General features: G+C 39.4%; 2 protein-coding genes, 1 long non-coding RNA gene and 1 pseudogene across 13 annotated transcripts; 3 read left to right on the top strand and 1 right to left on the bottom strand.

Moving 5' to 3' along the window:
• The first annotated feature begins 51,280 nt into the window (after positions 1 to 51,280).
• Positions 51,281 to 100,782, top strand: XIAP (X-linked inhibitor of apoptosis). Of its 4 annotated transcripts, XM_081792658.1 has the most exons (8): positions 51,281 to 51,393; positions 51,656 to 51,782; positions 78,819 to 79,727; positions 80,787 to 80,886; positions 82,000 to 82,078; positions 82,755 to 82,797; positions 88,254 to 88,454; positions 96,019 to 100,782. In XM_081792658.1, the coding sequence occupies exons 3-8, from the start codon at positions 78,851 to 78,853 to the stop codon at positions 96,210 to 96,212; spliced, it is 1,494 nt and encodes a 497-aa protein (XP_081648784.1). In that variant the 5' UTR covers positions 51,281 to 51,393; positions 51,656 to 51,782; positions 78,819 to 78,850; the 3' UTR covers positions 96,213 to 100,782. The 4 variants fall into 4 exon arrangements, with proteins under 4 accessions (XP_081648784.1, XP_081648786.1, XP_081648785.1 ...); XM_081792660.1 differs by lacking the exons at positions 51,281 to 51,393; positions 51,656 to 51,782 and adding an exon at positions 51,830 to 52,006; XM_081792659.1 differs by lacking the exons at positions 51,281 to 51,393; positions 51,656 to 51,782 and adding an exon at positions 52,062 to 52,240.
• Positions 100,783 to 140,113: 39,331 nt separating this feature from the next.
• Positions 140,114 to 279,395, top strand: STAG2 (STAG2 cohesin complex component). Of its 8 annotated transcripts, XM_081793147.1 has the most exons (35): positions 140,924 to 141,375; positions 141,670 to 141,800; positions 191,305 to 191,448; positions 195,505 to 195,583; positions 200,117 to 200,281; positions 210,090 to 210,186; positions 214,841 to 214,917; positions 217,722 to 217,926; positions 220,082 to 220,233; positions 222,580 to 222,653; positions 224,020 to 224,143; positions 224,946 to 225,044; positions 225,176 to 225,255; positions 230,768 to 230,875; positions 232,473 to 232,584; positions 234,456 to 234,573; positions 234,974 to 235,077; positions 236,559 to 236,651; positions 236,784 to 236,873; positions 237,481 to 237,684; positions 239,624 to 239,694; positions 240,017 to 240,104; positions 240,194 to 240,274; positions 242,085 to 242,177; positions 248,524 to 248,698; positions 252,849 to 252,988; positions 254,982 to 255,083; positions 257,949 to 258,097; positions 259,595 to 259,723; positions 264,548 to 264,771; positions 267,771 to 267,960; positions 268,051 to 268,161; positions 271,174 to 271,300; positions 272,674 to 272,751; positions 277,467 to 279,395. In XM_081793147.1, the coding sequence occupies exons 3-35, from the start codon at positions 191,405 to 191,407 to the stop codon at positions 277,488 to 277,490; spliced, it is 3,807 nt and encodes a 1,268-aa protein (XP_081649273.1). In that variant the 5' UTR covers positions 140,924 to 141,375; positions 141,670 to 141,800; positions 191,305 to 191,404; the 3' UTR covers positions 277,491 to 279,395. The 8 variants fall into 8 exon arrangements, with proteins under 8 accessions (XP_081649275.1, XP_081649272.1, XP_081649279.1 ...); XM_081793149.1 differs by lacking the exons at positions 140,924 to 141,375; positions 141,670 to 141,800 and adding an exon at positions 140,114 to 140,231; XM_081793146.1 differs by lacking the exons at positions 140,924 to 141,375; positions 141,670 to 141,800 and adding an exon at positions 140,524 to 140,802.
• On the bottom strand, positions 190,372 to 190,866 carry LOC145713710 (large ribosomal subunit protein eL37-like; annotated as a pseudogene).
• On the top strand, positions 210,197 to 212,318 carry LOC145714074 (uncharacterized). The gene is made up of 2 exons (XR_014136783.1): positions 210,197 to 211,942; positions 212,049 to 212,318. It is a non-coding gene; the product is annotated as an uncharacterized LOC145714074 (long non-coding RNA).
• Positions 279,396 to 288,358: the final 8,963 nt, after the last annotated feature.

The raw sequence follows: 288,358 nt of genomic DNA, 5'->3' as shown, positions 1-288,358 counted from the left end.
GCTCCAATTCAGCCCCCCTCCCCAATCGGTTTCCAGGACAACTTTATTTACACAGATTCACACAACACATCTGTCTGCAGGGGCAGCATCCTGACTTCTGTCAGAGCCAGATATTGAAAGGTTATTCTCAATTCCAGAAGATGGTTGAAACTTAAAGCTGTTTTTTGTGTTTTTTTTTTAATTCTAAACTGTAATCCTTTGCTGTAGGGCATACCCCGTTGAGTGCTGATCAAGCCATAAAAATGCAGGCAGGAGGTAGGTAGTTCAGAAAAAAAAAAAATATGAGAGATGATGCTTGCTTTGTTGTTGTTGTTTGAGGTCAGTTGTTCTTATCCTATTAAGGCAATATCTATCTATTCCTGTTTAAGTAAGGTTTTATAAAATATTATGGTAAGGAATCATTTAATTCTCTCAGATGTCTTTTTGGGCATATATCTACAGGATCATATCTTTCTACCTTTCACCTATTAATATAATAAATATTATAATATTAATATATTTCATCATACTGCAGCATCTTCGCATTGTAAGATAAATTCCACATGGTCATGGTTAGTACCTGATGGTATTCTTTTTGTTGGTGTCTTATTAGACTTTTTGCAGCAGTGTTTTAAGTGATATTTCATCATATTTTGAACAATCCCTTTTCCTTGACTGATTTTGTTTCCTTCTAAATCATCTTCTATCAAGAGCAGCACTCATATGCATACCACAGCCCAGCAATTATACATGGTCCCTGCTCAGTCCAGGATTCCTTCACATATCATGTCTTAGCCCAACATGAAGGAACCCTTATATAGCCCACAGTCCTTAACCATAGTAGCCGGTAAGGTGAGGGATGGCCCTCTGCCTAGTTCAGAACCTTTATGCAGACCCCCACTCCCCAAATAGCTGAGCATGCAATCTTCTAACACATACCAGATCAGTAGGATTTCTCCTGTCTATATCCATATGACTGTTTAGCAAAGGATGGTCCCTACCCATAACAGGGCCCAAACCACATAAGCCTAACACATGAGCCAACCCTAGAACAGGAAGTCTAAATCTGTGCCATGATTCCCGCCATTCCAGAGCCATTCCAAAACCGTAATTAAGCACACTGGAGTTCAAGTCTAAATTAAACCAAGACCATACCACCACTTGTCAAACCAAGAGACAGCATCTGCCAAGAACAGCGTTCATATAAGTACAGTCAACCCTTGGGTGCCAGGGTGGTGGGGCCAGCATTTACAGATGAGCTTAACTGGATCCAGGGCATGGAGACCGCAATTCTTAACAAATAAACGGTATTGAGTCGACAGGTGAAAATAAACCAGAGAGAAAAGGAAAAAAAAGTACAGTTGACCCTTGAAAAACACAGGTTTGAAGTTCATAGGTCCACTTATACATGGATTTTTTTTTTTTTTGGATATAGTACAGTACTGTAAATGTATTTTCTCTTCCTTTAATTTTCTTAACAACATTTTCTTCTCTGTAGCTTACGTTACTGTAAGAATACAGTACATAATGCGTATAACATCCAAAATGTGTGTTAGTCAGCTAACTGTTTGCCAAGGCTTCTGGTCAACAGTAAGCTGTTAGTTAAGTTTTTGGGAAGTCAAAAATGTTACATGGATTTCCGACCACACAGGGGTGTGTACTGGAACCCCAACCCCCGTGTTGTTCAAGAGTCAACTGTATACCCTATTTCACTCAACCATTCATTCTTTCATTTATTAAATCAGCATTTAGTGAGCACGTACAAGTCATGGTGCTACAGTAACCGCCACAGCACTCTGAGAGATAGTCCCTTAGCCATACTGGCAACGACATCTAGCAGACCAAAGTCAGCCCCAGCTTAGACCAGGCCCATAGCCATGCAGCTTCTCAACATACTTGAAGGGCCTACAAGGACATTCTCAGCCAAGAGCCTATATTCATACTGTGACTGTAGAAGAGAAGACAGCTTTCCCCAAGGATGGGGGCAGGGCCCATACTCATCTGCATTCCAGCATTTAGCAAACTGGGCACCATCCCTAGGCCAAAACAGAGCCTAAATCTATTCCACTCTTCAGCAATTATGGGATGCCCTTTCCTAAGCACTTGGCTTATACATATATGTCTATACAAAACACGGCTTAGCCATATATTACTGTGAAGCACAGTTGGAAAGGCCATTCAGAAAGGCACCTTAACTTTATTGCTGCCCCTGGAAGCCATGATACAAATCTCACTCATATAAGTGACCAAACGGGAACTAACAACTCAACCCTCTACACCATAAGTTTTTTTTTTTTTTTACACACCATAAGTTTCTGTTTGTATCTATAATTTGTTTTCATTGGCATATAATAGTCCATTGGATGAACATGGCATGTTTTATTTATTCTACTTTTGAAGGACAGCTTCTATTAAGCATACCTGTATATATTATATTATATCATATTATATTATATTATATTATATTATATTATATTATATTATATTATATTGTATTATATTATATATCTGGGGTACATAGTAAGGTATTTCTGCCAGGTATAAACCTGTGTGAAACTATTCACTCATGAAATATGTATATGTTCAAATTTAGTAAATAATACCCGACAATTTTCAAAGATGGTTGCAAAAATTTACAGTCTCATTATTGCTCCATTTTCTTGTCAGCCATTGTTAGCGTCAGGCTTTTCATTTTCACCAATCAAGTGGGTATCCAATAGCATCACATTGTGGTTTCAATTTGCATTTCTCTGACTACTAATGAGATTAAGCAGCTTTTTGTATGTTTATCATCTAGTTGGATTTACAGTTTTGTGGAGTCATGTCTCTAGCCTATGTTTCCATTATGTTGCCTTTTGTCTTATTGATTTGTAGGAATTCTTGATTCATTTTGGAAAACAGCCTTTTTTTTCTACTGGATTTATTGCAAATATCTGTCTACTCTACTCTGTGACTTGTCTTTTCACCTTATGGTATTTTCTGATAAAGAGAATTTCTTAATTTTAATGCATTTAAAATCAGCAGCCTGTTCCTGGGCCCTCTGTTCTGCTCCACTGGCTCACTTATCTTTATTTGCATTAATATCACACTGTATCAATCAATATAGTTTTGCAATGAGTCTTGATATCCGCTATAGTAATTCTTCCCTCCCTGTTCTTCAAGAGTGCCTTGCTATCCTTGGTCCTATGGATTGCCCTGTATGTTTTTGAATCAGCTTGTCAAATTCCACCAAGAAAACCTGCTGGGATTTTAGTTGTAACCTACAGATTACATTGCATCTATAGATCACTGCATTGAATTTATAGATCCTTTGATGTTTTTATAATTGCTGGTTCATTCCCTAGGTGAAATTTGAAACTGCCTCCTCTCCACACACAAATACAGTGGGCAGGAAGAGACCAAAAAAAAAAAGACAGAGCACTCCAGATTGGTGGGTGGTAGTTTTCATAAGCAAGGGAGCTTCCATATAAGGCTTGTCTTGGGTGGTCATATCCTCTGAATGACTTCCTGTGACACCAATATTTAGTCTTCTGATCCATGAACACAGTGTATCTTTTCATTTGTTTAGGTCTTCAATGTTTTCCTTAAAAAGTTTATTTTATTTATTTTTGAGAGAGAGAGCAAAAGTGAGCTTGAGTCAGGGAGGGAGAGAGGGAGAGCGAGAAAGAGAGAGAGAGAGAGAGAGAGAGAGAGAGAGAGAGAGAGAATCTCAAGCAGGCTCCAAGCTGTCAGTGTGGACCCCTACATGGGGCTCAATCTCACAAACCATGAGATCATGACCTGAGCCAAAAATCATGAGTCAGATGTTCCAACTCAGCCACCCAGGCGCCCCTTCTTTAATGTTTTTTAAATTTTTTAAATTTGTTTTCTTTGATGTTTTTTAATATTTTATATTTTTATCCATAGAGTGTATAAACATCTCCTGTTATATTTATTTCAAGGCATTTCCAACATTTTGTTATGAAAATTTTCAAAAATACAGAAAAGGTGTGAGAATATTACCGTGGACACCCATATACCCACCACCTTGATTTCTACCATTAACATTTCACTGTACTTCCTTGGTCATGTACCTATTCATCTCCCCAACCCTCTATCCTCCATTAATCCATGTCGTTCTTGGTGTATTGCAAAGTAAATTGCAGACATCGATTAGAGGCCACTTTTAGGCAATACACTTGAGCAATGGCAACTTGATGAAGGCAAGAGGGCCCACAGCAACCACCAAGCTGCATGCAAACAGGCTCATTAAGCGACCCATCTCGAAATAACCATAAAAATAACCATAGGCCCTAACTGACCAATTATAACTAGGCACAGTTCCTGAGGTTACCAAAAAAGGGAAAATTCCGTACGTCCCCATACTCCCCCACTCCGCCCAATAACTGTGGCCCCTAGCCACCATCTTGTTGCTGATAGTCTCTTCTTTGCTGTCCCGCCCGCCACTCACTTGCAGCATATTCAACAAACTTCTATCTCTTTTTTTCTGCCTTGGGTGAATTCTTTCACTGTCTGTGCCACTGGTCTCCCCCTGATGGCCCCCCATCTTATCAGGAGACCCCACATCGGTGGCCCACAGAGGGAGCCTTTGTGGACCCCCCACAATGAGTACACTTACTTCAAAATTCCTCAACATAATATTCCATATATTTTTAATGATGCCATTGGCATATTGTATCTTTTTTTTAATTTCCATTTTTTTATTTGTTGTCCTTATGCGGAAAAAAAAATTAAATTTTATATATAGATCTTCTATCCAGCATCCTTGTTGAACAGTCCCATTAATTCCGATCATTGATCTGTGTGTACTTTTAGAATGTTTACACACACAGTCATGTCATATACAAATAATAAAAATTCTGGTTTATCCTCTCAAAACCTTATACCATTTTTCCCCTTGCTGCGCTGCACAGGACCTCCACTGCAATGTTAAAGACAAATGGTGATGATAGTGGGCATCTCTGTCATGTTTATGATCCCAGAGGAAAAGCTTTCAATTGTTCACCATTAAATATGATGATGGCTTTAAAATTTTTCAAGATCGTGGAGCGCCTCGGTGGCTCAATCGATTAGGCATTTGACTCTTGATTTTGGCTCAGGTCATGATCTCAAAGTTTGTGGGATTGAGCCCCAAGTCAGGCTTCACCCTAACAGCGCTGAGCCTGCTTGGGATTCTCTCACCCTGCTCTCTGCCCCTCCCCGTTCGCACATGTGTGTTCCATCTCCCTTTCTCTGTCTCTCAAAATAAATAAACATAAAAAAAATTTTTTTTTTTAATAAATTTTTTCAGGGCACCTGGGTAGCTCAGTTGGTTGAGTGTTCTAACTTTGTTGGGCTCGGGTCATGATCTCACAATTTGTGAGATAAAGACCCACATCGGGCTCACTGCCCTCAGCGCAGAGCCCGCCTCACGCCTCAGATCCTCTGTTCCCCCCCTCTTTCTGCATCTCCCCCACTCATTCTCTTTCTCCCTCTCTCTCAAAAATAAATAAAACATTTAAAAAAATAATTTTTTAAGATCCTTATCAAATTAAGAACATTATTGTCTATCCCTACTTTGCTATTAGTTTTTATTATGAATGGATATTGATGTTTTTTTAAGATTTTAGGGGCGCCTGGGTGGCTCAGTCAGTTGGGCGGCCGACTTCCGGCTCGGGTCATGATCTCGGGGTCCGTGAGTTCAAGCCCCGCGTCAGGCTCTGTGCTGACAGCTCAGAGCCTGGAGCCTGTTTCAGATTCTGTGTCTCCCTCTCTCTGACCCTCCACTGTTCATGCTCTGTCTCTCCCTGTCTCAAAAATAAATAAAACGTTAAAAAAAAATTTTAAGATTTTATTTTTAAGTAGTCTCTAAACTCAATGTGGGGCTTGAACTTACAGCCCCAAGATCAAGAGTGGCATGCTCTAACAACTGAGCCAGCCAGGTGCCCCTGAATGGATATTGAATGTGTTTAAATTTTTTTTTTAAGTTTATTTATTTTGAGAGAGGGAGAGTGCATGCATGAGCAGTGGAGGGGTAGAGAGAGAGGGAGAGAGGGAATCCCAAGCAGGCTCTGTGCTATGAGCATGGAGTCCAACCCCACGAACAGAGAGATAATGGCCTGAGCCAAAACCAAGAGTTGGCCACTTAACCCAACTGAGCCACCCAGGAACCCTTTGATATTGAATTTTTTATGTTTTTTCTTCATCTTCTGAGATTACCACATGATTTTCCCTTTTCATATGTTAATATGGCTAACTAAAACAACTGCTTCTCTAATGTCAAAATATCCTTGCATTTTTGGTCATAAACCCAACTTCTTTAAGATATATTGTCCTTTCTTCCATATTTCACCGGACTTGGTTTGCTAAAATTTGGTTTAGAATTTTTTTTAATTTTTTAAAAATTTATTTATTTATTTATAGAGGGAGCATGCAGGGGAGGGTCAGAGAGAGAGAGAGGGAGAGAGAGAATCCCAAGCAGACTCCATGCTATCAGCTCAGAGCCCAACGCAGGACTCAAACTCACGAACCATGAGATCATGACCCGAGTCAAAGTCAGAGGCTTAACCAACTGAGCCACCCAAGCACCCCTAGGATTTTTGCATCCATGTTCATTATGATTAAAATTGACCTATCATTTTGCCTTTCTAAAACTGATGCTTAACCGACCGAGCCACCCAGGCGCCTCTCTTCTTATAGTTTTAAACACTTTTTCATGTGCTTTGTCCACTTTTTTTTACTTGTCTTTACAAAGAGGGTTGGTTTGAATTACCTGGTCTGCATGTAGAAGACCTTGAACAGTTCCTGACTTAAGGTTTCAGGCATGTATTTCAAAGCTGTGCGTCCAGTAAGGTCGGTGGGAAGATCAGGAGTGGAACCCTGGGTACTCTTTTTTTCCTAATTTGGCACTTTGTCATGGTGCAGTTAAAAGCAAAATTTAACTAACGAAATTTGAAGAGCTAATTGGCTTTATTCAACAATTCATAAATCAGGCAGCATCCCGTGTACAGAAGAGTGAACAAAATGGAAGCCTTTATAGTCAGAAACAAGGAAGTTATTAACAAAAGAAAAGACTGTTTCAGTCAAGGTCACCTTCCCTTAGGGAGAAGGGCAGGGGGTCTTATCATGCAAATTACTTCACCAGCGGTGATCAGGAAATTCCAGATTGACTGGTTAAAGGTCACATTAAGTCTTGCAATTAAGTCTTGGTTTGCAAGTGACTCCATTTGGGAGGTGTTTTTTTTTTTTTTTTTTAAGACTTATTTATTTATTTTGAGAGAGACACAGAGATTGGGGCACATGAGCAGGGAAGGGCAGAGAGAGAGGGAAAGAGAACCCCAAACAGGCTCTGCACTGCCAGAGCAGAACCTGACATGGGGCTCAAACTCAAGAACCATGAGATCATGACCTGAGCCTAAGTCCGATGCTTAACTGACTGACCCACCAGGCTCCCCGGAACTGAGTTTTCAGGGTACACTGTGATAAATGGATAGGTAGCTCCTGGACTGAGATGATCAGCCTAGGGGCCTCAGCCACACTAGTCCTTGCTTTGCTGTCCTGAGGACTGAGGACAGTACATCAGGATCCCTAGAACCCAGAAGGGCCACACCTGCGTGAAATTGCAAATAATCTAGAAAACTCTTCCCTAATTCTCTTCTTTTCCTCCCCAGCTCACAATTCTCCCCTTTTAAGCTGTTTCCCATTCAGGAGTCCGTCCCTCACACCTACCCTCAAACCCTGTCTTTGCGATGTATGCCCTCTCCCCACAGGATGAAGTCTCTGTTCCCCCAATCCCTTCTTGAGCCCTGCAAAATCAGGCCCCTGACTTCCACTGGTTAGTAATGGATATAATGAATAAAATGTTATTGGAACACAGCTATACCCACCAGTTTAGGTATTGCGCATGACTGCTTTCTCTCTACAACACCAGATTGACTAGTTGGGACAGAAATCATATGGCCCACAAAGCCTCAAATGTTTACTATGTGGCCCTTTGTAGAAAAAGTTTGCCAACCCCTGTGCTAGATGTTAGAAATAAGCCCACTGTTCCAATCAAAGGAGGAGGCGGAGACTCGGAGCACAGTGAAGTGAAGCTTTAATCAACATTCCCGCAAGGGTGGGTGTCTGATGGGGGCGCCTGGGTGGCTCGGTCTGTTGAGCGTCCGACTTCGGCTCAGGTCAGGATCTCACAGCTTGTGAGCCCGAGCCCCGCGTCGGGCTCTGTGCTGACAGCTCGGAGCCTGGAGCCTGCTTCGGATTCCGTGCCTCCCTCTCTCTCTGCCCCTAACCCACTTGCATTCTGTCTCTGTCTCTCTCAAAAATAAATAAACATTAAAAAAAATGTTTTTAAAGAGCGAGTGTCTGATGGACAGGCACTCGGGGCAGTTACAGCAGGCAATTTATCTCCTAGCGTGCACATCCCTCCCCTGATTCCTCATTGCAATGGCTGGGTACTACAGAGGTTACAGCCTTACCCAGATGTCGCCGATGCCCATGTCGGGCAAAAAGTAGTCTGCTTGGAACAGACATACATTCTCTGAGGTGAGGCAGAGACTCTCAGTCCCTCCTCCCTTTGTTCTTTGGCACATGCTCATTGCACAGCCCGCGAAAATAAGCCCACAAAATGGAAAGGGGAAGAAAGAACCAGGAAGTGAAGTGTCTAAGGGTTTGGGATTCCACCGTGGTGGGGGCAGGGGGGTTCGTACATATTTCCAACAGGTTGTAAACCTATTGTTAATTAGACAGCATGGTTTTCATTTAGTATTTCTGAAAATGAATCCTCTCCCTTACTTCTCACACTAGAGGATTGTTCCCATTAGTTCGGCTTGTCTGGGAGAATAGTAGCATAAAAATATCATAAAATTTAGTCTGTGGCCGTAATCCTCTCAACAACCCTTTGACACAGGTTGACATTCTTATCACATTTTACAGATGATGAAACTAAGATGCAGACAGGTGGAGTGACGCAGCCGGTAAGTGAGTGCCCAAACCAAGATCTGACCTGATCAGGCGGGCTCTACACACTGGCTCCTGAGACAGAGGACCACCTCCTTTGTAGACCAGAGCTAGGAATGCAAACGTTGTCAGGTCTCCAAACTATGCATATCATGATCACAGAGCCCTGTGGGGCAGGTAGCCTGTGTGTGGCTAGACTGAAGAAACATGCTGCCAGAACCCCATTGGGACCCTGGTAGACAGATGATTGCACTATTCGTTACATCCTGTCTGCTCTCCTTGGTCACCTGTGCCCCCCCCCACCCCTGAACCGTAACCCCCCCCCAAGAGAAAAGTACAAAGAATTGCATAAGCAGCACCCTACCATTCACTATCAGATTGTAGCATTTTCTTACATATGCTTCAGAGCTTCAGCCATTAAGAAATAAAATATAGAGGCACCTGGGTGGCTCAGTCAGTTGAGCGCCTAATTCTTGATTATGGCTCAGGTCATGATACCAGGGTCATGGGATTGAGACCCGCATCAGGCTCCATGCTAAGCATGGAGCCTGCTTAAGATTCTCTTGCTCTCTCCCTCTGCCCCTCTCCCCTGCTCCTGCTCTCTCTTTCTCTAAAAAGAAAGAAAGAAAGAAAGAAAGAAAGAAAGAAAGAAAGAAAGAAAGAAAGGAAAAGAAAAGAAAAGAAAAGAAAAGAAAAGAAAAGAAAAGAAAGAAAAAGAAAGAAAAGCCCCAGTTGGAGCTCCCTCTGTCCTTTGCCTGGATCTCTTTACCTCCTCTCCAAAGGTAGCCACCAAACTGAAATTGGAGTTTATCTCTCCCGTGCATGCCAGAACTCTTTATTAGCCTACCTTTTTAAAAATTTCATCACCCCTCTCCCCTAATTTTTTTTGTTTTCATCATCCAGCCTGGGCAAGAAATACTAGTTCTTCAGGTTCATAGTCCTCCAACCATTTTCATCCCTCCTCTGATGAGGTATCTTTGAACCTGGTCGTTTGGAGTCCGGTGTCTTTGTTCTCAATGATTCTAATCGTGGGTGAGGTTGTCAGGCAAGGGGAGGCGGTGGGTGGAGGTAAACAGAACTGGAGTGATGACTGACTTATTAGTCTGACACAAATAAGTGCTTCCCATCTCATTCCGTCACATGTGCTCACCACTCACAGGGCTAAAGCAAAACTTGCCACGAGGACCTTTGCTAAAACAATGTTCTAGAACGTGTGCTGAACTGGGCAGTGTTACCCAGAGCAGATGAAAATATCTTGGTCAAAGGGATGAGGGAGGGAGGAAGAAAGCCAAAAGTCACAACTGTGGTGTCTCTCTCAACCGTTGGGGGCACCCAAATGTGGGGCAACCCAATGAGGTGGGAGCCGGTGGCACGGGTGGTAAAAGAATTCACCCAAGGCAGAAGTAAGGAGACAGAAGTTTAATGAATATGTCACAAGGGAGTGTTGGGCAGGACAGCAAGGCAGAGACTGTCTGCACTGAGGTAGTGGGTGGGGGCTGTATTTACAGGGGGAAGACGAGGAGGTACAGAGACTAATGGAATTGTGTCTTTTTTGGTAACCGAGCTTGGTTGTAAGTAACTCATTGGTTACTTAGGGCCTGTGGATATATTTCTAAAATTTTTTTCATGTTTATTTATTTTTGAGAGAGCGAGAGAGAGCATGCACGAGAGGGGCAGAGAGAGGGAGACACAGAATCCGAAGCAGGATCCACATTCTCAGCAATGAGCATGGATCCTGACATGGGGCTCAAACTCATGAACCATGAGTGAGATCATGACCTGAGCCGAAGACGGATGCTCAACTGAGCCACCCAGGCACCCCAGTAGTCTACACATTTAAAGCCATCCCTATCAAAATACCAACAGCATTTTTGACAGAACTAGAACAACCTTAGCCCCAGGGCCTATGGATATTTTGGGGTGGGTCACCTAATGGGCCTGTTTGTCCTCAGCCAGGGGGTTGGAGTCCTATGGGGCCTTTTGCCCCCATAAAGTTTCCATTGCTCAAGCCTGTTGTCTAAAAGCAGCCTTGGTACACCTGGGTGGCTCAGTTGGTTAAGCCTCGACTCTTGGTTTGGGCTCAGGTCATGATCTCACAGTTTGTGAGTTCGAGCCCCACATCAGGCTCTGTGCTGACAGCAAGAAGACTGCTTGGGATTCGCTCTCTCCCTCTTTCTCTGCCCTTCCCCTGCCCACTTGCTCACTCAAGTGCTCTCTGGCTCTCAAAATAAATAAATAAATAAATAAATAAACTTAAAAAAATAAAAGCAGCCTCTATAACAACGAAGAAAAAGTGACAAGCATTAGCTCCCAAAGATGAACTTTTTTTCTTTTTTAATGTTTATTTATTTTTGAGAGAGAGCGAGAGAGAGAGAGATTGCATGCATGTGAGCAGGGGCGGGGCAGAGAGAGAGGGACAGAGGATCCAAAGCAGACTCTGCGCTGACCTGACGGATGCAAGGCTTGAATTCGCAAACCTCGAGATCATGAAGTGAGCTAAATGAGCCGCGTAACCGACTGAACCACCCAGGCACCCCCAGTTTTACATTTAAAAGGGGGATTATGAGATGGTGATGTTAGAAAAGAAAACGTAGGATAGGTTCGGTCAAACAGTTCAAGACACAGGTTGTGATGAGAAAAGAGTAATAAGGATGTGCGCTGCTTAGCCTTTATTGATTTGCTCCCTCTAGGTCCACTCCCCACTCTGTTCTGTCCCGACCCATATACATACATCCATGAGCTCCATTGCCCCTGGCTTTCAGCTGGGTTTGGCCAATGGGGAGGACAGGCAAGAAATCACAGGCATGGAGGAGAATGAAGTTGGGGTACTTACCTCTATGACTTTTTCCCTGAGAGGCCGGCTGTTTCCCTCACCTGAAGGTCATAGTTCAGCCCGTCAGGTAGCCTTTGCCACATGGCACTTGCTCTCCCCCGCCCTGGTTCAAGAAATCACTCTTTCCCTCTGCTGCTTTAGGTATAAGGATGTAAATAACCTTGCCAGCCCCAGGTTCTGGAATATCACTCGCAGATTCTCGACATACTACCTAAATTTTGCAAGTAGTTGCTTTTTATATGCTTCCTTCAAAAAATTTGCGTGTGCCCTCTGTTCCCACTGGCCACTGATATAGGACTTATTTCTTACGTTACTGAGAAAATTCCTGTCGAGCTAATTCTATTACTTCTATTAATGACAAGCCAACAGCATTAACTTTCAACCGAAGGAGGAGATACATAGAAAGACTAAGAATTTTGCGAAACCACGAGATGTATATACCCAGACTTCCTAAAGAAATCATTTCTAGGAACAGTGAGTCTTTTTTTTTTATTTTTTTTTATTTTTTAATATATGAAATTTACTGTCAAATTGGTTTCCATACAACACCCAGTGCTCATCCCAAAAGGTGCCCTCCTCCATACCCATCCCCCACCCTGCCCTCCCTCCCACCCCCCATCAACCCTCAGTTTGGAACAGTGAGTCTTAAGCCTGGGAATCTGTTTTATCTTTTTTGAAATGTTGAGTTTTACAAAGGTAATCTCTGATACCCTTGCTTGTCTAATATCTGCCTCCCCTATACTGTAAACTCCATGACATCAGAGGCATACCTGTTTTGTGGTTCTCGGTGACCAGAATAATATCCCTCAAATACTAGACATTCAACAATTTTTTAAATTTAATGAATGAGTGAATTATGGTGTTTTTCTTTAAATAGTCAAAAGCAGCAGTAAAAACAATTAAACGTCATAGACTACTGATGAGTCATTCTCTTAATTAGAGGCATAATAATGAGGCAGGCACTTGTTTGGATAGTTTCTTCAGTGAATCATGTGACTTCTTCGTGGCTTACAACCATATCTTTTTGTGAAGGTGGTGTGGGAGTGTTCACAAATTTTTCAGGGTGTCTGCTCAATTACAGAGATAACAGGATATGGTAACTTTCAACATAGCTGCACAAAATTGTTTGGAAAGCCTTAACATACTCACAACTGAGGAATCCATAACACATGCTTCACAGAGGCATTCCAGTGATGTCTGATGAATCCCTGAAGGGAAGAGGCAATCACGTCAAGAAATCTACACCACTATGGAAAACAGTATGGAGGTTCCTCAAGAAATTAAAAACAGAACTACCATATGATGCAGCAACCTCACTTCTCACTTCTGGATTTGATCCAGCAATCCAAAAAAAAAAATGAAAACACTAATTCAAAAAGATATATGCATTCCCTATGTTACTGCAGCGTTGTTTACAATAGCTAAGATATGGAAATAGCCTAAGTGTCCACTGGTGGATAAATGGATACAGAAGATGTGGTACATATATAGCCATAAAAAAAGAATAAAATTTTGCCATTTGCAACAACACGGATGGAACTGGAGGGGTATTTTGCTAAGTGAAATAACTCAGAGAAAGACAAACACTGTATGAATTCACTTATATGTGGAATCTAAAAAACAAAACAAATGAACAAGACAAAACTCATAGATACAGAGAACAGATTGGTGACTGCCAGAAGGGAGGGGAGAGGGGAGTGGGTAAAATGGTGAAGTGGATCGAGAGGTACAAACTTCCAGTTATGAAATAAATGTCATGGGGACATAGTATACAACATGATGATTATAGTCAATAATACTGTCTTGCATATTTGGAAGTTGCTGAGAGTAAATCTCGAAAGCTTTCATCATAAAAAAAGAGTTCTTAACTCATCTGCATGGTGATGGACGGTAACCAGACTTATTTTGGTGATCATTTTGCAAAGCATACAAATATCAAATCGTTATGTTGTACACCTGAAACTAACATGTTGTATGTCAATTATACTCTAATTTAAAAAAAGAAAAGAAATACTAACCACACAAAAAATAAACCTATAAGTGCTTTTGATAGGAGAACGAGCAGAGGTGTTTTTGTTTGTTTGTTTGTTTTTGTTTTTGTTTTTTCCAGAGAAAGAGCATGCTGCGGTTGGAGGGAGAGAGGGGTAGAGGGAAAGGGAGTGAATCTTTCTTTTTTTAAGTTTATTTATTTATTTTGAGAGAGAGAGAGACAGAGTGTGTGAGCAGGGGAGGGGCAGAGAGAGAGGGAGAGAGAGAGAATCCCAAGCAGGCTCTGCACTGCCAGCATAGAGCTCAATGGGGGGCTCAAACCCATGAACTGTGAGATCACGACCTGAGCCAAAATGAAGAGGCTGATGCTTAATCGACTGGGCCACCCAGGGGTCCTGGGGAGAGAATCTTAAGCAGGCTCCATACCTAGTCCAGAGCCTGATACAGGGCTTGATCTCAAGACCCTGAGATCATGCATGACCTGAGCCAAAATCATGAGTCAGATGCTTGACCGACTGAGCCACCCAGGTGCCCCCAGCATAGATTTGTTAACTTGCCTGAACCCTTACCTAACATCACCCAGGAAATAACCCTCATCAGCACAACCTTTACGGGGCATTCATTTGCAAATGTTTATGGTCAATCATCAAACATGCATTGCATACCTACCATTTGCCCTGTCCTGTGAAGGCACCCACCCACTCCCAGGCCCTGACAATGGTGATTAAGACATAGTCTGGGGAGTCTGGCTGGCTTAGTCAGCGAAGTACATGGCTCTCGATCTCGGGGTCATGAATTGGAGCCTCATGTTGGGTGTAGAGATTACTTTAAAAAAAGACATAATTGGTGTCTGTGATTACTCACAGACTAGTGGAGCCACGATCACAATATGACACATACTCTTATAAAGTTACTATTGTTTTGTTTTTAGATTTTTTATTTGGAGATAATTTCAAATTTGCAGCAAGCATGCTAGAATAAAAATAGTATCAAAGATACCTTTTGTTGGTTTGAGACCTTAGGAGCTTCCTGGGTAAATTCTAAAGCTGGCGCCAGTACATAGAGGGCAGTGAGAGACCAAAAAAAGAGGCAAACCACTCTAGATTGGTAGATGGCAGGTTTAATAAGCAAGAGAACTTACATGCAAGCCTCATCTTGGGTGGCTACAAGATGAGTAGATCTCTGTACCCACCCACCAAATCTTAAAAGTGTATTTTTTTAAGTTTATTTATTTATTTTGAGAGAAAGAGAGAGAGAGCTCACCTAACCAGGGGAAGGGCAGAGAGAGAGAGAGAGAGAAGGAGAGAGAGAATCCCAAGCAGGTTCTGCACTGTCAGTGCAGAGCCCAACATGGGCCTTGATCCCATAAACCATGAGATCACGACCTGAGCCAAGACCAAGAGTTGGATGCTTAACCAACTGAGCCATGCAGGTGCCCCCAAATCTTAAAAACTTATATAGAAGCTTTAATGGGGTTCCGCCACATATAGTCCAAATGGTCTCAACAACACCTTATTCTCTCAAGGCTATGTTCTTGGAACAGCTCCCACTGTGGGAACAGTGGGCAGAACATACATTCCAAGGACAAGAAAGGAGGTGAGGGGCCTCCGGTTGCCTGGGTCTAGCTCATGGGTCGGTCGGGGGTCATGCGCTTTCGATGACGTCCTCCAACACCTTTACCCAGATTCGTATGTTAACTTTTTACCCCATGTGCTTTATCATTTGCATGCTTTATCTATCTGTATTTTCCCCTGAACTATTTAAGAGTATTATATATCATTGCCCTTACCCCTAAATACTTCAGTTTGTAAACCAACATCATGTCTCTTTAGCTTCCTTTACTGGAACATTCCCACAGGCTTTCTTTGTCTTTTTTTTTTAAGAGATTTTATTTTTAAGTAATCTCTACCCCAACATGGGACTCAAACTCACAATCCCACGATCAAGAGTGGCCACACGACCTACCAACTGAGCAAGCCAGGTGCCTTCCTTTTTTTTTTTTTTTTTGCTTTCTTTGTCTTTTATGACATAGACATTTTTGAAGAATACATCCCCTCCTTTCCAATAAATAAAACATTTCTCATTTTGTGTTCATCTAATATTTCCTCATGATTACACTGAAATTATGTATTCTTTAAAGTAATCTCTATACCCAATGTGGGGCTAGAACTCACAACCCTGAGATCAAGAGTCCCATACTCTACAGACTGAGCCAGCCAGGTGCCCCACAGCTGAACTATTTTTAAGTGTCCAGTTCAGTGGCATTAAGTACATTCACATTGTGCAGCCAACACCATCATCCATCTCCAGAACTTTTTCATCTTCCCAAACTGCAACTCTGTACCTCTTAAACAATAACTCCCCATTCTCCCCTCCTTCTCCGTAGCCCCTGATAACTACCATTCTACTTTGTTTCTCTGTGAATTAGAATACTCTATAAGTGGAATCATACGATATTTGTTCTTTTGTTCTTTTGTGCCTGGCTTATTTCCCTTACCATATGTCTTCAAGGTTCACCCATGTGGTAGTATGTCATTCCTCTTTATGGCTGAATAATATTCCAGTGTATGTATTCTTGACTGAACTCTTCCATAGGCAATGTTGTGTCCTTCTCAGGGTTTTAGTACTGGAGGTATGATGTCCATTTGTCCTCCATCTGTGATGTTAATTTGATTTTTTTTATTTTTTACTTAAAAAAGTGTTTTTAATGTTTCTTTTTGAGAAAGAGAGAGCACAAACGAGGGAGGGACAGAGAGAGAGACACACACACACAGAATCTGAAGCAGGCTCCAGGCTCTGAGCTGTCAGCACAGAGCTCGACATGGGGCTTGAACCCATGAACCGCAAGATCATGACTTGAGCCCAAGTCTGATGCTCAACCGACTGAGCCATCTAGACACCCCAGCGATGTTGATTTTAATCACCTAGTTTAAGGGATTGTCAGATTTCTCTGCTGCATAATTATTTTTTTCTTCCTTGAAACTAGTAAACAATCCTGTAGAGGAGACATCTTAAAACAATGCGAATATCCTGCTCCTCATAAAAAATTACCCCTGGGATTATTAATTAATTAATTAATTGTTTAAGTAAGCTGTATGCCCAGGCTGGAGGTTGAACTCATGACCCTGAGAACAAGGGTTGCATGCTCTACTGACTGAGCTAGCCGGACACCCCAAAAAATTCCCCCTGGATTTAGTACCCTTTGGTGATCCTTGCCTGATCCAATCTTTACTACGATAGTTACAAAGCGTTAATTTTCCTATTCCAGAATTCTTTTTTTTTCTTCAGAATTCTTTCCACATTAATCAGTGGGCACTTGATACTCTACTTTAAACAAGAGCCTACCCCTCTTCCTCATGGATGGATGGATGGATGGATGGATGGATGGACGGATTGTCAGTATGGACTCACAGATTTCTATCTTTTTCAATGATTTATAGTTTGTCACTATACTTAACGTTTTTGGTGCTCAAATATTCCCAGACTTGGCCAATGGGAGCTCCTTCGAGCTGGCTCCTGTATACTTATGACATGCCCTCATTGTTTCTAAAGCACTTCCTTACTTTATGGTTCTAGGTTTATCTTGATATGCCCCGATTCGAGAGACCCCCCCCCCCCCGAAAACAAACCACCAGAGTCCAGAGCCAAAGCCAAGCGGCAAGGGTCGTTTATTGCAGGTTCAAACCTGGTCCTCCGCGCACTCGGTGATGCAAGAGGCCCCGAGCAAGGATCTTACAGCTTCTTTTATAGACAGGCACAAACAAGTCAACCTATAACATTTAAATTTGAACGCTCAGCAGAACTTGATTGGTTCCCGCCTTTATTTCAAACCATTCAGCAGAACTTAATTGGTTCCCGCCTTTATGTCAGACTACCACCGGGCGCGCCCTGGCTGGTTTCGGGAACGGCGGGGGAGGGGAAAGATCTTTTCTTTGCAGTTGTGAGTACACCTGGTAATTTTTCTCTTAGCCTCTCAATCTCATCCCTACTCTGTCCCAGCCCTGGAATCTGCCACTACTCTGAGGAGCCTGGTTCCTTTTGGGGAGGAAACAGTATTAGAGATAAAGATCTGAGCATTAGGTGTGCTCATTACTATTGGGGTGTCTTTGCCTCTTGGCCCTTCCATCAGACAGAACTAGGAAATATATGCATACATATACATACACATACATATGTATGTAACCGAGCACAATAACATGCATATATACATATATGTACATATTTCAGAAATAATGAGTTCACACCAATCCTCCCAATTCCAATCCATTCTCACAGGGTTCTTTCTTGCCTTCCCTCATTTCACATTTGTATGTCCCTTCTTTCACAGAGAGAAACTCCCAACTACATCAACCCATTTACTCGTTTGCTCAATCCTGTATCTTGAGTCGTTGCAGATTTGTTTTGCCCGTTACTGCTAGGAAAACCCAGCCTGCTGAAGAGAGTTCAGGGTCTGTTTGGAGTTCTGCTTGCCTCATAGCCCCACCTCGCCTCAGACTGCAAGTTCGTAAATGACTTGGATTAATCCTTTCTCCTGCCCCCACCTCCACCTTAAGGGTGGTTATTTGAAATACGATGCGGTTCGGGGCGCCTGGGTGGCTCAGTCGGTTAAGCGGCTGACTTCGGCTCAGGTCATGATCTCACGGTCCGTGAGTTCGAGCCCCGCGTCGGGCTCTGTGCTGACAGCTCAGAGCCCGGAGCCTGTTTCGGATTCTGTGTCTCCCTCTCTCTCTGACCCTCCCCCATTCATGCTCTGTCTCTCTCTGTCTCCAAAATAAATAAACATTAAAAAAAAAAATTTTGAAATACGATGCGGTTCATTTGCTTTCAGTTGAATTATGTTCCCCCCTTCTCGTCCTTGCTTATTTACTTTTTGTTTTGTAATATATAGAATATTAATGTGCTTTAGAAGTGAAAACTATACAGTAATGCATCCCCAGGAGTGTCATTCCTTCCCACATCTTCTCTGCACCAACTCTGCTCGCTGACCCAACCTCTTGTCGGTAATCAACCTCGTCGTTTTATGGTTTATTTGTCTTGTGCTTCTTTTAAAAAAGATAAACAGATACATGAATGTTTTTAGAATTTTTCCTTCTTTCTTTTTAAAACGTTGTATTATTTGGGGCACCTGGGTGGCTCAGTCGGTTAAGTGCCTGACTTCGGCTCAGGTCATGATCTCCCGGTTTGTGGGTTCGAGCCCCGCGTGGGGCTCCTTGCTGACAGCTCGGAGCCTGGAGCCTGCTTCGGATTGTGTGTGTCTCTCTCTCTCTCTGCCCCTCCCCCTCTCACTCTTTCTCTCTTTCTCTCTTTCTCTATCATTAAAAAAAATTCTTTTAAATATCCATAGGCCCTAAGTTTATTTATTTTGAGAGAGAGAGAGAGAGAGAGAGAGAGAACATGGGAGGAGCAGAGAAAGAGTGAGAGAGAGAATCACAAGCAGGTTTCTCGCCGTCAGTGCAGAGACTCACATGGGGCTCAAACCCATGAACCATGAGATCATGGCCTGAACTGAAATCAAGAGTCAGAAGCTTCACTGACTAAGCCACCCAGGTACCCCTCCTTCTTTCTAGAATGAACGGGAGACTACTATATGTACTGTATTTCACTTTGCTTCTTTCACTTAATATTACATAATAGGGGTATTTTCAAGAGCTCCCAGCGTCAGAACCAGGGTGGGGTAAGTAAGGCGTGCAGGGTGCCAAATTTAAGGAGACACCCATGACTTTGACCTGGAGGAGTTTGGCAGGTGAAGAGGAATATACCTAGCAGAAAAGACAAATGAAATCATTTGGGACAAAGGGAACAGAAAGCACAAACACAAGGAAGCTGGAAAGAGCACGGTAGGAAGTGCAATGTAACTGTTGTACAGGATGTTTGCTAGGGAAGGTCTGGAGATGAGGCTGATAGAGCAGGTTGAGTCGGGTTATAAAATGCCTTAGTGCTAAGAGCCTGGACTGGACTTTACCCTGTAAGCAGCAAGAAACCCTTGAAGATTTTTTTTTTCCCACACCCTTGATTGCTTGGTTCATTCCGTCGTCAAATCCCACGAACTCCACTTCTACGCTGGCTTCCCTTGAAGGGTTTTAATCAGAGGAGTAACAGGATTACAATTTTCTTTTAGTGACATGAAACCGGCAACGTTATATAAACCACACTGGCAGGATGGGTGATCAGAAAGGTGAACCTGAAGCAGGTGAGGAGGCTAATCAAGTGAGAGGTGATAAGGCACTGAATTGAAAAAGCGGTAACAGGAAGACTGAACAAGAAGGGATACATGTTTATGAGACAGAATTAGGAAGACTCGAGTGTAGAAAAAAAATTTCAGTGTAAAATGGAACTGGACGGGCACTTGCCTGGCTCAGTTGGTAGAGCATGTGACTCTTGATCTTGGGGTTATGAGTTTGAGCTCATGTTGGGTGCAGATTACTTAAAAATAAAATAATTTTAAAAATCTTTAAAGAGGGGCACCTGGGTGGCTCAGTCGGTTAAGCGTCGGACTTCAGCTCATCATGGTTCATGACTTTGAGCCCCACATCGGGCTCTGTTCTGTCAGCGCCCGGCCCGCTTCGGATCCTCTGTCTCCCTCTCTCTCTGTCCCTCCCCCACTCATGCTGTCCCCTTCTCTCTCAAAAATAAACACTAAAAAATTGTTTAATCTTTAAATAAAAATATAATAAAATGAATCTGGAGGGGGTGCCTGGCTGGCTTAGTTAGTAGAGCATGTGGCTCTTGATCTCCAGGTCGTGAGTTCAAGTTCCTCATCGGGTGTAGAGATTACTAAACAAACGAACGAATAAAATGAAACTGGAGGATATAAAATGGAGAATCTTACAGACGCACACTTGGAAGAATGGAACTTAAGAACCGAGAGACCAGTTCTCTGTGAATCGGAGACCTCCTGATTTACAGGAGACTGATGCTTATCTCCTGACCAACGAACACCCACCAGGAATCTCTCCCCATCCTCAAGCCAGCGAACTTACTGCTTTGACAGGGGCTGGACTTCCCCCACTCTTTGCACTCCGCCCACGAAGCCAGCCCACCCCAAGCCTTCACCAGACTGGCCTGCGTTTCCCAAATTGCAGTTCCTCTGCTGTTCCTGAACAAATTCAATCTCCAGTAATTCCAGCTTGCTTCAGTTTACCTCTTTATTTAGTCTGGCTTTACTGATTATAGGTAGAAGATGGAGAAGCAGGAAAAGTCGAAGAGAACTTTCCAGTTTCTAGCTTGAAGGACTGGGTGAGCAGAGGTGCCGTTCCATAGAGTAGGGAAAACGGTAGGAGAACATTTGAGGGAAAAGATCAGCTCAGTGTTAGATACACGGAATCAGAGTTGGCAGAAAGATATCCAACTGGAAGTTTTCTTGAAAAGGTTCTGAAATAATATCTCAGTGAAACTTGGGCAGGCTCCCTCTCCTGATTTCCTTTCGTCCTCACAGTCAAGATAAAACCAGGAACTTTGGGTACAATATTTGTTTCACCAAGTGATGTCTGGGAGTCCTCGGGAGGTGTTCCTAATGTCCTTACAAACATATCCGTCATCTACAGTTAACATATAGCACCCACCATTCTCCTTCTCACATGATACCCGTTGCTCAATAAAACACCTTCAGAATCCCTCACCCTTGCCACCGCCACCGGTGTCCAAAGTCTAATCTCTAGAAAGTTAAGAATATGACTCTTAAAGTGGCGCCTGTGTGGCTCAGTAGGTTGAGCATCTGACTTCGGCCTGGTCATGATCTCACAGTTCGTGAGTTCGAGCCCCGCATCAGGCTGTGTGCTGACAGCTTGGGGCCTGGAGCCTGCTTTGGATTCTGTCTCCCTCTCTCTCTGCCCTTCTCCTGCTCACACTCTGTCTCTGTCTCTGTCTCTCTCTCAAAAATAAATAAACATTTTTAAAAAAGAATACGACTCTTACAAAATATAAAATTAGCACCTAGAGGTGCCTGGGTGGCTCAGACGGTTGAGCATCCAATATTTGGTTCCAGGTCACGTCAGGCTCTGCACTGAGTGTGGAGCCTGCTTGGGATTCTTTCTCTCTCTCTCTCTCTCTCTCTCTCCCCCTCTCCCCCACTCACGTGCTCTCTCTCTAAAAAGAATAAAAAATAAAAATAATAAAATAATAAAGTTAGCACCTATACCAATTTTATTTAACTCCGTAATGAAGAAATAACAGTATAGTAAGTTGGTTCAAAGGAGAATTTGAAAATAAGTGCATACTTACAGGCCCTAAAAGAAATAATTCTAGAATAAGATTACTAAATTGGATACAATACTCATTAATGTCCTGTAGGGAAATACGACTGTTACCTTTGGTGCTGTCTTTTCTCCTGGACAGAATCACTTGCATCTCTACAAACAAAAATCTGCAAGTGAATAGAGACTTCCCAAAGAGTTGGCCTTAATCAATAGTCAATGGAAAGTCAAACAAAATGCATTTTCCTAGAGAATTAAATCATCTTTGGGCAGACCTGTTGCATAAGCCTCCATCCAATAGGACATGGAAAGGACACTCTTTTGCCTTATTTGCAAGTTTTGCATAATTTTTCTTACCACCACATCTGTGCGAAGAGTCTAGCCTCCTTATACCACTGAAATTGCAAATGATCAAGGCATCAGGGGACTGCTCCCTCCCGCACCATCACTCTTCAGCTGGAAACCAGATCCAACAGCTTTTACAGTTAGCCTCTCTCTACATAGGGCTCCAATATGTGTCTCTGTGGCTGGGCACGGAAATCAACACCCAAGAAATATAAGGTACCATCTTCTTTATTTTCATATCTCCCCAGGTGCCCATGAAAACCTCCTTTACACAGGTGCCCTGTGCAATTTGACACTGATGCAAATAAAGATCTTTGTGTTGCCTCCCCTCCAAGTTATGAGAAATGCACAGACATGGTTGAATTCCAGCCACGGGAACAATTAGCACAAACCAGGAGACCCACGGTAGTCACCTTAGATGATTACTGTCATTCCAGGAGGTCATAGAGGATGTCATATAGCTGGCTTGGGAACAATGTAGACAAAGGAAATACCCAGTACTCACACTGCCCTACTAAGGACTAAAGTGACATCCTGATCTATCACTCACTCTGATTCAGATAACATCGTTCATTCCTATGGAGTCTGTATTCGAGAGCACCTGAGCCACCCTGACCCAAACCAGTGAGTCAGGAGTGAATCGTGATTCTGTACCATCCTCTTTGTTTAGGGTCTGGTAGTCCTAGCAAAGCCTGGCCGTTGTACCTCACTTCTTCACAAAAAGCCCAAGAGCCTTGTATGGAAGAGTGTCTCTTGCACCCCTACTTCAGATTTGTATTCGCATATTTTTCTAGTACCTACGCCCATGACAACGAGTACTCCCATTTGGTGGGGAGGAGAGCCCCGGGCTTGATGGAAATGGCACCATCCTGGCCCCAGTTCTAGGGCAGCTCTTTGCCTTGCTTGTTTGAGGCGGGGTCCCGGCAAGAAACAGATGGCACACTCAAAGGATTTACCTGAGATGAGTTGAATGAAGATGTTGGCAGGAATAAGTGAAGCAACAAGGGATGGCGGGGTGTTCAGGGACTGGCAACAGAGGGAAATCACTGCTACCCCTTGGCCAGAAGAGGAAGAGAAGGAAGTAATACTAGAGCCTGGTGAGAGGAGAAGGTGGGGAAGAGGTTTGCCCAACAGCAGTCGTGGCCGTTAGGGAATGCTGCCCTTTCCAGAACCACGGCCTGGCAGGAAGGGAACAGAAAGAATAAAGACTCCGATTTCTCTCTCTTCCCACCCCACCCCACCCCCCCAATCTCATGTCAGTGCCTGCCACTGGCCAAACCCAACCAGAAGCCAGAAGGCATGAAAGCCCATGTGACACAGAGCAGGGAAAGGCTAGCCTCTTGGGGCATAGGGGAAGGCAGAAAAGGTGGAGAATGGATTTGGGAAGGTAAAGAGACCCACGGAAAATACCCAGCACCTTCCATTTGTAGGCAGTGCTCTTAGCATGCTATCTCACCCTGGCTGTCACATACTTGTAAGGTGGGATAGGGCATGTTCTCCATGATCTGCCAGCAATGCTGCTGCAGGAAGCTAAGATGAATCTTCTACAAGATACTGTGAAGCAGTGGGTTAAGTGAGGTATTTACTCAGGGCTGCAAGATCACGGCATAGTCAATGGGAGAATCCCAATGGTAAATGATGAAGGAGGGAAGGAAGGAAGCAGGCAGGAAGGAAAGAAAAGGAATTTTATTTTTTAAAGTTTATTTATTTATTTTGAGAGAGAGAGAGAGAGAGCATGAGTGGGGTTGAGAAGTGGAGGGAGAGAGAGAATCCCCAGCAGGCTCCATGCTGAGGATGGACGTGGGGCTCGATCTCACAACAGTGAGGTTGCGATCCTGACCTGAAATCAGGAGTCAGATGCTTAACAGGCTGAGCCACCCAGGCGCTCCAAGAAAAGGAGTTTTAAGAGAAGGGAAAGAAAGAAGCACAACAGGGAAGGAAGGAAGAAGGGAAGGGAGAAGGACTAAGGGAGATAGGGAATCAAGAGAGGAAGGCAAGTAGAGAGGAAAGAAGGAAGGAAAAATATGCCAAGTCTCAGTTCCGAAAAGAGAGACAAGGCGATAAAATGGGAAGACTTCCTTTGTGACAGGGATCCCTAAAGAAAAGATAAAAGGCAGTACAGAGGAGTAATCAAAAGGGTGGGCTTCGGAATCAGACAGACCTCGGGCCACTCTGCTAGGTCTAGACGTCTAGACGCCGCGTGTCTAGATGGCACATGACAGTTCTTTGGTGGCACGCTGGTGTGGCTCCGTTCCACAATCCTCCTGCTTCCCCAGATCTTCAGACAAGAAGCAAGCACAACTCCCCCTCCTTCAAGCTCCCGGGAGTGAAAACGGGGTTGGCCTGCTACAGAAGACCCAGAGACCCAGCGTGACAATGCTTACAAACGTACGGTTCATTTCCGGCAAAGGCGACCATACGGGAGGGTCCAGAACAGGCTAAGCATCGCAGGCAAAGCCTGTCTCACAGCAAGCAGTGCGGAGAGGCCAGGTGCAAGCTCCAATTGTTCTCTCTGAGGCCGTGGCAGGATGCACTTTCCTCTCAGATCCGGAACCACAGAATTGCCACCCCGGAGCCCCGGGCGGGCGTGGAGCATGTGGCATCAAGACCACGTGCAGATCATGAACCTCACTATTGTAAAAAATAAATGCTCCAGTACCCAGAATATGCAACTCAGCAACACAACAATTATAGCCCAACAATAAAAAGAAAAAGAATAAAAGAACCCAATTAAAAAATGCCCAAAGCACCTGAACGAGACATTTATCCGAACAGGATATGCGATACGTGGCCGATAGACCATGAAAAGAGGCTCTACCCCGTTATTCATTAGGGAAATGCCAGCGAGATGCCACTTCACATCCACTAGGATGGCTATAATTTATTTTTATATAATTTATGTTTGATGGAAAATAACAAGTATTGGCGAGGACATAAAGAGATGGGAACCTTCAGGGGCGCCCGGGTGGCTCAGTGAGTCGAGCGCCCGACTCTTGATTTCGGCTGGGGTCAAGATCTCGCGGTTTGTGAGTTTGAGCCCCACATCGGGCTCGCTGCTGTCAGCACAGAGCCTGCTTGGGATCCTCTGTCTCCCTCTCTCTCTGCCCTTCCTCCGCTCGCTCGCTTGCGCAGGCTCTCTCTCTCTCTCTCTCTCAAAAATGAATAAACATTAAAAAAAAAGAAGGAATGGGAATCTTCAGGTACAGGATGGGAATGTAAAATAGCACAAAATGTGGAAAACAGTTTGGCAATTCCTTAAAATTTTCGAATGGAGAGTTGCCATGTGACCCAGCAATTACATTCCAAGTACGTACCCAAGAAAACTGAAAACATTCTGTTCACGCGAAAGCTTGTACCTGAATGTTCAGAGCAGCAATGTTAGTCAAAGTCAGAAGGGGAACAACTCAAATGCCCACCAACCGATCCGATGAATGGATAGACACAATGTGATATCTCCATAAATGGAATGTTGTTCAGCCGCAAAAAGGAATGAAATACTGATAGAAGTACAACGTGGATGAGCCTTGAAAGCGTTTTTCAGAAGAGACCAGTCACAAAGGCCACATATTGTTTGACTGCATTTATATGAAATTTCCCAAATAGGAAAATCCACAGAGACAGAGTAGATCAGTGGTTACCAGGGGACAGAAGGGGGAGGAAATTGGGAGCCTGGACTTTCTTTTTGGGGTGAAGAAAATATTCTGGAATTACATAGTGGTGATGGTTGCACAACATTGTGGATACACTAAAAACCATTGAATGGCACACTTTATTTTTTAAAACTTTTTTTAATGTTTATTTATATTTGAGAGAGAGAGAGAGAGTGCGTGAGCAGAGGTGGGGCAGAGAGACGAAGACAGAATCTGAAGTAGCCTCCAGGCTCTGAGCTGTCAGCACAGAGCCCGACGTGGGGCTCAAACTCATGACCTGTGAGATCATGACCTGAGCTGAAGTCGGACGCTCAACCGACTGAGCCACCCGGGCGCCCTGAATGGTACACTTTAAAATGTCAAATTTTATGTGATGTGATTTTATTCTCAGTTACAAATCAATAAACAAAACAATGCTGACACTGTAGTACAAACTGCCCTAAAATTTCGGGGACCTGTGGTCTTGAAGCCATACCAGTGATCGGTATGTTTTATACTGTGGCAAAACAGCACAGGGTAATTTCAGGCTTATCGCATATCTCGTATGCAGCCTGCACATAGGGTTTGGCCCTTACAGAAGGTTAATACACGCATCAACCCTCACAGCATCCCTGCCCAAACCAGGGCTGAGACCCAACTCCTTCAGGATAAGCCCTCCAGAAGCGGGCCAACCCATGCCACCTCCAGGCAGCAACCCTCCCCACCCCCCCGCCACCCCACCCCCTGCAAACTGGATACAGGCTCACAGTTCCACTGGTATACCCTCATGGGGTTGCACCTCAAACCAATGCACCCTTGATTTCCTGTGCTCTAAATAGCAGAAGAGAAGGGAGCCTGATACTCCTTCCACTGCCACCAAGGGTGATTGACTGTCCCAGTGTGCCTGGGGCTCTGTCCCGGCTTGCAAACCGAAAGTGTCGCTTCTCTGGAAATCACCCAGTCCCAGGAAAGTTGAGCCGGCTGGTCACCCTGGAAGCCCCCCCTCGCCTGTACGATGCGATCACCGTCAGAGTGTGGATGTGTACCAGCCATCACTACGGAGAGCGCTCTGGCTCTGTGTACGGGAAGGGGCCCGGCTCCCCTCACTTCCCAGAAACCCTCAGAGCCCTGCACTTGACCTGAAACTGTAGGGCCACTACTTCATGTTCTGTTGCAGCTGGGCGCTTCTCTCTACGAGCCGCTCATGCAACCTCCCTCTCTTCTGCCTGCCAAATTATCTTTACTAACAGCAGGAATTCAAGGGCTCTTCACACCTCTCATGATGGCTAAGTCTGTGCAGACGCCTCTCAGCTGATTCAACACGCATTTACTGAGCCCTTAATGGGGGTTATTAGAGGTGGCCCTTGCTGCCACTTGCTGGGAGCGGGCCTGATTGGACGGCCCCTCCCACCTTCTGCAGCAGCTCCCCCCCACACCCCAGCAACATGCAGGATCCTGCACACGGGTCCTAGCTGCCCCCTTGCTTCCAAACACACAGCCCTCCAGCTCCAGAGGCACACACTTTTATCAAGCGCTGGTTCGGAACCAGGTTCTGCACCCTGAACAGGGGATTCAGAGGTGAGTGACGGGAGGTTCCTGCCTGTGAGGATCTAAGCTCTAAAAGGGGAGAGATGTACCCCCCCCCCCAGAATGCAAGGTCACATTGTGCTAGAGAGGCAAGTCCAGGTACCGTGGGTGGGATCAGCCAGAGCTTCCTGGGGAGGGGTCACCGAAGAGGAGACTCACAGTTCACCTGGAAGTTGTGCAAAGGGGACACTGGGGGAGTACAGCATTCACCAGGGACATGGGACGGCATGAGGGGCATGTGGAAAGATAGGGGGATGCGAGAATAGAATCCAAAGACATGAGGGAGGGGAGGGTTTCATGCAGGAAGTTGGAACCCAGCGTCTGATCCCCCAACCAGGTCCAGGAGGTGAGGCTGGACAAGCGAACTTTGGGTGTAGTAACTGGTGACTTCAGGAGAGGGTTGCACAGCCGAGGCATGATGGCAGAGGCCAGCTTACGGGGGTGGAAGAATGAATGGGAAGTGGGGAGGTGGAGGCAGGGCTACGGAATGCTCTTCTAAAAGCTTGGCTCTGACGTGAATAGAAAGAGAAGGAGACAGAGCTGGCTTTGGTGTTTCCGATGGAAGAGAGAGACTCAGTAGGTTACAAGGGGGGCTGTGGGGAAGGACCCAGTAGAAGAGGAGTGAAGAAGAACGAAGAGATACAAGAGAGGGTTCTGGATGGAGGCTGGGTCCAGACATGCTGCAAGGGGGTAAGACTCAGGTCCCAAGTTGAACCAAGTCTCTCTTGCACTCTCGTGAGCAGCTAAGAACACCGAGTTCCTTTTCCGAGGGGATGGCAAGCGGACAGATCCTCCGCGAGGACTGTCCTGTGCCATGCTGGGTACGGGAACAGGGAAGATACTGTCCTGCAGGCAGTTGTTTCAGCTGGTGCTGGAGCCAGCATCACACTCTGTTCTGCTGAGCAAGTGGTGGGATGGGGTATGGCTTGGGGCTGTGTCCGGTTTGCTGAGCACCGGGCAGGGATCTGTGTCCAGGTCTGACTGGGGAGGCCCTTCTCCTAGTATCCTGAGCAATGGCTCAGGTCTGACTCATGTTCTGATGGTTCCCGGTGTGTCAAATGGGGGTGTGTGGACTTAGTCCTATGCCCTCTGAGGTTGCATCATCTGTACCAAGCGGTCGCCTATCCAAGCCCCGACCTGGACAGACTATGTTCCATACAGAGATCAGTGGTCTGATGACCCCAACTGTCCAGTGACTTGCTGAGCAGCGATGTGTTCACGAGCTCTGTGTTTGGCTGAGGCTGTCTGTTGGTTCATCACGTGGTGGTATAGGCCCCAGTTCGGTCTGGACTATGTCTTCATGTGTGAAGCACTGATATAGGGAGAAAGAAATGACCTTTCCCGTGGCGCCTGGGCGGCTCAGTGGGTTGAGCATCCGACTTCGGCTCGGGTCATGATCTCACGGTTCTTGAGTTCGAGCCCCGCGTCGGGCTCTGTGCTGACAGCTCAGAGCCTGGAGCCTACTTCGGATTCTGTGTCCCAACCCACCCCCCACCCCCTGCCTCTGCTCCACCCCTGCTCGTGCTCTGTCTCTCTCTGTCTTTCAAAAATGAATAAATAATAAAAAAAAAAAAAGAAATGACCTTTCCCTGGGCAAATGCTGCCTCTTAGGGTGCACAGTGGTGGAGTGGATGGGAAGGACTAGGCACCAATGGTGCCAAGAGGAGATGAAGGTATGTGCCCTAGACCTGGTGGTAGCTGAGGAGTGGGGCTCTCCATATGGGCTGAGCGATGATCTAGGTTTAAGCGCTTGTCTTTGTGGAGGCCTTGTCCCGGTGTGCCCAGGTCTGGCGTAACCACAAAGTGTGGTCTGGGAAGAGAACGCCTTCTGGTCTTCTGGTGTGTGGAGGGGTGGCACGGGTGAGGGTTGTGTTCTAGGTTGACGCTGTCTCATAGCGGGCCACGTGGTTTGGTAAGACAATGCACGCTCCTCTGAGATGGGCTCTGTGGTGGTGTGGTGGGGTATGGCCGTGTAACGGCGTCGTTCTTCACAGGGGCTCATTCCTTCTTTGATGAATAGATGTCTAGGTCCGCCTGTATGAATGCTCCCACTTTGCTAAGTGGTGGTATGGGAGCTTGATGGTCTAGTTTCGATTGTGCTTTTGATATTTATGATGATAGGTATAGGATCTTATCCAAGTGAGGGCTGTTGCCTGATGAGCTAAGTGTGAACATAGTTATCGATCTTGGTCAACAAGGACTTTCGGGTATGGTGTTCAACGGTGGTATATATTATCCCTTTTCTGTACAAGGCTTTTTCTCTTGGTTTGCTAAGAAGTGATCTGCGATATAGACCCTTGTCCTGTTAGGGAAAGTCTCCTAGGGTGATGAGTGATGGAATGACTCTGGATTATTGTTCTGGGTGTGGAGCTCCTGATGGCTTAATGAATAACGGGATAAGTGTGTTCTCTGGTCTTGGCTTTGTACATTCTGTAGAATACAGAGATCTCGAGGAAGTACAGGTAAGTCTTGGTCTTTGTGCTAACCTTCCCGTGACGTGCTAAAGCAAGTATGTGTATAGACTTGCTAGTGAGCTATGGTTCTTGTTCTTCTCTGGGTTCAAATCTGTCCACTGGTGTGCTACACACTGATGAGTATGGGTTCTGGTCTGGTGCAGGACTATTTCGTGGAAAATTTAATTTTTTTCAATTTTTTTTTTTAATTCTAGTGAGTTAACATACAGTGCAATATTGGTTTCAGAAGTAGAATTCAGTGATTCCTCCCTTACATACAATACCCAGTGCTCATCATAAAAAGTGCCCTCCTGAAACCCATCACCCATCTAGCTCATCCCCCCACACACCTTGTTCCATCAGCCCTCAGTTTGTTCTCTATCTTTAAGAGTCTCTTGTGGTCTTTTTCCCTCTTTTCTCTCCCCCCCATAGGTTCATCTGTTTTGTTTCTAAAATTCCACATGTGAGTGAAATCATATGGTATTTGTCTTTCTCTGACTGACTTATTTTGCTTAGCTCCATCCATGTCATTGTAAATGGCAAGGTTTCATTCTTTTTGATGGCTGAGTAATATTCCATTGCCATATATATATATATATATATATATATATATATATATATATATATACCACGTCTTCTTTATCTATTCATCAGTCAATGGACATTTGGGTTCTTTCCATAGCTTGGTTATTGTTGATAATGCTGCTCTAAACATTAGAATGCATGTTTCCCTTCAAATCTGTATTTTTGTATCCTTTGGGTAAATACCTAGTAGTACAATTGCTAGATTATTGGGTAGTTCTATTTTAAACATTATGAGGAACCTCAATACTGTTTTCAAAAGTGGCTGCACCAGTTTGCATTCCCACCAAGAGCGCAAGAGTAACACCCCCCCTTCTCTGCATCCTCACTGACACCTGTTGTTAATTTTAGCCATTCTGACAGGTGTGAGGTGGTATCTCATTGTGATTTTGATTTGTATTTCCCTGATGATGAGTGATGTTGAACATCTTTTCATGTGTCTGTTAGCCATCTGGATGTCTTCTTTGGAAAAATGTCTATTCATGTCTTCTGCCCATTTCTTAACTGGATTCTTTGTTTTTTAGGTGTTGTGTTTGGTAAGTTCTTTGTAGACTTTGGATACTACCCTTTATCAGATATATCATTTGCAATTATCTTCTCCCATTCTGTAGGCTACCTTTTAATTTTGTTGATTGGTCTATGGTCATACCACCCTGAATGCGCCTGATCTCGTCTAATTTTGTTGATTGTTTTCTTCCCCGTGCAGAAGCATTTTATCTCGACGAGGTCCCAATAGTTCATTTTTGCTTTTGTTTCCCTTGACGCCGGCGATGTGTCCAGAAAGAAGTTGCTCCAGCTGAGGCCCAAAAAGTTGCTGTCTGTGTTCTCCTCTAGGATTTTGATGGTTTCTTGTCTCACATTTAGGTTTTTCATCCATTTTGAATTTATTTTTGCATATGGTGTAAGAAAGTGGTCCAGACTCATTCTGCACGTTCTGCATGTTCCTGTCCAGTTTTCCCAACACGATTTGTTGAAGAGACTGTCTTTTTTTCCATTGGAAATACTTTCCTGCTTTGCCGAAGATCAGTTGACCATACAGTTGTGGGTCCATTTCTGGGTTTTCTCTTCTTATTCCACTGATCTCTGTCTGTTTTTGTTCTTGTGCCATACTGTCTTGATGACTCCACCTTTGTAATATATCTTAACACCTTAAACCGTGATATCTCCGGCTTTGCTTTTCGTTTTTAGGATTGCTTTGGCTATTCGGGGTCTTTTGTGGTTTCATACAAATTTTAGGATTGTTTGTTCTAGCTCTGTGAAAAACGCTGATGATATTTTGGTAGGGATTGCCTTAAATGTGTAGACTGCTGGGGCGCCTGAGTGGCTCAGTCGGTTAATTGTCTTGACTTCAACTCAGGTCACGATCTCACGGTGCGTGAGTTCAAGCCCTGCATCAGGCTCTGCACTCTCATTCCAGAGCCTGCTTTGGAGCTTCTGTCTTCCTCTCTCTCTGCCTCTCCCTCGCTCTCTCTCAAAAATGAATAAATAAACATTTAAATGTGCAGACTGGTTTGGGTACAGACATTTTAACAATGTTCGTTCTTGCAATCTCATGGAAAACTTTGAAGATGTGTGAGTAGCATCCCAGTTCTCAGATAAGAGCTATCTCCTGACTTGCTGAGGACTGTGTGGGAATGAGCAATGAGCACTGATCTGAGCAGGACTCTGTCAAGCTATGTTGGAGACTGGAATGGCTGTAGGCTCTCGGGAGATATGGCTGTCCCCACGTGTTTAGAGGTGAGATGTGTACATATAGTGGCCAGTGTATGAGCTTTCACTTCGGCTTGATGAGTAGTGCTAGGGACACTACATGGGCTGTCTGGCAATGGATTGACTAGTGGTGAGACATAGGGCGAGGCTGGTTCTAAAGAGTTTAAATGGTATTATATATGTGAACCTTGGTTTGAGTTTAGGTGAAGGTGGACCTTGCTTTTTAGCATTGGTGTAGCTATGGACCCAGCTCCAGGAAGGGGCCAAATTCTAATATGCCGAATGGTGGTGGGATATGGGCCCCTGTCTGGGTGGGTGCTACACATCCCATCAGCAGTATGACTGAGCTGCCCATTTCCATACCCTGAATTTCTGTTGGAACAGCCTAACTCACTCCTCCATACAGAAGGCTCATTTTTTTTTTTTAGTTTTTTTAATGTTTCTTTCTTTTGTTTTTGAGACAGAGAGAGAGAAGGTCAGAGACAGAGACAGAGCATGAGAAAGGGAGGGGCAGAGAGAGAGGGAGACACAGATTCTGAAGCAGGCTCCAGCTTCCAAGTGTCAGCACAGAGCCCGACGCGGGGCTTGAACTCACGAGCTGTGAGATCATGACCTGAGCCAAAGTCGGACGCTTCAACCGACTGAGCCACCCAGGCGCCCCAGAAGGCTCATTCCGAAGTAACACTAGTTTCTATACACAATACTTTACTCTGACCACATAGGTCACATTAATAGCTTCAGTCTGCAGGCCAGGGAGCCCCCCAGACATCCATTCTACCCAGATAGTGAGAAATCTGGATAACGAACAAGTAGTGAAGAACTTTGCTTTCACCATCATCATTAATTCTGCCTTTCTTCTTTAGTTTCTCTACCAGTCACCCCTCTGCCATCCCCAGTGGTAGTTTCAGAAACTCGGAGTACACTTTCTGTCCTGGTAATACCAGCTCTTGAGGGACTACATTTCCCCCTTTGTGCTAGGTTGAATAGTGCCTCCCAAATTCACGCCCCTTCACAACCTGTGCATGTGGCCTTATTTGGAAATAGGGTCTTTGCAGATGTCATCAAGTTTAGATAAAGCCATACTGGGTTAGGGCCAGCACTAAATCCAATATGACTGGTGTCTTTATAAGAAAAGGAAATTTGGGACACAGACACACAGAGATGCACAGAAAGGAGAATGCCATGTGAAGACAGATAGAAATTGGACTGATGTGTCTACAAGGCAAGGAACGCCAAGGATTGTGGGCAACCAATGAAAGCTAAGGAGAGGCAAGGAAGGAATCTTCCTTAGAGCCTTTGAAGGGAGCAAGGTCCTGCTGACACCTCGATTTCAGACTTCCAGCTTCCAGAACTGTGACAGTGTAAATGTCTGTTGTTTTAAGTGACCCAGTTTGGGGTAATTTGTTACAGCAGTCGCAGGAAACTAATACACCTTGTTCCTATTCCCTTCCTTTTTGTATAGATGCTGCTTACATGCTGAGGATTTCTTTTTATTTCCCTAGAATGGTCCTCTTTGGACAAGTGAGTATAATTTAGCCGATTGGATTTCATCAAACATCCATATTTGTCAAGCAACAGCGACTGTTAAAATACTACCAGTGTATGTTAGCAGTACCTATTGAAAATAGGACGAAGATATTTTTTTACAGTATAACAAGTGACTTTTAAAATTTCCTCCTGATTTAAAGCACAGCAACAGGGGCGCCTGGCTGGCTCAGTTGGTAGAGCATGCAACTCATGATCTCAGGGCCGTGAGGTCAAGCCCCACGTGGGGTGTAGAGATTACTTGAAAATAAAATCTTTAAAAAATAAAATAAAGCCCAGCAACATCTTTTATTCCGAGAGACAAAGAACTTAAAACGTTACTGGGGAAATGCTTTGCATCAATCCTGCTTACTCAGTTTTTTCATTTTAGTAATTTTGTTAGTCCAGTTTTCATCCGTTTTTATAAATAAGTTCACTTCATATTTTAGAGATTTATTGTGTTATTATTTAGAATTCAGTCTCTGTCCCTTACATATTGGGATCCTAGGTACTATATTTGGTGGAGGGAAACCATAGCATTATTATTCCATTGCTTCCCCTTCTTTTTTAGTTATTTGCTATCCTGTACAACACTCTCCCTCTCTTTGCTTCATGCCATTACCAAACACTCCAGCAATGTGCCTTTTACTAAGTGTCCCCATTCATTTCTCCTCTTGCTAGTCCTTTTCCCATCCCAACGTCTCTATTCCCTCTTTCTACCTACTAAGGAAACCCTCTCAATCATACTGGCTAGTGGTTGCAGAGATAAAAATACAAAGTCGGGCTCTCTAGCCTCCATAATGGGTCATAATAAATGGCCCTTAAAGTTCATCTCAGGAAAGGTATAATCTTTGGGTCTACGCCAACACCCTGGCTAGCAAATGGCTTCCCAGGATCTATGCTTCACTTAAAACCTACTGCTTCAGGTTATACCATGTGATGGAACCTCAGTTTATTCTTTGACCTTTAGTTGCTTGCTGGTCTGTCTCTGCTTAGATCCCAGCTCCTGTCTGTTCACTCCTCCATTGCCAAGTGCTGCCTAGCTGCACACCACCTACCCAGGTCCATACCATTTCCCCACTTATTGAACTTTGCCCAACCCTTGTCAGTTTCCTTGACTAGTTCTTTTTTCTTTCTTTTTTAGATGTTTATTTCTTTTTGAGAGAGAGCGGGAGAGAGGCAGAGACAGAGGGGGACAAGGGATCTGAAGCAGGCTCCGTGTTGACAGCAGAGATCCTGACAGGGGGCTCGAACTCACGAACCGTGGGATCATGACCTGAGCTGAAGTCAGATGCTTAACCAACTGAGCCACCCAGGTGCCCCTCCTTGACTCTTTCTATGCCCAGCCGGGACTTTGACCTCTCCAAGGAGAGCTCTTTAAAACTCCAATGTAGCGGCATGTGTCTGGCTCAGTTGGAAGAGCATGGGACTCTTGATCTTGGGGTTGTGAGTTCGAGCCCCACGTTGGGTGTAGAGGTTACTAAAAAAAAAAAAAAAATACACTTTAAAAAAATAATAAAACTCCAATTCATCAAACTACACATTGTGCTAAATGCTTCACATCTGCTATCTTGCTTCATGCTTACAACCATATGAGATAAGAATTACCCCCCTCACCTTCAGCCCATGACCATGCATTCCATTGTACAGGAAACAGTGAGAACATCAACATGCATTTCCTCAATTTCCCTCTCCGCCACCTCAAAATCTCTCTGGATCCTCAAGCGCTTTACTTCTTTCACTCCCATCATGAAAACAGTCAAATAGGCAGAGACAGAAATAGAGGGGCATCTGAGAGATAAACATGTTAATCCATGTTCTCAAGGAGCACAGACCTTAATCAATTCCATGAAGATCAACAAGAACTTTGAAAAGGAAGTATGAAGAGCCTGCCAAGAAGTTTCAGAAAGCTGTCTTCCAAAAGATGTTGAAATCAGAAGCCCAGGAGCTCAATAAAGTTTGTGGGGCTAAGAGCATAGCATTTCTTGTGGGGCAGCGTACTGACCTCTAAAAACACTCTTCTTTCTCACATGGGGTCTGCCAACGTGTAGTCTTGGACTCTTCAGCCTTTTCAAGGCGCCACTCACCTTCTGCTCCCTGTCTTTTCTACCTGCCAAGGTTATTCACTCATATGGCTTTGATTTTATCTCTGCAACCCCCATTTCTACTTGAATCCTCCCTGATGAGTTTTAAAATAATGACTCCAAGTGTCCCAGTCTCCCACCATAACCGAGGGCTCAGCCTGCCTTAGCTTTGAGGAAAGCTAATACCACCCTTCTTTACATTCTATCATTTTGGCCACTATCCGAGATGAAGCCTCCTCTGACCATCTATCCTCTCTCTTCCTTTCGTCTCCACGCCGCTCTGTGCTTTCTCACCCACCCAAACTCCCACTGCACCTCTCCCTCCCAAACCTTTCTATTTGGCCCTAGACAATTCTCAAAGATAGGCAAACTCTTCTACGGAAACTCTCCCATTTTGTGACCTTAAATGAAACATGGTCCCCCCCTCAACGCACCACTTCCCCTGCATTTCCATATATCACAGGACCTAGAGAGAGGGTTGGCATTCTCCTACTATTTCATCACTACTTCCAGGCCATAACTCTTCCAACATTGCTTTCTTGAGGTTCATCCCATCTATTCGTTTTCTCTTCTTCATTGTGGTCATCTAACAACCTACTGGTTAGTCAGTCTCTCTCCCTCTCTTTCTCTCTGTCATTCGCCGAATGTTGCCACTTGATTCTCTAACAAATCGGCCATCGTCCCAGACATCTTCAGTGTTCCTATCAACAAGAATCCATCTTGGGCACCTAATGTCCGGGTAGAGGAGTCTAAGAAAGCAGCATTTGAACAGCCTCAGCTGAATGAAACTTGTAGTTTTCTGGTGGTTTCTCAATATGAAATGGCTGCATTTGAACAGAAACTCAGCCTTGTGAGGTCCACGATAGAGTGTACGATGATTGCAGATGAGTAGAGTTTCAATAGATTTGAAATATTCCCAGCAGCAGACTTGGTCTCCAAGTATCTGAGATGGGGAGACTTCTAGGAAAGAGCATTTAAGCCAGAGTTGCAACAGACTGAGTCTAGGCTTATCTGGCTTGGTGGCACTGTATTCACATCAATTCTATTACAAAGATACTGTCCTCTTAAAGTTTCATGATGTTGATAAGTAAAAAATATTATTTCAACAAATATTTCCTGAGAACCTACCATGTGGTAGGTACCGTCGCAGGAGCCGAGTAAAGAAAAAAATAATAATAATCCCTTACCCCATTGCTTAAATCAGTTCATAAAGATTTAACACAAATAATTCATATGTCAAGTTAAAATAATGATACTTCAGAGGGTTGTTGTGTGTTTTAAATGAGATGATTCATATCATGCTAATAGCTCAATAAATGGTGAGTAAATGGAAAGGGGTGGGGCTACTAAGAACTCCTCTGCACCTCCCAAGTGTAACCACCAGGTGTCAGCCTCCCCTAGCTAAACCCTACTAGGCCAAGGGTGACCCGGTTGTCTAACCTCTCCAAACACCAGAGGAAGAAGCAAAGGACCTTGGTGAGACTATTCGCCCCTCCCTGAGTCCTGATCAGAGCTACTTAGGTGCAGACAACTCTTACTACCAATATTAGGTGAGAACATGTGTGCCTACAGAGTGAACCCACGCTCTAGCATCCTGCCCGCTCCTTAGGCACCACAATTTGGAAATGACCAAGATCCAGTCAGGGAGAAGCAGATAAGGGACATTCAGGAGCAAAGCAAAGCAGATTCAGGAAGAGGGCAGGGAGAGAAGGAAGTAGGAGGTAGAAAGAAGACACTGAGAGAGAGAGAAAGATAAAACTTTCTTAGTCACCTCTCCACCAGGGCCTCAACCAAAGCTTTGCAAAAGCCCTCCCATTTAAGCCACCAGCAACCTGAAACCCCCACCTCCCAGGCTCCTGCCACACGTCAAATCCCTTTTTAATCCTTGTAATCCCACTGATTCTCTAGCTGGCTTTCTCCTGGATATATTTCAGAGAGGGGTTTTAGAGTCCCTGGCAAAGAACTCCTCATTCTTTTTTAGCCCATGTAATTTCTACTTTGTATCTGAGCTGCCATATTTTCCAGACTCCTCATTAGAAGCTATATTTCCATTTTTTGAAAGATGTCTTTTTCCCCCCTTACAATAGCCCCTTTGACTTTGCCAACTAACCAAGCAGCATATTTTATTTCCCAAGTGCCTAGTATTTTTGATCATTGGCATACATTTTTTTTTTTCAGGTTTCCAATACGGTATGTTTAAAATAGTCCACAGGCTTCCTGTGGGTTATTGACTTTTTGAACGTTAGTCTTAATTTTTCCTAATGTCTTGTAACATGCAGCATACCCAAACAGGAACGGGCCTTGTTCAGACACCATCCTGAAGTAGAACTATTGACTTGGTGTGCTCTCTCTGGACAGAAATCTAGCTGCAACTGTTATTTAGGCCCAACCACCAGTTAAGAGCTCTTTCCTTAACATAGAAAGAGAGCTTCACTCAGGAATGTCTAAAGAAAACCCAAAGAATTAATTGAGAAAATGGAGCCTACACTCTAGAAAGGACAAAATAATTAAAAGTAGAGCATACTGCAATTAACATAGAAGCCAAACTTGTGAACTACCACTAATCCCTTCTCTCCCTTAGCAGAGTGTGGCGAAGGGAAGTGAATCAATTTCTAGGACAACATAAGGGTTCTAGGAACTAATCTAATATAGCCAGTTACCTAAAAGATCTGAACTTAGATTTCCTCCAAATCATGATCGATCCAGGTCAATGCCACATCACGCGAGAGAGGCCTGAGTCTTTGCATTCACCCAAGGCCACGGCTGCTACTGTTTCTATCCACTGTCAACAGAGAAATAGCCTTATCGTGGCAATGGCTCTTCCATGGTGACATTACGCATTTCCACACAGGCAAAGGCTTGAACTATCTCTGAGTTTTGGCAGAATGCCTTGTGATCCTCCTGAAACACAAGAGCACTGGAGTTCCGTAAGGAACTACTATGAGGTCATCTCCCACTCATCTCCCTATCTTCCCTGGGAGGCTGTCATGAGACCGTTTCTCATCACCTCCCCGGTTCTGACAGCATAGGAAGCTTTCTGTCCTGTGTCTTCAGAATAGAGCTGCAGACTATAAAACCCCTCAGTGGCAGCCCAGAATGGGCTCCTTAGCAATGTTGAAACACTGTTGTTTCGGGGTTGTCCTTTTTAGTGTGTGCAACAAGGATCTTGGGGAGCAGGCACCTTAGGCTTTTTCTTCTTTTTGCTGTGTGCTTAATAAAATGTCTAAGTCTAGAAGTCGCTCACTGTATCTTTCCCAGCCAAATCACTCAGGCCTTGGCCTTGCCTTGTCTCACGTGTAAGCTTGACAAGACTTGAGCCACTCCACACAACCAAGCTGTGATTGCATCCGAAGCACGATGGGTTGAGGCTACAGCTGTTTCCATTGACAAGGTCTCCATCCTTCTACCTAGTGGAAGCTGTTGCCGTTTCTGACACTAAGTGAGGGGCCTAGAAACCGATCGGTTCCTCTTCTTTTTAAATGTTGCAAATGCAAACGTAAGGACATCCCACAAAGCAATTTGCCTGGGCTCTTCAAAAAAGTCCATGTCTGGAAAGGCACAAAAAAAGGCTGCGGAGCTTTACTGAATGAAGTGACAACTATATACAATCTGTGACACTTCAGTGGACTCTAGATGCAGTTCTAAACACTTCTAAAGCCCATTTTTACAATAATTAGAGATATTTGAATCTGGATTATAAATCAGACAATAACATTGTAACAAATGTTAAAACGTCCTGAGCGGGATCGTTGTATTGTGGTTGGGTAGAAGAATCCTTTTCCTTTAGGAAATGGACGCTGAAGTATTCGGGGATTACATGCGATTTACTCTCAAATGATTCAGGGAAAAAGTGTATATTTACACATGGAGAGATAAAGCAAATGTGGCAACCTGCTAACAATTGATAAAGGGTGGGGCGCCTGGGTGGCTCGCTCGGTTGAACATTCCACTTGGGCTCCGGTCATGACCTCACCCCGCGTCAGGCTTGCTGCTGTCAGGGCAGACCCCACTTCGGATCTTCTGTTCCCCTCCCTCTGCCCCTCCCCTGCTCACGCTGTGTCTCTATCTCTCAAAAATGAATAAACGTTTAAAAAATTTTTTTAATTAAAAAAACATACAGTGAAGTTTAAAAAATTGTGCAGTGAAGTTTAAAAAATTGTGCAGTGAATTCAGTCGGTGGCTTTATGAGCATTTTGTCATATTTGTTTGATCGCGTATCTGTCCATCCCTCCATCCATAATTGAATTCATCATATTCTGTTATGTATTTCCAAGTAAATTAAAAACATCTTTAAACTTCACCTCTAGGGGCGCCTGGGTGGCTCAGTCGGTTAAGTGTCCGACTTCGGCTTAGGTCATGATCTCATGGTTCGTGAGTTCGAGCCCCACGTAGGGCTCTGTGCTGACAGCTCAGAGCCTGGAGCCTGCTTCCGATTCTGTGTCTCCCTCTCTCTCTGACCCTCCCCCCCGTTCATGCTCTGTCTCTCTCTGTCTCAAAAATAAATAAATGTTAAAAAAAATAAAATAAAATAAAAATAAACTTCACCTCTAAACACTTCGGCATACATATCGGCTGCAAGAGTTAAACATTCGCTTACAAATTTTTAAGGTAAAATGTATACACAGGACTATCTATTCAGAGTTCTAACAAATGCATACACACTTGTGTAATGTAAACCTCTGTAAAAATATAGAACATTACCACCCCCCCTTTAAAAGTTCCCTATTTCCCCTCCAGTTCAACCCCTGCTCCCACTTCCACCTGGTAACCACTGTTTTGATTTTTTTCCATGATAGATTAGTTTTGTCTCTTCTAGATACAGTATGTACTCTTTTGGGGGACAATTGCTTTGACTCAGCATAACGTTTCCGAGATTAATACAGGTTGTTGCCTCTATCATTAGTTTGTTCCTTTTTTTTTTTTTTTAACGTTTATTTATTTTTGAGACAGGGAGAGACAGAGCATGAACGGGGGACGGTCAGAGAGAGAGGGAGACACAGAATCTGAAGCAGGCTCCAGGCTCTGACCTGTCAGCACAGAGCCCGATGCGGGGCTCGAACTCACGGACCGCGAGATCATGACCTGAGCCGAAGTCGGACGCTCAACCAACTGAGCCACCCAGGCGCCCCTAGTTTGTTCCTTTTTATTGCTGAGTAAAATTCCATTGTATGAATATGCCACGGTTTGTTTATCCATTTTTCTGGTGTCTTTTCAGTTTGGGGCTATTATGAATAAGGCTGCTATGAACATTCTTGTCGAGTTTTTTTTTTGTGGACATGTATTTTCATCTCTCTTGGGTTCTTATTGTTTTAATCTGCATGTCTCTGATTACTAGTGAAATTGAACATAATTTCATATGAGACATGTTTTATTGTATATATTATCTACTTCTATCTTTAGTTAATTTTTCTGTTAAGCTGTTTGTCTTTAATCTGCTTTTCTTTAAGAAGCAGCTCTTTTTATTCTGCATGCTCATCGCATATCTCTTACATGATGTAAATATCTTGTCTCTTCTCTTTGTTTATGGTGTTTATTCTTCTGCAGAGGTTTTCATTTTTAACACAGTCAAATTTACTCATTGTTTTGTTTTACAGTCATACTTTATGCACCCTATCCAGGACAGTGATCTTCGGTCTAGGGTACATATTCCCTGAAGGTATGTGAAGACTTTTAAGGTGTTTACAAGTATGGACAGCTTTGAAGATCCTCCATTTTCATATCTATTCTTTCCTAAAAGTGAAATATTTCTTTTTTAAATTTTTTTTTAACATTTATTTATTATTGAGAGACACAGAGAGACAGAGTGCGAGCAAAGGAGGGGCAGAGAGAGAGGGAGACACAGAATCTGAAGGAGGCTCCAGGCTCAGAGCTGTCAGCACAGAGCCTGACGCGGGGCTCGAACTCACAAACTACGAATTCATGACCTGAGCCGAAGTCGGACGCTTAACCGACTGAGCCACCCAGGCGCCCCAAAAGTGAAATATTTCAGAATGCCTGTGTGGTGGCTTCCTTCTGGGTCTCCTTTTCCACCTTTCCTTTCACAAATGACTGTATCCCTTTTCCCCAGTCTGAATCTTAGTATTGTTCATTCCGCTAAGTATGAAACCTCTGGTGAGCCAAACAAGGGAGCAAATCAATACACTGGTGTTAAAAGTGTACATACTGGTACAACTAGAGTGCGTTATCCAAATGAAATAAGTCAGAGAAAGACAAATATCACATGATTTCACTCCTATGTGGAATTTAAGAAACACAACAGAGGAACACGGGGGAAAGGAAGGAAAAATAAGATAAAAATAGGGAGACAAACCATAAGAGAGTCTTAAATACAGAGAACAAGCTGAGGGTTGCTGGAGGGAGGTGGGTGAGGGATGGGATGGGCCACATGGGTGATAGGCATTGAGGAGGGCACTTGTTGGGATGAGCACTGGGGGTTATAGGTAAGTGATGAATCTCTAAATTCTATTCCTGAAATCATGATTACACTATATGTTAACTAACTTGGATTTAAATAAGAAAAAAGTTTGAAGTGTACATACTGTACATTAAATTATAGAACAGGGAAAATGAATTCCCAGAGAAAACAATCAGAATAGTGGTCGCTTCTGGGGTGAGAATGAAGATTGTTTCAAATGAAAGAACACGAGAGTAAATAACATGCATGTTAAAGTTTTCGGGAGTGAAGTGTACTAATGTCTGAAACTTACTTTAAGATGCATAAACACATACGATGCGTTGATGTGTGGTATAGGGGCCCAGAGCAGGCTGCCCCAAGATGGGCCACTTTGGCATAAAGATTATTTCAAGTTAAAAGTAACCAAAATCCAGGAGAAGCAGGAAAAGCTTCTGCCTCCGCCAAAACTGCCTAATTTTACATGGGAAAGGGGAGCCTCTACCAGGAAAAGAGCTATCAACAGAGACTCCCCTTTACCTAAGCAACTTACCTGCATAATAGAATGACCTTGTTTTTCCAAACATCTCCTTTCACCTTCCTGCTAATGGCCTTCTCCCCTTTGTATCTTCAGCCCCTACCCTCTCCTTAGTTCATGTAAGCTTCATGTCACCCCACTGACTTTGGAATCTCTGTCGAGTGTAGATTTACCATATGTACGTCTATTCAGTTTGGTTTTCTCCTGTCAATCTGTCTCATGACAATTTGATTCTAAGTTCACTTAGAAAGACTAGAGGGCAGAGTAAGGTCTTCCTCCCTGACAATGGATAGAGGGACAGGTAGATGGAAAAGGGTATTAAAGGGAACATAGTAAAATACTAATTGTAGAATCCAGGTGTCAAGGATATGGACATGTGTGTACAATTCAATCATTTTCTCTACTTGTTTAAAACCTACTGATGCTGAGGAAGCCTCTGCTAGTCAAACTCTCCTGTCTTTTTGTGCTTCTGAGAGACAGGTCCATGAGAAGAAAGCAATGAGAGCTTTGGTAAGAAATCCTGAAGCTGGCAGTGCCTTATTTCATCCAGGCAGCAAATTCATGGCAAGACCCAGCTTCATCTATCTTAGAATTCGAATTCAGAAATGAGATAGTTGTTACAAGGAATGCATTAACACGTTTATATTTGAATTGAAAAGCAAAAGTCTGACTTTTTAAAACAAAATAAGTATTTGACTTTTGTTGTTGATGAATAGGACTGACTGCCAGTTAGATTATACAGTGGGGCATTTTCCATAAACTGAATAAACTCACATCAGCAGCTCCAAAAACTTTTGATGAAAATATATTCAAGGGACAAGATAAAATAGAAGCATTTATTTTAAAATATTATATTGGCCCAACAAAACTAAAAGGCAACCAACGGAATGGGAAAAGATATTTGCAAATGACATATCGGACAAAGGGCTAGTATCCAAAATCTATAAAGAGCTCACCAAACTCCACACCTGAAAAACAAAGAACCCAGTGAAGAAATGGGCAGAAAACATGAATAGACACTTCTCTAAAGAAGACATCCATATGGCCAACAGGCACATGAAAAGATGCTCAACGTCGCTCCTCATCAGGGAAATACAAATCAAAACCACACTCAGATATCACCTCACGCCAGTCAGAGTGGCCAAAATGAACAAATCAGGAGACTATAGATGCTGGAGAGGATGTGGAGAAACGGGAACCCTCTTGCACTGTTGGTGGGAATGCAAATTGGTGCGGCCACTCTGGAAAGCAGTGTGGAGGTTCCTCAGAAAATTAAAAATAGACCTACCCTATGACCCAGCAATAGCACTGCTAGGAATTTACCCAAGGGATACAGGAGTACTGATGCATAGGGGCACTTGTACCCCAATGTTTATAGCAGCACTCTCAACAATAGCCAAATTATGGAAAGAGCCTAAATGTCCATCAACTGATGAATGGATAAAGAAATTGTGGTTTATATACACAATGGAGTACTACATGGCAATGAGAAAGAACGAAATATGGCCCTTTGTAGCAACGTGGATGGAACTGGAGAGTGTGATGCTAAGTGAAATAAGCTATACAGAGAAAGACAGATACCATATGTTTTCACTCTTATGTGGATCCTGAGAAACTTAACAGAAACCCATGGAGGAGGGGAAGGAAAAAAAAAAAAAAAGAGGTTAGAGTGGGAGAGAGCCAAAGCATAAGAGACTCTTAAAAACTGAGAACAAACTGAGGGTTGATGGGGGGTGGGAGGGAGGGGAGGGTGGGTGATGGGTATTGAGGAGGGCACCTGTTGGGATGAGCACTGGGTGTTGTATGGAAACCAATTTGACAATAAATTTCATATATTGAAAAAAATATATTATATTGGCAAATATTCAAATTAACAGTATTTTTTATTTTCCCAACCCTTTCTGAGTATATCAGATTAAATAAGTTACCCCTTAATGAAAAAGTAAAGAAGTATAATTACTAGTCATCTAAAAAGGCTTTTGGGTATCATTCCTAGAAGCTGAGAAAGTGAATGACTCTAGTGGATGAGTAACAAATCCTTTTGCCAGTCAGGTGGTTTCCAATCTTTTGCTTTCAACAAATTTGAAGGAAAATCTAATCCGGTAGCCAGACAATAGATCATAAAATGACATTTCTGATGGATTGCCATGTGAGTTTTGGCAAAGAACTCAGAAAGAGTTCAGATAATTAAATTACAATGTTATTACAATACCATTTATATTTTCATATTCTTATATGTGTGAGCAAATTTCTCAGTGCACATATCCAATCAGATAAAAACAGAAATAGAATTGAACCTAAACTCTCATTGCAGCAACAGGTTGTATCCATCCCTCCATACACGGGAGGGGGAAAATATCCAGCTCATTCAAGGATGCATTTCTAATAACATATGACTTTTTAAGTTTTCCATTCACTTATCAATGTATAAAATATTTATGTTTTGAGCAATTTTATACCAATTTATGAATAACTCAATCTAGAGAAATGTTTTAATAGCTAAAAATATGTCGATAGGACATTTCCTTAAAAAAATGTTTTATATTCACAGTTCTGCTGCAAAGAAATATGATAGGGTGATCAATAAAAGACTTTGAAGTATAAAATATATCACATTAAGATAAAATTCTATGGTGGAAGTGGAATGGATAAATGAATTAAAGACAAAAATAGATATAAATTTTCTGGCTCCTACAGAAGAGCTTTTTCCTTTAATTTTCAAGTGGATGACAGTGGGTACCAAACCACTATGGTATTTAAAATTCAGTTAAACTAATGATAGATTTGGTTTTTATGCCAACATTTATAATACATTGGAGGGGCACCTGGCTGGCTCAGTCGGTGGAGTGTGAGGCTCTTGATCTCAGGGATGTGTGAGTTCAAGCCCCACGTTGGGTATAGAAATTCCTTTAAAAAATGCAATCTTTATAATACACTGGAAATTACATCCTTTGTAATTACTTTAACTTATAATGAAAACCTTTTTATGTCACATGAAACATATGAAAGTGGATCCATAATTTTTCAAAATTCTTCTAGAGACATAAGAGCAAAAAGCATGAACACCACTAGTCTAAGAAATCATTTTCTACCCTATGATGAAATTGTACTCTCTTGTATTTTCTTTAAAAATGTTGAAGTTTTGCCTTTCACATTTCTATCTGTAATCAACCTGGAATTGATTTCCCCAAAACACAGCCCAGATAGACACAGCACCAGAATCAGCTGGAGACTGTGGGGAAGCTTTACATTTCCCCAAAACATAACCTATTTTTACTGACTCTGAATCACACAGCCGCCGGGGGGGTGGGGGGGGGGTGGGTGGGGGGGGGTGGGGAGTGTCCAAGAATGAGTAGCATCACAAAGGTGGTTCTGGTGATTCTGGGTCACCATCAGGTTTGGGAACCACTGCCTTATATGATAGAGGCCAAATGATCGAATGTGCCACGCAAGGTTTTATGGACTAGATCGTACCCTCCTCCAAATTCACGTTGAAGTCCCAATCCACAGTACCTCAGAATGTGACTGTAGTTGCAGATAAGGCCTTTGAAGAGGTAATTAAGTTAAAATGAGGTGATGAGGGTGTGCCCTAATCCAATATGACAGCTGTCTTCATCAAGGAGAGGAGATTAGGATAGGGACACAACAAGAGGAAAGACCATGTAAATTTAGACACACAGAGAAGACAGCCATCTGCAAGCCAAGAGGACAGACCTCGAAAGAACGGTGACCCTGCCAACACCTTGATCTCAGACTTGCAGCCTCCAGAACCATGAGAAAATAAATTTCTGCTGTGTGAGTCACCCAGTCTGTGGTATTTTGTTATGGCAGCTAAAGTAGACTAATACACAAGGATTTCATCTGGGCCCTGACTACCTCTCTAGAGCCTCAGCTCTCTGTCAGGCTCCATCCATCCCCATATCACCACCTACCCTCACCTCTGCCTTACTAGTTTTGAGACCTTGGACCGCCTAACCTTTCTGTCCCCAGGTTTCTTACCTGTCAAATGGGGATAATAACATTACCTTCCTAGAGTTGCATGATGATTAAATGTGGTCATCTGTGTAATGCATTTAACACAGTGTGAACATAAAAAACACTCAATAAATACTAGCAGGTACGGTCCGGCCATAAGGCGTTAACTGCCATTCTCCAACTACACGCTGTTTTGCTCCACTTCCATGAGTTAGCACATGCTACCATGTCTGATTAGAATGACTTTCTCCCACTGTGTCACCTAGCTAACTCTCGGTTGTCCTTCAAGACTGAAGTCCCGTGTAGAGCCGGCTCTCATCCACTCTCCGCCATCTGAAGCTCTTCTCTAGACTCCCACATCTCCCAGTGCTTGCCTCTACCAAGTGAGAAGCCATCGCAGGGTTTAAGGTGGAGGAGTGACCTGATCTGGCTCGAGTACCTATCATATACCGGCACCATCTCAGGTTCTGAGTCAAGACAAGAATAAAAATAACAAAGAACACTTAGCATATAGGGTTACTGAGAGGATTATGAGAGACAAACCATGCCAAGCACTTAAGACAGTGCCTGGCATATGGTAAACACTCAGTAAATGCTAACAATTATTATCTATGTATATTCAGGACACTTCCTTGCATCCTTTGACATCTGTGGCCTTTTGTTCATAGTTTTCCTCCCTAAACACAAATCCCACAACCATCCTGGGCGACGATCCCTCCAACATGCTAGCCTCTCTCCTGGACCTCAACTCCAGTAACATTTATCTCCACCCTACTCCAGACACACCATGACAACATCCTGACCTTGATATTGTTGTTGGGTTTTTGCAGAGCGAATACACTGTGTATAACCATAGGAATAGATTCGTATACAGAAAGCCCAGGTGGAATTTTCCATTAGCTTAAGTTGAGAGCGCACTCTTCTATCTCTACCACAAACAGGCAAGTCACTTCTGAATGACTGAGTCCTGGAAGATAAAGGCAAAGGAAAAAAGGGAGGGCTGGCTGGAGATGCAAGTTTTGCTGGCGCGAGATAAGGCCAGGCGTCTCTATGACTGCTCAAAGACAGGAAATTACAGCCGCAGTCTTTCTGGCAGCAAGGAGGCAGTGAGAGGCTAGCGATCCGGTCACTCGAGCAAAAGTCAGAAGACTGCAGGGCAGGTGCTGCTGATAGACACTGTTCAGCACGACTGACCTTCACAGAGGCTGTTCTGTGATGAGTCAAGGGCAATCCTATGCAGGTGTGTACCCCTGCCTGCCAGAAGAAGGTACATGAAACTGATGGCTCCGAGGGTAACGCCCACACGTCAGGGCTCAGCCTACCTTCCTTCACTCAGAACAACTCTGTTCTTTATTTAGTTGGGCTTTCACTTAAACTGCCTTTGCAAAAAAGTGTTATAGTGCTAAACCTTGGCTGTTCTTCTCCGCAGATAACTACACATTTTACTTTCCCCAGAATCCAGCTGCCATTGAGGTGTGTGCTGGCTACCCCCAAAATTTGTCTCTGCTTACCGCATCTCATTGCTTTCAGCCTCTAAGGACGCATGCTTTTTCCTACTCAGGGCTAATGCCACTACTCACGCTTGATTCCATCTCCTTTTCATTTCTGCTGAGTATTTATGCCAACAATTTTCCTTTCTCCTTATTAAATTGCTGTTTGGGATACTTGGCAATTGTTGAACATTGGCAGTTTCACGTGGCTCATGCTAATATACCTTTGTTCTTTCCCTCTCTAAATGTTCCTTCTTCTCAACCAAAAATAATTACAACAAAACATCAACCTCTCTATAGATTGTGTTTTTCGTTTTTTTTTTAATGTTTTTTAAGGTTTTAATGCTTATTTTATTTTTGAGAGACAGAGACAGAGTGCGAGAGAGAGAGGGACACACAGAATTGGAAACAGTCTCCAGGCTCTGAGCTGTCAGCACAGAGCCTGACACAGGGGGTGGAATTCACACGCCCGAGCCATGAGATCATTACTTGAGCCAAAGTCAGCCCTCAACCAACTGAGCCACCCAGGCACCCCAATGTTTATTTATTTTTGACAGAGAGGGAGAATGAGGGCAAGTGGGGAGGGGCAGAGAGAGAGGGAGACAGGCTCCGAAGTGGGCTCTGTGCTGACAGCAGAGAGCCCAATGTGGGGCTTGAACTCATGAACTGTGAGATCATGATCTGAGCAGAAGTCGGACACTTAACCAACTGAGCCACCCAGGCACCCCTAGATTGTGTTTCTCTAACTTCACACCTCTATGTGTCCCTTTGTATAAAACCTAAATACCATACTCCAGATGTATCTGCCTTTGCTATTCATATCTCCCAACTGACAATTCACCTAAGGGTCTGGCATGTTTATGAAATTTTTATTCACTCATTCAACAAATATCTTCTGAGTACCTAACTGTGCCAGACACTGTTCTAAGTACTTGGGATAGATCAGTGAACAAAATAAAAATTCCTGTCCTCTTGGAGCTTATAGCATAGTAGGGGATGGAAGGAGGAGACATACAATAAATAAACACCATAAAGAAAATAACCATATAGTATGTTAGAAAGTGATAGATGCCATGCAGAAGGGGGGAAGTAGAACAGAGAAAGGACATTGAGAGTGCTATGAGAGAAGTTGTAATTTCAAATATGGTGGTCATGGTAGGCTTTATTGAGAAGGTGACAATTAAGCAAAGGCTTGAAGGAGGTGAAGGACAAGCCATGAAGATATCTGGGGGAAGTGTTCCAGGCAGAGTGAACAAGTGCAAAGGCCCTGAGGCAGGACAACCTAAGGATTAAGGGAAAAGAATAGGAAATGAAGACATAAAGGTAAGAAGGACCGTGATTGTGTAGAGCCTTTGTATTAATTATTTACTGTCGGGTAACAAATTGCTCTAAAATTGAGCTATTGGGGGCACCTGGGTGGCTCGGTTGGTTAAGCGTCCAACTCTTGGTTTCAGCTCAGGTCATGATCTCATAGTTTATGAGTTCGAGCCCCACATCGGGCTCTGTGCTGACAGTTTGTTTCACAAACTTGGGCAAGCCACCTAATCTCTCTAAACCTCAGTGTTTTCATCTGTGAAATGGAAATAATGCTAGATACATATTTCATAAGATTGCTGTGAGAATTAAATGAGATAACTATGGTGCCTGGGTGGCTCAGTCGGTTAAGCAGTGGACTCTTGATTTCCACTCAGGACGCAATCTCACGGTTTGTGAATTCCAGTCCCGCACTGGGCTCTGTGATGACTGCAGAGTCTGCTAGGGATTCTGTCTTCCTCTCTCTCTCAAGAATAAATAAACATTAAAAAAAAATAAATGAGATAACTATTTTCTTGCAATTGCTATTACACAATATGTCAGATGTGAGATTCCCAGAGCTATGACAGTAAGAGAGGATCAGAGGGGCTAATATTTAGCAAAAGCCTAACAACCAAAAAGAAGTCTCTCCTCTCTTCTCCCTCCAAGTTCCCTTCTCAAGAAGGGCAGCATGATTTCAGGTGGCAGGTGATAATTACAACCTTCCTCTTACAATGAAATATTCTCATTCAGAACCTCTCATCTCACTATGCTAACATATAAGGGAGCCCAAGTTTGTGAAACAAAAAATCATTTGTCTGTTTGACAATCTTACAGCATATCTGAAATAAATCCAAGATAGATCAGCATTTTATGTACCAGATTTCCTGTTTCCCTGCCTTCTGCTTCTTCCCTATTCATTTACTCTTCCTTAATCTCCCATTCCCCTTCCTGTCCCTACTGAGTGTCTTCAATTCTTTTTTCCTTTTACCCTTGCCATCTAGGACGCAAACCATATATTTAAAAGAAAAATCTTTTAACATTTATTTACCCTTGAGAGACAGTGAGAGAGGGCGAGAAGCAGAGAAAGGGAGACCAGAATCTGAAGCAGCCTCCAGGCTCTTCATTTTCATATTTTTGAGAGACAGCGCGCGTGAGACAGAGTGCAAGCAGGAGAGAGAGAGAGAGAGAGAGAGAGAGAGAGAGAGAGAGGCAAAATCCGAGGCAGGCTCCAGGCTCTGAGCTGTCAGTACAGAGCCCGACGTGAGGCTCAAACTCACAAAACCATGAGATCATGACCTGAGCCGAGGTCGGATGCTTAACCGACTGAACCATGCGCCCTGAACACAGACCGTATTCCAACCTCAGTTCCCTCACTTACTAGCTGCGTGCTAGTGGAGGTAGTTAATTCTCTCTGGATGTCAATTTCGTCTGTAAAATGGATTTAATAAGAGAGTGCCTATCTTACAGGGTTGCCAAAATCACAACAAAGAACACGTCACAAGCCTATCACAGTGCCTGGTCTATAGTAAGAAAACTCGTTCGCTCTCTTTTCATCCTTTTACCCCAATGCCCCTGCTGCTCAACCCTAGAGTCCAGCAGGTAAAAGCCGTGGGAAAAAACACCCCGAGGCTAAAGAGGAAACGCTTGAGCTGGGGGCGGGGACTGCGACGTGCCCACTGCGCAGGCGCGCCGGCCAGGTCAGGTTCGGGCTTCCAGCTGGGGGGGTTGGGTGGGGGTTGGGGGGGGGGGGGAAGAGGGCCACGATTGTCCTGGCAGCCCGGCTCCGGCCCAGGGAAGTGGCGGGACTTTGGCTGCGCCCCGGGAGGGCTCAGCGCTCTTCGAGGGACTTCGGGGCCCGAAGGGTAAGTTCGAAAATGGCGGAGGGCGAAGAAGGAGGGGCCTTGCAGGGCGGGGGGCTGGCCTCCCAGCGGGGGCAGCAAAAAGAAGCCTGCGAGGGGGCCCAGTGGCGCGGCCGGGGCTGTGAGACCGTCGGACCGTGGCCGGTGTCTCTTTGAGGCCCTGTCGCGGACGCGCCTCGGGTTCCCCGACTCGGGGCTCCTCTGGGAGATGGGCGGGCTGGTGGGTGCGCCTGAGGGAGACGAAGGGACTTCCGTTTCCTTCTAGGCTGGGGCCCGGCCGCCGAGCGGAGTTGGCATTTCCAGATTGGGGCTCGGGCCGCCCCTTCTCCAGGACCCTCCCCTCAGGACCGCGCCGGGCGCCGCGGGCGATCCGGGTTGACTCTCCTGGCGCGGTGGGTACTGCCCGTACGGGTTCCTACTTCTCCTCCTCCTCCCCCTCCCCCTCCCCTCCCCGCGGGCCCCGCGCTGCGGGGGAGGGCGGGAAGGCCGCCCCTGCGCGGCGCGGGTGGCCCAGCCGCGGCTCCTTGCCCAGGTTCCCGGGAGCGCCGAAGGAAGGCGTGGGTGGGTGTGTGGCTTCGGGCGGGCCGGTGCCCTCCCAACCGCTGTGACCCCTAAGGTAAATCGAGTCAAAGAACTTTTTTTTTTTTTTTTTTTTTTTTAAATTATCAAAGGGACCGCCCTCTCCCCACCCCCGAATCTGATGCGTGTGGCAGGTACGGAGCTGGGTGGAGTGTGCCTGCCGGGGGCTTGTGAAGCAGAAAGAATAGGAACCGGAGAGCTTCCGGGAGAGGAAATTAGCTAGTAATTCTTTCCGATCTTTGCTGCCCTAGTCACCTCCCCAGCATATTCTGTGAGTAAAGCAAAATTCAGTCTAACTTTCAGTTTCATTTTATTAACTCCTTAATACACTTAATTGTTTTCGGGAAGAGGGGGAGTGGTTATTGCTGAAACTAAAACAGCCCCCTCCACCTCCAAAAAAAAAGAAAAATGTCAATCAAAGCTCTGTAAAAACCTGCCTATCCGATTTTAATAATCTACTACTTTGCTTTCAAATCGAATTCTGTCCCTAGGTCTGTCCCACTATGCCTCGGATGGCTAATGACGCATAGAAATGTACTCTTGTAAGACTGGAGGTTGCTGTAGTGTTTCTTTCTTCTCTTTTTTTTACTTCACATTTCTTAAAACCAGTTCAATAGAACTGTTACAGACGGCCATCTTAGAACTATAACATTTCAGAGTTGGAAGGGATCTTAGTCCAACACTGATATTTTACAAAAGTAGAAAGTAAGGCACAGGAAGATTTCAAGGCTTGTCTAAGGCTACTCAACTACTTAGATTGGAACCCAGGTTGTCTGGCTCCTTGCTCACCGCTCTTTCTGCGCAACTGCTGCCCAGAGCCTCCAAGGAAGAAAATTAAATATTCAGTTCATTGCACACTTCTGAAGCGTATACACTTGGTACCATACAACTGTGCTACCACTTTCGATGTACGTATTTAACGTTTTATGAAGCCGGTGCTTGAGATATTTTTTCCCCACCATTCAAGAAGTGGCAGCAGTTTGGTTTAAAAAGATTTATACACACACGCATCTACATATTTGGCCTCGGATAACTTCTTGAAGGGTACACAAGAAAAATGTTAACAGTGGCTACTTAAGGGAGGATGGAGAGGGGTGGGACGCTTTTGAATTTGCACGTGGCCTAATGTCCTGTTTGGATTTCTTACCATAAACAAGTATTTTATAATCACATACAATTTTTTAAATTTGCACACATATATGTATATCAATAAAAATAAGTATTCACCCATTGTATGTATATATAGATATGTACGTGTGTGTATTTATGTATCAGTGGTTTGTATTGTAAAATCCACCGTGGTTCCTGTCATCCCAACTGGCAAAGCAGGCCCGACTATCAGATGCTCACATTTCTTGTTTTCTTCTGTTGCTCCTAATATAAGATGGTAAAAAGAATATATGGTACTAATATTTCTATATTTGTAGGGAATGTGCTAAGTTTTGATTATCGAATAATATGGCAAACTAACATTCAAGATAATTGTATTTGATGCAGTGAAAAAATATCTGAATATAGAATCTTTACGGATAAGAAATCATTTTAAAAAATTAAGATCGGAAGGATCCCTGGTGATTTGTAGTTCAGCTCTTTATTTTTTATGAGTACGTTAACTAGGACTCAAAAGAAGAAAAAGTGAATTGCCCAAGATTATGTATCTGATTATTGGCAGAGCTTGGACTAGGGTCTAGGTTCTAGTCCAGTGCCCCTTGTGCTATATTTGGAACTTTATTGCTTTCTAGTGTATTCAGTGACTCCAACTACACAGAAAAAAAATGCTGAGTAAAGTTTAGGCCCATTTCAATAGATAAGAATTATTGTAATGTGCAAATTAACTTGTTCAGTGCTTGAAATATTCTACTGACGTGTTCCCCTTACATTTGGTTGTAAACATTAATCTGTTTAATAAATCCTTTATATTGTAAATGCTTACAGACAACAAATATGAAATTATGATATTTTACTGGTTTTGTTCTAATATTTAAAAGTCTGGTAGCTAGTGATAATGTGAGGGGTGGGAAGTTACGCTTTATAAAATAAACATTTATTGAGCACCTACTCTATGCCAGGGATTGCACTATGTGGTGCAGGGTTCCAAAGACAAATATGGCAAAATAGGTGTCCTTGTTCTTTTGAGGCTGGGAGATTATCATGAGCTGTCAACTCTCCAGCTTTATCTGTGTGGTCTAATCTGGTAATAGTATTATAAAATGTAATCTGTAGCACAGTTTAAGGTCATTGGCAGTAGATTTGAAGAGACAGAAACAGTATTGGTAAAATAAGTTGATAATTGAATTGAACAAGTGCTCTTTTACTTTTTATTTAAGGGGGAAAAAAGAGCATGTATTGCTCACAAAATTTAAAAGTCCCAGGCTTCCAGCTTTTTACCAGTTCTTCCATTGCAATTACTGGGGAGCAAATATTGTTTTCGTGTCTTAGAGGTCACGTGGTACAATGAGAAGGGCCCTGGATTTGATGCCTGGGTTCTTGTCTTGGCTTTGTTTCCATTTAGCTGTGGGATTGTGAGCAAGTCACTACATATTTCTACATATTTCAGTGCCTACACATTTCTATTTTCTTCATAACTTTTTATGAATTAAATACCCCATTTAATTGGAAACAGAATATTGTGAATATTTTAAATTTTAAAGTAAATATGTTTCTTATAGAAAATTTATGAAATTCAGAATTGTATAAAGAATAAATATAATCCACATTCTTTTATGTTTATTTTTTTCATTTAGGCTCATATTGTGTGTAGATTGTCATAATCCTTTTTTCTCATTCAATATTCTGTATTGAACACTCCTATGTCATGAAAAGTCTTTTAAAATGTAGTGTTTATTTATCCTCCATATTATTCTATGTCCCAGTTTCTTCAGTTTTATAAAGTAACAGATTTGGGCTAGTTGATTTAAAAGATTCAAAACCTGTGATAGTAGTTTTTTTTAAACTGATTATCTCAGATCTTATCAAGGAAAAAAATCCCATGTAACAATTCCAAATCTGTTTGGAATAAATACTTAAAGTGAGAATGAATTAAGATCAAGGTGGAGGGGCGTCAGGGTGGCTCAGTCGGTCGATGGTGGTAGATCGTCGACTCTCGACTCCGGCTCAGGGATCTTGATTCGTGATCCCAGGGTTGTAGGGTCAAGCCCTGTGTCGGACTCTGTGCTGAGCTTGGAGCCTGCTTAGGATTCTCTCTTTACCTCTGCCCCTCTCCCCCACTCCAGTGCTCATACTCTCTCTCTTAAAAGAACAAGGTGGACAGATAAACCTTAATAATTTGTGAATTCTACTTTCATTTATCTTTTTCTGCCTTTCTGATTTGAATATTTTCATTTATTTTAAAATTTCAAGTGCTAAGACTTGAATTTCAATTTGTTGGAGATGTGAATGATATATGGGTCATTACTGTGTTGAAAGATGGCCTATTTTACCAACTTGGATGGGTATAGAATAGGTTGAAGAATAAGTTGGGCTTCTGGGCTTGAGATTCTGGGATTACCATAGTACAGAGGAGGGGAAATTTGCGGAAGCTCAGAAGTGCTCAGTAACTTGCCCAAGGTCCAAATAGCTATTAAGGTGCAGGGGTAGGATTTGGGTTCACATTTCTCTGATTCTAGTAGTGACGCTTTTCTTCCATTGCATGCTATGTTTCAAAAGATGAAGATCTCTTAGACATTTTTTTTTGAGAGAGTGTGCACATGTGCAAGAGAGTTGGGGGGAGGAGAGGGAGAGGGAGAGAGGATCTCAAGCAGGCTCCAGGCCCCAGCAAGGAGCCTGATGCAGGACTTGATTTGACAACCTGATCCAAGGTCAAGAGTTGGACGCTTAAGTGACTGAGCCACCCAGGTGCCCCTTGGCTACACGTTTTTTGATGGTATCGCTTTGATCAAAATTGACTAATTTGGTATCTTTGGATAAATTGAGCTAAGGTGGGAAATGTTGAACTAGCACTTAGGAAATGGTTTTCAGCTTGAGGCAACCCAAACAGCACACCTTGAGCACCTTCTGCTTTGAGCTGAGCTCCAACATCAGTATGTTAACAGTGGCTGGCATGTAGCAAACGCGGGCCTGGTAAAAAAATTGTTGACTGAATTCCTCTGCGTTGATAAAGAAATGGATTAGATGAAAAGGGAGAAAACTTCTAAGGCCTTCCAGATAATTTGAAATGAAGGACTTTTCGTGCTCTGAGAAATTAACCAAAGCAGTCTTGATAATTGTATTCGCCATAAGAATTTGAGGCCAAACTTCTGAGTTGTGCTTTATGTTGCTGTGATTATACCTAATGGTAGGTTGTCCTTTGTGTGATAAAAGCATACTTTATTTTTCAAAGTTTATTTATTTATTTTGAGAGAGAGTATGAGCGGGAGAGGGGCCGAGGTGGGGGGGAGAGTGTGAATCCCAAGCAGGCTTGACACTGTAGCATGGAGCCCAACGTGGGGCCCAAATTCATGAACCGTGAGATCGTGACCTGAGCCGAAATCAAGAGCCAGATGCTTAACCAACTGAGCCACCCAGGTGCCCCTAAAAGCATATTTTAGGTGATTTTGTAGGACTTGGCCTGGGCTTTTATTATTTTTCATTATGGTATAGTTTTAATGCTGCTATATAATGCATTTTGGAGTTTGATTTTTGTATGATTGGTACCCAGTCTTTGTTAAGGATGTGTGTGATTCACTTATCATGATCTGCCTTTATAATGTGTTTTCAAGGATATGGGTCGTGGTGAAAACTGAGGTTTTACCTGTATAGACTGGGAATAGCTTGACCTCAAATGGTCATACGGAGGTTGAACCGAGTGAGTTAAGGCTGATGTTCTAAACTGGGTAAAGCTGCTACCACTGTGCTTTCCTTGGAATCTATAAATACTAACGTGTGGTTTAACTTTTATACTTATTCTTATAATAGTTTTGTTGGCCTCAAAACACAGGCCTCTGCTGTGTATACAATCCTGTATTGCTATACGATTTACCTTTCAATATGATTTACCTGCTAATTTATCAAGCCTTGAAAGGGCAAGGAACTAACATTTTCTGCTACCTCATCAGACTAACCCTTCTGCCAGTAATTCATACAGTAATTTCCTTAGACCTATAATGGTTATAATCACTGGGTTTGGTTTTGACGGTCATTTACTGCATGAACTTTGATGAGTAACAATCAGAAGACCACAGTTTCCCCATATTTCAAATGGGGCTAGGATATGTTGGATAGGTTAAATTAGATACCACAAATGAAAACATTCTCAATGTAAATCACATACATATTTTAGTTATTATCAGAAGTAACATGGTGAAAAAAAGAGGATGGGCTGTGGAATCACACAAGCTCATACTTAGGTTTTGACCTTCTGTTAAATGGAATTAGACGTTTTTTAGTTTCAGCATGTTGTAGGTTAGAAAAAATATTTACACGTAGCTAAAATGATGGCATGGAGGGAAATGAATATAGATAGTTTGGAACACGTGGGCACTCACTAAATATATAGGCGGCTGAGTGGCTTTCAGATAGAACTAAGTATTTTTACTGGAGGAAAAGAAAAGATGTTGGCTTTTATAAAGAATTTGTTTTAGAACTTGCTTCAGATCTTAACATGATCAGGAAAGAGAGTACTTAATTCTGAGAAATATCTAGGGTAGGTGTTAGGCTCTCACCAAGTCATCTATTAAAAGAACCTCGCTTGGTATGGCACTTGTATAACCATCAGATTTTTAAGTACTGCGTCCTAATCACTCTGTCAGGATAAGTTAATCTTGATCTTAATAAATATCAAATAGAATAAGTTCCAGTTCTGTGCCACTAATCAGCTCTATGGCCTTAGCCAAATCATTTAACTTCCTTATGCTTTCGTTTCCATATCTTTAAAATGAAAGAGTGATTTCTATTATGTCAGCACAAATGCATTCAGTGATAGTGAACAAGTTTTGCTTGTGGGTAAGATGATTTTAATTTACAGTGTACTTGATTCAGAGCTGCCCTTTAGTAAAAATTAGGGAAATTTTGGGGCAAAGATTACAGGAAACTCTTCACTTCTTACCAGGCCCCAAATTAATTGATTATGTTTACAAGGAAGTGAGTAAACAGTTCAGAACTCCACCGGTAGGCATCATTTTCAACAAAGTCCTGTTGTTTTCAACTCAAGTTAACAATAAGTAGCAATCAGGCATTATACCTGTGTTTCTCAGCCCTCTCTGCTGGCCGCTTACTGCCACCCAGGCAGAGGACCAGAAGACATTTGTTCATGGCCAACCACTGTGGACATGACCTGATGACTGCTTTCACCACTGGGAGATGACCTGTATCCCTCTTTTTTTTAACCTGGTGATTAACAGTGTCGACATCAATTTACAATTTGTTCTTTCTCATTGGGGTGGCTCAGAGTTAGTAAATCTAACGGTAACATTACAAAGTAGAAGGCTGGCACAAATTCTCAGGATAGGCAAAAAGAGAAGGGCCAAGAATATATCCTTCCCTCTCCTTGTTATAAGTTATAAAAATTATCTTTTGAGAATGAAAAGGCAAAACCTTGCAATACCAGGCCCTGCTATTGATAGTTTGCTGGGCTGTGTTCACAGATGAAGGAAGTGTTGTCACCTGGCACATAGCCAGCATGGACTCTTGATTTCTGAGTCATGAGTACAAGCCCCACACTGGGTCTAGAAATTATGATCAATTGATAATAATAAATTTTTAAGAAGTAACCCTTATGCCAAAGTGGTACATTTGGGAAGGCTTGTTCTGAAACCCTTCAGACCTGCCTCTGAAACTTGCTCAAGAAGTTTCACAGCCCAGAAGTTGAGTTGGTACATTTCTCCATCTCAGTGAACTGATTGGTCTCTTAGTCCTGAGAATACATCAGTTCAGTTAAAGAGTGGTGTCTCATTTCAGGAGATGGTGATGCAGGTGGGCTTCCAAAGTTAGGGCTATTGTACAAACAATCTGGGATTTTATAAGAGCAATTTCTGTGGAAATGAAAGAAAAACAAAGGTTAATAATTAGAGCAGATTATAGTCCCAGTTTCTGAGTTCTGAAGGCAGCCAGTTGAGAGGATTTGTAGATGTCCAGCTCAAAGCATCTTCAGATGGAGTGAGGGCAGGCACTGGCATTCTAAAAGATTTTCCTGGTCTGTAATTTGAATGTCTCTGGTGATCTGAGTGGTCCACATAGCGACAGGCATGAAAATTGTTTATATGTGAGCTGTTGTGATTTCTCCGAAAGTTTATATCAAGTTGTCCAGCTTTAAATCGCATGGCTTTGGAAAAGGGACAATATTAGTTCTCGATGATTCCAAATCAGAAAGGTTGGGGGGGGGGGGGGATGGTTCTTGGGTGGCTCAGTTGATTAAGTGTTTGACTCTTGATTTTGGCTCAGGTCATGGTCTCAGGGTTCATGGGTTTGAACCCTACGTTGGGTTCAGAGCTGACAGTGTGGAGCCTTCTTGGGATTCTCTCTCTCCCTGCCCCTCCCCAACTCACTCTCTCAAAATAAACAAACATATTAAGAAATTAAAAAAGAAGGGTGGGAAAAATTTGGAAATGTTAGTTTGGTGGGGTGCCTGGGTGGCTTGATGGGGCATCCAACTCTTGATTTCAGCTCAGGTCATGGTCTTACAGTTCGCAGGATTGAGCCTTGAATTGGCCTCTGTGCTGACAGCACGGAAATTGCTTAGGATTTTCTCTCCCTCTCTCTCTTTGCCCCTCCCCCACTCCCTCTCTCTTGCACGTGCATTCATTAATATTAATGAATAAACATTAAAAAAAATGTTCGTTTGGAGAGTTGCAGCCAAATATTGGAGAAGACTTCTGAATTCAAGATCCAGTCCAGTTTATAGGTAGAACCTAAAAGATAATTAATAGGGGCTCCTGGGTGGCTCAGTTGGTTAGACATCTGACATTGGCTCAGGTCATGATCTCATGGCTTCTGAGTTTGAGCCCCACGTCGGGCGGGCTCTGTGCTGACAGCTCAGAGCCTGAAGCCTGCTTAGGATTCTGTGTCTCCCTCTGTCTCTGCCCCTGCTTGCACACTCTCTTTCTCAAAAATAAATAAACATTAAAAAAATTTTTTAAAGAGACAATGGCACTAGAATTTGATATTCATAATGGTGTATTACTGTCTCTCTGCAATCATCCCCATTTTTATCAAAGATAATCACAGTAAGATAAGTTTATTTGCAAATTCAGTCTAGTCTCAATAAACCTGGCCTGATTATTTACATAAGTGCAGCAAGAATAGTGATTTATCATATAGGCTCCTTTTTTAATTTAAATCCAAGTTAGTTAACGTATAATGTAATAATTTTAGGAATAGAATTTCGTAATGTATCATGAGTAACATCCAGTGCTCATCTCAACAAGTATCCTCCTTAATGCCCCTCTCTCCTTTAGCCCTTCCCCCCACCCAACACCCCACCAGCAACCCTGTTTGTTTTCTGTATTTAAGAGTCTCTTATGGTTTGTCTCCCTCTCTGTTTTTATATTATTTTTGCTTCCCTTATGTTCATCTGTTTTGTATCTTATATTCCACATATGAGTGAAATCATACATTTGTCTTTTTCTTATTTCCCTTAGCATAATACACTCTAGTTCCATCCATGTTGTTGCAAATGGCAAGATTTCATTCTTTTTGATTGTCAAGTAATATTCCATTGTATGTATGTGTGTACATACACATCTTCTTTATCTGTTCATCAGTTGATGAACATCTGGGCTCTATCCGTACTTTGGCTATTGTTGATAGTGCTGCTATAAACATTGGGGGGCATGTGCCCCTTCAAATCAGCACTCCTGTATCCTTTGGATAAATACCTAGTAGTGCAATTGCTGGCTTGTAGGGTAGTTTTATTTTTAATTTTTTGAGGAACCTACATACTGTTTTCCAGAGTGGCTGCACCAGTTTGCATCCCCATCAGCAGTGCAAAAGAGATCTCTTTCTCCACATCCTTGCCAACATCTTTTGTTGCCTGAGTTGTTAATGTTAGCCATTCTGACGGGTGAGGTGGTATCTCATTGTGGTTTTGATTGTATTTCCCTGGTGATGAGTGATGTTGAGCATTTTTTCATGTGTCAGCTGGCCATCTGGATGCCTTCTCTGGAAAAGTGTCTGTGTCTTCTGCCCATTTCTTCACTGGATTATTTGTTTTTGGGGTGTTGAGTTTGATAAGTTTTTTGTTTTTGTTTTTGTTTTTACAGATTTTGGATACTAACCCTTTATCTGATATGTCATTTGTAAATATCTTCTCCCATTCCATCAGTTGCCTTTTAGTTTTGCTGATTGTTTCCTTTGCTGTGCAGAAGCTTTTTATCTTTTTTACTTTTTCGATGTTTATTTAGTTTTGAGACAGAGAGCATGAGCAGGGTAGGGGGCAGAGAGAGAGGGAGACACAGAATCTGAAGCAGGCTTCAGTCTCTGAGCTGTCAGCACAGAGCCTGACGTGGGGCTCGAACCACAAACGGTGAGATCATGACCTGAGCTGAAGTCAGATGTTTAACCAACTGAGCCACCCAGGCCCCCAGAAGCTTTTTATCTTAATGGTGTCCCAATAGTTCAGTTTTGCTTTTGCTTCCCTTGTCTCCAGAGACATGTCAAGTAAGAAGTTGCTGTGGCTGAAGTCAGAGAGGTTTTTGCTTGTTTTATCCTCTAGGATTTTGATGGGTTCATGCCTTATGTTTAGGTCTTTCATCCATTTTGAGTTTATTTTTGTGTATGGTGTAAGAAAGTGGTCCAGGTTCATTCTTCTGCATGTCGCTGTCCAGTTTTCCCAGCACCATTTGCTGAAGAGACTTTTTTTCCAATGGATACTCTTTCCTGCTTTGTCAAAGATTAGTTGGCCATACATTTATGGGTCCATTTCTGGGTTCTCTATTCTGTTCCATTTATCTGTGTGTGTTGTTGTGCCAATACCGTACTGTCTTGATAATTATAGCTTTGTAATATAGCTTGAAGTCCGGAATTGTGATGCCTCCAGCTTTGGTTTTCTTTTTCAGGATTGCTTTCGCTACTCAGGGTTTTTATCATATAGGTTCTTTTAATCTGCTTTGCTAAAACTTTTCATAAGGAATCTCAGATTGGACGTTTTAAAAGCTTCTTGAGGCTAGAAAGCCAAGCCAAACACCTGCCATCTGATTTAACCTGTAATACTTACAGTTTTGGGTTAATTCCTCTCGTCGTGGTTCCTAGGATGTCCTTAGGTTCCTGTACCTGCCAGAAAGTGACCTTCCTTCCTTACCTCGTAAGGCTACCAGGAACCCTGTAAATAAAGTACCAGGCTGATTTTTCCAAGGGGCTTTATTAGCTCCTTAAAGTCAACCTTAGCTCCTTAAAGCTGTCTGGTCCTATGTCTATGCATGTCTCTCTCAAACGTAGCATTCCAGTCAAAGCCTTGGTATTATAAACAGTGTTTCCAATTGTGTCCTGTTATCAGCAGAACAGATTCTTCTTGAACCTATGCAAGTAACTATATTGCCGTGGAAATAAGAATACTCCCTAAGTTTACAAATTCTGGATGGATCAGGTAGAGAGAAAAAGATGTATTTATCTTTAGTTTATCTGTAATAGGAGCCAAAAGTAGATAAAAACCTGTTTTCAGTAATTAATGTTTCATTATTTTATCTTATTTGGAAATGATCTAGATATTCAATAAATTTCTATCATTTGACTTAGCCAAACTCTAAACTTGAAAGTTATTGAAAAGATTTTAGAAGCTAGTTTTAAGTACATATACCATAAAATAATTATTACTCAGAAGTTCACCTGAAAACTCTTATCCCACTTAAATCTCACAGATATCTAAATCACTTTCTCCCAAAAGTTATCTTTAGACTACTCAGAAAAATTTCATGAGATATTAGACAATCAGCCATTATCCCAAGCTATTTTTCTTGCTGACAGATTTTGTAAGAGCTATAACATGAACTTATTTGAGTAGTAAACCTAAGCAGAATAAAATTTGAATGTCTGCATTATATTCAGTGTTGATAACTCTAAAGACATGCCTGTGTTTTTTTTTTTTGTTTAGTTTTTATTTATTTTTGAGGGAGACAGCGTGAGTGGGGGAAGGACAGAGGGAGAGAGGGAGACACAGAATCCGAAGCAGGCTCCAGACTAAGTTGTCAGCACAGAGCCTGATGCAGGGCTCAAACTCACAAAGCGCGAGATCATGACCTGAGCCAAAGTTGGACACTTAACCAACTGAGCCACCGAGGCGCCCCGAGACTAATGAACTTCAGCTGGCTTCAGTACTGAGTATTTTTCCAGATCACATGAACCTGAGAGGCATTTGGGTTACCTTCTGTTATATTTCTGAGAACCTAAGTAGTATTTTGTTTATAAGCACTGAATTTTAAGCAATGAAATAGAACTCTTGTACACATTAACTTTAGTAACATCATCCGGACGTAGAAGATGCCTCCCATCTACCAGACAGACGCAAGTATAGACCTTAGAGTTTTTGTTTTAAAATTTTTAGCAGTTGTGCCTTTTTAGCAGTTGTATTTTGAAAAGTTCTCTTTCTCCTTTTTTTTTTTTTCATGTGAAATTGGGGATAGTCTAGATAAGAATTTACCCTTAAATCTCAAAGGCACTGGGAAAGAGTACAAGTTCCTCCGAGAAAGAGTTCAGTTTCCTAAGGCCAATATTTACAAGCCTTGTGAGATAAATAGGGGAGGATTTGGGATGGGTTAAAAGGAATAGGCAGAACTTTGAATTGCCTCTAGAGTTGCATTTCTAGTTCTGCGAAGATTTGTAAGATAAGGACAATTGCTCTCAATCCCTCAAAGAATTGGGTTGCAATTTAAATGGCCTTGTAGGTTGAACCACCCATAAATCCTTTTATAAGGGCTTTAGAAGATTTTTCTTTCCCTCTGGGTACATAGTTTTACTTTTACTTAGGGGAGGAGACCAAAAAAAAAAAAAAAAAAAGTTCTTGTCAGGCTCTGAATATTAGCTTCCAGTCTGGCTAGTCTCCAACTGCAGAGCTGTGTGTTGTCTCTCTCTGTCTCAATGTCTCTCCCTGTCTCCATGTCTCTCCCTCCCTCCATGTCTCTCCCTCCCTCCATGTCTCTCCCTCCCTCCATGTCTCTCCCTCCCTCCCTGTTCCTCCCCCATATATGTAACTTTTGTAAAAGTGAGCTCTGTGCCCAACATGTGGCTTGAACTCACAACCCTGAGATCAAGAGTCACATGCTCTAGTGACTGAGCCAGCCAGGTGCCCCTGAAAAAATCTTTTAAATATCTTGTCAGTTTTTAGGCAGATAAACAGCAAGCATTTTCAGGGTTTAATGCAATATGCCTTTGTAAAGTCTACATAAAGGCCTTCTTTCTGAGTGTACAGTTGAACCTCAGACTCACCTTAAGGGGAAAAGCCTCCCTTTCTGCCCCTGAACTTCGCCTTTAGTTGATATTTGTAGGAGGGCCTAGTAGAAATCCAAAGTGGGGAGGTTTTCAGGGGGATGGTCTGGCTTGTCTGCATAATCATTGGTGGGAAGAACACCCCTTAGCGGCCAAACAGGGTCCCCACGTGTGGGATTGTAAATGGCCATTAGTCTTTTTAATTCCTCTGTAAATGAGGTAGGCTCCTCTGAAAGTAGAGGTAAAAGGACTTTATAATTGAAAAGATCTGCTCCTGTCTGGGGGACATGACTTCTTTGGGACTGCACAGGAAGGCAGGAAGCTGGAGGAGCCTGATTATAGAACCCAGCCAAATAAGCCTTATGTCTGATCCATATTGTCCATCCTGGGTGTTTCTGTGAAATTTATTTTCTGACTTTTAGTATTTACATGAGTAACCTGTCTACCCTGGGCTTAGAGATCATGCTGGAGTGCTCCCTGCAAATCTTGTGGGGAAAGGGAAGCTGAAGCAAGCAGCTAGGTGTTTTAAGGGATTTTCTGGGGAAAGTGAAGGAGCTTTGGGGGCTAAAGGAATTTGCTGAGGAGATGGGCCAGATTTTATGAAATGGAGTTTATGTTAGGGACTTTAATTTTTGTACGAAGTCTAATTTCCATTCTTTTCATTTTGTTAAGGGAGTCTCTTAAGGCTAGCTCTTCTGTTTCTTTGTATCTACTTTTTAAATTTTTTTTTTAATGTTTATTTATTTTTGAGAGAGAGAGAGAGACAGAATGCAAGTGGGTTGGGGCAGAGAGAGAGGGAGGCACAGAATCTGAAGCAGGCTCCAGGCTCCGAGCTGTCAGCACAGAGCCTGACGCGGGGCTTGAACTCACGAGCTGTGAGATCCTGACCTGAGCCGAAGTCGGACACTCAACCGACTGAGCCACCCAGGTGCCCCATCTTTGTATCTACTTTTTAATTTGGTCTTCCCATAGGTACCATTAAGACAATTGTTTAGGATGAGAGCTCTCTAAGAATTCTTTTTTCTTTTTTTTTTTTTTTTTTAATTTTTTTTTTCAACGTTTTTTTTTTTTTTTTTTTAATTTATTTTTGGGACAGAGAGAGACAGAGCATGAACGGGGGAGGGGCAGAGAGAGAGGGAGACACAGAATCGGAAACAGGCTCCAGGCTCCGAGCCATCAGCCCAGAGCCCGACGCGGGGCTCGAACTCACGGACCGCGAGATCGTGACCTGGCTGAAGTCGGACGCTTAACCGACTGCGCCACCCAGGCGCCCCAGAATTCTTTTTTCAACTATAGAACCTTTTCACTTCAGAAGATCCATCATCTAGCCATTGACAAGTAGCATCTATTAATGTCCATAGCCATTCAAATCAGGAAGCCTTTTTATGGCTTAACCAAGGATGCAAGAGGCATCCCACGAGAGAGTAAAAGATTCAGGCCATACAAAATCCAGAAAGTTCACTCCCAAAGATTGTTTGAGAAAGTAAAGCCCTTTGTTGTTACAGACTGTAAGAATGGTGTGGTGAAAACAGCATCTCTGTTTTCCCACAAGAACACGACACACCTCCAGTCCCAGACCCACTAATCTGACACCCGGCAGGCACTACTAGAACGGGGCTTTTCCAGCACTAACAAAACAGCAAAGGTTGAGATGACAAAAGCCCCTTATGGACTGGGACCCCTCATAACAGACTCCCCTGAGAGCTGGCACAGTCAGATGAAAAGAGTGCTGCTTGTGACTCAGAACCCTGTCTATTTGACTGGTCACCAAGATGCACACTGGAACATGCATCTTCTGGCTGGCAGAGACAAGAGAGCATGTTCTCAACCTCTCAAGACATAGAACAAGACAAAAGGAAAACCTCATCTAGCTTTTTGTATATGTATTTAACAGCTTTAGCTAAGCCTTGGGTCTCTTGGAGCCAAACTAATACTTAAGAGGGGTGTGCCACTGGGTTGGGGATCGTGTGATTTACAGAGTACCTGGCATGGAATTTTTTTTGAGGTTGGCGAGTGACCTAGTGTAAATCTAACCTGTTCTGTGACCAACTTATCCTAACACAGGAGACTTTGGATTAGGTGGCCAGTGCTGTAACAGTTCTTAAATACTTGACCCATGCCCTCCAATTTTGTGGCTTTGGCTTCCAAGATGTTTCTTAGCAACAGCGTTTACCTCATGTGTTCATTAACCCACAGCAAAGTTTGTCTAAACAGACACGGGTCTGGTGAGAACCATGAACTCACCAATCAGTGAGGCCGGCTCAAACAGCAGGCTTCTAGGGCCTATGCCTGCGTTCTACCCCATGGCCTTCCTTCTTATGACAAACAACACAACAGAGACAAAAACAGTGACCGTCTCTGGGAGGAAAAAGACCAATAAAAATCAGGAGTGCTCAGACCTTTACCAGAGTTGCTGCACCCAAGGAACTAGTTCCACAAATATTTTTTCCTACTGATCTAAATTTAGAAAAGGAAAGAAAGGACTCTCACTACTCTCATTTCCACTGGGCCCTGCAGGCAGAGATTAAGAAGACTGACATGGTAAGAATTCCTACCTTCTGCCACATTTATCAGAGGTGCCAGAATTTCTCAGCTGCCGCAGCCGCGGAGCAAGCAGTAATCAGCCAGTACAGTTGCTCCTGCCTGACTCACCCAACTGTTTGGGAGGAAATTTGTTTCTTCTACTTTTCTAGGTGCTTTGGCTAGGAAATTGATATAAGACAGACTAACAGGAGACGAGCAAATCTGAGTCCGTACAGAAGCCACATAAGAATATGAGATCCACAGGCAGTCAGGTGGTTGACGCTTACTTGCCATCTTGAGATAAGGGAAAGGGGTAGGGGTCTGGGACTTCAAAGGGGAGGAAGACAGTTTACAAGAAGATGAGAAGAACAAATGTTTGATAAACAAATATTTGCCTGGCCTCCAGAGACAGGGAGACCCAGAGGAATTTGATCTACAGGCCCTGCAGAACCTCCCCCAGCGTAACCACACCTAGCCCATATTCTTTGTAGTGATCTCTCATGGTAGTTCTCTTCCTGGACCAAGCCCTCTATCTAAATTCCTTCAGGCAGTTAAGGGGGAGGTAAAAGCTTTTCCTGGGTCTTTGGGCCTTGATTGACTTCAGCTTAAAGTAATCCACATGCCAAAGTGGCACATTTTGGGAAGGCTTGTTCTGAAACCCTTCAAGGGGAACCAGAGGTTTAAGGTAAGCGGTGGCATGAATGAGATGACTTCTTGCATTGTTTGATCATGTTGGGTATTGTCTCTCTTTTAAAATATGCATGTAAACATAATGTTCAGAAATATGGATTTGTACTGGTCATCCATTTAAAATAGTGTTCTAATCAAGATAAAGATTGATGTAGGAAGATGCTTAGGATATATTATTAAATGGAAAAAGAAGCAAGTTGTAAAATACCATGTATAATAAATTTCCTCTGGAAATATTTATAATGTGCATATGCCAATGCATACAGAAAAGGTTCTGAAAGGATAGATATACTAAAAGCCACAGCCTGGGTAGTAAGATTCTTTTTTATTTTTATTTTACTTATTTCTTTTTTTAAATGTTTATTTTTGAGAGAGAGTGAGCAGGGGAGGGGCAGAGAGAGGGTGACAGAGGATCCAAAGTGGACTCCGCGCTGACAGCAGCGAGTCAGTCCAGTGTGGGGCTTGAACTCACAAATCACGAGATTGTGACCTGAGCCAAAGTCAGATGCTCAACTGACTGAGCCACCCGGGTACCCCAGTAAGATTCTTTCTTAATTCCTCTCTTTGAAAAAGGAAAACCTGTGTTTGTATTAAAGACTGAATGAATATCCATCTTGACATTTTTTTTCTGCCTGTTCTGATTTTAACAAAGGGTTTGATCTGGGCTCTGAATAAGCATAAATAGTATTCATCTGTGTCATGGATCTATAGTTTGGACTGTAGATGGTTTGTTTTTTAATCAAAGGCTACTGTTTAGCAAGCACTGTAAATCGTCTTATGGTCTGAACAGTTTTCAGTGAAATGGAAGAGGCAGTAATAGTAATAATAGTGATCTTGAGCCTTTTTATGATCTTAAGTGAATTTTTGAGCCCCAAACCTGTGTATTCTTCATGCAGAACATTTTGGGGAGCACAGTTGCATAATTTGTTTAAAAAAATGAGGGAATACCTTACTGTGTGTCCATTTTGAGCAAACTGTACCTGTGGAGTAAATTATTATCAATAATCAGGCAAAGATTGGAGGTCTTTGCTCAAATTTGAGTATTACTATGACTTTGTAAATTAAGTATGGAACATGTAATTGATATTCTCTATATTGGTTCTCAGCATGCCCTTGTGGATGTTTACAGAAGTAGGTTTCATGATCAAGAATTGTATATAGCGGTATTCATAAGTTTATCTTATTAACTGAGCTTATGAGCCAAGTGCTCATTAATGCCATTTAGTTATTTGAATGGCTCTAGTACTTAATTTTAGGGGATGAACTTTTGATTTGCTTGAATGTAATCTCCAAAATATTTTATGGCCCATTTAAAGTTAAAAGAAAATATGCTTATGGTTAGAAGAACTTCACTACTATAATCTCTTTAATGTTTATTATTTTTGAGAGAGAGAGGACAGAGTGTGAGCGGGCGAGGGGCAGAGAGAGAGGGAGACACAGAACGTGAAGCAAGCTCCAGCCTCTGAGGTGTCAACACAGAGCCTGATGTGGCCCTTGAACTCATGAACTGTGAGATAATGACTTGAGCCAAAGTCAGACACTTAACCAACTGAGCCACTCAGGTGCCCCTGAACCTCACTACTGTAAATGAACAATTTGACTGAAATTTGAATTTGTATGTAAATATAGGATAAAAGCTGAATTTAAAAAAATGATACACCCTTTTTGTTCAGGGTGTATCATTTTTTAAAATTCAGCTTCTTGGGGCACCTGGGTGGCTCAGTCCAGTTGAGCGTCTGACTCTTGATTTCTGCTCAGATCATAATTCCAGGGTCATTGGATCAAGCTCTGCCTTGGGCTCTGTGCTGAGCCTGGAGCCTGCTTGAGATTCTTTCTCCACTGCCCCTTTCCCCTGCTCATGGTCGGTCTCTCTCTCTCTCTCAAATTAAAAAAAAAAAAAATATATATATATATATATACATACATACATATATACACACATACATACATACGGGGTTTTTTTAATTAAATGTTTTCATGTATTTATTTTGAGAGAGTGCAAGCAGGGGAGGGGCAGAGAGAGAAGGAGAGAGAATCTCAAGTAGGCTCATGTAGAGCCTGACATGGGACTTGATCCCACGAATTGTGAGATTGTGACCTGACCCCAAATCAAGAGTCCAACACTTAACCAACTGAGCCACCCAGGTGCCCCTCAGCTTCTTAATATTATGCTACATTTACATAAATACTACAACTTTGTAAGTCAAAATGCTAATTCTAAGCATGGAAATAACTGGCTAATACTTAAGGTGATTAAAAGATGGATTGACCTCAGTTGGGTCAGGGAGAATGTTGCTTATTTGACAAGATCCCTATGGGGAGAGGCAACTGATGAGAAAAGTTTGTAATATTTCTGCATGTAATGGGAAAGAATCTTAAGATAAAATTATAATGATGTCTGATCTCATGGTTTGTGAGTTTGAGCCCCACAAAGGGCTCTGTGCTGACAGCTTGGAGTCTGGAGCCTGCTTCGGATTCTGTGTCTCCTCTCTCTCTGCACCTCCACCACTTGTGTGCTCGCTCTCTCTCTCTCTCTCTCTCTCTCTCTCTCAAAAATAAATAAATGTAAAACAAATTTAAAAAAATAAAATTATGATGTCTTATGATTAGCACATACAAAATTTTGATTGTGTTACTATGAAAATGCTTGTGAATCCTATAATATTTTTGAAATGTGGGTTTTTTTAAGTTTTTATTTAAGTAATCTCTACACCCAAGGTGGGGCTCAAACTCATGCCCGGAGATCAGGATTCACATGCTCCTTTTACTGAGCCAGCCTGGTGCCCCTAAAATGTGATTTTAGGATAGGTTTTTATTACTGAAGAATGATACCGTTTGCATGGTATACACGTATTGACTATTTTGGTCACATTTCCTAGACATATATTAACAATTTCCGAGGCAAATGCTAACAGTTTTTAGTGCTCACGGTGATCTCAAGTGTCCAGGGCAGTGCAGCACAATGACAGCAGTAGCGTGATAGAAGTGGTGCAGCATTCATTCTTTTGCCCAACATTTATCAAGTACTACTGCATGTTGTGCGTTGTTTTAGGCATTGAGAATACAGACGTGATAAGACACGGTCCTTGCCCAAGAGGACCTTCATGCTGACAACATACAAACACACACATCCAAACACGCGTGCATGGGTGCCTGGGTGGCTCAGTTGGTTAAGTGACTCTTGGTTTTGGATTAGTTCATGATCTCATAGTTCATGAGTTCAAGGTCCCTGCCGTGCCGTGTCAGGCTCTGCTCTGGCGGCTCAGCGCCTGCTTGGGATCCTCTCTCTCCACCCCTTTCCTGCTTGCACACACACACACACACACACACTCACTCTCTCTCAAAATAAATCGATAAACTTTTAAAAGAAGGTTGGACAAACATGCAGAAATTACTAAATCTTGTTCTAGTACAACTTGGATCATCAGCAAATTACGTAGAGGGATTTGGAGTGGAAGAATCAGTAAAGATGTCATAGATGAGATTCTAGAAACATGCGTGTTCTGAGTTTTAAACAGATGCCTTTATTTAATTACATAATGTGTTTCAGCCAGCATGATAGTACTGCAGTGGGAACTAATAGGATTATGTTGCTTACATAATTCTGGTTCGTATTTTTAACATCATCCTATTAGCTTTTCTTAGGGCTGCCATAACAAGGTACCACAAACCGAGTGGCTTAAAACAAGAGACATTTATTTTCTCACGGTTCTGGACGCTACAAGTTGGAAATGAGGGTGTTGCCAGGGCCATGTTCTCTCTGAAGGCTCCAGGGAGAATCTGTTCCATGCCTTTGTTGTAGCTCTTGGAGTTGCCACTCCTCCTTGGTGCTCCTTGCCTTACAGGTGCATTAGCACTCCGGCCTCAGCCTCCATCTTTGCGTGGCCGGCTTCCCCACGTGCCTCTGTGGCCGTGTTTCTTCCCTTCTTGAAAAGACTTCAGTCATATTGGATGAGGGCCCACCCTAATGAGCCTATCTTCACTCAATTACATCTGCAAAGATCCTATTTCCAAATACATTCACATTCTTAACCAGTGGGTAGGACTTAAAAGTATCTTTCCTGGGGGCGGGATTCAACTTGTAACAGTCACTCAGCTCCCTTTGTACTGTGCCACAGTATAGTTACTTAGATGCTTCTTCACGATGAGAAGTTAACAAAGCCCTTGGTTGCAGGAATAATGTTAAGAAGTTAAATAGTTTATAGGGGCACCTGGGTGGCTCAGTCGGTTGAGCGTCCGACTTGGGCTCAGGTCATGATCTCACAGTTTGTGAGTTCGAGCCCCACTTCAGGCTCTGTGCTGACAGCTCGGAGCCTGGAACCTGCTTCAGATTCTGTGTCTCCCCCTCTCTCTGTCCCTCCCCTGCTCATGCTCTGCCTCTGTCTCTCAGTAATAAATAAACATTAAAAAATTTTTTTTATTTAAAAAAAAAAAGATGTAGTTCATTAAGTGAGCCAGTAGTGACTGGATAAATTTCTTACAGACACCGGAAGAGTGAAACATAGATCGTAGAGATCTATGAGCTTGGTAAAAACAAAAATAAAACCATGAAGGGTTTTGCCACTTATTTGTTAAGAATGGTGATTTGTCATTCAGGTACCATTTTGACTTAAAAAGTTTTAATGGGGGCCGGGGGTGGGGGCGGCTGGGTGGCCCAGTCAGTTAAGTGTCTGACTCTTGGTTTCAGCTCAGGCCATGATCCAGAGGTTGTGGGATTGAGCTCCATGTTGGGCTTCATGCTGAGTGTGGAGCCTGCTTGGGATTCATTCATATTCTCTCTCTCTCTCTCTCTCTCTCTCTCTCTCTCCCCCCCCCCCTCCCTCCCTCCCCCCCTCCCCCTCCCCCCTCTCCCTCCCTCTCTCACTCCCTCCTTACCTCTCTCTCCCTCCCTCTCTCCCTCCCTCTCTCTCCCTCCCTCCCTCTCTCTCCCTCCCTCCCTCTCTCTCCCTCCCTCCCTCTCTCTCCCTCCCTCCCTCTCTCCCTCTCTCTCCCTCCCTCCCTCTCTCTCCCTCCCTCCCTCTCTCCCTCTCTCTCCCTCCCTCCCTCCCTCTCTCTCCCTCCCTCCCTCCCTCTCTCTCCCTCCCTCCCTCCCCTCCCTCCCTCCCTCTCTTTCCCCCCCTCCCCCCTTCCCCTTCTGCCTCTCTCCCCTGCTGTTTTCTCTTCTCTCTAAAATAAAATTAAAACTAACAAAAAATTGTAATGGATATTTATAGTAGTTAATTTTCAGTCATCAGAGACCATTTCCTAGTTAGCCATCTTAAATAAATTTGTGCAGAGTCAAAATTACTTTCATCAGTGTCTGGTACACATATGAAACTGCTTACTTACGTTTTCTAAGATGCTGTGATAACTGAAACTCATGATATTATGGAGTACATTTTTAAAACATTGCCTAAGCAGGGGGCGCCTGCGTGGCTCAGTCTGTTGAGTGTCCCACTTCAGCTCAGGTCATGAGCTCACAGTTCGGGAATTTGAGCCCCGCATCAGTCTCTGTGCTGGCAGCTCAGAGCCCGGAGCCTGCTTCGGGTTCTGTGTCTCCCTCTCTCTCTGCTCGCACCCCACTCGTGCTCTGTCTCTCGCAAAAATAAATAAACATTAAAATGGGCCAACAAAAAAACCTATTATTTATTAAAAAATTGCCTAAGCAGTAATAATTGACTACCAAACAACTTTTTTTTAACTTCATTTTGACAGAGTGAGAGAGCATGAGTGGGGGAGGGGCAGAGAGAAAGGGAGAGCGAGAATCCCAAGCAGGCTCTGCACTGTCAGCACACAAAGCCCAATGCAGGATTCCCTCCCATGAACTGCAAGATCATGACCTAGGCAGAAATCAAGAGATGGCTGCGTAATGGACTGTGCCACCCAGGTATCCCCCAAACAGCTTTTTAAAAAAATTACTGTTAATTTTTGTTTCAAGTAAGGCAATAGAAAGCTCAATACTTAGGAGCTCTGGGTGGCTCAGTTGGTTAAGTGTCTGACTCTTGATTACGGCTCAGGTCTTGGTCTCATGATTCGTGAGATTGAGCCCCATATTGGGCTCTGCACTGACAGTGTGGAGCCTGCTTGGGATTCTCTCTATGTCTATGTCTATGTCTATCTCTCTGACCTTCCCCCATTCATTGAGTTCTCTGTCTCTGTCGAAATAAGTAAATAAACTTTAAAAATAAAAGCATTTTTTAGTAAAAAAATAAAAAGAAAGTTTAATACTTAAATACATTTCTGAGTAGTGTTCTGATATTAAATCTCACAAAAAATACTTCTGCGTAGGATTTTTTTTCTATTGCTTGAACATTAGAGGTTTTTTTCCCCCCAATTAATCAGGACTTTATTTCATCTTTTTTTTTTTTTTAACCATCTAGAGAATCTGTCCCTCAGAATGGAGTCATTTGATTCTTCCATTGTTTTAATAGCACACAAACGTTCTAAAGGCATCCATAGTAGCCCTACCATAGAATTAATAGGGGTTCCTGGATGGCTCAGCCAGTAGAGCACGTGACTCTCGTGATCTCGGGGTCATGAGTTCAAGCCCCACATTGGGCACAGAGATGACTTAATTTAAAAAATAAAAAAATAATAAATAGCTTTTGGGGGAATTATCTGTAAAGTATAGGGGAGTTATGTACTTCATAATATTCTTAGTTTCTATATACATGCATACTGTAGTGCTTGTGCACATTGTACAATGATAAATACCAAAGAATTCAGGCAGAGAATGAAAGTTGGCAGCCTTACTCTTAACTGGTCTAAGTGGACGTGTGAGAAATAAATAGCCTAATGAAAATAATATGGATAAACTCTACCTGTCCATGATAAATACAACTTTCTCCCAAAGTGTAGCCAGTGTTCCTGGAACAATCCCACTTAAGAAGATCCAAAATCTTTGTATAAAAAGTGCACAAGTCTGTCCTGTGTATAAAAATCTTTTAACCTATGTGTGTGTATCTTATATTCAAAAGAATTCACACTACTTGAATACATTAAAAGAGTTCAAAAGCACACACCGTGTGTGTGTGTGTGTGTGTGTGTGTGTACAACAAAAGGAATGTTTTGCAATGTGAAGAAATGAAGAATTAGAGTCTTCTGTATTACCAGAGTCAATGCAGTTATACCTATTTGGAATTAGTTTATAAATAAATAAACTGTAAGATGAATAAACCCAGTGTTAAAAAAACACAGAATTTCATAATTCAGGAACATAGCTTCAGTGCTTCACAATGTGGAAAGAAGCTAATTGGCTCCTAAAAACAGCCAATTGGTTTGATTTCCTAGAAGTTAGAAAAAAATGCACTTCAGAAGATGATTTACAACAATTCGCAACAGAAGAACGACATTAAGAAAATATTGTGAACATAAGAATTCAGAGTATCAAAAGAGGTAAGAATCAGACTTCAGGTTAGAATTTAAAGAATGTAATTGAAAGAAAAATTAACTGGGGTCTTTGTAACAGGTTAAATATGTAACCACTTCAAATAGAAGTGATTTAGGCCTCTGCCTAGTTCCGAAAATGTATTGTAACATCTAGGTTTCCATATAAAAAAGTAATTTCGTTAGCAAGGGTCCCTTTGTTTTAGCCTGAAAATCACCTCTGATGCTCCAAAGTGTATACTATTACCAAACTAGCATTTAAACAGCATTATCAGGATACATCTCACCTACCATAAACTTAATTTTAAAGTGTACAGTTCAGTGGGTTTTAGTGTATTCACAGAGTTGTGCAACCGTCACTACAGTCTAATTCAGACTATTTCATTACTCCAAAAAGAAACCCAGTAACCACGTGTATTTACTCCTCATTCCCCTCCTCCCCCAGCTCTAGCAACCACTAATCTACTTCCTGTTGCTATTTATTTCAGTAACTTTTTTGTTTGAGAAAGTATGTGAGCAGGGGAGGGGCAGAGCCAGAGGCAGAGAGAGAATCTTTAGCAGGCTCCATGCTCAGCGTGGAGCTCAACAGGGGGCTGGATCTCTTGACCATGAGATCATGACCTGAGCTGAAATCCAGAGTTGGGCGTTTAATAACATTATAACATTGTAAACTTGCAACACTGTTCTCATGCCTATTCCAGGTCATTGACTCAGAGGTTTAGAAGTTCTTAAACTAGACAAATTTGCAAGTCCTGTGACAGCTATCTTTCACATCTTTCCCTCTGTGCCTTGTTACCTTTCTGCTTCCCTAATACAAAGCCTAAGCACGCTTTCACAAAGAAGCCTTAAATTATCTCCGCATACTTTATTGTATTAAGACCTGTTTACATCCAAAGCCTTTTGGTCACCCTTCTCCAGTATTCATACCCCATTTTCTTCTCTATTCACAATTCCTGTGCTATATATACTCATTTTCTAAATATCATCTCTCCCACCTTCATTCCATTTAAATCCTTCTTAAAAAAAAAAAAATCCTCTCTCATCCTTTTCGTTTGGTGCCTTCCTCCAAACCCAAGGTTTCTGTCTTTTGTCAGTCATTTTTCTCCCTTTCACTCTTAACCTCTCTAGTAATTCTGCTTTCTCACCCTGCAACAAAAGCTCACACTCTGATAATGTATATGTAGTGCTCAGTTGGGTGTTTCTGAATAAATATCTGCTTTTCAAAACAGTGAAATCTAAACTATTAGCATGGAAATGACCCCTGGTAAGATGAGGTCTCCACTTGAAAGCTTCAAACAGAGATTCTCCTGCTAGTATTGAACGATGGAGTTTTATCTAATATTATCTGAAATGGGATGACTACTTGAACCATGCAAGATGTCCACTATCTCGAAATGAGAATAGATCCTTGATTTTACATTTTCTGTCTATTTTGATTGACCTGAGAAATAAAACTTACCACCTCAGAGAAGGTAATTTTCCTATGTTTTGGATTATATTGAGCATTAATTCTTCAGGGTCATTATAGACTTAGAAATGTTTTGTCCTGCCTCTTAGTCTATGCCGTTGTGCCTTCCAGTAATGGGAGGAATCTACAAGGCAACCCAGTCCATTCTGTACTGCTGTTGATTGTTATAACCCTTCATCCTTGTGTTGATGTTGCACTTCTGGACATTAATGCAGCCTGGAGTTACTTTAAGTTTTGTTTTGTTTTTGGGGTTTTTTTTGTGTTTGTTTTTTTTTTTTTTTTTTTTTAGCAACCATGTAATGTTGGCTCATATAATGAATTTTTATATTCTGACATAAGCTCTGTGCCCAACATGGGGCTTGAATTCACGACCCTGAGATCAAGAGTCACATGCTGTACTGACTGAGCCAAACAGGCACCCCTCAAGATGAATTTTTAATTAACTAAAATCCCAAGATTTTACTCTAGAGAGTTGCTTTCACGTGACTTCTTTCCAAACCAAGTTTCCATTTTCCTTTAGCTGTGCAACAGATTTTTAAAGTCAGAATGTAATGTTTAATATCCCTGTTAAATTTCATCTCAGCGTATCAGCCAGCTTTGGTTTCTTTGAATCTTGATTTTTGTCATCCAGCTTATTCTGATTCAACGAGGGGTCTTAAAGCTAGTGTCAAAGTGTGTTCAGACATCTGGGAAACAATGATGAAAAATCATGGAGACTATCTTCCAAAAATTGTTCCCTGCAGATATATCTGAGCTCTTGCATATGTAGGAGTTAATACCATTGTAAATTGACAAGGCCAAGAGAGACTGAAGTTTATTGCCAGCCTGCAAGACAGAAGCCTTGTGTTCAATATGACTCTGAGATGATGTTCCGAGACATGTAGTGCCAACATAATGCCAGGGCTGTTAATTCTTCCCAAGAAATCCATTAATGCACATACGTGGTAGAGACAGAATTACCGTGTCCCAGGGCGCCTGGGTGGCTCGGGCAGTTAAATGTCCGACCCTGGATTTCGGCTCAGGTCATGATCTCATGGTTCCGTGAGTTTGAGCCCCGTGTCAGGCTCTGTGCTGACAGCATGGAGCCTGCTTGGGTTTCTCCTTCTCTTTCCTCTCTCTGCCCGCTGCCTTGCACGCGTATGCTCTCTTGCTGTCTGTCAAAATAAATAAACTTAAAAAAAATTACTGTGTCCTTTTTTAAATTTTTTTTGCCAAGCATATACTGAGCACAGTATTAGGAAGGGTGCAAGATTCCGGAGAACCAGGTTTGCTTGGGGCAACCCTGATTTATGCCTGTTGTCCCAGTGTAATTATTAGTAACATCATTTTTCAGTTTCAGAGTGTCCAGGTTTGGAGGCTAAATTATCTGGCCACCCTTCTCATAACCCAGCTAGTTCTTTTTAGAATTTTTTTCTGGGTTAAATGTTAACACAGCTATAATTTGGCAACTTTAATGAGGCTACACTAGTACTTCTCTTCCATTTGAACAGATTGTTTCTTGACCATGGGAAGTTGATAGCAAAAGTAACTGCAGTTAAGGTCTACGCATACTCAGAATCTCTCTGGAGCTGCCCTCTAGAGGGCAGTAATACATACATCTGAAATGATCCAATTCCAACAAAAAATGGACTACGAGAGTCCATTTTCATATGCATGAAAATCAGAAACATTTGATATTCCTTTCTTTAAACTTTTTTTAATGTTTTATTTTTGAGACAGAGCATGAGCGGGGGAGGGGCAGAGAGAGAGGGAGACACAGAATCCGAAGCAGGCTCCAGGCTCCGAGCTGTCAGCACAGAGCCTGACGGAGGGCTCGAACTCATGATCTGTGAGATTATGTCCTGAGCTGGAGTCGGACGCTTAAGTGACTAAGTCACCCAGGCGCCCCTAGAAACATTTGATGCTCCTGAAGGACATATTGGAACCAATACCGTGCATAAAACTCAGGTATCTTTTGCTCTGCAGGGAAGTAAAGAAATATTAAAAATTAGTTCATTAACATTCTGAACATACACAGTTTTTTTTAATTGTTAAAGCTGAACTTTGATGCCTTGACTATACAATGATCCATTATAACAATTATGCAGGGAGTTTAAGAATCTGCATATTTTATGCTTTTCTGTTTTTCCTAATTAATGGTTTTACATGGTTAATAATGTTAATATATTCTGCATCACATAGTTTCCATATTTATGCAAAATAAGCAATTAAAAATGAATAGTTCTACCTACTTAAATATTACTTTCCTCTAAAAAACAAAAAATGCAGGTTTTTACTTTGTAACTTGAATCACGTGGTAACGTAGAACTCTAATATTTAGAATTAGAATATTTCTTAGAGATTGTATGATTACTTTTATGTCATCAGTAGTTAGTTTATTAGCTTCTGATATCAAAATTATATTGGCTGCGTCTCACACTTTGGATTTCTTCATGTAATGTTCTCTTTTTAGGAAGGGTGGACAAGTCCTATTTTCAGGAGAAGATGACTTTTAACAGTTTTGAAGCATCTAAACCTTGTGTACCTGCAGATCTCAGTAAGGATGAAGACTTTGTAGAAGAGTTTAATAGATTAAAGACTTTCACTAATTTTCCAAGTAATAGTCCTGTCTCGGCATCAACGCTGGCACGAGCGGGTTTTCTGTATACCGGCGAAGGAGACACTGTGCGCTGCTTCAGCTGCCACGCAGCAGTAGATAGATGGCAATATGGAGACTCAGCGGTTGGACGACACAGGAAAGTATCCCCAAATTGCAGATTTATCAATGGCTTTTATTTTGAAAGTCATGCTGCGCAACCTACAAACCCTGGTATCCAAAATGGTCAGTATAAAGCTGAAAACTATCTGGGAAACAGAAATCATTTTGTTGTAGACAGGCCATCTGAGACTCACGCAGACTATCTTTTGAGAACTGGACAGGTTGTAGATATATCAGACACCATATACCCGAGGAACCCCGCCATGTATAGTGAAGAAGCTAGATTAAAGTCGTTTCAGAACTGGCCAGACTATGCCCACCTGACCCCACGAGAGTTAGCTAGCGCTGGACTCTACTACACAGGTATTGAGGATCAAGTGCAGTGCTTTTGTTGTGGCGGAAAACTGAAAAATTGGGAACCTTGCGATCGTGCATGGTCAGAACACAGGCGGCACTTTCCTAATTGCTTCTTTGTTTTGGGCCGGAATGTGAATGTTCGAAGTGAATCTGATGTTGTGAGTTCTGATAGGAGTTTCCCAAACTCGACAAATGCTCCAAGAAATCCAGCCATGGCAGATTATGAAGCACGGATCGTTACTTTTGGGACGTGGATGTACTCCGTTAACAAGGAGCAGCTTGCCAGAGCTGGATTTTATGCTTTAGGTAAACGTTATTATAAAATCAGGCTGTTAAATAACTTTCCAACTGTCTCAGGGCTCCTAAAAAAGTAAATCGATTGCTGTAGCCCCCTGAACTGGTAAATATTTAGGTGCAGGCTGGCCTGATGGTTTGTATCACTATTAAAGCTGTGAACCCTTACGTTGAATCTGCAATGTAAGCACTCCATTTCTGTGAAAGCGACCGCCATATTGTGAGTTCTCTTCCCCTTCGTGTGGTTGTTGTTTGGAGAAGGGTGACCTGCAAAAGATGGTACAAGAATGGGTCTGACAGCAAGGCTGACTATAACGGAGCGAGCACCTACTCTGTGTGCTCAGTGCATAGCCTACGTGCATGCTTTCTACACCCCACAAAAGAGTTAACGTCGAGAGTTTAGTGTGGCCGATATTAAAATTGATATCTGCCTTTTATGTATAGACGATATGTTTGAAAGCTGCCCGGTATGATGCCTTATTGCTTCAAATAAGCACTTCTCAAATGGACTAGTGTAAACTTGTCAGGAAGGGCCATTAGTGTGATGCCTTCCAGGAATATTCAGTTATACCACGATATATCTGACCCATTTACTTTAGGATTGAACAGTGCCAAAATACAAACTCGCAATTATTTCGATATTTTATTTACATAGTATCCTACAGAAACCATGAAGGTTTATTTAGTGTCACGTAGCTATAACCCGTAGAGAAACTTACTAGTAATTTCATTATGCTGAGCTTTACTGTTAAAGTTTCAGTCTGAAGGAGTGTAGTATGGATGGCCCCAAATGACATGTTAGAAGGTAACAATTGTAATTTTTCACATAAAAATTGGACAGTTTTATTTTTGTCTTCTGTAACATACCTCAGATGAATTCAGTGAATTTAGTGTCTGTTTCCTCCTCAAACAATCATGTCTGTTACTTAGATGTGAATTTGAATGTCTTCTTTGAAGCCGTGAGGCTTTCGTGTATTTAGAAATGGTTAATTTCAGTGTTAAAAGGAGTATTTTTGCGTAAGCTTTTAATTGCACAAACACATGTATTTTTTTACTTGTGTCTTTTCTTAGGGGAAGGTGATAAAGTAAAATGCTTTCACTGTGGAGGAGGGCTAACTGATTGGAAGCCCAGTGAAGACCCTTGGGAACAACATGCTAAGTGGTATCCAGGGTAAGGTATTTAAATGCTTATTCAGGAACAGGCAAGTTAGACACTTTGCAGTAGGAAAATCTTGAATAACTTTTCACCTCAACTATTTTTGCCCTCACTATGGCTTGAAATTCACACCAGGTTTCTAAAAATGGGGTCACCTACTTTATAGGGGAAAAAAAAGTCCTAAGCCTTCTCTGGTGACCAGAGAAAGCACTCATTGCTTGTATATTGTATCTCTGGCATTCAGATAATTCTGTTTCTAAATGCCAGATTAAGAATATATGGTTTTGTTGTTGTTGGAGGTAGGCTCTTTCATGATGGGCAGTAGAGCCCTTGCTGTCGAGGAGTTTCCTTAAGAACCCATGACATCCCCTAGCCGATTTTACTCTATCTCAGTGATTCTAACACACACAGTAGTTCACATTTGCAGATTTCTGAAATGAGGACACATCTGGAGGTGGGTCATAATTGAATTGGCAGTGGTGGTACTTAAAATAATCGTGCTTCGTATAATCAATGGCATCTTAGAATGATAGCGACATACGCTAAACGTCTCTTTTCCATCTTCTTTAAAAATCAAGTACACACGTATGTAAATGATGTGAATTTGTGGCCTGCAAAGTAGTACAACGTAAAACTTCAGAGCAGTTGTTTGAAAATAAATCTTAACTTGAAAAAGCCTTAGAAGGAAAGGTTAGAAGCCTAAAGAATTCCTTCAAAATGTACAGTTGGTTAATCCTCTAAATAAAATTTAAGATTAACTGTTTGAAGAAAATTTTTTAAATGTTAAGGTGATAATTTAATAGGTGATATTTTTTGCCTCACTAAGATTAACAAAGTAGCATAACAAAGGGAACACATTTTTTGACCTTAAAATGACAGTTGATAGGGAATTGAATAACATTTTATTTTGCCACTTCTTAGAAATACCAAAAAGCAAGTTAATGGAATTAAGATAATGGAGATTATATCTTTACTTCTACCTTACTAATTTATCTAACATTTTATTTTGCCACTTCTTAGAAATACCAAAAAGCAAGTTAATGGAATTAAGATAATGGAGATTATATCTTTACTTCTACCTTACTAATTTATCAGCTACCAAAGTTTAACCTTCTTTTAATTGTTTAGGTGTAAATATCTGTTAGAAGAGAAGGGACAAGACTATGTAACCAATATTCATTTAACCCATTCACTTGAGGACTCTATGGTAAGTCACATATTGTAGAATATATATTTTTAAATACGTAATTTCTTTTGCAATGATTTCTCGGTGTACAATTCACAGTATAGTATTTTAAATTAATAGTGTATGGTGAGCTTTAGAGGGGAGATCTTGAAGAATGGCTTGTTATTCTTACTCTGAAGCCGATTTGTGAAAAGAGACTCCCTGTGAGCTGATTGAACTATCACTGTAAGCAGAACTGGGCTTTAAGAACTAAAATACTTAATCCCTCAGCTTTCTGAAATTAGACTTTTGTGTAATGTGTTTTATACTCATAAATAGTTTTAAACTTTTCATAGATGATATTTTAAGTCTCAAAAATGTGTCTAAGTGGATGGTGCGGCCTGGGGTGGCCAAGGTATTGGCACCATGAGGGAACGGCCGTGGACTAGAACAGGGGGCTAGAGTTGCCCTTATGGCTCCACCATGAACTCTGTTGCCTCCATCAAGTTGTTTAATCTCCTTGAGTCTCAGCTTCTTGTCTGTAAAGTGAATGGATTGGGTTAAATGATCTTTTAACTTCTAGCTTCATCAGTTTATGCCTCTTGTGAACATTGGAATAAAGCCAATTTATAAATTCATGATTAATGTAACTTTTCAAATTGAGGTAATTGCCTCTACCAAAAAGAATTCTAACTTAAAATCCGTATTTCTGTTTTAGGTAAGAGCTGCTGAAAAAATGCCATCATTAACCAAAAGAATTGGTAAATATGCCTATTAAATATACTTTTAATTTCATTACTGATTTATTTTTTTAACGTTGATTTTTGAGAGACAGGGAGAGAGCGAGCGAGAGTGAGTGGGGGAAGGGGGAAGAGAGGGAGACACAGAATTCGAAGCAGGCTCCAGGCTCTAAGCATCTATGCAGAGCTCGATCGACGCAGGGCTTGAACTCATGAACCTCGAGATCATGACATGAGCTAAACTCGGACACTTAACCGACTGAGCCACGCAGGAGCCCCATCATTGCCAATTTATTATAGTTGTTATTTATAGGTTGGAAATACAAGCCTATTCTTTCAAGGTAATCAGGGTGTGTTTATTTGAGATGACATTGCTATGAATTAAGAATTAGTGAAGTGCCTGTAAATTTAAGTCTGATGTTTAACTGTTAAGAACATTCGTGTGATTGATATAACACTATATTAATTCTACTGGAAAATTAAAAATTATACTAAACCATAAGTTATATAATTATATATTTTGTTACATTAATTATACTAAAAAATTAAAAATAAAATAAGACTTTAAAAAAGAATATTCATATGGAAGTTGGACAGTTAGCTTTTCCTATTTCAGGAGAAGCAGCTATAGGCTGTCCATTGCCATTTCTGTTAAAATTGCGAAAGGAAGAGTTAAGTGTATTTTTGTCCCTGGTGCTTCTTCAGTTAGCCAGGATCATGAATCCAGTGCTCTGCTAATGTGCCATCACCACGCTCGGCCCTACCTGCTTCCTTATCCCATGCCATCTTTCTGCCTTCCCCAGTTTCTTCACAGAGGGGCACGGTTCAGTTTATCTCCTGTTACCTTATAGAGAGGTAGAGGTTTTTATCTCAGAGATTAGTTACTCATCATAAGCATCTTTGAAAACCAGAAAAATGCTATGTTAAGAAAATACGATATTGTTATCCCCACTTTTCAGATGAAGAAACAGAGTCAAGGAGGTTAAGTGTCTTGCCCACAGTTACCTTACAAATCGTCAGTGGAACTAGGGCTGTAAATGAGGTCTTCTGAAACCTACATCACACTGTAGATCTCATTCTCAACTTAGGCATCATGTTTCGAAAATAGTAGAAAGTTTATTGAGAATGCCTGCTGATTCCCCACTCCTTATAGCATCATCTGTTTAGTATCCTAAGGGTTACAAGGCAAGAGAAAACTATATATACTCATGAATATGCTTAAGAAAGAGAGCCATTTTGATAATGTTTGATACAGGTTTTGTAATGAGCATAAAAAATACAGTTTAAGAAATCATTTATTCCAGCCTGTATTTTTCAGATTATCCAGAAACAAAGATTCTATAGTATTTCTTGATAATAATCACCTTTACAATGCACACTGTGTTTTTTATGACTAAATGAGACTCTTGCTCTGGTTTAGGGTTAATGTTTTTAAATAGAAATGTAATTCATATAGCAAAAATTTCACCCTTATAAACTGTACACTTTAGTGGTTTTTAGTGTATTCACAAGGTTGTGGAACCATCACAACCTATTTAATTGCTGCAGGGAATTATCGTAACCCCCAAAAGAAACCTTATACCCATTAGCAGTCACTCTCCATTGCTGCCCCTTCACCCTCAAACCCAAACAACTACTAATTTATTTCCATCTCTCTGGATTTACCTATTCTGGACATTTCATATGAATGGAATCATAATATATGGCTTTGAGGTTCATCCACATTTTGGTACTCCTATATGAGTACTTCATTCTTTTTTTATGGTGGAAAAATATTCCTTTGTATGGATAATACCATGAATGTTTACCCATTCATCAGTTGGTAGACATTTGGGTTTCCACTCCTTGGCTTTTAAGAATGATGCTAGGGGCGCCTGGGTGGCTCAGTCGGTTAAGCGTCCGACTTCAGCTCAGGTCACGATCTTGCGGTCCGCGAGTTCGAGCCCCGCGTCGGGCTCTGGGCTGATGGCTCAGAGCCTGGAGCTTGCTTCCGATTCTGTGTCTCCCTCTCTCTCTGCCCCTCCCCCGATCATGCTGTGTCTCTCTCTGTCTCAAAAATAAATAAACGTTAAAAAAAAAAAAAAAAAGAAAGAATGATGCTGATGCTGCTATGAACATCTGTGTGCAAATTTCTGTGTAGAAATAGGTTTTGAATTCTCTTGAGTATATATTTAGGGATGGAATTGCTGGGTCATGTAGTAACTCTACATTTAACCTTTTGAGAAATGGCCAGTTTTCCAAGGTGGCTGCATCATTTTACATTCCCGCTGGCAGTGCATAAGGGTTCTGGTTTATTTCTCCACATCCTTGTTAATGCTTGTTATTGTATGTTCTTTTATTACAGCCATCCTAGTGGGTTTGTGAAGTGGTATCTTATTGTGCTTTTGATTTGCATCTCCCTGATGGCTAATGATGTTGGGAATCCTTTCATGTGCTTATGGGCCATTTGTAGGTCTTCTTTGAAGAAATGTCTGTTCATTGCCTTTGTCCATTTTTTAAGTTGTTGTATTTATCTTTCTGTTACTGAGTTGTAAGAGTTCTTTACATATTCTAGTTTGTTATATGTAAGCCCCCTGTCAGATATATGATTTGCAAGTATTTTCTCTCATTCTGTGGGTTATCTTTTCACTTTCTAGCTGGTGTCCTTTGAAGCATATACGTTTTTAATTGTGATGAAATCCAGTTGATCTGTTTTTGTTGCTTATGCTTTTATAGTGTTATATCTAAGAAACCATTGCCTAATCCAAGGTCATCTATGTTTTCCTTTAAGAATTTTATGGTTTTAGGGGCATCTGGGGGGTTCAGTGGGTTAAAAAAAGTCTGACTTCAGCTCATGTCATGATTTCATGGTCTGTGGGTTTGAGCCCCGCATCGGGCTCTGTGCTGACAGCTCAGAGCCTGGAGCCTGCTTCAGATTCTGTGTTTCCCTTTCTCTCTGCCCCTTCCTGCTCGTGTTGTCTGTCTGTCTGTCTGTCTGTCTCTCTCTCAAAAATAAACATTAAAAAACTTTTTATTAAAAAATAAAAAGAATTTTATGGTTTTAGCTCTTACATTCAGGTCTTTGATCCATTTTGAGTTAATTTTTATATATGTGTAAGGTAAGGGTCCTTTTAATTGTTTCTCATATCCTGTTGTCTCTGCCTTTAGTTTTTAGCAAGGTGACCTTGAGATACCTACAGGATATCCAAGTACATGGATATTAAAACCTGGAACTCACCTAAATAAGAGTAAAATTGTGGTAGGGGGGAAGCATCCAGAGAGATCATTAAAAAAGGTGCATCGATGAGGGAAGCGGAAGGTGAGCAGAAGGAGCCAACAAAACAAGCTGAAAAAAAAAAAAAACAAAACGCGGACAGTAGAACCAGGAAAGAGCGATGTCCAGCTGATCTCTGGACATCTCCACTTAAAAATCTCAAAAGCAGCTCAAATTCCGCATTTCTAAAAACCACCCTGACTGAATCCAGTCCTGCTCTCCACCCCCCCAAGTTGGTTAATAGTTCCACAGTTCACAGAGTTGCCCAGTAATTTGAGTCATTTTAAGCTCTTTGCTTTCCTTAATCCCTCTACATTTAATTAACCACCAGGTCTGATGAATTCAACCTTTTTAATATTGTCTAAAATCCACTGATTCTGCCCTAGTTTCTGCCCTTATTTCTCATCCAGATGCGTTAGTATTCTCATAAATGGTCTTTTGTCTGCATTATAACCTCCCAACAGAATTTTTCTTTATCAAACAGAAATCTTAAGTTACTTTCTTACTTCTTTTGTTACTTACCATATAATAGTTCTTTTTTTTTTTTTTTAAATTTTTTTTTTTTCAACGTTTTTTATTTATTTTTGGGACAGAGAGAGACAGAGCATGAACGGGGGAGGGGCAGAGAGAGAGGGAGACACAGAATCGGAAACAGGCTCCAGGCTCCGAGCCATCAGCCCAGAGCCTGACGCGGGGCTCGAACTCACGGACCGCGAGATCGTGACCTGGCTGAAGTCGGACGCTTAACCGACTGCGCCACCCAGGCGCCCCTCATATAATAGTTCTTATGGTCAAATCCTTTTCCAGTTTCTCTTTCTAAAAAACATTTATTGAGGGGTACCTGGGTGGCTCAGTTGGTGAAGCAGCCGAGTCTTGATTTCGGCTGGGATCATAATCTCACAGTTCATGGGTTCGAGCCCCACCTTGGGCTCTGTGCTGACAATGCAGAGCCTGCTTGGGATTCTCTATCTCCCTCTCTCTCTGCCCCTCCCCTGCTCGCTTGCACACATGCTCACTCTCAATATAAATAAACTTAAAAAATTTAAAAATTAAAAACATTTATTGAAGTATAATCTGCATACAATAAAATGCATAAAATAGACCAATCTTAAGTATTCAACTCAGTGAATTTTAATATGCATTTATGTGTAGTCATCAGCCAAATCAAGATAATAAAACATTTCCACCATGCCCGAAACTCATTCAGGCCCCTTCCCAATCAGTATCTACCCCCAAGTTCCGTTCTGACTTCTATTACCATAGGTTAGATTTGAACATCTTACAAATGTAATCATACAGTGTATTCCTTTGTTACTAGTTCATCATTATGATGACGTTTTGTTCATCTTATCTGTGAGATTCGTCCATATTGTCTGTGGCAGTGGTTTGTTTTTCCTTCTTGCTGTGTAGTATTGGAATATACCACAATTTACTTATCCATTCACCTGATGATAGACATTTGAGTTGTTTCCAGTTTGAGGCTGTTATAAATGACACTGCTGTGAATATTCTTGTGGATGTCTTTGGTGGACCTTTGTACTTGTTTTTAATACTCGAGTAGAATTGATGAATCAGAGGGTGTAAGTCTCTTTTTTTTTTTTTTTTTTTTTTAGCAGTTCCCTATATAACCTGTATTTTACTTTGAGTACCATTAAAGCGAATTTCTGTTCATTTTGTTGCCTTATCTAGTTCACCCCCCTTGGCTACAGAAACTAAGTCTCAGAGATAGGAAACTCACACACGTTCAAAGTCACAGACTGGGACTTCCCCGTATTCCCCACAATTTTTCCAAAATAATTGCTAGTGACAAGGGAAAGACATCCACTCTTTAAGTACTTAGGTTAGTTGTTAATGAGTTCAGCTGATTTGATAAAGTTCTGATTTTCAAAGCACTCAACTTTTTCTTCTCAGTTTTACCTAATTGTTCACTGTTTCTTTAGTCTTTAAAGCACCTAATCTCAATTCATAGTGCTACAAAATACATACTGCATTTTCAATTATAACATTCTGAAAGATTCTTCAGTGCTTAAATATTTTAAAATCTTCTTCCCAAAGTAGCTTTGATTTGCTGGTTAGCATTTTGGGTTTTTTTGGTTTTTTTGAGGAGCGGGGCTTTGCTTGCTGCTTATATGTTCCTTTATAACTATACTTTGCTGTTGAGTTGTGCTAATGAAAATAATTATTTAAATTCCACGTTCCTTTTTCTCACCAATTTTTATTTCAGATGATGCCATCTTCCAAGATCCTATGGTACAGCAAGCTATACGAATGGGATTCAATTTCAGAGACATTAAGAAAGTAATGGAAGAAAAAATTCAGACATCTGGGAGCAACTATAAATCACTTGAGATTCTGGTTACAGACCTAGTGAGTGCTCAGAAAGACAATACGCAGGATGAACCAAGCCAGACCTCATTGCAGAAAGGTATGCGTGACTGTTTTTAAAAGGCAAGAAACACCTAACAGCACTTCCTTATGGCCAGCATCTTACATGACTTTGTGGCCCATTCATTTTCTTCCTTCTCACATCCCCCTTAGGATAAACATTTTAAAAGACTTTTTGACAATAAAAAATTCAAAAATACCCAAAAGTGGAGAAAGCCATATAATGAACCCTGACATACCCATCGATCAGATTCAATAATTGCCAACAGTTTTCCAATCTTGTTTGATTTCTTCCCCAACTTTTTTTGTTATGTATTTCAAAGAAAATTCCAGGCATCCCATACACCATTTACCTGTAAATAATATATATCTAACAGATAAGGATTTTTTTTAACATAATCTTAATACCATGTGTTAAGCAGTAACTTAAACTGTGCTCAGGTTAGGCTTGTAGATGGCTGCCTTCTCTGCGTGTCCTCACATGGCCGAGAAAGAGCACTCTGGTCTCTCTTCCTCTTATAGATACACTGAGTCCATGGGATGTCTGGCTGGCTCAGTCAGTAGAGCATGTGACTCTTGATCTCCAAGTTGTGACTTTGAGCCCCAGGTTGGGCATAGAGTTCACTTTAAGAATAAATACATACAGGGGCGCCTGGGCAGATCAGTCAGTTAAGCATCTAACTCTTGATTTCAGCTCAGGTCATGATCTCATGGTTTGTGAGACCGAGCTGTGTCTTGGGATTCTCTCTCCCACCCTTTTCTGCCCCTACACTGTTTGTGCGCTCTCACTCTCTCTCTCTTAAAATATATGAATAAAACTTAAAAAAAAACATAGAAAGAAAGGAAGGAAAGAAGGAGAGAGAAAGCAAACCGATTCCATGAGGGGGTCCCACCCTTATGACCTCATCTAAATGTAATTACCTCCCGAAGGCCCAATCTGTGAGTACCATCACGTTGGGAGTTTGGGGCTTCAAAATACGAATTTTGGGGAGATACATTATTCCATAACATACTGTTACCCCATGTAAAAAATTACCAGTACTTCTATAATACCATCTGAAAATCAGTTGGTTTTAATTTTCCCCCTTGTCTTAAAACATTTTTAACAGTTGATTTCTTCTAATCGGGATCCAAGTAAGAGCCACTGATTTATTCATTTTAAGTGTGGGGGCACCTGGGTGACTCAGTTGATTAAATGCCCCACTCTTGATTTTGGTTCAGATAATGATCTCACGGTTCATGAGATCGAGCCCTGCTGACAGCATGGAGCCTACTTGGGATTCCCTCTCGTGTGCTGTCTCTTGCGCACTCTTTCAAAATAAATACTTAAAAAAAATTTTAGAGTGTGGGTTTGTGTTTTAGTTCAGATAAAGAACAAGAAAGAAAGGCTTTTATTGGGGCGCCTGGGTGGCTCAGTCGGTTAAGCGTCCGGCTTCGGCTCAGGTCATGATCTCGCAGTTCATGAGTTTGCGCCCCGCGTCAGGCTCTGTGCTGACAGCTTGGAGCCTGGAACCTGCTTCGGGTTCCGTGTCTCCCCGTCTGTGCCCCTCCCATGCTCATGCTCTGTCTCTCTGTATCTCTCAATAACGAGTAAATGTTGAAAATAAATTTTTTAAAAAAGGCTTTTATCACTGTGTATAGAATCTGTAAGTTTTGTAGTTGAAACGGATTTTGAATGTCCTGCAACTTTTCATGTGGTGTGAACATATAAAAAGTGCTATATTACTAAATAGAGCTTGAATGAGTGGCGCTCTAACACTGTAAATCATATATTGGGGCGCCTGGGTGGCTCAGTCAGTTAAGCATCTGACTTTGGCTCAGGTCATGATCTCACTGTTTGTGGGTTCAAGCCCCACATCGGGCTCTGAGCTATCAGCTGGAGCCTACTTTAGATTCTGTCTCCCTCTCTCTGTCCCTCCCCAACTCACACTCTGTTTCTCACAAGTAAATAAAAACATGAATTAAAGTAGGCTCCACACCCATCATGGGGCTTAGACTCAAGAACCCTGACGTCAAGAGTCACATTGTCTACCAACTGAGCCAGCCAGGCATCCCTAGAAAGTGTATTAAATAATGTGCAAGAGAATCCTATAAACTCCCTTTAGGAAAAAAAATTAAAAATACAGGTTCCTTCTTTAAGGATGATAGCTACTCTAATGTTTGACAGCAACATTGAAGGTTAAAAGGTTTCAAATTGTGAATACATTTTGGGTACTGAGTTACGTTGTGATAATCACTGGTCTCTGAGGGGTGCCTGGGTGGCTCAGTTGGTTGAGCGTCCGACTCTTGATCCCAGGGTCGTGGGATCAAGCCCCGCATTGGGCTCTTCACTGAGTGTGGAGCCTACTTGGGACTATCTCTCTCCCTCTAAAAAATAAAAAGATAATAATAATCTTTGTTCTCTGAGCTCTTAACCACCTCTTCCAAAGGTTGAAAATTCTCCCTAGTGCTAATAAACCTTAAAGTTTACTAATTTTTTTTTTTTACATTAATGACCCTTTTAGGGTGCCTGGCTGACTTAGTTGGAAGAAGATGTAACTCTTGATCTCAGAGTTCTGAGTTCAAGCCCCATTTTGGGTGTGGAGCTTACTTAAAAAAAATAGACCCTTTTGACCTTTAAGTTATTTCAAATGCTTCTAAAACATTATTCAGATAATTACCTCAGTCAAAAACCAGTATGATTTTAATGGCTTTTAAAATTAGATCAGTTGAGGGGCGCCTGGGTGGCTCAGTCGGTTAAGCGGCCGACTTTGGCTCCGGTCATGATCTCACGGTCTGTGAGTTCGAGCCCCGCGTCAGGCTCTGTGCTGACAGCTCCGAGCCTGGAGCCTGTTTCAGATTCTGTGTCTCCCTGTCTCTCTGCCCCTCCCCTGTTCACACTCTGTCTCTCTCTCTCTCAAAAATAAATAAACGTTAAAAAAAATTTTTTTTTAAAACATAAAATTAGATCAGTTGATATAAAACATGCAGCAGAAAGCTTCCCACCCTTTTCCTAACGATGCGTTTATTTAAAACCTGTAATAGCTCCACTTGTCTTGGAGATGGTAAAATGGACCACTGACTCAGTCCTCTTTCTACTGCAATAGAAATTCAAGTGATTGTATCCTTTTTCCTTGCGTCTTAACCATAACTCAAGTTTGACAGTTGAAGTGTTAGCTTTTACACCTGAAGGCGTCGAATGCAACAGAATGAGTTAGTGGGGGGCAGGGACAGAGCGCACTGGGGAGCGTCTGTTTTCTGGCCAGCAGGAGGCCTTGGCGGCTCCTATAATCACTGAGACCACAGCAAGCTAGGATGGTGTGGGAAGCAGGGTCTGAGCAAGGGGCAGCTCTCAGAGGCGGGAATTGACCTCTCCTTAGTCTCACTGAATCGCGAGGCAGGGTCACTGATACAGGCTGTCTTCTCACACTAGGGCTGCTGCATATCCCTCTTCTCAAAGGCTGAGGAGGAAAGACTGGCGCTAAGAATCTTTATACAGAATAGAAGGCAGGTCTAATTGAAGTCGAGCAGGTGGAAGTTATTAGAAAAACTACACTGTTATTGCTTTACCGAGAAATCCTGCATCCAGTGCTAGCTTTTATCCCGATGGCTGTGTGACAGAGAATGTCCTAGTAAATGGTCTTCTAAAAATAGTACCAAATACTATCTTTCATTCTTTCTTTTTCAAGATTACATAGTGTGCTGTAAAGCCCTTTACTTCTAAAGTGCTTATTTTAACCTTTAGGTATGTATTACTGTATATAAAAATCAAATACCATACATATTTCTTATCAGCCTGTCCACATGGATCTGCTCTGATAGTAACATGAGTAACATCAGTTTGTTCTAGAAATGGGTTTTTTTAAGTTTTTATTTTTTTTTTCTAAGTAATCTCTCTACCCAGCATGGGGCTCAAACTGCCAACCCCGAAATCAAGAGTTGCTCCACCGACTCAGTCAGCCAGGTGCCCCATATTCTAGAAAGTTTTAAATAATGTAGTAAAAATATTAGCAAATACCATCTAAAGTTATCTAGGTCTTGCCTTCATAGTTCACGTGCCAGGAACCTCCTGACCTGGAAGAAAGCCTTGGAGAAAGTTGAAGGGGAAAGGCACCAAGTGAAGGATGTAGAATCCGATAGTTGCCTTAAGGCTTGAATGAACTATAATTTTCAGAGGTAAACTATTGGTCTGAGGGGGTAAAACCGTCCGAGTTAAGTGGCTGTACATAAGGCCAAACTGAGGTAGAGAAGGTTGATGATAACAGTGGTTGGTAGGCCTCACATTTCGTTCTCCTGTGGTCTGTAAAATGGAATCACAAACCATCAGAACCAAAATGAACCTGAAAGATCATATAATAACTTCCATCGCTTCAGTGAGAAAACTGAAGCCAGTTACGCTGTTGCCCAGCATCATTCAGATAGCTGGGAATAAAACTCAGGTTTCCTTATTTGTTTAAGAGAGAGAGAGCGAGGGGGACTGAGGATCTGAAGTGGGCTCTGTGCTGACAGCAGAGAGCCCTATGCGGGCTCTGACTCGTGAACCCAGAGGTCAGGTTATGACCTGAGCCAGAGTCTGCCGCTTAGCTGACTGAGCCACCCAGGCGCCCCCAGCGTTCCTTAAAAAAATTTTTTATGGAGCACTTGGGTGGCTTAGTTAAGCCTCCAACTTTTGCTTTGGGCTAAAGTCATGATCTCACAGTCAATAGATCGAGCCCCACGTCACACTTGGTGAGGAGTACAGAACCTGCTTGAGATCCTCTCTCTCTCTCTTTCTGCCCATCTCCCACTTGTGCTCATGTACTCCCCTCTAAATAAATAAACTTTAAAAAGTTTAAGGTTTTAAGTATACAGGTCAGTAGTGTTGAGCACATTGACATTGTGCACCCACTCTCCATAGCTCTTCTTATCTACACAACCGAAACTGTCCCCGTTAAACAACACCTCCCCATGCCTTCTCACCCTTAAATCCATCTCGTGAACTCCTCCTTCCCAGCTCCACTGAGAGGTCATTCTTTCAAGCTTACCCCCATACCCAGAGTAGCGTTCTGGAGCTCCCTCTTCGCGATTTTACCTGCTAGTAGAGCGTTTGTAACATTGTTTTCTGTCCTGCCCATTAGACTAAACTTTTTGAGGACAGGCACTTGATCTTATCTCTGATGCATTCTATGTTTGAGCATAGGTTTGATTATGCCCTCTAGGTTGCTTTTTAAGAAGAAAGAGATTTAAAAAAAGAAGAAGAAGAAAGAGATTAAATAATACTTTCCCTCCACCCCTAGTCAGGCATACCTCTCCAAAGCGCAAATCTCCTCCTGTCTCTCCTCCTGGCTCCCAGCGTCCTCAGGAACAAGTCCAAACTCCTTTACGTGGGTAGCCAAATCTTTCTTTTTAATGTTTATTTATTTTGAGAGAGAGAGCATGAGCAGGGGATGGGCAGAGAGAGAGAAAGAGAAAGAGAGAAAATCCCAGGCAGGGTCTGCACGGTCAGCACAGAGTCTGACACGGGGCTCGAGCTCCAGAACTGTGAGGTCATGACCTGAGTCGAGGTCAAGAGTTGGACGCCTAACCAACTGAGCGGCCCAGGCGCTCCGTGGGTTTCCAAATCTCCCTGACTGGGCCCCTGTTAACCTTCTATAGCCTCTTGTCATGCTGTTTCCCTGTGACTCTCTTCCCAAGCCTTCCCCGTGTACTTGCACGTCTGGTTCCGTCCCTCCTCCTGGAGCCAGCTTGTGCCATTTCCCCTGCCTAGACACTCTTCTCCCACCGCCTCCATCCCCCAGGGACTTCTCTCTCTCTCTCTTTCCTAGTTAACTCCTCATCCTTTAGGACCCAGTGTAAGTATCATTTCCTCCAGGAGGCCTTCCATTTGTGTGTGTGCACACACTGCAGCACACACTCGCACCTTTCCTGTGTTCTTGATAACACATTGTAATTGCCTTTATCCTTACGCTCTCTTATAATTTCCCGTCTACTTGTGTCTCTTGTCTATGAACGATTAGGGGCCTGGGGCCTAGATATGTTAATTATTGTATCTCTAGTCCCTAGAACCTAGTTAAGTGTTGAGTAAATATTTATTGAATGAAACAACCGCTGTTTCCCAGACTTGTTTTCAAAATAGTATTCCCCAGCATGTTAAAAGGAATGTGGTGACGAAGGAGCTCTGTAGTTAAATAGGGACATGCATTGTGATTCTCTAAGAGGGGACATACGCTGTGTTGTACTGTCCTGTACTTCATAGCAGTGGTTCCCAATCTCCAGTGTGTGCAAGCCCGGAAATTGTCGTTGTATAAAACCGTATCTGTTTCTTTTTGCATGCTTTAATTTCAGAACAAAATAAAAAATAAAACCAACCCTAGAAATTTTAGATTTAGTGGATGGAGCCTAGCAATCTAGTGTTTTAAAATGCCCTGGGGCGCCTGGGTGGCTCAGTCAGTTAGTGTCAGACTCTTGATTTCTGCTCAGGTCATAATTTCACGGTTCAGTGGGATCGAGCCCCACGTCTGGCTCTGCGCTGATGGCACGGGGCCCGCTTGGGATTCTCTCTCCCTCCCTTCCTCTCTGCTCTTCCCCTGCTCAAGCTTTCTCTCTCTTTCAAAATAGAAGAAACATTTTTTAAAAATGCCCCAAGTGATTCTCATGTGAGGCCAGATTTGGAAACCACACGTACACAAAGATTACAAAGATTGTTAAAATACGTAATGCCTTTGGAATAGTGTCTAGCACATAGTAATAAGTACTGTATTATTGTTAACTGCTGCCATCATTGAGGTTGTGGTCATTACAGTTACTATGGCCACAAAACACATTTTTGTAACATATTTAACATTTCACAAAACCTAGTTTGGGAAAAGCTGAATTAAGCAAGTACCTTAGTGCCACCTGTGTGCTGATGTCACCCAGATCTCTGTCTCTAGCCCTGACTTGAGACCTCAAAACATGGCTGTCCAGTGACATTTTATGTACGGATGCCCTGCAGACATCTCAAAAATAACTTGAAAAATGCCAAGCCAGTACCTCCTTCTAGATTTCCTTTTGGCATTCCCATCCCCTTGCCAGCCACACTAGAAGTCTTACAATCAACCCGTTTCATATTTTTTCTCCCCCCCCACCCCCCGGCCATCTAGTCAATCACCACATCCTCCTAGTCTCACTTCAGAAGTGTCCCTCAGACCCATCCATCCGCTTCCGCTTCCGGGGTGAGCCGTAGCCTTTCCATGTGTCCCTTCTTTTACTTCACCCTCGCTTCTCTGCCGGACAAGTCGCCGGCCGTGTGTAAATGTCACTCTTCCACATCACCCAGGTCCCCACCGCGCAGCCACCAGCCCAGGAAGCCCTCCCCGGTGCATCTGAACAGAAGAACTTGGCCTCTCATCTTGTCCCAGAGTCCTTTATACATAGTTTATTATAGCACTTATCACTCTGTACTTTGTGCTTCCCTGCACAGCCTCCGCTCCCGTCCTTCTCTCCGCCTGGCACACCAGCTACTCAGGAACAGGTGTCCCACGTGAGTCCTCCTGTCTCCCAGCACCTGATTGGTGCCTGGCACGTAGTAGGGGTTCATGTTGTTTCAGTCAATGTCGGCAGCTAAGGAAGTCTAAACTTAACCCATTTCTTTTCTCTTTGTGCAGAGATTAGTGCCGAAGAGCAGCTAAGGCTCCTGCAAGAGGAGAAGCTTTGCAAAATCTGTATGGATAGAAATATTGCTGTGGTTTTTATTCCTTGTGGACATCTGGTCACTTGTAAACAATGTGCTGAAGCAGTTGACAAATGTCCCATGTGCTACACAATCATTACTTTCAAGCAAAAAATTTTTATGTCTTAATCTAACTCTACAGTTAGGCGCATTATGTTCTTCTCATTACCCTGATTGAGTGTGTGATGTGAACCGACTTTAAGTAATCAGCATTGAATGCCATTAACATTTGCTACCAAGTAGACAAAATGTAAAGTACGCTGCTCTAGTTTGTAATCTAAAATATGAATTTCTGGATTGGATTTGGGGGAGATATTAGCTATGTTATATATCTTATTTTTTTTACTGTTATTGAAAACTAGACTAAGCATCATATTGTAACTGACTGCAGTGTGTATTTGTAGTACACTAACTTGGTTTCTAAGTGTAAGTGAATTAATCAACTGAATTTCTCATTCTTTTCATATAGGCTTAACAAATGGAGCATTCTGTGTAAACGTGGAGATTAGAGTTAATCTCCCCAATCACATAATTTGTTTTGTGTGAAAAAGGAATGAACTGTTCCACACTGGTGGAAAGATAGAGATTATTTTTAGACGTTTGTCTTTGTGTTTTAGGATTCTGTCCATTCTCTTTTAAAATTACACACACGTGCTTGGGTGGGTGATTTTAAAAAATGATTTTGCCATTGTCAAAAGGGTATTTAAGGATAGAATAGCATGTAGCCAACACGTACTGACATGGAAAGATGTCAGAGCTACATTAAGTGTAAAATGAAGTGGCAAAACACTATGTATAGAATGCGCCAGATGAAAGTGTGTGTGTTTTGTATTTGTATAGAACAAAAGATTTGAAAAGATGATGCATCAAATTGTTAATTGTGGTTTCTCTTGATGGGAAGGGGTGGGTCCCCGGGGGGGGGGGGGGGGGGTTTGCAGGGGCCTTTCACTTTCTTTTTTTTTTTTTTTTTTTCATTTTGTTCTGTTTGAATTTTTTATAAGTATGTATTACTTTTGTAATCAGAATTTTTAGAAAGTATTTTACTGATTTAAAGGCTTAGGCATGTTCAAACGCCTGCAAAACTACTTATTGCTCAGCTTTAGTTTTTCTAATCCAGGAAGGCAGAGCAGTTAACCTTTTTGGTGCCAATGTGAAATTTAAATGTTTTTATGTTTTTTCCTGCTTTGTGGATGAAAAATATTTCTGAGTGGTAGTTTTCTGACAGGTAGACCATGTCTTCTCTTGTTTCAAAATAAATATTCCTGATTTTGTAAAATGAAATATAAAATATGTCTCAGATCTTCCAATTAATTAGTAAGGATTCAGCCTTAATCCTTGCTAGTTTAAGCCTGCCTAAGTCACTTTACTAAAAGATCTTTGTTAACCCAGTATTTTAAACATCTGTCAGCTTATGTAGGAAAAAGTAGACGCATGTTTGTACACTGCTTGTAGTTAGAGTGACAGCTTTCTGTGTTGAGGTTCCCATATCGTCTTGTATCTTAAAGTTTCATGTGCGTTTTTACTGTTAGGATAATTAAGATGTATATAGGACAAAATGTCAAGTCTTGACCTAGTTGTTTTCTTTTCTCGATTAGTAATAGTAGTGGATACTTCTGAAATGTTCTCTCAAGATCCTTAAAATCTCTTGGAAATTGTAAAATATTGACAGGAAAGCGAGAATACTTGCTTAAATCTTAAAATAAAACTTGAATAGGAGTCAATATAGATAAAAAATGGAAGTTTAACAGTGCTTCCTAGAACACCCAGGGTTTTCTTAATAGGATTCTTAAACTGACCTGTCACAGAGGTGAGCGAGGCATTTTACTGCAGAGAAACATTTGAGAGTGAAATTTCAAAGTTCTGTTTTCATTGTATATTCTAAGAGAAAGAGTACCGTCGTGTTCTCCTAACCTCTGTCGATGACAGTTTTCAGTGATACTCATTTAAGGCATTGCGAATTTCAGTGAGAACTTTTTAAATTAAATACTGACTGCCCTGTTCTTGTTCTGTTGTGTAAGTTCCCACTTCTTTACCTTCTGCACATCCTCTCAGGTGTAGCTATATACTCATTAAGTTAAATTTTACATATGTAGTCTAAGCTTGGGATTTAAATTATAAGGGGAGAAGAGTGTTAATGTGTTTTAAATGCATTTTCCAGAACGTGTCCGCTCCGAGGCAGGTAGTTAGTTCAATCTAGTTGTTGGCCAAGGACTGAATTGTTTTAACAAAAGGCTTTTCCTGTTCTGGGAGCCTCAGTTCATTTAAAACTCTTCTTTTTAAAACTTGTATGTTTAGAGTTAAGAAAGACCTTTTTTTTCTCCCCGTGAGCTGTGAAATGTAATGCATGAAGCTGATGTGGCTAACAAGTTTATTTTAAGAATTGTTTAGAAATGCTGTTGCTTCAGACCCTGAAATCACTCCACACTCCAACTTCGAATCAAATTTTTTTTAAAGACTTACCGATGTTTGTGTTCTCACTATAAAAAGCACTGGATCCTTTCCATCCGGTTGTGCAAAAAAAATGATTACTTGCAAGGTCACAAATACAACCAGATCCAAATCTGTGCCTCCCCTTTCCCAAAATAGGTCTCCATATCTGCATGTAGACATTCCTGTTCTGTTCTAGAGTCCACGCTAAAGATTTCGAAGTCACCACCTATTTTACTACATTTCAGTCACGTGAAGAGTCAAGTTGTTCCGTAATAAGTAGTTATCTTTATTCGTAATAATTTGGCGTGCTGATCAAAAGCCTTGTGTCAATTTTTGAAAAATGGGTTTAACGTTTATAAAGTAAACTCCCAGTTTATTAATTAACGGTTTTGTATTGCCTTCACTGCTAGATTTGGATTTTTTGGGTTTGTTTTCCCTTTTGGCTAGGGGCTGAGGTGGGGTAGGGTGGGTGTGATGGGTGCGTATAATATGATTTGGCCCTGCATGTTATGATCTTGTTTTTGTTGTTACGTTATTTAAATCTTGGTGGTTCTGTTCCCGTTTTCATTCTAGTGGATAAAATTGGAATTTTGAACTCTCTGAATGGAGACTGCCATCACGCCATTAGTTGCATGTATGGGACTCCTTAGGCCCAAATCATCGATTTGTGTCCTGATTACCCAGGTGCTGAATAGGAGGGGGAAGGGGTGGAGGAACGGGAGAGCTAGGGTAGGCTTTTCATTTCCCCTAGAGAAATAAGAAAACGAGAGGGGATATTTGACAGAGGTAGTTATTTTTAAGCCAACTCTGCTGTAAAAAAGAGCTGGGCTCTGGGGTGGCTCAGGCAGTTAAGTGTCTGGCTTTCAGTTTCGGCTCGGGTCATGATCTCACGGTTTGTGGGTTCGAGCCCCGCATCGGGCTCTCCGCTGACAGTGTGGAACCCTGCTCGGGATTCTCTGTCTCCCCCTCTCCCTGCCCCTTCCCTGCTTGCATTCTCTTCTGTCTCTCAAAAATAAATGAACATTTTTTTTAAAGATTAAAAAGAGAGAGCTATTTCTTCACCCAGCTTACAAAATTACGAGAGTTCAGGGGAGACTGTGTATGTAAAATACCTGCTACAGATGTTAATTCCCTTCCTAGCACACCCTCACCCATCATGGGTTTGCCTTGACTCTGGAAATTTGGGCTACCACTTAGATGGTAACTCTTTCAGTGACTCTCAACTCCTCTTTTTTGGTGTTTCTCATAGTTAAGATGTAAATTATAATAAATAGGTCAAGTCCTTAAAAATATTTAAGTTCCTTTTTTAAAAAATTTGAAAAAACTATTCTTATCAAATTCAGGTGAGCTTTCCTAATAGAAACAACTGGCTTATTCCCACTTTCATAATCAGTTTCAGTTTGACTCTTGTACACTTAGCACAATGTGAATTTCATTAGCGGCCTAATAGAATCATAGAGGGTCAGAGCTAGAAGTGACCTTAGAGAGTATCTGATTCATCCCCCTCATTTCACAGGTGAGGCAGCTGAGGCTCAAAAGTGAAGTGATTTACTCAAAGCTGCATAGCTAATTAGTGGCAGCCCAGACTGGGACATAGTTTGAAGGTGAAAAACTTCAAGTTACCTCTCCTGGGAGGTCTCAGATGTTTATTTTTTCAACTCTTCTTTCTTCTATACCGTAGCTTTCACTACATATTAAATGACACTTTATGACTAATACCATAGGACAATCTTAAATACATATATCTTCAAATTGTACAATACTACATTAATGTTTTGGGTGGTAAGATTCTATTTTGATGACTAATGTTTGCAGATATGCATATAGTTTTTTTTGGCATTTACTACATTCTTATTGTGTATCATTAATGTAACATTTAAGATTACTATATAAGTATATTTTGTCATTTTCTCTATGCTTAGTAACAAATTTGCATTTTCAATTTGCTGTAATAAAGGCTTTAATGTAATTTTTATTAGAAGATTTTGCATTTTTTTCATTACTGTTATATTTTATCTAATCTGACAGAATGACAGGTTCTTATGTCATTGTATTAGTGTTGTGAATAATCATGTGAAATGTTTTGAGATAGAGTGCTATATTTGTGAATATAATTTTATGGCTTTTTTCATTTAGTAGAAACCTTTCCATCAGTATGGAAAACTAAGAAAATTGCTTTCCACTGTATAATCTGGCAGTCACCATAGATTAAAGCTTATTTTTCTGTGAATAAAACTTATTCAATAAAGCACTATTCTTTAAAATGGTACCATATTACTTTGTATTTATTTTACTTTCTCAGAAAAGCTGAAATAGCCTTCTTAAAAATAGGCAAATGAAACCCAACTATAATATATATTTTCTGCCATTGGACCAGGCATTAAGGTACACATCAAGTCATGGCATGTTAAAACAGACATCTGTTTTCGTATTAATTTGTAGAATTCTGTCTGTGCATGAAAAGCACAGTTTTGAAGATGTATAAAAACATGAACTATAGTAACACCCCCTCCCCACAAAGAGTGGCCTGTTTGTCCCAAGGGATAATATAGTCACCATAACAAATCTCGAACAAACCATTTAAATGCAGTCTACCTTTCTTCATACGTGTCAACTATACTCTCAGTGAATATTGATAAAGATGTGAATTTTCAAAGCTTTCTCTTACAGTTCAAGCCCCAAAGAAGACACCAAAAACAAAATTTTTAAAAAAGCTTTCTCTTACAGAAATTTTCAAACTTACATAAAAATAGAAAGGAAAGCAGAGCTAATCCCATGGCACTCCTCATTCAGCCTCAATAAATATCAACACTTTGCCCATCTCGTTTCATCTGGGATTCCCCCATCCCCCATCCTTGGTTCACTTGCATATTCTAGAACAAATCCTAGCCATTGTGTCATTTCTCCTGTAATTAGAACATTTTTTACAAACACTGAATTTTTAACTGCCCGCTATTGCTAAATTTTAATGGACATCTACACAAGAATTAAAGGCAACTTTATTCCCCCTTTCCCCTCTTTGAAAATTAGTGTAAATAAACCCCTCAGAACTAATACTTAAAAATACTTAAAGGGGTGCCTGGATGGCTCTGATTGAGCATCCGATTCTTGATTTTGGCCCAGGTCGTGGTCCCAGGGTTGTGGAATCGAGCCCCGTTTCGTGCTCCATCCTGAGCGGGGAGCCCGCTTAGGATTCTCTCTCTCCCTCTGCCCTTCTCCCCCTATGCTTGTGCACGCTCCCTCTCCCTCTAAACATAAAATAAAAATACTTTAAAACTATGTTCTTGGGGCACCTGGCTGGCTCGGTCGGTAGAACCTGTGACTCTTGATCTCGGGGTTGTAAGTTCAAGCCCCACACTGGGTGTAGAGATTACTTCAAAATCTTAAAAAAAACAAACCCAAAACTATGTTCTCACCATATCATTTGTAGTTTGCTTATAGATGATAGAATAAATGTGGTACTTACTGAAAGTTAGTAGGCTAGGGGCACCTGGCTGGCTCAGTCGGTAGAGCATGCGGCTGTTGATTTGAGGTCATGAGTTTAAGCCTCACATTGGGCACAGAGTTTATTTAATACAAAGAAATTGTATATATAGATGTATGTGTACATCTATATATATATAATGCGGTTAGTAGGCTAACTGCATGGCATATGGATGGCTTGTTCTGAAAGTGTGGTCCAGGGATCAGCATCTGTGTCAGCTAGGAGCTTGTTAGAAATGCAAATGTGTGGGCCCCATCTCAAACCTGAATCAGAAATTCTGGGGCTTGACCTAGCTTTCGGTGTTTTAACAGGCCCTCTAGGTGGTTCTGATGCAGGCTAAAGTTTGGAAATCACTGGGATATCGTAAGGGGTCCGAATCCAGAAAGAATTAAATGGCTGAAACCTGGAAATCAAATTGGTCCAGCCCTCTACAAATGACTGTCCTCCTCACCTTTCTTTTCCTTCTTAGTGCTGATCCAGTCCTGTATTTTCTCCTGGTAGCAAAACGCGACACAAAATACATCCTGAAAGTCCCTTCTGATTCTACTTTTCAACAAAACTTTCTTGCATACAGTACTCTTTGAATTTTGAGTATAAATCTTCAGCCCTTTCACTGCTAAATTCAGAATAGCCCCACGCTGCCCGTGCCGTTAAACTATCCTCCAATCAAGCCGTGGAAGAGTTAAAGATTCGAAGACCCACTCGTAAGCACTTAGTGTGACAGCAATCACTTGAAATGGTACAGAACAGACCTGCACTTCTAGAAAGAGCCAAAGTTTCAATGAAATGTGAACAGTTACCCTGCGATGAAGTCGGAAGCCTCTCTAATGTTAATAACTAGCAGTTCTGAATTCTTTTTTCCTCTAGTGGCGTCAAGCCTTTAGAGTTGAAGAAATCCACACTCATAGGTCACTATTGGTCTCTTTTTTTTTTTTTTTTTTTTTTTAATTTTTTTTTTTTTTCAACGTTTTTTATTTATTTTTGGGACAGAGAGAGACAGAGCATGAACGGGGGAGGGGCAGAGAGAGAGGGAGACACAGAATCGGAAACAGGCTCCAGGCTCCGAGCCATCAGCCCAGAGCCTGACGCGGGGCTCGAACTCACGGACCGCGAGATCGTGACCTGGCTGAAGTCGGACGCTTAACCGACTGCGCCACCCAGGCGCCCCACTATTGGTCTCTTTAACTGTAACCAAAATTAAAGTCTTCAGGCTAGATGAAAGTCGGTGGTTTTCTGTTCTATTCCTGTGAACCGCTAATTTGCTTATAACAAATACATAAACTGGACATCTGGCTTCTATAGGTTTGGTCTGCTCAGAGGTGTTTTTTTCCCCCAATCTTATCCTGGTTAATTTGCGATTTCCAAGACGTTGTATGCAGCATAATTAATGATGACAGCATAAAAACTCTTTTGCATGGGCCTATACTTAACTTTGGCTTATGAATAAATATTGGAAGGATACTGGTTCAAAACAAATAAGGAATAAAAATCTAAGAGAAACCAGACTCTGATCATTGTTTTCCCCATTCAAAGTTTCCCAAAGGAGTTTAAATTTGAAAAAACAAAACAAAACACAGCTAGAGTATACTTAATTGAGGTTAATAGTATTTAAACAATGATCTCGCTCCAAAATCTAAGTTTCGTTTCAATAAACTTTATTGAATATTGAATATTGAATAATAAACTTTATTCAATATTCGAAAGATATATTTTCCAGTAGTCTCCCCTTACTCAGTTTCCCTTTCCACGGTTTCAGTCACCTGTGGTCAACTGTGGTCTGGAAACAGATGACTCTCTTTCCGACGAATCATCAGAAGGTCAGTAACGCTACGTCACAATGCCTACGTCATTCCCCTCGCTTCGTCTCACCACATAGGCATTTTATCACCTTCCATCACAAGAAGCAGGGTGAGCACAGTACAACGAGATGTTTTGAGTGGGGAAGAAAAGATGTTTTGACTCCATTCACATAACTTTCATTACAGTCTATCGTTATCATTGTTCTTTATTATTAATCTCTTACTGTGCCTAAATTATAAGTTACACTTGATCATAGGTATGTAGGTGTAGGAAAAAACATAGTATATTTAGGGTTGGGTACTATCCGCAGTTTCAAGCATCAAGGACCTTGGAACGTATCCCACATGGATAAGGGGGGACTGCTGCACATACAAAATTACGGACGTCCATTCGTTACATAAAGTTTTGCCAGTTACTTTTCTTTAAGTCTGTGCACTGCATTTCTTTAACTTTATTCCATTGCCAGGTACGAGGGATTTCTTTTTAATTCCATTAGCTTATATAAGGGGCTTTGCGTTTTTGGCTAAAGCATCAAAAATGTATTTTCTCATTAAATATTGGAATTTTGTTTGGCAGCGATTAGGCTCTGCTTCTGCCAGATTTCTGACAGTTGTATTGAGGAGCGAAGAACATATAAGTATGTTCATGAACACTTACTGATGTTTCAGAGGAACTTAAATTACTTTTTTTCCAGAGGAACTTCTTTTCAAAACAAAAGAGCCTAATTCTTCCCCATAAAATTAATCTGAATTGGAGAAGAACTTACGAAAAATCATCTCGTTTTTTGTTACGTAGACATTGTGCCTAGATTTCCTAGTAGAAATTTAACAAAGGCCTGTGTGAATCATTAAGAGAATGACCTAACTCATCTGGAAAAACCTGTTTTTCTTTCATCTAGGTTTTTTGTTTGTTTGTTTGTCATTTGATTATGTTATGTGACCTATAAGAATTAAGTTATGCTAAGCCTGGGTTATACAGCAAGATTTGGTTAGGTATATAATAATAGGTAAATATTATTTATATGTATGTAATACATATATGTAAATAATATGTAAAATAAAATGTAACAAAAAGATTAATACGTGAGGGATAATAATCCCTCTCCACCTACCTCAGAAGATTGTTGCAAGGATTGTATGAGTAAACGTACATGAAAGAGCTTCAAAAAGTATAAACCCTCTCTGTAGGCCCAAGGAATCATTCCTCTAATTAGAGTTTACTGGACTAATTGTGGGTTCGTTTTACACAAAATGAAACAGTTCTGGACCAGTATCTGATTAATCAGGGATATCCAGTGATGAAATTCACTTGTAAAGTTTCGTGGTCATTTCCATGACTCTCAAAAACATTTGTATACATTATCTCAATGTCTTCCACTCTCTACACGGTTACTCCTTGTGTTTAAATCAGAAGTATATGGGTAATGGCACCGAGATAATTGGAGAAATTGGTGCTGTGTTACCATTGTGGAAATTGTATTCATAAACCCTGCCAATCAAGTGGCTCTCTAACACATCTACTCAGGCAGTCAGGTCAACTCTATTTTCTAACATGTGAAAATAAGAATGTATAAAACAGATTAAATTTAGGGACAATAAAATAATTGGTATGGTATTCTTGCACTATGGCACTGTGTCTGTCATTCATTATAGTCCTAGCATCTCTGTAATTTACAGCTAAGGAACCCCAGACATAAAGGTTATGTGACTCACCTAAATCATATGGTGATTCACCAGTCAAGCTGTTCTTCTAGGCACTGAGAATGTTTTTAGCTAATTTTTGGCATGAATTAGCTAAATTGGCTGCCTCACTGTCTGAACTTAGAGGATATATGTCCAAATCCAGGCTCCGTTTTCGATGGCAAGACCTGGCTGGCCATATGATACCAAACCAGAAAACCACATAGAAGTAATACATAGGTCTATGTAGTCCTTAGCGGCTACTCGACTAGAATTGCAAAATTTAAAGTAACTTTAAAAAAACCAAAATTTGTTTCTTTAAAATTTTTTTTTTATTTTGTTAATGTTAATTTATTTTTGAGAGAGAGAGACAGAGTGTGAGCAGGCAGGGTCAGAGAGAGAGGGAGACGCAGAATCCGAAGCAGGCTCCGGGCCCTGAGGTGTCAGCACAGAGCCTGACGTGGGGCTCAAACTCACCAACCGTGAGCTCATGACCTGAGCCAAAGTCGGACGCTTAACCCACTGAGCCACCCAGCCGCCCCCCAAAAGATTTTTGAAACTAAGCTCTACCCCTAATGTGGGGCTTTAACTCACGAGCCTGAGATCAAGAGTAGCATGCTCTACTGACTGAACCAGCCGGGTGCCCCCAAATGTATGTTTCTGATCTCAAAACTTTGGAAGTGAGAAAGAGAACTTTTCACTACATTGCCAAGGCAAACCTTGGAGGTCAGGAACCATGTCTTCCTAATCACTGTGTTCGAAATGACTAGCATGCTGTCTAGTCCATTAATAAGCACTGAGTTCATTTTTTTGAGTGAAGGAATGGATGAAGAAATTAATAAAGGAACCGATTGGGAAAACCTCATTTAAAAGTTGTGCATTGACAAATATAATACAATCCAGAATTCATACTGATTTTCTACAAATGTCATTCCTTCTTTTTAAAGTTTATTTATGTATTTTGACAGAGAAAGAAGGCGTGAGTGGGGGAGGGGCAGAGGGAGGGAGACAGAGAAACCCAAGCAGGCTCTGCCCCGCCCGTCAGCCAGCCGGAGGCGGGGCCCAAACTCTCAAGCCTCGAGATCGTGACTTGAGCCAAAGTCAGACGCTTAACCAACTGAGCCACCCAGGCGCCCCAAATTTCATTCCTTTTTGTGAACAAATATTAAACACCTACCGGGTGCCAGGCGCTAGGGGATCCGTTCTGTCATAGAGCACCGAAGGGCAAAGGAACTGTATCTAATGCGAACTGTTTGGGGGAGGGTCTCAGGGAAAGTGTTCTGAAGGCGGGACCCTTGAAATAGGCAAGGAGGCGGAGAAAGGGAGTTCCGCCTAGGAGAGAAGCGTGTGCAGAGCCCCGAATCAAGAAAGTCTGACCTGTCTGAAGAACTACAAATGGGGGTTTTGAATGAGAGGTTTGAGGCCACTGACTGCAAATTCTCAAGGGCGCTTCATGTGCACTAGGGGTCCTGGGGGACACGCTTAGGATATATTTCGTGTCTCCTCCTACAGATGAGACCGATTCAAGCTGGTATGATGGGCTTTGAATTTCTGAGCAGGAAACATGTTTGTTATTTTCTTTTTAATGTTTATTTTTGAGAGAGAGAGAGAGAGAGTGCGAGTGGGGCGGGGCAGAGGGAGAGAGGGAGACACAGAATCTGAAGCAGGCCCCGGGCTCCCACCTGTCCGCACAGAGCCCGACGCGGGGCCCGAACCCACGGACCACGAGATCATGAGCTGAGCCAAAGTGGGATGCTTAACCGACTGAGCCACCCAGGTGCCCTGCCCCATTCCATATTTTCTGAAGCAGGTTTTGTGAGGTGTGTTGGGGGATAAGGGAAAAGATATTCATTCACCAGGCAGCCATCACCTGTACGAGGCTTTTGCTGGGGCTGAATGGAATATATGAGTCTCACACAGGCACCTTTTTATTTGAAATATATATTCAAATTAAGCCACCTTGTTTCATGAGTTAGCTGAAACCTTGTGTCACTTCATTGCTGGCCTCTACCAGTGTCTCTTAATCCTGTGAAATCATGCCAACGGTGTGCATTGTTTGCAGTGTACCCAGAAATTCTGGGAGGTAGTGATAGAAAATAAGACCGAGGAGGCATGGCCCTCCTGGAGTTTACAGTCTTGTTAGCAAAAAGAGATTTACATTCATCATTCACAAGATATTCCCCCATTCCAAACATAATAAATACATGGGCCACTGGCAAACGCGGTGTTGTTTAACTCGAAATACCCAAAGAGCAAAAAAGTGTCAATACAGGGGCACCTGGGTGGCTGAGTCAGTTGAGCACCTGACTTCGGCTCAGCTCATGATCTCACAGTTCTTGGGTTCCAGCCCCGCATAGGCTCTGTGCTGTCGTTGCAGAGCCTGCTTGGGATTCTCGCTCTCTCCTCTTTCTGATCCAACCCTACTCGAGCTTTCTCTCTCTCAAAATAAATAAATAAACAAACAAACAAACACAAAGAGCATGGGGCGCCTGGGTGGCTCAGTCGGTTAAGCATCCGACTTTGGCCCAGGTCATGATCTCGCGGTTCATGAGTTCAAGACCCACGTCGGGCTCTGTGCTGACAGCTCAGAGCCTGGAGCCTGCTCTGGACTCAGTGTCTCCCTCTCTGTCCCTCCCCCGCTTGCACTCTCTCTCTCAAAATAAACAAATACTGAAAAGAAAAACTTTTGTTAACGTTTATTTATTTTTGAGACAGAGAGAGACAGAGCATGAACGGGGGAGGGTCAGAGAGAGGGAGACACAGAATCCGAAACAGGCTCCAGGCTCTGAGCTGTCAGCACAGAGCCCGACGCGGGGCTCGAACTCACGGACTGCGAGATCATGACCTGAGCCGAAGTCAGACGCTCAACCGACTGAGCCACCCAGGCACTCCTGAAAAAAATTTTTAAAAAAGAGTGTAAATACAGTGTGACAACATTGCTAGATCATGTGGTATAGCCTATCACTACAACAGGAACACGGAAGGCTAAATGAGGGTGTGAACCAATAATTAGAGTGGGTTTCATGAAAGTGGTGTGACCAGAGCTAACAGATCTATTATTGAAGGCTGTTCCAGATACTAAAACTTTATGACTGTATGTGACATATTTGTTGCTTTGTTTTGTTCTGTATGCAAGGTTAATGACGGAGGACAAAAGGACCCACTTGGGCTGTTAAGCTCTGTAGGCTTATCTGTGTGTTCTGGCAGGTATCTTAGAGGGTATTTTAATGTATCTCCATACATTCCATTGAATAATAACTCTTCGAACAGCATTCTGTCTTAAAAGGAATTCAGCCGCCCTTGCTTCCAAACAAAAAAACAGAAGCCCACATTCGCTCAAAGCACCGCCCTAGCGTCCCCTTTTCGTTTGGAAATGGTCAATTAATTCAAATGACAAATTGGAAATAGGAGCCACTCAGCAGGTGATTCTTGGTATGACTGAAGGGGCCTGGTGACCTTTCTGACTCAGTTTCTTCCTTTGTCTGTAGGAAGCGATGGTCTCACAGAAGTGTTATGAAAACTAATTGAAGTCGGTAGCTAGCGTGCTTTGAGATTCCTGTATGAGCCCCGCTTTTTCAAGGCGCGTGATTGCACCCTGCGGTGAGTCTCTGACTGGTTCCCTCTCCTCGGTCTTTAACAGGTATTCAAAATGACCCAGCTCAGGTAGATTTTCCTTGTTCTCAAGTTACCACTACTATATTTAGCCCTGATGCCAATTGCCTTTATTTATTTGCTCATGTTTATTTATTTATGTTGAGAGACAGAGTGTGTGCATGTATGTGTGTGTGAGTGTGCAGGGGAGGGACAGAGAGAGTGAGAGAGAATCCCAAGCAGGCTTCACTTTGTCAGGGCAGAACCCCAAGCAGAGCCTGATCTCATAAACCTTGAGATCATGACCTGAGCCGAAATCACGAGTCGGTGCTTAAGCAACTGAGCCATCCAGGTGCCCCAGCAGTTGCCTTTACAATCAAATGCAGCCCACGGTAGTAGTAAGGACCCAGACTAATCCTCTGGCTTTAGGATTTTTTTTTTAATGTTTATTTGAGCACGAGTGGGGGAGGGGCAGAAAGAGAAGGGAACAGAGGATCCGAAGAAGGCTGTGGCACAGAGCTCGAACTCACACACCGAACTGTGAGATCACGACCTGAGCCAAAGTCGGATGCTCAACTGACTGAGCCATCCAGGTGCCCCTGGCTTTAGGATTCTTAATGTCTTTCCTTCTGCGGAGTTCAGTTTTCCAGACCACTCTCTACCTACATTTGTCAATTTTCCAATCGACTCACTCATCTCCTCCCTGATAATAATCCCAAAAGGTTGTAAAAGATCATCTCAGTGGCTTCTCCAAAACCTAAAAGGACACCCTTCTTGGCTTTGCTTAATACTTGCTAATTTCTTCTATGCCTTTCTCATTCCTTCCCTCCTCCCCTCTCCCCCATTTTAATTGGCCTGTGGGAAACACACAGCAGGTGAAATTCTTTAGATGACTCCACAGCAGGAGAAGAAAAGAGATGCTAAAACCCAAATGTTGAGTTGTTGAAGGGGGGGGAGAGGGGGGCAGGGAGGGGTGCTGGGATCGGCCAAGCAGAAAACTAGAGGGGAGATGCGAGCAAGACCGTGTGACCACATCAGAATCCTTCTGGATAGTAAGGGAAAAGCTAGAAAAAGAAAGCCAACTGAGAACACTGGAAGAAAGAACCATTGACCCCTACCCTGAGCCACCTTCCACAAACTCGCTTTGCCATTTTGCCATTTGAGAGAGGGAAGCAAGTGAATGTGATATCCTTCCCCATCACAGGAAAAACGTCAAGCTTATATATCCTAATGACCCTGGATCCATAGTGACATCTTTTTGTTCAAAGGAAAGCACGCTTTTTCTGAGCGTTTGCTTCTAAGGATGGAATATAAAATGGAATATGAGACTGTGAGTGTAAATCAGGCTTTTTCTTGAGCTCAGTTTGAATTCTGTCAATATGTATGACAATTCCTTTAACTTTCTATTTTGAAATCATTTTAGAATTACAGAAAAGTTGCAAGAATAATACGGGATTTTCGCATTTATCCCTCACTCAACTTTTCTCTAATAGTAACAACTCACAGAATTATTGATAGGGAAACATCTGTTATAAGATGGCAGGCAGGACTGATAGGGAAATTCCAGTCCCTGACCGAAGACTCCCCTTCCAGGCTCTTCTTCCGACCCTGCTTGCCCAGGCACCAAATTACTACTAATGCGGAATGTGGAAGTGACAGACTATAAATTGTTCCCTCTGCTTACGCTTGGAGTGCGGACCTCTGGAGAGTGATCTCCTCTGAGCCCACCGGTGTGAAATAAACCTCCTGCCTTCCGAGATCTCCGGATGCCACTTGGTTCTTGTGCCGGGTGATCCAGACCAAGTTCCGTAACATTCAAACAATAATGTAAGCCAGGATATCAGCATTGGCGCAATACACAAAAATAATACTTCACGGTAAACGGCTGACCTTACTTAAATTTCACCAGTTTCACTCCTAGCGTTTTGTTCCTGGGTCCAGTCCAGGATCCCACATTATATATAGTTGTGTGTCTCATTAATTTCCTTCTGTCTGTGGCATTTCTCCATTTTAATATATTTTTAAATGTTTATTTTGAGAGAGAGAGAGAGAGAGAGAGAATGGGGGAGGGGCAGACAGAGAGAGGGAGAGTGAATCCCAAGCAGGCTCCACACTGTCAGCGGAGAGCCTGACTCCAAGGCTCGATCCCGTGAACTGAGATCATGACCTGAGCAGAAATCAAGAGGCAGATGCTCAACTGACTGAGTCACCCAGGCATCCCAGCATGTCCCCATTTTAAAGAAGAAAATAAAGTCTGTTGGCAGTGATGATGTTAAAATGCAAGATAGATGTAAGAACATACAGATGAACTGCCTCCCTCCCTTCTTGTTTTTCCTTGCCAGCAAAAGTTAAATATTAGCTTTATTTTTATTTGCTATATAACTGAAGTAAAAAATAAGTTATGATTTTTATTTTAAAGTAAGTAAAAAATGCAACTGATAGTTTTAAAGGGTTTAAAAGCTTCAAATAATCTTGTAATAATCTTACAATTGATTTTACTATGCAGGAAAGAATTTAACCTTGCCCGAAAAGAGGTCTGACTTTTGTTCTTGGCTTCTGAGAGGTTATCTCTAAGCCCTTGGAGTGTCATGCTTGATAAGAGTGTCTTCACCTGCCTGGGCAATATGTGTGACAATTTTGACAGGAATCCCAGGCACTTTCTTTCATTCTCTTGAACCCCAAAGTTATGTCTGCACTACCTGGGGGAGAGTTTCCTTTCATAGAAACCACTACTCAAAGAAGTGCCCATTGCTGAGTGGCGTCAGTTACCATTGCAAAACTAGAACTTTACCAGACTAAGATATCCAGAGAGTGGGTCAAGTTTCCTTTTACTTTGCAGGTAAGAAATATTTCCCTCTGGAGTAAAAAACACCAAGGGGGCTCGGCTTTTACAAAATGCTATAACACTGCATATGCTTCTCACTTGAAGTGCAGAAAACTTCTGTTGTTTAAAATTTTAAATGTTTATTTATTTTGAGAGAGAGAGAGAGAGAGAGAGAGACAGGGGTGGAGGGTGGGGGAGAGAGAGAGAGCCGGAGCCAGGGAGAGGGAGAGAGAGAGGAAGAAGAGAAAGAATCCCAAACAGGATCTGCACTGTCAGCTCAGAGCCCGACATCTCACAAACGGTGAGACCATGACTTGAGACGAAATCAAGAGTCAGGTGCTTAGGGGCACCTGGGTGGCTCAGTCGAGCGTCCAGCTTCAGCTCAGGCCATGATCTCACGGGTTTGTGGGTTCCAGCCCCATGTAGGGCTCTGTGCTGACAGCTCAGAGGATAGAGCCTGCTTCGTATTCTGTGTCTCCCTCTCTCTCTGCCCCTCCCTTCTCACGCTTTCTCTCTCTCTCTCTCTCTCTCTCTCTCAAAAATAAATAAACATTAAAAAAAAATTAAGAGTCAGATGCTTAACTAAGTGAGCCACCAGGTGCCCCCAAAACTTTTGAATAGTATCTATTTATATAACATTTTTGAAATGACAAAATTTAAGAAATGGAGGACAGCCCGGACTTCAAGCTGTATTACAAAGCTGTAATCATCGAGACAGTATGGTACTGGCACAAGAACACTCAGATCAGTGGAACAGAATGGAGAACCCAGAAATGGACCCACAAACATATGGCCAACTAATCTTTGACAAAGCAGGGAAGAATATCCAATGGAATAAAGACAGTCTCTTCAGCAAGTGGTGCTGGGAAAACTGGACAGCGACATGCAGAAGAACGAACCTGGACCAATTTCTTTCACCATACACAAAAATAAACTCAAAATGGATGAAAGACCTAAATGTAAGACAGGAAGCCATCAAAATCCTCCAGGAGAAAGCAGGCAAAAACCTCTTTGACCTTGGCCGCAGCAACTTCTTACTCAACACATCTCCGGAGGCAAGGGAAACAAAGGCAAAAATGAACTTTTGGGACCTCATCAAAATAGAAATCTGCACAGCGAAGGAAACGATCAGCAAAACTAAAAGGCAACCGACATAATGGGAGAAGATATTTGCAAATGACATATCAGATAAAGGGTTAGTATCCAAAATCTATAAAGAACTTATACAACTCAACACCCCAAAAAAACAAATAATCCAGTGAAGAAATGGGCAAAAGACATGAATAGACACTTCTCCAAAGAAGACATCCAGATGACCAGCTGACACATGAAAAATGCTCCACATCACTCATCATCAGGGAAATACAAATCAAAACCACAATGAGATACCACCTTACACCTGTCAGAATGGCAAACATTAACAACTCAGGCAACGACAGATGTTGGTGAGGATGTGGAGAAAGAGGATCTCTTTTGCATTGTTGGTGGGAATGCAAACTGGTGCAGCCACTCTGGAAAACAGTATGGAGGGTCCTCAAAACATTAAAAATAAAACTACCTTACGACCCAGCAATTGCACTACTAGGAATTTACCCAAGGGATACAGGTGTGCTGTTTCGAAGGGGCACATGCACCCTAATGTTTATAGCAACACTATCAACAATAGCCAACGTGCGGAAAGAGCCCAAATGTCCATTGATGGGTGAATGGATAAAGAAGACGTGGTATATACATCCAATGGAGTATTACTCGGCAATCCAAAAGAATGAAATCTTGCCATCTGAAACTATGTGGATGGAACTAGAGGGTATTATGCTAAGTGAAATTAGAGAAAGACAAATATCATATGACTTCACTCAAAGGAGGACGTTAAGAGAAAAAACAGATGAACATAAGGGAAAGGAAACAAAAAGAATATAAAAACAGGAAGGGGGACAAAACAGAAGAGACTCCTAAATATGGAGAACAAACTGAGGGTCATGGGAGGGGTTGTGGGAGGAGGGATGGGCTAAATGGGTAAGGGGCACTAAGGAATCTACTTCTGAAATTATTGTTGCACTATATGCTAACTAACTTGGATGTAAATTAAAAAAATAAAATAAAAATTTTTAAAAAGAAAAGAAATGAAGGACAGCTTAGTGGTTGTCAAGGATTGGGGAGGGGAAGGCAGAGGGAGATGGGTATGGTTACAAAAGAGCAATGGAGGAATCCTTGTGGTGTTAGAACTATTCCGTGCCTTTTTTTTTTTAAGTTTTATTTATTTAAGTAATCTCTACACCTAACGTGGTACTCAGACTCATGATCCTGAGATCAAGAGTTGCACACTCCTCTGACTGAGCCAACAAGGCACCCTGGAACTGTTCTGTATCTTGACTGTGCTGGTAGATGCATGAATCTACATGGGTGATAACATTGTGTATAAATTTTTTTTAATACTTAAAAAAATTGTTTTAAGTTAATTCTGCTCCCAACGTTGGGGCTTGAACTCACAACCCTGAGATTGAGTTGCATGATCCACTGACTGAGCCAGCCAGGCACCTCCAAATTGTATATAAATTAATATACACATGCACATGTGTATGCATGCGTGCACACACAGACACACACACACACACACACACACATTAGTACAATTAAAACTGGGGAAGTCTGAATAAGACCAGTGAATTGTATCAATGTCAATGTTCTGGTTGTGATATAATGCCGTAGAGGCCAAGGGCAGGCTGCCCCAAGATAGGCCCCTTTGGTATGAAGGTTATTTTGAATTAAAAGCAATATAAAAACCCAACAGATTCGGGAAAAGCTCTTTACCTCCCCCCAACTGCCTACTAGCTGTACCAGGAAGAGAGCTATTACAAGAGATTCTTCTTTACCTAAGAAGCTTACCTGTATAACAGGGCAACTTTGTTTTCCAGACATCTCTTCTCACCTTCCTGTTAATGGTCTTCCTCCCATTTGTATACCCAGATCCTACCCCTCTCCTTAGCTCAGAATGTCATTTAAGCCTCATGTTGCCTGTATCTGAAATTTCATGCCTGCGTGGACTCCCCATATATACAAAGCTAAATTTAATTTTCTCCTGTTAAATTGTCCCATGTCAATGTGATTTTTGGTCCAGCTAGGACCTTGAAGGGAAGCGCAAATTTCTTCCTTCCCAGCAATACTACAGTTTTGCAAGATGTTACTGATGAGGGATGGAAGCAGAAAAATGTTCACCTTTACCCCAGAAGGCTGACCTATAGCCTGCATAGTTTTAATAAGGATCAAATACATGCTAGTTGCTGCATTCTATAAGGGTTTCATTACTGCCTGTATATCTCACTGATGGTTGATTTCAAAATGAATGATAAGCACCAGAGAAATCTTATGAAAGTAGTTTTACAAGTAGAAATTTGATGAAGACTTTTATGACCTGCCTACACGTGCCCTCCTTCTTGAGCACTAAGCATATAACCACCAACTTCATACATCAAGGTGGAGCACTTTCTGCCCAAGGGTTCCGTCCCTGTGCTACTCAAATAAAATTACTAAGTTGCACCACACAATGTCTCAAGAATTCTTTCCTGACCATTGCACTCAACAACCGCCCAACATTACCACTGGGGGAACCCAGGCAAAGTGTACAAGGGATCTCTCTGTATTATTTGTTTACAATTACAGGAAAACCTCGGTTTGCGAGCCATAATTCATTCCAGAAACATGCTTGTAATCCAAAGCACTTGTATATCACAGCGAATTTCAAGAACCATTGGCTCAGTTGTGATCATGTGACATTCGGCATCACATACTACTCGTATTGCAAGACATCGCTCGTTTATCAAGTTACATTTATTAGAAATGCTTGCTCATCTTGTGGAACACTCACAGAACAGGTTACTTGCAATCCAAGGTTTTACTGTGTTTTTATGAATAAGGGTAGGGAAATCATACTGATATTTAGACAGAAATTTACCTTAACCCGGGTGCCATCACTGTAAAATGATTGGTTCAGATTTCTTTTGAGAAATGAATAAATCTTATAAAGGTGACATCTTCATATTAAGACTATCAAGTGACAGCAAATGTTGTAGATCCAGGCTTGTTTTGTAAATGAAGAAATATTAAGTCTAGGTTTTGAATATATATATTCGAGGGGCACCTGAGTGGCTCAGTTGGTTGAGCGTCTGACTCTTGGTTTCGGCTCAGGTCATGATCTCTCGGTTCGTGGGATTGAGCCCTCGGTTGGGCTCTGGGCTGACAACACAGAGCCTGCTTGGGATTCTCCCTCTCCTCTCTCTCCGCCCCTCCCCCCACTCGTGCGTGTTCTCTCAAATTAAATAAATAAACTTGAATATATATTTGAACCAAAGAGGTAGCAGTAGATAGGACCAAAGTGAGAAAGACTCCAGTTGATTTACTCTGTTAGATAATTATTATGTTGAGGGAATAAAAGAGGAAAAACCAGCTCAGCCCATCTGTTTGAGTATGAAAACCTTCTTCGATTAAATTATTCTGTGGGAGTCAATAATGAGGTAATTCAGATAGCATCAAACTAACAAATACCTTGATATAGAACTGAAAAGAATTCTGGGTCAAAGTCAAATCTCTGCCTCCTTTCCTATTGGTGCAATACGCAAAACTAGGCGTGGCTGAACAATAACAGATAATGCATATACTGAAAGTCCAACCACTGTGCAGATATTCCTGGCAAATTACAGCATTCTTTCAAACAACATCCTGAAGGCTCCACAGGATGATATTTTCCATCCTCAGAAAGACTTGAAGGATATCATCCAAGCAAGGAGGAAAATAATTTCCTGCAGGCTAAGTTAGGGATCTCAGTGCCAGTGTGGAATAGGAGAGAGCTCATAACAGAGCAGACACAGGGTCAAGATCACCGTGTTGGGGAAAACATGGTGAGAGAGGGACATGCTTCTCTCCTAGAGGTTTTCAAAGACACGTGGGCAAAGTGGAACTGACAGCTAGGTACACTATAAAAGAACTAAAGGGCTGTACAGTAGTTTCTAGGGAGCCAGAAGAAAGACTGGGTGAAAGGAATTGAAAAAACAATGACTGAAAGCAAAAATGGGAAAAAGAAGCAACGAAAACCTGACGGAGAGGCTGCAAGTGTTAGCACAGAACTGATTCCAAGATCTCCGAATGGCTGAGAAATTATACATGAATGAAAAATGTATAAAACATACAGCCAGTGCTAGGCTGTAAGAAGAAAATGAAAGGAAAATAATTAATAGGAATTTTAAAAGTGAGGATTTCAGAAACGTATTACATAGGAGTTGGAAAGGGAGTCTGACTATATGTAATTCGGCTTTTTTGGAGGAAAGTTTACATTGACATTCAAGTATCCCGGGTGGTCTCTAACCCAAGCTGGTAGCATCAGGCCAATCACAGTTTCATGGCTGCTTAAAAGCTTACAGTGTATTATTTCAGAAACAAATAAAGGGTCTTGGTGGTAATTCTTTCTGTAAATGCAATATTGTCTTAGATAATAATGATTATTTTTTTTTAAGTTCATTTATTTTGAAAGAGAGAGAGAGAGCACAGCGAGTGGGGAAGGGGCAGAGAGAGAGGGAGAGAGAGAGAATCCCAAGCAGGCTCCACACTGTCAGCGCAGAGCCCGATGTGGGACTCAAACCCACAAACCGTGAGATCATGACCTGAGCTGAAATGAAGAGTCAGACGCTTAACCGACTAAGCCACCAAGGCACTCTTAATAATTATTATATGGAAGCCTCTTCTTCCTCTCTGGGGCTAAGCATGCTATATTATAATTTTCTACTGCTTATCAATTTCGCCAGACAGATTATAAACTTCTAGAAGGTAAAAACCATGGCTTACTTTTTCTGAATCCCAAGTATCTGGGATATGCTAGGAATTCAATAAATGGTTGCTTCTTTAATAAATGAACAGCAGGGGCGCCTGGGTGGCTCAGTCGGTTAAGCGGCCGACTTCGGCTCAGGTCATGATCTCGTGGTCCGTGAGTTCGAGCCCTGCGTCAGGCTCTGTGCTGACAGTTCAGAGCCTGGAGCCTGCTTCCGATTCTGTGTCCACCTCTCTCTGACCCTCCCCCGTTCATACTCTGTCCTCTCTCTCTGTCTCAAAAATAAATAAACGTTAAAAAAAAATTTTAATAAATGAACAGCAAAGAAAACTTAAGAAAAATGAAAGGGGGGGTGCTTGGCTGGTTCAGTTGGTGAAGCATGAGACTCTTGATCTCAGGATTGTGAGTTCAAGGCCCAAGTTGGGTGTAGAAATTACTTTAAAAATAAATTAAAATTAAAATTTAAATTTAAAAAAAAAAAGCAGTGCACCTGGCTGGCTCAGTTGGTGGAGCATGCAACTCTTGATCTCAGGGTCCTGAGTTCGAGCCCCATGTTGGGTGAGGAGCCTACTTGAAAGAAAGAAAGAAAGAAAGAAAGAAAGAAAGAAAGATGAAAGGCAACACTAACCTACCCACTGGTCACCAGCTAAATTCTGACCGTGCTTCTTAGTAATCTTTACATGAAGGCATTGAAGGAAACTAGATGGTGACCTAATCATTTCTTTGAGGAAGTTTGGGAGAAACGGTTCACAAAGCAACAAGGAATAATACCGGAGAAACACAATTCCTGTATGACATTCTAAGATGTGATGTAGTCATAGTTCAGCAGTAAATTACAAGTGGTAACACCTTTCCCTTCTAGACTTAGATTCAGCTTCCCCTTTTCATTACCCACTCCCTGCGGCGCACCTTCTGTTTTGTTTTTCTTTAACGTTTATTTATTTTTGAAAGAGCACTAGCAGGGGAGAGGCGTGGGGGGCGGGGCGGGACAGAGGATCTGAAGCGGGCTCTGCACTGACAGTGGCTAACCCGATGCGGGGCTCGAACCCACAAACCGCGAGATCATGGCCTGAGCCTAAGTCAGACCTCAACCGACTGAGCCACCCAGGCGGGCCTCCCTTTTTTTAAAACCACAAAATACCATTTGTCTTTCCTGAGATAGGCTGTGTCCCTTCAGTCCTCTGTGCCTTGGTTCGTAATATGCCCTCTGCCTGGAAAAGTTCTTTCCTCCATTATCTTCCTAAAGAATTCTTATTCGTCTTTCTAATTGCCAAGTCCCTCTCATTTACCTATTGCTGCATAACAAACTCCCCCCAAACTGAGTGGCTTTCAACAACTTTATTTATTATTTCCTGAATCTGTGGGTTGTCTGGGCAGGTCTGCTGGTCTTGCCTGGGCTCCCTCCTGTGCCTGCAGTCAGCTGGTGGGTCATGGGGGGCTGGGCTCAGCTGGGACACTGTCACACCTGTCCTCTCTCCATGTGGTCTCTCCTCCTCCAGGGCCTCTCTCTCCACACAGCCTCCTCCCAATAGGATAGCCTAGACTTTTTGCCATAGTAACTGGGTTCCAAGAGCAAAAGCAGACACTGCTAGTTCTCTTAAGACCTGCCTAGGATCAGAAATCCCAGAATGTCATTTCTGCTGCATTTTATTGGTCAAAGCAAATTCCGCAGTCAGCCCAGATTCAAGGGGAGGGGAAATAGAGTGCACTTCTTGACAGGAGGAGCTACAGAATCACACTGCAAAGGGACAGGAAACAAGGAGAGGCATCATTCATTGGGAGCCATTTTTAACAATCATACAGCTGAAATGTCACTTCTTTGTTCCTTATTTGTGATACACACGCAGAGACCAAGAATGAGAGAGAGAGAGGGAGAGGGAGAGGGAGAGAACCATCACATTATCTCATGGACATGATCTCATTCTTGTGTCTGTGTCTTTTTTTTTTTAACATTTATTTATTTTTGAGAGAGAGAGAGAGAATGGGGGAGGGGCAGAGATAGAGGGAGACACAGAATGCGAAGCAGGCTCCAGGCTCTGAGCTGTCAGCACAGAGCCTGATGCGGGGCTCGAACCCACGAACTGTGAAATTATGACCTGAGCTAAAGTCAGATGCTCAACCAACCATATAGGCACCCCTCTGTGTCTATGTCTGTTCCCCTTACTATACTGTGGCAGACTCCTGACGCACTTGAAGGAGGCAGGGGGTTAGGAAACCAGTCTGAAAGAATACCTTTTAGTAATCGGATTTGGGGGAAGCTATACCGGCAAGATGCAGTTGGAAATATAGTTTAGGACTAGATTGTGGAGGCCCTTGAATGTCATGCTAAGGAATTTAGATTCTATCTTGCTAGCACTCAAAACCGAAGTCAAGAACATCTCTCCCCTGACTGCTTCTCCTATATTTCCTATCCTAGTGAATGGCAGAAGTGGAGACTCGTCTTCTACTCACCTCATCCAAATGGCCTCCAAGTGCTGCTTATCACAATTCTTAAATATCTCTTGACTGGGCCATACTCCATCTACACCGCCATACCATTAGCCCAGGGTCTGCCTCATCATCTCTCCTCTGACCTAACGTCACAGCCTGTTAACAGGTTTCCGTGATACTAGTCTCACCCCATTGTCCGTCCTCCACACTTCCACCAAAGTCATCTGCAGATGTTAGCCTCTTTATCACAAACCTTCATGGATTTCTATCACTCTCGAGATAGAGTTCAGTCTTTAGCACTGATTACAAGGGCCCTCCGTGATTTGGCCCCTGCCTAATCTCCCTCTACTCCCCCTCCACCCCCCCACCCCCGCCGCCCTTTATATATTAGCAATCCAAACTTCTTGTAGCTTCTCAATCCATTCCATGCCTCCTTAGGTCTTGGTGCCTTTGCCCATGCTAGACTCTGTGTCAAAAAACGTTGCCCTCTTCTCTTGCCCTCTACCCCCCTGTTATTCTGTATGTATGAGGTGCCTCTCATCTGTGTTGTGATAGCACCTAGTTCTTATTGCTATCATAATAATGATACTTCTTGATCACTCACATACATGAATAACTCAATTCGCATACCGACCGCATGAAGGCAATCCTTACCGTGGCAGCTAGTACGTGACAGAGTTGGGATTTGAATCCAAGTGCCTGGCTCAAGGACCTACTATTGAAATCACTGTACTACTTTCCTGCTCAGGCAGAGCACACATCACACTGTATGGTAACTGTCAATTTGCCTGTAGGTCTCCCCCCATCTACTGTGAGTTTCTCGAGAATAGCAATTGTGTCACATTCATCTTTTTATCCTCAGAACCTAAAATAATGCCTGTCACATAATGGGCACTCTATAAATGTGCACTGAATGGATGGATGGACGAATGAATGAATGAATGACTCCTGAAACTTATGAATGATTCTTCTTACTCTGTTGTTTTAGCCATTTTTTAAAGATAAAAATGCCTACCGAACTAGACACATACTTTGATAAAGACCCAAATTATATTAAGGAAAAGAACAGAGGACTGCTCACAGGTGATAAATTTTCTGTTTACTGATGTTCTGTCAACAGTTTAAAAAATGCATGCAAAATCGTTTTATTAAGTAAAAACATACAACAGTGGAATGAAAAAGGCACTAGATAACAGCAAGAGTTTAATTCTTCCTTCAACTCCTCCCCATTAAGGTAAGAAATGAAATGAAGTCCACTATTAAGGTAATCCAGAGAGGGACACAAAGGCTGTCCAAAAAAGATATGTTTGACTAGAATGAAGATATTCATGATACATAGAAGTATAATGAAATGATACACTGGAAGGTGGCTTAGTTGTGGAAAGCGCATGTATTTTGCATCCTAATAAACCTGTGTTTGAATCCAGGCCCTGACGCTCCTTGGGCAAGTCACTTAAACTCTGAACCTCGGTTTTCCCATCTGTAAGTTGGGGGTGATAATATCTATCTTAGAGGGATGTTATGAGATGTACAGATAAGGTGCCATGCCTAGTCCAGTGCTTGATGTAGAATAGGTTGTCGATAAATGGTAGTTTTACTTAGTACTTACTTGGTTCTTTATATGTCTCAAAGCGCTTTCATACGTATTGTCACAGAGTGAGTTAGGGATAGAGAAAGAAAATGTCATGAAAAGCTGCAGTGTACTATGGAAAAAGCACAGGGCTTGGAAACCATGAGACCCAGGACTGAATCCTGGCCTGACCATTTCGGAGCTTTGTGACCTAGGGCAAATTCCCTTAACCTCTCTGAACCTCGGTTTCCATATCTATAAAATAGGGGTGACAGTACCTAGTTACAAAATAAGGGAGTTTGTTCACCTATACCCAGGCCTGGATATAAATAAACCAATAAAATCAGGGGCACCTGGGTGACTCAGTGTCCAACCTGGGCTCAGGTCATGATCTCATGGTTCTTCGTGAGTTCGAGCCCCAAAATGGGCTCGCCATTGTCAGTGCAGAGCCCGCTTAGGTCCTCTGTCCCCCTCTCTTTCCACACCTCCCCTGCTCAGGCTCTCTTTCTCTCAAAAATAAAAACATTTAAAAAAACAATAAAATCAATCAGCATTTCATTTGTGAGCTCTGAAAATTCATACTTTATTTATTTTTTTTAAGTTTATTTTTGAGAGAGACAGAGACAGAATGCAAGTGGGTTAGGGGCAGAGAGAGAGGGAGACAGAATCCAAAGTAAGCTCCAGGCTCTGAGCTCAGTACAGAGTCCGACATGGGGCTAGAACTCACGAGCTGTGAGATCATGACCTGAGCTGAAGTCGGAGGCTTAACCGACTGAGCCACCCAGGTGCCCCTGAAAATTCATACTTTATAGTTATGAACGATAATGAAATTTAAAAGTCACAAGCATCAGAAGACATAAATAATCTAGTGCAGTCCTAAAGACTTTGAGAAGACATTCTTGTAAAAAGAATACGAAGTAATATGGAAAACAAGAAGAATCTACCTTCTTATACTTGAAGTGGCTTCAGTAGTATCTGCATACTGAAAACAGGGTGTCTCAGTGGGTGCACCAGCAAAATGCAGGCCCTGCATCTGCAGAAGTGAGTTCTGGACTCTGAATTACGGTGATTTCCTCCAAAGGATAGCCACCCAGCAAAGCCCATTTTGGATGAAGAGCTGATCCCCTGCCACATTATCTCTATCGCAAGTCTCTCTATCAAAAAGCAACTGTTGACAAGATTGCACACAAACCAAACAGACTAGCTTAAAACTTTGGAACCAGTTTTCATTAAACTAGTTCTTTGCCCTTGAAAGAATTATATACAATTGCACTTCTAGGTAGAGAAACATCCCCAAGTGTGCACAAAGATATTTACTATACAACTGTTGTTAGTAGGGGCGCCTGGGTGGCTCAATCGGTTGTGCCTCCAACCTCTGCTCAGGTCATGATCTCACGATTGGTGAGTTCGAGCCCCGTGTCAGGCTGTGTGCTGACAGCTCAGAGCCTGGAGCCTGCTCCAGATTCTGTGTCTCCCTCTCTCTCTCTGCCCCTTCCCCACTTGCATTCTGTCTCTCCCTCTCAGAAAATGAATAAACATTTTTTAAAAATTTAAAAAAGAACTGTCATTAACAGTAACAAATAGAAAACAATCTCAGTCTCCATCAATACAAGAATGACTAAATAAGGGGGGCCTGGGTGGCTCAGTCGGTTAAATGTCCGACTTCGGCTCAGGTCATGATCTCATGGTTCATGGGGTTGAGCCCCACCTCTGGCTCTGTGCTGACAGCTCAGAGCCTGGAGCCTGCTTCGGATTCTGTGTTTCCCCCTTTTTCTGTCTCTCCCCCACTCACATTCTGTCTCTTTCTCTCTCTCAAAAATAAATTTAAAAATAAAAAAAAGAATGACTAAATAAAATGTAGCTGATTCAATGGAACACTATATGGTAGTTAAAAGTCACGAATTAGTGCATGTATCAACAGGGATAAATCTTAAAAACATAATGTTGAATGAAAACCACAAGTCACAAAAGGATATGTATGGCATGATACCTTTTATGTAACATACTACACTACTATTTATTTTTGTACCTATTTAGGTAAAAGTATTTAAAAGATTTATCTGGAAGGGGACACGTGGGTGGCTCAGTTGGTTAAGCGTCTGACTCTTGATTTCAGCTCGGGTCATGATCTCACGGTTCGAGAGATGCAGCCTTGCATCCGGCTCTCTGTCGACAGCGCGCAGACAGCTTGAGATTCTCTTTACCTCTCTCTCTGCCCCTCTCCTGCTCGTGCTCTCTCTCTCAAAATAAATAAATAAACATTAAAAAAAAGAAAAGATTTATCTGGAAGAATGCTCATCAAACTAAAAAATGTTTCTCTATGGGAAGAAGGGAGAGGGACAAGTTGGGAAAGTGGCCAAGGGGAGGGTCTGTGATGGTTAATTTTATGTGTCAACTTGACTAGACCACAGGGTTCCCAGATGTTTGGACAAACATTCTCGAGGTGTCTGTGCGAATGTTTTGGAATGAAATTAACATTTCATTCAGGAGACTGAGTCCGGCAGATTGCCTTCCCCAATGTGGGTGGGCCTCATCCAATCAATTGAAGGCCTGACTAGAACAGAAAGGCCGACTCTTCCTCCTGCTTGATTGCTTAAGCTGCTTAAACTGAAACATTAGTTCTTGGCTCTCGAGGCTGTCAGCTCTCCCGAGTCTCCAGCTTGCCAACTACAGATCTTGGGACTTCTCAGCCATAATTGTGCTGAGCCAATTATTTATTTATTATTTACTTATTTTTAAACAAGATTTTTTTAATGCTTATTTCTGAGAGTGAGAAAGTGCAAGTGGGGAGGGGCAGATAGAGAGAGGGGGACAGAGGATCAGAAGAGGGCTCTGTGCTGTTAGCAGAGAGCCTGATGCCCGGCTCGAACTCACGAACCACGAGATCATGACCTGAGCTGAAGTCGGATGCTCCACAGACCTAGGAGCCCTGTGCTGAGCCAATTCTTAATGATCAGTCTCTCTCCCTATCTATATATCTATGTATCTATCTATCTATCTATCATCTATCTATCTATCTCTCCACATATACATATACATAGTTATAGGTATAGGTATATGTATAGATATATAGATATCCCGTAAGTTCTGTTTCTCTGGAGAACCCTAATACAGAGATTTTAGCTTTATCCTTTTTAATGTTCTGGTTTTTTTTGAAAGGAGAATGGATTCATGTGTTATATTTATTAACTTTATCTTCAAAGAACCAAAGTGTGTCAAGCCTGTCTTTTTATTCCCAGTTCACAGATAATGAAACTGAAAGGTGAAATGATTGCCTCAGTCTTTCTCCTTAGCTCCACATACACAATTCGAAGGGAAATTGCAAAGGCAAATGCAGCATTATAAAAGAAAAGTACCTAGAGCTCCTTGTTAGGACATAGAAATTAAAGGTATCATTTTTGATTTTTCCTTCTCACCTTCTTTTCTCAGATCTTCTACACCAAAGGGGTGAAGTCACACACATGGAGAAAGAGAGAGGAGGCAACAAATGTCTCATAAACACGGTAATTAACTCTATGTTACTTTCAAGATTTGAGGATGTGCCAAAAGTTGACCCCCAGAGTGTGGAGTGAATACTGCTTTGGAAATCATCGAGAATCAGTGCTTCAGAAACATAATTTACAGGCACAGTAGCTAGACAGCAAGATTTGCAGTGGAAAATTCCTCTCACTCCCAGGTTAAAGGATGGGGATAATTCTCCATCCTTTCTGGACAGGAAAAATGTGCTTGGAAATATGTAAGAGGAAGGCAGAAAAAAGTTTAAAGGGGGGAATCTACATGAATATTTATATGATCCTGAACTCTCTTGACTATTTGTAGGGAAAGATATATTGACATGAAATCTACTTGGAGGATTTTCTATTTTACTTAAAAGGGGAAAATAGCCATAAAACTGTTTCTTTCTCTTGTCAACAGCAGTAGAAACCCCCTTTCCACCAAATGAAGTAAAGGCTACCGTGTCTTAGATTTTGGGAGGTCTTGCGTAACTACTTGAATGTCTGTAAACAGGAAAATAGAATAGTCCCCCTTCTCTGCCACATCCCAAATCAATGGTTTGACCTTTAAATTAAAAATGTTGTGGGGTGCCTGGGTGGCTCAGTCGGTTAAGCGGCCGACTTCGGCTCAGGTCATGATCTCGCGGTCCGTGAGTTCGAGCCCCGCGTCGGGCTCTGTGCTGACCGCTCAGAGCCTGGAGCCCGTTTCAGATTCTGTGTCTCCCTCTCTCTGACCCTCCCCCGTTCATGCTCTGTCTCTCTCTGTCTCAAAAATAAATAAACGTTAAAAAAAAAAAAATGTTGTATTAGTTGTTACAGAAGCAAAATGCCCTATTATCCAAATAGAATCACATGTTTTTTCAAACTTGGTCATTTAAAAAAATTTTTCTTAATGTTTATTTATTTTTGAGAGAGACACAGAGAGTGTGAGTGGGGGAGGGGCAGAGAGAGAAGGAGACACAGAATCTGAAAGACGCTCCAGGCTCCCTGCTGGCAGCGCAGAGCCTGACGTGGGGCTCCAATCCACGAACTGAGAGATCACGACCTGAGCCGAAGCCAGAAGCTAAACCAACTGAGCCACCCAGGCACCTGTCAAACCTGGTCATTTATCAGAATACTTCCGAAACCTGATTTCAGAATTCTTCCTTTCCCTTGATTGAATAGAACCTTTTTAAACCATATAATTTAAAGGTATAAAAGAACAGCATTGCATTTAAGGAATTCCAAAATGGTTATGTGGACTTCTGGCTTGAACTTGGACATGATCTCTCAAGAGACTGCATATGTGGTACTTATATGATGTATGCTAGTGCTATTGTATTGAGAAGTTTTCATTCCTTTATCTGTAGAATCTAATGTTTTTAGAGTGTATCACTGAGCTTTTATGAAATACCCAAATGCATTTTAACTGAAATGAAAAAGGGTATCCGAATTTCACAGAATCTTTATTTATTTTGTATTATTTGAGATCCAAGACAAATAGTCTGGCTTTATAGTATTTCATTTCTTTTATTTATTTATTTATTATTTTTTAACATAATCATTGGTCTTTTTTTTTTTTTAATTTATTTATTTTGAGAGACAGAGACAGCGTGAGTGAGGGAGGGGCAGAGAGAGAGAGGGAGAGAGAGAGAGAGAGAGAGAGAGAGAGAGAGAGAGAGAGAATCCCAAGCAGGCTCTGTGCTGCCAATGCAGAGCCAACATGGGGCTTGAAGTCATGAAACCATGAGATCGTGACCTGAGCCGGAGTCAAGGGTCAGAGGCTTAACTGACTGAGCCACCCAGGTGCCCTCATTTCTTCTTTTTGAAACTTCTTTTTTAAAGTAATCTCTAGGTGGGGTTCAAACTCACGACCCTGAGATCAAGAGATGCATGCTCTTCCTACTGAGCCAGCTAGGCGCCCTATAACTTCTGTTTTTAAAATTATGGAATGTTTTACATATACAGAAAAATATAGAGAATGATATTATAAACTCCCATCTGCCTGCTGCCCGGGTTGTCAAATCTTAAGTTTCCCATATTTACTGAAGATCCTTTTTTAAAAAAAGAAAGAAAAGAAATACGACTTTACAGATACAGTTGAAATTTCCTGCCTCCATTTATTTCCCATCTCCCTTTCTCATAAGTAGCCACAATCATGGATTTGGTGACTTTCTTTTTTTTTTCTTAAATTTTTTTAAATCTTTATTTATTTTTGAAAGAGTGAGAGAGAGACAGAGTGAGAGCAGGGGAGGAACAGAGAGAGAGGGAGACACAGAATCCGAAGCAGGCTCCAGGCTCCGAGCTGTCAGCACAGAACCGGACTTGGGGCTTGAACCCACCAACCGTGAGCTCATGACCTGAGCCAAAGTCGGACACTTAACCGACTGAGCCACCCAGGTGCCGCTTGGTGACTTTCATTTCCATGCACCTTTTCGTATTTTTATCACATGGGTGTATATCTATAAATGTATAGAACACTGTTTTGCCTATTTTAAACTTTATTAAATGGCATCATACAATCAGTAGTAGAGGCAGTATAATGCAATGAATAAGAGCACCAAGGGGCGCCTGGGTGGCTCTGTAGGTTGAGCGTCCGACTTCGGCTCAGGTCATGATCTCACGGTTGGTGAGTTTGAGCCCTCCTCGGGCTCTGTGCTGACAGCTCAGAGTCTGGAGCCTGCTTCGGATTCTGTGTCTCCCTCTCTCTCTGCTCCTTCCCCGCTCATGGTCTGTCTCTCTCTCTCTCTCCTTCAAAAGTAAAAAAAAAATAAAAATAAAATTTCAAAAAAAGAAAAAAAAGAGCACCAATATTGGAGCCAGAGGTGCTCTGGAATTTCTGCTGTACATGTTACTAGTTGTGTGACCTCGGAGAAATTACTTAATCTCTCTGTGCCTCATTTTTCTCATCTATAAAATGGAAATTCATAAAAAATATTTAACTTATAAGGTTGTTTTAAGGATTAAATGAGTTGATACGTGTAACACTTAGAACATAATAAACTAAGCATGTTAGCCATTACTCTGCACCTTGATTTTTTTTTACCTAACATTTTTCAGATTCACCCATGTTGATTCATGTAGCATTAGTTCATTTCCACTACTACAAAGTATTGTCATATGAACATATTGCAATATATCTCCTCTTCTGTGATACACACGTAGGTCGATTCCATTAGAAAAAATGCTGCAATGAGCATTCTTGTAGATGTTTTTTGTGCGCATATATACAAGAGTTTCTCTAGAGTTCTTCATCTTTAACTTTCTTTTTTTTTTAAGTTTTTATTTTTTTAGTAATCTCTACACCCAACATGGGGCTCAAACTCATGACCCCAAGATCAAGAACTCTTCTGAGTGAGCCAGCCAGGCACCCCTCATCTTTAACTTTCTAGAAAGATACATTTTTAGAAAATATGGCTTTGATTTCTTTTTCGCAGGCAAAGGAACAATGTGTCTCATCCATTTCAATGTCTCCAAAATCAATAGTCATATTGTACACCTGAAACTAATATAACAGTGTATATTAATTACACTTGAATAAAATATATGTATAGATTTAAAAAACCAGTAGTCTTTGTGACTTTCTAACCATTTGCAGCTGCCCTGTTGAGCATCAAAATCACAGTCTGGTTAAAGTGATGATGTCATGACAGCAAATACTGGTCTTATTGGTTTTTTTCATTGCCTTTTAATTTTCACACACTGCAATCTGCAAACTGAAAGTGTAGAACCTGACCTCCAATCAAAGAGCATGCCATTTCTTATGCTTTGTATAAAATCCGATTTTTTCATGCAAAGTGATTGATCATTGTACTTGAAAGGTCATTATACTTCAAAGGTTTTTGAGGTCTGTGTCACAACAGTTGTAACTAATGAATGTCTTTTCAAACTCCATTTTGTTATTTCTTCTTGGGAAGAGACTGAATTGGTCAAGTGGGTGTTATATTGGCCTTAACTTGCTGAATGGTAGGCTGTAAACCTTAAGAATGTTTCGACAACTCATAAAGGGATAAAGACCCCAGTTGAAATGTCTCTGATGATTGGGATCTTAGACTGCTAACCTCATTAAGTTTCATCTGGTAGTCCCTTTGAAAATTCATTCAAATTTTATCATTTTCTCATCCTGAAGATTGTAGGGAAGTGTTATTTTTTTTTAAAAATAGGGACAACTTCCTTTTTTTTTTTCAAACAACTTCTGATAGTCATTATTTCTTGCATTTTCTTGTGCCAGTAATTGATATGCTTCTCTTTTAAGAATATCTAAATGGCTATAATGTTTTGCCTTGTGAAGTGACTTTAAATGGATTCTCAAAGTGTTCTATAAACCGTATTTAAATCTGAAAGAATAAAACCTCAGTAGAGATTCCAAAGCTGATCTCATTTTATGATTTGGCTCCTAGACATTTGGATGTCCCACCCTCTGTGAAACAAGCCGTCTACTTTCATTGTTGGTAGCCAGCTCTTCATTTACAGCTCTAAGAAAATATGTCAGGTTTTATGGCTTCGTAAATAAATCTAAAAGCATCTTTGAAAAAAAGAAAAAGTCTGTGTGAAAGGCATTCCAAACTAATGGATATATCAAATGTCTATTGAGCACCAAGTTTGACTTATCTACTGTGCTGGATAGATGTCCCTATTCTCAAAATGAGTAAGCGCACTAAGTTTGGCCAGCAAGTAGAAGGCTATGATCCAGTATCTAAAAGTGGTCTGGAAAGTGTGTTCCCAGTGGTGTAGAGAAATAGCCTAGGGTTTGGAGAATGAGAGGACTGGGGTGTTGCTCCTAGATCTGTCACTGGACCCTGTGTTATACTGAGGACACTGATCTCTTGACTCTTCAGTTCCTCCTCTGAAAAATGAAGGAGTCAGTCTGGATGCTCTTCTACGTATCTTCTAGACAAGTCTATGAACTGTAAGGAAGGGACCAATGTGGAATGTAGTATTCAAGAGAGACATTATGGAGAACACGAAGCTTCACAAAGTCCTGTGAAGGATTCAGATGCTTGGGAGGCAGTGTTCGGGCATAACTAAATCGGTTTTTACTGCTAGATGTGATTGCTTTTAGTTTACAGTGTACAATAAATAATTGCAAAACTAGAATAATGTACATATTTACCTACTTTCCTGGGTAGATATGTTTGAAATGTATTTTCAGATGATTAGAGGATGGCATATGAAAATATATTATCATTACTATAATTGTTGAGATTTAACATCATTAGGTTTTTTGAATGTATCAACTCAGGTTAAAAGGAAAATAGAATTAAATTAATTCTATCAATTATAACACACAAAAAAGTCATGACTCTGGACATTATCTTTGACTTTGATCCATGGCAAATACGTTTTAACAACTGGCTCTCCGTGGGGGAAAAATAGCCCTGATCTCTCGCATTTGCTGATTTGCATGGCGTAAATGCCCTCACCGTGTCTGATTTCAAGATCCCAATGTGAGGTCACGAACTGAAGTCGGGAAGACATGTGCACACTCAGCTCTTGTGAGCCAGTGCTAGCAGGCTCTAGCACACCACCATAGTATGTAACATGGATATAAGGAATATATTTACCTTTCTTTCTGACCCATTTGAGTATAAGTTGCTGACACAATGCCCCTTTTACCCTTACATAGTGCAGTGTGTATCTCTCAAGAATAAAGACATCTTGTGGCACCTCTTCACCTCCATCGGTGAAGCATGCAACTCTTGATCTTGGGGTTGTGAGTTTGAGCCCCACATTGGGTGTGGAGATTACTTAAAAAGAAAAAAAAAATGAAGACAACCTCCCAATAACTACAGTATAATTATCAAAATCGGTAAATTAATATTGTTACAATATTATTATATAATCTAAATAGATCTTATTCAAATTTTGCCAGTTGTCCCAATAATACCCATTATAGTTTAAAAAAAGGGTGTGGTCCATCTAATCCAGGGTTGTCTACATTTTGGGGATAAGATGTATTTTTTCAGAAGTTTCTCCTTCCACTTTGCAATTCTCCCTTCATCTTTTCTTCATACCTCTTAATCTTTCCACGAGGAGTTCTAGCATTAATTTCTAGTGTCTAACATTAGAAGTGCTATCAACATATAACAACAGTAAACTTGCTACCAATGATACACATCAAGTGCTTACAGTGGTTCTGGTGTTTGAATTTTACTTAATGTTGGTAGTTAGTAATAACAAATGCACTTAAATTCAAGGAATAGTCTTTGTTGTTATTAATGGTAGTGTCCTTCCTAGTCATTAATATGGTCTTAGCTTTATGAGCCTGCGTGCGTGCCAATAAAAGAGAGTCTTAAAAAAGAGACAGTCTTATTGGAGGTCCTGGGCAATGCTAATTTTAACCAAATGACTTCCAGCTATATATGGAAATAGGTAAAAAATATATTTATTTTGGGGGCACCTGGGTGTCTCAGTCGGTTAAGCCTCCGACTTTTGGTTTCAGCTCAGGCCATGATCTCACGGTTCATGAGTTCGAGTCCCGAGTTGTGCTCTGTGCTGACCACGTGGAGCCTGCTAGGGTTCTCCGTCTCTCCCTCTCTCTGCCTCCTCCCACCCCCTGCCTCTCTCTTTTCTCTCTCAAAAATAAACATTTAAAAGAACTTTAAAAAATATTTATTCTTGGGTGCGTGTCTGTTATTCTGCTAACAAGAATGCTTCTGCTTACAGTACTATTTCTATAAAAAGTAGTATCCACCAAGGAGTTCCACAGAACAACAAACAAAATGAATAATGTAATCAATTAATGTGTATAGGTTTATTTTTTTATTAAAAATTTTTAAAAAAATTTTTAATGTGTATTTTTGAGAGAGAGAGAGAGAGACAGAGCATGATTGGGGGAGGGGCAGAGAGAGAGAGGGAGACACAGAATCCGAAGCAGGCTCCGGGCTCCAAGCTGTCAGCACAGAGCCCGATGCGGGGCTGGAACCCATGAACCCTGAGATCATGACCTGAGCCGAAGCTCAACCAACTGAGCCACGCAGGCGCCCCTTAAAACATTTTTTAATGTTTATTTTTGAGAGAGAGAGAGACAGAGACAGACAGAGCTTGAGTGGGGGAGGGGCAGAGAGAGGGAGACACAGAATCTGAAGCAGGCTCCAGGCTCTAAACTGTCAGCACTGAGCAGGACGTGGGGCTCAAACCCACGAACCGAACCGTGAGATTATGACCTGAGCCGAAGTCAGTCGCTTAACCAAATGAGCCACCGAGGTGCCCCAAATGTGTATAGGTTTCAACTGATAAATGTCTCTGGAACATATTGAAAAATCCTGCATCACAACAGGGCCTTTAAAATAATCCATAGGTCTGAAGTGATAGGTTTGCGTGTGCCTTGATGTCTTTTCTGTTGTTGTTTTTTAAATGCTGGCACTCAAAAAATAATGCAAATGTCATCTGTCTGCACAACAAATCCTATGACATGTTTAACTACTTAATACAAATAACTAGGACCAGTGCCAGCATTAAGTGATGAAAGAATTAGCTGCTGATAGGAATGGATTATTTTGGCTAGTATTTCTCAAATGATTGAAGCAGAAGGCAGAAGGTCGTTTTTTCCTTGAAATTTCCAGATATTCAGACTAAATTTCTACTTTGCTTCCATGGAGATCTGGACATTCAGTGAAAGCTATGTCTTTATATGCAAAAAAAAAAAAAAAGTTGAATGGATGATCAAATAAAGACAAAACAAAGACGTTCACTGTAATTACCTTCTTTCAGGCCAAAAAGCAGCACATGTGCCCTGTCTAAACCCTGAATACATTTTTACTTCCACTGCTTAGTCTAAGCCTCATCACTTTGAAAGAGGACTTCAACTACCTCCATTTTGACCTTAAACTTTCTAATTGATTAAATTCTTTCCAGCTTATCTCTTAACTCAGGCAAAAGACCCGGTGGGCAAAGCATCCCGTGATGGGAACTGAAATTACCCCCTAAAGCAATAAGGACTGCCCTGACGCCAGCAAGACCCCTTAAATCCCAAGACAACAATCGACCTGACCTTTCCTGCCCACCTGCACGTGCCCACTGACCTTTGTCTCACATTTTCCTTATATGAACCTGGAAGGATTTTCAGCACTGGAGACAGTCTTGGAGACATCAGTCCACTGTCTTCCCGGTGTTGGCCTCACTGAGATGGATTCCTTTCTAGTTTCATCGCCAGTGCCTTCGGATTTTGTTAGAGGCAAGTGCTGAACTTGGTCTGTTTGGGATCCTCAGCGCCAGTTGCCCTTGTGCCCATGCACCCTGGCTACAACCTTTTAGATTGTCTATCCCTTTCCGATCCGTCATCCAGAGACGTCTTTCTAAAATGTCAACCTGAGCATGTTGCGGCCATGGCACACCGTTGCCTATAGGTACCAAGCTCCCTCCTTTACATGGGCATTCCAAGGGGCCCCTGTGATCTGGATCCTGCATACATCTCCAGCGTAAACTTCTCCAGCTCTCCTTTTAACAGAGCTCTCTGCCCTCCACTTCCTAGTCGTTAGCCAAACGATTTGTAGCTCCAGGAGGAGAGGGGCTCTCTCTTGTGACTTTCTGCGCCTTTGTTCACACTCCTCCCAGAGTAAAGCTCTTTATCTTTTGTTTGCCTAATGAACACTATGTAATTTCAACTCTTACCTTCCTTATAAAGCCTTTTCTAACTCATGCCCACATTCACCTTTGTACACACATTCTATTTCGTCAATCTTCTGTAGTAGCACCTATAACACTTGATTGGATTTATTTGATCCTGACTATCTTTTCTTAACAGGTTGCAAGCTCTTTGAGGTCAAGCACCATGAATTATTCATCTTTGTGTCTCCAGCCCCTAGCCTATTCTGTGTCTGGCACATGGGAGGTACTCAGTAAATACTGTTGAATGAAGAACAGTTGTAACTAAAATTGTCCAGATAGCTACTGTCCCGTATGTAGCCGCTCGCCACATATAGGTATTTACATTTATATTTTAATTAAAATGAAAAATGAGGTTCTTCAGTCACACTGGCCACATTTCAAGTGCTCAGTAGCTACTTGTGTGTATCATACTGGACAGCCCAGATAACAGAAATTTCCATCATCGCAAAAGGTCCTAATACATAGTGCTGATCTGGAAAATTCTTTATTTTCCTGTTTCAATTTAATAAACATTGATTTTCTGCTATAGGCTAACATTTGTGCTAGGCGTGGTGGTTATCGCAAATGTGAACAAAATGTGAATACTATTATGATTATTTGCAAGGCATTTGAAATCTGGTAGGAGGAAGCCTTGTAAAATGAGAGAGATTATTTCCATATTGGGACATCAGGGAAGGCTTCATGGAGATTTTCTCATTTAAACTGGGCATTTAAGGATGGAGAGTATTTGAGTAGGGCAAATCTTAGGAAAGGAGAGAAAATAGTGTGAGCAAATGTACAGAGGTGGGAAAGTACTAGGAAAATGGGAAGTAATTTAGTTCCCTTAGAATATATGGTATATGAGCTGGGAGTAGTCGTTTAGTTTATTAATTCATTCCTCGAATCATTCAACAAATAGTTTTTGAGCACCTATCCTGTTTCAGGCTCTATACTAGGTCCTGGAGGGGTGCCTGGCTGGCTCAGTTCCTACAGCACAGAACTTGATCTCAGGGTCGTGAATTCAAGCCCATGTTGGGAGTGGAGCCTATTTTTAAAAAGAAAAAAAAATGTATATATATATATATCACACACATACACACATACATACTGAGTGCTGGGGATAAACAGAGACTATACAGACATCGCCCCAGCAGAGTTCACAGTTATGAGTGATGAGATTTGGATAAAACTATGGAAGGCACTGAAAACTACCCTAAAGAGTTTGTACTTTGCTCCTCCGGCCCTCACACTCAAAGTGCGGACTTTAGACCAGCAGCATGGGCTGGGCATGACCTGCGAGTTTGTTAGAAATGCAGAATCTCAGGTCCCACCCTAACCTCAAACCTACTGAATCAGAATTTGCACTTTAGCAAGATCTCCAGATTATCCTCAAGCACGTTAACGTTTGAGGAGCATTGTTGTAGGCCAACTGAGCCAATAAGAGAGTATGCAAGTGAATGAATTAAAGGAGTAAGGATGTAGGAAGTAAGTAAGCATAAAAGTAGGAAGTGAGGTGGTATTCTAATCAGTATTGGGTTGAAAGCAAAAGAAACTGGACGTGGGCCTATTACTGTAGAATGAGATGAGAAATGGGAGGGGTTGGATGTGAGAGACAATCAATCTTTTGTATACAGGCACAGCTTCCGCTCCATGAACTCATACTGGAAATATTGTCTGTTATTCAAAGTGAAAAAAAATCAGCAAATTCAATAATATGGTATCTGAGATGTCTTAGAAGGTGCCAGCTATTCGTTTTAGAAAAGGCTTATTGGTATGTCTACTTCCTGTTGACGCCACAGGTCCATAGTGTACTCCTGAGTGTCAAAGTATCAGGCCCTTAATCTTATACAAGTTCATACAGGGATTATGATAAGGAATTCAGAAATTAAATCACTATATCAAAGTTCACAAAAAGCTGATTTATAAACGAGAAATTCAATTGATATAAATTTTTAAAAAACATTTTTTAATGTTTGTTTATTTTTGAGAGAAAGACAGAGACAGAGAGAGAGAGAGAGAGAGAGAGAGTGGAGGAGGGGCAGAGAGAGAGGGAGACACAGAATCTGAGGCAGGCTCCAGGCTCTGAGCTGTCACCACAGAGCCCAACTCCGGGCTCAAACCTACCAACTGCAAGATCATGACCTGAGCGGACGTTGGAAGCTTAACCAACTGAGCCACGCAGGCACCCCTAGAAGCTCAATTTATTAATTTACAATGGAGTAAGTACCTTTCCACTAGCCAGAACTTTCTTTTATTACCAGCATTAAAATTTTTAAAAGTTTTTATTTATTTATTCATTTATGTGATCTCTACACTCAACGTGGGGCTTGAACTCATGACCCTGAGATCAAGAGTCCCATGCTCCACCGACTGGGCCAGCCAGGTGCCCCTAGGTGTATTACAATTTCTTTAACCAATTTCCTTAAATGATGCCATTTCTATTTTCAGTTTCTCTTTATTACAAAGCTACACAGATCTTTGTGTAATTTGTACAAGCATCTATGTATGATAGATTCCTAGAAATAGAAATGGCAGGTTAATTTTACATCTTGTATGCTATGAGATACTTTTTAAAAAAATGTTTATTTATTTTGAAAGAGAGAGAGAGAGAGCGAGCATGAGCGGGGGAGCGGCAGAGAGAGCTGGAGACAGAGAATCCCAAGTAGGCTCCAGCTGTCAGCACAAAGCCCAAAGAGGGGCTCAATCCAGAGTTGAAAGCTTAACTCACAGACCCACCCAGGCACCCCTGGGATACTTTCTTTTTTAATGCTTATTTATTTTTGAGAGGGAGGGAGGGGGAGAGGGGGAGAGAGAGAGAGAGAGAGAGAGAACGAGCGGGGGAGGGGTAGAGAGAGAGGGAGACCCAGAATCTGAAGCAGGCTCCAGGCTCTGAGCTGTCAGCACGGAGCCCCACTCTGGGCTGGAACTCAAGAACCGTGAGATCATGACCTGAGCTGTAGTCGGATGCTTAACAAACTGAGCCACCCAGGTGCCTCTGAGATATTTTGTTTTTAAACAATTCCCACCAATGGTACGTGAGAATTCTTAGTGCTTCACCAATACTGAGTACTATCAAAAACTTTTAATCTCTGGGGCACCCGGGTGACTCAGTCGGTTAAGCGTCCGACTTCAACCTAGGTCATGATCTCGCCATTCCCGACTTCGAGCCCCTCATCAGCCTCTGTGCTGACAGCTCAGAGCCTGGAGCCTGTTTGAGATTTTGTGTCTCTCTTTCTCTCTCTCTCCCCTCCCCCATTCACACTCTGTCTCTCTCAAAAATAGACATTAAAAAAATTTAAAAAATTTTAATCTTTGCCAACCTGGTAGGTATTTAGTTTGCATGTCTTAGTGGCGGATGAAGTTCGGCACCGTTTTATGTATTTATCAGTCATCTGCATTTCTTTTCCAGCAAGTTGACTCTTTATATTCTTTCCCCGTTTTTTAAAAAATTTTTTCAAAATTAAAAAAGAATTTTTTTCTGAGACAGAGAGCACGCACGCGGGGAGGGGCAGAGAGAGAGGGGAACAGAGGATCCAAAGCAGGCTCTGCGCTGACGGCAAGCCTGATGCGGGGCTCAAACTCACGAGGAACCATGAGATCATGAGCTGAGCCGAAACTGGATGCTCAGCTGGCCGAGCCACCCAGGCGCCCCCTTTCTCCACTTTTCTATTGGACCATTTTTATCTTGTTGATTTGTGCAAGTTCTTCATATGTGTCATGTCTTTCTCATTCATGTAGCAAATATAGTCTGCTCATACTTTATCTTTTGACTTTGTTTATTGTACCTTGCTATACATAATTTTAAATTTCTGTGGGCTCAAACTTATTCACCTTCAGGCTTCTGGATTTTAGTTCACATTTAGAATGGTGTTAGAAAATACAGAGTATATATACATGCTGCCTAGAGTAGGAGACTATCTAGAAAATTTAAATTATAATCAGAAGCTTGTTCCATTGGTATAGATGGAGTTAAAGAGAGCTGTGGAATGCTTTATTTAGATTGTGGTAAGATAGGAAGATTATCTCTGCTACCCCGTGGGGTATGCATTTCTAGTGACCAGAATATTTTTGCATCAAATAGTGTCTTGTCCCTTAAATTGCATCAAATGTTCTAAGTATTCAACTTTCCTTTTTCTTATTTCTCATCAAGCACTGAAAGTTTCTGCTATTACAATATTATCTCATGGAGGAAAGCTTTTTTTTTTTTTAATGAAGGCTATGTTACAAATAATTAGATTAAAGCTTATTTTACATCAGTTACATATTTCATTTGGTGGCATTTTCTCACTTTGTCCTCAAATTCAAAGGGTTCCCTTTTTGGTCTCTCGGTACCCTATGAAATACATTTCACTTCTTAGGACAGGACTGGGGCACACAGCACTGTAATCTGTACATATTGAAAGCTCAATAAATATTCTTGTGAATAAGCTCTAGGAAAAAAGAGGCTACTGTGAAACACTCAAACATCAGTACAAATTCGCTATAAAATTTTCTTCAGATGTTATACCAGTTAGTTACTGGTTTTCTTCAATGGTATTTTTCACAAGATGAAAGAAAGTTTACTAAACAGAGGAAGTTTTCAATGTTTTTTCAAGGTATAAAATTGTTTAAAGTCTCAGTTGCTACATAGACAATAAGAATATGAATTTACAAAATAGGTGAAAAACTGTTTGCACCATGTACTATAAATGTGACGTTTGGAGCAGAAAATCAGTAGTTTTCAGCTAATACTAAGACAGGAAATAATTTAATATCAATTGATAGTAAATTGGCACAATTGAACTAAATTAATGTAAAATGATTTGGTACAGAGCCCAATTTTTCTATTACTTTAAGTGGAATTTTGCATTAACTTATGTAACTGTAAATTTTCCACTACTCCCTATTTAATGTTCTAGCTGCATCATTCCATAACTTGAATCTATTAAAAACTGTATAACATTCTACCAAAGATGGTCTATAAATGAAATGGAAATTTATTTTGAATAGTATTCCACTCTCCAAAGCTTTAGAGGTAAGTAAAAACGTCTCGGATTTTATTTGTTATTGATATTTAGACGTTTCTGTTTAACTTTTATTGTTCAGTTGATTAAATATACCATAACTCTTTTTTAAAGTTGCAGAAAAAAAACAGTAAGCACACAGAATGGGAGAGAAACTAAGGCCTGTTGGAATATATTTTGAGGACTGAAATTAATCATTATATTCCATTAGGAATGCTTTGAAGGTGATATCGGGTGAAATCTCGATTTACACGGGGCTTTCGTCATTTCTCATTTGGAAAATTTGTCAGTAACATTTACATTTATTCCTTTTCTTGTAACTAAAAGGTAATTCAGTATCAAAGGAATACTCTAACCAAAATTTTTTAAAAAGAAAGAGGAACGACGTGCCTTTAACTACACACTATTGTGGGAACCTGGGAACTTCTATAACAGCAATGGAGACACGGTAATAGGTCACTTCTTCCTGTCCTAGGAAAAGCGGCGCTTCGGAGGGGACAGGGCCTCCCTGAGTTTTTCTCCCCAGCGTAGAGAGTTCTAGGTGGTCAAAGGTCCGGGACGCTGGATTCGAAACAAACAAAAAAATAAAAAGGGTGATAAAGACTGGAGTTAACAGGGGGGGTCAAAGGAACGTAAGGGCTCCTTTCGCATTTCAAACACCTTGGGATAGGGCAGGACAAGGAGGAACCAAAATTCTTAACAAAGTCGTGAGGCAGCCCTGTCCCACGTTTCCAGGAAGACAGTGGATCAGCGGGGAAGGCGGGGGAGGACGGGGAAAGACCGGGCAGGTCCCTCTCGACTCCTTTAGCCCAAATTTTTGATTTCCCTCCACTTCGCTCCGTCCCGTTTCCTCCCCCCACCCCCGCCCCAAGAGTCGAGAATAAATTGGTCGAGCGCCCGGCCTAGCCTAGTAGCCCAGTTCCTTAAATCTCTTAGACCCTAGAGGGGGAGAGACCACATTTTCTGGGAGACGGGAATAGTGGGCTGCAAAGAAAAAAAAAATTTTTTTTTTCTCCAGTGTCAAGTCTTCCCGGTGAAAAATCGGCTCGCTTTCTCTCCACAGCCGAAGCAAAAAAGCAAAAACAGAAACTCAAAAAGCGAAGCCCCTGAATCACTTAGGATCAGGTGCCAGAGTTCCGCGAGTAGACTTCTTTCGGTGGGAAGGGGTAGGGACCGCGGGGGAAAAGAAGGTCCCGGAACTAGGGCGGAAGGCCCCTCGCTGGGGCGTGCCAGAGGAGGGGACAGGGAAGGGTGATGCCCGGCTGGGCTGCCAACCTCGGGCTGCGCTCGGGGCGCAGGAGTCCGGGGGACGAGTCCCGCGCGACCCCGGTTTCCGATTTCCCACGGCCCGGGGCTCTGCCGGACATTCCTAACGACCTCCTTTCGACCCCCCAAATTAAAGAGAGAGGAAACGCGGCGCGATCGGGTCCGCGGCGGAAGCGCGGCCAAACGAATGAGTAAGTCAGGCGCGGGCACGGAACCTTGTTTACCCCACTCGGCGGCGCGCCCCTGCGGGCGCCTCGTTTGCAGGCGGCGTCGGAGACGCTGAACCCGGGAGGCAGTCGGCCACGATTGGTCGTTGATAGGGAGGAGGACGCTGGGAGACAAGCGTTGCAGTGCCAGCTCGCTGCCGCTAGATGCCGCTCCCTCCCAACAGGAGCCGAGCGCGGGTTCGTGGCCGACAGATGGCGCCTGCGCGTTCCATTCGCCTCCAAGTCGCCGAAGAGCGAACACCCCAAACAATCCCGAAGCGCCACCAAAAAAAAAAAAAAAAAAAAAAAAAAAAAAAGAAAAAAAAAGAAAAAAAAAAAACCCGCCGGATCCGACCGCCACTTTCAAAACCCCCCACCGCTCTAGAACCGCGGGAGCTTCCGTCCCTGAGTAGAATTCGAGGGTGTAAAGAAGAGGAAGGGGAAAATATCTTGTACCAGCCCAGGGGTGAAGAAGCCCCCGGCCTGAGAAAGAAGGAAGGAGGAGTGGGGGAGGCGAACAGTCTCGTTGCTGCCTCTGTGTACGCTGAGGGGGGAGGTAAGTTATAAAATGGCGGAGGCGAAGCTTCTAGAAGTTTGGAGGGGCACCCGGAGGGCGCGGGGCCCACCGTGAGGTGTGTATGGTTGAAGCAGGGCGCGAGAGAAGAGTTGGGAGGGAAAGAGAATGGGCACTCTGTTGCCACTTAATTTCCCCTCTACTCCCTTTGCCCCCAGCGGGGCCAGCCATGGAGCGGGTGGCCAAGTCAAGACGGGGAGAAGCCTCCCCGTCCCCGCGTAACCCCCAACCCTTCTTTCTGCCTTCTCCCCCCAAGTGGCCACCTCAACACTACCAAGGAACTTCCAGCCCCCCTTCCTCCCTACCTCCTACTCCTAGAGTGGCTTTCTACTGCACGACTCTTCTTTTCGACTACCCTCGCTGAAGATTTTCTCTTCCTTCCCTCGCCCAACTCTCCCTCGGGGCCTCCACGGAGACCCCCCCCCCCCCCCATGGGTGGCCCAAAATGGAGAACGCGGAGCAGCGCAAGATGGAGGCTCCGCTTCTCTGTGTTGCATTAGATTTAGGTGCCTTTTCTCCGGCAGGCTCTTAAGCCTGGGAGAGCCCAAACTGGAGGTGGGGTGGGGTGCGAGCCATAGTCGGGGGAGGAAAGCCGGGGAGGCTGTGGCTGGGGTGGGGGAGAGCGCGGTATCGTGGAGAGGGAAAGGAAGAGAGCAAAATGGTGGTGCTGGGAACCTAGGGGGGAGGGGAGAAGCGGAGGCTCAGTTGTGTATATTTGGGCCTCGGACCGAGGGAGGCGAGGGAAAATCTACTCTGATCACACCCCTCCCTCGTGCCCCCTCCCTTCTCCCTTCCCCTCTTTCCTTTCCTCCCTCCCTCCGCTCCCTCCCTCTCTTCCTCCCTTCCTAGAGAGGGAACAACATTCATGTGACGGGCCCCTCTGCTTCTCCCCCGCCCCATCATCTCCAGCGCGTGGTGGGGGAACTGCTTGGGAAAGCGATTGGCATCGATCTCTCCATCCCTTCCGAGGCCCGACTTCGGTCAGTTTTCTTCGGGCAACAATTTTATAAATAGGCTGGGGTCTGGCAGTGTTGGCCCCCGCGTGCAGACCTTGCCCCGAAGGGGGCCCTGCCTGCCTGGCATGGGAGGAGGGGGGAAGGGCGGGAGTGGAAGGCTGTTTGTTGGGGGGTTTTGGCGCCACTTTTGTTTTAGTTTTAGTGCTGCTTTTCGTTCCCACCCCCACCCGCACTGTCTTTCTCAAGGCACGAACTGAGCTGATCCTTGCCCCAGGTAGGCAGCTTCTGTTTTTTCTCTCTACACTTTTATTCTTGCTTGGGGTTGACTTTCTTTTTTCTTCTGTCGCGTACCCGGTGATCTGTGGCCGGCGATTTTAGCACGAAAAGGGTCTGATGGGCCATAGGAGAGAGAAGGTGTGGGAAACAGCATCAAGTAGTTCCGCAAAACTTTGAGCCCCGTTCCCATTTTCTTCTGGCCTACATTCGTAAACGTATTGTTGATTTCTGCCTTTTTTTTTTTCCTCGTCGCGAGAAGGTCTTGTTTTGCCTTTAGTTTTTTATAAACCGCTGTACTTTCGACATTTAGTTTCCGCTCTCCCTTGGTGTGTATGTCATTTTATTTTTAATCCTGAACTATAATGGGTTTTATCGTGAGATTTTTCATGCTGCAGTGTTCAGCTTTAATTTTTAATATTGCATTAGTAGTTTCATCCGGTTTGTGAGACTTTCTCCTGCGTGGCCTAGAAATGTTTTATATCTTGTTGCCTACCACCCTTTCCTACCGTCTCCCTCCTTTCTCTCGGATGGTTTCTTAATTGAGGGTCATGGTGTTTGATTAAATGGTTATTTACAGTTTACACGATATATCTATTAGAAACTTTTGATCTGTGGGATTAGGTTTAAGTAAACGAAAAGCTTGTGTTGCTTTGAAATGGTTCCTTAAAATGCGCGGGCCGCCCCCCCTCCCCTTGGTAAAGCCCCATCTTCCCCTCATACTGGAGTGTAAATTCCATACCCCTTTTCTCCCACGGACCGCCGTATTTCACGGCAGCCACACCCTGTATTTGTCTCTGTGGATTGGACTCATTATCAGCTTAATTTAGTGACTCTTAAACCACCATGATGGGACTTGCTTAAGCACGAAGCTTCTTTTCCTGTTTAGTCCTAGTGGTTAGTGTCGAAAGAGGAATAATCGAGGTTTCTTGATGAAACCTGGTGCGGTCCAACCTCTGCCTTTTTTCTGTTGTCTTTTTTCCTACTCCGGGCTGTTGGCGGTGTCAGCACCGCTGCTGGGGGCGGGGGTGGAGGGGAGAAAGAGTCGGGTTACCGAAGTGCGTCATTCCTGGCTCTAGCAGGGCCTGCTCGGGAGCTGCTGGTGTTTGTTACTGTCCTCGCAGCACTTTCCTGCCAACCTTCTCTCTCTGCGTATTGGTTAGGAGCAAGAGCAGGAGGCGGTCTTCTAATTCTATCTGTAGCCTAGCGCGTTGCGTTTCAGGGTATATGTGAACTTATTAAAAAAAAAAAAAAAACCTGGGCCCTGGAAAGTGGATATACATTTCTGTTTAATGACATACAATTCAGGTAGTTTAGACTTGCTTTCATATATTTTCCAATGAACGGTGGGGTTAATTTTGAACATTTTAAAACGCTTACGTTAAAATGCCTGGTTTTCTTTTTACATTGATATCAATCTGTAATTAGGGATCAGAAGGACCAGTTAAGGCATAAGCATTCAGCGGTTTTTCAAGTGGTTGAATTGTAATTTTATGACACATTATGTTAAATAGTCTGTTTTTTTTTTTTTTTTTTCGTTTTGAGCCGAGGTGCTATATGAATGTAAGCTAATTGCAGATATTTAAGTTCATTTTCACCACCTATTCCTATTTCTCCTTTTAGGTATAATTTTAAATATGCCTTTTGGATTTATGGACTTTATTAAAATTCTTAAAGATGGCTATTTCTTTGTTTTTAACTGAATTCTTAAATTTGCAAGTAGTTGTTTTAGGGTGACAGTCACTGTTAAATTCTTCTTACTAGTCTTTGATACTTTAGCATCTTTGGGGTTTTTTCAGGGTACTTACCGAGCACAGTGTCTTCTTAATTCTTTTCTGAAGATAATAATTGGAAGAGAGAGTGGTGGGAGGTAGAGATGAAACAAGAGTGGCCTTGAGTTGATCGTAGCTGGATGAGTACAGGGGAGCTTATTGTACTATTATTCTCTCTACTTTTTTGTGCGTACTTGAAAATTTCCACAATTAAAAAAATTGTAAGAAAAAATTTCAAATTGGCCTGCAATTTTGATGTGATGGCATACATTTGTATTTACCTATCAGTTATCTGCGTGGAAAACTTGGCCTTTTGCATAAGTAATTACACAATGCCTGATATACAAACTTTCAAAAAAATATTTAATTTGAACCAGTATAGAATAAGCAGTATAAATACTTACAAATCGGTTGAACTCTATATGTTTGTAACTTAGTCTGAATGTATTCTACTTTTAGTTTCTTTTTTAATCCTTTGAAAACGGGAAAATTCCATTCTCAGATTTTGTAAATTTTGCTTGTTGTCTATTTCATTAAGTTGGGGTTACAGTGAGTCAGTATGAAAGGGATTTACTATTAATAGGAGGGGCTTTGGCAGTTGCAGTAAGTGACAGTGGAAGGGATTCGGGTGCCCTAGGGCGCATTCCTGGTAGGAACATAGAGGTAGGAGTTGAATTCACTTTCAGTATTTGGTGTTTAATGAATGGGTAGAGACTAGGATTGGAAAGGAAATGTACTTATTAGCCATTCTTTCCTACTGTGAAATAACTATAGCATTCTAAGGTTATCAGAGACTGGCAGTGGGGGTGGGGTGGGTTCTTAAAAAAAAACTGATATGAAAATGAACATTTACTTATAAAGTGACTTAAATCGCACTCCTCACTTTAAGGATTTAGTGTTGTAGTTTAAAAGTCGGTATGTAAAATATTCTAATGTTTTTCTATTAAGGCCATTCTGACCATTACCCATCAACAGTAAAAGTGCATTGCAATTAAAATCCTCAGTTTCCTTAATTAATATATTTGTGAATTGCTTCTACATTCTTTGAAGGTAAGTGCCTTATTTTCTGCAATTTTGTGTTGTTCAGTGTCAGGCTTTTTACCCCTATGAGATGTATTTTTTTTTAAGATTTTATTTTTAAGTAATCTCTACATCCAACATGGGGCTTGAACCCACAACCCCAAGATCGAGTCACATGCTTCACCAACTGAGCCAGCCAGGTGCTCCGGATGTATTTTTGAATATGTCAAAGTTCTAAAGGAAATCCAAAATAATGGATATTTAAGTTTTATGTTGGGTGAAGTGTGTTCCCTCATCATTATTAAAACAAAATTCCACCCTAGTCTAGGAAGATATTTCATAACTGTTAATATTAGTCTGTGTATTCATATGCAAATTTTAGCTTTAAGAATGTTATGAGAAGACAGATGACATTTTTTGAATTCTTGTATGCAAATAATCTTAAGTAGATGATGAAGATTGTGGCTTCAGATTTATTGTGGAAGGCCACAGCTAAACTACTAAGCCAACAAATTACGAGTTTTGTAACTTTGAAGTGTATTTAGTAAGGATTATTAATTTTTAAAATTTTATTTATTTTTTAAAATAAATAATCTCTACACCCAACATGGGGCTTGAACTCACAAGATCTAGAGTCGCATGCTCTTCTGACTGAACCAGCCAGGTGCCCAGTTAGGATATTTTTTAAAGCCCAAACACTAAAGATTTGAATGAAATTAAGTCTTGCATTTCTTTTTCATAATTTTCTTTATCGATCTTACATTATTGACTTTGGTGGTTGTCTGAGGACCTGTGTATTAAAATGGGTGGGGAGAAGTGGGGAGTAGGCTCAGGCTCAAATAAATTATCTTTTGGGAATATAGCATTAGATGTGAAAATATGCCTTGGACGGTTTAGTAGTGCTTAATATTCTGCATGTTTAACCGATGCCACCCACAGTCATGTGTGGGAAGAGAGTAAACAGTGAATAGTGTATTCTTTTTGCTTTGGGCTCTATAATAGATGGAAGACTTCAGTTTTTGATGCTGCAAGTTAACTTTTAATTTAGAATTTACATTAAATGGACACCTGGACACTTGGGTGGCTCACTTGGTTAAGTGGCCAACGTGGGCTCAGGCCATGATCTCATCATGAGTTCAAGCCCCACATAGGACTTGGCTGCTGTCAACACAGAGCCTGCTTCAGATCCTCTATCCCCCTCTCTCTACCCTTTCTCTGCTTGTGCACACTGTCTCTCTCAAAAATAAATAAACTTTGAGGAGAAAATTTATGTTAAATGGACACCATGATCTGTTCATTACATCCTAGCGGGATAAGATTCATATCTCTTTAATATTGTGACTTTTGTGTCTCACATGTTTAAAAACAACAACCGGGTCTTATATTATTAGCACTTTGAAATTGCTATTCGTAGGTTATTCAGATACTTGAAATGACAGCTCATTGTACAATGGAGCACTATTGTATACCCATTTTGGAAATTGGGGAAGCTTAGCAAAGGAAAGGGATAGTCCCAGTTAGCTATGGGTATCAGTATATCCTGAAATGTGATTAATCATTGGAGAATAAAGAAACTTTAAAGATACAGGCAAATATAAAAGTTCTTTACATTTTCCTTTTGTAGTTTTCTACATCTGATACATGCATTGAACTTTTAATTTGTGGCTCAATACTGTCCCTGTATAATAATTCTCTGTGTCTCTGGCTATCATGAGCAGTGGTTATTGCATGTTTCTGTTTGGTAAAGATAATGTGAGAAAAAATTGTCAGATTTTTTTTTAACATATCCTGGGTTGCCTGCTTTGCATTTAATTGAACCAAATTTTATATTCCTTCTGTGTAAGTGGTGTTGCTTGTGGAGTCTTAATTTTTGAATATGTGCATTAAAAAAACCCCTACATCTCTAGCAGCTGTGGTGATCTGCTCCCTGAACTGTGTTCTTAATGTATGCTTGCTATAGTTCCATCTTTGATACTAACCAGAAAAAAACAAGAAGTCTTTACATATGGTTAGTCAAGAGATTATTGAACTTGTTTTACACTCCTCATTCCTCCAAAGGAAGGGAGGGTGAGTAATGTCAGTGCTCTGTTCTTTTTTATTATTTGATTGGAAAATGCATTACTAGGATTGATGAGACCAACTAGAGAGATATCTGTAAGTTCTGAATAATCTAATGTAAACTCAAAGTAAAACTCTTTTATAATGTCAGAATGTTAGAGGGGGAAGAAGTAAGTCTTGTTTACACTAAAATTTTGCATGCACAACATTTGTTGTAATTGGATTTGACCTCTAACTTGTTGAATCTTGAGATATTCTAAGAAAGAAACTTAATTTAGTGTACTTTTAAGTTCCTTTTGAATGCCAATAACTGTTTTAACATTTATTGTTTTATCTTCTCAGCTGCCTTGCATGATAGGTGGTTATTATCATTTCACAGATGGGAAAATTGAGGCTCTCAAAGAATAAATGACTTGTCACATAATAATTGACAGCCTGAATTTACACCCAAAGTAATTTGGCCTGAAAACCTTTGTGTGTGTACTTTTTTTAAGTTCAGTAGTTTCCCTTAACTGGTTTAGGTCTTGGGTTATTTATCACCAGAAAGCATGCCTCATTTTAATATTACAAAATGAAGATTTTTTTTTCACATACAGTGCAAGGGAAATACAGATTTTTACACAGGGTTAGATGAGTTGTTGCCCGATGAAGGGTCTAAATTGTGTTTTACGCTAAAAGATAGTTGAAAGAAATCTGAGCCTTGGTTTTGTTTGTGTGTGCTCATTATACAAAAGTTAATGTGATAACATGTTGAGTTATAGTTTTGACTTTTTGGGGGTAGGGGTCATACTATGGTAGATAGAATGGTTTCACTGAAAAATTTTTCCCTTATGTCATTTATGTTCTATACAGAATGGAAGCTAAGTGTGTCTGAGAATAGTTCCCCAGTCATTCAGCTTGTTTATTGAGTGGTTTAGATTTGAAATAAAAATGTATGCAACTTTTGTAGTTCACTGCTCTGATTGATTCTGTAAGGGGATTTTGTTGTTATTTAATGGTACCTTAAAAATACTCTTTCCTCCTGAGTGTTAATATCTTCTCTGTTTGCTTCTAATTTCTAGTTCATCTTTTCACTTTATTAAATTTTCTTGTTCTAATTTGTATCAGGTAATAGTTAATATTGGTGACCTGGATTATTAGTAGGTTCATTAGTCTCAGCTTTCTTTGCTTTTTCCTTCTTGCTTTTCATAAACTACAACTAGAACTTTTCTTATCCGAAGGACTGCTAGATGTTGGATATCTGGCCTAAGATAAATTAGTGGAGATGAAGTAAAACAATGTATAATGTTTTTCATAGCCATGAGTGCAATTTATATGTTTTATGTTAATTATTCCCTTATTTTGTGGGAGTGATGCAGTCTTCTATCCAGATTTCTTTGTTCAGTATTGAGTCTTTTCATCCATATTTTCCCCTTTTGTACTCCAAGAATACCAAGACCCTGGTGTTCTACAACGGAATTATGCCCCAAGACATCCATTGTACACAATGAATTAGTTTCTCTCCTGTGTATCTAGGAAGATACTAGTTTTGTACCATTCTTGGGAGAATTCAGGAAATTGTCACTCACATCATTTTCTGAGTTCTGTGGTTAACCTTGTGGAACCCTGGATGAGAAGGGCTGCTAGAATATTAAGGGACTTGGTTTGGTGCTAAGCAGTTTTACTTTTCACAGTTAACTTTCCTGTCAGTAACCCTAATATAGCTCTACTAAAACTTTTGTATGATAAAATGTGAATGTAATTGATAATATTGTCATCTCTGTGGCATAAGTTGGATAAATTGGTTAGTGTTGATTTCAAGCAGTTAGTGCTACTTAGTTGTTTCAAAGAATTGAATGTGGGAAGTTGAATAATTTTATTTGTAAAAAGGAATATTGTAGGAGCACTGTTCCTTATACAAGTCAAAACTTAAAGTTTTTTTTTTTAATGTTTGTTTACTTTTGAGAGAGGGAGGGGGAGAGAGAGACGTGAGCAGGGGAGGGGCAGAGAGAGAGGGAGACACAGAATCTGAAGCAGGCTCCAGGCTCTGAGCTGTCAGCACAGACCCCGATGCGGGGCTCAAACCCACCAGACGTGAGATAATGATCTGAGCCAAAGTCGGACACTTAACCGACTGAGCCACCCAGGCGTGGCAGTGCCTCTCAAAACTTGTTTTTTAAGTTTATTTATTTTGAGAGAGAGCGTGTGCATGTGAGAGCGGGGGAAGGGGGGAGAGAGGGAGAGAGAGAATCCCAAGCAGGTCCCGCGCTGTCAATGCAGAGCTCGACGTGGGGCTCTATGTCACAAACTGTGAGACTATGACCTGAGCTGAAATCAAGAGTCAAACGCTTAACCAACTGGGCCATCCAGGCGCCCCTCAATTCAAAACTTCTTATAAAGTATTTGATGGTGACTAACATTAGGAATAGTTAACACTAACTGAATTCTTAACTCTGTGTCAGACACTGTTATAAATGCTTTACATTGCATTACCTCTCTTAATCTTCATAACCCTGTTACCCATTATCCTATAATTTATTGCTCAAATCAGGATACTTTTTAAAAAAGTTTATTATTTTGAGAGAGAGAATGCAAGTGGGGAAGGGGCAGAGAGAGAGGGGGAGAGAATCCCAAGCATGCTCTGCGCTGTGAGTGCTGAGCCTGAGGCAGGGCTCAAACCCACAAACCAGGAGATCATGACCTGAGCTGAAATCAAGAGTCAGACACCTAACTTGATTGAGCCACCCCAGCATACTTAGGAGAATGAAAGGGGACTCTAACTAGATGGCATTCTGGGATAATAGTATAAATGGGAACTGTCCCAGAGAAGCTAGGATATATGACATCCCTAATGAATACCCCATTTTTCAAGAGGAAACCTTGCCTAATTAGTAAGTGGTAGGAAGGGATTCACAGCCTCTACAATTTATTTGGGCATGAAAGTGATTTAATTACTTTAAACGGCCATATTCTGAGAGTTTGTTATTTTTACTTGGAGGAATTTCTGTTGGTGTGGGGTTGACAGTAAAAGACGAGAGACAGTGTTTTTAAAATTCTACCCAGGAGAATTTCCAGTTGGCTTTTTTCAAGTGACTATTGGACTTTTGAGTCACTGTTAAAAAAAAAAATAGCTTCTGAGGTCCACTGAAATAAAAGGAAAAAACCAAGATAACTACTTTTACTGTTTGAAATCTGTAAACAGATTTTCTTACATTTTACTCAGACTTCCTTTACTGTTTTCTAGGGAGGAAATGTTAATTGTATGCTTTTTCATGGAGGTTTTTATGTGGGAAATTTCTTAGAAGAAAAGTGAGAGAAATAATTTTGTGACTAGGGAGAAGTGGTGTTAGAAAAGAAAGAAAAACTTACAGGTTAGAGACTTATTTGAAGTTAAATTGATTCTGTAACATAATTTGAGAGTTGTAGAGTTTGAAGTGTCATTTCATAAAATTAATAGTTCTCTTTTATTGTTTTTTTTTTTTTTTTTTTTTTTTTTTTTTTTTTTTAGTTCTCTTTTATTTTGATGACTTTTGTAGTTGCCTTATATTCCCGCCTGTTTATATTTGTGGTACATCCCCCCCCCCAAAAAAAAATGATTATTGTAGGTGAATTCAAACATTTGGAGAAATGAATTCAGCATAATTGCAGATTATACTCTATTGTAAACGAAAATTCCCTCCCCACCCTTTTTAGTGGGGGTGAGTGGCAGAGAGCTGATCTTAAGAGGACTTTAGGTTTTTTCATATTTGGCTATTTTGATATTTTGTTGAGGAATTTGTGTGTTTTTTTATCCCTTGGCTAGTTTACTTTTGGAGGTTTTGTGGGTGTCAATATCTTATAAACAACTGCATGGTTAGTAAGTAGGTCTGTTTAGTTTTGTAAATCTTTTCTTTAATTCATTAAAAGCTATCATGAAATTGGAAGTGGGGGGATCGCCTGGGTGGCTCAGATGGTTGAGGATCTGACTCTTCATTTTGGCTCAGGTCATGATCCCAGCATCGTAGGATTGAGGAGCTCTGCATCCAGCTCTGTGCTGAATGTGGAGCCTGCTTAAGATTCTCTGTCTCCCTCCCTCTCCCTCTCCCTCTCCCTCTCCCTCTCCCTCTCCCTCTCCCTCTCCCTCCCCTCTCCCTCTCCCCTTCCCCCTCCCCACCCCTCTTCCCCCTCCCCTTCTTCCCCCCCCATGCTCTTTCTGAAAAAACAACAACAACAAATACAAACCACTATGTACTGGGATTACTATATATAAAAGAATATTATTAGGCCAAAACCAATAGTCATCAATGCAGGTTTTATTTTTTTTTGATACAGTGCTCTTTATTTGAGATAGTGACAAGTATTTTTTTAAGACTTTATTTTTAAGTAATCTCTGCACCTAAAGTGGTATTCAAACTCCCAACTCCAAGATCAAGAGTTGCTTGCTCTACCAGCTGAGCCAGCCAGGCACCCCTGGTGACAAGTATTTTTAAGGACTACTTTGAAAAGTTTTTGGAGAAAAAACAATTGACTTTAAAAACATTTTTTTAAATGTTTATTTATTTTTGAAAGAGAGAGAGAGACAGAGAGTGACTGGGGGAGAAGCAGAGAGACACACACACACACACACACACACACACACACACACACACAGGACCCAAAGTAGGTTCCAGGCTCTGAGCTGTCGGCACAGAGCCTGATGTGGGACTTGAACTCACAAACCGTGAGATCACTACCTGAGCCGAAGCCAGACGCTCAACCTACTGAGCCACTCAGGCACCTCAACAATTGAGGACTTGTAAGTGTAGCCTTAGAATGCTTCAGTTTTTGGTGGTGGTTAATAAACTAAATTAGGGGCACCTGGATGGCTCAGTCGGTTGGGCATCCGACTTTGGCCTAGGTCATGATCTTGCAATTTGTGAGTTCGAGCCCCATGTCAGGCTCTGTGCTGACAGCGCTCGGAGCCTGGAGCCTGCTTCGGATTCTGTGTCTCCCTCTCTCTTTGCTCCTCCCCTGCTCATGCTGTCTCTGTCTCTCAAAAATAAATAAATGTTCAAAAAAGTTAAAAAACAAAACTAAATTAAAAGAGACCACGATCATCTCCTGTAACTAGTTACTGTTATCCAAAAGTTGAGACCTAAATGATGTTATGGTGTTGTGTAAAAGCAAAAGAGGCAATCAGTAGTCACTGTTATATGGCATTCTTTTGTGTCTTTATTTCATGTTGTAAATGCTTGCTTTTAAATAGGAATTTTGGGGTGCCTGACTGGCTCAGGTGAAAGAGCATGTGACTCTTCCAGGGTCTTTCAGGGTCGTGTGTTTGAGTCCCATGTTGGGTGTAGAGATTACTTAAAAATAAACTTAAAAAAAGGGATTTAAAGTTATGCATGTTTGTGTTTATCTTTTTTTTAAATTTTTTTTAACATTTATTTATTTTTGAGACAGAGAGAGACAGAGCATGAACGGGGGAGGGTCAGAGAGAGGGAGACACAGAATCTGAAACAGGTTCCAGGCTCTGAGCTGTCAGCACAGAGCCCAGCGGGGGACTCGGGCTCGAACTCACGGACCGCGAGGTCATGACCTGAGTCGAAGTCGGCCGCTTAACCGTCTGAGCCACTCAGGCGCCCCTGTGTTTAACTTTTTGACTTTGAATTCTTTGTTAGAATGTTAGCTTGAAATGTCTTCATAGCACTATATGATACTCATTAAATTCATTCTCTGAATATGATATACATGATGATTTAGGTTTGGTGTATTTGAAGTATTTCCATTACAGGATTGGGATGTATGATACCCTCTTTTCTTGCATTTCTAATCATTTTCCCTTTTTCAAAAGCAAGGAGAATTTTTCCACACTTACCAGTGTGTCCACTGCCTTGTACCTAATTTGCAAACTTTGTGGCAACTAGAATATTATTACAAAGAACATGTTTAATATCCTCTTCCTAAAAAATGCCTTTTTTTGTGGTTTAAAGAAATAGTATTAAAGATAGGAGCATGAACCTTTGAGAATTTCCCTTTTACGCTAAAGAAATAACGAAAATGTAGGAAATATTAGCAAAGCCGTAATATTTTTCCTTTGGGATATATCCCTCCCTGTTTCCACTACTCATTCAGGCCAAAAGGCATTCCTCAGACTTTATTCCTGGCAGGAGAATTGAGGAAGTGGTGGTAGCCATGGTTGGCAGGGAAGCAGAAGCATGAAGGTATGTTTTTGAAAAGCAAATTTGTCAATGATAAATGGATTTTTCCAGCTCTGTGTATATGTACTTTTTTGAGTTTTGATTAAATATCAATGCATAAAGTGCTACCATTCATTGAGGAATATTCAGTAGTTGCATTCATATTACGGTGTTCTAAATATACTTGAAAAATTTCAGAGTGATTATTTGGACAATATGGCATTATATTAGAAAAGATTCTTTAGTAGGAAATTAGTTCCTAAACTTTTGAAGTTAGATTGAAACAGGTATCTAGGTTGCTGCAGAAAAATAGCAAATCTAACATGAGAGCTAATTATATGTGTGTGTATAAATATATAGTGTTTAAATGTACAATATTGGTGAATATTCATTTATCTCTTATAAGTAGATTGTTAACTTTTTCATTATCTCTTATAAGTAGATTGTTAATTTCTTCTGACTACGAATTGTGTTTTTATCTAATTTTGAATCCTTGTGTCATGTACTATATGTTATACAGATTCTCAAGTGAAAATTGAATTAAACCTTAGGTTTTCTAGAAATTTAACCCTGCATTATAATTACATTATGAATATTCACATTAAGGGGCTGTATGTTGGAAGAGAAGTAGTTAATTTCCTCTAGTTGGCTTTGCCTTAATGAGAAATCTTAAGTTTGTATAGGATATCATTACCACATCTACTACGTGGCAAGTTGTACATTCCCTAACATTGACTTTTTTTATTTCTTACAACATCCTGTGAGGCAGTTGGTGGTATTTTCATTTACTGAGGTTCCAGAATGGTTAAGTGACTTACCTAAGTTCACTCAGCTAGTAAGTGGCAGAGCCTACTTTTGAATACAGTTCTTTCTGCCTGATTCCAGCATACAGTACTTCTTTACATGGTGATACACTGCCTCCCAGTGGGCTGATTTATAGATTTCATAGTGATAATTTTTTGGGGGGAAAGAGAATAAAAGGAGACAATAATTGGGGTGCCTGGCTGGCCCAATTGGTAGAGCATGCAACTCTTCATCTTGAGGTCATGAGTTCAAGCCCCACGTTGGGCATGGAGCCTACTTAAAATAAATAATTTTTTTTTTAAAGAGACAGTAATCCTGAATTGTTGAGACTGAGGAGGAAGTTAAATTTCTCAAAGTAGCTAGGGAACTTTTGGAAATAAAGTAGGAGCAAGGCTTTTTTTTCTGCTTTGAGAATTAAAAATGCGTGAATTTTTTTAAAATTCCAGTATAATTAACAGTGTTCTATTAGTTTCAGGTGTATAATATATTGACTCAACAATCTATACGTTACCTGGTGCCCATTACAATAAGTGTACTCTTTTTTTTTTTTTAACGTTTATTCATTTTTGAGAGAGAGAGGTTGACAGAGTGTGAGCAGGGGAAGGGTAGGGAGAGGAGGAGACGCAGAATCTGAAGCAGGCTCCAGGCTCCCAGCTGTCAGCACAGAGCCTGACATGGACCTTGACCTCACGAACCGTGAGATCATGACCTGAGCCGAAGTCGGATGCTTAACCGACTGAGCCACCCAGGTGCCCCACAATAAGTGTACTCTTAATCCCCTTTACCTATTTCACCCATCCCCCTATCAACCTCCCCTCTGGTAACCATCTGTTCTCTATATTTAAGAGTCAATTTTTTAAAACTTTTATTTTTGAGGGGCGCTTGGGTGGCTCAGTCGGTTAAGCGTCCGACTTCGGCTCAGGTCGTGATCTCACGGTCTGTGAGTTCGAGCCCTGCATCGGGCTCTGTGCTGACAGCTCAGAGCCTGGAGCCCGTTTCAGATTCTGTGTCTTCCTCTCTCTCTGACCCTCACCTGCTCATGCTCTGTCTCTCTCTGTCTCAAAAATAAATAAACGTTAAAAAAAATTAAAAAAAAAATAAAATAAAACTTTTATTTTTGAGAAAGTGAGAACGTGAGTGCAGGGAGGGTAGAGAGAGGGAGAGAGAGAGAATCCCGAGCAGGCTCTGGGCTGTCAGTGCAGAGCCCAATGAGGGGTTCAGTCTCACAAACTGTGAGATCATGACTTGAGCTGAAATCGGGAGTTGGACGCCTAATGGGCTGAGCCAGCTAGGTGCCCCTAAGAGTCTGGGTTTTTTTTTGTTTGTCTGTCTCTTTTTTTCTTTGTTTTGTTTCTGAAATTTCACGTATGAGTGAAATCATGGTATTTGTCTTTTCTGACTGACTTCACTTAGCATTATATTCTCTAGATCCATGTTGTTGCAAATGGCAAGATTTCATTCTTTATGATTAGTATTTCATTGTGTGTGTGTACACACCACGTCTTTTTTTTTTTAAGAATTTACTTAATATTTAAAGTAATCTCTACACCCAATATGGGGCTCAAACTTAACCCCGAGATGAAGAATCACATGCTCCACTGATTGAGCCAGCCAGGTGCCCCTCTATCACATCTTAATCCGTTCATCTATCGATGGACACTTGGGTGCTTCCATATGTTGGCTATTTTAAATAAGACTGCAATAAACATAGGGGTGCATATTCCAATTAGTGTTTTTTTAAAATGTTTATTTTTGAAAGAGAGGTTTTTTTTTTAAATGTTTCTTTTTGAGAGAGAGAGAGAGAAAGAGAGCATGTGTGCACATGCACAAGTGCGGGAGGGGCAGAGAGAGACAGGGACAGAGGATCCAGAGCAGACTCCATGCTTGACAGCAGCAAGCCCAATGTGGGGTTCAAACTCAGGAGCTGTGAGATATGACCTGAGCCGAAGTTGGATGGATGCTCAACTGACTGAGCCACCCAGCCACCCCTCTGATTAGTTTTTTTGTAATCTTTGGGTAAATACCCAGTAGTAGAATTATTGGATCATATGGCAATTCTATTCTTTTTTTTGAGGAACCTCTATACTATTTTGCACAGTGGCTGCACCAGTTTGCATTCCTACCACCAATGATCAAGGATGCCTTTTTCTCTACATCCTTGCTAACACTTGCTGTTTCTTGTGTTTTTTAAACTAAACTCTACTCCTGATGTGGGGCTTGAACTCATGACCCCTAACATCAAGAGTTACCTGCTCTACCGACTGAGCCAGCCAGGCACGCCGTTTCTTGTATTTTTGATTTTGGAGAAAGGCTTATTTTCTACCAGTAGTTGATAGAGGATAAATCAGTCTTAGTCTGAAGTTACATGTGATGTTTCATATTTTATAATAAGTGTTGAATAGTACCTAGAAGAGCATTGGATGGGGGGGAAGATGATAAAGTTTATTATATTGTATTTGTTTTAATCCTCAGTAAAATGACATCTGAATTAATTTTAAGAAATTAAACTTGCTATAAACTATGAAATAAAATGTTATCTAAAGCATTGTTGGCACATATCTTACTACTAGTGTTCCTACTAAAGGACAATAATACTAATAGGAAAAATCTGTTCAGGTAAATTGGTTTAAGTCCAGGCAACATTATAATGCCACTTTGTGGTAGTGTGTGTGTGTGTGTGTGTGTGTGGTGGTTTTTTTTTTTTTTCTTCATTTTTTCCTGTCTCCATTTTCTGCTGCTTTTCCACTTCTGGTGTCTTTATGATTTCTAAAATTCAGCATGGGAAGTGGAAACATTTTGATGATTTTTAAAAAAAAAGATTTATACTATTACTACTACTAACACTACATAACCAAATGCTGCGCACTGAGATAGAAATGATATCAGAAAGTAACCCATTTAATTCTCCCAACAACCCTGTGAAGTAGGTACTATTATTATTTCCTGTTTACAGTTGAGGAAACAGAGGTGCAAAGCAAAAATGTAAATTGCCCAAGGGCACTTACCTAGGAAGTGGTGGAGCTTTGATGTGAACCCAGGCAGTCGGGCTATAGAGTCCATGTTCTTAAGCACCATACTGCTGATTGGTTGACAGTAATGTGAAAGGTTTCCTCATCTTGGTTGCGATTTATTTATTTATTTATTTATTTGGAGATGGAGATAGCACAAGTAGGGGAGGGGCAAAGAGAGAGAGAGAGAATCCCAAGCAGGCTCCGTGCCTCTAGTGTAGAGCCTGACACAGGGCTTGAACTCATGAAACTGGTGAGATCATAACCTGAGCCAAAATCAAGAGTGAGAAGCTTAACTGACTGAGCCACCCAGGCACCCCTTGGCTGTGTATTAATTTAAGTCATTTCTTTAGTTGTAGAGTGTTTCTTCATCCTCATAGGAATTTTAGGTGTCCAGAGGATTGGACAAATTTCTGATTCTCAGGTTTCCCAGCTGTAAAAGAAATAATGCTATCTGATTTATGTTATTATGGGGATTATATAACAGTACTTTTTCTGAGTGTTTCTGTGTGCCTGACAATATGCTGAGGGTTTTGCTGGTATGTAATAATTTCATGTATTGAGTACATTCCATGGGTCAGATATTTGATGTAATATACTACCTTTACTTGTATGGTGTAGGGGATGTTATATACCCAGTTTACAGATTGGAAAACTGAGGCCTAAAGAAATTAAGTAATTTGCCCAAATAATTTGGTTCTTACCTCAAGGCCTTTGTATTTGCTGGTCCCTTTGCCTGGCTTGGTTCATTTCATCAGGACACATTTTGCTCAAGTAATTAGCCTTTCGGTGTAGCATTCCTTGGTCATGTTCTGTAAAGTAATATTCTTTGCCCCCAGCATTCACTTTCCTCCTTACTCTGCTTTCTTCTCTGTGTGGCTCTTTTCACCATCAAACACAACTTTACATGATTTGTCCCTTTTCTGCCTTCACTCCAGCACTTAGAACAGTGCTTGGGACATACATAGTAGGTTGTATAAATATTTGAGTGGATGCATTATGTGGTATCGTGAGATTATAGACTGCATTTGTGAGCTGATCCTAAATTAAACTGATTTAATCTTAATGGGCCAAGATGCCCATTCCCTGGAGTAAAGAAGTGCTGTGGCATGTGCTTGGGCCTGTTCTGGGGTGGGAGTAGGGAGATAGCAGAGTCTTTAGTAGTTTTAGAAGCCTTTTCTCAGGAATTGCCTTCAATTCCAGGAGGAGTATGTGCACTCAGCTCAGTTTCTAGGTTCTGTGAAGCCTTTTATCTCTTAGTAGAGGTCTGCCTTCCAGCTTCTTCTTACGGTCTTAACTTTCAATCCCTCGTTTTGCCTAAAGATTTGTTCATTGAGCTTTTATAGTGCATTTGTAATGAATGCAGTATGGAGCTAGATATGAAGTAAGGAGTTGGCTTCAGAGAGGAGGATTCCTAGCTTTGCCACTTACAATTTAGTAGGAGATAACATACATACACATACGTACATATGAGTGTATGTTTAAAAAACCACCATGTATTGAAACTTTCAATAATGATATTTTAGTTAATATTTTGATAGCACATAAGTCATTATTTTATGATGTTCTGGAATGCATACCTCTTTCTTTGTTTCTACTTCTTGAAAAATTTCTTGCAATAATTTATGTAGTTGGAACACAGTAGTGATAATATTGTACTGTGCTCTTGCATTTAAATGGTAGCTGATTTTGGAGAGAAAGAGATGAATTATATTTTAGATACTTCAACCTTAGGCTGATATTATGCAACTGGAGTTCAGTAGATAGAAGAGCAGGAAATATATGTTAGGGATTCCTATGCATAGAGTACATTGGCTTTTAGAGGGGAGAACTTATAAACAGGAGCAGAGGGTCAGGGGTGAAAATTTCATTGTTAATTGGACAGGAGCAAGAAGTAGGACCATTGATACAGAGTGGTCAGGGAGATAGGAGAAAATCTAGGAAAATGTAGAATAAAATCCGTAAATATCTGAAATTTGAAAAGAATTCATTTCTCATCTGGGAGATGCTTTTAAATTGTATACAGTATAAAAACTTGTTCCAACTGTGTCAAGTTGAAATTCTCTTTAAAGCTGATATAATCAATGGTTATCCTCATGTAGATTGTTTTCTTTGTGGCATCTCTTGGGAGTTGGGTTCTTCTTGTACACTGGGTCCCAGGTTACCAAGAATAACACTAAGCTGTGAAGTGGTCTGGGACAAGAAGGGAGGGCATACCTGGCTTACTTCTTTCTAAAAATTCAGTGGAATTATTTTGTCTTTTTAAAAAATGTTTATTTTTGAGAGAGGGAGAGTGGAGGAGGGGTAGAGAGAGAGAATCTCAAAGCAGGCTCTGCACTGTCAGCACAGAGCCCGACATGGGGCTTGATCTCACGAACCGTGAGATCATGACCTGAGCTGAAATTAAGAGCCCGATGTTCAACCGACTAAGCCACCTGAGCACCTCTTGGAATTATTTTGTATGAAACATTTATGTTAGTGTGGATAATCAAAGAATTGATTGTTCTTGTATGTGAGGTATGATAGTTACGGTTGGATATGTTGGAGTCGATTTTTAAAAAAATTTTAAATGTTTATTATTGAGAGACAGAGACAGCATGAGCATGGGGGTGCAGAGAGACAGGGAGACACAGAATCCAATGCAGGCTCCAGGCTCTGAGCCGTCAGCACAGAGCCCGACGCGGGGCTTGAACTCACCGCGAGATCATGACCTGAGCCAAAGTCAGACACTCAACCGACTGAGCCACCCAGGCACCACTGTTAGAGTCTATTTAAAAGGAAAGCCTTTTTTTCTTTGTTTCCTCTGTACTTCTATGTGAAATAAAGTTTGTAGATAATCACTTCAGTTTTCTTCAAGTTTTTGGAAAAGCTATTTTGGGTAGAAATAACGCCAGGCTGAGTATCTTGTAGGATCTTCTCACTTTCCTGCTTCTTGGGATAACATTTCAAAGAAAAATTATTGATCTGAAAAACTACCCAAATTCTAATACTTATTATTTCATTCCAAAAATACTTTTTCTTGGTGAACTTACATTTTACCATTTTAAGTGTACAGTTCAGTGGCGTTAAGTACATTCACATTGTTGTGCAGGTATTACCACCATCCAGCGCCAATGTTATTTCATCATCCCGTAATGAAACTCTGTACCCATGAAACAACTCCCTCAGACAGTCCCTGATAAACCAGTGCTCTCCTTTGTGTCTATGTATTTGACTATTCTAGGTACCTCATGTAAAGGGAAACGGAATATATGTCCTTTTGTGACTGACTTCTTTCACTTGTCATAATGTTTTCAAGCTTCCATCTATTTTGTAGGATGTGTCAGAATTTCCTTCCCAATTGAAGGCTGAATAATATTCCATTGTGTATATATAACACATTTTGTTCATTCATCCATGATGGACATTTGGGTTGCTTCCACCTTTTGACTATTGGGAATAATGCTCCTGTGAATATGGGTGTACAGATACCTGTTTGAATCCTTACTTTCAGTTCCTTGGCTTATATACCCAGAAGTACAATTGCTCCACAAATATTTGAGTGTCCAGTATGTGGCAGGCACTGTGCTAAGCACTGGAGATAAAGCAGTGACCCTGGTCCCTGCCCTCAAAGAATTTAGTCTACTGTTGGTAAAAGATATTAAATCAGCAGTTAAAATTAAGTATATTAAGTGTTACAAAAGGACAAGTACAGAGTGCCATGTGTATGTTTTATACGGTTGTAGTAATGTATATATTATTAGTGAGAAGAATACATAATATCAAATGCTTTTCCATATTCCAGTATAATCCCTGCAGCACCCCACTCCCCCACTCCCCCACTCCCCCACCTACCACCACCTGGGAAACTTCATTTTTTCACGTGTAAAAAGTTAATGCCTGGGGGCGCCTAGGTGGCTCAGTCTGTTAAGCATCCGACTTTTGCTCAGGTCATGATCTCATCGGTTGTGAGTTCAAGCCCCATGTTGGGCTCTCTGCTGTCAGTGCAGAGCCCATTTTGGATCCTCTGTTTCCCTCTGATTCTGCCCCTTGTGCGCACGCTTTCTCTTTAAAAAAATAAATAAACATTAAAAAAAAGTTAATGCCTGGAGTTTTTTACTATGATGTGAAGTAGGGCTGTTGTGATATTGTGATTTATAAGAAGTGTGTGTATGTATGTTTGGTCTTTGACCCCATTCCTGGCACAAAGCTCCTGAAATCCTTGGAATTTCCTAAGTGTTGAGAAAGAGTAACGTGTTTTTCATTATGTTAATGAGGTTACTTTTGGAAAGCACTTGGGGATGGGACTAGTTGGTTGCCAGTGGTGCCAACCTTGTGTTTTGACGTCTGGAGCCTTCAGCTCCGCCTCCCCCACGCCCCCCACCTCCTGCCTCCCACCTCCACGGAGTGGGGAAAGGGGCTGGAGATGGAATCCATCACCAGCTGGCCAATGATTTAATCAGTCTCCTGCCTCTGTAATGAGGCCTTCATAAAAACCCAAAAGGACAGGGCTCCAAGAGCTTTCAGGCTGGTGAATATGTGGAATTTCAGGGAATGGTGAGCTCTGAGTGGGCAGGGAAATATGTCCTTTCTCTGTACCTTGTTTTATGTGTCTCTTCCATCTAGCTGTTCCTGGGAATTATATCCTTTTATAATAAACCGGTGATCTAGTAAGTACAGGATCTCTCTGAGTTCTGTGAGTTCCTCTAGCAAATTAACCGAACCCAGGGAGAGGGTCTTAGGGACCTCTGATTTATAGCCAGTTAGTTAGCAGTACCGGTAACAACCTGGACTTGGAGCTGTCCTCTGAAGTCTAAGGACGTGGTGATGGGAACGCCCAGTCTGTAGCCCATTGTCAGAAGCACAGGTAACCTGGGTTTGCAACTGGGAGCAGAAGATGCTGGTGGGGCGGGGGGAGGGGCAGTCCTGTAGGACTGAACCCTGAACCTGTGGAATTTGATGCTATCTTGCAGTAGATTAGTGTCAGAATTGAGTTGCATTGTATGACACCCAAGTGGTGTCTGGAGAATTACTGGGTGCTCTGTGAGAAGAAAAACACATTGGAATTGGGTCTCAGAACCAACTTATGTATATATGCTTTTGTCTTTTTTATGTTTATTTTTAATTTATTTTATTTTTTAAATGTTTATTTACTTTTTGAGATAGAAGCACGAGTGGGGGCAGAGAGAGAGAGAGAGAGGGAGACACAATCTGAAACAGGCTCCAGGCTCCGAGCCATCAACACAGAGCCTGACACGGGGCTCGAACTCATGGACCACGAGATCATGACCTGAGCTGAAGTTGGATGCTTAACCGACTGAGCCACCCAGGCACCCCTATTTTTTATTTTTATTTTTTTAATTTAAATGTTTATTTTGAGAGAGAGCAGGGGAGGGGCAGAGAGGTGAAAGAGAATCCCAAGCAGGTTCCACACTGTCAGCACAGAGTCTTGATTACATGAACCCTGAGATCATGACCTGAGCCAAAACCGAGAGTTGGACACTTAACTGACTGAGCCATCCAGGTGCCCCACTTTCGTCTTTTTTTAAAAAATTTTTTAATGTTTATTTTTTAGAGAGAGAGAGAGAGCGTGTGCGAGCAGGAAAGAGTCAGAGAGAGATGGAGACACAGAATCTGAAGCAGGCTCCAGGCTCTGAGCTGTCAGCGCAGAGCCTGATATGGGGCTTGAGCTCATGAACTGTGAGATCTTGACCTGAGCCGAGGTCGGACGGTCAACCGACTGAGCCACCCAGGTGCCCCACATTGAAGCCTGTTTCTTGATAGTAATGATCATTTTTAGTTATGAGCAGGGTAGATAAATTAAAACTGGCTGTTAGACATTCTTTTTAAAAAATAATTATATGATTGCATTTATGGTTATGTCAGATGGTGGTCCATATTCTACTTTCAGGAAGAAAGTCCATAGGCTTCCCTATTGAGAATTTGTCAGTGCCATGGCCTGGTGAAACCTATGGGAAAAGATACTCTTCTTTCTTTAGGATATCTGAGAATGTTCTTGACTAACTTTTTTTTAAAAAACAGTTTCACCCTTTACTATTTTTTTTTAAAGTTTATCTATTTTGAGAGAGAGCGAGAGAGACTGGCAGAGGGGCACAGAGAGAGAGAGAGAGAGAGAGAGAGAGAGAATATCCCAGGCAGGCCCCACACTGTCAGTGCAGAGCCCGAGGCAGGCTCAGTGTGGGGCTCGAGGCTCAAACTCACAAACCTTGAGATCACAACCAGAGCTGGGATAAAGAAATGCTAAACTGACTGAGCCACCTAGCTGCCCCCTGGACTATTTAACTTTTGAGTTATTATTATTATTATTATTATTATTATTATTATTGTTAAATAGGCTCCACAGTGGGCTTGGGGCTTGAACTAAGGACCCTGAGATCCAGACCTGAGCTGAGATCAAGAGTCAGATACTTAACCAACTGAGCCACCCAGGCACCCCTAACTTTTGAGTAAATAAAGATGCACTAGTAGCTTAAAAAAATGTTTTTAACATTTATTTATTTTTGAGAGACTGAGAGAGACAGAATATGAGCAGGGGATGGGTAGAGAGAGTGGGAGATATAGAATCTGGAGCAGGCTCCTGGCTGTGAGCTGTCAGTAGAGAGCCTGACGCAGGGTTCGAATCCACGAACTGTGAGATCATGACCTGAGCTGATGTTGGACGCTTAACCCACTGAGCCATCCAGGCGCCCCATCAACTTTTTTAAAGTAAGCTCTACGTCCAGTGCGGGGCTTGAACTCATGACCCTGAAATCAAGAATTGCTTGCTCTACCCACTGAGCCAGCCAGGCTATGCCTGCACTAGCAATTTTCTAGTGAAACAGTTTGCAGGTCTGGGGAGAGAATTTTGGAGCAAATGGAAATACAGAATAGTTAATTTTCAGACACTCTATAAATTGACTTATTTTAGTTAGATACATAAAATGTATTTGTAGCTTTAGTTAAAATGATCCCCTCTCAATACAATCACCTTGTTTTATTTTCATGGTAGCTTTTACCACTGCTTGGTATTTTCTTGTTTCTTTGTGGTCTTTCTCCCCCCACTAGAATTTAAGCACTGTGAGAGCAGGGACTTTGTGGTTTAATGCTGTAACCTTTGTGGCTCTAAGTTGGTAGAGCATACGCTTCCTTTCCTTTTTAGATGTTTATTTATCTTGAGAGAGAGCGAGCGCGCAAGTGAGCGTGAGAGCATGTGCGCGTGCTTGAAGCAGAGAGGCAGAGAAGGAGGGAGAGAGTCTCAAGCAGGCTCTGCACTGTCAACGCAGAGCCCGACTTGGCTTGATCCCATGAACAGTGAGATTATGACCCAAACTGAAATCACGAGTAAGATGCTCAGCTGACAGCCACGCAGGTACCCTGAGCACGCTACTCTTGATCTTGGGGTTGTGAGTTTGAGTCCCATTGGGCGTGGAGCCTACTTAGAAGAATAATATTACTTTATCTGGATACTGATAAAGTATTTAGAAGTAAATTCAGTCCTAGTTGTGAATGTAACTAAACTTCTGAACTTTCAGAAATCACTCAGGGTGTTTTGCTTTTTGTTTTAAATCTGAGAAGTGGAAAAAGTTTTGAGATCTGAGGAGCCTTGTCAGTATTACTATAAAATACAAGAAATTAGAGGTGAGGCTAAAAAAAGACTCCAGTCTCCAAAGTCCATTAAATAAATGTTGTGCTGTATGTAACTATGTCTGAGCTCATTATCTGAGTTATGACTATTAGCATATTTTCTTCTGATCAGTTTTATCTTCAAGTTAAGGTAAGCTTTTACTGTTAAGCATCTGATTTGGTACATTTCCAAACTTAGCTTCTTTTGCAAGTTGCAGAAAAGAAATGTGAAAAAGGTGAGAAAAGAGTAGTTAGAAACTGTATTGCTTTTTTGCCACCATCTTGGAGGAGGATCAGGGGAGGGGAGTTATGTTTGCTTGCACTTTATTTTCCAGTGTTGAACATATTACCTAATATCAAATTCCAAATGTACTGCTCATTATGTGTGTTAATCAAGTGTAACAGTAGCGATGATTCCACCATCGTTTCAGTGCATTGTAGAGTTTATTATAGCATTTTCAGTATGTCCTCATAATAATTCTTTAGAGGGGGGGAAGTCTTGTGGTATTTATGCAAATACTTTACACATGAGGAGTTAGCCTTTCACAGGTGCCAAACATGGCCCAAGGTCACACAACTAAAATTGGTAAAATAAACTCTAGAATATACATCTTGTTTCCTGGTTTCGTGTTCTTTAGAACCATAGAATTTTAGATCAGGAAGAAGTTTTAAGGGCTCTTAATCTCATATATATATATAAATTATGAAATAATTTAGCATTACAAAGCTAATGTGCCAGTATTCCAATCCAGCTCTCATCCTCAGATTGGTTCTGTATTGTTTCTAATCTTCCATGTCTTTGATCTTGGAGATATGTATGTTACTGAATGAATTGACTAGCTGATAGCAAAGGTATTTGGGTTTCTTAATAGTTTTCTGGTTCATGTGTATACTTGTAGTGGTGAATGGCTTCCAAAAATATTTGAATGTATTTTGAGGCATCTTGGAATAGTGGAAAGAACATAAGCCTTCGAGCAAAGCAAACTTGTTGGAATCTTAGGACTCCTTTCCTCAACTGTTTGACCTTGTGGAAATTACCTAACTTCTTTGTTTTTTCATCTGTAAAATGGACAGGATATCACCTACCTTAAAATAATTAAAGATAGTGTATTATGTTAAGTTTCTGACACGTGGGCTATACTCTGTTAACATTATTTTACAAAATGTCACATACAAAACTTTTTTACAGTATAGAAAGGAACAGCTAAGATGAAAAAACAAATTTGGGGGTACCTGGCTGACTGAGTTGGGAGAGCATGTGACGCTTGATCTTGAGGTTGTGAGGTTGAGCCCCACATTGGGTATAGAGATTACTTAAGTAAAACAAAATTTGGGAATGCATTTATAGCAAATACACCCAAAGGTTTTATATTAGAATTCATACAAATTGATATAAACAACTATTGTCATCTTAAATGTTAGTGGACTTGAAGGTTTTAATAATATTACTACCATTTACTGAGTCTTACTTAGTGAAGTGCTTGACAGCTGTCACTTTAAATCCTTAGGCAGTAACCATGCAAAGAATAGGTGCAAATCTCCCATTTTACAGATAGCCAAAAATCGTAAAAATGTACCTTGTCTCTAATCAAGAGCCCTGGAATAAATGTTGATCTACTTGGATCTAATAATGAGAAAATCAGGAATAATTCAGCATAAAATCTATATGTATATAGGAAGCAGTGTTATAATGAAACAGTGGAGTCAATCTTAATGTCTAACAATAAATAAATAGGTTATAGGAAATCATATCTGGTGGAATTTCATGAAAACATTAGTTTTTATTATGAATATCACAGAGGTGGTAGAAGTGCGTATATAGATGGAAAATTATGCACTATTAATCCACTCTGTGTTTACAGTTTTGAAAAGATTTACATCTAGGCATTTATGCACACATATATAGACAAAGCCTGGAAAGAAAAATGAAAATAAGTGATTTATCAGGGTAATGGATGCTGTGTGATTGTTCTGAGTTTCTTAAAGGTAATTTTGTGTGTAATTTTGTGGAAACCAAGGTAATAATGCTTCCTGTGTAGTGTACATTGAAGAACATTGCCCTTAAACTATCAGGGGACTTGACCTCGATGACATGGTCCAATATACTGTATCTTCTACCTTCGGGGGACTTTAATACTCTCAACTACTGGTGTTTTACTTTTTTCTTCCAGTAGACTTTCACTACACATTATCAGTCAACCTATTGTATTTTACTGTGGAGTTTCAGTGTTATTCTTCTTCTTGAAAATCATAGCTACAATAAGTAGACCTACATACATTATATAACTATTTTTTCCCTTAATGGGTTTGAGATTCTTCAACTTCTTGGTGAGATGAAAGAAGCATGCTTATTTAAGCCCCAGATATATGTCTGTCCCACTGCAGTATTCTGAGGGAAACCATCCATTGTAATCTTCTATGCCCATTGCCTTTTGTGGAGCTTGTCTTGTCAATCAGCAAAGCAAATAACTTCACTGCTCTCTGCCTCCCAAATTACTTCATATATTTTATGGTTGATATATTTTATGGTATGTGTGTTCTTTTCTGTTTCATTGCTTCTGTAAAAAAGACTGGTTGAGGTGTTAGTTTTGATTCCTTCTCTTTTTCCATTCATCTGTACTACAAGACACAGTGCACCATTGATTCTGGTATTTCTCATTTATATACTGATTTTAAAAGAAGCTTGTTAGAATTTACTTGTGTAAGGGGCGCCTGGGTGGCTTAGTCAGTTGAGTGTTCGACTTCAGCTCAGGTCATGATCTCACGATTTGTGAGTTCGAGCCCTGCGTTGGGCTCTGTGCTGACAGCTCAGAGGTTGGAGCCTGGAGCCTGCTTCTGATTCTGTGTCTCCTTCTCTCTCTGCACCCCCCCCCCCCAACTTGTGCTCTCTCTCTATCAAAAATAAATAAATGTAAAAAAAAAAAAAATAAAAAAATAAAAAGATTTTACTTGTGTAAATAGTATGATGGTCATGGCGGTTTGAGAACTTACCAGAATCCTTTTTCAGTTGTTTGCACTTATGTTCCAGTTAAGGGTATTACTGTTAAATTGATATCCCCTGCCTTCCCCCAATGTGTATGCTTGTGCATGCATCCCTCTGATTGGTTTTAAATTTTAAGTTGATTTATTTATTTTGAGGGAGAGAGAGAGTGTGTGTGTGTGCCTGCGTGCAGGGGAGGGGCAGAGAGAGAGGGGGAGAGAGAATCCCAAACCAATTCCAAGCTCTCAGGGTGGATTTGTTTTAAATTAATATTCAGGGAGCGGTGCCTGGGTGGCTCAGTGGGTTAAGCATCCAACTCTTGATTTCAACTCAGGTCATGATCTCACTTCCTAAGTTCCAGCCCTGCATTGGGATCTGTGCTGACAGCATGGAGCCTGCTTGGGAATCTCTCTCTCCCTCTCTCTCTGCCCCTCCCCTACACATGGGTACATACTCTTTCTCAAAATAAATAAATAAACATTTTAAAAAATATTCAGGGAGTGAAATCATTGAGAGTCCTCTGTACTGTGATTCTTTGGAATGTTCATATTTCTTGTATCGTGTATTTTACACAACCATTGTTTGGAAAATTTACAGGTTGTGTTGCATGGTCTTCATGTCTTCCAAGGATTTAAGAAGGATTTTTAAAATGTTTAGAGCAAATTACTTTGAAAGAAGGAGTAACTGTTGTATAAAAATAATGATATCTACCCATGGTAAAAATTCAGTACAAAAGAGGTGTAACATGAAAAATTCCAATGTCACCATTCCCAGTTTCAGAAGTAACCACTGCTAATAGTTTCTTTGGATCCTTCTAGAAATTTTGTTAAGCATAAACAAATTGGATCATATTTGATCAATGGGTGGCTCAGTCGGTGGAGCATGCAACTCCTGATCTCAGGGTTGTGAGTTCAAGCCCCACATTGGGTGTAGAGTTTATTTAAAAATAAAATCTTGGGGGGTCCTGGGTGGCTCAGTCAGTTAAGCGTCTGACTTCAGCTCAGGTCACGATCTCATGCCTCATGAGTTCGAGCCCCACGTTAGGTTCTGTGCTGACAGCTCAGAGCCCGGACCCTGCTTCAGATTCTGTGTCTCCATCTCCTTCTGCCCCTCCCCCCCTCAAAAATAACTAAACATTAAAATAGTGTTTAAAAAAAAGTCTTAAAAGGAAACATATGTATTGGTATGTAATTTGTTCTTTCTACTTGATGACACTATCCTAACATTTAATAATATCAGCACATTTTTTAGCAGTATATGCTTTATGAGTCTAATTATCCATCATGGCTCTTAAAAATGCACATTTTTTTCTGGGAGTACATGTAATTTAGTGTTTTTTTTTCTTCCAGAAAAAGTGGTATTGTATTATTCTCTATACTAAGTTCGCCTAAACAATTTTTGTTGTGTGGGAAGTTCATGGGGATGTGATTTAGGGCATACCTTATTCCCAAAAAAGAACTTTATTATAATGGTGTCTTTTCAGTGTGAATTGTGTATAAGATGCAGTTTTTGTCCTCAAAGAGTCCACAGTCTGAATACAGAAGGTAGCTAAGGAAACAAAAACATTAAAATATAGAATCATTATTGTAATGATGGAAACTTGTGTAAAGTTTAGGAGTAGAAAGAGGTAGTGATTATCTGGAAAAGTTCAGGGAGTGTGCCTTACCATAGTGATTGAGATTCAGTAGAAGTTTATCAGGGCATTCCAAACCAGCCAGCCATCCCCCTCTCCCCCTCTTCCCCTCTCCCCCTCTCCCCCTCTCCCCCTCTTCCCCTCTTCCCTTCTCCTTACACATTGTAGTAGTATCCAACTGCTCTTAGTTCCCTTAAACATACCACGCCGTTTGATGCCTACATGTTTCTTTGCTTGAGCTTTCTAATGCCTAGAATATTCCTGCACCCACTTGCCAGCATAACTGTATATGTCCTTCCAGATTTAGGTTGGGGTCACATGGGAACCATATCTGAGCTCCTTTTTCCTAGTTAAGAGCCACTTCTCTGTGCCCTGGGGCTTCCTATGCATATTTATGCCAGTGTACTTTCAGTATACTCAATTGTGTAATTGCTTGGGTGACACCTTCACTGTACTGTAAAACTCATTTGCACGGGTGTGTGTGTGTGTGTGTGTGTGTGTGTGACTGTTTTATGCATCCCCCCCATATTTTATTATGAAAAATTTACAATATACATAATTGTACAGTGATCACCCGTATATCCATCACTTAGATTCTGTCTTTAACATTTTGCTATAATTGCTTTGTCAGATACCATCCATCTAGCCACTGCTCCCTTCTATCCATTGATGACCTTTTTTTTGGTGGGATTTCAAAGTAAGTTGTAGGGGCACCTGAGTGGCTCAGTCAGTTAAGCATCCGACTTCAGCTCAGGTCATGATCTCATGGTTCGTGGGTTCGAGCCCTGCATGGGGCTCTGTGCTAACAGCTCAGAGCCTGGAGCCTGCTTCAGATTCTGTGTCCCCCCCCCTCTCTGCCCCTCCCCTGCTCGCTCACTCGCTGTCTCTCTCTCTAAAAAATAAATAAACATCAAAGTAAGTTGTAGACATTAGTACCTTTCTACCCCTAAAGACTTCAGCATTATGGTCATTAAATGGAGTTCGTGTTTTATTTTCATCCTTTTTTTACATTTTGAAAATTGTACCTGTTATTTTTATCAGGGCTGTCACAGTGTTAGTATAGAGGTGCTTAGTATTTGAATTGAAATCCTTAATTTTGTGCATTTAACTATAAGTATATTGCACTTGAAAGGAGCGATTTATTAAGGGCTGGAGTAGAGAGAATTTCATAGAACAAGGGTAATTATTATGATTATTAGAATAATTTATAATTTAAAGGCTGAAATAAATGCTAGGTAAATAGAAAAGGGTAATTAGGAAATGGATTTGGGGATAGAGTGGGGAGGAATAGCGAGGTTTGAGAGGATGCCAGGAGCTGATGTTAGAAGCTAGGGTTTTAATTGGGCTTTACAGAATGGTTCTAGGTTGAGCAGAAGAGGGTGGTTATGGTTACAGACTGGAGAAACAGAGATGGGAATGAATAACTTTCATGGAATAATGAGACCAGCATTGTAATTGGGATTATAGGTTTGTTTTCAATAATAAAAACATTAGTTTCTGGTCTTTGCAGGATCTTCTCAAGATTGGGAAGTGGCTTGTGTAACAAGTGCTCAGAGATTATCTTGTATTTTTCTTAAACTCACAGCTTAAAAAATAAACTCTTTTTATCTGATACTTTTTTTCAACTAAGTAAGCTTCTGTCTTGGGTTGTTCAGACTTCAAAAAACAGGCAGCGTCTGGTATTTCCGTAGAATATAGAAATTGGAAGGAGGAAGATCTCAGTGGCAAATGAAGCCTATATGGAATAAACTTCTGGAGATTTACAATCTTGATTAACTTAAATTTGGGCAATATCTTATAGAAAAGACCTATTTCCTTCTTGTGGAAAGAAGAGTGGTGTGGTGACCACCGGTGGCTTCGACTCTGGGAAGCTTCTTAAGGACATTTTGGGGAAGTGCATTGAGGTGTGGGTTTCTGGCATTTGAGTGAGTAAGGTTCAGCTGATTAAGTGGCCCAAGGCAGGAAAGGGGAAGTGTGTTTGTTTCTCTTCCCAACTACTCATGCCTTCTCAGTCTCTAAAACTGGGTCGTTTTGTATATTAGAGGTTGCAGATTCTATGGCTTACAGCAGCCTTTTCTTAAAGTGTGATATGGACCCATCTGTGTAGGGGATTTATGAATAATACAGATACCTGAGACTTTAATACAGATTTACTGAAGAAGTCTCTTGGTGTGGGTCCTGTGACATTGCATTTTAATAAGCATTTTATATGATTCTTACGCAGTTGGAATTTAAGAGAATCACTCTTATACATAGACTTTTCCATTATTTATTTATTAAGTGATCACCTGTAGATACTATGGTGGGGCTACTGCTCCCCTTCAGAAAAGTACAATTATAGGTGGCAAATGCCTATTTGCTTTATAATATGATTGATGGTAAAATGCAGCTGTTGTTGATTTTCTGCTGCTCTAGATTTTGCTAGAGATCATTTTGTGTACACGATTGTAAGGAAACAATCGTTTTTATTGCATGTATTGATCATGGTTTGTAAGATATTTCGGCGTTTTTTCTATGTAATTGTTTTAAACATTTAAATACAGAGGAAGGAAACCAACACCTCTCTTATATTTGAAATGGACTGATTCAGAAGACTTGAAGAGCATAATCTCATTTATCTTCTGAAGATATGGTATGTGAATTAGCCTAACAAGATACCCATCTGTCCCATCTGTTTGTGAAGCAAATGTGCAAAGACAGGTTCAAGCCCCAGATTTTTGCCTCTTACTATCTGTATAACCTTGGGCAAGACTCTTAACCTTTTAAAAAATATTCAGTGTTGATGAATGTTTACAGAGAGTTGATGACGTGTTGTAGGAACCATGTTATGACATTGCTTAAATATTTTGATAAGACTTTTGGTTTTACCATGATGTGAGGGATGTTTTGGGTATGATACAGAAATAACGAGGTGAACAGGAAAAAACCCTTTGCAAACTTTTTTTTAGCATATTTGGTGACAGATAAAATGTGCACATCACAAAAGAAAGTATGTAAGGAGGGTCTGTAGTGCATCCAAGAAGCATGGAGAGTCGTGAGCTAGCTTAAGAGGGGATGGCTGATCTCAAAAATCTCAAGTGCAAAAGATAATGTCCTTTGTGGGTGGCAATGGTGAGCAGGGTAGAAGATAAAGCTTTGGTAGACAAGGTTTAGTCAGACTAGGAGAGATGATAGGGTTGTATATAACAACTATTGCATTGCCTGAAAAAGGGCTGTGTATAACAACTGTGGCATTGCATGAGGATGCCATATTAGCAGGAAGTGATCTGTCTATGGAAGCAGTGGAGAGAATCTGTGGCTTCTCAAGCCTGAAAGACTATCCTGACACTTAAAGAGATTTTTGAAGTTGGCAAGAAAGAGGTCATTAACCTGGTGTAGTCAGTCTTTCTCCACATCCTGTGCCCCTGGCAAGCAGTGATCTGTTTTCTGTCCATAGTTTTTACTTTTCTAGACTGTCATGTAAATGGAATCCTACAATTAATAAGTAGTCTATTGAACCTGGCTCCTTTCAGTTAACATAATGCATTTGAGATTCAGTGGAGTCATGTGTATCAAGTTTGTTCCTTTTTACTACTGGGTAGTATTCCATTGTATGGGTGTAACATAATTTGCTTATCCATTCACCAGTAGGATATTTGGATTGTTTTTCTATTGTTTAGTGATTAATGAATCACTTTGAAGTTTTATACTTTTAGGTTTTTACACTGCCTCTAGCATTCATTTTGAGTTAATTTTTGCATATGGTACGAGGTAATGGATTAAGTAACTTCTTTTGGTATATGGGTACCCAACCTTTGAAAAGGACCTTTCTTCATTGAAATTCCTTGGTAACTTTGTCAAAAGCCAAGTGACCATTTGTGGTGTGGGTCTGTTTCAAGTTTGTAGTTCTGTTGGTCTATCTTGATCACCATTTGCACTGCCTTGATTATTGTAGCTTTATATGAAGCAGTGATATAATGTATAGTGGGAGTCCTCCAAATTTGTTGTTTCAAAATTGTTTTGGCTGTTGTAGGGGCGCCTGGGTGGCTCAGTCAATTAAGTGTCTGACTTCAGCTCAGGTCACGATCTCACGGTTCGTGAGTTTGAGCCCTGCTTCGGGCTCTGTGCTGACAGCTCAGAGCCTGGAACCTGCTTTGGATTCTGTGTCTCCCTCTCTCTCTGCCCCACCCCTGTTTGCACTCTGTCTCTGTCTCTCAAAGATGAATAAACATTAGAAAAAAATTGTTTTGGCTGTTGTAATTCCTTTGCCTTTTCACCTAACACAAACCATGAGACAATGACCTGAGCCGAAATCAAGAGTCAGACACTTAAGGACTGAGCCACCCAGGTGCACCACCCCCCATACTAGGATTTTTGATTAGACTTTTTAAAGTTTTATTTTGGTGTAATACTAGAGTCATAAGAAGTTGCCAAAACAGGAGAGAAGTCCCATGTATTTTTCACTCAGTTTTAACCAGTGGAAACATCTTGCAGAGTGATAATACAATATCGAGACCAGGAAATTGGCATTGGTGCAACCCATAGAGTCTATTTATTTAGATTTTTACAGTTATATGTGCATCCATTTGTGTGACAGTGTGTTTATAATTCTGTCCAGTTTTATCACATGTGTAGATGAATGTAACCATCACCACCAAGATAACAGAACTGTTCCATCATCACAAAGATCCCTCATACTACTTGTTTATAGGTACTTTCATCCCCCTCCCTCACCTTCCTCAATTCTGTCCCTAATCCCTGGCAACCACTAATTTGTTTTCCATAATTGTGTCATTTTGGAGACTATTATAAATGGAAATGATATAGTAAATAACCTGTTGAAATTAGCTTTTTTTGCTCAACATAATTGTCTTGAGTTCTGTCCAAGTTGTTGCATTCCAATAGTTAAGTCCTTTATATTGCTGAGTCATATTCCATGGTACAGATGTACCACAGGTTAACCATCGACTCATTGAAGGAAATTTGAAATTAGTGTTCATGTTAATTTGTATTAGTTTGCTAGGGCTCCCAGTACCAGAAAGTGGGTGGCTTAAACAATGATAATCTATTGTTTTGCAGTTCTGGAGGCTAGATATCCCAGAGCATGGTGTCAGCAGGGTTGGTTCCTTCTGAGGGCTGTGGGAGAGAGTCTGTTCCATGCCTCTTCCCAAACTTCTCATAGTTTGCTGGCAATCTTTGGTGTTTCTTGGTTTATAAAAGCATCACCTTGGTCTCCTCCTTCATCTTTTACATGATGTTCTCACTGTGTGCATGTCTGTCTCAATTCCCTTCCCTATTTTAATTTTTTTAAATTTTCTTTATTTTTAAATGTTTACTTATTTATTTTGAGAAAAAACATAAGTGGGGGAGGGGCAGAGAGCGAGAGGGAGAGAGAATCCCAAGCAGGCTCCACACCATCAGTTCAGAGTCCGAAGCAGATAATTTTTTCTCTTACACTTAAACTCTTAATTTTTAATAGCATTACACTTAAACTTTTGATTTTTAATACCATTAACCTGATTACTTATTTGCTATCCTACAGGAAAAAGAAAATAGCTTTGGACGAACATGATCAGTATTCTAACAAATGATAAAACTATTTAAAAATTTTTTTCCTTAACATTAACATTTATTTATTTTTGACAGAGCACGAGTGGGGGGGAGGGGCAGAGAGAGAGGAGGGACACAGAATCCGAAGCAGGCTCCAGGCTCCGAGCTGTCAGCACAGAGCCTCACATGGAGCTCAAACTCACGGACCACAAGATCATGACCTGAGCCAGAGTCGGATGCTTAACTGACTGAGCCACCCAGGCACTCCACAAATGATAAAATTTTCCTTAGATTTCATTTTGTCTTTGGAATTCATCACACTAAGGATGTTGTGTTGTGTTTTGGAATCTTAGTATAAGCGCTTTCTCTGTGTATTTGTGTTATTTATTCAGTGTACAGGATTAAGTTTATTTTTCTAAATTTTTTCAACTTCAGGCATTTCAGAAATTCAGTTTCATGTCTCCAATAGAAAATTCATTTTCCTAAATCAGAAGTTAAAATTCAACATAGAAGGGTATACATAGAAGTCTCCAGAGACTCCTGCCTTCTCTATTCTTTGTTTTTTCTTTTTCTTTTCCTTTGGTAAATATTATTTGTTTTTTTTTTTTTTGAGAGAGAGGGCGAGCACAAGTGGGGGAGGGGCAGAGAGCGTATATCAAGCTGACAGTGTGGAGCCTGGTGTGGGGCTTGATCCCATGATCATGACCTGAGCCAAAATCAAGAGTTAGACGCTTAACTGAGGAGTTGGTGCTCCTCTATTCTTTCTTTCATCCCCTTCCCCTCACAGACAACTTAAAAAATGTTTCTTGTCAATCCTTCCAGTATTTCCTTCTGGGCAGACAAACACATCCATGTATACGTTCTTATTTTACTATATTATCTTGAAAGTAGTATACTAGTCAAAATAATTTGTTACATGGGAATGCAAGCTGGTGCAGCCATGGTAGAAAACAGTATGGAGGGTCCTCAAAAAACTAAAAATAGAACTACCCTATGACCCAGCAATTGCACTACTCGGCATTTATCCACGGGATACAGGTGTGCTGTTTCGAAGGGACACATGCACCCCCATGTTTATAGCAGCACTATCAACAGTAGCCAAAGTATGGAAAGAGCCCAAATGTCCATCAATGGATGAACGGATAAAGAAGGTGTGGTATGTATGTATGTATGTATGTGTGTGTGTGTATATACACACACACACACACACACACACACACACACACACACACAATGGGGTATTACTCGGCAATCAAAAAGAATGAAATGTTGCCATTTGCAACTACATGGATGGAACTGGAGGGTATCATTCTAAGTGAAATTAGAGAAAGACAGAAATCATGACTTCACTCATATGAGGGCTTTAAGAGACAAAACAGATGAACATAAGGGAAGGGAAACAAAAATAATACAAAAACAGGAAGGGGGACAAAACAGAAGAGACTCATAAATATGGAGAACAAACTGAGGGTTACGGGAGGGATTGTGGGAGGGGGGATGGGCTAAATGTGTAAGGGGCACTAAGGAATCTACTCCTGAAATTATTGTTTCACTATATGCTAACTAATTTGGATGTAAATTTTAAAAAATAAAAAATAAAATAATTTGTTACAGACATTGATATTAGGTGCCAGACCTAACAGAAGAGTTGTGTTGATGATGTCTTCCATGGTGTGAGAGTTGAATCTGCCATACTGACCTGAACCATTTCATGATCTGTCTGCAAGTTATGATCAACATGAAGTAGTGAGATAGTTTCACTAGTAACTGTGCTAATGATTAATACAACATTGGAGAAATCTGCTTGTTACTATGTAATTTTAGAAAGAAAATGATAGACAGATGAAATATAGTTGAATACCTAGTAAGTGGTTATTGCTAGCCAAAGCAAGTGGTAACAGGAGTAACCTATGTGTGTGGGGGTGCACAATGAGTGGGATATTTGGCAAACATTGGCAGAATAATTTGCAAGAAGCAGTTGAAGAAATCTTTTTCTTGTTTGAAACTTATTAATCAGAAAAGCTGAGCATAATCTCGGATGGTAGAGAGATTGCTTTTCATGATGAAAAGAGTACTTTGAGCACTTTTGCCAAAGTAGTAATAATAGAATAAAATGGGAGATACTTGAATATGAAGAATCTCCTTAGGCATGTTGTTCTCAGATTTTGCTAAATTATTTGGCACTTTTTTTTTTTATAAAGTGGATCGTTACACACATGTTTTTCTATTGAAAGTTTTCTTTTTTTTTAATTGTTTTTATTTATTTTTGAGAGAGAGAGAGAGAGACAGACAGACAGAGTGTGAGCAGGGGAGGGGCAGAGAGAGAGGAGACACAGAATCCGAAGCAGGCTCCGGGCTCTGAGCTGTCAGCACAGAACCGGACGCGAGGCTTGAACCCACGAACTGCGAGATCATGACCTGAGCTGAAGTCGGACACTCAACCGACTAAGCCACCCAGGCACCCCAAAAGAGTTTTCTAATTGAAAAATTTCTTTCCTTACTAATGACTTCACAGATAAATCATCAGTGCAACAAATTCCATCTTAAAAGTAAGGGTGCAATAACTATAAACCTCTCCCAATTTAAGATAGTAGTTTCAAGTTCTCTGCAATATAGTATACTTTCAAGTATACCTAATACTTAAAAACATTAGTTCTAAGATATATTTTCCTTTAATAACATATCGTTCTTAATATTAAATGTGTACTGAGTCATTATTTTGCTTCCTTTTTTAGCATTTAGATAATCCTTTTAGGGGAAATTTTGTAGGATGCTTTGATATATTTGTGGTGGCTTAGAAATAAGGTGGTCTTTTGGTCTCAGTTGCTCTATGAGTTTAAAAAATTTCCACCATCTTAGAGCTCAGATTGAGAGTTGGTTTTGTTTCCCTCTTTTTCACCATTGGATGGCATACTCAGGTGGATGAAATACACTTACAGGGATATGGGATATAAAGGCACTAAAAATGGAATAGGTTACAGGGCAAAATGTGGGGGCCCTTTGTAATATCTAGTATCAGTAATCTGTATATGTTTAACATTTTAATATCTCTTCTTACTGATCATCTTCATGAGGTATGCTAATGATTAGCTCCCCCCACCAAATTTAATGGAACCACATGCTACATTTTAGGGATCAGTAGTAACTCCTCTAATTCCTAGTATCATCACATGATGCAATTCTAGCATGTTTAGCCCTTGACTGCAGCCTGCTTGATTGCTGCTAGAAGGTTCTTGTCGCTTTTTTCCAGCTTTAAGTTGTGTGCTGTTTTCTTGTGGGAAACTATGAAACTTGTACCATCAAATTTTATAATTAAATTTTTTTTAACATTTATTTATTTTTGAGACAGAGACAGAGCACGAACGGGGGAGGGGCAGAGAGAGAGGGAGACACAGAATCGGAAGCAGACTCCAGGCTCTGAGCCATCAGCCCAGAGCCCGACGCGGGGCTCGAACTCACGGACCGTGAGATCGTGACCTGAGCTGAAGTCGGACGCTCAACCGACTGAGCCACCCAGGCGCCCCTCAAATTTTGAGCAAAGGAGAGAAACATTGAACATTTATTAAATGGGTTTCAATGATCATTTTTATGCTCTGGTTTGTAACTTTAAAAATATAGCTAGGCCTAGCTTACCTTGTTCAGTCTAAGCAAAAAAGTGCTTCCATTTTTTTTTTTTTTAAATCTGGATGTTTCTTTGGGTCTTTTGCCATAAAGTTACACAAGCTTTGGTTCATTTTTTACCATATTAAAGAGACAAAAAAATCTGTTTGCTAAAGCCAAATACTTTGAGTGTAGATATAAATTGTTAGTGTCTTATTTATAAAACTACATTTCAAAAGATGTCAATAGTTAAGGTCTGTAGTATGCTTATTCAGTAGAAAGGTGTTCTCAAGTGTCTGGTGATACAATCTTATGAGACTGTATGATACAAGAGATGCTTACTTGATAAAAGGTTAAAATTTAATTTTATTGTGGTAAAAAACTTAAAATGTACCATCTTCACCTTTTTTTTTGTTTAATTCAAATTTTTTTTTTTTAAGTTTTATAGAGAGTGCAAGCAAGAGAGAGGGGCAGAGGGCGAGAGAGATAATCTTTTTAAAATTTATTTTTATTTTTTGAGAGAGAGCGCAAGTGCACATGCGTGCGTGATTGTGAGCAGGGGAGAGGCAGAGGGAGAGAGAGGGAAAGAATCCTAGGCAAGGCTCCATACTCAGCGCAGAGCCCCATATGGAGCTCTGTCTCACAGCTGTGGGATCATGACCTGAGCGGAAATCAAGAGTCAGACACTCAACTGACTGAGCCACCTAGCCCCGGCCCCCGCCATCTTTACCATTTTTAAGCAGACAGTTCAATTAAATTGACATTGTTGTGTAACAGATTTCTAGAACTTTTTCATCTTGAAACTCTGATTTAATGATACCCATTAAACAACTCTCCTTTTCCCACTCCCTCCACCTCCTGGTAAACACCATTCTACTTTTTGTTTCTTTGATTTGACTACGTTAGATACCTCATCATGTCAGTAGAATCATACAGTATTTGTCTTTTTGTGACTGACCGGCTTATTTCATTTAGCATAGTGTCTTGGAGGCTCATGCATGTTGTAGCATGTGACAAGATTTCCATCCTTGTTAAGGATGGATAATATTCTATTGTATGTATATACCATATTTTATTTATCTGTTCAGCTGTTGATAGACGTGGGCTGCTTCCATCTCTTGGCTATTGGGAATATTGCTGCTGTGAATGTGGGTATGCAAATACCTGAGAACCAGCTTTCAGTTGTTTTGGATATATACCCGAAAGTGGGGATTGCTGGATCATATGGCAGTTCAGTTAAAAATTTGGGGGGAACCTCCACAGTGTTTTGCATAGCACATGCACGGTTGTACAATCTTACCAACAGTGCACAAGTGTTCAGTGTTTTACACATCTTTGTGGACACTTGCTTGCATGTGTATTTTGGTTCTAGCCATCCCAGTGAGTATGAAGTGGTATCTCATTGTGGTTTTGATTTAATTTTGATTTAGATCCTTTGCCCATTTTTTATTTGGGTATTTGAATTTTTGTTGTTGAGTTGCAGGAATTCTTTATATATTCTGGATATTAACCTTTTACCAGATACATGATTTGCAAATATTTTCTCCCATTCTGTAGTTTTTCACTCTGTTGGTTGTGTCCTTTGATGTGTAAAATTTTTGATATTGTCTCATTTGTCTGTTTTTGCTTTCGTTACCTGTTTTTGGTCTCCTATCCAAGAAATCATTGCCAAGTTCGGTGTTATGAAGCTTTTCCTCTACATTTTCTTGTAGGAATTTTATAGTTTTAGGTCCTACATTTAGGTCTTTAACCTGTTTTTAATGAAATTTTTTTATATGGTGTGAGATAATGAATGGTTCAACTTCACATCTTTTGCGTGTGGATATCCAGTTTCCCCAGCACCATTTGTTGAAGAGACTGTCATTTCCCTATTGAGTGGTCTTCATACTTCTGTCAAAAATAATTTGAACGTGTATGCAAGGGTTTATTTCTGATCTCTCCGTTCTGTTCTGTTGGTCTTTATGTCTGTCTGTGTTTATGGTAGTACAACACTGTTTTGATTACTGTAGCTTTGTGATATGTTTTGAAAGCAGGAAGTGTGATTCCTCCAACTTTCTTTTATTCTAAATTGTTTTGGTTATTTGGAGTCCCTTGAATTTTATGATGATTTTTTCTGTTTTCTGGAAAAAAAAATGCTCTTGGGATTTTGATAGCAATTTCATTGAATCTGTGGATTGTTTTGGGTAGTATGGACATCTTAAATGATAATACGTCTTCCAATCAATTTACATAGGTATCTTGTGACTTATTTGTGCCTTCTTTAATTTCTTTTTATTTTCTCTAAGACCTTAAGTAATTTCTACACCCAATGTGGGGCTTGAACTCATATCCATGAGACCAAAAGCCACATGCTCCACCGACTGATCCAGTCAGATGCCCCAAGTGTCCTCTTTAATTTCATCCAGCAATATTTTGTAATTTTCAGTGTATAAGTATTCTACCTCCTTGGTTAGGTTTATTCCTAAGAAGTTTTTTCTTTCGATGCAATTGTAAATAAACTTATTTTCTTAGTTTCCCTTATTGGATTGTTCATTGTTGGTGTATAGAAGCAACAACTGATTTTTTTTAAGTTTTTATTTATTTTGAGATAGAGAGACCGTGTGTGTGCACACAAGCGGGAGGGGGAGAGGGAAGGAGAGACAGAATCCCAAGCAGGCTCTGCACCACCAGCGCAGGGCTAGATGTGGGGCTCAAACGCGTGAACCGTGAGATCATGACCTGATCCGAGATCAAGAGTCTGACCCTTAACCACTGAGACACCCAGGCATGCCGAAGCACAGCTGATTTTGTGTGTTGACTTTGTATCCTGCAGCTTTGCTGAATTTGTTCATTCTAACAGGTGTGTGTGTGTGTGTGTGTGTGTGTGTGTGTGTGTGTTTGTGAATTTTTCGAGTTTTCTACATCCAGGATCATATCTGAAAACAGATAATTTTACTTTTATAATTTGGGTGTCTTTTATTTTTCTTGTTTTTCATTTTCATTAAAATTTTTTAATGTTTATTTATTTTTGAGAAAGATGGAGAAATAGTGAGCAGAGGAGGGGCAGAGAGAGAAGGAGACACAGAATCTGTAGCAGGCTCCAGGCTCTGAGCTGTCAGCACAGAGTCCAATGTGGGGCTTGAACCCACGAACCGTGAGATCATGACCTGAGCAGATGTCTGATGCTGTCCTTAACTGACTGAGCCACCCAGGTGCCCTTAATTGCTTTTTAAAAAATGTTTATTTTTGAGAGAAAGAAAACAAGTGGGGAAGGGGCAAAGAGAGGAGGACAGAATCTGAAGCAGGTTGCACACTGACCGCAGACAGTCCGATGTGGGGCTAGAACTCATGAACTGTGAGATTATGACCTGAGCCCAGGTCTGACATTTTAACAGTCGGAGCCACCCAGACACGCACCCCTCTTGCTTAATTGTTTTGGGTAGGACTGCTGATACTATGTTGCATAGAAGTGGGGAGAGTGGGCATCCTTGCTTCATTCCTGATCTTTTTCTTTTTTCCAATGTTTATTTTTGAGAGACAGAGACAGAGCATGAGTGGGGGAGGGGCAGAGAGAGAGGGAGACACAGAATCTGAAGAATCTGAAGCAGGCTCCAGGCTCCGAGCTGTTGGCACAGAGCTCGACAGGAGGCTCGAACTGTGAGATCATGACCTGAGTCAAAGTTTGACGCTTATCTGATTGAGCCACTCAGGCCCGCCCCCCCCCCCCCCCCCCCCCCCCCGCCTCATTCCTGATCTTAAAGGGAAAGTTTCAGTCTTTAACAGTAGGATATTAGCTGTGGGCTTTTCATTAGTGGCCTTTGTTTTGTTGACTTTCCTTCTATTCCTAGTTTGTTGAGTGTTTTTATCATGAAAATGTGTTGAATTTTATCAAATGCTTTTTCTGCATCAGTTGAGATGATTATGAATTTTTTTGTCCTTCATTCAGTTTGGTGCATTGCAATGATTGATTTTCATATGTTGCACCAGCCTTGCATTCTAGGAATAAATCCCATTTGGTTATGGTGTATACTATGTTTAAGGTGCTATTGAATTTGGTTTGCTAGTTAAGGATTTCTGTATTGGTGTTCATCAGGGATGTTGGTCTGAGGGTTTTCGTAGTGTCTGTCTGGCTTAATTTAACTTTTAAAATGTCACTGACATGTTTTAATCTTTAGGAAAGTTTAAGGTTAGAATTTAAATAAATTTAGTTTACATATGTATGACTCTTCTGTTATTGTCATTGTGTAGAATTAACAAATGAAGAACCAACCTCTTAAATCTGAAATAAGAAATGGAGAGTATCCATACTGGTTTATAAACTTCATTGTGAAAGCATATTTGATTTCTGAACTTCCAATATAAATATAATTCAAGCCTATGAATTGTATACTGTGGGTGTTAGTAGAAAGGTTAGCAGTTTATATCAAGTGGATGCTAATGCTAGGTATTTTAACAGGTTGTTATCTAACCAGAAGTAGAAGGCACAAAAAATATTAAATATGTAGCTTGTATGTTGTGTTTCCTGGTCATACTAAAATGACAATATTTTTGTGCTTACTAGTAGTAACTGAAAATATACACTTTAGATTAAAATTTCCCATTATCCTCTATAAAGTGGTTTTGCTTGTTTACACTTTGCTTTTATTGTTGTTTGTTAACTGAATTGTTATCTTAGTGACAGTTGTATCTCCCTATTCCTGTGACTTATTAATAAACACTCAGTATTTCATTTAGATACTTTTTGTACTACCTTGAATAAATAAATGAAAGTTTTGATATAATCCGAGAATATGTGAGATAAAAATGTGGATTTCCCTTGAAATCCAGGTAGGATTATCCTTATTTTCATTTACTTTGCTATCACATCTGCTTTGCTATCTGTTGCTTGAAATCTGCCAGTGAGCTAGTGGTGCCCAATGTGAAGTGGGTTTGATGGTGATAATACTGTGCTTATACTGTATACCATTTATAAGTATTTACACATGAATTTAGCTCATGGTTGTAAATTTGGTTTTCAGATCTAGATATTCATTTATATCAGCTAATTGGGTCTCACCTTTGAAATGTTGATAGCCACTACACCCAGTTGTAATTATCTCTGTTTATTCATGATGTCTTAACATACAGAAAGTTCTGTCAGTGGGGGCACGTATATATTTTTAAATTAACTCAGTGTCGAAAGGTAGGTATGGTATTCTGGTATAAGTTAGATGAAGAGTGAGCATCGATAGTATTTTTAAAAATTACTCATGATTTAGCTATTGACCTTGGCAGACTGAGATAAGAGTTTAAGGTGATAGTTTATGGTAAAACAAATATTCTGTCTGTTTTGATGTTTAGCTTGATATTTATTTTGATATTTATCTGTTTTGATATTTATTTATAAAAGTCAACTGCAGCTTGTTAGGACACACTGGGGAATCAGCAGACTTGGAATTAGATAGTTGATACATGTCCAGTATATCAGGTATGATATGATATCCAGTGTCTAGCAGCAGCCAGTGCCGGTATGGTAGACAGATGGGAGGACGATGTGGCATTCAGATTAGGGCATCTGGAGAGACACAGAGATGCTGTTTTTAGGGTGGGTTTTGGGCAGGAATCCAGTTCATGGGATGGGGTTGGTAGATAATTTATAGCAAGAACAAAGCAGGGTATTGATCCTGGGATGACTCAGACACAGGGTACAACTGAGTACAGGGTGAAAGAGTAGTGGGTCTGCAGGAATAAAGCAGAAGCTTTTTCTTATCTTCCTCCCCTTCCCCTGCCAACACCCCCCCTCCCCCAACTGGTAGTACTCATTTGTTGCAAAGTTGAGGAGTGGCATGCTAGATTTTCTACAGAAATCGGAATCGATGGCCAAGATCTGGGGCAAGCAGAATATGTAGGTTGGGCCAGGTGATTCTAATTGTGTTTAGCACTGGAGTCGTATTTGGAAGGTATTGGGGAATGTGGGTAGACAAGGAAACTAGCAAGATTGCTGAGCACCTACTATCACATACTTAAAAATAGGAGGGGAACAGGTGGATGTTTCCAGTTCTGTCTGGCTTTAGTTTCTGGCAATGTGTAGTGATAGCATATCTGTGTAGACTGTGCCCCAGCTTGCTCCTTCCCCTCTTCCTGAAGTAGAAGTTGTTTCTGAAGTGTCGTGGCATTGTGTTCAGTTTGTCTACTTATTTGAGAAAGTCCTTTTACTTCTGGCCTCCCTCTTTCCTTCTGTATGTTGTTTTTTAAGTTTGTAAGGGCAGATACTTGACCTATCGTACAGTTAATTAGGAAATGTAGGTGGGGTCATTAATTCTCTGAAGTGCCCAGATTTCTTCTAGTCCTACCATTTCCAGATTACCTTTTCCTGTGCTAAAGCAGGTGCTTTCACTAGAAATTCTTAAGGACTCCATCCAGGTTTATGGAAACGAAAATATATTTGCAAATGATACACGTGGTAGCTACGATATGAGTATGCTATCAAGAAATGTTTTGGTTGAAGTTTTGTTACTGGTCTGGGTGTGCATGATCATTGCTTGATTTGTCATTCTTTACACCTTGTCATCTCCTTAGAAGACTATAGCAGAAATTGGGGAGATAAACAGAGGGAAGAAAAACATCTTTTTGAGCAAGGAGAAATCTTTTTTTAAGAAGGTTATTAATCATTAAAGGGACAGTAGATTTTCTTCTTTTGAAGGTAAGTATTTACGATTAGCAGTTTTTTGGTGAGCTTTTCATTTCTTGCCCTGTGTACTCAAAGTTGCCACGTATCATTTGACATAAGGACTGATAATAACTTTCCTATTTTGGTTAAGTGTTCTGCTGCAGGAACTAGTTTACCTTTTAACATTCATGACCTCAACCTAAATGATAGACTCCTGCCAGTTGGCTTCTAAGAAAGTAGATAGGCCAATAAAAGCATACCTATGTTCATAAAGTTTTTGGGGGTGCCTGGGTGGCTCAATTGGTTAAGCGTCGGACTCTTGATTTTGGCTTGGGCCATGATCTCATGGTTTGAGTTTCAGCCCTGTGTGGGGGCTCCACCCTGGCAGTTCGGACCCTGCTTGGGATCATCTTTCTGCCTCTCTCTTTGCCGCATCCCCCCTCAAAATAAATACATCAACTTTAAAAAAATGTACAAAAAGTTTTTGTTCCCTGCTAACCTTGAGTAGATGAACATGGTAATGATCATTTTATGTGAGCGCTTGGATGGCTCGGTTGGTGGAGCATGCGACTCTTGATCTCAGGGGTCGTGAATTTGAGCCCCACATCGGGAGTAGAGATTACTTTTTAAAAAAGATCATTTTGTGATAGAACTCGGATTTTTGTAAATACTTTGAGATTATGGACCCGAAATATGAATAAATCAGCAGAGATAGTTTCGTAATTCCTCAGATAGTTCAGATTTTAAAAGATGACATTAAAAAAATACATCTCCACCTACATAATTTACTTTTTCCATACTAACAATAAAATTGTGAGTTAAAAATGTGAAAATCACCTATATTGTCACCATCCTGATGGTTTTTTTGAATGTTTATTTTTTTTGAGAGCGGGAGTGTGCCTGCACACCTGCACAGCACAGGCAAGGGAGTAGCAGAACATGGAGAGAGAATCCCAAGCAGGTTCCCCACTGTTGGGGCAGAGCCCAGAGCTGTCAGTGCAGAGCCTGACACAGGGCTCAAGCTCACGAACTGTGAGATCATGACCTGAGCCAGAATCAAGAGTGGGATGCTTAACCAACTGAACCACAGGCATCCCACCACCCTATGTTAACTGTTCTCCTTTGCTGCTGCTTTTTTGTTGTTAATATTGCATCCATTGATAGAGGGCTTTGATGTATCAAACTTTACCCATGTTGCTACACAGTCATCATAAATAGTTGTAGAGAATGAATGGTATATTATTTGTGTTTCTGTACCGTAAGTTAATAAATGGCTGGACATTTAGGTTGTTCCTACTTTTAAGTGTTTATATTATAGTGATGGTGGCATTTCAGAGGGTTATATGTATTTCTTAGATGTGATTCTTAGAGAAGGATGTAATCCTTTTGAGAAGAGTGTTAAGATAATAGATTAGCATGTTTGTATGTGCTGAATTTGCTGGCCTTTAGCAGCTGAATGTTTCTCCATTTTTAGGGACATAACACACGTAGTCATTTTAAATGCTCCCCTCACTCCCTAACAATATGTGGATTCTGAGGGACCTTGTTAGTGATGGCTCTCTGTTTTGGAGCTTTTTACTTTCTGTTTTGAGACCACTTGGGATTTGAGTTAAAAGAAATTTGAAACAATTCTTTTACCAAAAAATCAAAATTACTCTAAGATTTTTAAACAATATCATAGGAAAACATGTTTTTTGTATATTTTTACTTTTTTGGGGGGTAATTTTAATGAATTTATTAGCAGGTGATTCAAAGTTAATTATGCAAACATAATGACATTTTTTATATATTTGTGTTTGTATGTTCTAGTTATAGGAGTCTAACAGGTTTTCACAAGTGAGGGAAGATTTTGTTATTGAGTGAATTTAACATGGAATGTAAATTTTGAATAATAGGCCATAAACATGTATTTATTATAGATAACTTGAAAAAGCTATGGTGATCAAGTTTTAGCTTTTAGATCTTTGTTTATATCAAAAGAAGTGTTGCTGAGAGCATTTACTTGAATTTAATGTATAGAATTGAAAATATATAATCACCTATTACCTTTTATTCTAATAATTATGTGTGAATGTATTTAACAAACCTTTAATGGCAGTATACTAATACACTTGAGCTTAAGGAAATGGTTTTACTTTAGAGTATATTCAAACTGTCTACAAATGTGTTACTTAGTTTTCTACAGTAAGGAGAAACAAACTAATTGTTATTATATGTATTTTTTTCTTAAAAGGAACATAGTGATTAAGAGCTAAAGCAAATTTCATTTCTGTGCATTATCTTCCAAAGCTTTTGGAATGTTAACTCTTTTATAGTAGTTGCAGAGAATTTGTACATGTGCTAAGAATCAGTTTTTCCTTGACACTAGGTGAGAGCTCCACCTTGTGATCTTTGAGCATATTTTTTAAAAAATTAGTAACCTATAGTAGTCCAGAAGTGGTGTGATACGTTTGATCATCAGACTCTTAATTTTATTTGAGCATTACATATTCTTACAGTTTTGGGTTTTCCAACCTGGGACAAATGTTATTAAGTATATTTAAAGACTTTGTTTATAAGTTTTTTAATGTAAGTCTTTGGGGGAAGCAACTGTATTTATATACAGCTGTAGACATTTAAAATAAAAAAATTTATAGCGCTTTCTACAGATAAAAGTTTATATTCTTAAAAAAACCCAGTGCTAATTTACCCCTTGATTCCCCCTCCCCTTAAAGAAGTACAAAGCAGCTTTAATATATATAATGTTTTGAGCTATGAAGAACTGTTTTGGTGGCAAATTGGTTATTTAGATAGTGATTAAAATAGCAAAAACTCAGATACAGGCAATTTGGTATTTATGCTTAATAATATTAGGTGGCAGTATAGATAGGTGCCTTCTTGTAGAAATATATTTTCATGTTTATTGGTACAGGTAGTTCCATAAGGGTAAGGATCTCTCCTGTTCACCACTGTGCGCCCCAGTGCGCAGCACTGCATTTGGCACATGGTATAGATACCTTTAATTGGTTGGATGGATTTTTAATAATTAGAAACTTATTAGAACAAATATTTAACCAGGATAGGGAGTTGGCGAGTTTAATAATTTTTTTCTAAATCTATTAGACCGTGTCATGGTATTTCTTTTTAAAATACAACTTGTAGGGGCGCCTGGGTGGCTTAGTCGGTTTAGCATCCAACTTCAGCTCAGGTCATGATCTCATGGTTTGGAAGTTCGAGCCTCGCATCTGGCTCTGTGCTGTGTTGACAGCTCAGAGCCTGGAGCCTGCTTCAGATTTTGTGTCTGTCTTGTCTGTCTGTCTGTCTGTCTCTCTCTCTCTCTCTCTCTCTGCCCCTTCCCTGCTCGTGCGCTCTCTCTCCCTCCTTCCTTCCCTCCCTCCCTCTCTCTCTCTCTCTCAAAAATAAACATTAAAAAATTTTTTAAATACAATTTGTCTGAGAGACTTAACATCTTCATAAATTCCATTTTTCCTTAGTGTTTGCTGTGGTTTCTAATTACCAAATCCATGTTAGTATAGCCCTGTATACTGAACAAATTAATTTGACCTGGCAGAACTTGTACACTAGAAATTTGTGCTATTTAGAGGAATGTGGTAAGTGTATCATATAATGCTTATTTTATTTAGTGTTCTCTGCTTTTCAGAGCTGATGCATTCTTTATGTCCCTTAGGAGAATATATTTATGAACTACTTTTAAAAACTGTGTATTTAAGGAATGCAGCAAGTTTGGTTTTATAAAGTGCTTGGGGGAGGGCTGAGGACATTGCAGGTAGGCAGACAGAACAAGCACTTCATTTCCATCTTGCCATCTAGATTGCCTGGTTAGTGTTGGTTGGAACTTATTAGCTCTATACTTCTCCAACTCCTTTCTAAAAAACAAAATTGTTTCTTAAGAAGTAATTTTTTTTTTTTTAATAAGTTGGGATTTTTAGGAGGCTAGAGTGCATCCTACGTGTGATGGCAAGCATCAGAGTTCTGGTGTGCTACTTAGATAATTCCTTAGGTTACAATAAGAATAAAACCAGATTAACAATTTAGTGGTTTTAGAGGAGAACAATCCTGGGACCATGACTTAGTGCAATGAGAAGACCATACTAACGGTCATACCCAAATAAAGATTTTACAATATGAGTACTCTTCAGAAAAAAAGATCAACTCAAAGTGGCAGTATAGACAACCCCTGATTATTCAGGGCTTGATTTGTGGATTACTCATTCTTCTTGTTTCTCTTATTACCTCATTATTTTGCTGTTCATAGTAGCTTCATTAGAGTGAGCTAGGAAATGTAGTGTTTTGAATTTCTATTAATTGCATATTACTAGCTATTTATGATTTTTAGAGACTTAATGGAAAAAAATGGGGCACCTGGCTGGCTCGGTTGGCAGAACATGCGACTGTTGATCTCAGGGTTTCAACCCCACTTTGGGTGTAGAGATTACTTTAAAAAAATCTTAAAATTAATGGAAAAATTGAATTATCAGTTTCTTGTATAATGTATTTATTGGGAGAGATCATTAGAAGTTAATCAGTATGCAATATTTTAGCATTATTATTTTTGGGGAGCATAGAGAGTGCATGTGTGCGTGCGAGCGGGGGAAGGGCAGAGAGAGGAGAGAGAAAATCCCAAGCAGGCTTCATGCTCAACACAGAGCTCAATGCGGGACTGAATCTCACAACCGTGGGATGGTGACCTGAGCCAAAACCCACAGGTGGACACTTAACAGACTGAGTCATCCAGGTGCCCCATAATGTTTATTATTAATTAGATATATTTAGTCTTATCTGCTTTTTCTTTAGGTGGCCATCAAGTACTAGATTCACATGGAAATAAAAGAAAAACATAAGAAAATTATAAAAGAAAGTTACACACAAGATTAAGAGCTTCAGACCCAGCCTATTTTTTCTTTCTTGTTACAGACAGACTTGTCATTTACTTTTAGATCATTTTCTCATTTAGGATCTGCATCTTTGACCTTCAAAATTAGAAATAATATCCTTCCTATGGCCAAACTAATCTTATTTTGGTCACAAATGGCATCATCTGTTGTCTACATGACATTATTGGTATTTAAATTGATTGTAAGTTCCTTGAGGGAATAGATCAGAGCTAACATTTTTTCCCCTTCTCTTTTCAACACAGTGTGGTATTATCATGACATTATTTATTAATAAGCAAGACTTTGGGCTGCTTCTTTTATTATAGAAGAACCTGCCTTTTTTTTTTTTTTTTTTTTTTTAAGGTAGGCTCTATGCCTAACATGGGGCTTGAACTCATGACCCTGAGATCAAGAGTTGCATGCTCTACAGACTAGGCCAGTCCGGCACCCCTGGCTAGCTCCTTTTAACTGTACGGTACATCATCAGCAAAAAGCTGCAGAATTTTTAGGCGTCTTGTATTATGGTTTTAAACTTGTCATAAAGATTTTAGGACCAGTAAAAGAGTCATATCCTGTTCCTAGTTAGGGCATACATCTCTTTAAGCCAGGCTAGAGAATCATAACAAATTTTAATTATTTAAACCAGAACATTTATTTGTAACTAATTATTGAAATCCTTAAGATGAAACAGATGCTGCAGCATCTGCCCTCTTGGGTTTAAGTGTTGTTCTTTCACGGAATCCATGCTGGAATCTGCAGTATACAATTTTTAGGTGCCTCATTTGATCAGTCCCAGTGGTATTTCATCTTTTAGCCTTGGCACTCCAGTTATACTTTCTCTTCCCCTTGGCAGGATTATTTACTACAGGTTGGCTTTTTTTTTTTTAATTTAAATTTCTTAAAAATATGTATTTATTTTTGGGAGACAGAGAGACAGAGTGCAGGCAGGGGAGGAGCAGAGAGAGAGGGAGGCATAGAGCCTGACGTTAGGCTCAAACCCATGAAGCATGGGATCATGACCTGGGCCGAAGTCGGACGCTTAACCTACTGAGCCACCCAGGCGCCCCACCACAGGTTGACTTCTGAAGGTGGTAGGCCGTGGAGCCACGGTGGCGGCACAATGGGGGCGTCTTATTGCCACGCTTTCCAAATGATTACATCCCCTTCATCATCTCGTTTCTGTGCCTGAGACCAAAGAGAGAGAATCATAACAAAATTTAAGAATAATTGTCTGTAATACAGTGTTTTTTCTTTGTAACTGTTGTTGCTACGGTGGGGCTACATCTGTTTATAACAAATCCACATCTAGAAAAAGCAGTCAAATGCAAGGGGAAAAAAATCCTTATTTACTAAAGGACAGTAGCAGGCACTGGGAAATTTAGTTTTTGTTTTGTTTTGTTTTGTTTTGTTTTGTTTTGTTTTGTTTTGTTTTTGTTTGTTTTAAGATTTTAAGTAATCTCTATACCAGAACTTACAACCTGGAGATCAAGAGTTGCATGCTCTACCAACTGAGCCAGCCAGGTGCCCTGGAAATTTAGTTTTTGAGTATGGATATCCTTCCCAATATTTTTCATTTGTTTGTAATAAATATGGCATCCCTTCCCTTAAAGGAATTGTTTGTCTTAGAAGAAAGAAGCAAACCATCATTTTACCCACGTAAATATATGAATATATTTCTGACATTGGGGTGTTCCAGAAGATGATAAAGAAATGATAGCAGCTCCAGAAATACCAACTGATTTTAATCTACTACAGTAAGTATATTATGAAAATTTTTAAATACTTGCTTTTTCCACGAAATGGGAAATATAGTATATTAATTTCAGTTAAAGTTAGTTCAGAAGATCTAACATATAAGATAGAAGATAAGCATGTAACTTTGAAACAGTTTATATGAGTGCTGGTTTGTCTCTGTAACAGCAATTCCATGGTTTTCTGTACTATGTGTTAAATTTATTTTTTAATTTATTATTTTGCCGTGCGATTCTTTGAATCTGTACTTGGTTTTACAGTAGCAAACTGTTTGAGGGAGTGCTGTGAAATTCTTAAAATGTACAGTGTTCTCATTAGTAAGGAATATGTACCACATAGTAGCATTTAGGATATATTATCAGATTTTTGTTATAAAATCCAATGAGAATAGGGTAAAACAAATCTGGGAGGGTAGGATATACTCTTCATATTTTTTTCCAGAAACAAATTACATGCTTAGTGGTCCATAAAGTAACTTCAACGTAGGTATTTTCTTTTACCCTTGTTCTAAAAGCTACCTATACTCCTTATTCAACTTCTATTCTAACTACTTTTTAGTATTTGATGTAGGAAGGAATTTGAGCTACTGTATGTAATAGTAGTTTTCACACTAAGCTGCAGTTTCCTGAGGTGCCTCAGTGAAAAGTGAAACTTTAAACTGCCTTTGGATCCCCTTAACTTTACACACATATACACCATAGTATATTTGCTGTTGGAATTTTTATAAGACTTGATTTGAAAATAGTTTGGTTGCTAAAAATTGTGAAAACATTAGATAGATACCTTTGTACATAATGGTTGCCAGTGTCTACTTTTGATGCTGTATAGATTTCCATGTTTATTTATAAAAATTACAAATTTTTAATTTTAATTTTATTTTAGAGAGAGAAAGGGGGATCACAAGCAGGGGAGAGGGGCAGAGGGAGGGAGAGAGAATCTTAAGCAGGCTCCAGGCTCTGCATGGAGCCAGACTCAGGGCTTCATCCCACAACCGTGGGATCATGACCTGAGCTGAAATCAAGAGTTGGATGCTCAACCGACTGAGCCACCCAGGCGCTCCTAGGTTTTCATTTTTGAAATAACTTTATTATTTTCAGTGGAGACTATGGGGGGTCTACTGGGATGTTGCCAATATTTCAAAGTATGTTTTTTAATGTGACTTCAATCCCAGTGTTTATTAATTGTATTTTAAGATTCTTGAGGGACATTTCTTATTTTTGTTTGAGGGAGGATATGGGATAGTCTTAGGAAAAAATAATTTTTGGTTTGACTATTGTAAAATTAGGAAATTTCTTAAATTGTTAATTAATATTGGAGCCAGTTAAGACTGTATATAGTATAGGGGCATCTGAGTAACTCAGTCGGTTGAGCGTCCGACTTTGGCTCAGGTCATGATCTCGCAGTCTTTAAAGTTCAAGCCCCGGGTCGGGCTCTGTGCTGACAGCTCAGAGCCTGGAGCCTGCTTCGGATTCTGTGCCTCCCTCTCTCTGCCCCTCTCCCACTCCCACTCTCTCTCAAAAATGAGTAAACGTAAAAAAAAATTAAAAAAAAAAAGACTGTTCATATTATAAACTAGACTACTATTAGAATATCTCAAGTAATTAAAGACTGAAATAGGATAATGGATAAGTGGGAATTGTTGTGGAGGTAGAATAGCACTATTTGGTGGGGGATGAGATGGGAGCCAGGGTAAAGAGAAAGGAGTGGGTGGTTCAGTCATATGATAGATGACTCATGAAATTTCAAGCCACTAAAAGGTTAACCTCGTATGCTCCATAAACATACTAGCATAGGCTATTTTACCTAGGATAGGTGGTGGTGTTCTTTTGATCTTAAAAGCAGAGGAAAACACTGGAGGAAGACAGACTTTCAAGAATATTTCTTCTCTGGTTGGGGATATTTTAGACTCTTATCCTGATTACTCCAGATTTCTTCATAAGGTTCTCCAGTTTGTAATCAAACCTCTAGTGGCTCATTCTTTTAGTTGGGATAGCCTGGAGATGAGGATTAGGAGTGTAATTGAGCCTGTGATTACTCTGTGGCCATTGGAATATTGTGAAGACTAGTTATTGTTTGCAGATTTACTGCAGTTCCTGAGCTCTCTAAGAGAGATGGTGTCCCACAGATGTCTTGGGAAGGAAGAAGTATTATTTATATTCAGCAGATCCTTAAAAACATTTTTTTTTTTTTTGCAAGACCATATAGGTATGTGGGGAGAATATTGATGACAACAATCTTCCTAAGATGTAACAGGCATGAGGTTTTCAGGGTTAATATTATAGTAGTCGTTTAGGTTTTGGTGCATTAACTCTGGGAAATGGTATTTATTATAAGCCCTTTCCTCACAGCATTATAGGAGATAGTTAAGATTGCCACTATCTTCAGTACATTGTTTAAATTACTTTGTATCTGAGTGCTATAAATAGTAATTTTTTTCCCTGCTAGCACCTTAACCATTATTATACGTATGTAAAGTATTCCTACCTCATAGCGTCCGGACAACTGGTTATTGTGGCAATAAAAATGGAAATAAAAGAAATCTAGTTAGAGAAGACTAGCTTTAGAAAGATAGCTTTAAATTTTGATTGCATTTATTTTAAGCAAAACTGGTATGAGGTTTACATATTTGGAGTGGCAAACTTTTATCTTGTATGGGTGTGGCTCAATCCTAAAATCCATTATGACCCAAATTCCAAGTATGCCTTGGCTTAAGCATTTAAATGAGATTATGTTACTACTATTTAGATACAGAGACCCATATTTACATATATATGAAGCATTACACATATGTATTTAAATTAGTCTTCTTCCTCATGTGTATGAAAATCCAGATAATACAAAACACCCCACCTTCTCCAAAATAAAGGACTTTACTTCTTGTACGAGAATGAAGAGACTTGAGAGATTTCATTCTTTCTTGCATATACATTGTTTGTAGATGAGAAGATTGAGAGATTGTCACTTAAGATCACACAGTTTCTTAGTACTAGAATCAGTTCTCCTGACTATAGCTTACCACCTCTTTATTTCAAAAAGGATTTTGATCAATTAGCACACCTGTATTTCAAATGGCTTAGTTTGTAAAAATGTTTTATATATACCTTTCAGAAATACATGTTTTGTATAGTTATATTTAGATATACAAATATTTTTTGAGTGAGAGAGGAGTGGTCAGAGGATCCTTAATATTGCTAAAATTCCCTAATATTAAGTTCATCTAGTTCTTAGTGTTAAAATACAGTTTTCTGAGCACAGTGGTGTTTCAATCAGAAAATGAAACCAGCAATTACAATAGAACACAATTCCTAGGGTTAAAATTTTGAGAACCATTGGTTTTGTTTTTGTATTTTGGTTAAAATTAACAAAATAAAAATGTTTAGATATTTGTGTTTTAGATTATTGTTTTTGTAGTTATGTAATTTTATGTTTGGGAATGTGCTGTGGTATGATGCTTTGGGGAAGCATCTTCATTATATTTAATGAATAAGAATTAATTGAAAATAATTAATTGAAAAGAATAAATCAAACCTTTCTGTTAGAAAATATGGCAAAAATTATTAACTCCACCAATGTTTTTTAAAAAAGTTGTATTTATTTTTGAGAGACAGTGCACAAGTGAGGGAGGGGCAGGGAGAGAGTGGGACACGGGATCTGAAGTGGGCTCTGCACTGAGAACATTGAGCCTGAGGTGGGCCTCCAACTCACAAGCTGTGAGATCATGTCTTGAGCTGAAGTCAGATGCTCAACTGACCGAGCCACCTAGGTGCCCTAAATTCCACCTTTATTTCTAAGGAAATGTTTTTGTTGTTTTTTTTAAAGTTTATTTATTTATTTTGAGAGAGAGAGAACATGCGTGCTGGAGGGGCAGAGATGGAGGGAAGGAGAGAATCCCAAACAGGCTCCCTGCTGTCAGCACAGAGCCCGATGTGGGACTCGATCCAACGAACCATGAGATCATGACCTGAGCCGAGATCAAGAGATCAGATACTTAACCAACTGAGCCACCTAGATGCCCCTATAAGGAAAGTTTTAAATAATTGCTTATCTTTCTGTCACAGGGAGTCAGAAACACATTTTTCTTCTGACACAGATTTTGAAGACATTGAAGGAAAAAACCAAAAGCAAGGCAAAGGAAAGGTATGTACAGACTATAACTTTATTTTGGTTCTTAAGGTCATTTGTACACACACACACACACACACACACACACACACACACACACACACACAAATATAGTTTTAGTTGTATCTCAGATATTCTATTTTGTTTTTTTTTTTAATTTATTTATTTTGAAAGAGAGAAAGGCAGGGAGAGAGAATCTCAAGGAGGATCTGCACTGTCAGTGTGGAGTATGATGCAGGGCTTGAACTCATGAGCCATGAGATCATGACCTGAGTCCAACTCAAGAGTCAGACTGACTGACTCTTGCAGCCCCAGTCAGATAGATACTCTCTTTTAAAAATGCTTTTTTCCTGGATTGGTGTGGTAAACCTTCTGAACACATATGGTTTCTTTGGCTTCTAGGTCAAATATCTTTTTTTTGAGAGAGAAAATAAAAAGGGCAGCACAAGCAGGGAAGGGGCAGAGAGAGAGAATGAGAATCCCAAACAGGCTCTGTGCCATCAACGCAGAGCCCGATGCAGGACCTGATCCATGAACCATGGAGCAAGAGTTGGACGCTTAAAATCAAGAGTTGAATGCTTAACTGACTTAGTCACCGAGGTGCCCCTGGGTCAAATATCTTTTGATTATCTATTTCCACTAGTGTAAAGTTGAAATTAATAACACATCATTGTTTCTTTTTTTAAAAAAAATTTATTAAGTTTTTAATTTTAATTCTAGTATAGTTAACATACAGTATTACATTAGTTTTAGGTGTCAGTATAGTGATTCAATAATTTTATACATTACTCAGTGCTTGTCATGGTAAATGTACTCTTTAAACCCCATTGCCTATTTCACCCATCCCTCCACATACCTCCCCTGTGGTAACCATCAGTTTGTTCTCTATAGTTACGAAGAGTCAGTTTCTTGGTTTGTCTCTCTTTTTCATTTGTTCACTTGTTTCTTAAATTCCGTATAGGAGTCAAATCATATGGTATTTGTCTTTCTCTGACAGACTTATTTCACTTAGCATTATACTCTCTAGCTCCATCTATGTTGTTGCAAATGCAAGATTTCATTCTTTTTTATGGCTGAGTAATATTCCATTGTATATACACGCTACATCTTCTTTATCCATTCGTCTATTGATGGACATCTGTTGATGTGCTGCTTCCATAATTTGGCTATTGCAAATAGTAGTAAACATAGAGGTGCATATATTGTTTTGAATTAGTGTTTTTGTGTTCTTTGGGTAAGTACCCAAATCGTTAGTGTGATTACTGGATCATAGGGTAGATCTAGCTTTAGTTTTTTGAGAAACTTACATACTGTTTTCCACAGTGGCTGCACCAGTTTGCCTTCCCACCAACAGTACACGAGGGCTCCTTTTTCTGTACATCCTTGCCAACACTTGTTTCCATTTCTCATAGATTCTTTTGTAAAGCACAGTATGCTAAACACAATGTAATATTTTGTTGGCTTTACACATGAGTAGTCAAATATAAAGCAAAGCAATAATAAGATGTCCTATTCTAAAGATGTAACCTATAACCAGTTCAAGTCTAATAGGTTACAGTTGACAAGAGTTTCACTTTTTATAAATAATGCCAAGGATAAAAACTAACAAAGTAAGGTTCTGAGTCAATAGAATGCAAGTTTAGAATATGAGTAGTTAGCCTGAGAGCTCTGGACAACTTGGTGAATGGGTGAATTATTTTGATGATTTGGAAAGTACACTTGACCCTGTGCATGTGTGTGAATACATTGTACAAAAGCTGATTCATTTTTGTTAACCATTTTCTTTCCCAAAATTAATTTTGGATTTATATTTTCTTATGACATATTTACTTAAAGTCTAAATAACAGAAATGTAAAATGAACAAAGTAAAATTTCCCTATAAACCTATCATACAGAGGTAATGTATTATTTAAACATTTTGATGAACATACTTTTTTTATACATATACCTGTCTATAAACATGCACGTAGAATTTTACTTAAATGGGTTTATACTATGCAGACTGCTTAATTTGCTTTTAAAACTCAGTAGTATGTTGTCAGCAGCTTTCCTATCAGTGAATTTTTGCTGTAATTTCTAATGTTGTCAAGGCATCACATTTTATGTATGGAATATAATTTATTTAACTAGTCCTTGGAATATATTTTTAGAGTTCACATAATCCATGTTTCATAATTTCATATGCTTTTTTAGTCTGTTAAAAAGTGGAAGTTTTGAGACAGAAAAAGTGTGAATGAATAAAATGTTAACTCAGAACTATCCAAAGACAACTATAATTCTAGTGGGTAGTTTATGGTTTATTCATTATAAATCCATGTTTTCTTGTTCCACAAATATCTTGCAAAACTAAAAATCTGCTTTTGACTTTGATTTCATTTACAAGGTGGGATAAGACTAACAGTGGCATCTGAATAGAGGACTCCCCAAAGTTACTGTGCCACAGGTTAACTTTATATAAGCCACTGCTATGAGTGAGGTGTTAGGGGTCAGGTCAAGGATTTATTATAATAGTAACTTGGCGTTTTTTTTTGTTTTTTTTTTTTTTTTTAAGTTTATTTATTTTGAGAGAGAGAATACATGCGAGGGAGGGAGGGGCAGAGAGGTGGGGAGAGAATCCCTCAGATTCTGTCAGCACAGAGTCTGATGTGGGGCTCGATCTCGAACTGTGAGATGATGACCTGAGCTGAAATCAAGAGTCAGATGCTTAACTGACTGAGCCACCCAGTCGCCCTGGTAACTACGTTTTGACACTATACTATGTATATCCCAAGCACTGTGCTAATAATATTGTTTGTTTAACTAATTTAATATTTGAACCACCCTGTGGATTAGAAATCTTCCTTATTTTTATAGATAGGAAACTGTGGTCCAGAGGAGCCCGGTGCTTAAAGGATTTGAGCCCACATGTTGAAAGATGGTGCTCTTAATCCACTGTAGTATGCTAGCTCATAGTCTTTCTTTAGAGATGTTTTTCATCTAGAAGATTGTACCCAGGTTAGCATGTTTACTTCTTGTACTTCCTGTGTTATCATTCCTTGCATGTTGTTTTCTAGCATAGCATATTCATTGAACCATTTTAATTGTACTAATTAGTTTTCCATACCAACAGGGAGTATTGAAGCATGTGATAGATAGATTGCAAATATATAGTTCCGTTTAATTAACATTAACATTTTATACTTTTCTAGTGTACTCCCGGTAGTTGATTTTTTCTTTCACCCTTATCTGAAATCCTTCTACTGGGGACAATAACCTTTCATTCTACAATTAGTAATTAATGACTTAGTTTCGCAAAGGCTGCGTCTCATTAAGAAAGTAATGTAAGTTAACAAGTAATATATTTCAGTTGTTAGGAAGGAGTTTGAAGTAGTTATTATGAGTAGGGTGGTTTTGGACTCTTGAGGAAGGACCCTCGATGGAACAAAGTATAGACCCATACGGGCTGTCAGCAGAAATACATTTGTAGACCTGGCGGTAGATTGGGGGTTTGTAAACTATGACCTGTTTTTATACTGCCCATGAGCTAAGAATGGCTTTTATATTTTTAAAGGGTTATAAAAATAAACAAAGAACATGTGACAGAGATGGAATGTGGCTTGCAAAGCTTGAAATATTTACTGTCTGGTATTGTACAGAAAGTTTGCCGATCCTTGCTCTAGATCATAGAAACGTGTAGGTTGAAAAGAGACCTAGAAATCATCTATTCTAATCTGTAAAGATTTAATACAACTCTGACATTTTAGAAATGAGGACTCTGAGTTAGGGAATGACTTGCTTTTCTATAACAAGGTATAAAGGCCGTGGGAGGTATTTTATAACTGAGGCATGTAGGCAACCTTTTCACTGATTTATGAAGCCCCCAAACCCCCAATATTGACAGCTTCCTTATAAAGGTCCTTTGTTTCCCTAGTGTTCATTAACTGAATTTTCATGATAAATAAGTGTTGAGCTATCACCAGTTGTACAGAGGAACATGATTTTTTAAATTTGAATTTGCCTTCACTTATCCAGAATGAGAATCAGGTTGATACACCTGTTCATCCTTTTTAGAATTCCTTTGTCAGTCCGCCACAATAATTTGTAAGACTAACAATAGAATTTAAAAGTTTGAACTAAATATGAGCTACTTACTTGATGAGGTGTTTTGTTATTCTTGCTGCCCACTCTAGTCTGCACCCTAAAGTATACAACCCTATGAGTAGGCACAGTTTTATCCTCACTTTACCAATGAGAAAGTCTGCAGCGCAGTGTGGTTAAGTAACTTGCCCAATAACACTCAGCTGATAGGAGTAAGAATTTGGACCCATGCAGTCTGTCAGTCTGCAGAGACTGTGCTCCTAACTGCAACCTCATGTGAGGTGTCCGATAGGATAAGTAAACAAAATGATACCACAAAGAGGCTGTCTCAACATACGTGTATGGCACTCCTCTTTAGCTCAGGTTTAGGCATGTTATAATTATGTACCCTTTCAACTGCTTCTGCCGTAGCTTTGTTTTGAATTTTCAAGGATAATGATATAACTTACCCAACTTGTATTTTTATGCAGACTTGTAAAAAAGGCAAAAAGGGCCCAGGAGAAAAGGGCAAAAGTGGAAATGGAGGAGGAAAACCTCCTTCTGGTCCAAACCGAATGAATGGTCATCACCAACAGAATGGAGTGGAAAACATGATGTTGTTTGAAGTTGTTAAAATGGGCAAGAGTGCTATGCAGGTAATGTTTATCGTATTCTTCCCAGTTCATTTGTACATTTTAAACTTTAGAGAGTTATATGAAATGCTGGAGATTTTGAATTGCATTTAAAAAATTTCTAACACTGCTTATTAGAAAAAAGCAATAAAGTCATCAGAAAACTAGGGATCTGTCCATTCAGACATAAGACCTTTAAGCTGTGTCTTGAGTCATTTTCTACTGCATTATTTTGTTTTCATGGTATATAATAAAAAATTCTTTGCTCAAAAAATATGCTGATGTAAACTATGAGGTTTTAATTTCCCCTGAATTTATATGTCTACCATTAAAATATGAAGTCCTTTGCCCATATAGAATTCTTGGTTGAGTGACCTAATATAATCACCATCCACTTTAGTGAATTGAATTATGTTGATCACTGTTATCTATTACACATTTTATTACTTGTGCTGTTTCTTAGCAGAAGAGTAAAAAGTGAGAGTCATATCCATGTCAAGTCATCCTAATTTTGTTTCTTCTGCATGATTTTGTGACAAGAGAAGAATTTAGGCTTTACATTGGAGACTAAACCTGTACTGTTTTAAAAAATTGAATAAACACTATACTCAAAGAAAATACATGCTTAATAAGGTTATTATTTACTTTATAAAAGCTACAAGGAATCATTTTCAGAGAATTAATTTTAATAAAAAAAAAGTACACATGGATTGATTTTGGAGAACTAGCCATTTAAGCTTTGTGTTATTAAAAAGTAAATATAATTCTTGTTTATAAATATGGACTTAATATGTATGGTTTTGTAAATAAATTTTAAGTATCAATTAGGACTAATAAACAGCATTTTTACATGTATAATAAAAATTGTGTGAGCTGTTACCAGTTGTACAGAGGAACATGATTTTTTAAATTTGAATTTGCCTTCACTTATTCATCTATGGTTTGCTTTTTATATAGTTGTGATGAGGGTATGGATTTTATTTCTTTAATGTTTTAAATGACTATTTCATATATACATTTGATATTTTAAAAAATAACATCTTAATTATATTACGGTGCTATGGTTTACTTAGTCGTTCCCTAATTTAAAAAGTTATCCCCCTCTCTGTTGTTCCCATGGTTTAATTTTATCAAAGAAATAAATTGTCTCAGTTACGTCATATATAGTATTTCATTACTTTCTTTTTTATTTTTATATTATACTTTTTTCTATAATATTTTATTTTAAGCTGTTAAATGCATTAATCTTTTTTCTGGTATCTTTCATTTTTGTTAACATCAGAAGTCTCAACTTATATCCACAGCTAATTAGACTGTTCTAATTTTGTCTGGTCTGTAGGGTTTTTGTTTAACTTTTTGGCTCATCAAAAATTTTTAATAGAAAATGTGAGGATTTCACTTTATATTTAATTTTTTTGTTAATGGTATCTCAGTGTTTAAAGAATGAACATTTTCTTTATTTTTGTGATTATGGTTTGTCACATATGAAGATTGTACCTCTATGCTACTTGCTTTTCTATTTCTAAAAGTGTTTTCACCCTTAAAAGTGGAATGTCCACAGTATCTCTCCATTGATTTCCCTGAATTGTCTTCTACCTCTAGTTTGTTTTGTGTACTCTTACTTGTGTTATCTTGGTAATACAAAATTTGATCAAGGAAGTCTCCTGTTTACAAGCTTCCAACAGTTCTTCCTTATCTAAAAGTTCCAGCCCAGATTTTTTTTTATGGTGTGCTTGCTCTTCCCCAGCCACAGTATGTACTCTGCTTCCACCCTACCCAGCACTCCCACACCTTTCTTGTCGTTTTTTCCCTTTGCCTGGAATAGCCTTCTTTCTTTTCTTTTCTCCTTTTCTTTTTTCTTTTCTTTTCTCTTCTTTCTTTCTTTCTTTCTTTCTTTCTTTCAGTATCACATAAGATTGACTTAAATCATATGTCACTCTTTTGAGAAGCATTCACAGGCTCTGTCTCTTTCTTTCCTTGAATAGATTTCTTACTCTCCTCTTTCCATTATAGCACTTAGTATATTGTATTATAGGTATGCATATGTCTGAAAATGTTTCTGGGTTATTAATTTCTTGACCAGGGACTGTGTATTATTTAATACATGAAAGTAAGTACAAGACTGGCCATTGGTTTTCAAATAGTTTTTATTTTATTTTATTTTATTATTATTTTTTTTTTTTAATTTTTTTTAACGTTTATTTATTTTTGGGACAGAGAGAGACAGAGCATGAACGGGGGAGGGGCAGAGAGAGGGGGAGACACAGAATCGGAAGCAGGCTCCAGGCTCTGAGCCATCAGCCCAGAGCCCGACGCGGGGCCCGAACTCACGAACCGCGAGATCGTGACCTGAGCCGAAGTCGGACGCTCAGCCGACTGAGCCACCCAGGCGCCCCATCAAATAGTTTTTATTTTAAAAAAGGAGGGATCATGCATGCCTATGCCCTTAGTTCTAGTAGATAATATATGTTGAATCTTACTGAATAAATTTTTAGCAAGTTACTTGATGAAAATTTTAAAATATTTTAATGTGTTAGCTTGTATTTATTACACCATCCTTGTATTCCTAGTACAAATTTTATTTGATCTTTCTCAGTAACCTTTTAATGTGATGTGATCTTTTTGTAAGATTTCATTAAATATTTTTGTACCTTTATTAATGAAAATAGCCCTTGTTCACTTGTCTGTTGCTGCATAACAAATCACTCCAAGCTTAATGATTTAAGAGAACAATCATTTTATTAGGCTTAATGATTCTGTGTTGGTCTAGAATTCAGATGGAACTAAATAGGGATGAAATTGTCTATGCTCCTATCCATGATGGCTGGGGCCTTACCTGACACAGCTTTAATGCTTGGAGGTTACATAAACAGTTAGGGACTATAATCATCTGGAGGCTTCTTTATTGATGTTTGGTGTCTAGTCTGGAGTGACTTGAAGGCTGGGCACAGCTGGAACTGTTACCTGGAGTGTGCACAAATGGCTCTTGCATGTGGCTTGGGTTTCTTACATTATGGCTTCTGTGTTTGGATAGTGTCCTGAGCAGGAGCATCTAGTTCTCTAGTGCTCCAAGAACCCAATGCAGTTGAATGGTGTTCAGTGACTTACCTTTGGAAGCATCATTTTTACTGCCTTCAGTCCTAGATAAGGGAACATAGATAGACCCCACTTCTTACTGAAGAACAGTGTCCAACATTTTGGGCCATATTTTAAAACTCCTACAGTCCTGTAATATATTCTTTTGGCATTTATTAACTGTATCATATTTGGGAATAATCCTAAGTGTGTTAAATTGATTTAGTTAACATACCTAAGCTGTTGTAAAGTACAGAAAAGGACTGAAATCTAGAAATTAGGTAAAATTGTAGAAGATTTCTTCTCATTCTCTGAGCCAGGTAGTTCTTAGATAATACTTCCTTTTTATTTTCTTTAATGTATATCAAATTGTACATATTTTATTCATTTAGTTTGTACCCAGGTTTTATATTTGTTGGTACAGAAGTTCAGTGTTTTCCCCTCTTGACATTTTGGTTTTTTTAGTAGCTCTTATTTTTCATCCTAATTTTTAAAGCTTGGTTTATTTAAAAATAATTTTCATCAGCTTTGTGGTTTCCTCTTCTGTCCCCCAAAGAATAAAGTGCTGCTTTATTTTTTTTAGCTCTGTCCTATTTACAGAAAATATAATGTTGAAACATACTTCACATACCATAAAATTTACCCTTTACAATGTAAATTCAGTGGTTTTTAGTATATTCACCGAGTTGTGTAGCCATCACCACAATCTAATTTTACAATAATTTAATTTTTTTTTTTGAGAGAGCATGAGCCGGGGAGGGGCAGAAGGCGAGGTGGGCAGAGGATCGGAAGCGGGCTCTGTGGTGACTGCAGTGAGCCAAATGCATGGGTGGAACCCATGAACCTCAGGATCATGACCTGCACTGAAGTCAGAGGCTCAACCACCTGAGCCACCCAGGCGCCCCTAATTTTAAGATGTTTTTAAAGAAAGAAACCTTGTGCCTCTTAGCAATCACTTTCTCTTCATCTGCCCCACATCTAGGCAACCACTAATTGGCTTTTTATAAATTTGGCTATTCAGAACATTTCATATATATGATCCGTTCAATATTTGGTCGTTTTTGAGTTTTTTCTTTGACTTAACATAATGTTTTCAAGGCTCATCCATATTGTATGTATCATAACCTCATTCTTTTTTATTGCCAAATATTTCCATTTTGTTTATCCATTCATCTTTTGATGCACATTTTGTTTGTTTCCACTTTTTGGCTGTTGTGAATAATGCTGTTACAAGTATTGTACAGGTTTTTGTTTGAACATACATCTTCATTTTGCTTGGGTAATACATACCTAGGAGTTGAGTTGCAGGATCATATAGTAACTTTTTAACCATTTGAAGAGCTGCCAAACTATTTTTCCAAAGTGGCAGCACCGTTATATGTTCTTCACCAGCAGTGTTTTAGCATTCAGTTTCTCACATCCTTGCCAATACTTGTCACTGTATTTTTTATTATAGCCATCCTAGTGGGTGTGAAGTGGTATCTTATACTTTTTATTTCCATTTCCTCGATGGCTAGTTACATTGAGCATCTTTTGATGAGCTAACGGCCATTTGTTTATCTTCTGTATAGAACTGTATTCAGAATCGTTGTCTATTTTTTAATGTTTATTTTTTGGGTGGGGGAGTGGAGGGTAGAGAGAGAGAGAGAGGGAGAGAAAGAAAAAATACGAATATCCCAAGCAAGCTCCACCTTGAACATGGAGCCTGATGTGGGGCTTGATCTTATGAATGTGAGATCATGACCTGAACCGAAAATCAAGAGTTGGATGCTTAACCCACTGAGCCATCCAGGTGCCCCTCTCTGTATTTTTAATTAGATTATTTGGTGTTTAAAAATTATTAAATTGAACTGCCCGGCTAGCTCAGTCGGTAGAGCATGAGACTCTTAAAAATTATTAAATTGTAAGAAAAATTTTTTAATGTTCATTTATTTTTGAGAGAGAGACACACACACACACACACACACACACACACACACACACACACAGAGTGTGAGTGGGGAAGGATCAGGGAAAGAGGGAGACAGAATCTGAAGTAGGCTCCAGGCTCTGGGCTGTCAGCACAGAGCCTGACGCGGGGGGCTCACAAACTGTGAGATCATGACCTGAGCTGGAGTCGGCCGCTTAACCGACTGAGCCACTCAGGTGCCCCGTAAGAGTTATTCAGATAGGCATACCTCAGAGATATTGTTGGTTTGGTTCTAAACCACCACAGTAAAGCAAATAACACAATAAAGCAAGTCAGATGAATTTTTTGGTTTCCCAGTATGTATAAAAGTTATGTTTATACAGTACTGTGCTCTGTTAAGTGTGCAACAGCATTATGTCTAAACTGTATATACTTTTTTCAGAATTTTAAAAAATATTTAAGTGTTTTTAGAGAGAGTGCGAGTCAGGAAGATGGGCAGAGGGAGATGGAATCTTAAGTAGTCTCTATGCTCAGTGTGGAGTCTGACGCGGGCTTGGACTCACAACCCTGGGATCATGAACTGAGATGAAATCAAGAGTCGGATGCTCAGTTGCCTGAGCCACCCAGGCACCTCTTAACTGTATATACCTTAATTAAAAAATACTTTATTGGGGCGCCTGGGTGGCTCGGTCGGTTAAATGTCCGACTTCGGCTCAGGTCATGATCTCACGGTCCGTGAGTTCGAGCCCCGCGTTGGGCTCTGTGCTGACTGCTCAGAGCCTGGAGCCTGTTTCAGATTCTGTGTCTCCCTCTCTCTCTGCCCCTCCCCTGTTCACGCTCTGTCTCTCTCTGTCTCAAAAATAAACGTTAACAAAATTAAAAAAAATACTTTATTGCTGAAAAATGGTAATCATTATCTGAGCTTCTGGTGAGTTGCCATCTTTTCGCTGGTAGAGGATCTTGCTTCAGTGTTGATTGATGGCTGCTCATGGATTGAGATGGTGGTTGCTGAAGTTTTGGGTGACTGTGACAATTTCTTAGAATAAGACAACAATGAAATTTGCCACATCAATAGACTGTTCCTTTCACAAATGATTTATTTGTAGCATGCAATACGGTTTGATAGCATTTTACCCACAGTAGAACTTTCAAAAATGAAGTCAGTCTTCTCAAAACCTGCTGCTGTTTTATCATCTAAGTTGATATAATATTCTAAATCCTTTGTTGTCATTTCAACAATCTTCACAGCATCTTCACCTGGAGTAGATTCCATTTCAAGAAACCACTTTCTTTGATCGTCTATAAGAAGCATTCCTCATTCGTTAGAAGTTTTGTCATAGGATTTCAGCAATTCAGTCACATCTTTAAGCTCCATTTCCTCCTCCTTCTCCTTTTTTTTTTTAAATGTTTAAGGTGGGGGAAGGGGCAGAGAGAGAGAGAGAAAATATCCCAAGTAGGCTCCACACTGTCAGCACAGAGGCTGACGTGCGGCTAGATCTCACAAACTATGAGATCACAATCTGAGCTGAAATGAAGAGTCATATGTTTAACTGACTGAGCCATCCAGGGGCCCCTTCAGGCTCCATTTCTAATTTTAGTTCTTTTGCTATTTCTACCACATCTGCAGTGAAATTTCTACCACATCTACCGGAAGTGTTGAAGCCCTCAAAGTCAGCTATGAGGGTTACAATCAACAACTTCTAAACTCCTGTTAATGTTGATATTTTGACTTCTTCCCATGGATCACAAATATTCTAAATGGCATATAGAATGATGAATCATTTACAGAAGGTTTTCAATTGACTTTGCTCATATACATCAGAGGAATCACCAACTATGGCAGCTATAGCCTTGTGAAACGTATTTCTTAAATAAGAAGATTTGAAAGTTGAAATTTTCCTGATCCATGGGCTGCAGAATGGATTTTGTATTAGTAGGCATGAAAATAACATGAATCTCCTATTGTACATTTCCATCAGAGCTCGTGGGTGACCAGGTGCTTTGTCAATAAGCAGTAATATTTTGAAAGGAATTTTTTTTCCTGAGCAGTAGGCCTCAAACGTGGGCTTCATATATTCAGTAAACCATGTTGACAACAGGCTTTGGTGTTCCATTTATAGAGCACAGACATAGTAGATTCAGCGTAATTCTTAAGGGCCCTAGGATTTTTGGAATGGTAAATGAACATTGCCTTCAACTTAAAGTCACCAGCTGCATTAGTCCCTGACAGGAGGGTCAGTCTGTCCTTTGAAGCTTTGAAGACCAGCATTGACTTCTCTCTAGCTAGCTATGAAAGTCTAAGATGGCGTCTACTTCCACGATAAGGCTATTTTGTTTACATTGGAAATTTATTGTTGAGTAGCTGCCCTGGTTAATTATCTTAGCTAGTTTTCTGGATAATTTATTGCAGCTTCTACATCAGCATTTACTGCCTCACCTTGCACTTTGATGTGAAGGAGACACCTTCTTTCCTTAAACTTCATGAACCAACCTCTCCTAGCTTCAGTTTTCCTTCTGCATTTTCTTCACCTTTGCCAGCCTTTGTAAAATCGAAGAGAGTTGTGAGGCCTTACCCTGGATTAGGCTTTGGCTTAAGGCACTTTTGTGGCTGGTTTGATTCTCTTATCCAGACCTGTAAAACTTTCGCCATATCAGCAATAAGACCGTTTCATTTTGTTGTCATCATGTGTTCAGTGAACAACACATCATTTTCTGCAAGAATTTTTCCTTTTCATTTATAACTGGGCTATTTGGCTCAAGAGGCCTGCCTGTCTTTTGGCCCATCTCTGCTTTTGGCATGCCTTCCTTGTTAAGCTAATCATTTTTAGCTTTTAATTTAAAGGGAGAGATGTGCAACTCTTTCTTTCGCATAAACACTTGGAGGTCATTGTAGGGTTATTAATTGGCCTACTTTTAATACTAGTATGTCTCAAGGACTACGCAGGTCTGAGGAGAGAGAGAGGTGAGGGAATCAGAGCACACACAGCATTTATTAAGTTGGCAGTCTTATATGGGCACGGTTTATAGTGCCCCATAACAACTACACTACTGACATCAAAGATCTCAGATTCCCATAACAAATATAGTAATGAAAAAGTTTAAAATATTGAGAGCATTACCAAAATGTGACAGAGACCCAAAGTGAGCATGTGCTGTTGGATAAATGGCTCCAATAGACTTGCTTGACACATGGTTGCCACAAACTTTTAGTTTGTAAAAACAATACAACCCGCAAACAAAACAACCCGCGGTATCTCTGAAGTGCAATAAAACAATATATGCTTCTATATTTTGAGTACAAATGCCTTACCAGATACATGACTTGCAAATATTTTGCCCTATTCTGTGGATTGTCTTTTCTCATCCTTGATGGAGTCTTTTGAAATACAAAAGTTTTCAATGTGATTAAGTGAAATTCGTCGTTTGTCTCTCATGCTTTTAGTCTAATATCTAGGAATAGTTTGCTTAACACACAGTTAAAGATTTACTTAGTTGCTTTATCGTTTTAGCTGTTACATTTTGGTCTTTGATCATTTTGAGTTAAGGTTTGTGTATGGTATGAGGTAGGGCCCAACTTCATTCTTCTGCATACAGATACCCAGTTTTGCCAGCACCATTTGTTGAAAAGCTAGTCTTCATTGAATTGTCTTAGCATCAAAAAAATCAAGTAACCATCAATATAAAAAAAATAAATTTTTAGATTCTCATTTTTAGATTCTCATTTTTATTCCATTGATCGACACATTTATCCTTAAGCCAGTATTATCTTGATTACTGTAACTTTGGAGCAGGTTTTAAAAATCATGAAATGTGTGAGTCCTCCAACTTTGTGTTTCTTTTTCAAGATTGTTGGACTATTCTAGGTCTCTTGAATTACCATAAGGATTTTAGGATCAGCTTTCCAATTTCTACTAAGAAGACAGCTAGGCTTTAAAAAAGTTTTTTTTTTTTTAATGTTGTTTACGTTTGAGAGAGAGAGTGCACAAGTGGGGGAGGGACACACACACATACACACCCACCCACACACACCCACCCACACACACACACACACACACACACACACACGCGCAGAATCCTAAGCAGGCTCCAGGCTCTGAGCTGTCAGCACTGAGCCCAGTGCAGGGCTCGAACTCAGGAACTGAGATCATGACCTGAGACGAAGTCGGACGCTTAACCGACTGAGCCACCCAGGTGCCCCCATTTAATAGGGATTGTGTTGAGTCTGTAGATCTATTTGGAAAGTATTGTCATCTAATAATATTAAGTCTCCAGATCCATGAACTCTGTCCTACTTTCTTATGATGTTTATTTAGCCATCAGTTTGCTTTTGTTACTAACATGGGACTATTAGTGCCCAGTGTTGAAAAAAAAATTGTTTGGTGGTGCATTTTCTCATTGACCCAGCCATTCACATCTTTTAAAAGATTTTTGTTTTCATTTCATTGAAATGTTAATATTCAAGTGTTATTTATATTTACTACCATATTTTAGTGAAAAAATATGGGTGTGATGTTTAATATTTTCTAGGATATCCTTAATGTCACTAAGAAGTAAGTAATTACACTTTATAGAGTTGGGTCCCATAGTTTTCAGATTCCTTTTAATGCAGATTAAACAGAAGATCGATCATCATTTTGTGGCATCAGGTGATTATTTTATTTAATTCAGTTAAAATTTAATTTTAAATTTTAGTACACAAGTATGTATATATTAATTTGAAGTAATGGGATACCATTTAATGTTGAATCTTAATGACTTTAATCACAATTCTTAGAACATTGCAAAAGCTAATTTTTTTTTTTGCATTAGCAAAAGTTAATTTTTCTTTAATTTCCTCCTCTGCTGTAGTCGGTGGTAGATGATTGGATAGAATCCTACAAGCATGACCGAGATATAGCACTTCTTGACCTCATCAACTTTTTTATTCAGTGTTCAGGCTGTAAAGGTAAGATACATTTATTTTGGAAGCAGAATGTTCTCAAATGATCTCTTTCTGTTCCACCTAAATATACATTAGTGCTTTACATGGAAAATAATGCCAAGATATTGAATTGTTTGCATTATAATCATACAAAATGTTAAAGGAAAAAAGAGCAAAGAACAAAATAAGAAAGAAACTCTGTTGAGACCATTGTATTCATATGTGAAAGTTAACTAAAAACTTGGCAATTTATAATTATTATATTACTTTTATTAGATGTATTTCCCACTTTCAGCATCTGGTTTTAGGAACAAAGAAATGGATTAAGAAGGGAGGAGGAAGATAATGAAGAGATACAGGTTCAAGTGGCAGGGAATTGTAAAGTGTAGGGAGTTTAAAAGTGCCATGAATAAGAGTAAGTAAGTAGGTAAGTAAGTAACTAAGTTAAGTAAGGTTTTGGTGAACTTTCTAGTTTTTTTTTTTTTTTTCTCTAAAAAGTAGAGAAGTTTCGGAGTGGGGTTTTGTTGAAAATGTTTTTTCACTTTATTTAAAAAGATTTTGAAGTAGGAGTGAGGTAAATATAAAATACAGTAGTGTCTTCCCTGGGGCAAAAATACTGAGTGCAGACATTTGGCAGGGAGACAAAATTATGTAAGTTGGGGGGTGTCATACATCCTGATCTGGATCAGTAAATGATTCAGACAAAATCCTGGGCAGGTTAGGACCTATTTTGTTTCTCTGTAATACTTGGTCCATCCTTGAAATTCTAGAAGATGTTCAGGAAAATAAATGTTACAGAGTTTTCCAAGAGTATTACATTTTTTTTTAAATGAAAGTGGTACCAAAAACAGGCATTAGTAATAAGTCAGGAGGAGGGATGTTTGCTTAAAAATAGATCTGAGAAGTTAAGATGTTAATGACAGATTTAAGTAAATCTGTAAAGAGAATCCAAAGAAGCAAATCATTTATGTCTACTCCTTTAATTCTATAATAATACTTTAAAAGTACTATTATTGAAGTTGTAAAACAAGTCACGTTTTTTAAATGAGTTTTTACTTTTTTATTTTTAACTTTGAAAGTGACATTTTATTGAAAATAGAGTTTACATTCTTCTCACATTACTTTCTCTTCCAGGTAGCATAGGAGTAAAATCCTAATTCTCAAAATTACACCGCTCAGTGTAAAATTTAAATAATCTGTTTATATAAAGACTTTGTTTTTAGTTAAGTTTTTAAAATATTTATCTGAATTTCAGGGTTGTTAACATGTAGTATTCTGTTATTTTCAGGTGTACAGTATAGTAATTCAGCAGTTCCTATGAACAAGTAACCTTTTAAGAAATGATACATTTTATTTGAGGTTGATCACAACATTCAGTGCAGCATGCATACTAGATATTATGTATGAGAGTCCAGACGGATAAAAAATTAACTTGAGTCTTACCTGCAGAATCTCATTAATGTGGTCAGTTTTGAGATTTTAAAAATTGTCTTTTTAGAGACTTTAAAACTTTAGAGTACAGAGTTGCCTAGTTTACTTCTTAGCTATAGGTAGCCACAAATCAGTATTACAAAATTCTACAGACTCTGCTCAAGAGTGTGTAGTAATGACAGAGTGATGAATCAGAATAACACTTTTCATAAATGAGATATATCAATATTATTTTTATTTTGTCTACGTCCAGTCTATTTTTCTGGAGTAGAAGAAATCAGGTACCTGTTTGTGGTGGTGTGTAATCAAGGGCCCTGTCCTTTTTCTTTAGATTCTTTGACAGTGGAAGGTTGATTGCAGAACAACTGAACAGGTGCCAGAAATAACTTGATGAGCTAAAATTCTGATTTTTATGTTTAGTCTTCCCTGTTATGCGGTAGTTTGGTTAGTTTTAGTTTCCTTAGTTAGGCTCCTTATTGTAGTTTTAAAGCAAGGCCGTAGCCAGAGCATTTTCCTTTAGCAGATTCATTCCTTTTCTGGCACCAGCGTGTTTTATGAATCGGGAGCCTGCCAGTTGAGCGTTTGGATACACTTGGTCATAAACTAGGTTGTCCAGATTTTTAAAAATTGAAGGTGTTGAAAACTTAAATTATCAGGTATATTTAAACACTGCCATAATATCTATTTTAGAACCAAGAAAGTTCCACCAAGGAGAATTTATCATATAATCCAAAGTTAAGCTCATTAAATGCTTTCAAAACATACTCAGCATAATTTAAATTGAATTCTTTTATAAACGAGTTAGAAACATCGTTATGTATATGTATTGTACTTTAACCTTTTGCTTTTGGAGTCCTGATTGTCATCATGAACATCAGTTATTTTACTGTAGTTTTGCCTTTAGCAGCTATTGAGGTGTGGTGGGATATTTGGTGCTACACTGAAGGCTTCAGGCTGCTTTGTGGTGGCTGAATGTGGCCAGTGTTTCCTTCTTTCTTTCCTGGTCAGCTGTCACTTTTCAGTTTATCAGCTTTTAGCAGTCTGTCTTCATCTCTTCTACAATTTCTAGGCAGTGCCTTAGGCCTGGTGTCTTAATGGCACCTTCACACCTGCCCCAGGGGATACATGCACGGAGTTTGTGACAGCTATTTTTTTTCTGCTTATTTTTGGGTTTCTGGCTGTTATATGGTCAGTGAGATCAGAGAGGAGCTTTAGAAATGGGACACTTGTCAAAATGTATGCAGCATGTTTGCTTTGAGATTTATTTATTATATGCATGTTTATTTTGTAGAAATTGTTTCAGGGATTGAGTAACATGTCTTTCTATAGCATTGCCAAGTTTATAGCACCTGGGTGTAAAGTGTAGGAAGGTTCTGAAGATGGTATATCCATGATTCTAGATTAAAATAAAAACCTTTGGAATGTTTTTGAGAATGTCCTTCTTTAGCAAGGAAAATGGTGCTTCCTTCCAGATTTGTTAATATTTTAAAACCATCATGTAGTTCTTTAGTGTTGTGGTAAGTAAAGGCTCTTCACAGCACCACTAGAAATTGATCTTACCTGGGGGTGGCAGCATGATGAAGATGAATCATGGCAGACAAAGTATTTAGCTTCTGTTTGCCTTAGCCTTTAGCTTCCTCATCTGTAAAGCTAGGATTACAGTGCCTGCCTCATAGGCTTGTTCCCAGAGCTGCACGTATGTCACGTGGCTGGTGTATAGGAGGCTCATTGGATGCTAGTTCCTCTTGTAGCCTTGCTGGCATTGTTACGCTACTGGGAAGTGTTAAATTGCATGCCCATAGAGAAGGAGCTCAGGTATCAGTTGTTCTTTTCTGGTTTGGGGTTGGAAAGAGAGTATGGTATTTTATTGTTGTTTTTAAATTTATATATACACACACAAGTATGTGCATATACAAAATATATCATGGTTAATTGAAAGAAGTCTAATTGTATCTAATTTAAAAAAATGTTTAGAGAGAGTGTGTGCATGTGAGCTGGTGGGAGCGGGGGGGGACGGTAGGTTGAGGGGGCGGGCAGAGAGGGAGAGGTAGAGAATCCCAAGCAGGCTCCATGCTGTCAGTACAGAGCCTGATGCAGGGCTCAAACTCAAGAATGCTGAGATCATGACTTGAGCCGAAATCCAGAGTTGGAAGCTTAACTGACTGAGCCACCCATACGCCCCTATATCTAATTTTTATAATATATCTCATCTTCTTATACCAAGACATTCTTTTTTTTTTAGATGGTACTATATTTATGGTGTTCATAGTGCTATGACTGGCAAGGAATAAGTAATCCAGCAATAGAAATAGGAATTTGAGAATCTAGTTTTTACATGATTTTTTAAAAAATAATCTGATACCCCATCAGTGGAAGTTCATGTGCATCTTCTTCCTGTCTTGTCTTTTTTCTAGAAATCCCTTTTCTGATACTTGATCTCTCTACTGGCTAACTTGTACTACTTGTAATGTACCCCGTTTCTCCTCCCCTTTCCCATATTCCTTTGAAATTCTGAATGTCCTTATCAGATTCCTTCTCTGTGAAACACCCGACTTATGCTAATTTATTTATTTTTTGTCTAACCTATAGCTTTTGTTGGCATTGCCACTCATTAGGGCATTTCTTATATATTGCATTTAATAGTTTTTATTTTTTCCTTCCTCCTTCCAAGAGAGAGCAGGAGCTGGGGAGAGGGAGAGTGAGAGGGAGAGCGAGAGAATCCCAAGCAGTCTCTGCACCGTCAGCGCAGAGCCCTTCTCAGGGCTCAATCTTGTAACTGTGAGATCGTGACCTGAGCCAAAATCAAGAGTCGGACGTTTAACTGACTGAGCCACCCGGACGCCTCCTTCCTGTTTCTGTTATTCTTTATTAAAACTTCCAGCTAGATTACAAGATGAGCAGGAACTACAACTTACTGTCTATTTGAAACCTTTTGGAGGATAACGAGTTATTGCCTTATATATAGTGGTGTTTAATAAGGAAACTTGGCTAAAGTGAACTTTACCTATCACTCTCTTCCTTATTCAGTTTTATACTTGAAGTGTTAATTGTTACTCTGGGTGTTGCCTCACCCTTGATGACATGTTTTATATTAAAAGGGGTTAAGCTAGTGCACATTATAGGTAAGACTAGATTAAATCAGTTAGAAATGTTATAGAGACTGACAGTGTTAGAGGCTGACTTAGAAGTTCTCTTTATTTTATTCATTCTGCAATGTATATTAACTTCTTACACTTGCACATTTCAGGAGTTGTCACAGCAGAAATGTTTAGACATATGCAGAACTCTGAAATAATTCGAAAAATGACTGAAGAGTTTGATGAGGTAACTTATCCTAAATGTTTTGATAATTTTTTGCATGTTGATCTTGATTTACCCTTGAAAGTATTCTTAAATTCTGAGTGTTAGTGTTATGGATAACAGCTTTGGCATCAGATTTAATCAGATGATGAGATGTGATCTTGGGCAAGTTGTTATCTTGGCATCAGTTTCATGATCTGTAAAATGGGGCCAATAATACTTCTTTCATAAGGCTGTTGTAAAGATTTAACTCAGTAATGTTTGAAAAATTTCTTAGCATTTTACAATGCCTGGTATATAGTAAGAAGTAAATGGTAGCTTTTATTATTGTCAAAAAATTAAAACTTCAAGAAAGAATAAAATGTAGTGCCTAAGAACACGTCTTGGAATATTGTTAAAGATTGGTCAGTATTTGGGGAACAGGTAGCTGAGGCAAAAGACTATACAGTTGACCCTTGAACAGCGGGGGGATGAAGGATGCTAATCCTCCCCTCCCCCCCCCACCATGGTCAAAAATAGGCATGTAACTCCCCCCCCCCCCCCTTTACTATTATAATAGCCTAGTCTTCCCTGGAAGCTTTACCAGGGAACGGTCGATTAACAAACATTTGTATGTTATATACCATATTCTTATAATAAAGTAAGCTAGAGAAAAGAAAATGTTACTAAGAAAATAAATTTACAGTACTATACATATGTTTATTGAAGAAAATCCATGTATAAGTGGACCCGTACAGTTCAAACCCATGTTGTTTAAGGGTCAATTCTCTATACGTTATTACTTAGAATATCTTTTATGTTTCAAATTATGAGTAATAAGAACAATACAAATAAAAAAATACTAGCTTAGACTTGAGTGAATTCTTTATCACAGTGATGTCTTTGAAGTATTGTTACCAATAAAGACAGATTTACTATAATGTAAGCTCCTTCAGGGCAGGGTTCACAGCTGCATTCCAGGACCAGCAGGTTTACTCTTCAAAACTTGTCGCTGTGGATTTTCAAGCAGAAAGTCTGGTCTAATTTGAGTTTTACTTGATCTTTTTTTTTTTTTGCTTACTCTGATGAAGGAGCTTTCAACTATCATTCTAAAAGATAGACTTTGTTTAAAAAGGCTTTGATGATCACTAAGTGCTATTAATCAGTCTCCAAGTAGTTGAGAGGTAATTATGAGTAATGGTATTACAGCAGTCCCTCCCCGCCCCCCACCCCTTCCTTTATCCCCGGGGGATACATTCCAAGCTCTCCAGTGGATGCCTGAAGCCACAAATAGTACCAGACCCTATATATTCTATATTTTTTCTATGTATACATACCTGTGATAAAGTTTAATTTATTAATTAGACACAATAAGAGATTAACAATAACTAATAATAAAACAGAACAGTTCTAACACTATACTGTAATAAAAGTTACGTGATTGTAGTCTGTCTCTCTCAAAATATCTTGTGCTATACTCACCCTTATGATGATGTGAGATGACAAAATTACCTACATGATGAGGTGAAGTGGGGTGAGTGACATAGGTGTTGTGACATAGTGTTAGGCTACTATTGACCTTCTGACAATACCTCAGAAAAAAGATCATCTGCTTTTGGATGGAGGTTGACTGTGGGTAACTGAAAGGTGGAAAATGAAACTGGATAATGGTGGGAGGGACTACTTTATTTTAACTTACTAATATCAAAATGTTTTAGTGAGAACCTTCTTACTAAAGGGAAATAGCTATTTGAGATAAGAATCCTGAAATCTGATTTGAAAGTATCTGCAAACTAACAACAATTAAGATGATACAGTTCATTGTAGCCACTAAATTATTTAATCAGATAATATGGAAGAAAGGTTTTTTCTGGAGTATTAGGATCTTATTCTCAGATGAGAAATAATAGTTCAACGTCTATATGCCATGACCGAAAATTTAAAAAAAATGTTTCTCTGATGACAAAATATAGGGGTGCCTGGTTGGCTCAGTTGGTAGAGCATGCAACTTTTGATCTTAGAGTTGTGAGTTCAAGCCCCTCGTTGGGCTACTTAAGAAAAAAAATATTATCATGGTTAAAAAATGTACTAAACTGTACCAATAAAATGATCTTAAGTCTCTAGGATACTCTTGAAAGCAACTCTTACTTTTGGATGTTCTGTGGAGTATTGGCCTTCGTTTTTATTTTTTAAGGACTTGTTTTTAATGATTTATGGGGATTCTCAATGTAACTGCACTGGAGAATGCCCCATCTTTATGTAGAAGAAAACTCAAGTACCAGTCTTTCCAGGCTATACTAGCTATCTTTATACATTTCTTTTAAAAATTATATCATTAAAAAAAAATAACTATGTCATTGTTTATGTCTTTTGACTGATGTCCTTGAAGCTAATGAAAATATACATTGTAATCTTTTGATTATTTATAAATCATACATCATTTAGACTGGCTGAGAATATGATTTCATCATTTTTAATCCATTAAAAATAGAACATTGGTTTGATTTTTGCTATGCTTTTGTTTTAAAGAAATTTAATCAGTTTATCTTTGTTAATCAGAATAATGTTTTGCTTTGATGGGAGAACCTTTATATTTTTAACGTTGAGTAATGGTATATATTTTTATTAGTTAAAGTGAATTCAGAATATCCATTTTGGTCTTAAAGAGAAGTGTTCAAAGGTACCTCCACCTTTGCATATTCTCCTGCCTACTTTGAGGATTTAATGGAGAAGAAGGGTGAGGTAAAGGAGTCTATTTTCAGTTTTTGCCTAGGGAATTTCAAAGACAAGCGAAATTTTGTTAAATCGTGTGTTTTAAGTGAAATTCCTGTTTAAAATTTTTGTTTTAGGATAGTGGAGACTATCCACTTACCATGGCTGGGCCTCAGTGGAAGAAGTTCAAATCCAGTTTTTGTGAATTCATTGGCGTATTAGTACGGCAGTGTCAGTATAGCATCATATATGATGAGTACATGATGGATACAGTCATTTCACTTCTTACAGGATTGTCTGACTCACAAGTCAGAGCATTTCGACATACAAGCACCCTGGCAGGTCAGTATTTAAAATTTTTTTGCCTATTTCTTTAGGTGAGAGATGAAAATCGTTTTCGTTAATAGAAATGAAATAATAATCACACAAATTAATTTTGCTTGTAGAGTAACCATCAACAGGACACTCTTCCTCCACTCGCCCCCCTTGCCCCATGAATTACTGGGAATGCAGTGATATTTTCAGTTTTGATTTTTAAAGGTATATTATAGTTAGTATATATTGTGATTTTCTTGTGTTAAACCTACTTGATTGCTATGCCACAGAAGGGGAAAAGAAGTGGATAGGAATGTGTCATGTTTTTGAAAGACGTTTTATCAGGGAGAATATTGACAGCAAATTTGGGGAGACTGTCAGTCACTTTGGATATGTAGTCCTAATGACCCTTATTTTGTCTCTGATTATGCACTGTCCCTCCTGGTTTGATGGTCCCGGCAGGATCATGTTTATTCTTTAATCACGCCATAAAAGTTTATTTTATTTTATTTATTTTTTTTATGTTTCAGAGTAACTTTAGACTGAGCTAAATTCTTTGATTTTTGAAATGAGTTATATTTTTAAGCCTTACATAATTCTAGAACAGTGATTTTTGGTGTTGGTGTTTATAAAATCTTTTGGTTCCTCCTTTGTGCTAAAAGTAAAATTGTTGATACGCTATCACTGAATATGTACTTCTTGGTTTGAGTTGGAAAAAAATCAACTAGGCTTTCATTGTTACTATAGTATTATAAGCCTTAATGCTAGAATATATGATTTCTGCAAAAATTTTTCATTCTTTAAGTGTGGGGATATTTTTATCCTTTGTTTTCCTAAAGAATTAAAGGTACAATTAAAAACGTACTTTTGCTAAGTCTTCCATTTTCAAAAAATGCAGATAATCTGAGGGAAGGGAGTAGAGGAAAAAAAATGCAGGCAATCTTTCTATAGGATTTTTGTTTTTAGATTGGAAGTCACAAAATACGAATGTGTTCTTGCTCTATGAATTTAGGTAGTGTTTAATATTAAGAACTTGATGGCTAAAGTAAATGAAAATAAGTATGATGACATAAGGTGGATAATTTTAGATCAGAATAACAATCTGAGGGCATGAAATAGCTCTGAAGAGAAAGTTGAGGATCCCTTTTAAAGACACCCAGTAGCCACAAATTAAGATTTAGTTTTGTGCTGTTCTATTATACAATGAGAAGTAGTCTGGAGTAAACTAAAAAATGCATAAAATGGTGAGATAGTAGTTTTAAATCACAGTAAGTCTGGTCTCAGGAGCCAGGGTTCGGTAACAGAAGGTGGGAATCTGGAGGAAGTGTAATAAAAAGCACTTTATTAAAAAAAATTTTTTTTTAAATGTTTGTTTATTTTTGAGAGAGAGAGTACAAGATGGGGAGGGGCAGAGAAAGAGGGAGACACAGTTTTACACACTATAGTTTGACATGAGCACTCAGATTCCTTCTCCCTTTGGTTATGGAGATAGCTAAATGACTGCTATATGAGCCAAAATTTACTTAGAAGGTGAAATATCTCTGAAAAAGATCATAGGGGACACAGTTTAGAGTAGTGGGATATGAGCATAGTCTAAAGTCAGATTACCTGGTTTTTTAAAAGTTTATTTTTGACCGAGAGAGACACAGAGACAGAGCACGAGTGGGGGAGGGGCAGATAGAGAAAGGGAAACACAGAATCTGAAGCAGGCCCCCTCAGGCTCTGAGCTGTCAGCACCGGGGCTCGAACTCCTGGACTGTAAGATCATGACCTGAGCCAAAGTCAGATGTGTAACGGACTGAGCCACCCGGGTGCCCCAGATTCCCTAGTTTTGGATACTGGCTTAACTACTTATATGAACTGTATAATATCAGGCATATTCCTTAATCTCCCTGGCCTTCAGTTTCCTCGTGAATGAAATGGGGATAATACTTGACTTTGAGAGCTGTTGTGAGGTTTAGGAGATAATCCATGAAAAGTACTGTAACATAGGTAACTGACATAGTAAGTATTCAGTACACATTAGCTGTTGTTTATTTTCTTGTCATTTGTAGCAGCTGTATTTTTCTTTTCTGTTAGAAGCAGAACAGCCCATTTTGTCCTTAATTTCTCTTAACTTGATATTAAATTGTAAAATTTTGCATCTGTGAAACTAATTTCAACATTTTACATTTAAAAATAGCTATGAAGTTGATGACAGCTTTGGTGAATGTGGCACTAAATCTTAGCATTAATATGGATAACACACAAAGACAGTATGAGGCAGAACGGAATAAAATGATTGGAAAACGAGCCAATGAGAGGCTAGAACTCCTGCTACAGAAGCGGAAGGAGGTAAACTTTTGTGTTGAGTTTTTTTAAATGCTAGCTCTTTATTTATTTATTTATTTATTTATTTATTTATTTATTTATTTATCTATCAAGAGTGAGAGCGAGAGAGAGAATGCGCACATGCACATGTGTGAGCTTGAGCGAGGAGGGTCAGAGAGAGGGAGAGGGTGAATCCTAAGCAGTCTCTGCACTGTAACGTGCAGCGCTACACAGAGCTGGAGCTCATGAACTGTGAAGCCATGACGTGAGCTAAAGTCAAGAGTTAGATGCTTCATTGATTGAGCACCCAGATGCACCTGTATTAAATATTTAATCTGTTAATCCATGACCAACGTGGCCACTGTGAATTATCATATAACTTTGCAAGTTCATCAAAGTTTTGGGAATGATTTAAACTTAAATAACATTTCAGGTTGTTTAAATGTCCAGTTCGGTTGACTGTGCAAGCCAGCAGTACCTTTTGCATGCATTTTCTTTTCTGTGTGGACTAGGATTAAGAGTTCAAGGTTTAAGTAAGGAGTCCTGGCCATTCAGACAAGTTGTCTTAAGCCTTAGTATTTATCTCTGCCATGAAAATGTCTCTGTTAACTTCTTCCCCAAGCTTGTTGTCAGGATGAATTCAGGTTTTACTTCTGTGACATCACTGTGAAAAATTACTTATGGGCTATTCATGGTGTCTCAATTGCTGCCCTTTTTTTTTTTTTTTTTTTGGTAGTATAGGAGGGCAGTTAGCATTAACAACTGACCGCCAAATTTAACTTTGAATGAGGAGACTATTTTTCAGCCTTAAAAATTTTTTTTTAATGTTTATTTTTGCGTGAAAGACACAGAGGGTGAGCAGGGGAGGGGCACAGAGAGAGAGGGAGACACAGAATCCGAAGCAGGCTCCAGGCTTGGCGCTGTCAGCACAGAGCTTGACGTGGGGCTCGAACTCACAAGCCGCAAGATCTTGACCTGCGCCGAAGTTGAACACATAACTGACTGAGCCACCCAGGCACCCCCTAAATAAAATATTTTAACGTTGTGTTTGTGATTTTAAATTCCTCCTTCATTAGTGATACATATTTTGCTGTCTGATATTTGTGATGTTTGTGCTCATTTCTAATATGCAAGATCTGATGTTTTAGAAGTGTTAGTAATGCAGTTGAGTTAATATTTGCCATGGTAATCCATAAATTCCTACTTGATTTTGACATATTTGGGGTTGGTAGTAGCTACAATTTTAGTTGATTATTTTTGGGATAGTCAATAACTTTAAAATGTCCTGACTCAACAAAAGCCTCAAAATCTTGTCCATATTTTCCCCCTACCTAAATTCGTCATCTTTTTTGTATAGTTTGAAATGGAAGAATTGACCTTTTTGCCCCTTAATTTAGATAATAACGTTCATCAGATTTATATTAGGTAAACATAATGCATGTCTTAGGCCTTGAAATTATGGTCCAATTCTTGGACATTTATTTTAAGATTGTGAGCGTAGAACGAGTGGATATAGGTAAAAGGATTTTGAGATTAAAATTCCTGTACAGGTGTAAGATATTAATACTTCTAGGTTAGGGTTAAGTTTTTGACCACCTTGTACATTTGACTATTTATCTGTGCTAATGAATATAAGAAGCACATGCCCTTATTAGCATTATTTGGAAATGCAAGAATGTATTTATAAAAGAAAAAAATACATTTTACAAAAGCACAGAACATAATCTAAAAGCTCATTGATACTTAAACTGTGAAAGATTTTTCTCCTCAAGCTCTGAAACAATTTTGTCTTCATTCTCAAACTCTGAATTGAAAAATAATGGGAGTAGATAAGTAAACTAAGATTTTAAAATGTTTACTTGATTATTTAAGGTGCGATTTGTTTCCTTCAAAAGAATTTAGCAGGGAGATTCATTTTTACTAAGTTATTTTACTCAAATATCTTTTGTTCTTTGAACAGGCACCGTAACATTTCTTTTTCTGATGATTATGACCAAGATAATGAAATAATGTTAGGCTTTTTTGATATGAACATACATGTTATATAATAGGTGATACGTGTGATAATAAATTACTTCACAGATTCTTATGTGCCTTTTTACAGTGGAAATTTGTGACCCTTAGAAAAGGCTAATCTACCAGGTAAACATTAAAAGCCATGTCAAATATTCTAGGTATCAAGGGACTTTGGCTACCTGATCTACAGCAGCTGTTAATTTTTGTGTGTGGTTACTGTTGTCTAGTAGAATTAAAAATTAGATTTAATTACCAAAACACTGGGGAGACCTGCATTTGTACTTGTAACAACTTCTAGAAGTTCTTTTCATTGTCCTTCCTTACAATTGAAAAGAAATGATGTATTCTTTTCAGCTTCAGGAAAATCAAGACGAGATAGAAAATATGATGAATGCAATATTTAAGGGAGTGTTTGTACATAGATACCGGTAAGTCAGGACATTTTTTCTATGTAATTCTTTTTTTTATATAGTTTAAATTTATTCACTTACTCTAAGAGAGAGAGAGAGAGAGCACACAAATGCACACGGGAGCTAGTGGCAGAGAGAGAGAGGGAGAGAATCCCAAGTAGGCTCTGTGCTGTCAGCGTGCAGCCTGATGCAGGGCTTGATCTCATGAACCGCCAGATCATGACCTGAGCCAATATCAAGAAATCAAGAGTCAGATGTTTAACTTACTGAGCCACCCAGGCGCCCTCTATGTAATTCTTTTTTCCTATTCAAGTTTGGGTATTTAGTGGTTTAGGCAGTATAAATTAGTGGAAGGAGCACTGGAACAAGATCAGTGTTAGAAAGTAAGGTCTTCCACTGATTGAGCTACTCGACAGTCAAGTTATTTAACTGCTCTGAAGTTGATGTTTTCTCTCTGAAAAATGGGGTAATGTGCTTGACTTATAGCTGCCCAGCAGATGGAAGCTACTTCTATGATTAGGACTCAGAGCACAGAATACTTCATTGCCTTTGGATGTACTTAATAGTTAATAGAAACTATGCATGACAATTCTGGGCTCTACTGTTTTGCGTGTCAGTGGGAAAGTTTGGATAGATTTAAGGGTTTTTTTGGTTCGTTTTGTTTTGTTTTGTTTTGCTGTTTTGAATGAGCAGAGGAAAGAAATAGGTAATCTTATCACCATTTCTCCTCTAACCTATTCTTTAAATGTTGGTCGCATTTTTATTCAACTTCTCCCTCACTTCCTCAACTTGTCAATTATTGAATCACTTCCTTTGTAATGTCCCTTTGTCCATTTTTTCCTTTTTGTTTCTGGTGTCACCATTATCTTAGTCTATTCTCCCACCATTTCTCATACCTAGAGATGATTGAAGTTTTCCTAAAACATTTTTTTGTTGTTATTCCTCTGCTCAGAAGCCTTCAGTAACTCACCAGTATCTATAGGCTGAATTCAAAATAAATTTAGTCTGACATTCAAATCCAAATTTAGCTTGGCCTCAATGTTATGTGTACCTAATTCTCTCCTGGAAAATTATGCTCTAACTAGACTAGTGTGCCTGCTGTTTTCTGAACACACTGTGCCCAGCAGGTGTGAGCAGAGGCTGGGATATGGCATGATATAAAAGGTGAGGGATTCGATTTTGTTTGTAGTTTTATTTAATTTTAAATATTCATGCGATGACTATTATGCTTTGCCAAATAGACTGTAAGCATTCAGGTGTCATGCATCAGTTCTACTTTTAAATCCCCAGTAATCCATAAAGGTATCTGGCATCTCTTGACTAAATCACAAATCCTGTTGCTGTAGTGGCACTAATATATGTAATTTTTCTTTCCTTCATTTAGTGATGCAATAGCTGAAATCCGAGCTATTTGTATTGAAGAAATTGGCATTTGGATGAAAATGTATAGTGATGCCTTTCTAAATGACAGTTATTTAAAGTATGTTGGTTGGACTATGCATGATAAGGTAAGATATGCTCTTATAGAATATTTGTGTACATATAGGCATAGCTATCTACAGCTCTCATTCGTGAGGAGTATCTGCGTATAGGTATGCCTGGGACCACATTCCTATAGGCCCCTCTCTTTTATTCTTTTCTATCTTTTACATGAGAACATGGTCTCCTGTATAAAAGTCCCCTAGACTTTTAAATCTTGGCCACTGATTTGGACATCAATCTTGAATTACTTTTTGTAGCGAAACATTAGAATCATGTATGAGGTGGTGGTCAGGCATTTCTTAGAGCAGTCAGAAGAGTCCTTATTCTTAATATGTGAGTGCTAAATACTTTTAAAATTTTTCTAACTTTTCTTCTCTCTTTGATAAACACATATCTTTGCCAGATTATAAATTACTTTGCCTTTGACCTTTTTTATTTTCTGGTTTTTTGTTAATCTACCTTTCTCTCAGGCTACCTTTTCACTAGCCTTGAAGCTCTTAGCATACATCCTTTACAAATACTTTTTTTGAAGGAAAACTTACTGTCAAATGTTCTATTGTCTTTCACGGTAGTATTGCTCTGAATAAGTTTTCAAAAAATTTTCATTTGACCTACAGAAATAGTAACCCAAAAGGTCTTTAGTCTTAAATGTATGTATTGATTTCTATTTTTGCATTATCAGGGATGAGAGGTTTTGAAAATGAAAGTTTTGGAGAATTGTATGGAAGATACTTAAATATTTAAAGTAGAAAATACTGTTTATGTCTTGAATATTCACGTTGAAGATATGCAGAGTTTTAATGCATTTTCTCCTCTTGTTTCATTTAGCAAGGTGAGGTAAGACTCAAATGTCTCACTGCTCTACAAGGGCTTTATTATAACAAAGAGCTTAATTCCAAACTGGAGCTTTTTACCAGTCGGTTCAAGGTTAGTATAACTTTAAATTTTTAAAAATTACCTGTTGTTTGAAAATATTTTTCTCTAATTTTTACTTTATTTTTAAAAAAAATTTTTTTCTAATTTTTACTTTAAAAATATCTTAATTTTTTTGTCCTTAGGATAGAATTGTGTCTATGACCCTTGACAAAGAATATGATGTTGCAGTACAAGCAATAAAATTACTTACTCTTGTTTTACAGTAAGTATGTATTTATTGCATATTATTAATGTTCAGATGTTTAAATAAAACATTAGAGTATATAGTTTAAATTTATCTGGTTTTAAATTTTAATTACTTAAGTCACAGAATTTTTACAGCTAGAGGTTTAATTTTCTCACGTAAGGTTGTAGAAATAGGAAGAGGAAACCATTAGAGTAGAATATTTTAACTGAGCTAGGAATTCATGTGTTCCCATTCTGATGGCCAGTTTCCTTTCCATTTCACTGTCTTAGGTGCCCTTGAAATAAAGTTAAACACTTGAGTATATTAAATATGCCTATTATATTTTGTCACTCTTTTAGAAAATAGTATTTACTGAAATTTCTCTGTAAACAATCTGAATTTAAAACATTCTCTTATGCATTTAACCCCCCCACCCCCACCCCCCCAGGTGGGGGGCATTAAGGAGGGCACTTTTTCGGATGAGCACTGGGTTCTACCTCTGAAGCCAAGACTATGGCTATGTTGACTAACTTGAGAGTTAAAAAAAAGGGAGAAAGAGAAAGACTAAAAAAGAAAATTCTATTATGTTCAAATGTAATAGTGATGCAACATTTTTTCCTTTTTAGAAAAATTTGCCATCGTATTTTAAAAAATTTGTTTTTTAATGTTTGTTTATATTTGAGAGAGAGAGAGAGCATGCACATGAGCAGGGCAGGGGCAGGGAGAGGGAGAAACAGAATCCGAAGCAGTCTCCATGCTCTGAGCTGTTAGCACAGAGCCCGACGCAGGGCTTGAACTCCCGAACCGTGAGATCATGACCCGAGCCAAGGTCGGATACTTAACCGACTGAGCCACCCAGGTGCCCCTAAAATGTTTAATTGAAGTGTAGTTGACATAATATTAAATTAGTTTCAGGTATACAACATAGCATTTCAAAAATAATATATATCGCTCACCACAATATGTGTATCATAGTATTATTAACTATATTCCCTATGATATACTTTTCATCCTTGTCACTTACTTTATTACTGAAAATTTGTTCCTCTTAATCCCTTCATCCATTTTTGCCCATTTGCCCCACTCCCCTCCCCTCCCCTTTGGCACAAGGGTTCATTTTCTCCACAACCTCACCAACACTGTTATTTGTCTTTTTGATACTAGCCATTCTGACTGTTGTGAAGTAATACCTCATTGTGGTTTTGATTTGCATTTCCCTAATGATTAGTGATGTTGACCGTCTTTTCATTTGTTTGTTGGTCATCTGTATGTCTTTGTAAAAATGTCTGCTCAGGTCCTCTGCCCAGTTTTTAATCAGATGTTTTTGGTATTGAGTTGTATGAGTTCTTTATAGATGAAAACAGTATGGTGGTTCCTCAAAAAACTAAAAATAGAAGTACCGTAGGATCCAGTAATTCCACTACTGGGTATTTACCTAAAGAAAATGGAAACACTAATTCAAACAGATATATGTCCCTCTATGTTTATTGGAGTATTATTTACAATAGCCAAGTTTAAGAAGCAGGTAATCTGTCCCATCAACAGATGAAGGATAAGATACGGTGTACACATGTACACACACACACACACACACACACACAGGAATATTACTCAGCCAATAAAAATTTACAATTTTAAACATTTTTTAAGTGTATAGTTTAGAGGCCTTTAGTATGTTTATTTTGTTGTGAAGCCATCACCATTATCCATCTCCAGAACTATTTTTATCATCCCATACTGAAACTCTCTACCCATTAAACACTAACGCCCTATTCCTTCATTCCCCCCCAGCCCCTGGTGACCACTGTTCTACTTTCTATCTCTATAAATTAGACTATTTTAGGAAACTCCTATAACTGGAATCACATAGTATTTGTAATTTTGTATCTGGCTTATTTCACTTAGCATAATGTCTTGAGTTTATTCATGTTATAGCATGTATCAGGATTTCATTTACTTTTGAGGCTTAGTAATATTCCATTGTATGTTTATGCCACATTTTGTTTACCCATTCATCTGTCAGTGGACATTTAGTTTGTTAGCATGATCCAAATAATAATTGCAAAATGATTTTTTTAACATACCATGCTAATTCTGACACTCATATGGAAAATTCATCATGTAATGGCAGCCAGTGAAGCTGTGATAAAAACATTTAGTGAGTGATGACTGCCCAGTATTATTTTTAAAAAAGGATATTCTTTGTTCATTCTAAGATTATGTTCTTTTTTTTTTTTTTAATATTTTTTTTGAGAGAGAGCGAGTGAGCATGGGGGAGGGGCTGAGGGAAAAGGTGAGAATTTTACGCAGGTTCCATGCCCAGATCTCACGACCCTGAGATCACGACCTGAGCTGAAATCAGGAGTTGGATGCTTAACCAATTGAGCCACCCAGGCGCCCCCCAAAATAAATTATTTTTTACCTATGTCCGCAAATGGCTGGAAGTGATTTGGTTAAAATTAGCATTGCCTAGGACTCCCAATAAAATTCTCGCCCTCCTCTTTTTAAACTCTTTTATTGGCATATAACCGACTGAGCCACCCAGGCACCCCTGCGCAGTATCATTTTAAGTCATATTGTAGAACCATAGTAATTTTTAGATTTCGGTACTGGTGTGTGAATAGACTGTGATTAGTAGCAGAGAATAAAGAATAGAGACAAGCACAAATGAATCAGGGAACCTAGTATAGGGTGAGGGTGACATTTTCCTATAAGAAAATAAATGGTTAAAAAAAAAAGAAATGGTTTTGTGACAACTAGTTTCTATTTGGGGAAAAATAAAATCGGATTCCCATCCCATTCCTTATACAAAAGTAATTTCCACATGGATGAAATGTTTAAATGCAAATAAATGAAACCATTCAAGTACTAGATGAAAACCTGGGGGAGATTAAACATTTTTATTTGATATGTAAAATGACTGAGCAAGATCTTTCAGAGCTTGACATAAAACCTAGACATAACAAAAATCATTGAATTAATTACATAAAAAATTTAAAATGTCTGTATGACATAAAATACCACAAACTCAGAGAACCAATGACAGATTGGGCAAAATATTTTTTTATCAGAGGAGTTAATTTCAGTAAATCAATTTAAAGAATAGAAACCCAAGAATAGTCCAGAGTCAGGAAACCAAATCATGGGCAGAAAAGAAAATAAAAATTTAAACATATGAAAAGATGTTGAGCCACACATAGAGACAAGTATATTAAAATGAGATCATTTTTTTAACCTGTCATTTGACAGATACACAAAAGTGTTTGCTAATACACTATTTTGTTAAAGCTGTGCAAAAACAGGTCCTTAAACATTATTGATGTGACTATAAATTGATACAACCTTTTTGGGAAGAAACTTGACAGTATCTATGTTCAAAACTTTAGTTGCTCACATTCTATAACATAGCATTGTTTATAATAGAATTAAAAAAAAATGTTTATTATTGAGAGGGAGAGAGAGCGTGCGAACAGGGGCAAGGGGAGGGAGAGAGAGAGTCCCAAGCAGGCAGCACATGAGCTAGCCTGACATGAGCCTGACATGAGCCTGGGTCTCACGAACAGTGAGCTCATGACCTAAGCTGAAATCAAGAGTAGGATGCATAACTGACTGAGCCACCCAGGCGCCCCAGAATAGAATTTTTGTATGGCCTAAATGATTATCAATAGAGGAAGAATTAAATTAATATGTAAGATAATAGCTGTTTTGAGCATTCTTAACTATTGCATTTTCTTTTTTAGTTCAACTTAAAAATTATAAATATTGTATACATTATGAAAGTGTTGAAACAATTCTGAAATAAATAAGAAAGTAATAGTACTCTACATGTATTTCCGTAGCTTCTCCCTTCCTCTGTAATACCTTATGGATGTCTTTCAATATTTTTTTAAAGGATAATAGCCATTTAGTTGATTCAGCTATTACATACTTCATCACTGGAACTTGTCAGGAGCATTCCTTCTCAAACAGTTAAAATGAGTGAACTACTGCACATTGATTTGAGTCAGTATATATATAGTTTTTAATTATAAAATGACCCAAGTGGGGGCGCCTGGGTGGCTCAGTGGGTTGAGCATCCGACTTTGTTCAGGTCATGATCTCGCAGTTAGTGAGTTCAAACCCCGTGTCGGGGTCTGTGCTGACAGCTCAGAGCCTGGAGCCTGTTTCAGATTCTGTGTCTTCATCTTTCTCTGCCCTTCCCCTGCTCGCATTCTGTCTCTCTTTCTCAAAAATAAATAAACATTAAAAAATTAAAGAAAATGACCCAAATGGTTTTTCCAATAACGATTCAGTATTATACATAGAGTAAGTCAAAATGCTTTTGAAACTTGAATTGTAACATTTTGGTTTTGTTTCTCTTAAAGAGAAGTACTATTTCCTTAGACATCAGACTTCTGGAATCCTTGGGCACAGCAGAAAACCAAAAAGGATCTGAGCTCCTCAACTAACCATCTAACATACTTAGACTTCTTTCTGTGTTGGTGGTCCTGTGATTCTCAATTTACATATAATGCTAAAAACCTAGATTGCATATTAGGGGTGAAAGAGGTACCAGAGGCCAGGACCCTGAATACGGAGTCCATAAGGGAAGAACTTAACAAGGTTTACCCTGAGGTACTGTGGTTGATGGGCCTAATAATGACTTTTATTTACCAAGAAGATTTTATTAGGTTTATTTTGTGTGTTTTTTAAAATTTTTTTTACATTTTATTTTTGAGAGAGACAGAGAGAGAGACCGAGAGAGAGAGACATAGCACAAGTGGGGGAGAGGCAGAGAGAGAGGGAGACACAGAATCCGAAGCAGGCTCCAGGCTCTCAGCTGTCAGCACAGAGCCTGATGTGGGGCTCTAACTCAAAAACCATGAGATCATGACCTGAGCTGAAGTCAGCCACTTAACCGACTGAGCCACCCAGGCACCCCAAGGTTTATTTTGTTTTTTAAAAATGAGATCAGGGAAATGAGCAGTACATTTTAGTAAGATTTTTCCAATGATAGATTGCAATTAAAGGTCTTTGGCACTTGAATTTTAACTATTTCAAAAATCTATTTGCATTGCCTTATGGTGTTCAGTACATGGTGAATGAAGTATTCATCATTGTGAGAGAATTGGGGTGTTGGTATATTTTAATGTTGTGATATTCTTAATATCACTATGAAGTACAGAGAGTATTTTCTGTGATTAACTCTAAGCTCTTAGAATGCCACCCCTTAATTTTTTACATTAGTTTTCATTCTGTCTTCATTTCTCTTCTGCATCCTTGTCACATTATCACTTCTCTTCATCATATATTTCAGTACATTTGGTATTCACTCTAATTTTTCCTCCCATTGATCTTAGATGTTAAAAAATATGCAGCTCTTTTGTCAGTGTAAGCTTTTACTGACAGATGATACTCAAATAAGGTTGATTTTTTTTCTTTTTTTTTTTTTAAACAGAAGTTAGTAAAAGTGTACTGTTTTTTAATGTATGAGCACGGATTGTTGTACTCTCAGTGTCTTTAAAATTAAGTCATTGTTGAAACTGCTCCTGCTCATTTATTTTTTTAGGAGTAGTGAAGAAGTTCTTACTGCAGAAGATTGTGAAAATGTCTACCATCTGGTTTATTCAGCTCACCGGCCAGTAGCAGTAGCAGCTGGGGAATTTCTCTACAAAAAGTAAACCTATATTTTTGTTATTTTGTAAAGTATACTTTTATGACAGTAATTCCTTGTGCTATAATTGATACTAAAGATGTATATAACTCATTTAAAAAATTATTCAGTACAAGGCGTAACTTTCACATTTAAACCTTCCTCCAATTCACTTGATTTGTAGAAGTTAAATCTTTAAAGGGAAATGCCTTTTAGTGGATAAAATATACAAAAATATATCTATATCATCATGTTAAGACTGACCTCTTCCTAATTTTTCATTCTTTTCTCCCATGTCAGCTTCCAAATATTGCCCTTCCTAATGTAATATTTAGTCTTTTTAAAAAAATTTTTTTAATGTTTATTTATTCTCGAGAGAGAGACAGAGACAGAGTGTGAGTGGGCAAGGGTCAGAGAGAGAAGGAGACACAGAATCTGAAGCAGGCTCCAGGCTCTGAGCTATCAGCACAGAGCCTGAAGTGGGGCTTGAACTTACAAACTGTGAGGTCATGACCTGAGCTGAAGTCGGACTGAGCCACCCAGGTACCCCATAATATAATATTTAGTCTTAAGCCTGTAATTGTTTTGCTTTAGAAAATATTAAAAGGTTTTGCCTCAAGTGTTTGATATAGTGTGACATAAGAATCCCAAGAATCCTACAATCTTTTTCATGTTGCTATAACACCTCAGATCAGGTAGTATGGATAGCAGCGTGAATATCTTGGCCACAGAAAACATTCAGCAAATGTTATGTAATGGCTTTTAAAGAGAACAATTTGAACCACATGGACTAAACTATGTATCTTTGAGATTTTATTAAAATGCCTATTTGGCAGAAGCAATTTTTTTTTAAATTTTTTTTTTAACGTTTATTTATTTTTGAGACAGAGAGAGACAGAGCATGAACAGGGGAGGAGCAGAGAGAGAGGGAAACACAGAATCTGAAACAGGCTCCAGGCTCTGAGCTGTCAGCACAGAGCCTGACGCGGGGCTCGAACTCACGGACCGTGAGATCATGACCTGAGCTGAAGTCGGACGCTTCACCGACCGAGCCACCCAGGCGCCCCTGGCAGAAGCAATTTTATTAGAAAGTTCTACATGACATAAAATGTTCATATTCCATTTTTCTATTGGTTGCTGCCAGTGATGGTTCTCTTTTGTTATATATAAGGAAAAACCACCATGATGTCCATAGAAAGAGGCCACTAAATTCAGACTTTGGGATAATTGCAAGAAGGATAGAAAGAAAATACATGTTTAGTTTTAAAGAGATGAGTGTCATAGATTTAGGGCATAAATGATATAGGCTAGTATAATATTTTCATGAAAAGGAATGGTTGCATAAAATGCAGTAATGTTTTTAAAAAGAAATAATTCATAACTCCATACAATTAACTTGAGAAGTTAATTTAAGAGGACTTAGAAGTACTATCAAGTTTGAAATTAAAAAGGTTTATAGCAGTTATTTACTTGGGTATCATGTTGTAGAGTACTCTACCTACCCAGGTTTCATTTACTCTCCTTAGTTAGATGCTTAAAATATGGAATCCAGACAGTTTTTTTTTTTATTAGGAAATACGGTTTTTTTGTTTTAAAAGTAAATCTTTTGTGTTGATTGTAGGCTCTTCAGTCGTAGAGATCCAGAGGAGGACGGAATGATGAAAAGAAGGGGACGACAAGGTCCAAATGCCAACCTTGTGAAGACATTGGTTTTTTTCTTTCTGGAAAGTGAGGTTAGTTCATGTTCATTTTATGCGTGTGTTCAAAACAATTTGGAGAAAAGGTTGAAATAATGTATATTTTAAAATCTTCCACATATCACAGAAAATCTTGGATAGAATAGTTGTACCCATTACACAAAGTTTAAAAAAACTTTTGACTTTTCTTAAGATGTTCAAATAATAGGATTTATGTACAGAGCTTAGAGTATGAGCTTTGGAATCAGAAAGACCAATTGGGGTCCTCTGATTATTATTTGTATAACTTTGTTTTAGTTACTTAGTTTTTCTATGCCCCATTTCCCTTGTAAAAATGTGGGTAATAATTTGTTACCTAAGAAATTAACTCTTAACACAGACCCTGCATTTCGTTCTCAGTATTTGGTACCTGCTTTATTACTTTTGTTGTAAAGAAGGAGATAGGGATTTACATTTAACATCAGCTCTTAGGTCTCCTTCAGGTTGAAAACCTGCTGACAAGAATTTGAGAGAATCCAACATACATTTTTGGTGTCCATATTCTGTATTACTTAATCACTTTTAGAGTCTTTAAATTTTCTAATTGTTTCTGCATATAGAAATACAGCTGGTTTTTGCATATGGACCTCTTAACTGTAACTTTGCTAAATTCACTTAGTTTGGTAAGTTTTTAATAGATCTGTTGAGTTTTTCTCTAATAATACAATCAAGTCATTGCGAATAACGATAGGTTTATTTCATTTCATTTATGCCATTTTTCCTTGGTGTTACTTTTTTGGTCACTGTTTGTTTATTTTTTGAGAGAGAGAGACACACCGACTGTGCACATTCAAGTTGGGAGCAGGGTGGACAGAGAGGGAGACAGAGAATCCCAAGCAGGCTCTGTACTGTCAACGCAAGCCTGATGCGGGGCTCTTACTCACAAACCTGTGAGATCATGACCTGGGTCAAAATCAAGAGACTGAGTCACCCAGGTACCCCTTCCCTGGCATTATTGCACTGGTTAGGACATCCAGTAGAATGTTGAATAGAATAGGTGAGAGTAGACATCTTTGGATTGTTGTTGATCTTCGTGGAAAAGTGTCCAATATCTCTCTGTTCTCTTATTAGTTATGGGTATTGTGTAACTGTTTATTTGAGGATGTTTCCTTCTATCCCTTTTGCTGAGTTTTATCTTGAATGGATGTCGAATTCTGTCCAATGCTTTTTCTGTGTCCCTTAAGATTGTTTTATTGTATCCTTCATTATGTTAATAATTGAATGATGTTGATTGGTTTTTTGAATTTTGAACCAACCTTGCATTCTTAGGGTAAAACCTACTTAGTGTGATCTGTTATCCTTTTTATATATTGCTGGTTTCTATTCCCTCTATATTCATGTAAGATGTTGGTCCATACGTTGTTTTATTTGTAATGTCTCTGGCAGCTTTTGGTGTTATTGTAATGTTTCCCTAAAATGAGTTGGGAAGCTATAGGGCCTTTTAAGCTTCACAGAATGAAGAGAAATAATATGCTTATATATTGAATTGATAAGTTAAACACGTGTTTTATGTTTTAAGTAACCATTATCACCCCCATTAAATTAAAATCCCAGTATAATTGTAGTTAATTCATGTAGTATTGAGTCAAAATAGGCACTAAACTTAAATGTATATAATCTTTTCAGAATTAATTTTCTTGTAAACTGTTTAATGATTATTGTGAGGAATATTTAATGATACTACCTAACTAGGTTAACTTATACACAGCAAGCTGAGGCAAGTGTCTTCTTTGTCCTTTTTTCCATTTGACCTCAACAAACAGATATGCTGTTTGAGTTTGTATGTGGTGCCAACAAAGCTTCCATTCCTTTGAGTTAAGGCTAGTGTACTATTTGTCTAAGAGCACGTTGCTCTTTTTAAATTTTAGTTACATGAGCATGCAGCATACCTTGTGGACAGCATGTGGGACTGTGCTACCGAGCTACTGAAAGACTGGGAATGTATGAATAGCTTGTTGCTGGAGGAGCCACTTAGTGGAGAAGAAGGTAAGTGGTTGTTTTCTTGTCTAGACAGTTTTGAAAATAGATTATACTTATTCCATTTGTATTTAATATTAAAACGTAACTGAAAATCTTTGTGAATAATCGTGTTTTCATATACACGAATACTATGTAAAAAGATGTAGTTGCTGTCAATATTGTTGATTTTTTTTCCTCCTGGTATCTGTGTTCATATCCTTGGTCAAATTGTGGACCAGTGATGCACAGATTTGTACTGTTCAGGATCGTTTACCTTGTTCTCACCCTTTTTGTGATACAGTAATGGGATATTCTTTAGTACATTAGGTCAGATTCTGTCACAGGCAGAAGGAATTGTTATGTAATACTTATAAGTGGCGTATAGGAAAAAGAAACAGGTTAACTCTTTCTGATTCTTTTTTTTCAGCATTAACAGACAGACAGGAGAGTGCTCTGATTGAAATAATGCTTTGTACCATTAGACAAGCAGCTGAATGTCATCCTCCTGTGGGAAGAGGGACAGGAAAAAGGGTATGTCAGTATAGTTTCAGTATTTTAAAGTATATTTCTGCCTTTTCAATATCATTAAAAAAATTCTTGTTTTAAAATTTTTTTTAAATGTTTGTATTTTAGTTTTGAGAGAGAGAGAGGTAGAGTGTGAGTGGGGGAGGGGTAGAGAGAGAGGGAGACACAGAATCCGAAGCAGGCTCCAGGCTCTGAGCTGTCAGCACAGAGCCCGATGCGGGGCTCAAACTCACAGACTGTGAGATCATGACCTGAGCTGAAGGGACGCCCAACCGACTGAGCCACCCAGGCACCCCTAAAAAAATTCTTGTTTGTAACTATAGAGCCATATTTTTGAATCTTAAATTTTATTTTTCAGATGATCTTTGCTAATATGTGTTAGAAGTAAATTTTAAAGCGTTAGCAATTTGGAAAATTTGAGTTCCTTCCATAAGATACTTTGTCAGTTACTTCAGGAGATACAGTGATAGACAGTCTCTGCTCAAGACTAAATATAACTCACAAGGGCATTTTTAAAAAATATATATGTATTTTTGAGAGAGGGAGAGAGAGACTAGACAGAACAGGAGAGGAGCAGAGACAGAGGGAAACAGAGAATCCCAAGCAGGCTCTGCACTGTGCGTGAAGAGCCCGACATGGGGCTCCATCTCCTGAGCTGCGAGATCCTGATCTGAGCAGAAATCCAGAGTCGAATGCTTAACCAAGTGAGCCACCCAGGTGCCCCTAGAATGGTCCATTTTTGTGTTTTGGTTTATTTGTAGACTTGCTTTCTCTTTCTTTTAATAAAAATTAGAAATTAAAACATGTTTATTCATTAAAATGGAGAAATACCTATTTCCTTGGATTATTTTTTAACGTATCACTGCAAAGTTCACATATATTTGCATTATAGACCAATAATTCACCAGCCTTTTAAACATTTTGATTATGAGGCATAAAAATACATGGTTTATCACCTGGTATACACCTATATATGTGTGTTTATGTGTAACTGAAACAAAACTTCATCAAACAATACTGAAACTTACAGTATGTAACTTACTTCGTTTTCCATTTTTTCTTGTTTTTCTAATTGATGATAATAACTTACTATGTTGAATTCATAATCCATGGATCATGGCCCATAGCTTAGAGTAGGCTGAAATGCTACTCAATCTCGTTATTATAGAAGATTCTAAACTACATTTTCTATTCCTAACTGCTTCTTTATTCATCTAATGGTAGAGTTGGTTAGTCTAATTGGGTATTGATTTTGCCTTTGGAATCCTTCAAAGTTTTTTATTGTTGTTATTTTAGGTAGCTTTTAAAATAATTGTGCAGGTTATTCTCTGTTACTTTTGGGTTTCATATTTTATAGTAGAAATTTTAGTGTCCATCATTTAAAATATAGTTTCATCACTTATTTTGTATGTCTTAACTTGAACTTGAGCACCTAACAATGTTAATAGGTTTAGTAAATACTTAAAAGCATTGTTGTGTTCATTCAGGTGCTGACAGCGAAGGAGAAGAAGACCCAGTTGGATGACAGGACAAAAATCACTGAACTTTTTGCTGTGGCTCTTCCTCAGTTATTAGCTAAGGTACATTTGTGTAATGTCAGAGTATTTCTGAGAAATTACAGGATTTGTTTGGAAATGCCATGCAGATTTTTATCATAATGTCTACCTAACATTTTTGTGATGTTTTGTCATGATTTTCTTTTTATTTCAAAGTATTCTATAGATGCAGAAAAGGTGACTAACTTGTTGCAGTTGCCTCAGTATTTTGATTTGGAAATATATACCACTGGACGATTAGAAAAGGTACAGTGTTTTCTCTGTGTAAAGACACCTTGAACAAAAGTTATTGGTTTAGTTCATCTCATCATATTGTTTATATTTTTGAAACTTCTAATGCTAAAGGAAATCTACATTTTATATATCTTCTTTATTTTCTCTAAGTTGGATTTAAAGAATGGCATTAATGAGGCTTCCTTTTGATTCATGCCCATAGCCATACCCTCATTCCTACCCATTATGAGGATATATCTGATCATTTGTGGAAATTGGGGTTAGATAACTGGATAATAGTAACTGTAAAATGAGAGCAGTTAATATTCATTGAATACCTTTACTGTGTTCCAGGAACTATTGTAACTTCTTTGTATTTTCACCAAAGCCCTATGAGATTGGTAATATTATTCCCATTAAATCTGAGGAAATACGTATGGGTGGGTTATTGTATTTATTTTCCACAACTGGAAAAACATCAAAATGTATGCCCTATTTGTTGTAGAGTTACCATATTTGAAGCTTTTTGTCGCAGAGGTGTAGTCTTTCTGTGCCTATCATATGTACCTTAGTGGTTTTTTTATTTATATGTTCCCTTAGTTTTACTGGAAAAAAAAAAAAAAAACCTTTGATTTTGCAGCATTTGGATGCCTTATTACGACAGATCCGGAATATTGTAGAGAAGCACACAGATACAGATGTTTTGGAAGCATGTTCTAAAACTTACCATGCACTCTGTAATGAAGAGTTCACAATCTTCAACAGGGTAGATATTTCAAGAAGTCAACTGATAGATGAGTTGGCAGATAAATTTAACCGGCTTCTTGAAGATTTTCTGCAAGAGGTATATATTACAAGTATTTTGTCAGTTGGGTTCCTCCCCTTCAGTAACTGAATTATTCATGTGTCCTGGTCATAGTCCCTAGCAGTATGTTTAAAAATGTTCAGACTTTTTGTTCTTTGATTCATCATGTTACTGTTACTCCACCAAAATGGGAAGGTGGTAAGAATCTGTGACTGGGAGAAGGTGGAAGCAAAACTGATACTCCCTCCCCTTTTGTTAATTAAAAAAAAAAAAATCTCAGAAGTTACCAGGGTTTAGCTGAACCAGAGGCTATTAGGCAATCAGGGTATAAATGGAACAGAAAAGTAGAACTAAACTATGGCCATGTAGCCTCATAAAAGAAGGCTATTTCTTAGTGTTTTGACAGTGTTACTAAGGAAAGGCAATTAATGATCTTTGATATTGTAAAGCCTTGATAAATTGCTGTTATAGCCACTGTTCATTTGGGGGTTTCCTTTGTTCTATTATATTCCTAAAGAGACTTAAATTGTGACACTCAAATATACTTGTATTTTTTGAGTTTTGTATTTTCTGGAAATACATACCTAACAGTAATTGACGTGCATAAAATAAAATGTCATAATTCTCAAATGAATGCATTTAGCCTTTTCTACCTAACTTTTGTCACTAATGTTACAAAAATCATAATGGACTTTGTAATTTTCAGTTTTCTTGTTTGTTACTTCTTTAACTTTCTTGTTTTGGGTGTGTGTAACATTCCATGCTTACTAAGTTTTGCTTAATTGGAGGTCTGTGCAAATATGTTAATGTACAATGATGACATTTCTTAGTTAAAAAATTTATTTTTTAATACTTATTTTTTGGGAGAGTGCAAGCAGGGGAGGGACAGAGGGGGACAGAGGATTTGAAGCAGGCTCTGCGCTGACAGGCTGACAGCAGCAAGCCCGATGTGGGACTTGAACTCAATGAACCATGAGATCATGACCTGAGCCAAAGTCAGACATTCAACTGATTGAGCCACCCAGGCACCCCTTTAGTTAAAAAATTTAATGGCTGTACTGTTGGCTAGATGTGATTGTGACTAGGACAAGTTAAGTCAAAATCGAGCAATGGATTAATTAAGTTTATTTTATTATTTTTTAAAATTAAAAAAAAAAAGTTTATTTATTTTGGAAGGAGAGAGAGAGAGAGAGAGAGCCCGAGTGGGGGACAGGCAGAGAGAGAGGGAGACAGAATCTGAAGCGGGCTCCAGGCTCCAGGCTCCGAGCTGTCAGCGCAAAGCCAAATGCAGGTCTCTAACTTATGAGTCTTGAGATCATGACCTGTGCTGAAGTCGGACGCTTAACTGATGGAGCCATCCAGGCGCCCCAAGCAGTGGATTAATTAAGTTTAATTACTTGTGTAGAAAAATTCAAGTTTAGAAACAAAATGTTTTTTGAGAGACACAGGGTTCAGTATAGTAAGTTTGATAGTATTTAAAAAAAATTATAAGTTTCATGGCAGTAAGACTCATAAAATTTTCAAAAACTTAAGTTACTCTAAATTGGAAAATTGATACTCAAAAAGGTCGATATGTCTTTCTTGAGCACTGTGTCTCGTTCATTTAGGTTTTATCTTTTAGGTGTTGTCTTTATGATCTCTTGTTTGTCCTTTACTATATTTTTCTTTATTGTCCTAATACATCTTTTACTGTGAAAGAGTAAATTACTTCCTAGTTTTGTGTCAAGGTTACGTTAAGGGAAAGGGGAGAGTGTCATTCAGTTTTTCTTTCGTGAGTATAATGTACCTGTGATAACAACTCTATTGACTCATTACTCCAGCCATACTGCTTTAAATTTGAGCAGACTAGGTATTGAATGAGAAACTTAGTTTGTGGTGTTAGGTTATTTTTCTCAAGGTGGTATCACCAATGTGATAGCCTAAAGTTTTTCATGTGGGTAGTTATTAAGGTTTAATGCTGTCTAATTAATATTTGTAGGGGGAAGAGCCTGATGAAGATGATGCATATCAGGTATTGTCAACATTGAAGAGAATCACTGCTTTTCATAAGTAAGTTGAATTTTAATATTCTGATGTCTTAAAACTAGCAAAATCAAAACCAGTTTGTGTGTTTTAGGGTTATAATGTTATCACATTCTGCTAGATTTCTTGCACTTTTATATAAAAAGTAGTTGGTAGAATCATGTTTTGAATTGGGGAATAATTGACAAATTATCAAATACCATACTTTTTAAAACATATTTCGTTTTTGTTGCGGGTGCATGTTAAAAAGTTTGCTTTATTTACTTTAACAGCATTTTTGTTAACATTCAAGTCCCAAATCACTCAAAGTGATTAAGCTTAACTTTTAAATATAACTTGTCTTTTACAGTGCTCATGATCTTTCAAAGTGGGATTTGTTTGCTTGTAATTACAAACTATTGAAAACCGGAATTGAAAATGGAGACATGCCTGAACAGGTTTTTATTTATTTTCAAGTTACATATTTAACTTCGAGAATGAAAACTTGTGACTTTTTAATTTTAACGGTATTCTTTTCTTTTTACAGATTGTTATTCATGCCCTGCAGTGTACTCACTATGTGATCCTTTGGCAGCTTGCAAAGATAACTGAAAGCAGCTCTACAAAGGTTTGTGGTGGTCCTGTGAGGGTCTTATTACGCTCAGTGTCATTAACTGTTTTCAGCACATGTACACATTTAGTAAGATCAGTTATTTCAGTAAAGTGTTGCTTATTTCTAAAGTACCATTTAGGCATGTATACCATTAGAAAGTTTTTTTTGTAGTTTGATATATATTCAGTGAAAGAACATTAATATGTTATGATTCAAGGCATGGTTTTAAATGAAAAATTCTTTCACATTTTAAGGTGGCATCGTTTATGTACGTCCATATTCTCAATAGTATTGAGAACATATAGAAATACAGATTTTGTAAATTATGACCAAGAGCCTTTGAAACCAGCGTATAGCTATTGGACTATATAAATTGATGATAACAAGCCAGTTGCCCCTAGATCTTCATAGGCCTCAGTATTGTTTTGGGATCACTTTGTTCATACCTAGATCTTTCTATTGATGTTCCAAATTCATGATAAATCACTTTCTGGTTGAGTATAATGTGGCAGCTACAAGGTAGTAGAACTTTCAGAATTTTATCCATAATGGCAATCTTTGATGTGTTCAGTAATTGAACTAAGCAGTACTGCCTCTTTGATTTGTAAACTGGAAGCTTAAGCATTGTACGTGTAGTAGATGTTGCCTTAAGTATTATATAATATCTGTATAAATATTAAGCACTTTCTAGAAGATAGAGACTTAGTTGTTCATAGCTTTTCCCTCAAAAACCATAGTCTTGATAATAAATTTCTTTTGCATAGAATCACAGAATAATTTTAAATGCTTAGAATTTCTCTGAGGTGATAATGCACAAGATGCTGTTATATCCACAAATGGATATTTCCCCCTTGAAAAAACAATTGAGTATTGTTGTCAGTGTACTTTTGTCAAACACCCAAGAAATTTATTTAACTCAATCCCAAGCTTCTAGTAGGAACAGTAGCCATATTAGCAAATATGACTGCTCGTCTAAGTCAAAAGCATTGAATTAAAAATTAAAATGGGAAAGGAGATTATATTTTGAGTAGAGGAAAAGGATAAAAATGAATGTTACTGAATACAAACTTGTTCTGAAGCTTGGTTCAATTTTCTTTACCAAATCAATCTCCAAGTTAAACTTGTTTTTCTTTAACTTTATGGTCTATTGCAATATATATTCATATTCTATCATTTGGGATCCAGTATTAGGTGATGGGTCAAGGTTATACCTTAAATTAGTGAGGATGATCTTTGTAGAATAGTTTAATATTTTAAGGTAATTGGTAAATAATTAGGAAAAAAATGTAAGGAAAAGATTTATTTTTATTGTATGTTTATAAGACCTTAATTTTTTTTTAATTGGAGCAATACCACGAAACTGATTTTTGTCCATCTCTGTTTTTAAAAAGTACAACTGGTATACTTCAAGTAAGAAATAAAAGATACCGTCTCTTTTATTATTAATTAATTTCGTCATCAATTGGCTACCCTTCAAATTACAAAACGATGATGGAGCATAAATCTTTACTCTTTACGCATTCTGAGTTAGTAGGTTTATAAAGATAGCCATATATAGTCATATAGGTTTTCTACTTTTAAAGCACCCAGACCACTTAGGATATTACCCATTAATATACCTGGTATTTTTAAAGCTGCAATTTGTTGCAAATTTTAAGAAAAATGGTCTAATTTGTCTTTTTCGTTCTGATGAATAATAAATAAGTAACTCTAATGTACAAAGTTAATATAGTTAAACATATGATATATTTTATGTAATTTGAAGTATCTTAATACATGAGGTTTGTATACAATATCTTCAATTTTTTATGTTGGATTTTTCAAGGAGGATTTGCTGCGTTTAAAGAAACAGATGAGGGTATTCTGTCAGATATGTCAGCATTACCTGACCAACGTGAATACTACTGTTAAGGAGCAGGTTAGTAATTACTGTAGATAGCCATCTTTTGTAAGCAGCCTTTACAAATGTCTGAACTAATACAGAAAATTAAAGTAATACTGAGGTTGAGCAAAGTAGAAATGACTTGTATCTGTCCATGTATATGATGCTCAGAAAATAGATTAATGTATTTCATGTGGAATCTGTAAGTTGTATTGTAGATTACCCTCATATTGTAGTTATTCTGTTACTGTTTCTTTATGACTCACATGGTAAACAGACCCATATATACAAATTAGATGCATGAAATTACGTAAGTTATTCTTTTTTAAAAAACTTTATTTTGGGAGAGTTCATGTAAGTGGGTGAGGGTCAGAGAGAGAGGGAGAGGGAGAGCCTCCCTTCCCGTGCTGTCAGCACAGAGCCTGAAATGGGGTTTGATCTCACGAAGTGTGAGATCATGACCTGAGCCAAAATGAAGTGTTTGGACACCTATCCGACTGAGCCACGCAGGCTCCCCATTGAAATGAACAAGTACAAGTGTGCCTCAGGGAGGAGAATGGGTCCATACGGTTTTTGTCATCTCTGAGAATATTATCAGATAGAGACTGATATTCCTGTTCATCCTGATTGTGTACATTATTTTTCCTTTTGTGGACTTTGAAATAAAAATTTTAATCATTTCCCTGCCTTCAAAGAGTTACCTTCGCACTTCATATGCCCTCATGATTTCATTACTACTATTTACCTCCTCATTCTGGAAATTAATATATTGTTAAATGCTGCCATAGGTAATTTTCCCATCTGTAAAATGAATTCTGATCCTTGGACTAAGAGCCTGTTTAGTTTTAATTCCCTAATAGAGGATTAAGGTTTTTTGGACATACGCTTTTTAAATGCTTCTGTGAGGAAGACATTTTCCTAATCCTGTTATAAGAAATATTAATGATGATACAGTTAAAATGGTTATTGTGATATCAAGGGTTTTTTTTTTTTTTTTAGCCATTTCATTCTCCTTAACCTTTGCACATTGGGATAGATCCCTAGCAGTCATCACAAGTGCTATTTTCAGCAGTTTGTGTTCTGTTGGGTACTCTTTATTTATTTTTTCATTTTGGGGTATACTGTTCATTTAATTTATAGTGTATTTTTTATTTTTTTATTTTTTCATTTTTTAAAATTTACACCCAAGTTAGTTAGCATATAGTGCAACAATGATTTCAGGAGTAGATTCCTTAGTGCCCCTTACCCGTTTAGCCCATCCCCCCCCCCCCCCCCCCCCCGTAACCCTCTGTTTGTTCTCCATATTTAAGAGTCTCTAATATTTTGTCCCCCTCCCTGTTTGTATATTTTTGCTTCCCTTCCCTTGTGTTCATCTGTTCTGTGTCTTAAAGTCCTCATATGAGTGAAGTCATAGGATATTTGTCTTTCTCTGACTAATTTCACTTAGCATAATACACTCTAGTTCCATCCACATAGTTGTGAATGGCAAGATTTCATTCTTTTTGATTGCTGAGTAATACTCCATTGTGCGTGCGTGCGTGTGTGTGTACACATCATCTTTATCCATGCGTCTATCGATGGACATTTGGGCTCTTTCCATACTTTTGCTATTGTCGATAGTGCTGCTATAAACACTTGAGGTGCATGTGCCTCTTGGAAACAGCATACCTGTATCCCTTGGGTAAATACCTAGTAGTGCTATTGCTGGGTCGTAGGGTAGTTCTAGTTTTAATTTTTTGAGGACCCCTCATACTGTTTTCCAAAGTGGCTGCACCAGTTTGCATTCCCACCAGCAGTGCAAAAGGGTTCCTCTTTCTCCGCATCCTTGCCAACATCTGTTGTTGCCTGAGTTGTGAATGTTAGCCATTCTGGCAGGTGTGAGGTAGTATCTTATTGTGGTTTTGATTTGTATTTCCCTGATGATGAGTGACGTGGAGCAGTTTTTCATGTGTCGGTCGGCCATCTGGATGTCTTCTTTGGAGAAGTGTCTATTCATGTCTTTTGCCCATTTCTTCACTGGATTATTTGTTTTTTGGGTGTTGAGTTTGCTAAGTTCCTTATAGATTTTGGATACTAACCCTTTATCTGATATGTCATTTGCAAATATCTTCTCCCATTCTGTCGATTGCCTTTTAGTTTTGCTGATTGTTTCCTTTGCTGTGCAGAAGCTTTTTATTTTGATGAGGTCCCAGTAGTTCACTTTTGCTTTTATTTCCCTTACCTCCGGAGACTTGTTAAGAAGTTGCTGTGGCCAAGGTCAAAGAGGTTTTTGCCTGCTTTCTCCTAGAGGATTTTGATGGCTTCCTGTCTTACATTGAGGTCTTTCATCCATTTTGAGTTTATTTTTGCGTATGGTGTAAGAAAGTGGTCCAGATTCATTCTTCTACATGTCGCTGTCCACTTTTCCCAGCACCACTTGCTGAAGTGACTGTCTTTATTCCTTTGGATATTCTTCCCTGCTTTGTCACAGATTAGTTGGCCATATGTTTGTGGGTCCATTTCTGGGTTCTCTGTTCTGTTCCATTTATCTGAGTGTCTGTTTTTGTGTCAATACCATACTGTCTTGATGATTACAGCTTTGTAATACAGCTTGAGATCTGGGATTGTGATGCCTCCTGCTTTGGTTTTCTTTTTCAAGATTGCTTTGGCTATTCGGGGTCTTTTCTGGTTCCATACAAATTTTAGGATTATTTCTTCCAGCTCTGTGAAGAATGCTGGTGTTATTTTGATACGGATTGCATTGAATATGTAGATTCCTTTGGGTAGTGTTGACATTGTAACAATATTTGTTCTTCCTCTCCAGGAGCATGGAATCTTTTTCCATTTTTTTTTGTGTGTCTTCTTCAATTTCTTTCATGAGCTTTCTATAGTTTTAGTGTATAGATTTTTCACTTCTTTGGTTAGATTTGTTCCTAGGTATTTTATGGGTTTTGGTGCAATTGTAAATGGGATTGATTCCTTGATTTCTCTTTCTGTTGCCTCATTGTTGGTGTATCAGAATGCAACCGATTTCTGTGCATTGATTTTATATCCTGCGACTTTGCTGAATTCCATCAATCAGTTCTAGCAGTTTTTTTGTGGAACCTTTTGGGCTTCCCATATAGAGTATCATGTCATCTACGAAGAGTGAAAGTTTGACCTCCTCCTGGCCAATTTGGATGCCTTTTATTCCTTTGTGTTGTCTGATTGCTGAGGCTAAGACTTCCAATACTATGTTGAATAACGGTGGTGAGAGTGGACATCCTTGTCTTGTTCCTGACCTTAGGGGGAAAGCGCTTAGTTTGCCCCCATTGAAGATGATATTAGCGTTGGGTCTTTCGTATATGGCTTTTATGATATCTCGTGGTATGATCCTTCTATCCCTAATTTCTGAGGGTTTTTATGAAGAAAGGATGCTGTATTTTGTCAAATGCTTTCTCTGCATCTGTTGAGAGGATCATATGGTTTTTGTCCTCTCTTATTGATGTGATGAACCACATTGATTGTTTTCCGGATATTGAACCAGGCCTGGATCCCAGGAATAAATCCCACTTGGTCGTAGTGGATAATTTTTTTAATGTACCGTTGGATCCATTTGGCTAATATCTTGTTGAGGATTTTTGCATCCATGTTCATCAGGGAAATTGGTCTATAGTCCTTTTTAGTAGGGACTTTGTCTGGCTTTGAAATCAAGGTAATGCTGGCTTCATAGAAAGGGTTTGGAAGTTTTTCTTCCATTTCTATTTTTTGGAACAACTTCAAGAGAATAGGTGTTAACTCTTCCTTAAATGTTTGGTAGAATTCCCCTGGAAAGCCATCTGGCCCTGGACTCCTCTATTTTTTGGGAGATTTTTGATTACTAATTCGATTTCTTTACTGGTTATGGGTCTGTTTGGATTTTCTATTTCTTCCTGTTTCAGTTTTGGTTGTATATATGTTTCTAGGAATTTGTCCATTTCTTCCAGATTGCCCATTTTATTGGCGTATAATATTGGCGTATAATATTGCTTATGATATTCTCTTATTATTGTTTGTATTTCTGCTGTGTTGGTTGTGATCTCTCCTCTTTCATTCTGGATTTTATTTATTTGGGTCCTTTCCTTTTTCTTTTTACCAAACTGGCTAGTGGTTTATCAATTTTGTTAATTCTTTCAAAGAACCAGCTTCTGGTTTCATTGATCTGTTTTTTTGTTTGTTTCAATAGCATTGCTTTCTGCTCTAATCTTCATTATTTCCTGTGTCCTGCTGGTTTTGGGTTTTATTTGCTGTTCTTTTTCCAGCTCTTTAAAGTGTAAGGTTACATTGTGTATTTGAGACCTTTCTTCCTTCTTTAGGAAGGCCTGGATTGATATATACTTTCCTCTTATGACTGTCTTTGCTGTGTCCTAGTGGAATATAGTGCATTCTTTTTTTTTTTTTTTTTTTGTTTGATGTTTTTATTTACTTTTGAGACAGAGAGAGACAGAGCATGAACTGGGGAGGGGCAGAGAGACAGAGGGAGACGCAGAATCCGAAGCAGGCTCCAGGCTCCGGGCTCCGAGACGTCAGCACAGAGCCCAACGCAGGGCTCGAACTCACGGACGGACCATGAGATCGTGACCCGAGCTGAAGTCGGACGCTTAATCGACTGAGCCACCCAGGCGCCCCTAGAATATAGTGCATTCTTAAAGCTACAATGAAAGTATTTTAGATATAGTCATCCAACTATAAAGCGATCAGTAAAGTTGTTCCACCTTTGTGTTTGTTACTTGTCTTTATTTATTTTATTTTATTTTATTTTATTTTAGAATATCAAAACTGATTTCAGGGAAGTATTTGGAGTTATATAGTGAAAAATTTACAGTCAGTTTCCAACTGTTAATCTTAATTTTCTTATTTCCAACTCCCTTTTGTCCCTCCCATACATACATGCTTGGGCATAAATACATTAGAAAATGTTAAATGGCCAAGATCCAGTTACTGAATTTCATGTTTTTCATGCAAAAATATGAAGTATATTCTTGTAATTATTAAATTGCTGAATTTCCTGGTTTTAAATATATAGTTTTGAATTATAGCAATAAAGGATTTGGAAATTCAGTTTTCATCTCTACATTTCACATGAAAGGAAGAAACGTTTCTGTAGGTAGTAAATTGAGTTTAAACTCTTAGGATATGATTTTAATGGAGGTATACATGGATCCAAATTTAATACATGAAATATTACTTGATATATTTTCATATGACACCAAGATACTGAGCTTAATATTCCCTATTTCTTATAGTGTTCACACAGTTCCTTATGGGTTATCATATGTAATCTATATAACCTGTTGTTCAGGCCTTGGCAATTATTTGGTCATGAAATATTGGTCATGAATTATCTTGTGTGTCAGTCTTCTAACAGCTTCCAGAAATAGTTCCTGGTTAGTTCACTTGACCTGCTAGTTCACCTAATTAGTAAATACCAACATGCTTATCACTTTGTGTTCTTACTGTATATGTTGCAAAAGTTTTTATAAACTCAGATATCCTGATGGGTATAAATGGCTACTATAATAGCAAAATGAGAAGAGACTGAAAGAAGAGATGAAAGCATAAAGTGAAAGAGAAAAAAGTTAATGTGGTTAGTTCCAAAAAGGTAAAACCATAAATGAGATCTGCTTTATGCTCTGTAGTATACTCTTAGAATCTGTCTAGCAGTAGTCTTCCTTCAAATGTATTTTACTGTTGACTTTGTGACCCCGAGATTCTATGTTGATTACAATCCTTTCCCAATAGGTAATTAAAATTTTCCGGTTTCCTTCTATTTTTACTAGTGTTTGAGTCCATTTAAAACTCCTGGCCAAGTTTTTATAAAGCTCCTTAAGATATAGCATTAGCTTTATGTTTATTATGATATTATCAGGTTTGCCTGATGAGTAATAAGGAGGCACATAATTGGTTGTGTTTTTTCTCTACTTAATTACCACACATAATGAGAATGAGCATGCTTAAAAAGTACCAGAGACTTTGTGATCTCTCTTCTAAGAGATATTCTAGGACATTCCAAGTTTATATGTTATTTCATATTTAGGAATGTATAACATGAGATACGGTCATATAGTGTAGAATGGGATTTGGAGTCAGAAAACCTATGGTTGATTCCTGACTGCATGTTTTGGCAGTGTTAATATGTTCACGTCACTTAAAGGTTGCTGAAAAGGAACAATATTTGTGAAGTTACCTTGCAGTTAGTAAAACATGATTGCACATATTAGTAATCATTATTATGAAAATTACATTCTTCAGCTTTAAAAATTCAGTAAAATACTAAACTAATTTTTTTAAGCAAAAGTTAGATTCCGTTTTTGTGTTAAATATGTATCTTGTGGCAGTTGGTGAGAAACCTTGAATTATAGCATGCTGTACTTTTTTTTAATAGGCCTTCACTATTCTGTGTGATATTCTGATGATCTTCAGCCATCAAATTATGTCTGGAGGACGGGACATGTTAGAGCCATTAGTTTACACCCCTGATTCTTCATTGCAGTCTGAGTTGCTCAGCTTTATTCTGGATCATGTCTTCATTGAACAGGATGATGATAATAACAGCGCAGGTAATTTTATTGATATCTTTTTGTTAAACCTTTGTATCCAGCAGAAATTTAAGGAAGTGGTAGAATACTATTTGATATTTTACTCTGAAAACTTTAAACACAGGTTCATGTTCCGGCACATTTCTATTAATTTTTTGTAATATTGTAAAGATAATGTGATATCTTCTTACCAGTTTTCAGGTAGTTTGAACAGAATAAAGTGTTTCTTTAAGTGACCTTTTTGTTGTATTAAACTGTATAATTTCTCAATGTTAGAAAATGTTTGAAACTGTTCTGTAAATGTCTGGGGCAGTACAGAATGTTCACAGGAAAATAATTGCACCAGCCTTGCCTAGTGTTAAATTACTCTTCCTACCCTAATTACATACACAGATGCCTTACTTGAACAAGAGGTCATGGAAAAACAGTGTTGGGTGGCTTCTTTCTCGGTTTGTTTTTAATTTGAAGTGCAGTATAACATCAATATATATGAATCTCCATACATATAATGACACATCACTGCAAATCAGATTCTAAACGCCTACAATTCTAGACATGGCTTATAGCTTATTTTTATCAATAACCAGCTTTGTTTCTCAAGTATTAAAATTTAGCTAAAACAGAATTAAGAAACCTAGAGTAGCAGAAACACTGGTTAAGAGTCCATGTATTGAAGTTTATTTACTTAAAACTTTTTACCTTTGGGCGCCTGGGTGGCTCAGTCGGTTGAGCGTCCGACTTTGGCTCAGGTCATGCTCTCGTGGTCTGTGAGTTCGAGCCCCGTGTCGGGCTCTGTGCTGACATCTCAGAGCCTGGAGCCTGCTTCGGATTCTGTGTCTCCCTCTCTCTCTGCCTTTCCCCTGCTCCTGCTCTGTCTCTGTCAAAAATAAATAAACATTAAAAATTTTTTACCTCTTACTTTGAGCTGTTGGTTTAGTTAGACTTTTATTTTTTAACATTTATTTGACATTTATTGGTCAGCAGGCAGTATACTAGATGCTATGGATATAAAAAAAATGAAACAGTGGCTTTTCCTTTGAGAATTCAAGTGGAAAAGCCATACCTATTTTTTTTTTTTAAAACGTTTATTTATTTATTTTGAGAGAGAGCACATTCAGGGGAGAGGCAGAGAGAGAGGGAGAGAGAGAATCCCAAGCAGGCTCCAAGCTGTCAACACAGAGCCTGACTTGAGGCTCGAATTCCTGAACCACGAAATCATAACCTGGGTCGAAATCAAGTCAAATGCTTAACCAACTATCCAGGTGCCCTGAAAAGATGTATCTAAACACAAATAATTTCACTGCAATTTGATAAGTAATAGAGGCATGTTCACATTGTTGTGGGCTTGTAGAGAAAGTTTTAACTGGCCTGGGAGTCAAACCATTGAAATAAGCTAACATTTGAATCAGATCCTAAAAGAGATGAGTAGGAGTTTTTTAAAACTTCTATGGGAAAGCATAGTTGCATTCCAAAAACTGATACAAAATCGGTTTTGGTTTACCACCCTTTTTGTTAATTGGGTGACTGCCTCTACTACATTTATACCATGAAACTAGAAGAGAATAAGCTTGCCAATACTCCTGAGTTATCTAGGAGCTTGTTGAAATTATACTCAGTCTTATTGGACTTTTTTTTCCTATTTAAACCTTAAAAATGAAATGTATTCCAGTTTTTTTGAAAAATATAAAATATAACACATTTGTCCATATCTACCACTTGCACTTGTCAAATTTTGCCTTATTTGTTACTGATTTTTATTTTTGAAGGAATAAAGGGTAGATACAAAAGAAATCCTTGTTTTTATCCCTGCCCAGTCCTATTACTCTTTTTCCCTGGAGATAACTGCTATTCTGAATTTGCCATTATCATTCTTTGTTTTTTAATTTTATTATTAGAAGTTTATATGTCTGATAATATATAGTTTATTTTATGTTACTAGTTTCCACATAAATGGTATTATGTTGAACATTTTATTTTGCATCTTGTTTTTTTGCATTAACATTTTTGAAATCTGTCAGTGTTGTCATGGTTATAGCTTATTCATCTTGACTGCTGTTACATAATATGAATTAACTCTACTTTATCCATTTTTATGTTATTTCCTTTTTTTTATTTTGGGGGGGAGGAGAGAGAGAGAGAGAGAATGAATGAATGAATGAATGAATGAATGAATCCAAAACAGGATCCACACTCAGCACGGAGCCTGATATGGGGCTTGATCCCATGACTGTGAGATCATGACCTGTGCTGAAATCAAGAGTCGGACGCTTAACTGACTGAGCCACCCAGGCACCCCTATCCATTTTTATATTGAGGAACATTTAGGTTGTTATCAATTTTTTCCCTATTGTAGTGCTACAACAAATGTTTTCTTACACTTTTCCCCTTGAGCACATGTGCAAATGCTTTTCTAGTGCATATCTAAGAATGGAATTGCCAGATTATATAGTCTGTGTGTGTCTTAACTTGACCACATGTTGTGAAATTATTCTTCCAAGTTGTTGTATTGTTTTATTTTCCCACCAGGAACATGAGTTTCCATTGCTTTTCGTTTTCATCTAACCCCTGATGTTGTAGACCCATGGTTATTTATTTGATTTGTTTGTCTACATCTCATGAGAAGGGGAGCGTAAAACAGAGAGTGCTTCTAGAGGCAATGACAACACAAAATAACAATGGCAGCTAACATCTATGAGAGGCCCAGTGGGTGAGATAAATCTCTAACATTGTTTAATCCTTACGAGTGGCTGGTTTTCAGTAAGAAGTGGAAAAAAACCAGGGTGCCTGGCTGACTCAGAAGTGTATGTGATTCTTTATTCAGGGTCATGAGTTCAAGCCCCACTTTGGGTGTAGAGACTACCAAAAAAATAAATAAACTTTAAAAACAAACCCAAAATCAGAGCTCAAAAACTCTTAATATCTGGGCAATTTAGTCTGTAGGGGGAAAACATCTGAATACATGTACTTCCTAAGAGTAGTACTAAACAGTGATTGGAAACAGTATCGTATAGAAATCCATTACAATCACAGAGATGTTTAGACAAAGCTGGTATATTCAGTGCAATCTTTTAAAAGAGTAAACAATACATTTTAGGTTTCTAATCAAATGGCTTTGGGATTCTGGAGTATGCACTCATGATAACTTTTTCTGATGCTCTGTCTGAAATTCCTATTCTCAAAATTTGGTTTTGACTTACTAGCAGTTATCAAGGATCATCAGAGACCGGGTAAAATATTTGTTTTAAAGAACATTCTTACTTTACACAAATTAGTTGTTTGATATTGGTGATGTTATATTGAAGAGCTGACAGGATATGCACCTACTGTTCACAAAAGAGGAAATATAAATGTCTAATCAATGCACGAAAAACTTTAACTTCACTGCTAACCAAAGAAATGTAAATCAAAATTAGATAGTTTTTATAAGGAATTTCGTTTGTAAAATTTATCCAGAAGAAAATACGTAGCTTTATATATAAAAGGTATCATCACAATTTCATTTGCAGTATCAAATAATTAGAAAGAGTCTTTTGGCAGTACTTGGAGGCTATAGTCCAGTTTCCTTGACTATTCAGTCGGAAGTAAGTCTTACTCCTTGGTAACTCTGAATGTCAACATCTCACACAATGGATCTGAGTAGAAATGTGTGAAGTTACCTTAAAAAGAATGGTTCCTAGGCCAGACTTACTGAATATATGTAATATGCATAACATAAGTATGTTGAGGGTAGGGTAGGGTCGAATCATCCTTGAAGGGATAGGAAGGTTTCTGAGCTTGGCTGTCCCCTGTGAAGAGCCTTAACCAAAGACACGGAGTCTGCAGATCTCATTGGCAAACTATCCTTTAGGCAAGTGAATGAATGGGTTAGGCAAGCTCAGCCTGACTTCACTAAACATCAGTTCCTCTGACTCATTCCACTTGTTCCTGTTATGTCTTCAACAGGCAGCCTTATGATTACTGTTTGAGTTCACAAAAATTTTCTCTCTTGGGATTAAGGAACTGATCATTCACTGAGATATTAAGAGTGACTATAATTTGCATTTCATTTAAATGCTTTTTCCTTATTTTTTCAAATTCTCCAAAATAAAGGTATTTTATAGTAAGAATTAAAAAATACATATGGCAGAAGTAAAATACAAGATGGCTTAATGTTTGTAATTTTTTTTCTCAGACGGTCAACAGGAGGACGAAGCCAGCAAAATTGAAGCTTTGCACAAGAGAAGAAATTTACTTGCAGCATTTTGTAAGCTAATTGTATATACTGTGGTGGAGATGAATACAGCTGCAGATATCTTCAAGCAGTATATGAAGGTAAAGTTGAAAAATGGATAGCAACTTATTTTTATAATGCTTAAAAGAAAATGAGTGTAACACTGGCTTTTATGCCTGATTGCCATTGAATTTTTTAAACGGTAAATTACTTTTCTAGCATAAAGTAAAATTTCTTTTTTTTTCATTTTTTTTTTTTTTTTTTTTTTTTCATTTTTTTTTTTTTTTTGGGACAGAGAGAGACAGAGCATGAACGGGGGAGGGGCAGAGAGAGAGGGAGACACAGAATCGGAAACAGGCTCCAGGCTCCGAGCCATCAGCCCAGAGCCTGACGCGGGGCTCGAACTCACGGACCGCGAGATCGTGACCTGGCTGAAGTCGGACGCTTAACCGACTGCGCCACCCAGGCGCCCCAAAATTTCTTTTAAAATCTAATTTTTTCGGTAACATGACCTCATACTTCTACTCTTCCATTAATGGACATTTTGGATTTGTTGGTTCACATCTTTTACAGTATTGGAAACATGTTGTCTTAGGTTAACTAGCACTGTTAGAAATTACCTTTGTGATTTGGTTTAAGACAACAGGATGATGTTCCTCCTCTGCTTGATGTAGCATAAAAAGGGTATTGTTCCAGGAGTCAGGAGACCTAGCTGCTATAGTTCTGGCTTGGTTACTATGCAGCTCGTGACCTTGAGTAATTCAATACCTTTTGTGTCCTGTCTTTCTTCATCTGTTCCACTGTGATAACTAAGGTTCCTTTAGGCTTTGAAAATCTGATTTGATTCACAGTGGGTTATTCACAATTTTCATAAGTACCTGTGAGATTCTCTAATGTTTAAGTGGTAGTAGAAAGGATATTATTAGCGGTACTAATGAAATACGACTAAATGTGGTAGGATAGTTTTTCTTTAATCCTTTCTCAAGTAAAATCTAATTATAAATGTGAACTTTTTAAGACTTTGCTGTCACTAAATATGCAATAAATTTGTCAAAACCTAATTAATTAGTTCTCTCTTTGAAATATTTTGCTACATGATAGAACTCTCTTAGAACCATTGTAAATTTGGAATTTAAGTTATTTGGCATTATTGTTTTTAGATTTTTAAAAAAAAAACTAAGGTTGTGAAGTCATTTTACAAGTTTAAACTTTTTGACTTAGGTATTGTAAAGTCAGTTTTATTAGTCATAAGGGTATGGTTATCCTGTTATCTCTGATAGTTCTGTATTCATTTTGAAACAAGGTCTTAAATTAGAAGAAAAAAATTCATGTGCGATGAATGTATAACACAAATGTCACACACAATGAGTTTTCTTTTATTTTTTTTTTTTTTTTTTTTTTTAAATTTTTTTTTTTCAACGTTTTTTATTTATTTTTCGGACAGAGAGAGACAGAGCATGAACGGGGGAGGGTCAGAGAGAGAGGGAGACACAGAATCGGAAACAGGCTCCAGGCTCCGAGCCATCAGCCCAGAGCCTGACGCGGGGCTCGAACTCACAGACCGCGAGATCGTGACCTGGCTGAAGTCGGACGCTTAACCGACTGCGCCACCCAGGCGCCCCATGAGTTTTCTTTTAAATGTTAACAGGCTGTTAGTTTCCATAAGCCAAATTAATAAAGTTGGAAACTGCATGTGACCTGTGGGCCTGTTGTAACAATGAATAAGTTCTAAATGTAACTGGGATTATATTCATTGTCTTGATAGTTCACAAAGAGCACAAGAACTTTGTTTATATCCTTTGTGCTATTTCAGACAATGTGCATAACCTGATTACTTAGTGTTTTACTCCGCACCTCCTTAAAACCAGATCTGGAGCTTAATGTGATTGGATCTCAACTGTTTCAGAATTTACTGGTGTTAGGGATTATATACTTAGAAATTATTTTAAAGTTTAGTAACATTTTTATTCTGCCTCTGAATGTGTAAGTTTGTGGCATACTTTGTGGCATACTCACATGGCTAACATAAAATTAGCCTTATTGTCCAAAAGTTTTAGGAGATAAGGCTCTAATTTGTACAAATTTCTTTTCTAGTATTATAATGACTATGGAGACATCATAAAAGAAACGATGAGTAAAACAAGGCAGATAGACAAAATTCAGTGTGCAAAGACCCTTATTCTCAGTTTGCAACAGGTAAGATACAAAGTATCAACTTGGTTAAACATAATTAACATCTAAGAGTTTTCAAGGTAACAAGTAGAAAACTGGACAAAGGATGCAATACACAGTTCATGAAAGTAGAAATACATGATTTTGAGTCTCACTAGTAGACATTGTGCAAGTGAGATCATTTTTTGCTTTCAGACTGGCAACACTTAGAGCTATCTAAGATGTGGGAGAAATAGGTACGGTCAGCAGTATGTGTTGGTACAAGCTTCCTGGTAGGCAGTTGTTTGGCAGTGTATATCAAAATGTATAACGTGTATGCCATTTTTGGCCGCGCTTCAATTCTGCTTTTAAAATTTTATCCAAAGTGGTAATAGGACAAGTTTGCAAAAAGAGGTATATAATATCACACATGGCAGGGTTGTTTAGAATAGCAAGAAATTAGAAATAACCCAAATGTCTATCAATAAGATATTAGATGACTATATTGTGCAATGCATCTCTTGCAATGACTATTGTGTAGTACTTAAAATTGTTTTTTTCCTTTTTGGTGTAGCACTTAAAAGTCGTGTAGATCTGTATTCACTTTCACTAATGTGTAAAGATCAAATATATAGTTTGAGAATAAAATGAAAAAGAGTATAGTACAGCATCCCTGTAAAATTGAACTTCTCTGTATATCTATCTGGAAAAATCATCACCACAATTTTAGCTGTGGTTAACTTGCTTTGGTAGTTTTCAAGTGAATTTTACTGTTTTGTTTTTTTTTTTTTCATTTTCACATTTACCTTAATGAGCATTTATCAGTTTTATAATCAAACCACAATACTCATTTTCATTTTGACAGTGGTGAGGCAAGTTTAACTTCGTAAAAATCATTTGCTTAATATGCGTTTGTCTCTGGAGACCGAATGCGTATAGAACATAACCCAACCTATTTCAGTTTGATAAATTTCCTTTTAAGAAATTTAGGTATTGAATTTCTTAATCCCATTTGCATATTTGGATATTCTTTAATGTTTACTAGAGCACAAGTAGAGGAGGGGCAGAGAGAGAGAGGGAGACACAGAATTCAAAGCGGGCGTCAGGCTCTGAGCTGTCAGCACAAAGCCCAACGTGGGGCTCGAACCCACAAGCTATGCGATCATGACCTGAGCCGAATTCAGATGCTTAACCAGTTGAGCCGCCCAGGTGCCCCTGGATATTCTTTTATTTAAAAAAAATTTTTTATTTTAATGTTTATTTCTTTTTGGCAGAGAGCATGAGTTGGGGAAGGGCAGAGAGAGAGGGAGACACAGAATCTGAAGCAGGCTCCAGGCTCCGAGCTGTCAGCACAGAGTTCAACGTGGGGCTCAAACTCATGAACCATGAGATCATGACCTGAGCCGAAGTTGGACGCTCAACCGACTGAGCCACCCAGGCGCCCCTGGATATTCTTCATTAAAGTCAATAGAGGGGTCCCTGGGTGGCTCATTTGGTTAAGCGTCCGACTCTTGATTTTGGCTTGGGTCATGATCTCACAGTTTGTGAGTTTGAGCCCTATGTCATGTCTGTGCTGACAGTGTGGAGCCTGTTGGGATATTTTCTTTCCCTCCCACCTCCCCCCAATCTCCTGCTCACGTGTGTGCTCTCTCTCTTCCTCTGTTTCCCAAAAATAAATATTGAAAAAACGTTAATGGAATTTAAAAGGATTTAAGGTTGACATTTAAGTAACTTTTCTTCTCTTATAAACCAATAGCTTCTCCCTGTAGAAAGTTTAGAAAATATAGGAACTAGAAAAAATACAACATCCTTGTTTTTCACCTAACAAATACATTTTTAGTTTTTAATAGCCTTCTTAGTCTTTTATGCCTATATGAAACCTTAAGTTTTATAAAAAATTAAGCCATATTATGCATTCTATTTTCTAAGCCTGAATTTTTCATGTTAATAAAGCAATAACACTTTCATGCCATTACTTTCCTGTAATGTTTTATTTATTTTTGAGAAAGTGCAAGTCGGGGAGGGACAGAGAGGGACAGAGGATCTGAAGCAGGCTCTGTGCTGACGGCAGTGAGCCTGATGTGGGGCTTGAACTCACAAACCGCACGATCATGACCTGAGCCAAAGTCTGACACTCAACCGCCTGAGGCACCCAGGCGCCCCTTTTTTGAGCATTTTAAATGACTATATAGTATTCCATTTTATACAAGGACCATAACTTAATCAGTATCTCTCCTTGTTTAGCATTGAGGTCTTTTACTATCCTTGCCATTATAAATAACACCAAAACATTTTTGTACCTATGTATCGTGCACAGATACTATTATTCCTTTGAGTAAAGTCCAGTAATTAGAATTGTTTAGATAAAGGACATCAGACTTTTACAGTTTTCAATACAGATTGCTCTATAGAAAGGTTATCTTTCAATTATGTTTCTAGCAGGTCACAGTGCTTGTTGCATGATAGTCTTATCAGTAGTAGCCATTATTTGTTGAAAACCTTGGCCATTTGGTAGTTGAAAATTATATTTTGTTGTGCTTACTTATGATGGAAGTTCTTGATGTGAAGATTCATTATTTAAATGGGAAGTAACACATAGTTGCCTAATAATGGAGTGGGTTTCCTTTTTCTTTATATTTTTATATGCTGTTTTAATATCCAGTTAATTCCAGCAGAATAGAATTATACCATAATTAACTTAAAGAGTTCTTAATGTCAGTAACTCCCTCTAGTCTGAATGTATGAAGTACTGTAATTTTGGTCATTTCTATCATGTTCTTAAAAATCCATGTTTTAGAATAAAATACAATGCCCCATTTATGGATCACCTAAAGAATATGAGATCTTAAAAGATGTTAGTAATCTATACTTACTACAAAACTCTAACATGCTTTCTTTTTTCCCAAACAGCTTTTTAATGAAATGATACAGGAAAACGGCTATAATTTTGATAGATCATCCTCAACATTTAGCGGCATAAAAGAACTTGCTCGACGTTTTGCTTTAACTTTTGGACTCGATCAGTTGAAAACAAGGGAGGCCATTGCTATGCTACACAAGTAATCTCCAAATATTTTATTCAGCTCTCCTGTTTTTTAATCATGAAATTTTTTTGTATTTACTTCTTTTGTTTAGAATAACCAAATTCAATTGATGCTTTATTATTTTTTTTTCAAATCTGTGGCATATCTCCTTTCTTGAGAACCAGTAATAATGCTATCTCCATTAACACATGTATTGGGACTAAAACTTCTTTTATAGAAAGTCTTTGCTTTAATTAAAACAATACAAAAATCCTTATAAATTATGTGAAGAAAAGCAACACATATTCATCAGGTATTATAAAATCTCTTTTAATAGCTTTTATTATAATCTCACTGCTAGGTAGAGAAATTTTTGAGATTTGATTCAATTTTTCTCTTTCTGTGGTTCTGTTTTCTATTTTGTAGTGCTCTTTTCCCTTGTTTTGAGCCACAGCCTTCTTTCTGCCTGCATTTATTTTTTGCCCTTATCAAAATTGAAAATTATCTGACTTTATTTTGGTCATATATTTTAGCATTCAATCATGCTTTTAAATAGGAGTATATTTTAGAGTTTTAACATAACCAGCACGTGGATAGTAATACGCTTTACTTCTTAATTCTGATTGAAGAGCCTGGCCTTTGGGAATATCAAGAGGCTTGGACTCTCTTTCACGAAAGCTCTTTGTTTCATTTGTGTCTCTTTTACTCCTTGCTTACTTAGTTATAAATGTGTTAAATATCTCCCTACAGGTATTTTTCTTCTTTAAGTTAGTCCCATACCCCATACTCCCTCTCTCCTTTTACTTTGTTCTGAACATCTCAAATTCCTTTTTATGCCTTTCTGTAATATATTGGATGATAATTTTAGGTATTATTTAAGGACCACACATGTAGTGATTATTTTGAGAAAGTAATATATTATTTTCTTCTTGTAGTAGCCTTCCATTCCTTCCTCCCCAATTTCATCGGATTGTTTTTTACATAGTTACATTTTTGATAGACTATAAGAATATAACATTGGGTTGTTGTCTTGATTAGAGGTATTTGTCACTAAATAAATATATTTAAAATGGGCCCTAAGTGAAATTAAATTTTGAAATTGACTCTTAAATGCAATGTTAGAAGTATTTTTTTAATAATATTTAAATTAGTTTTAAGCGTCATAGTAGGTCTCCTTATGTCTTGAAAAATACAGACTATATATTGATCATTACATGAGAGAATTTGGGCTGTTTTCTTTGGAGAAGAGATCCAAGAATGTAGATATACCAAACCACATTCAAAGTAATGCTAGCTGGTGTGTGTGTATTCCTCTGTGTGTTTTAGTTTTAAAATAACAGTGACATAAAATGTACATGTACTTGCTCATTCTCACACTATAGGCTCCTTATTCTCTTTATTCCTCAGATTAAATGCATGGCAGAGGAAACATCTTAATAGTGGAACAAAACTATATATAGAGAGAAATTTCCTTTCTGTGTTACTAAATTTCATATTGTGACCCTTAAATGTTTTGTTTTTTTGTTGTTGCAGAGATGGCATAGAATTTGCTTTTAAAGAGCCTAACCCACAAGGAGAGAGCCATCCACCTTTAAATTTGGCATTTCTTGATATCTTGAGCGAATTTTCTTCTAAACTACTCCGACAAGACAAAAGAACGGTGTATGTATTTGCTAAAAATATTCTATTTATGTTTGTGTTGAAATTCCTGTGTGTTTTGTTTTGTTTTGGAGAGAGTGTGTGCGAATGGGAAAGTGGGGCAGAGAGAGAGGGAGAGAGAGAATCTTAAGCCTAGCATGGAGCCCGATGGGGGGCTCTGTCCCACAACCCTGGGATCATGACCTGAGCCAAAACCAAGAGTCAGAACCAAGAGATGCTCAACCAACTGAGCTACCCACGCATCTCTGTTTTGAAATTCTTAAAGATGAATTGTTACACTTGGTTTTTCTCCCTTCTGCACAGTTGTAGGATTACATTAACGCACAAAATACTTTATGCATCAAAAAATTCTACAATTTAAGGATTATAACTGTATATTATGCGTACTACTCCATTTTAATTCCTTTGTTGCCCTTCAGTGTAGTTGTGGCTTTAGAGTTGTTACTTGAATGCTTTATGTATTCTTATCTGCATTCTTCACCTTAACCTAATAGACAATAATATCAGTAATTCATCCAGGCTCATGTTAGTCTCTGTGTCGAGCTGTGACTACACTGGAAAGTAGAAGTTTCCTTTTTATCTTTTTTGCTTTAACCGACTAGTCCTATCCTCAGCAGACCAGTTAGACAGAATTCTTTTCTAGTGTGGTCTCCTAAAATGGTGACTTATATTCTAAGAGAGCCCAAGTGAAAATTCTCAAAATTTACTCCCCTCTTTGAGGTATAAAAGGGCAGAGGAATATGAGTAACTCATAGTACCTCTTCTGAAAGTCTACCAGTATTTTGCACTGAAAGATTGTGTAGGTTTTACATGATTTTCTGAAGCAGACAAAACTACTCTCTTGTGGTAGAAATCCCTGTAGTGGTTACTTTTAGGGTTGGGGGTGTTGAATGGGAAAAGGAACATAAGGTAATTTGTAGGATCATGGGAATGTTCTTTATCTTCATAGATGTGTAGGTTATGTGACTGCATTAATTTGCAAAACTGATCCAACTGTCTTCTTAAGTTCTCTGTACTTTATTATATATAAATTTATCTCATTTAAAAATTACATTAGCACTATTAACCAGAGAAATCGAAATTATAAAACAATGAAAAATCATTTCTCACGTAGCAGATTAGCAAAAATTAAGAAGTCTGATAGTGCAAAGTATTGTCAAAGATGTGGAGAAGGAGACTTTTATCCTTGTTGGTGATAGCGTAAATTGATACAAGACCACTTTGTGAAGCTATTTGGCAGTGTCTAGTAACATTTAATATTCTCCCTATCTTATGATCCAGTAATTCTGTTCATAGGTAGATACCCTAGAGAAACTTACACATGTGTACATGGAGAACCATAAAAGAATTTGACCATTGCAGGTTTTGAATAGAGGAAAGGTCAAAACAACATCTATAATTAGAAAATGAGATCAATTGATTGTTATACAATAGGATGTCATAAGCAGTCAAAATGGTTAGATCTTTTCCAAAGTAAACATAATTTCTTAATTTCATTAAACACCCAGTCATTGTTCAAATTTCTAGTAGTCTCATGCCATAAATTACTTTTATTTGAGAGAGAGAGAGAGAGAGAGAGAGCGAGCATGAGTTAGGGGCAGAGAGAGAGGGAGAGAATCCCAAGTAGGCTCCACGCTGTCAGTGCAGAGCCTGATGCGGGGCTTGAACTCCCAAATCGTGAGATCATGATCTGAGCCAAAACCAAGAGTTGGACACTCAAGCAACTGAGCCACACAAGCGCCCCCAAATTGTAATATATTTAAAGTGTGCAGTATGATGATTTTGTATATTTTGAGAAGATTCCTCTGATCAAGTTAATTAACACGTCTGTCACCTCACATATTTACCCTGTTGGTTTTTTTTGAGAATACTTAGATGCTCCTCTTTTAGCAAATTCCAATTATACAGTGTAATAATAATACACCAAATACACCATCATCAGCTATAATCACCATGTTATATGTTACTCAGATGTCATCTTTAAAAGCTCTTTTCTCAGAGCCTAAATGTCCATCAACTGATGAATGGATAAAGAAATTGTGGTTTATATACACAATGGAATACTACGTGGCAATGAGAAAAAATGAAATATGGCCTTTTGTAGCAACATGGATGGAACTGGAGAGTGTGATGCTAAGTGAAATAAGCCATACAGAGAAAGACAGATACCATATGGTTTCACTCTTATGTGGATCCTGAGAAACATAACAGAAACCCATGGGGGAGGGGAAGGAAAAAAAAAAAAAAAAGAGGTTAGAGTGGGAGAGAGCCAAAGCATTAGAGACTGTTAAAAACTGAGAACAAACTGAGGGTTGATGGGGGGTGGGAGGGAGGGCAGGGTGGGAGATGGGTATTGAGGAGGGCACTTTTTGGGATGAGCACTGGGTGTTGTATGGAAACCAATTTGACAGTAAATTTCATATATTAAAAAATAAAAAAAAATAAAATTAAAAAAAAAAATAAAAAAATAAAAATTAGAAATACCATTGGAAACAATTCAAAAAAAAAGAAAAAAAAAAAAAAAAAAAAAAAAGCTCTTTTCTCGGGGCGCCTGGGTGGCTCAGTCGGTTGGGCGGCCGACTTCAGCTCAGGTCATGATCTTGCGGTCCGTGAGTTCGAGCCCCGCGTCGGGCTCTGTGCTGACAGCTCAGAGCCTGGAGCCTGTTTCAGATTCTGTGTCTCCCTCTCTCTGACCCTCCCCCGTTCATGCTCTGTATCTCTGTATCAAAAATAAATAAACGTTAAAAAAAAATTAAAAAAAAAAAATAAAAGCTCTTTTCTCAACTTTACTGAGATATTGTTGACATACAACATTGAACAATTTTAAGGTGTACATTTTGATTTGATACACTATATATTGGAAAATTATTAACACCATAGGATTAGCTGACACCACTCTTCCAAAAATGGTTAGATTTTTGAAATATAATTTTGAGTGTAAAAGTCAAAGTACAAAACTGCTATAATAGTTATAGACAAATATATATTAAAAATATATTATGATTTCACTCATGTGGAATTTAAGAAATGAAACAAACAAAAATGATGGGGAAAGGCAAACCAAGAAACAGACTCTTAACTAGAGAGAACAAACTGACAGTTTCCAGAGGGTAGGTGAGTAAGGGGATTTATAGGGGATGGGGATTAAGGAAGGTACTTGTTACGATGGTACTTGTTATGATGAGCACCAGGTGTTGTTGAATCCCTAAATTCTAAACCTGAAACTAATATTATACTGTATGTTAACTAACTGGAATTGAAATAAAAACTTGAGAAAAATATTTATTAAAAATATTAAAAATATGCATGGGGATGTTAAATAGCAAATTCAGGTTAGTAGTAAGCCTTTGTGGCAGGGAAGATGACAAAGGGAAATAGCATCAGGGAGGGCCCCTTATCTGGAATGTTCATTTAAGCTATGTGGTGGATACGTAGCTGTAAATCTTTCTACCAGTGAGTATATTTTGGCCCAAGCTCCATATCTTGCTGCAGATTGGTAACAGTTTTCAGAATGATGGCCAGTTGATAGTCTCCACTTTGAGGAGTATTGTACTACTCTGTATACCTGGAATATAATTAATAAATAGTGAACTAACCCCAAGCAGTATCTTTGTAACTGATTCCTCCTATCCTTTGTCTTTAATGGTGTTTAAAACTGGTGATTTTGAATTGATTCGAATTAGTCATTATTGTGACAACAGATTATTTGGGTTACACATTATAGTTAGTTGACAAAAATTGTGTTCATGTATTTGAAACATAATTTAGACAATAAAGCACTGAACTCTTAGTGTCAAAAGTCTGGGAATTTGAGGGGCACCTGGGTGGCTCAGTCGGTTAAGCATCTGACTTCGGCTCAGGTCGTGATCTTGTGGTTCGTGAGTTGGAGCCCCGCATCGGGCTCTGTGCTGACAGCTCAGAGCCTGGAGCCTGCTTCTGATTCTGTGTCTCCCTGTCTCTGCCCCTCCTCTGCTCACGCTTTGTCTCTCTTTCTCTCAAAAATAAATAAACACTTTAAAAAGTCTGGGATTTGAATCCTGGCTGTTGCTTTCTCATTCTTATCCTTTGCTTCCTCATCTGTCAAGTAAGGAGAATATCTCCCTCACAGGACTATGAGACTAAAGTTAAAGAACCCAAGAATAAAATGCCTAATACATAATGTAGTCACACAAATGTTAGTTGAATTGTTATTGCTATATTACATATAAACCATGGAATCCTCATGATACTTGGACCCATGGATAAATGTATGACTTCCATCAGGCTGCAGATAGAGGCCATAGCTTTTTCATCTTTGTACCAATCCCCAGTGCTGAGGACATAGTGACATAGTGGATGCTTGACAAATACTAAGCTGAAATGCTCTGGATTATTTCATTTAATGAAGAATCTTGATAGAGACAAAATACCTTGTCACTGTACCAATGAGGCTGAGATTGAATCATGAAGTAATGTGTCCCTGCATGTACAGCTAGGGCTTGGTGGAACTGGGACTAGAACCCAAATTTGTGTGATTTTCAATCCAGTTCTCTTTCCAGAAATATTATTTGGTTCTCCTAGCAGAAGACCTGTAAAGTTAGGATAGAACAGAAAGAAACATAATGGAAAAGAAAACACTAAAATCCTTGAGTTGTTACTGTGTGTTTTGAGGAAATGTTTGTTTCATTCTAATTTACTTTTTGTTTAAGTCTAATTTAAATCATTGTTCCATATGGTATGTGAGCCTTAAGATTAGTAGGAATAAATAAAAATTGGCGGGGGGGGGGTGGGGGTTGAAACTACGGCAGTTTTATGTATCAGAGCTAATGGTTTCTACTTCTTTTTAAGGTATGTTTACTTGGAAAAGTTCATGACCTTTCAGATGTCACTCCGAAGAGAAGATGTGTGGCTTCCACTGATGTCTTACCGAAATTCTTTGCTAGCTGGTGGTGATGATGACACCATGTCAGTCATTAGTGGTATCAGCAGTCGAGGGTCAACTGTGCGGAGTAAAAAATCAAAACCATCTACAGGAAAACGGAAAGTGGTTGAAGGCATGCAACTTTCACTCAGTAAGAATATAGTTGATTCTCTTTATACGTATCCCTTATGTTTACCAGCAGAATTGTCATTAGGTTCACCTTAGTGTTAAATTTGAGCTATGTGTTGTTAAATAATACCTTGTACAGTACAGTGTGTCTAGTTATGTGTAAATTTAGTGTTTTAAGCATTTAATATACATAAATTCAGTTCTCATAACTCTTTAGGTACATCCTCATTTTTCAGATGAGAAAACTAGTAGAGTGGCTTGGTTAAGTAACTTAACCTGAGGTCACACAATTATTTAGTACCCAGGCAATCTTACTCCAGAACCCCTGCTTTTTTTTTTAATTAAAAATTTTTTTTTTTAATTTTGGAGAGAGAGCACAAACTGGGGGGATGGGCAGAGGAAGAAAGAGAGAAAATCCTAAGCAGACTCCACGCTCAGCGTGGAGCCTGACATGGGGCTTAAGCCACGACCCTGGGATCATGACCTGAGCCGAAATCGAGAGTTAGATGCTCAACTGACTGAGCCACCCAGGCGCCCCTAGAACCCATGCTTTTTAATCACTATGCTATACTGTATATGCATAGGGATATGGACTAAGTATTACAGAGCTAATGTTACCTAAGAAACCAGATTATTTAAGTGTGGAGCAACAAATTCAGAGAGGTTCTGACTTTGAGTTTCTGTGAAGAGGTCATTTATCATGAGGAACTTGGTAGAGATACAAATTTCCATCTGGAATCTTAGAAATAAGAATACATTATGATGCTTGAATCTCTTGGACTCCTAGCACTGTAGGGCTGGTTCATAATGGGCCTGGGGACTTTTTCCCTCTCCTTCGTAACCTTTAAACAAATTAGTGGAGTTGCCAAAGTTTGTTCCGGTTATTGCTGAATAACAAACTACCCCAAAACTTAGGACATATAAGGGACATGGTGTCTGTCTGATGCTTCAGCTAGGAAGACTCAAAGACTGGTGACAAATCCTATGGAGGCACCGTCACTTATAGATAGTATCTGGTGCTAGCTATCACCTTGGACTTTAACTGTCTTGTCTGCCAGAACACCTACGTGTGACCTCTCCATGTGGCTGTTTGGCTTTCTCACAGTATGTGACTGGGCTCTAAGAGCAAGTGTCTGAGGAGACACAGGAAGTAGAAGCTGCCAGTTTTTTAAGGCCAGAGACTGGCATAGCATATTCTGTTGACCAGGCATATTCCACCATATTCTCTTGACCAAGCAGTCAGAGCCCAGCTTCAAGGGGATGGAACATAAATCTTCCACCTCTTAATGTGAGGAGTGTCAAAGATTTGGGGGCCATATTTTCTAATTGCCACATAATTCTTCAGCCATCGTCAGGTATATAGTGTTCAGTACTTGATTGTCTGTGGATTAATGGTTGTATCTTTTGTCCAGTAATAGAAATGCATGAACTTACAACTGGTACCCTTAGATCTAGACTTGGTTGGTTATATAGTTCCAATGTCTTGGTCTGTGGGAAAATCTCTTGTACAGCGTTCCTGACCAGTTAAAATAGGGTTAGTGGTTTATAGGAAGTTAAAATAATTTTTTTAAGTAGAAAAATTATCCAATTAAAAGATGATATATCCTGCATATCACTACAAGTTTTTCTCATCTGAACAAATAGTAGTTAACAGCTTAATGCCAAGCCATCAGATGTCTCCTTTTCTATAGACTACATGGAGCACAAATGAATTGGTATTTATATAACATCTTGAGGGTAGATGATCAAACCAGATAGTTCAACTTTTACAGAAAGAGTCAATACTCTTTAACAGATTTTTGGAGAAAGCCATAGAAATTGGGGCATTAGTAGTTTGGAAGGATGACTACTGATAGATTGTCCAGATCAGTGCAATTTTGAAGAGAGAATTGGTGCCTGACACAGTAGAACTTAAGGTGTCATGTAATTATATTGCAGATTGTGAAATTTTACATCTAATCTATCTGTTACTCGGGCATTAGCTACTAGTACATTTTTCTTTCCACTCTTTTCTTAAAAACACCTCTGTATGCACATGTGTAATTTTCTAATAAAACCGTTTTCCTACAAATTCCTGTTCAGTCCGTCCTCAAGTGCTACAATTTCACCTCCCAAATCAGTGATTTAAAAAAAAATTACTATGAATTCAGTAACACTTGCATGTGAATTTGTCTTTTATTAATCATGGCAGCATCTACAGATTTGAAATCAAATAGCTTTTGCAGGTGTGAAATCTGGTGTTGTTAGTCCAGTATATGGATTTGTGCTCCCCTTGGAGTTGGCGAGCATCCTATAAACTAGGAATCATTCTTCCATTGTCTCCGTTTCTCTTCCCACCTAGCCTCCTAACTAGCTCGTGTGCTCACTAGTCCTCGTGTTCCTCAGTCTGCCTTCTACACTGCTACCACATACTTTGATTAAGACACGTAACTGAACCACGTTGCTTCCCTTCCATAAAACTTCAGTGGTCATTCCTGTCACCTTAGCACAGCTTGTAAGACTTGCTGCAAATTGGTTCCTGCCTCTTTATCCAGCCTTACCTTTTGCCACTTGCCCTAGGAGTACCAAACTCTTAGTCCGAACCATATGAAATTGCCGTTTTTGCAGGTCAAAACCTGCTGAGTGTCAGCAAGTTAGTATGGTTCAGTCATTGTAGTTTCGTGCCTCAGTGTTTTTGTGTTTTTGTTTATGTTCTTCCCCCTGCCTGGCAAATGTCACGGTTGACGCAGTATCTACTATAGTTAGAAGTCACTTTTGGGTAGTTGGCTCTGATCCTTTTCATTGCTCCCATTCCACCCGTGCTCCCCTCTCTTGTAGCACTTACACCGTGTTGTCATTGTGTGTGTTTTCTTTGTCTCCAAGGACAGGGACTGCACTTTACATACCTTGGTGTATCCCCCTGTTTCAAGCACTAGCATGGGGAAAACAGCCAGTTATTTGTTGAACTGAACAGGTTATGTGAGACATTTCGTTCGTCAAAATTAGTTACTGAACTTTATTGCCATCAATTTTCTCATTTAGCTGAAGAAAGCAGTAGTAGTGACAGTATGTGGTTAAGCAGAGAACAAACACTGCACACCCCAGTTATGATGCAGACACCACAACTCACCTCAACGATTATGAGAGAGCCCAAAAGATTACGACCTGAGGATAGCTTCATGAGCGTCTATCCAATGCAGACTGAACATCATCAAACTCCTCTTGATTATAAGTAAGTACATTTGATTATTTTCTGTACTATAACTTTATTAATTATATAGAAAAAAGTTAAGTTAAAAGAAGAATAAAATTCTCCTTGAAGCACGCAGGTAACATGGATGTTAGCTCAAAGACAACACGAGGAAGCAAGGCAACAGCAGGAGAGAGCAGCAATGAGCTATGTTAAACTGCGAACTAATCTCCAGCATGCCATGTAAGTGAGAGTGCCTTATTGTCTGAGTCTAGGAAGTTCACTAATTCATTTTCACATATTTTAATGTGTGCCTTACCTAAAAATTTCAGCAAACTCTAGAGTAAGCTGAAATAATCAAGGAACTAAAAATTGGTCTTTCCAACAGAAGAAAACTTCCAAAGTTAAATATTCACTAGTTAGCTAAAGGACCAATCTTAGGTTGATCTGTTGGAAAAGGTTAAATTTGAATCCTTGTTTATTTTGGTACACAGAATTATAGCTTAAAAATTCAATTTTGTTACATCTTAATTGATTCCCCAGCTTAGTTCAGGCCCTCATCCCTCATCTGAACCATTGTATTAGCTTTCTGACTTGTTTCTTTCCCTCAAATCTCCCATTTATCCTCTCACCAGACTCCTCCCCTCACTCCCCCCCACCACTCCATCATTCAACTACCATCAAAAATGACTATTGTAGAATAAGAATCTGGTCATGTAACTCTTTGACTTAAAACCTTTCCATGGCTCCCCATTGCCTACAGGATAAAGTCCAAACTCCTTAGCTCATGGCATGCAAGATCTTTCAAAACATATGCCCCCTGCCTACATACTAGTATGATACCCCCCATTCCTTGGCAGGTGGTAAAAGCACTGTGAAAGAATAAGCTCGGGTGTCACCTTAAGTGAAGCTGTGGTCATCTGTGCTCCCATAGCACTCTGTGTATTCATATTTCTTACAGCACTTACCACATTGTACTGTAATTGTTTATGAATTTGTCCCTTTCTCTAGACTGTGAGCTCCTTAAGGGCAGGGACCACTTTCATTGCCTGTTGGTGCTTGGCACATAAAAAGTGCTAAGCAAATGTTCGTTGAATGAATAAATGTCCAATGCAAAAAAAAAAAAATTGTAGTATAACTTTTAAATACTTTGTTTTTACTGGAATCTGTATGAGGGTTTTATGAATCTTTATTAGCTTTGGCTCCAGAAGAAATGGCAGAAAATCAGTCTTTAGATGATTGGTACAAAGGGAAGATCTGATGATTCTGATTATTTAAGTTTTGAGTTTGAAAGTTTTGTATTTGTAACATAATGCGGTATATGTTTTAATACTGGGAGACAGTAATTGTTACCTTCTTTTTAAAATTCGTGTTTCGTTTCATTTTGTTTTTAAATGATGAGAACTTCACCTGTTTTTCTTGAGAAGTGATCACTTATCACATGCTTGGTAACCTATTAGAATTCACCTTAGTTATGGCCTTAGGAACCTCTACAGTTACGTACACTCTATCACATGTATAGATTCTGATCCTGACTTGGCTGATAGGGTCATCATCTATACTATGACTTGGTTCTGCCCTCTGTTCTCTTTTCCCGTGGCCACATTCCCCTTAATATGTTCTTGTTTCATGCTGGATTCAACAGCTAATTTCCTAGCTTCCAACCAGTCACCAGTTCAGACATTCTGGAATTCTACCGTACAGTCATTTGGTCCTTATCTCTCCCCCTGAAAGTTTTCTGCCAGTCTCTAAGATCTTCCGTAGCAGCTCATTACTCAGTGCCATTTATCATTATTCTTTTATTTGAAGTTTGTTTTAATTCCTGTTGAACTTCCCCAGCTGACTGTAAGAGATTATCTCATTTAAATAATTATTACCATAGGAGTCTTTTGGTTGTTGTGCCATAAGTAGTCTGTTGCCTGAAACTTTAAAATATTTTTGTTTTACAATGATTTCTCTGTAATGGCATCTGCTCTACAACTGGAAATACTTCCAAATTATCTCTTTGTTTTTTTTTATAGTTTATATCACATGTATCTTCCTTATACTCCAAATGAGATGCACAATGGATTTCTGGTTTTCTATAATATGGTTCACATATTTCCTTCACAGTCGCCTTTACCAGATAAAATAAAATTGTCATTTAACTGTCCAGAACTCTTAGAAAATAGGAACCATTGTCAACATATTTGTCCAGGTAGCCTGGATGAGACATCATGCCTTGCTATCTTTATATTATTTTTAAAGACTCAACATAAGTTGTGTAAATTGTAAGTGAATAATTGATTTTGGTGGTGGTGGGAATTTTTAAATGAGTGAGAAAAGAAGGAAATACTGGCCAAACTGGGGAACTACTTGCCTTCAGTTTTGCTATTATGTTGACTCCTCTATGTTGGTCTGGGCTAATTTGTGAACTTGACATTTGAGTTTATTCCTTGTGATTATGTGATAACATACAGAATTTTTGGTCTTAAGTTTTTATTTTACTTTTCTATATATGTCTTAGTTTTGATTTTTGTAGGACAGAGAATCCAAGTTTTGGCATAAATGTTACTTATTTCTTCCTGAAGCAGAATTAATCTCTTCTTTCAGTAATCTTTTATAGCCCTTGGTACATGATTCTCTTGCAATATTTGCCACATTTTGTTACAATTAATTATTTCTGTTTTCCTATAGTAGACTGTGAGCTCCTTGAGGGCAGGAACCATGTCTTATTTCTCCTTTTTTGTTTTGCTTGCATCCATAGGCTATAAAAGAAGCCTGACATGTAGTAGGCACTATGTGAATGAATGAGTGAGTGCCTGGTACAAATTAAGTACTGAGTGAATTCGAGTGAGTGATGGGTAAAGTTACTGTATATTAGTGAAAATATCTGTGTTCTGAAAATGTCATTTCTATGGTCTCTGTTTTATATTTGTTTATTAATTTGTACCCTGCCTACTTTCACAAAGGATTTGAGGTATCTTGTCTGTTCCCATGTGGGAAATTCTCATTGGACTTTTATATGGGATATCAGAACTATCAAGCTAAATGTATTGAAGTAATGTAGAATAAACAACTCCTTAGCATTTTTAGACCAGTGAACATTGGGGTTTTGACATCATTGATGACATGATCAATGCCTAATCATTTTCCCTGACCTTTAATTCCATCATTTTCCATTACACTTCAATATAGAGAGCTACATAGTTGCTGCCAGCATATTAATAGTCACAACATTGGTTCAGATCTTGACCTTGTTTTATATTTCTCTAGTCGGCGTGGTACAAGCCTAATGGAAGATGATGAAGAGCCAATTGTTGAAGATGTTATGATGTCCTCAGAAGGGAGGATTGAAGATCTTAACGAGGGAATGGATTTTGACACCATGGATATAGACTTGGTAAGAAACTTAATGATTTCTGTATGATTTTCATTTAATATCCTTTGGAAATTAAGTTGGAATTAGAGGAAATGCCTGCCATGAAAAGTAAGTTTTGGAGAAAGATTAAATAAAATAGTTGCTAGGTGTTTAGGTGTATGAGAAGGGACTGGGGAGAGGGTGAGGTTGATGAGGCTGTTAACTCTTAGTTTAAGATGGCAGATTTTCAGATTAATTTAAGAATGTATCGATTTAAAGACTACATTTTGCTTACTATTATACTAAGTATCATATCACCTTATCATTTTCCACTTACTTGCCATTATCAAAACAATACATTAGTAATTTGATACTACCCTGGTATTGAGACTTAAACTTGGAAATTAAATACATATATAAGGATATATTCTTTATTATATCATATGTGATTAGGGCTTTATCATACATAAAATGCTTCTGCATATTTCATCTTGCCACATACCTCATTCAGCTTTGTGAGGTAGGCTGGGAGGATTGAGGATATTGAAACTTAAGGCAATTAGCCCATCCAAGGAGACGAAACTAAGAAACAATAATGCTGAGACTTAATAAACTAGGTCTTCTGATTCTATTTCTTAGTATACTATGCTGTGTTCTCCTTCAAAGGAAGAAATCAGTTAACACGGGTTCTCTTCAGAGTTGGGTAATGCGGCGTCTTTAAAGGAAAATGATTTGAGGGGTGCCTGGGTGGTTCTGATGGTTAAGCATCCGACTCTTGATTTCAGCTCAGGTCATGATCTCACAGTTTGTGAGATAGAGTCTGCACTGTCAGTGCAGAGGGTGCTTGGGATTTTCTCCCTCTCCCTCGCTCTCTGCCCCTCCCCCGCTCTCTCTCTCTTCTAAATAAATAATAAAAAATAATAGTAAAGGAAAATGATTTGAGAGAGGCATTTTTTAAAAGTAAAACAAGGGGCGCCTGGGTGGCTCCGTCGGTTAAGCGTCCGACTTCGGCTCAGGTCACAGTCTCGCGGTCCGTGAGTTCGAGCCCCGCGTCGGGCTCTGTGCTGACAGCTCAGAGCCTGGATCCTGTGTCTCCTGCTCTCTCTGACCCTCCCCCGTTCATGCTCTGTCTCTCTCTGTCTCAAAAATAAATAAACGTTAAAAAAAAAAAAAATAAAAGTAAAACAAAAAAAGTAAGTTTTCTAGCTTTCATCTTTCAGAATAATTGTGAATGATTTGCTTTTGTATTTTTATGCATTCTGTAGTTTTAACATACAGTAGTTAAAATATTGTAACGTACACTTGCAATTATATATGTCATGTGAGCACTTAACGATAATTTCAATATTTTCAGCTGCTATCTGGTTTATAGATAGAGTGATTGTCAACTCTCTTCCTTTTCTTTTTTTCCTTAGCCACCATCAAAGAACAGACGAGAAAGAACAGAACTGAAACCTGATTTCTTTGATCCAGCTTCAATTATGGATGAATCAGTACGTTCAATTTAAATGTACCCCAGGATTGCAAAATCAAAAGTACAGGCAATCCCTAAGTTTGAGATTGAAGAGCTGGGACAGCACGTTGAAAATGGATAAAAACAATTGGACAGGAGAAATAGAGGCAGACAGAAGGGATTTCAGGAGGAAGGGGGGTTGGTGATACAGTGGTGGGACAGATTTGAAAGTATCCTTGAATCCTTGGCCAGCTGGGACTTAAGTATTATGTTCAGGAATTTGGACTCTTTCTGTAGGCTTGAGTTACCCATCCAAGGATGTTGAATGAGGGAATGGCATGATCAGAATTGTGTTTCAGAAATATTTCCTTGGCATTTATGGATGGATAGGATGAATGAGAAACCATAATCATAATATGAAGACATAGTAAGACATAGAACTTGAATAAACTTTGATAATAAAGAGAAGGGGAAAGAGACTGGTTATTGTTAGGTATTCTCACTGTGTCTTAAGTACCTCTCATATTTGTCCCCACTGCCATATCGTCCCCAACAGTGCCTTGGTACAAGTCTACTTCAGTTTTTACTTGGCCTATTGCAAGTAGCCTTTAGACTGATCTTGCTGCCACTGCACTCCTTTATATTTCTTTTGTGGTCACCTTCCTAAAATGCAAATCTGGTTCTCCCCCTCATAACTTCAGGGCTTTCATTGATTTTTTTTTCCCCCCATTAAGAAAAAATTTTGGATCCTCAGCATGACAAACAAAAATTTTGGGGTTCTTGCTCCCTCAACAACTTAACCTTGACTTTTTCCTTACATGTATCCTGCTCTCCAGCCATACCAAGTCTTATAGTTCCTCCCATACACGCCATGCTCTTTCATGACACCATGACTTTGTATAAGCTTTTCTCTCTGCCAGAATTGCCCCTGTCCTTTTTCTCCTAGTGAATTCATCCTTTAATAGTTCTGACATTACCTATGAAGTTTTTGCTGACCCCTCCAGATAAATGCCTTTTTTTTTTTTTTTTGGCTCTTGTACCACTTTGTGTACATTTTTAATTTGGTAATTACCACACCTGTGTAGTGAAATAGGATATTACATTTCACTCAGTAGGCCTAACGCCAGGCAGTGATGATTTTATTCATTTTGAGTTCTGCCCAGCATAATAGGTGTTTAGTTTTGTCAAATGAATAAATCTGTTAAGTCCCCTTCCATCTCATTTTTTATCGTCTACCCATTTTTGCTCCTTCCTCCTAACCCTTACTACCGCAGGCGACCGTCCTCTGAGTCCTGCCTTCTGTGCCCCAATTTCTGCTGTTCTCTCCTAGCCCTTCCTCACCTGATAATCTGCTTCAGATAGTTCTTGGGAAAATTTTAACAAACTAACTCACACCAACATAGTAGATCAATAAGGCCAGTTACCTGAGTCAGGACACACCGTCACAGAGCAGCAGGTATAGGAATCTTTGGATAAGCCACCTCAATGTCCTTTAAATCAGTGTTTCTTGTCTCTGGTGCACATATGAATCATCTGGAGATCTTATTCACCTGTAGATCTGCTTCAGTTGGTCTGCAGTGTGGCCTGAGATTCTGCATCTCACAAGTGCTGTTGATGCTTCTGCTGACCATACTTTCGATAGCACAAGTGAGCTAGGCCTACCTATAAGTCTATAGTTTCAAGTGCATTTTGAAGTGTATGGTTCCCTGATAATCCAGGGATATGTATCTTCAGTTAAATAAAATGTGAAGGTGGTGACTGTGATGAGGACTAAAAGAATCTTTTCAAGCAGTTATAATGAAATGCATTAACCTAACAATTTATTGGGCTGGACCTTGGTGCTAAAATGAGTTCGATGTTCTCACCTGCCCTCCAGGAGTTTGTATTCTAGTTCACAGTGACTATCCCTTTGAAGTGAAAGGGACAGAAGCTAGTATTTGAGAGCATAATGTGCCTGATGCTGTGCTAGGCATGATTTAGATGGATTCTCTCAGCTACCGTGTGAGAAAGGTGGTAGGACCTCATTTTTACACTCAAGCAAATTTGGGACTGAAGAAATGGTTCATCGGCTTGTTCAGTTTTACAACTCTAGTGCCAGAGTAGTAATTTGATGAGAGTTCCTTTTGATTTAAAAAATCTCATGCTGTCTCTGCTGTTGTACTTTCCAGAACTAAAATCAGACATCATTTAGAAGAAACACCAAGAACATAATTTAGAAATTGGAATGATTAACTGTAGTCGATAAGGGCAGTTAGAGATCTCTTATTTTTTCATGTGTTCACCTCAAGTGAGCCTAAAGGTTTGCAAAAAGGTGTTCTTCACTTGAGATTACTAAAATAATGAAACAGCAATGTAAACCATACGTATATATTTTTGGCAACTTATAGAGAAACTACAAGCTGAGTGAAGCCAGATAGGAACCTAATAATTACTTGTTACTTATAGGATTTTTTTTGGCATTCTCATGTCTTGTTGAATAGGTAATGTTATAACTAAGAGGATAGTAGTTGAGCTGTTTGCACTAAAATTAGGAAAATGAGCACATGCATCTGTTTCTGTAGTTTTATAGTGTTACCACATGATGGCAGCAGTCACATAACTGAGTGGCCAGTAATCTTTCAAGGTTCAGTTATCTTTGACCATATAAATGTATGTATATTTATATATATGTTTAAGTTAATATATGTATTAAGTTGATACTAATTTATTTTAAAATATACATTAAACTTTACCTCATATTGTCTCAACAATAACTTAAGAAATAGAATAATAGAAATTTTTAAATGTAAAAATCTGTGTTTGCCTTTATACAATAGCTTACATCTGTTTTTAACTCAAGCCTGTGATAAGTGAGTCATCAAAACAATAGTAAAATTGAGACTTAAATCCTTATACCCAGTTCTAAGATTCTCTTCTTCTACGTAAAATAATGAAAATATCCTACATAGATGCTTTATTACTAAATACATCCTAAACAGTCTTTTGTACCATGATAGTCACAAGATTCAGAAGTGGTAGCATCAGAACTGAGCAGCTCGGTTTGGGTTGCATATACACAAAATTTTGCACTTATGGTTTAGTGAGTTGTATGTCTGGAAGCAGTGTTGGTTTATTTCATTGTGCCAGTAGTCGCTCTCTGCTACTAGTGGGTCATTATTGCCACGACACACTAAAGCTTGCTGTTTATACTTTTTAAATATATGCTTAAGTGTTTATTAATGTTAACATCAGAAACAGATGTTTGTTAGCACAAAAAGAGAATAAGTGTCATTGGTGTCATTCTTCTATGTTAAGATTCTCATATTAGAATTATCTGTAGTATAAAATTGGTAAAAGAAGTGTTCAGTCTAATGGAGCTAACTTTGTGTTCTTATAGAAGAATCTACTTACAACCTAATCTGTGCAAAAGCAAAAAAATAAAATGTTCACATGATTTCTAGTTAGGCGTTCTGGAAAGAACGTGAGTTCATCTTCATGCCATACTCTACACTAAGAGTTGCTAGTAAGATTTATCCTTCAATTCATCAGACATTTCCTTACCCAAAGTCACAGAGTATTATGGCTAGAAGGGACCTTTAAACATCATGTAGGCTTCTTCGGTGGAAATACCCTAACCACCCGAACTCTGACTCTAGCCAAAAAAGGAGAATCCTAAACTTTATTGGAGGGTCGGGGGGAATAAGGGGTGAGCAGTGGTGGTGGTTTTGGTGAATGACAGGTAAGAAGTGGGGTGTATTTTATCCTCTTTGTTCACGTTACTGGGAATTCCAAATACCTTACTTGATAATTCGTTATAAGGAGGCTGCAGTCAGATAGATACTTGTTTCCCGGTCTGGAAACACTCACTTCCTTCAAGTGAGCACTGAACAAGTACTGAGTTCAGTAACTTTTTTAAAAATGATTTTTCATTTACAAGTAAGAACCCTGTAATCCCAATCTTAGCTCGTTATAGTATTTAAAAATACTCCTTAATTGTCCTAGTAAATGCTGGAATTTTAGTAGAATAGCCTAACTTTTAGTATATGTAGCTAAAAAGTTATGTCTTGTTTTTGTTTGATGAACAAGAGAGAGTTGGCTCCATTCATCATATGCTTTTACTTTTTTCAGTTAGTGACAAGTAATGATTAGATTTTACCTTTCTTTTCCCAACTGGAATGGTATAAAAAAAGCATCAGTGTAAGTTACTTTGCCCAAATTTCACATTACTTATTAAAATTTGTAGTTCTGTTCATTGACTCGGACTAGATTTTCTGGATTTTCTACATACTTGTATTCTTCTTGGATATTTTTAGTCCGTGTGTTCAGATGCCTTTTTAAAAGCAATACCCACTTCACAGTGCAAATACCAAGTCTGCAAGACATTCTTAAGCTCTTTCCAATGAGCCTGTGCCAGAAGTATATGTAAAGAAGCACATTCATTTGTCCATTCAACAAATGTTGAGTGCCTGTGTTCAGGGCATTATCTAGGCATCAACGGTGTGAATAAACCTATAAATGAGACATGGTCCCTGCTCTTAGTTATATGTGTGAGGTAAGTAGCATCTTGAGTAGGCCTGATGTTGTTACTTCATTACATATTTATGGTCGTTTCAATTTTAGAATTAAAGATCTGAAGGGAGGGGAATTTTTCAAAGTGGTTTTATTAGCATATTATTAAACTTAGTATTATCATTTATTAATGTAACATATACAGATCTGTTTTACAAAGAAATGAATGACAATTTTAACAAGATTTTTTTTCTTCTCTCTCATTAGGTTCTTGGGGTGTCAATGTTTTAATACCAGTACACAATTAAATCTGTGGTGAAGTCATTTTCTAAGTGGAAGAGGAAGTTTTAAAATAAAGTGTGGTAGATACAGTGAAATTCTGTACAGATTTTTCTCTAAGGAGAATATGACATGCTTACGCTTACCAAGATCAAGTGCATTGAGGGGCAGTTTTGTTTGCCTGAAGAAAGTAAAGGACAAGTAAACAATTTGATGATAAGCTACAGTTTTTCTTAGAAAGTAAATATTTTATTTATGCGCTGTTAGTTGGCTTTTGAATCAATTATTTCATGCTTTTTTTAAAGAAAATATAACAATCTAAAGAGGCATTTGGTACAGACATGAATCCTCTCACATTTATTTACTGGGTGTACTAAGTAATGATGACCTCTGCTGGATTTCTGTTTACATCCAAGAAACAAAGTTAAGGATGAATTTATTCCCCTGCCCTGAAATTATAGGATAGAATTGTTTTTAGCATTCTAAATTTAAATGCTTAAAACATCAATCAACAAAGCTTTCTTTTAAATATTGTAATTGTGGAGAAAAGTAAACTTATAAGCAGAACTTTTACAATTTTTTCATCTAAAATGTATTTTAAGATATTTTTAAAATCCAAGAGCTTCTCTATACTTTTCAGAAATATCCAGATGCAGTGAACTGCCAGAAGGTAACCAGTCTCAAACATGCTTATCCCATTATCAGCCCTGAAAGTTTGCTTGTCCTTTAAGATAAAAATGTAATGTTGTGATATTCCTTCCAGTAGTGCCACTGTATTTTGTCTCCAAATAAAAGAAGCTTATTGTAGTATGTTTGCAGAAAAATTCTAAACAAAAATTATACAGCTTATTAGAGTGTGGGAATAGGGATCTAAATTTTAAATAAAATTATATATATATATAAATTGGTGCTGATTTTATAATTGCGCAGTTTGTTTAGTTTTTTCTTACTTTTAAATTCCAACTTAAAATTATGAGGTTTCAGAAATATATTGAAAGTTTAACAATGTTTAAAAATAGAAAAGCATGAGTGTTCATGCTTTAAAATGATTTTTAAATTTGTATTTTATATTGTTTTATCTATCTGTCTTTGCAAGCAGTCTTCAGGTTAAAGATACTTCTAACAGGTTACAGTACATTTCCTCTGTATGTAAATTAGATGGGATAATAGAATTCATAACCCATAATATTCTTTGAAAGCTAAGCTTTAAAACTTCATTTTATGTCCTTTCACAAATAAATTAGTTTAAAACAGAAAGTGGCTACTTGCCATTTTGACATCAACTCATTTTGCGAGGCTTAGGCAGCTAGACATCGTTTAAAACAAAATATTAACTTATATTACATGTATATCTATCTTTTGTCAGTCGTCTCTCAGTTCTTGAGGTATATTATTTTAATCATTCCATGCCTTAATATGCTTGCAATACGAGAATATCTTCAGATGGGTGAATACCAAAAGGCTTCCAGTTCTTAGAGTCAGAAATCAACAAGCATTGGGCTGTGGTAGCCAAAAACCATAGGTTAGCTAAAAGATCATGATACAGTACAATTGTTTTATTAAATCATGATTAATAACAAATGAAACCAGACTTGTCTAAACAGATTTTCCATCTACAAATATTGTTATGTGCAAAAAGTACTGCCTATGTTGTTTTTCACACCACTGCATTTACTAGAACTGCTGAGAGGACTGTATATATGATTTTAAACCTAAGTTGATTTTGTTTCTCACTCTTGAAAGGAGTACTTCTTTGTGAAAGCAGTTCTTACAGCTTTGTTTTCAACCAGCTAAAAATGTTTTATATATTACTCTAACCTGTTGTCCTCCACATTCTATTGTCCTAATTGTACTGTTTTCTGATTTGTATTTATGTCTTGAGACAGTAACTTTTTGAATAAAAATAAACCTACAGTATGTTGTATGTTTTATCTTTTATAATTAAAGGAGGAGGGTGGCTATAAATGGCTTAGAAAACATATCCATCATCACAGACTTTAACATGTGTCAGTGAGGTTAATTTATAGAGAACATTGCCATTTTATATTTTTAATAAATCATGTCTTTTTAAATGAGACTAAATCCCTAATTGGGTTATTACTTTAAAATAGAAACTTGTGACCATTGTTACTTTAATTTTTATTTGGTATGGGTTAAACGCTCTTTAAAATGTCTGCATTATTTATCCAGGATACATTCGAGTGAGTACTGTGTGCTAGGCATGTGTTAGAGATCTTAACAGTGAAGAAGATGGATAAGGTTCCTCCCTCCTAGATCTGGTGGGGTAAACAAAATAATTAAACTTAAAAGGAGTGCTAGGAAGGAAATTACCAGTGTGTGCTGAGCTAGAGAATGAGTGTGTGTGTGTGTGTATAACCTTTCTTAGACAAGGGACTCATGCTTAGAGGTGGGTGAAAGCCAACATTTGAAAAAGAATTTACTAATTGACTTAAAAAAAAAAAAGACTATGGTCTTTAACATGTTAAGATTTGCATTGTACTCTTTTTTTTAACTTTTTTTTTTTTTAAGTTTATTTTTGAGAGAGAGGGACACAGGGCACAAGCAGGAGAGCGGCAGAGAGAGGGAGACAGAATACAAAGCAGACTCCAGGCTCCGAGCTGTTAGCACGGAGCCCGATGTGGGGCTCAAACTCACAAACTGCGAGATCATGACCCCAGCTGAAGTCAGACGCTTAACCAACTGAGCCACCTAGGCCCCCCTGCATTGTACTCTTAACCGTTAGCACATTGGTTCGCCTGGTTTGTAGAGGATATTATGAAGACCAGTCTTCTGTCATTGGTGATTCAGAACTAAGCATATTAAATGATAGCTAATAGCTGGGGCACTGTTTTAAGTGGTTTTACATGCAGTAACTTTTTAAAATGTCGTGGCAGTAGGTGATACAAGTTGTCCCCCATCTTTCCTTCTCCCCCTTCCCCCACCTTTTTCTAAATCAGGAGGCAGGGAAGAAAATGAGGCACAGAGAAGTTAAAATACCTTGGGCAAGGCTATTATGTAGCTATATGAGGCTGTATAAGGCTAGTTAAGTGATGGAGTTGGCATTCACGTCCAGGCAGTCTGGCTGCATTCAGTCCCAAGAGCATTGAAACTACTTGATACATAAGGACAACCTAGATGATTGCATAAAGGTAAAATGGCACATGGTTCATTGTGCCATGGTGAAGAAATGGAGGATCTTTAAGGGGTCCAGCTGGCTATAGAACTGAGTGGTGCGAAGAAACATTGTCCTAAACATGCTACCCAGCTGACTTGTGTAAAGAGTATAAATTGAGCCTTGAGCCCATAAATACTTACTAGTTGATAGTCTTTAAAGTTGAAAGACTGGGAAAGAAGTGGATAACCCAGAAGAGAGGTCTTCAATATCCTGCCTCAAAGGGAACTTGTAAGGATTCACACGGATGAGTTCCAGGTCATATAGATGATTCTGGTAGCTGTAATCATTCAGCTGAAGAAAGTAAGCTAATCAAGTACAAGGTTTTTGGTAATGAGGAAACAAGGTGATGAAGTTCACTAAATGTCCCTTCAAGTCAACCGATCTTACCTATCTACTGTGTGCCTGGCCTTGTGTTAGTTGCTGAGCAAAGACCAGTAAGACAGACTTCCTTTTGAAGTTGTTTACAGTTCTGGGGGGCTGGGATGCATATGCAAAACTAATAAAATGAAGCACACTCAATGGTTTTATTGGGTGTTCTGGGACCCCAGAGGAAGGGCACTAGCTGTGGCTGTGCTGTGGGAGGAGTCTTCCTATATATAAAGTTGTCACTTGAGTTTCCCCTCCCCCATGTTTAAAATGCAAATTTTCGCACAAGCAATGCTGAACTTTACAGTGAACGTATTTTACTATACTTGCTTTACCACAAAGCCATCTATCAATACATCTCATTTTTAAAGTATATTTCAAAGTAAATTGCAAACGTGGGCCCACTTTTTAAATATTTAGCATGCTTATCATAGGACTTTAATATTTGTTTACCCTTTTTTCTTGTGTAAAATTCATATGTGATATAATACTGTATATATTTGCTGAGTTTTAACAAATGCATAACAGCCGTTTAACCCAATTCCCTATCAAAGATGATGAACATGGCCATCAATCCAGAAAGTTCCTCTATACTCCTTATCGATCAACCCCTGCTTCCATCCCTTCTAGAGGCAACAACTGTTTTCTTTCCACCATAGATCAAATTTGGTCATTCTAGAACTTGATATGAATGGAATTATACAATATGTGTTCTTTAAAAAAATGTTTTAACGCTTATATTTGAGGGAGAGAGAGAGAGTGCAAGCAGGGGAGGAGCAGAGAGAAGAGGGAGACACAGAATCCGAAGCAGGCTCCAGGATCTGAGCTGTCAGCACAGAGCCCGATGCGGGGCTCGAACCCACAGACCACAAGATGATGACCTGAGCCGAAGTCAGACGCTTAACCGACTGAGCCACCCAGGCACCCCATACAATATGTATTCTTTTTGTCCAAAGTTTCAGTATGTTTTTGAGATTTATCCATGTTGTATGTGTCAACAGTTTATCTGTTCAGTAGTTGATGGACATCTGGGTTGTTTCCACCTTTTGGCTGTTACAAATAAAGCTACTACTTGAGTTGAATTTTAAAAGGTGAGAGGTAAGCTAGGTGCAAGGGGATGACATGACCAAGGCTGAGAATTCTAGGCAAAGGCAACAGCATCAACAACTGTCATGGATGTAAGAACTATTAAGTAGCTGTTTAGGGTAGGTGGGACAACACTGGAAGATAGTTGGCCATCTGCTACCTCACATCAGCTCTAAAAATGAAAAAGTGTGTTCACAGCAAGTTTGGTAACTTAAGTATTACATGCAGTGCTCTCAGAACTGGCAAATATCCCAAGTAGTTGTAGTTGGGTGCTTTTATAATGAGTTTTGATAAATTGATTTGTTTATTGATATGGGTGTTTTATATGTTTTAGTCACATTAGGCCTTGTTGTACCATTGAGAAATAGAGTACTTTTCCTACAGTTCATCACTTGTGTAGTTGTATTAAAAATGAGCTGTGAATTCTTGAAAAGTGGGTTGCTCAGTTGAAGTCAGTTTGGGACTGATAGGGCAAACTAAAAGTGAAAGGTCAGCCACGGTAAGTTTACTATTTTTTTAAATCTTTTATTTTTGAGAGAGAGAGAGAGAGAGAGAGAGAGAGAGAGAGACAGGGTGCGAGTGGGGGAGGAACAGAGAGCGAGGGAGACACGGAATCCGAAGCAGTCTCCGGGATCCGAGCTGTCAGTACAGAGCCCGACGCAGGGCTCGAACTCACGAACCGTGAGATCATGACCTGAGCTGAAGTTGGATACTTAACCAACTGAACCACCCAGGCACCCCAAGTTTACTAATTGTTTTTGAATTTACCTCATTTACCCTCTGCCGTCTTAGGTGTGAGGAGTTTGCTCCAGTGAGTCTTTGGCAAGCTAGCTTTTAAATAATTTTACAGTACTTGTAAATTATAGGTAATTTTAATTTTTTTTAATGTTTCTTTTTGAGAGAGAGCGAGCACAAGCAGGGGAGGGGCAGAGAGAGAGAGAAGGAGACACTGAATCCGAAGCAGGCCCCAGGCTCCCAGCTGTCAGCACAGAGCCCGATGCGGGGCTCAAACTCACGAGCCATGAGATCATGACCAGAGCCAAAGTTGAACGTCCAACAGACTGAGCCACCCAGATGCTCCAATTATAGGTAATTTTAAAGAAATAGCCAGTATTTATTGGGTGTTCACTGTGTGCCAAACACTTCACGGTGCTTCAGTGATAGTTCTTGCTGTGAACTTATAGTTGATAGTATCCGCATTTCACAGGTAAATAGACTGGTGCACATGTTAAATCAACTTGCCTAAGAGCACATAACTCAAAAGTGATGGAGTCTAGATATGAACCCAGGTCATCTGACTTCACTGTCCATGCTCTTATCCATCTCCCTTCATCTTTGTGCTACCAAATGCACCTGCCTACTTGCCTCTGAATTTGTATATACTACGTTTCCTTTTCTTAGGGAGATAAGCTCTCCCTGTTTTTGAGACCCTGGATTCCCCTCTTGCCTCCCCTGCGTTCTTTATTTTCCCCTCAACTGGATCATTCCTAGAAACATACAAACATCTCCAATCTTCAAAACTAGGGGAAAAAACGTTCATTTCGCTAACCCTCTCCCTCTACTGCTCCATCTCTCTCTCTTCGCTGTCTGGATTCTTCTCCCGTTCTCTCTTCATTCCTCCCACTCCGTTGAAACTCTTCTGTGCCCTATTGACCTGCATTTTGCCAAGTTTTCTTACCAGTGTTCTCACTAACCTATCTATAGAATCTAGTTTCCTCCTCCAAATTACAGTCTGTCCTCTGCCCCAGGCTAACCCATTGATGGCAGGTTGAGTTTTGTGCCATTTTGGTGGAGTTATGGGGATGCCGGGTTTTTTTGTTTGTTTTTGGTTTTTTTTGGCTGCCATCTCCGGGAACTGACAGAGGGATGTTCCCATGGGACTTTCCCAAAGCCTGTGCAAGAGTAATTGAACTTGTAACTGCTATATTTAGTTCCCAGCCTCCATAGCTGTCAGGGTCTGTCTTATGCCACATGGAAATTTCCCTGTGATTTCCTGGCTTTCTGTGTTAGTGGAACAACCAATTTCATCATCTTCCCATCCTTTGCAAATGGCTTTGGTAGTGAGTTGAGAGAAGATTGGATGGATTAAGCTTGGAGCAGAGCATGGAACTCCATTTCATGCCTGCCAAAACCTGTTTGGGTCAGATTCACATTTTCCAATTCTAAATCCCTTGGGACCAGTGTCCTTTGTACAAGTTTTAGTATAAGTGTAGACACATTTAACCAGCCCTTCCATAGCATTTAAAGGTTTATCTGGCATGTTCTTAGGATTTTAGCACCTTCAAAGTCCTTTTATTAAGAATTATCTTCTTTGGGGGCGCCTGGGTGGCTCAATTAAGTGTCCGACTTCGGTTCAGGTCATGATCTCACGGTTCGTGGGTTCGAGCCTAGTGTCAGGCTCTGTGCTGACAGCTCAGAGCCTGGAGCCTGCTTCAGATTCTGTGTCTCCCTCTTTCTCTGCCCCTGCCCTGCTCATGCTCTGTCTCTGTCTGTCTCAGAAATAAACATTAAAAAAATAATAATTGTCTTCTTTGAGAGCCCCAGGGCCTCTATAGGCAGAAGGCTAAGCTATTGTAAAAGAAGACTTAATAGCAATTCAGTGACTTAATACATTTATTTATTTCTCCCTTTGGTAGCAATTCAGGATGACTCTTCCAACGACCCTTCCAAATTGGCAGGTGCCTTTTCTCTATATAGTTGTTGTAAGACACAGGCTAATGAAAAGCAACTCTGCCATCTTTAAAATTTTTTTATGTTTTATTTTTTATATTTGAGAGAGAGACAGCATGTAGGGGAGAGGCAGAGAGACAGAGACAGAATCTGAAGCAGGCTCCAGGCTCCGAGCTGTCAGCACAGAGCCCAATGCAGGGCTCGAACTCACGAACCGTGAGATCATGACCTGAGCCGAAGTCGGACGCTTAACCGACTGAGCCACCCAGGCACCCCACAACTCTGCCATCTTTAACACATGGCTTTCAAGGTTGTTTGGTCATCACCATTCTAGCCCACAGGAGGTGGGGAAAGATCATGGAGGAGTACATGTGGGAGTTTTCCCATGGGCCAGACCTGAAAGTGGCAGCCATTGGTTTTGTTCACATTCCATTGGAGAGAACTCTGTTATATGGCCACACCTAACTTGCAAGGAGCCTGGGAAAAGTAACTTAGTCATATGCCCAGAACGTAGGGAAGAATGGAGTTTAGCAGACCACTGGCAGTCTCTGCCTCAGTCTTCCCCCTTTTGCCATTCATGTGTATCCTTCTTGCCATTCTTAGGATGTACTTGCCCCCTCCCTCAAGGGAAACCACCCAAAGCCCTATCCCAGTTACTACATGCAGTTCAAAGTCCAGTATCTATGGGTTATGCTCAGTCTTCTCCATCAAGCCCACATATAGATAGATATCCTCTAACACCCAGTATAGAAATGTGAAGCATGGACAGAATGACCACAATCATTCACATTCAGAAAAGAGAAGGATGGAAACTGTAGCAGTCATTTGGTCCATAGCAAACCAGCTAGACAGAAATTGTGAAGACTTCCTACCCTGGCAGTGGAGGTCCTTTGGTCAGATTCTGGTTCTGCTCTCTGAGTGGGATTTCCTTATCTTCTGTCTTCCTTATCCTTCCTCTGGAAGTTTTTTCTTGTCCACCATCCTCCATGGCCACCTCTGAATTGGGCAATGCCAAATAGTTTATTTCGTTTGGAAGCATCCCTCTTTCAGGTATGTGATCTGTGTTAGTTGATGTAGAATACATTGCTGTTGCAAGACCCAACAGTGGCTTAGATGCAGTGATCTACATAAGAGAGGCTTTTTTCCCCCTTTACAGCCCAGGGTAGCTGGTCTAGGTTAGGGTGTTGCTCCTCTTCTATGTGGTTATCTGTGCTGATTGTAGGAAGTTCTGTAATTTTTTACAACTATTTTTTTTTCAACAAGCATAGCATTTACTAAAGTTCAATATTTACAGCTCTTTTTTTAGAAGTGTATTAAATGTTTTATTTTGAAGTAATGTTAGACTCATAGAAATGTTGCAGGAATTAGTACAAAGAAGTATTTAAAAAAAATTTTTTTTTCTAGTTTTGAGAGAGAGAGCGTGAGTGGGGGAGAGGGGCAGAGGAAGAGCGAGAAGCTTAAGCAGGCTCCCTGCTCAGCGCAGAGCCCAACGTGGGGCTGGATCCCACAACACTGCGATTGTGACCCGAGCTGAAATCAAGAGTCAGACGCTCAACCCACCAAGCCACCCAGGCACCCCAGTACAAAGAAGTCTCGCATGCCCTTTATCCAGATTCCTTAAGTGTTAGCATTTTGCCATATTTTATCATTCTCTTTCAACATACACACATTTCTTTTCTGAAAAGTTTGATTATGTTGAACACGGATGCCCCTTTAGCTCTAAGTAATGTATATTTCTTAAAATACAAGGATATTCACTTACATAACCACAATGCACTTAACAAAATCAGGAAACTAACGTTGACGTGACACTATGCTTTAACCTACAGACTTTATTCAATTTTTTCCTATTGTTCCACTCATGTTCTTTGTATCAAGAGAAGAAAAATATCTGATCCAGGAACTAATTCATGATGACATATTGCATTTAATTGTAATGTCTCTTTAGTCTCTTTTTATCCAGAAACATCCCTAGTCTTTGTCTTTTATGACATGGACATTTCTGAAGAGTACAGGCCAGTTATTTTATGGAATGTCCCTCAATTTGGGCTTGTCTAATATTTCCTCATGATCAGATAGATTCAGGCTATACACATTTAGTAGGAATTCTACAGAAATAATGTGCCCTCAGCGCATCATATCAGGAGGCACATGAGGTTGATTTGTCTCATTACAGGTGATTTTAACTTTGATTACTTGGTTGAGATGATGCTGGGTTTTCACCAGTGTAAGTTACTATTTTTTGCTTTGTAGTTAATAAGTATTTTGTGGGGAGGCTCTGTGAGTCTATGTAAACATTCTGTAACTCATCAACTTTCTTGCCTTAATCAATTATTACTATTTATTTATATCAGTATGGACTCAGGAATATCTTTTAATCTATGGTTGTAACTCATTAATAGCATTATTTATTTTGTTGATCAAATTATCACAGATTTGGCCAGTGGGAGTCCTTTCAAGCTGGCTCCTGTGTCTTTGATATGTTCTTTTTTTCCTTTTTTTTTTTTCATTTATCTTTTGATACATTCTTATCATTCTTTGATTATTTCATTACTTTTTGATAACAAGATATTCCAGGCTCCTTTTGTACTTTCCCTGCTAAGCCTTGGAATCAGCCATTTCCACAAAAAGCCCCAGTTCCTTTTATTAGAGAATAGTATTTCACTAAGTTCTTTATAGATTTTGGATACTAACCATTTATCCAATATGTCATTTGCACCATCTTCTCCCATTCCGTCGGTTGCCTTTTAGTTTTGTTGACTGTTTCCTTTACTGTACAGAAGCTTTTTATCTTGATGAGGTCCTAATAGTTCACTTTTGCTTTTATTTTCCTCCCTCCAGAGACATGTCTAGTAAGAAGTTGCTGTGGCGGAGGTCAAAGAGGTTGCTGCCTGTTTTCTCCTCTAGGATTTTGACAGTTTCCTGTCTCACATTTAGGTCTTTCATCTATTTTGAATTTATTTTTATGTATGGTGTAAGAAAGTGATCCAGTTTCATTCTTCTGCATGTTGCTGTTCATTTTTTTTCCAGCACTATTTGCTGAAGAGGCTATCTTTTTTCCATTGTTGGATGAGCAGTGGGTGTTACATGTAAATGATGAATCACTGGGTTTTACTCCTGAAACCAAAGCTACACTGTATATTAACTAACTTGAAGTTAAATAAATAGATTTTAAAAAGAGAGAGAGAATGGTATTTAGAAACCAGGATATGGGATCTACATGTATTCATTGGTACTGGATTGTGACGGCTTCTAGAGGCCATCTTAGATGACAGAGTTGGGAAATACCTGTATGTATACACATACATATGCATACTTCTATAGCTATACGAATGTTCTGTGTCACCCTCCTCCCCCACCACTGCCACCAGAGTGCGGTTATGTTATTCATTTGACATACAGCTAGGTTCATTTGCTTGTGTTTATATCGCATTTCTGGGTCCCCCTCAATCCTTATTGATTTTATTCATTTTTGAATATGTGAAATGTTATTTCCATGATTCCGAAAGACAAAACAGGGGTGCCTGGGTGGCTCAGTCAATTAAGTGTCTGACTCTTGATTTCAGCTTAGGTCATGATCTCA

The sequence above is a fragment of the Panthera onca genome, chromosome X (genome assembly GCF_046562875.1).
Source record: "Panthera onca isolate mPanOnc1 chromosome X, mPanOnc1 haplotype 2, whole genome shotgun sequence".
Lineage (NCBI taxonomy): Eukaryota > Metazoa > Chordata > Mammalia > Carnivora > Felidae > Panthera > Panthera onca.
This window is presented reverse-complemented; position numbering and strand designations above follow the sequence as displayed.

Coding starts and splice junctions, on each gene's coding strand:
- XIAP (XM_081792658.1), top strand. CDS start 78,851: ATGACTTTTAACAGTTTTGAAGCATCTAAACCTTGTGTACCTGCAGAT. Junction 82,798..88,253: donor ATCATTAACCAAAAGAATTG/GTAAATATGCCT, acceptor TTTTTATTTCAG/ATGATGCCATCTTCCAAGAT. Junction 88,455..96,018: donor CCAGACCTCATTGCAGAAAG/GTATGCGTGACT, acceptor CTCTTTGTGCAG/AGATTAGTGCCGAAGAGCAG.
- STAG2 (XM_081793149.1), top strand. CDS start 191,405: ATGATAGCAGCTCCAGAAATACCAACTGATTTTAATCTACTACA. Junction 217,927..220,081: donor ACATACAAGCACCCTGGCAG/GTCAGTATTTAA, acceptor ATTTAAAAATAG/CTATGAAGTTGATGACAGCT. Junction 258,098..259,594: donor GCCATTGCTATGCTACACAA/GTAATCTCCAAA, acceptor TTGTTGTTGCAG/AGATGGCATAGAATTTGCTT.